Below are 288,358 nucleotides of genomic sequence, written 5' to 3' on the forward strand. Positions count from 1 at the left end.
CCCAGAATGTTCAGCCTGCCTGCAATGAATGTTACCTAATCATCACCTTTCAAGCTACTTTGGACAGCATTCCTTCTCTGTTTCCTGATGAAACTGTTACTTAAGTAGGGGCAATAAAAAAGAACCACAATGAGTTTTTTTATGTTCCAGTCCCAAAAAATTAAGCACTTTTATGTGTTCCAGGGACTGGGATCCCAGTATTCATGTGAAAGCTATGAGCACCAGACTTTCTAAAAATTTTCTGTTTTCTGAAAGAGTAGATCTCTGTTCTTTTTTCCTTCACAGGTTAGATTTTTCTTTAGAGTAGCATAGTAACTAAAGCTTTTACCACCACATTAACTTCCTCAGACTGAGGAGGAAAATCAAGTGCTTTCCATATCCTGCAAACATGATGTAAAAATAACACCAGTTTAACCATTTTCTCTTTGTCCAGTCACGTTCTAAAAAATGCAAGGAAAACCCCACCACTGCCTTTTGTACAGAACCTGAAATTACAGGCTTGTATGGAGCACTCTGTGAGAACATGTGGGTAATGAAGCTTCTTTTGCAGGTTAAGGACCAGAGGTATCTACTCACTTGGTCTCAGCTGGGGTAGGATTGTAGAGCAATATAAATTCAGGCTGAATGTGCTAGGCCATGAGTGAGGGCAGAACTTGGTGCTGTACCCTTTGGAGTACCATAAAGAAACAGGAAGTTTCCACCCAAGATGCTTTCAGAGTTCAAGTTGCTCCATAGCTGGGCAGCAGCTGAGCAGTAATGTTTTTGGATTGTGGATTTAAAGACAGGTACCTATATTGTGTTTCAGTTGCCTTGCAAGCTTCTGCTTTTCCCTCTGTTACCCATAATAATGATTTTCAGTTGTTATTATATAAAAGGCTTTTTTGTGAGCATTTCAGATGTCATGTAAATTTGTTTAGTACATTATTAAGGGGTGTTACTAACTGTTTTGCAGTGCTTTGACTTAGGAAGCTCTGGATGAAGTACTACATTTTTATCCAATGACATTGTATCTCCAGATGCTATTTATATATAACCTCAATTCACTAACAAAATTTGCACAACTGTTATTATAGCACATTTATCTACTGCATATGCTGTAGGAATACATGCCAGTGACATTAATTAGTGATTATCTTTGTAGACAAGAGGCTTTCTATTATCACTGATGAGTAGTCAAGGAGTTGAGCTACTGTTACAGACCCTGCCTGCTGCTGTCTCTCTATTTTTGAGCATTTCAGATGTCATCATGATTAATTCCCTCTCTCTTTCATTCCCATACATACTTTTGAAAATTACTTACTAGTGTTTATGTGAGTATTTTAAGCTTCTCCTTTTTGTCTGGAAGCTGCTGCTTCTATGCAATCATCTATATTACAGTTTATTTAGGTGGGTGTTAGGATATAATTGGAGAGTTTAATAGTCTCATCCCATAATTCACAATGTTCTGATAGTCCATGACCTCATTTCAGTTACCTGGCAATTGCTATAGAGCAGAGTGACGTTGGCTTCTACTTGGAAGTTGATCAGAAATACTAATACCATGATGAATGTATATCTTACATAGTGCAAAAATGTACAGGGGAGAGAAGCAATTCAGCTTAATTACTTTTGATTAGTTTTGTACTTAGAGACAGGAAACTGTTTTACTGGTGATTATTTTTATTTACAATTAATTAGATATACATATGGCATCCAGATGCCTTCAGCATCAGAATCCTAAAAATCCCCAAACTTGTTAATACTTATGCTGGCGGCTAACAACTGTTAATTTAATATCATTTTAATGTTGCAATTCACAGTGATTGTTAATCAAGGACATAAGATTTGCTTGTTGGTGGTGTGTGAAAATAAAACCCATGACCACTGGAATTTTTAAAAGGGTAAGCAAAGAGAAAAACTTTATTTACAGAAACTTTGTGGGTGAATCAGTTACATATTTAAGCACACATGTACAAAATGAAAATAAAGCTTCTTTTAGAATTAATTCCAGTTAACCTGTATGATTTGTTGTATATAGCAAAATTATTAAATAAATCCTTCTGCAACTCAATACTTGGCTATCATAACAATACTTTTACATAATATGCTGTGTCCTAAGTTCATAGTACTTAGATGAAATGTATTTACTTCCTTCCAGCCAAACTGTTCCAATGCATCCCTGAATTTTAATTTCTTCAGTAAATTTTATGATTCTGAGACTTGTAAAAAACTAATAACCTTCAAGTGAAGTCCATTGGTCTACTCTTAAAGCACTACTGTTTTAGGGTTTTCTTTTGGCAGAGTTTTGAGTACTGTGCTAATTCTTCTCAGTCTTTCCCTCTAGCCCCATAGGCCTGATCCCCTATAGGATCAATATTTGTAACTGTCACAGGAATTGTGTTTCCATCTGTTATAAAAAGCAGGCTAATTTTACATGTTTTTGGTAATGTAGGGATGTATCTTGCTCTAGAAACAGCCAAGAATTCCCTTACACCCAAGTTCAGTCTGGGCTGCAAGCACTTTTTATTCCAGTCATGGCAATTCCCATTTCTGGATAAAATACTAGCACACCTGCTTCCAGTTCAAGGCTGCTTTTTTACAAACTACATTTGTCTGTGTTTTATTATCTGTCTTGGGACTAATAATGTCTAAGTAGGCTTCATAATCTTACACAACACTTTAATGGAAGAATTAGACCAGCTCTGAAGAAACTGTAGCTTAACACCCATTCTGACTTGCAATACTAACTTCTCTCTTTGCCATACTCTTGCTGCCTTTGTTTTGATTCTTTATTTCAGTTCTAGATCCTCTTTCTCTAATGCAAGACAAGGTTAATAAAGACTTTAGCAATAACAAGTTTTCTCTTGTAATTTTGTAGTTTGTTGTAATTGCTCAAGCAGCTTGCGGAACCACTGTGGGTTTGGCTATTTTTTTTGTTGTGCCCCACACCCCAAAGTTGTGAACTTCTCTCTGGAATAGAGACAGGAATGGAGCAAGAAAATTCCCTGACCTTAGGAAGACAAAACGATAAAGATCAGGTCATCATCCTCTGTCTGTACTGTTTCTGAGGATGCTCTAAAGCCATCCTAAGGATGTTTCAGTATACATGAGCACATTTCAGGTCTCACTTCCAAACTTCTAACATTAGCTAAATCCAAATCCAGGATTGGCATATAAAGGCACATGGAAAATATGCCTCTCTAGCCTATGGAGATGTTAAGCTAAATACATTAAAAAATTCAGGACCTGTCATCCTCCATCTTCAGGGCTTCCCCATGAATTCAGTAAAGCATCCTTTATTATATTCTGCACTAAAAGAAATGTGAGCCCTCCAAATAAAAATGAAAATAAAAGGAATTATGAAATGGTTTTGGTGTAATGGTCCCCTTTAAAAATCACCTAGTTCAACTTCCCTACATGAAGCAGGGGCACCTTCAACTAGATCAGATTGCTCAAAGCTGCATCCAACCTGGCCTTGAACACTTTCAGGCATCCAACAGCTTTGCTGGGCAACTTGTTCCATGTCTCACCCCCCTCAGTATAAAAAAAATCTTTCCTTGTATCCAATTAAATCTATCCTCTTTCACTTTAAAACTGTTTCCCCATGTCCTGTCACTACAGTCCCTGGTAAAAAGTGTGTTTCATATAAGCCCCCTTTATATATTGAAAGATCTCACAGCCTCCTCTACAGGCTGAGCAACCCCAGCCCTGTCAGCCTTTTTTCCCAGCACAGGTATTCTAACCCTCTGACTGTTTTCATGACCTTCCTCTGGACCTGCTCTAACAGCTTCACATTGTTCCTGTGCTGGGATGCAGCACTCCAAGAGGGCTTTCACAAGAGCAGAGTGGAGGGAGAGAATCATCTCCCAAGGCTGCAGGCTTGTGCAGACCCACAAAGCTTCTCCAGCCCTGGGTGTAGCTCATCAAAGCCCAAATTGAAGGCACTGCCCCAGCCTGCCTCCTGAAGAACCATTCCTCTGTGCCTTCAAGCAAGGAGGAAGCCAGAAGCAGATCCTTCATGCTGGGATAGTGCTTTTTATTGTGCCAATGTCCCCCCTTACACAGCTGGCTCAGGCACAAAAACTCCCCTCCAGAAAAGTACTGGGACATGCACATGGAAGCTTGAAGGTATTATATTCTTCTGGGGCATATTTCACTTCTTCTATGGGGCATAATTCACTCAACTAGGCTGACTAGAGAGGCCACTCTCATGTCTTAGAAGGTGTCATAAAAGATCCAAAGATCCCTGAAGCACCTCCAGACTCATTTCTGAGGCCTCTCACCACAGAACTGCACATGATCTGCACTGGTACATCAGACTGTGTAAAAATTCCTCTCCTTCCACTTTCCCCAGGGCTGCCTCCCTGTATCCAGCTGCACAACTGCTGCAATCTTCAAGTTGCACTGAAAATAACAAGCACAGAGGACTTGAATTTTGGGAGGATAATCAAGCTTAGAAGTTTTGCATTTATAAGAAGTACATAGCTGTGGTTGTGACTATTACTGCTACACTGATATCCAAAGCAAATACTGAAAATGCAGAAAAGCCCCATATTAAAGTCAACTGGCAACCTCCAAAAAACCCCCTCAGGCTTTGCAACCACAGACAGGAGCATACAATGAAATTGAAACTTCTGCTCTAAATCAGACATGCACCAAGTCATGGCAGCAGTGTGAGAGGCTCCAAAACTAGGCTACTCATTCAACTAATTACGCTTAGTTCAGTGGCAAAAAGAAGTATGTCGATATACCAATCTTCATGGTGTTCAAAGACAGTTTAGTACACTTTGTATTCCTTGCCTGGAATAATATATATAGTCCCATAGCAAATAGATATTGAACAAATTTTCTGTGACTTTCTTTTTTCTTTGGGCCAAAATCCCTAGGAAAGATCACTACTTCTGAATCATCTGCCCCAGGTTTGTCAGTGTCTCACCACAGGATTTAAATACTTCCTGTTAACAAAAGAACTTCCTTTGCAAATCTAAACCTAGACAAAGTTGCATAGTGTTATCAGATTATATGCACACAAAACAAATAAGTCACCACAAAACAGGCTGTTTCAGATATCACAATATTACTTATATTTAATTAAAACACGTTTTGATTGAAATACATTTGCAATCAACTTTTAGTTCATAAAGCTTTTAGTTCTGACTGGGTTTTTTTGGTCCATTAAGAGTAAAGGTACTACTTTCCTTCCAAAATAAGATACTAGAACCAAGAGTACCCAAAATAACTCTTAAAAGCAGAAGTCTTTATAGTCAGAGTTCTCAGATGTTTGGTCCTAAAAAACCTTAACTTCTTAAATAATGCAACTTCTAATTCTGCAAAAGCCAATCAAGGTAGTAATTTTGCTATTTTACTCAGTCTTTCGTTGAAGTTTGTTTTTTTCTGGTTGAAAGAAGTGTTTTTCAAGAGCATTGACCAATTCATCTAGTTCTTTCTTCAGCTGTTCAACATCACTGGAAAACAAAAATCACACAAACACAGAAAACAGTGAAACAATGGAAAAGCTAAAATATATAGTTTTAGTGTGAAGAATTTTTATATGTGGCATTGCTTTAGACAAACATTTAATATTAATGCTAGAAGTCTATATATTTGAGTTCTTATGGCAATCCACTGATGTTCACTTCCAACTGATATGCATGAAGGCTATGAAGAAACAGAACTCCACAATATAATCTAAAGTAGTATGACAAATTTGAGTTCAGAAGACCATCCATTACTAAATCTAAGTGACTAGAAGTGTAATTTTTATACCTGTAGCAGTATTCTTAGATGACTTTTCATCTGTGAAAAAGTACTACTTTCATTATATAAGTTAATAATTATCTTTAAGATTGTATGATTTCCAAGGCTACTGGTTAAGGATATAATTGCTAAACATGAAAGGATCTGAAATATATTAGAACACTTTATATTTGATTAAATATTTTTAAAGCAACTACGTACGTAAAAAAGGGGTGAAAATATTTGCATTTATTTAAGGCAAAATGTTTTTCCTGATACTGTTTTCACTGAATGTAAAACCAAGTGCAAAGTAATTTCAGTGACAAGAATGTGTCAACAAATTTTGCAGAGCTGAAGCTTTATACATATACATTCACTAAAATGACTTCAGTAATATTATTTGACCATGGAGAGCTCTTATTTCTCTAAAACAGTTCCAAAAAGCCACACAGACTCTGTTACACCAAATGTACTGCTGTAAGTGACAATACCTGTTCCCAGGGGGTGCACAAAGTTCAGAATAGTATTTGATCTTGGGTTCCGTCCCACTGGTTCTCATTGTGGCCACTCCTCCATTAGCAAAAGTGAATGTTATCATTTGGCTGCTTTTACTAGTAGGAAGTATCTAGAAATATTAAGAATATTTTTTTAAAAAACTTGGGAAGAGACTATATATAAAACCATGACTTGATGTTAGGTAGTATGACAAAAATATCAGCTAAAATGATAGTTTAGATCTGTTTTCTTCAACCTTGTGGTCTTGAGATCACAAGGACAGCTTTGCCCTCAGCCTGGAATCTGGTAGAACTGCATCACTGCTAGGTAGCTTATTTCAAAGGTAGACAATTTTTTACTGCTGATAGAAGTTGAGCTGTCATGGCATTTCCCAGGAGGAAAGGAAATGGAGATTGTGGAGAAACAAAATCCAAAGCCACATCTTCATAGACAGTTTAACTTGCACTCACAAGAGAACAATGCAGATTGCTGTAGCAAGGCAGCAAGATCCTCCTACTGCCCTTCACAAAACTGCCATCTTGGAGAGAAAAACACACCACAAAACCTAACAAATAACCCAACACCCTCTTGGCTTCCCTTCCTCTCACCAAGGCATAACAATTGTCACCAATCTAAGTTGTTTTATGACTCAGTATGTAAGTATGTTTAGTGTTTCTCCACAGAATACTCTATTTATGTGTATATACATATGATTTACATGAATTTAGAAAGATACTTACAGCCTTTTGATCTGGCTGGCTGCTGTCATACCCAGTAGTCAGATCCCTTATTCCAGAAACTTTAAATCTACCACAAGATTTTGGATATGTATTTTTTCCATCAAAATTTCTGAGGTTGTCAAAAAGCTGTTGGATAACTTTAGGATCATGGCAGATGAAATACGAAGCTTTGGTAATATGGAAGCCGTATCTGTGAAGATGCAACATTAGTGAATCCAGGAAGCAATGTCCTAAGAGTTCAACATCAGACACATCATACAACCTTCCAAAAAGCAACACTATACTTATGCTCATCCAGCTGATGCATCAGTTCTTGCCCTTACAACTTTAAAAAGGTCAAAACAGCTTAATTATCCCATTTTACATACTTCAAATAAACTTCTCTGCAGATGTCTTTTATTTTTAATTATGAAAACTGAGAAAGTTTACAGCAACACCAGAAGAAAAAAGGATCCCATTACTGCCTTGAAGTGCTCTAACCACCATAGGAAAGGAAGAGATTACATGTAATAGCTTCTTTGAGTGGATTCCAGCTGACCTTTTCTAAGTAAAACAAATTCTAGACTGGCTTTTCCAATCACACTTCCTTGAAGTGTCTCTACTAAGCATTAAAGTAGAAGTGTTTTTACTAAACCAAACGGTTCTGAACATTGTCTCTCTACCTCACCTGTTTGCTGCCAGGTAATGTGATACAAAGACAAATGACCTGGTAACAATGACTTTTCAAAATATCATGTTGTTGAGAAACATACAAGCCTGGACTGGTTGCTCAAGTGAGCTCCTGCTACAGATCAAGACTTGATAAATATCCCTGATGGCAGTGAAAATCTGAGGTGCAGAATCTTCATTAGTACTAGGATGTTCACACTAGAAATCTGAATGCCTTCTTAAATAGGGTTATGTTTATACCTAAATAGACATCTTGAAGGTTAATAGTGGTTAAATTAGTCTTAAGAATTCAGTAAGGGAATTAACAAAACCTATCCTGTATCTGAAAGAAGTGATAAGCCTACTAGGACAACGCCCTTTTCTTATCTGCATTTACTTCGAGACAGATTCCCCTTGTACATTTCCAAAATAAAAAAGAGAGTTTCTTCTGATTCAACTCACAAGGCAAATCTGACAAAAAAGTAAAGTAGTAAGAAGTAGAAAACTGCAACCCTGTATTAGCCACAAAGAAAAAAAAAAAAATCAAACACATGCAAAACAACCCCCCAAAACAAAGCAAGAACCCTCCTTCCAGCTCATTATCAAACAACAGTTTAATAGGGCAGATTTGTATCCTTCCCTCTGTCTGTAGCTTTGTCACAAAGAGTGACCATGTGCAGTGCCATCTTCCAGACTGCTTCTATGCTGAAGCAGCTCTGAGTCCTTTTCAGTGGCCATGCACACAGCAGCACTGTGGCACAGCTCAATTCTACTCAGGCAAATACTCGGAGGTCAATCTGAAGCAGGTGTTTACTGTATTAGTATTTAAAAAAATATAAAAAAACCCCAAGCCAGAGGCTGAATATTCAATTCTTGAATATGTACTTCCAGCTAGTAGCATTTAAGGGAATTCTCACATCAGATGCTGTATCTGCTGCTCTAGGTATGAATTCCTACTTCATGCTTTTATATCACACCATTTATCTATGCAGTGTAAGCAAGTCTTTGCCACTTGATTCCTTCCTAAAGAGACAATGAAACAAGCATGGTACACAAATGAGAATTCAGGATTGGCAAAACAAGCAGCACAAAGGCTGGAGTTTTCCAGTCTCTTTGCAGATTCCACACTCCCTTGTTAGTGTGTACGAAGAGCTGGAGAGTATCAAACAGCCTGGCTGCTCCCTCCTTTAAAACAAACAACCCAAAACCTCCACAAAACCCACTCCCTGCCTCATGAAATCCAATATTCATCTTTGCCATTGATTTCTTTGAACCCATTAAAAAAGAACAAAAGAAAAGTAGTGCCTCATATGAAATGCTCTCAGAGGGGGACCCAGCTGTATATAGCCAAGAGCAATGGCCAGTCACAGCACTTCTGCATAATCAGCTCAAATCTCATTAATCAGGAGCAGAAAGAGAAAAGGAGAACCAAAACTCAACAACAATAATCTATCAAAAAGAAAAAAAGAATAATACAATAAAAAGCCTAACTTTAGAGCCAACTAGAATTAATTTAATCATAAGCAGCCCTGCAAGGACAGAAGCTGGCTTCTATGCATAGCTTAAATAAGCCAGAGCTACTTAGACCCATTCAGTCATCAACATTTTTGAGTGTCTGGCTCATTTAAGCAGGAAGAAGCACTATAATCTCTACAGCTCAGCAAAACAGCTACCCAATCTTCTGTAAAAGGACCCAAGTGCAGAACTTCCCAAAACAAAAAAACCTTTCAGGCAAGTGAAGAAAAACACCACCAAGATCTCATTACTAATAGAGAAGTAGTAAGGTAGTTATTATTATATTTAAAATACCTTAAAACAACAGAAGACAATGTCATAAATATATTCACATCCACAAGGCAGGAACACTTTCTGAAGAATACTATTACAGAATTAGAATTGTCTTAATAGTACAATAATTCACATTTTATTTCTTTATAAACTATAGGTTTCTATTGAGTTCCTATTAACCCCAGTATGTGAAATTGAGAAAATCTGAAAAATAAAAAAATTAGAATTGAACTCACTCATCATAGACAGCTTTGAGCTGCTGAGACAAAGACAAATTCCTGGTTGCCAAAAAGCTGGCCATCTCTGCAGTTATAACAGCAGCACTGACACCATCTTTATCCAGAACAGCAGGACAGCACATATACCCTAAACAAGGAACGTTAGATATAATTAGACACAATTTAAACAGGAAATAGGAAGAGGAGGGAAGGTTAGCCAAGCATCTTTGAAAGGAGAAATGCATATTACCATAGTACAGACATTTTAGAGTCAAACCAAAAGTAGAAAAAAAATGTATCTTCTAATCAGTGTTAATTTTAATAAGCAAGGTATTCAATGGAATTTCAAGACAGATTTGCATCATATCAGTGCCACATGCTCCCAGGTCTTTATGAAGCCTTCTAGAAAAAGAAATGCCAATGCCACACTGCAGGAACAATGCAAGTATAGCATTGTCTCAAATGTGATTAACTTACACAGTAGTGTAAGGTAACACTGATAATTATGTGTGAAATTAGCCACATTTTCTCTAGTTTTCAGGTATTAAGATAATTAAAGAGCATTAGAGCTTTACAATTTTCTCCTCATGAATTCATAATTTTCATTTGTGGCTTTCAACCATGGCTTTCCAGTTCACAAATGTAATTTGGGGTAGTTTTTATTTTATTCTCATTTACACTAAACTTAAATCTGTTAGGTAAAAAAGCTCAAGTTCATGTCTGAAAATGTGTTTTTTTCTTGTTTTTTTTAAAAGTTTATGCAGAACTTGCAGTCCCAATCTGCGCAGCCATGCTACTGTACATATATACTCCTTTGTGCTAAGCAGAGATACAAAGGTTTTTAAAACTAGTATAAATTAGCAAAATAGATAATTATCTGCTACTAACTGGAAATACATCCATTGTATTGAGGACACCCTTTTATTATAATTTTAACCTTTTTTTACATTTTACTTCATTACTGGGATGCTAACAGAGCACTGGCAAAGGCTGCCCAGAGAAATTGTAGGATATCCTTCCCTGGAGAGATTCAAGAACCATCTGGGTCCAATCCTGTGTAACATGCACTAGGACACCCTGCTTGGGCAGGAATGTTGGACCAAATGACCTCCAACATTCTGTGACTCTCTGCAATTCTGTCACATTTTGTAGTAGTTCAATTTTCACTATTTTGCAAGATATGAAAACAATTCTGTCTCCTACCTATAGCCTCCTCAAATGCAAAAAGAACAGCTTTCCCCTGGTCCATGAGCTGTTTGGCACGGTTGCCCATCCACTTGAAACCTGTCAGTGTTTCCTACAGCAGAGAGGAGAAATCAAAGGCATTAAAAAGAAAACCGATGTTTTACGAACATATGACACTTCATAGGAAAGATACTAAAAGAACATGGAATAATGTGCAACATGTTGCTTACCTCAAAGTGAAAACCTTCCTTTAGTGCAATTGCTCTCAGGATTTTGGAAGAAACAGTACTGGATAACATGTAGACATCTTTAATGGCACGAGCATCCCTACTGTTATTTTTCCAGCAAGTGAAGATCCACCAGCCTAAAAGAGCTCCTAGTTCATTTCCAGAAAACACCTTCCATTCACCACTACAGGCAAAGAAATATTAGAAAATACATGAAATCAAAGGATAATAGTGGGGGTTAAAAAAATAATCTACTGGTTCTTTTATGAATGAATATTAACAAATAAACCACTGCCTTGGAATTCCACATAATAGTAACAAGGTATCGTGCTCATAAGGAACAAACAAAAAAATTCCTTCCCCAAAGCATTCTGAAACTCTTACCTTTCTTCTCCATCATACACATAAGCTTTTGCAGTTATCCAAAGATGAAACAGTAGTATTTCCAACACATTTTAAGTAAAATAAAAATGTTCAGCGTACAAATTATAAACTCAGTGATTAAGACAAGCACAGAGACACAAAAATACAGTTCTCAAGTGATCAGTATTTTTAGTTGACCTAGTGACAAATACTTTTAATTTAATCACAAATACATCAATTAGTCATTGGGAAGACTGGAAAAAAATCTTAAATGGGTTTAAAAGATTAATATTGATGAATTGCTAGAACAGGAAAAAAAATGAAGAAAAAAAGAAAGACAAATGTCAAAATTGCCAAAAAAATTCCCAGTCACAAAAGGGGACAGAGACACTTCCAGACTGACAAAACTAAGACCTACAGAAACAGTACCTGTTGTGAAAGAGAAGCAGACTCAGTCTCCTGCATTTATTGATGCCAACAGGCACAAAGCAATGCACAGCTTAGTGTAAGAGTGCTGAGAGAGTGTGCTCTACAGGAGGTTCTGTCAAAGAAGAAGTACAGATACTGTAGAAGCCTATATTAATATTTGATTAGTGTATGAAAAGCTAGGGCAGAAGTCTGAGAAGACACAGGACTGGAAGTTAGGAGACAGCTGAGACTGGCTGAACAACGAGCGTAAAGGCAGCAGAATGAGAGATCACACTCTCACTGGTAGTGGATGCAATAAACTAACACCCCTCTTCAAGATTCTGGGAGCTCAGAGTTTTCACACAAAAAACAGGAGTGATTTTGCATTCTTGTTTTAACCCACCATAACTAGCATAATCTGAAACTTTTTATACCTTTTTCTCAATGCCGAATTGCCAACTGAGGCTGGCACAGACCAAAACCATTGAAATAAGAACCTTCCAACTAACACTGTCCAAGATACAACAGAGTGTCCACAAAAGACCACTCTTCTTCCAAAGGCAGAGAAATCTTCTGAGTTCATGCTGTGAGGCTAATGAATTTAAAAACATCCCAAAACCCCAAAGAAAATACTGCTACTTTTAAAGCTACTACTTCAGCTTTTTTGGTTATCTGTTGAGCAAAATGGATATTTGCACTATCTCCTTTAACTGGACTTTTGAAATTTTTGAAAATCTAACTGATGCAGATTCAACTATTTAATTCATCCACAACCACAGAGGACATCTAGCAGAAGCCCATATCAGGTCTTGGGTACCAAAGACTGTTGCCATAATTTTACATCCTTCTTCTGGCTCTAATGCTCAGGGAATTCATATATGCTAGCCCAGCAGCAGATTTTTTTTTCTGCTCCTCTCTAAGTTGAAAACCTTGAAGCTTATTTTCACTGAGGATTTACAGTTTATAACTGGTCAGATTAGTTTCTGCTTTATCAAGGAAGATAAAGGACAAACACCACTATTTGTAGATATTATACCAAGTGCTTGAACTTCAGCACTTGGTATCATATTTTCACTTTCTTTTATCAATCAGATAAAACCACAATACAGAAATGTAAACAATTGTAGAAGTGCAGGATATCAGAGGGCATGAAATAAGGAGACAGCCATATTGAGACAGAACTATAGGTTACATTGCACAAATATGAACAATTTATTTTCAGCCCCTGACTGAGCAAGTTTGCCTTTTGTGATCCCCTTCTTTGACTGGGTATGCAAAGATAAAAAATGCATATATAGGTGGTTCTTGAAGGGGAGAGTACAAATCACAACACTGAGAAGTACCAAACTGTGAAAAACTTTAAGGTGAAATGCAAATACATAACATTATGTAAAGAAGTGGGAAATTGAGCAAGAGAAGCCCAGATCATCTAATGTTTGGTTTAACAGGATTTCAGAAAGAAGATACTCTTATTAAAGAACAAGAGATTATCAGGGAACAATAGAGATTCTCCCAAATCCAAGTTATTGTTTAATAAACCTTGAATGAAAAAGTGTTTATCAGTCGTACGCGAAAAAAATTTAACTGAAAACCTACCTTTGAAAAAGTATAGCACAACAACAATTCACATGCTTCTATGCATGCCTAAACAACTACAAGTGTCAACTATTTATTCCAGCTTCTGTACACGGTCCAACATTGATCATTATTTCATATCCTGCCTTTACTGTGGTCTGCTTCATACAGTCTTCTCACATTTCCATGTGTTTTCAATCAAAAAAATTATTACTGTGACTATTCTTCCTCTGCAACACAAGTAGCAAGAATTCTCCAAATGAGCCTAACCTTGAGAGTAAAAAAGGTCAACGGTTTGCATTACTTAATTACCATACCTCTCTTGTTTCTCTGCCACTGCCAGTCGATCAGCATCAGGATCATTTGCTAAAATGATTCTTGCCCCATCTTTTTCAGCCAAAGCAAAAGACAATGTCTGGAAATTGGCAAGCAGGACCAGATGAGTATTAATATTCCCAAATAATATTTTCACTTTCTTTATAGGTTTTAATTCATTTTCCCAATTTATTGAATCTCAAACACCCAAAATCATTATGTGTCTCTCAAAAACCACAAAAACTTCTAGCCTGGCAGCAGAAAAACATAGGACATTTAACTTCACCTACATCATTCCACTACTGCAGCCCAACTTAAAAGCTACCTAGATTTAATGGGATCCTTCAATAATAAAGTGTAACAGAAATAGTAGCAGAAATTCTAACCACCTGTCATGACTTCTCCTGCCCTCTCCTGGTGTTGTGTCAGAACAAAAGAGTAGAAGCCTTCCAAAAAGACATAAGATTTTTATTATTATTTTATTTTTTTAAAGTAACTATCACTTTGTCCCATGTGCAGAACCTGCTCATTCCATTAGAGAACAAAGTAGTTCAAAGTTACAGCTGATTACTACCTGACTGGTTCAAAGAGGGTTATGTCAATGAAAGGATACCAGCTAACTCTTCACTAAATGTAAGGCTATGAAACAGATTAAAAATTGACCCTCCACCAGTATCTACAGCTGTGACTTCTGGCAAAAAGGAAACCACTGAAAGAAATCACAACTATTAAAAAAAAAAATCAAATCTATTTACCAGAACACCTTTGCCTTCCTCAGGATTTGGATACTTCACTGTGGGAAAGTCTGGATCAGGATCTTTCTGCTCCGGAACAGCAAAAGGAGGGCTAAGATCAAATGCCTTGAAAGCCAACTGCACAAATTTATGTCCTACGCCATGCACAGAAGTATGAACAAATTTCAGGTTTGTTTCCTTGTTGATGTTCCTGAAATAAAACAGGAAACAGTAAACTTGGACATGGGAGACTGTTCTGCACAAAACTGACTATGTTTGGAAATAGATACAACTCAGTATTCTATATCACTGTTAAAATTATGAATTAAAGGAGGTCAGATTTTAAAAGCAATGGCTTGAAAATTGGCTTAGCCTAATTTTTCAACAATATGAGTTACTCTTGGCATCCAATATCCTAGTATGTGCAAATCACTGGAGTAAGAAAGTATAGTCTACACATCCCAAAGAAGTTGAGTGAAAAACAAATACAACTGACTAAAGAGGCTCTTCATTCCCAACTCTGGCATTTAAACCTCCAAAGACTGTGAACACAGTGAGTCAACAGCAGCCTGCCCAATTTGAGCACACTCATTTTTAAGAAAAAAGTGATGGGCATACCTAAAATCATGCAAACTCCTAGGGAGACATTTAATTCCAATTCTAAAAAGCAGTGTAACAGCCCCAGCTTTCTAGTAACTCCTGACTGTTTTTAGCAACACTAAGAACATGGTTACTGGTGGTCAAAATTTCTACATAAAATAAGCAGATCTAAAAGGTTGATAACTCCTCTACTACATAAATCAACCCTAACCATTCACCAAAAGAAACATCCACTACATTTTGCTAAATAATGATTTTTACTGAGCAAGTGACAGGAGTAGGCTGTTGTAAGGCACCCACAGCTACCAGGAGCATAAGCAAGGCTGGAATGACAGAGCAAGACCTTCTTGTCCAGAAATGGCTTAAAAAACTGCCTCTCCGAGAATCTTGTTTTAAGGCTGGTGGGGCATCCATGCCATGTCCACTTCCAGCAGCCTCAGTCTTGCTTGGATTATGCATGGCCATGAAAATACTGGGAGCAGATATTTGGTCACTCTGCTGGGTTAGACTTCTCTCAGGACAGCTTTATGAACTGGCTTATGACACCACCACACAGCTGCCAGTGCAACCCCAAAAGATGACACAAAGGCACAGGCAGAAGTGGGTCATGGCAGGATTGTGGCCACCCTCACTTCCATCAATTTGAACTGCCCTGCTAACATACTAGATGAAATATCCTGTATTCTTTAAGGAAGTAACAGGAGTCACCTGTAAAAGCATTGTTTCTGTATGTCTTTGAAGTACTCCTTATTGACCATGGCATATGGATCATGAAGCAGTGGGCTGCTATCAATCAGTTTGTCATCCCAAGCCTGAGGCCACGGTTCTTGGTTCTCCTCAATAGCCTGAGAAATTCCTTTGTCATGAGGAGAAATTATCTGAGCACCGTTTTCCCAGTAAACCTAAATAAAAAATAGGTAAGTGAGTATTTGATCATAAATCTTGTAAGATAGTTTTGTTATGTTTTTTGTTGGTTAATGTACAGTACATCCACTAAAGTATTACAGTAAATTAGGCTTAGGTATACCCAAAGTATCCTGTTAATATTCTCAGCTTTTCTTCTCACATCCCATTTTTATTCTATTAAAAAAACAGCTTAATCTTATCAAAAGATATCAAGATCCATAATGAAACACAAAACAATGCCCAATCATTTACTGAGAAAACTTCCATTTTTGTATTTTGGAAACAGTCTGTATATGACTGCCCAGCTACTGTGACTGGTGCACAGGCAATTCAGCTGTGGTTTTTTTTCAGTGCATAGCAGATTACAATGGCATCCTGCCTTCTAGAGCAAAGATTTTAATTATCTTATTAGTTTAACATGACACTAGCTTTAAATACATAGAAGAGATGGAGAGACTAGTAATTAATTAAGTCTATACCATGATAGGAACTATATATAATTGCATTAGTTTCTCTACATGGAAAAAAAGAGCCAGAAAATAGTTCACATTAGAATACCTTGTAACCATTGTCTTGTTTTGGATTATGGGAAGCAGTAACCATAATTCCAGCACAAAGCTTCAGATGAGTTACTGTGTATGGCTGTAACAAGAGAAAGTTACTTGAAGTAGAATGTGCAACACATTATATTTCTTCTGGTGCATAGATAATACTTCATAGTATGAAAATTAAGATGTGATTCCTACACACTGACTCCCTAAAGCAGAAGCTAAATAGTACTTGTTCCACCAGACTCCATGTGGCACAACTTTACCCTTGTTTTTTCTTGTGCATTTTCCCATTTATATGTTATTAATGTTGTTCCAGATGCTTTGTGAATCTCTAGTGCCTTTCCAGAAGGAAGCCAGATGCATGTGTTCCCTACTGTGGAATGACTTGAGGTACCCAAGGCCTTAGAGGTGCCATGTCTGTTGGGGTAATGACACAAATCAGCATGGGGCAGAGAACTGCAGCTCAAGCAGTCTCATCCTGTCTTTTGGGAGCAGCCTGGGGAGCAGCTACTCCATCAGGGTTCAGAAGAGAATTGTTTTGGAGAGAGCTCTTATCAATTAGCTCAAAAGAGATGGAGTGAATTAAAAATCAAAGGTTATTCATGAACACAGGTCCAATTTGTGTTTACTCCTGGCTATTTAATACTGAAATGCAATCAACTGCAGTTCTTGCAACACCACTTTAAACTACACTATGAAGAATTTGACCCTAAATCTTCAAAAAATTGTATCAGTGTAAGAATGCTATGCAGAAAGTCTTTATACCACTGTGTTCTGTTTGCAATGCTCACTGGAGCAACTGGTATAGGGAGAAATTATTGCTTTTGGGACAGGGGCCAAGAACAGGACTTTTCTGTGCTGCTCTGGAGACACCTGGTGTTCTGATGGGGGCATCGTGGACACAATTCAACAACCCTTCTGACAAAACATCACTGCACTCCAACAACTTGCTATTTTTGATTCAATACCTGCCCTTGGCCCCTCTTGCCCTCAAAAAAAAAAAGTACAAATAGCCAAATGTGAGTGTATGTTTCAGACTTCAGACTCCACAGGAATCCACTCACACTCCACATCATCCCTCCTTTTCCTATGGATGTTGTAAACTATATACAGCTAAATAAGTACAAGACTCTCTGCAGGAAGAGCTTAAAAAGTAAGAACTGGTTTGTGTAGTTATCCTAATTTAAGTAATGCAAGGTATCTGACAGAATTTGTGTACATTTAAAGCAGATAATGTAATAAAAAGAGATAATAAAAAAAACTTACCACAAAGGGAGTTGGTATTATATCAGAGAATAGATAAACTGGAACTCCCTGACTGATGAAAGTATTGGCAGCAAGTCTTGCAAACCTAAACAGGAAGAAAAGATACCTAGGGAATATATTCATTTTCTTGCCTATTAGTTTCCTACAAGTCACAGCTTTCCCTCCCACCCTAATGCAATTACAAAATCCCAACAAAAACACCATCACTTATCAATATATCTCAATTATTGTACATACCCAATTTAGATGTGTTCCCTCACTATTCCCAAAAGACAAAGCACAACACTAAGAACTGCTTTGGCACTACAAGTATGTAAGAATACTGTAAATCCCACACATTAATTCACTTTATAGAAAGAAAATACAATTGAAGTAGATATAAATCCATCATGAATCACACAAGGTATCTACAAAACACAAAACCTAAGAAGTACCTTTTGCTACTACCTCCACTGGAAAGATGAGCACGAGCATCAAACCCAATCACAACTCCTCTCTTTTTCAGGTCACTGAAATTCTTCTCGAGGTATCTGCAAAATCCCTTAAGACAACAACAAATCCACCTCATTAACCCAATCTTGATGTTTAATTTATCATCACATTAAGATAATTGCTAAGATGCTGATGGTCTTAGGAAGCTGAGCACACATAGCATCTCACTGAACTGCTCTGGGATTCAGCTTGTCCAAGACCAATAAACACCAAGAAAACCTTCAAATCAATATTGAAAATCCGGACAGCATTTAAGTACTTTTTAAAATATCAGAATCAACTCCAAAAAGGAACAAGTAACACAATTAGTCTTAATTGCAGGTTTTGAGAAATGATTCAGCTGTCATAGGTCTCACATGAGGAAGAGAACAGCTGGCCAGCATTTCAGGTTTTTAACCAAATCTCACCCTTAATAATGGCATCTCTTTAGAACATGATACATCACCACTCCAGGCTGCAGTTATTCAAGGTTGTCGGTTTTTTCCCCAAGTAGATCTGCTTTAGGATCCATGTATGTATACATAGCCCCTATGTAAAACCATGTCTAGCACACACAAAGCTTAACCAAATGTTGGCTACCTTTGGGGTTTTTGTAGTTGTTACAGCAGCACTAACTGCTGCACTTGAGCTTAACTGCAGCTGTGTGTACATTAAATTGCAAAATCAAATATGGAAAGTAACTTCTTTTAATGGTTTAATAGCTTCTCTCTGCTTGTTTTCAGACAGCATTCAGCTAATAATTATAATTTAAATTACTTCTAAAAACTGGAAGAATAGGAGAGAACTTGTACTTCCATAGAATACTCATTTGCATGCCATAAATCAGGCTCTTCCATTCATATACACAACCAGTTAAGTGAGATAAAGTGCTGAACACAATACCTGGGTTGTCTGGATAATAGTCAAGTCATTCATGTGGGAAATCCCTGCTCCCATGGCAGCTCTGAGCCCTGCTGTGCCAAACTCCATCCGTGAGCCAAAGTATTTCTGCAGTTCTCCGGCATTTCCTTCCGCAAGCAATTGTTTCACGATTGCGTAAGTTTTTGGATTCTGTTGACACAAAATTCAGATATTCTAAATGAGGTTTTGTTCGTTTTAACAGAACTGACTTTCTGTCCCAATCTCTGGGTTTCAGTATCAAAACATGGCACACAACTTCAAGAACAGCATCAGTCTGTCTTCTTAATTTTAAATGCTGTCTTCTTAATTTTAAATCAGTACAACCTCAAGTATTACTTGCTTTACATTTATCTCCTTAAGTGAACGTGCTACCTGGACAGCGGTGTGTAGATATCTCCCACAATCTGGGATGTTAAAAGACTTCCAAAATGTCTATTTTAATGTTTTCTATTTTTAAAAACAAAACAAACAAAAGACAGCACTCCCACAGAGAATTGTTCCTCATCACAAGAACTACACTAAACATTTAAGAAAGTAAGGTTAATTATTAAGAAATATTTGTTATTTCTATAGCAGTACATGTAGAGTTTAAGACAAATTAAACCATAATGTTGTCCCAAGACTGGCTAGCACCAGAGGTAGCAGCAAAACTAAGCAGACTGGGCAGAAGATAATTTCCAACACATTTGCAGGTAATGCTTGTAAAAATAAACATAACCCCAGGATGAAAGCCTAGAAACTACAGACAAACTCCTAAATAAAATTACTCAAGAGTGGCAACAAAAAGGCCAAGTCAGACCACTTGAGAACAGTGAGGAGTTTCTAACTTTCACTGCTTTTCTTGATATATTGCTTCCACAGATTCTCTATTGTTAATTACTCTTTTTGCTTCCAGACTTAGGGAATTAGCAAAGTCCTGTATGCCTCAACTTTTCAATGTAATAACATGAGACTTGTGAACTTCAGTATTTGATTTCTGGAGAGCCTAGGAGCCAAGAGGAGAGATGGCAGGTAGCAGACTCCTGACAACATGATTACCTGAGAGGCAGCAGGTTACTCACTGCATGAGTGCACACTCATTACTCTGGAGTACAAAGATTTTCATTTCCAAAAGGACACATACTTTGATTTCTAGGCAATTAAATGAACTCATAAAAGTCATAGACTTTACTATTTCCTGGATGACCTAGGTATGCTTACAGCAAGGGAAAGCATATCATTCTAGGCAAAAAAGGGAAAAAAATTAAATATAAAACCATATATCTTCCATAGATTCAGAAAATGCTGCAAACACACAGAGCAGTAGGCATGTGATTAAGTTTGCATACAAAGGTATAAACATTCTGCACATCAAACGAAGGCCAGAGTCAGGATGTCCTAACCACTGACCTGTGCACCCACTGCCACAGGACAAACAACATAATTTAAATACATACTGGAAAAGCTAAAGAGCCTTTAGTGCTAATGAGCAGACTGCATAATGGAGAATAAACCACAGAATTAAAAAAAAAAAATCAGCTTCTTGAGTGCAATAAACAATTAGGTACCCCAGAATTACTGATCTCCAGTACAAACATTGCCAATTTACCAGTCCAAGAATGTTGTCACTGACACTTCCTTGCAGGCAGCTTGACACAATTACCTATTATCATTGAGTAATTATATTGTGTAAGAATAAATATAATTCTATGTTGTTATAGAATATATAGGGCAGCATAACTGAGTCCAGGCTGCTTACAAGTTGACGTCAAGTTTTTGCCTTAACATCAGGCCTATGTCTCAAAGGCAAAGCCTGGATGACACCATTTGCATCCAGTTTTGTACACTGCCTAAAAACCTTTTAATTCTCTGTGTGAGCTTTGTGCATGAGTCATCTCTTAATACTGAAAGGAGCATGCTTTTGGGTAGATATCACACACATTTCTACAGCTGTTTGACAGACTAGAAGCTGCAATGCCAATGCAGAAGGACACCAGGAGCATCCTGCAGTTCTCATAGCCAAGGAGTTTTTTGTTTGTTGTTGTTAGTGGAATTTCCCAGGATTGGCATCTACTGTGAAACTAGAGGGATTCTCCAGTTTTTAAAGCCTGGTTAAATGTCTATGTCCAAATGGCTGCTCAAGTCTTAAGAGTTTCAGTCCAGATAATTTTCTAAATTGAAAACTTGATTGCATTAATTTAACTGTTCCCCACTACCTGCCTCCACCCCACACCAAATAATGGTAACAGCCAGGCCAAGTGTGTTCAATATGGCAGAAGGATTTTTCCAGAACTACTGTTATCATTGTTAATGGCTATTTTCTCCCAAGAATTTGCCTATTTTTTTCTTTTGTGGAGACCATTATGATGACATTGTACACAGCTAAGTAAAAAGGTAATGTTTGTTTTGGCTTTTTCTTCTGCTTAAAAAAACTCTCCACAGCATCTCTACCAAAGAAGGACCAAATTGTATCAGAAGGATGAAGTGCTAGCTTTCCTCTCTGATTCTCTCAGCTTTTTCTGCTCTCAAATGAAACAGATATGAGTATGGGAGTACCATTTTCTGTGAATACAGTGGCAGATGATTTAATACCAAGATAATAACCACTAGTGCAATTAGTTTGAACATCACCTGGCAACACTTGAGTTATTTACTTTAATCTACACTACAGGAAGGCCCAAAGAGTTATCATCAGTAGAGGAGTCCCCACAAGGTTTAACAAGAGAGGAAAAACTTCTGACTAAACAGATTTTATTTTTACTAAAACCAGAAGCTACCTTCCATTCATAATTCTATGACTGATAATAGAAAGAATGAAAAATATGCTATTTCTGTAATGAACAAAATGATGAAAACAGCCTGGTAACAAGCACAGTGATTGCCATGTAGGTAGAAACTTCCAGTTAGGTCAGCAGGACTGCCATCAGCCATAAGGACCTGCTCTTGCAATTATTTTGTAAGAAACGCGGCGCTTATCATCATTAAATATTAACCCATCTCTGCAAGTCAAAAAGGAACTTTTTTTAATATCAGAGTAAATGGACAAGGGTTACATCTGATTTTTCTGTTGCTCAATAGAAACATGCAACAGCTCCCTGAGAAATTAAAATACTTCATGATTTTTGAGCAATCAGCAATGGGTATTGCACACTAGTCAATTATTACTTTGACAAAGACGCAAGCACTAACAGAGGGCTAAACTTGCAAAAGTAAAGATGCTATAAGGGATACTGCATTAGATTTCCAGAGGGTTTAGCAAAATAATCAGAATCAACAGTTGAAAAGCAAGTTATTACACAGGAGACAGGAATACAACTAATGCTGGTCAGGGAATCTATGTAAATAAGAGGTTCTAAAACCAAACTATTTTCTCAAATTTAATTAAACTGGGAAAAAAAGGCACAAAAGCTTATTGTCATTTGATGTGTTGCATTAGCATTTCTGAAAAGAGGATTGGTTTGGCACTGCTCTATCACTAATAAAACCAGAACTGAGTAACTGGTTGGTTAATCAGTTTACTGATTTTAATGAAGAATCACAACAAGCTCAAGGTACTTCTAATGACATCCTTTAGAACTTGGAAAAATACTAAAGAAGAGAATTAATGTATGTTTCCACTGATATTTTTGAAATAAGCAGAAGATGCCTTACCAAACAGGTATGTGTGCTGCACAAAACTCAGAGGGCATTGAGTGCTCAGCCTGGGGGAGTCAATTAGAGACTGAAGACGGGCAATGGCCAGTGAGTTCCATACAGCCAAATCAACAAATTATATGAAAAGGGACATGACATGAAAACTGCAAACCAAATGTGCCAATAGAGGCCTACATCTCAGCGAGACCAGCAGCAGCAAGCAACTCTATGACCATTTCCAGAACACCACTATGGCGAGATATTTCTTTAGGTATGTGGAAAACAGAAGCACACAGAAGATTTTACTTTTGCATATCGTGCTGTCAAAACCAAAGGTAAGTCTCAACAGGAAGGGAAATAACACCTGAAAAACACAGGACTGACAGCCTCTATATATCCAAGTGTTTTTGAAGTGAGCTCCCATGTCCTTTGGGATCGATATTTTAGGAATTTGAAGGTACCAAGAGGTTTTGAAGAGTGAGAGACAGGAACACTACAATGTACGCTGGTCTTTAATAATTTAAGTGTACCAGCAGCCCTGCGACTGAAGTGGTTCGGAACAATAGAGGCGCTTTTGAAAAAGGCGCTCAGCGCAGCTAAGAGCCAGACTGAGAGACGAGCCGGGGTGTTTCCAAACGAGAGCAGCGGCGGCCCGGCAGGTGACGGAGCCGCAGCACCGGACGGGGGCCCCGCAGCCCCAGCTGCGCCGGCCCCGCCGCGGGACGGGAGGGGATGCACGGAGGGGCGGAGGGAGAGCGCCCCTTTCTCAGAGAGCTCTGAAAGCAGAGCCAAAGGAGCAAACAGGCGCTTTCACCGCACCCCAATCCGGCACAGTGCAACAGCCGGGCGTCACGCCGCGCCGCCGACCCCTCTGCAGCCCGCAGCCCCATGGCCCCCGCCGTGCCTCACCTTGTCCCACAGCAGCCACTGCTCGGCCGCGCGGCGCAGCGCGTCATCCCCCGCCGAGCCCCGCGCTGCCATCCCGCTCCGACCGAGCCGCCGCCGCCGCTCCGCTCCTTCCTTCCCTCTTCCGGAGCGCGCCCGCCCCGCTCCGCCCGCCCCACCTCCGCCCCGCCCGCCTGCCCGGGCCGGGGTCAGGGCCGGGGCCGAGGCCACGGCCGGACAGAGCGGCCCCTCCTCCGTGCTGCTCCGCCAGGCCGGGTCGGGGCCCTCGCTTAGAGCGGGGCATTAATAATTCCTTTCCCCGGGGCGCTGAACGCTGTCAGGTGGGGCTGCGGCTGCCGGCCCGGCGGAGCCCCGAGGGGAGCCCCGGGCTGCGCCGAACGGAGGAGGAGCAGCGTCCCCAAATAACAGCGGGAAATCAGCGGGGACGCAGCCGCCTCCTCCGCAGCATGGCTGGCGGAAGAAAGTAGCGCTGTTGTTAGAAGCGTCACATTCCACGGGCATTGGACTAAGGCGACTGAGATTCCTTTTTATATAGTCAAGATAAATGAGGGATGAGCTCGGGACCACTCTAATTTAGGATAAAGATTGTAACTAGAAGATCTTTAAGGTCCTTTCTGGTCCAAAATGTGCTATGATTCTAAAATTTTCATCGAAATAATAACTTGTACTTTTCAATATTCTTGAAAACGTTTGAAGTTCATTAGTACATTACCAGAATGCATGCAAACAAGAGAAATTCTACACATCACTTGCAAAAATGTTAATGCACATCCTTCTGATATTCACTACCGATCAGTGAAATAATTCTTATGATGCCCTTACAGAAAAACTATTAAGATGAAACATCAGAGGAAGTGAAGAATAAGAAAATCAGAAAAAAAATATGCTGCTTGGCTGCTTTTCTGATCATCTGTTTTCTCTTTCGGTTTGATCCTTCTCATTTAACCCAGCTTCTCTGGCCTCTGCACCTCTCTGGCAGAACACAAATCTGACCTCAGCTGCAAAATTAAAAAAAAAAAAAGTAAAAGTAGCTGAATTTCACTCAGGAAAATGGATTGTGTTCCTTCTGCTGGAATTAAAGAACAGGTTAATATGGCTTTGATTGAATAATTATTATAGCATGGTAGCTTTGAGAGAAGCCTGAGCTGCCAAGCTGCTGCTCTCTCTAAACAGTTCCTAGAACTAAGCTTGTGTTTTGATTGGAATCTCCTGTAGATGCCATGATAAGCCCCTCCATCCTGGTTAATTTCTTACAATTTTTTGGGCAAACATACAGTGCAGAAAGCACTGAACCATCTTTCTTGCCTAACAAGATTTCTGTCATCAACTTCCCAAAGTACTGAGGGAAACAGCAGTCTGAGTGCTCTGGAGCTTCAGGACAAGGTGTTTTGGAGGTTTCCTCTATATTTTATCAGCATCTATCTGAAGCTGGGCTAGACCAGGGGATGCAAATCTGCAGGGAGAGCCATAAGTCCCTGTTTAACTCTGCAGCACAGGCCAAGGCACCCTGAGAGTGGTGCAGATGCAAAGCTGTGTTGCAGGAGTTGTGAGGCTGCTGAGAAATGTGAGGTCACTGTGAAGGTGCCATACAGGAGGAGCAGATTAATTTGCCAGGGGTGCCAACTCCTGAGTCTGAACTCTTGTAAGGGATATCCTATCCAGGTGCTTTCCAACAGTGCTTCAATGGGAGCAATTGGAGCATCCCTTTCCCCCAAGTTTAGAGGATGGGGCAAATGAGGAAAGGGCTGGCCTTGTGGAAATGTAACTGAACTTCTACATGCTGATCAAAGGCAGGAAAGAAGTAATCCCAGGAAAAAAAAGTAAGATTTGCTTATGTGAAGAATGATACAGCCACTACAACACTGCCTTTGTAAAGCACCATAACAAAGTACTGCCACTGACTCAACCAAAGGAGGTGACAGATTCATGGAACATGACCTCTTTCCCTTAAATGCCTGAGGGTGGCTAGAAATCAAGCAGGTTTTCTTTAGGATGGACCAAAATGGTTATCAAGATCCATTACAGTACAGGCCCAGCTGCATCACAGAAAAACTCTTTAAAAGTTTTTGTCTAATACCTTTTGGGACTGCTCTGAGCAGAGTGGTCAGAACCTTGCAACTTGCAAAGTGCCACTGCCCTGAAAACTTCATGATCTAATAACACCAGAAGAGGCTGAAAATGAAAGAATAGCCAACTTCTGCCTGAAGTTGCTGCTGTGATGAACAGTTTTTCATGGAAACTGTTGTCATCTTATTGCAAAAGTCTCATACCTTCTCATCAATTTTCTCACAACACTGACTCCTTCTTCACAGCACAGCCAACAAACTCCAACTCTTTTGTAGCACTTGTCTTACTGGACACAGCTGTGGCCTGTTAAGGGCAGGCCTGTTCCTAATCTTTGGTGATTGGTACAGCTGCAACTCCTCAGGTGTGAGACCGCCTTCTGCACGATCTTTATTTTCTTACATTCTATCCCTCCACAGAAAACAATACAGTGTAAATTATTACAAAATACTGCATAACTTAACAGTAAGATCCTTCCTAGTGATTCTTTCAAAAAGTGAATTTCCAATAAAGAATTCAGAACCCAACAGTATTTCATGAGAAGCCCTGGATACTGAGTTCGAGAAAAAATGGCTGACTGCATGTTAAAAATCAGATAAAATGGAGACATAAAGGATGAAGGGTTTTTCCTTTTTTTTTTCTCCAGCTGTTACCAAACCCAGATGAAATTGACAAAATAAAACTTAAAAAATCAATTCAATATACCAAGTAAGTTTGCTGACTTTGTACTCTTTTTTTGGAACTTAAAATACTGTGTCTAATTTTAATTGGATCTTCTTCAAAACAGGTGGAATCATTACTAAATTCACATTAATGCTAGAATTTCAGAGTGTGGGGTATTTAAAGCATCCCTCTTGACCTACACTTTCTGAAGTGAAATGTTTCAATGAACACTGAATGTTATGACTTGAGCTCAGTGTGGCTGCAGCTGCACAGGCTTTTCACACCAAGTATGAACTAAATGGCATTTGTCTGTTAGCTGTGTTAGGCTTTAGCCTTAACACCACAGCAGCAAATTGCTTTATTTAGCTTGCAGATAGGAAGAGCAATGAATGAGTTAACGGTGCTCATCAATGTCTTCAGTCAAGTTTTGAATTTTATGTTATCTGCAACTATATGTTGTCCAGTGGGATTTTCCCAACATATATAAATACCTGAAGGGAGGATGCAAAGGAGAAAAAGAGCCAGGCTTTTTTCAGTGGTGCTCACTGACAGGACAAGAGGCACAAATTGAAACAGAGGAGGTTCCAGGTGAACATTAGGAAATACTTTTTCACTGTGACAGTGACTGAGCACTGGCACAGTTTGCTTAAGGAGGTTTTGGAGTCTTCATCCTTGGAAATATGTAAAAGCCATCTGGACATGGTTTTGGGCAGGTGGGTTTTGAGCAGGGAAGTTTGACCAAATGACCTCCAGAGGTCTTCTCCAACCTCAACCATTCTGTGAATCTGAGAGGTTGACACATTTTGTAATTATGAGATGTATGTTCTGGCAAGGTACCTAAACTTTTCATTGCCGACTTCTGCAGTATTGTGATACAGATGTAGAGAAAATTTGTGAAATGCTAACAGAAAGTGAATGTCACAACCAGTGATATTTTCTTGTTGTATGTACAGATATTACATTTAAACTTTTCTACCCAGTTCCCCCATTTTCAGTATGCTTTTAGTGCATGATCATTCTCCATTTGCAGCCAGCTGGGAAATACCCATTTGTGTTACCTACAGAAATAAAAGGACTAAGGATTATAGAATATTACTGATGACAAAGTTAGCTTTAGGTTCTCAGAGCTTAGAGTACACACTTGTCTTATCTTCACTACTTTAAGCAGTCTGAAAATTTAAAGATATTTTATTAGTTTTCACTTTCATCACTAGCTTGAAATACTAGTAGGGGGCAGGAGAGAAAAAAGCTTTGATTCTACAGCACAGATTGACTGGGAAACTGTGGTGCACATTGAACGTTTCAAAAAGAACATATAGCCCTCAGAAGAGGATGTTGTCTTAAATAAAGCTCTGCTCTTGTAACCTGATGAAAGGGAAGGGGGAAGCAGGGGAAGAAAAGGAAGGATATGGTGGTTATTGTATTCATGGCTTGAATTTTAGTATTTGTTCTCCACTTCTGTTGTCTACCAGCTAACCCAAGGATGTGTCAGATTATTTTATGTTTCCTCTTTGAAATTTTTTGCTCCATTGTTTATTGTAAGCTACTTGTTCACAACTGAAAGTCTTTTATAATTTCCACTGTTTGGCACAGACTCCTGATCTCTGGTAGTCAGGCAGATCTTGGATCCTGTGGCAGCAGAACTATGAAAACATGCCTTTTCTGTCTTGTTCTAGACTGCATTCAGTTTCTAGGTTCAAGGATAAATTAACTTATCTTTGTTCAACATATAGGACAAAGTCAGAGCTAATGCCAGTTCTTTTCAAGTCTATTTTGGATTGCTGCCCTTCTCTTACATCTTCTCTTTTGGTAAAGACCAAAAATACAAGTGGAAGTGAAAAATAAAATTAGTCAGACTAATAAATGCATGATCTTGAACTCACCTCTTGTGCAAATGATTTAAATTATGCTGTGACAAAAAGAAACATTTGATCTTATGGTTTCATGGAATTCAAGAGTAATATGCACAGTTTATTTTGACCTAATTCCTTTATAAAAGAAGTGAGTAGGGTACATTATTTTTATATATGTCCTTTAGTTTGGTTGTGATTAAACTTTATTCCCTCCCTAGGTAATTTTCTGGATATCTAGCAGAACCAGGCCTACAACTTGAATAAAATTGTGCTGTCTGTTATAGAAATGGGATTGAGAGGGATTCTGATAGTTCTCTCACCTTAAGTAAAGGAAAGCTTTCCTTAACCAGGATTAGTTATTAGAGTAAAAGTAGAAAATTCGAAACTGGTGGCAGCATAAATATACTGGATAGATATTTGCCTTAACAACAATAAGTTATGAGGATTTTCATAACTTGTTATGAAAACGTAACAAGTTTCCCAAAATTGTTAAGCTGCTAAATCCAACTTTAGACTTTTAAGTAAGCTGTTTCTCAAAAGTGCTGAACCTGCAGCAGTTCCCACTGAATGCTCAGGCTTGTAAATGCATGGCTGAGAGGCACGATGGCAATATCAAAGGGGAAAGGCGATTGTTTTAAAAAAACTGGCACAGTATGCTTTTGTAATATATAACTACACTCCACAGTTTACACCAGTTTACACAGTTTACACTAAAGTTGAAATATTTACAAAACTGAGAGCACATGCAAAAGATTTATCTGATGTCCTATTGATGAAGGAGATACTAATTTGGAAAGTTAGTAGAGCTGCATTTCCATTAGAAAGCTGCTCTAAGAAGGCAGCACTAAATTCCCTACCTTGTTTTTCCTGAATAAATTAAAAAATCTGCAATTAAGGAACTGACTTTAAAGGTGTAGCATCTTATTAATGGAGATTATTTACTCTTGGCAGAGGAGATAAGCATGTCCTACTGAAACCATACAAGAACTAAATGAAAGGCTATACTGAGAAATTTGTACAATAGGTCTTAAAATGGCCTCAAACAATTTGGACATTGCACTACAGTACTCTTTTTACACAGCTTCATTTTTAGTCTGCACAAAGTTTTAATTGGAATGAAGCAGAATAATTAAAACCCCCCAAAGGCCGAGTTCTTCCAAAGGCGAGTTCAGGCATCAGGCAGTGCTTTGGTGGGCACAGGCTGCCCTCTGGCGGTCACGGCAGGAATAGCGACCGAGGCATCCGCCGCTCCAAGTGGAGCTGGAGCTGCGCCGCGGGTCCCCCTTACAAAAACATCCCCCCCGTTTCTGCCAGATAATAATTGTTTGATAATGTAGTGTTAGTATTCCTGTTATTTGGGGCACAACCTTCCTCTCCGTCTCTTTAGATTTAGACAATCGAAAACGAATGTCACTGAATAAAAAATATCTGCACTCTTTCTTATACTGCTTCAATATTCCTATTTCCAGAGTGTTCCAGTATCAAGAAATAAAAAGAAATACTGAGAACATAATAATATTCTATATTTGGAATATTTCCAGTTATAGACATTTGACCAGACAGACTGATATAAACCTACAAAAGTCAGAAAATGGAAAAAGAGGTTGGGAGAAAGTGAGGACTGAATGACACAAAATCCCAGATGTCAGTAGGGCAGTTCTCCACAGAATGATTTACTATACATGGGTTTCCTGTTAGGCATCCACTGGAAATATTACAGCCCTCAAAAGAAACAAACAACCAGCAATATACGCTTTACTTATCTGTAAAACAGGGGAGGGATAACTCAGCAACGCACAAAGGAGAAGAAGTAATCCACCATCCTAAATTAACCTGAAAATACTACTATCTCTTACTTGGAAAGACTTGTAAGCAGCATTCTGCGTGACAGGCAAGGATCACATGTCAATGTTTCCTCAGATGATTGAACCACAGTGACTATATTGGAGCTGGTAACCTTTGCAGCTGTTAAAACAGATCTGTGTTCCTATTTTCAGGCACAGAGCTCCTTGCCCTGCAATGCTCAGCTGAACTGATCTAGATACCCAGCCTTATTTATGTGCTACCAACTCCAGAAGCAGCTGTGGACTTTGTGACTAGGAAGTAGATCAGTTAGATGTCCTCTAAAAGGGTCAAAGCTTTGGCTGACCCTTTCAAACATCACAAAGCTAAACCAGTTAGGGATTTAATAAAGAGACAAGCATGCAATCAGCATGTCCCCACCTTTTCTGAAGCAGAATATGGTGCTTTGGAAACCCCCTGATTTCATGCAATCACTCCCAAGTTTTGTTCCCATCTGTTCTCATGGGTAAGTCAAACACACCATAATGTTGTTTCCACACCAGCTTTAGCAATGATGGCACTGACAGTGTGCCAGTTAACCAGCTCTTGCTCCCCTTCCTATTCTGTGTGTTCTCATCACATCTCTGTTTTTTTTTTTTTTTGTTTTTCCAGCCCTATCATGGGTCCCACATGATCAGTAAAATTTATTGGTATAATTTGTCACCTAAGAGCAAACTGTTATTCAGAGTACTGCTTTTTCTTCTGCTAGACTTCTGCTGCTTTTCAATTATAAATTGCATGAAAGGCAGAGTAAAAAGCTACACTGTGTTTAACCACAAATGTGAGTCTATGCCAAACCACTGACATCTCCTCATCTGATACAGCAGTTACTCTGAGCTGTCCAAGGGGCTGCTCCCCCTCCTGCATCCTTCTGACAACCATTCTGGCAGAAAGAACAGTTGGGAGGGGAGAAGCATGAAGTGCCTACACTAAAGTGTAGAGACTGTTAGTATGTGATGGTTTTTTTTCTCAGTGTAACTTTCAATAGTATTTGAGTTGGATTTGTGTTTTGAAAAAGGGTATTTTAAAGGGGAGGAAGATCCTCTTGTCAGAGTTCCTTGCAGTCGAGGATTAAATGAAGGATCTGACCTTATACAGCAGCACTGTTTTGATCTGGGTTGTACCCTGTTGTTAGAGTGATGTAGGAACAAACACCATTGGAAAAAAAACCTTTGCATTTTTTTCAGTCAAAATATTTTCAACTCATGGAATGTGAAAATATTCAGCAAGACCTTACCTTTATCAGAGGAGCTCAATAGCTGAGACAAGGTTACATTTTATAAACATCAGGTGGAACTCCTGATTATGGAATCCTATTTGTACTGTGCTATCATACGAGAAGCAAATATTTGGAGATACAAAGCCTTTTGTTGACTTAACTCTCTGGAGTGATGCTATGGAATAATTTAGGGTGTTCACTTTGGGAGGCTCAATAAAGGTCAAACAAATCCTTTGAAAAAAATCTCTTGTACAGTACACTGCATATATAGTCCTTGTGAGGAGATTGAATAATCTTTTTACCCAACATAATTCTAGTTGAAAATATCTCTACATTATACATTATCCATATGATAAAGATACATATCATACAGATAATACAGAGAGTGTATTATCTCAGTCTAGGTTCTAATATAAGTTTAGGCAGTGACTCTCTTGAGGAAGTCTGGGTTACACATTACTCCTGGAATACTGATTATTAAGGTCATGGTTATTGCAGGTAAGTGTTTGGTGTACATAGTGATTCATACAAAAAATACCCTTCATAATGCTGTCCTCATCTTAATCTATTAATATTATTTGCATTATTCTGAGATAATGTTTTGCAAACCTAGGCTGGTTATAATGCAATTCTGTTTGCACATTTTCATTCCTGCCCCCATTTCCATTAGAAAATACTCTGGCAGGAAGAAACTGATTTGTTTATATCCTCTATATATATATTGGGTTTTTTCCTGAAAATAGAAAGCAAAAAACACTTTCTAGGAGACATTTAACTTAGCTTAAATATATTTTTTGAAACTATTAGTAAGGAAGAATGAATGACAAACTATGAAGGAGTTTCTTACCTTCTTTTTCTGTTGTCCAGCATTTGCTATGTTCTCCCAGAATATTGAAATGATATATTCTGGCAATCTGTTAAATCATCAAGCTATGTAGTGTTTTGAGACTTAGACACTGTTTCAAGTACTAAAAAATGTCAAATAATCATTGTGGTAGCAGCAAAAAAAAGGTGAGTGCTGTATATCCTTGTGATTAGGACACAAGGTACTGCTGAATATAGTTTCTGCTGCTCCAAAGATTTGTCTGGTTGTACAGAGCGGGACAGAATCCACAGCTGAGAAACAGTAGAAATGCTCAGCTTTCACAACCCTTTGATTAAGACTCTGTTTAGTAAAGCAGGACGTATGGATTTAGATCCTTTTAGTTCCAAAAGGAAATCAACTTGTGAACATCTGAAAAGAAGGCTAACACTGAGTTTTTTGATTAGAACCTGTCTCCTCCCTCTGCAAACATGGGAGCCTGTTCCCACCTCCTGCAGAATGTTTATTCTGTTACTGTACCACAACAAGTTTGACTGCATTTAATATTCAGTTTGGGAATATCTGAAATAATATATTTTAATTAATTTACTATTTACTCTTGCCCTTCCCTCCCATCACCCTAGGCAAGAAAACCTAGCCTGCTAAGATTTGATATGTATGGGCACATCCTAACAAAAAAATTCTGTTAATCTACAAGATTACTTTGATATTAATTAAATTATCACACACACACCTATTAAAATCCCTTAAAAGATATTTGTCTCAAATTCTCCAGCAAGAGTAGGTGACACCGCTGGGTAACAAGGCACAGCAGAGTGACAAAAAAACAGAGTCCATTTTGCTTGTGGAGCCTTATCCTTCTCCCCAGGGTGACTCTCATCATTCCTGCTGGCCTTTGGCACTACTTGTTTCCTGATTATAGACTTTTTTATCCTCAGTGAAAACTCTAATCAATTTAAAGTAAACAAAATAGAAGATTAATCTATAGATACTACATTCCTTGGAAAACTGGAACTTCTCAGAATTATATATTTTACCTTTTTAAAGCTATCACAAACGCTGACTGTTAATGAACTGTTAAAGCAAAAATTACTGTGATTTCATCATACTTCAGATCTCAGCTTTGTCCTTAAATGAAAAAGAAAAATCTGTCCAAATCTTGTAAGTTCTCACCATCAGGGGATATTATTTCCTGACCAGATTTAAGAAGCTTCTCTTTCCATTGACTTTTCCCTAAACTCTCATCCACCTGCCTCTCCTGCTCCCCTCTATCCCCTTGATTCCCTCTCAGGCTTCAAAATGGAATCAACTGAATCAAATGTGCTTCAGGTCCACATTCTCAGGTAGTTTATCCAACGTGCATGAGAAATCAGCACAATTTCAGATAGTGAAATGATGATTTCAGTTCTTGTCAACAAACTATTTTCTTTCAGAGAAGAAGAGCTACTGCAAGGTGCTACCTTGGTATGAAGATTACTGAACCATTAGGCTCAGAGAAAGCAAGATAAGAAGCAGCAGAAATACCCAATACTCACATTATTTTAGGAAATCCCCAAATAGTACTTACCATGTTACATTTAATAAGCAACCATACAGCCATGTGCACTTTACATCTTACTGAATCCAAGCTTTTATATTTTTCTACATTTATTTGTGTACAACTGCTTTTAAGTATTCTCCGTCTCCAAACAATTGGTGAGCTGCCCTACCAGGGATTATACATATAAATAGAAACCCTGTTGTGAAAACAGTAAACTGGAATTCAAACTAAATCTTTTCCCTCTCCCTACAGCTTTTCAGTCAGTTTGTGGCTTCTTATCTACAGAGTTTCATATCAAAAGCAGTGGAAATAAACAGGTCCAACAAGATTTGAGGTTTATCTCGATAGATCTGTTCTTCACTGAGTTTTAAACCAAACTCCTTGCATGCAAACTTGGTGAGTCACATTTGCCTAAAGCAGTGTGTGCTTCTGAAATCTTGAAGGAAATAAAGGCTGTCCTTACTAAGACTTTAAATTGTAATTTAGTGATTATGTACTTGGCTCTGGGCTTTTACCCATATTATGTATTCTTCCTTAAGGAGCTTAAACCTTGTAGGTAAGGGTTCAGTCAACCAACATGAGAAGTTTAATCAGATCGGGCTAACAGGTCGCTTTCCTGACCTTCATTCTCTGCAAATGAATGAGGAACTGTTACTGCTGCAGTGTTTTATTCTACTGTGATAGTTTCAGCCTCAGTATTATTTTCAAGGAATGTGCTATTCCACCTGCACAGCCAGCATGCTCTAACTAAAGCAAGGCTTGTTATGAGTAAGTAAGCCTCCAGCCTAATAACTGAAGCACTTAAGTCCTCTGCTAGAGGTCTCTTGGAGGTCTGCATCCTTTTTTTTTTTTTTTCTTCCCAGTTCAGAAATTTCCTAGAAGTAGAATTCTAGGAAATTCTAGAATTTCTAGAAGTAGATTCTAAATTTTCTGGAGAATATTACATATGAGTGATGAAGAACTAGAAAGTAGCTTCTGAACTGAGGATTGAGAAAGTGGCTAGCCAGTGTAGACCTAAGTGTGAATGCTTCTGACAGACTAGGACCATAAATCTTGAGATGGGAAGGCCACACAGATGTATTTATGCCATATCTTCTCTCTAGTTTACTGTCATTGCATTCTCCTAGCTTGATCTTTGTAATGAATAGTCTTCAGCAGGTTATTTAATAAAGCTGGATGTGGCATAATCTGCACAAGTTACTGCTATTTGGCTACCTTTTTCACTTTTATGTCAGACCCAGTATGGAAAAATAATCAAAATGCAATTGATTTAACATTAGCATTTTATTCATTAAAAAACCACCTCCCAGACAAACAGTTCCATGAAATCATAAGAGAGCAAAAGCAGTACAAAGCTGATTTTTAAAGAGTCCACGGTAAGCATATTTGCCATGACTAATCACTTCTTGTAATGATTTAACTGCTATCTCTCATATGGTGCTAGAGACAGCTGGAGACAGGACTTCTTTATAAGGTTTGATCTATAAAAAAGCACAAAAAGGCTGCCAAACAGTCCATTTTTAGCAGAGATCAAATCCCTTTGTTGTATTTGGCTAGAGTCATTCCAGAATTAGTACATGGAAACTTAATTAATATTTATATTTTACAAAATACTTTGTTACTCTCCTTTTCAAATAAATTTACTATCTTCTTGCAGGATAGACAGTTTGTTATTGATGATCAAATTTCAGAAGCTAAGGAGATTTACTTCAAATTTCATCTGAAGTTTTGAGCATTAAAAATAATTTAACTTGAAATTCAACTTTAAATTGTTCTGTTCTCTTTACTAGGAGCCAGGATAGAGAAGAGGAGGAAAAGAAATATCTTCAAACTGGCTAGATAAAACAAATCAACAAGATTTGGTTAATTAGATTATCCAAGATTTTTAATTTGTATTGATCTTTTTACTAGCTCTGGGCAGTGGAAAACATCTCTAATGCAATGCCAGTCTGCCCTGGGCAGAAGATGGGGAGTGACTCCACTCAGAAATACTTTCTGCCCTGCTTTACACAGCCACAAGAGTCACTGAAGAACCAAGAAATGGTTCCAGGTTTCCACACATCTCCATGCATCCCTCCTGCTTCCCTCTTAGCTAAAATACAAAAGCAAACTTCCCCAGTTACTTTCTTACTTCCATTTATGAATGTAGCCAAAATTATTAGAGTTGAATCAAAATATTAATAGAATACTTCCAGATTTCCCTTTGCATGTACACTTAGTGCTTTAGGCATGCAGAGTTGAGACTACACTTTGTAATGAGGCCACCAATGAAGCCAATCCCTTCATGCTTTGTCACTGCACACAATACTACTGAGCTTCCTTCAGTTTTCCAACCCCACTTCTATTGTTGAATTCCTCAGTGAGTGCCCAGCTATGAAAAATTCAAAGTCCATCAGATTAATTCATAATAATGTATGAATGCAGGATAGGAACCAGTGGATTTTGGTTTTTTGGTTTCAGTATTGTAGAATTTTGCATCACTTAAAATGTACTTAGCATCACAATATAAAGTATTAATATAGTATTTACATGCTAAATTTTACTTGCTTACTGTTGTGTGATGAATTCCTTAACAAATGTGTCAGCATAAAACCCAGGAAAAAGCTGTCATCTGTAGGGACTCCATCTACTTTGTGCTACTTCAGTTTCTGCCTCTACCCCACCCCAAGCAAGCCACTGTGTACATTATTTATTCATAATAACTCCATAAAACCACTAATCTTCTTTTAATACTCCTTTCAGCCTAGGATGGAGTTGTTTTTTTGTGATCCCTTTGTCAAACTCAGAAGCCGTCAAGATCCTCTCTCTCCTCAGTGTTCCAAAGAACTGATCAATTAACATACAACTCCTCATGCTCCACTAAAGCCCAAAGCTGCTGATTAATTTAGGAAGCACCTGAGCCTCCTAAGAGCCATAGCATAATGCCCCCCAAGGCATTGAAGACATGTTTGGTTTGAAGCCTAGCACCAAGTTAATGGCATATCCTGCCTGAACCTGGTTAGCATCCAGAATATCAGCATTCTTCTTCAGTGCCCTGAGGAAAGCTCTGTCTACCAGGCGTTCCTGGGGAGAACCTATTGAGTACTGACAGGAACTGGCGTCTCAGGAGAGTAATGGCAACCACAACATGGTTTAAGCTAAGCACAGTTTAAGCTTTAAGAATTAAATCTAATGGCCCCACTCCCCTCTTTATACCCTACCACAACTGCTATAACGTTAAGGGGAGGGGTGTGCTAGGCTCCAATTCGCATTTCCAATAGTTTTTTTCAATCCACATGCAAATGATTGTAAAGTATTGGCTCTGTCCTTGGCACAGCATCAACAACCTTACTCTCTCCTTCTCTGGCAAGTAGAACCAAGACCATTTCTTTTTTTACCAGAGAAACAGATCTTATCCTCATCAGTGGAACTCATTACAAACAAAGGGAAGACAGTCCTTCCCAAACCAAAAATCTAGTGCGTAAACTGTTTCCCTGAAAGAGGTCAGCCACCTGACTCCTGACCTTACACATGTACAGCTAAAACTGAAACTGAATTCCTGCTTACAAAGTCCTGTAACAAAACTGATTACTGCATTAGAAGTGTCATGAAAAATGCAGGGAGGCAAAGAGAGTAAGCAGGAGAGAGAGATTTCTTCTAGAAATATACTACCTGTATATAACTTAGCTCCTCTACTGATATTTTCTCAACCTGATGACTGAAATATTGTAAAACTGGGCAATTTTTTGAGTGTAAATTTCAGAATCTTAATGAAGAACTGTATCTTCTGTACAGCTTTGTTAGGTTTAGGGATTCATTTTTCTGTGTAAGAATAATTGAATCACAGAATGCCTTGGGCTGGAAGGGACCTTAATAGTTCCACCCCTCCTGCCATGGGCAGGAAACACATCCTTCCACTAGACCAGGTTGCCCAGTAGCAATACCTTTCAGCAATGCTTTCACTTTCATCATCAGGAACAGCTGCTTGCTGGGAAAAGTGGAAAAAACTAATTAGGAATCTAGCTTTTATATAGTTTGCTGGGAGTGTTCCTCACCACTTTTCCATCACTAATGGCTTCATAATGTAGCTACTTTGAGTCAAAAACACCAAGTGTTTCCAAGTGCTGGGGTTTAATTCCACGAGGCAGCTAAGCACCATGCACTCAAATACGGAACACCAAGGTGGGTTATATTGTCTGGGTCCAGGAATTTTTACTTTTAATACATAATTTTCCATAAACAAATACACAAGGTATAAAGTAACCACTGTCAGGTAACTTACCACTCCAATGAGTGCTTCTTTGATGTATTTAAGTGTTTTAAATACTGTTGGCATTTGGATGCAGCTTTAAAACATTTTGGAAGTATTTTTGCCTTGAATATACAGATAATACATACAAAGAATGCTTGTAGAAAGGATGCTTAGAAAACAGAAAGTCTTTATTGTGATTCTAGTAATAAAACGGAGGAATTAAATTATGCAGGAATATATATAATTTAATTTTCAAAGGTGTCACGGTTTGGCTGTGGGTGAATGTCAGTGCCCACAACCCGTCTCATGCTCCCTGGTGGTCTAGTGGTTAGGATTCGGCGCTCTCACCGCCGCGGCCCGGGTTCGATTCCCGGTCAGGGAAACAAAAGTGTCATGGCTTCACATTGGTGCAGCAGAGCCAATCTTTTAACTTTTCATGTTTTTACTAGTAAGAGGGTTAATTAGTTTCACACTGAGGTATCGGTGCATACTGGAAATAGATCTATTTGAATATGTAATTACATATATATAGATAATTAATTGTGAAATTAGCATCCTGCTGGTTCAGTATAAAATATCTCATTAAGTCACATAAAAGGGCTTGGTGACATGAGATTCCCAGTTTCACTTTCTTTATTTTGATGTTTAAGACCACACTACTTAAGATGTGCAAACAATGGTTCCTGTCTTCTTTCTTCTGCCAATGCTTATTCCTTCTGTAACTTCTACAAATGAGGATTATTAGTTGTCTGATCTGTTCATGCATTATTACCAATAAAAATGAAATCCTGGAAAGATCTTCCAATAAAGAAAAACAACACTGGAATTTAGTTTGGACATTAAGTTTCCAGAATTAGTAGTGGGTAGAGCCAAATACTACTTGAACAAAATTTGACTACTTTGCAATAGAAAAACTGCTTGCATGTTTCCCAACTGATTGCATTTTCTAGTAATAGGAACAAACCTAAGATACATTCCAGAAATCCTGAAGAAATAACTGACATAGACTGGGGCTATTAAACCTCATTTAAAATTAGTTTTGAGACTGTTAAGGAAACTTAGTAATGTTTTGAGTGAGATTTATTATTTTTGATAAAAGCTGATGGGTGGTTTCACAGCTCATCTAGTGGCAAAGCCAATTTGATCCTTTCCCCCTGCCCAGGGGTGTTTGTTGCAGTGGACAAAGAAGGGCAGGAAGCTACTGCCTCAGAAATTGTGCCAATTCCCTTCCCTGCTTGTAAACCCAGATTAGTTCTCTAATCTTAAAAGGAAGAAAAATAAAAGAAAAAGCACAATCTTTATTTCTGAAGTCAGAGAGAGATTGAGTTAAAGCCTGCCTCTGGAGAGCTTGTTTCATGTAGGCAGACATTGTTCAGTAATCCTGCTGCATTTTGCCATTTCCTTCAAGTTGGGATCTGCAGTGCTGCACTTTACCCAAAAGAAAAGGAAGATTGCAATTCTCTAAGTCTGTCACTTTTACGACACTGAGAACAGCTGACAGAGAACCACACCCTCAAAAAAAGAGTAAATAAAAATGTAAGAGCAAAGCAGAAGCAACTGAGGTAAGCAGCAGTGCTTTGTGTAGAAAACCCAAGAGGAAGAAATTATTGTTTTTAAAAGTGCAAAGAACCCTGTGTCCTGCTGCTTGACTGCCTATTGTGCTGAAAAGGACAGCTCTGCAAGTTCCTTATTATTTGGTTAATAAACAGATGAGTCTCGCACTGAGAAGTAAGAAAACATCTGAGTTTTCATGTTCTTGGTCAGCTACTTGACTGAAAAGAGGTATTTCCAACTCTAAACATCTCAGATACTGAATCACCCTAATCTTTTAATACTTGTATTTCTGAAAAAAAAATTGCATAAAAATAGTGGCTACAGTTAGTACCATGAATAGAGCTGACAGTCAAGCACAGAAGAAAAGGGTTAAAACTTTTACTATTTCCAGAGCACTTCTTTTTCTATTGCAGAAATGGTACTGATGTACTATTTTTGAGAAAAAAATATTTCTGCATATTTTTTTCCTAGAAAAGGAGACTGGGAGGTAGTGAGGGGAGGAGATATCAATTGGGGTGCATGTCCCAAACAGGAAACTGGCAGTCTGGTATTCTGAGGTAGACACCTGTGGATGGGTCTAGTTAGGGGCTGAATGTTTTTGCATCAGGTACCAACACTGTATGCAGAAATAAGAGTATTTCTGCACACAATGTTGGTACTAGAAGAAAAAAAAATAAAATCTGTCCTTACAATTTTTGCAATATTGTATCTTAAATTAGTGCAGTTTACTTTAGGTATTCAAAATCAGTAATAGCAAGTAAATAAATTATTTAGGTAAGAATAATTTAGAGTATTCTATTTGGAAGTACTGGGAAGCTATAGCTGCCTCTGCCTTGTACAAGAATAAGTCTTTAGTTTTATGCCACGTCAGTAGGAAAGTCTAGCTGTGGATGCTGAAATACTAAGTGGGCCAAGCTCTAAGCAGGGGAGTTAGTTTACCAGAGTATAAAACTAAGCTCAAGTTTAGCAGTGAGGATGTAAGGAATAAAGCATGAATTTCAGGCCTGGTGCATGGGAAGAGGTAACAGAGTGAGTGGAAGCAATGCCCCACATTCTAAGGGTGAATCCAGGGTCACATTTAGTTTCTGAATTCTTGCAGGTCCTGGTGATAACGCTGCTGTGGTGGCTACAGCTTCCACACGGTCCTGTGGCTCCTCGGGGCAGGTGCGCTGCCCTGCCCTCACAGTGAGTACCCTCCATGCAGGTAACAGGCTCCACGCTGGTGCACATTGCTCCTGACACAGCCCCGGCACACAGGAGCTGCCAGCACAGCGAACACGGCCCTTGAGGCAGCGGCGGCAGAGAAGCCTTCCCTGGCCACAGCTGACACCCACAGGGAGACACACCCAAAGCTGCCCGGGTGAGAGGCTGCCCCGTGGGCAGTTCCGTGAGCGTGGCCCTGCACTGACCCCAGGCACTCGGGAGCCATTGTGGCACAAGACCAATGCCATACAAACGGGTCAAGGAGTCACCTCAGGCCTTCAGGACACGATGCCCCGCGCCCATCTTGCCCCCTCGCTACACCCCAGCATTGCGGTTGCCGGGCTCAGGAAACCACGTCTGGGAGCTGTAATAATAAACTTATGTCTGGGGCCCTCGGGGTAAGCCCCACAGGAGTGTACAACAAACGCCTTCGCCCACGCTAAGGCTGGCACGGCCACCCCGGCTCGGCGATTCCCACAGCAGCTGCGGCAGGGTGGGCGCTGCGGGGCAGCACCGCCCCGGGCCGGCGGCCCCGCGCAGGCGCCGTGCGGGCAGGGCGCGCCCCGCCGCCGCTGGGCCGGGCCGGGCAGGGCAGGGCGGCAGCGGCTCCGCTGCCAGCGCGCAGCAGCGCGGGCAAGGCGTCGGGAATGGCTCCGGCAGCGACCGGCGGGATCCCGCCGACTGCGCCATCGCTGGGCCTGATGGCTGACGGGCTGGGCAACAGCTCCGCTCTCGGTGGGTCGCTGCGGCCTCGGTCCTTCGCCGCGGTGGGACGCTTCAATCCGCGACCCGCTCGTTCCCAGGCGGCGGCCCTTGTACCGCTGCGCGGGCTGTGACCTCGGCGGGCAGTACGGCCTCAGTCGCCGCTGGGATGTCTAGGCTGACCCCGCTGCTTCTGCCGGGGCCCGACGCGGTTTCTTCGGGGTGCCCGGCGTTCGAGTGCCTCCCTGGGAGCGAGGGAGGAGAGCGGCAAGGCAGGGGCGCGTCCCCTCCGCCCTAGCCGCGGGCAGCCCGGGGCAGCGGGCTGCAGGAGGTCAGAGCTCCGCGGCTGAAGTTTCTCCCGCCTGTCAGCGCAGCGCGGCGGGGGCGCTCGGGGCGGGCGCCGCCGGGTCCCGCTCGGGCGGGCTGCGATGCCCTCAGCGATCGCACCGTGCTTATGTCGCGACAGCCCGGCCTGCTGATATAGGGGGGTTGTGGCCAGGAGGGGCGAAAGGAAAAAAAAAAACCCGGCCAAAAACTATAATGAACTGTGCGAGCTCGAGTCTGACAACTCCTCCGCAGTTGATTTACTTTAACTGGGATCGGATGGCTCTTAAGATAGAAGTGCATTAAGGAATTGTTTGTATTTATCATCTCTTGTGAGGTTAAGCTTGGCTTAGTGTTTAGATTTTGGGAATGAAAAGTTGACTGTAACCCTTGAGAACTCTGAAGAGCACTTGCACACATAAAATCACCAAGGAAGTTAGTTTAAAATGACATTTTCTTTGTTTATGTCTAACCACAACTGTTATGCTGCTAATAATCTAAAAATGAAACCGAATTTGTTGCTGGTGTAGTCTGAAGTGCTTCTTTTTTCTTTTATTTTTTTTTGGTGCATTGTCTGTGATGCTCAAACACTTGTATTAAAAATTGATGCTCATTTCCACTTTCAGCTTGATCAGCTGTATTACCTTCTGATGGTATGACATAAGTAAGAGTATACAAACTTGTTTGAGAGTAAACTTTCAACTTAGTGGAAACAGTTAAGATGACCATACTTACTAGCAAAGAATAAATCCAGAAGTGTTTCTTGTCTTTCTGGCATTCTTTTTGTAAATTTGTGTTTTACTTGGTTCAGGCAAGCTTGGTCAGGAGGGTTTGAGATATCTGCTACCCGCTGTTTATTTTCTGAAAGCAAGAGGAATGGAAGGCTTGTCGTCCAATGCTTCAGGAGAGTGGAAAGAAATAAGTACCACTGTGCACCTTGAATTTCAGATTTATGTTGCCTAGTAGCTGCTGTCTGAGGACCTGAGGTTTTCTATGTAACCTATGAGGAGAGAAATTGTGGATTTTTTTTCTCTTCTTGATCGTGACCATATATATATATATTTTTTTTTTTTTTTAACAGTTAAAAAAGTAGTTTGCTCTTTGGCTGTTACTTCAGGGAATTGCTGCATGTTGATACTTGCTGTAATTGCTATACAGTTTACCTGCTAGTGGTATCTTGAAGAGGCTGTAAACAGATGTTTTAGTAAATGAAAGGATGTGTGTATGTAGGTTTATACTGGCTTTTTACAAATGTTTGTACTCAGGATTGCTTTATTGAACTTGAAGGTGGGCGGACAACTCTTGGTATGTTGTGTGCATTTGTAGGATTTAATAACTACAGCAGCAATTTAGCTGTATATCTCGCTGAAGAGGATTGTTCTTATGCAGACTAAAAATTGGCAAGTGTAACAAGAGATGCAAAAAGCTGCGAAAGAATTTTCTTCTCAGAGTTTTACAAATGCTTTCTGCCAATGTATCTGCTGTATCTCAAGATCACAGCATACCTCTTCACATAGGAGATACTTTGGTTTGGGTTAAAATTGATTTTTGACTTCTGTAAACTAGTAAGGATTGTTGTTAGCATGCATAAATTCATTGATACAATGTGCTTGGTGGCACTGATTTAGTGCGGCTCGCTAGATGCTGATTGTGCTTGTAAATTTAACCAATGATATGCAATAGTACGAAATAGCTCATGTGTCCAGGAAGGATTTTATTTCATTGCTTTTAAACGGCCGTACTGGTGAAATGTGCTTTATTTAATGTACTGTAGCTGTTTGCACAGTGTGTTGTATTTGAAAACAAGTTTGAGGAACAATTTTCCAACAGAAATGCAAATGTAAAGCCCCAGTTCTGTGTATTTTTGCTGTAGGAGCTATATGTTGCTCAAGGAGCTATATGCTGCTCCAAAGCAATTACACCATAAGCACTGTAATTTAGTACTGGTGAACAGTGAACCATTAGCTTTTTGTCTCTGTATGTGTTAATGCAGCATTATCAATCACATACTGTGCAGCACAAAGAACAGGCTAAATCTTACTTCCCTTTAAATTTTCCTCTTTCTCAACAGGACAAAACTGCTTGATATACTGTTAATTTTTTTTTCTCATAGAATTCTAAATAATGTCAGATGCCTTCATGGTGTGGTGACTGATGATTGACTAGGTTTGGTCTTCCCTGTTGGTTCTTAAGCTCTCTCTGGCTGTGAGGGAATTGCAATGCTTATTGCAATTATTTCAGCACTCAAAATCATTGAGTCTTATATGCATTATACAGGAATACTTTTAGCTGTGTTTTTTTTGCTGTGAATAGGACCTACCGCACATAGCAGGTACCTCCTTTCTGAATCCCCACCCTACCCTGAGGCTTTCAGAGAAGCCAGTCTAAAACTTTCTGCAGAAATTTACTGAATGTGTTGATAGGGTGTATAATTCAGAAGAAATTTGCATTAGTAAAGAACTTGTCAGGGTGGAGACTTGCCTCAGTGTAGTAAGCTCTCTTCCCAGACCTCTGGCAAAATTTGCCTACAGTCAAAATGTTTGTAGTGACTTTGGTGAGCCAGAGATTTTTTTGTCTCTAATATAAGAACCCTTAGCAGGCTGTGGCCTGAGTCACTTTGAAAGGCTCAGTGTTTTATGGTTGTGAGCATGATGCTGGGCACCAGGGATGCTGTTTGGTGTCTCAGGTCGTGCCTGAGACTTGCTGCCTTACTGGGGCTTACTGTTGGTGTTCACTAAGTAGGTGCATTTAGAATGGGCTTTAAGGAAACTTGGCTGATCCTTCTTGAGATACTGCTTTTGACAAATCTGATGAAGGCTTTGAAGTTTGTTCTTAACAGAAATTCTTCATCAGCCCTGTAACCTCTAAGGCAGTTGGCAGTGTGTTATTAGTTGTCAGAATGTTCCTTCATCGTGTGGCTTCCTTTTTGTCATCTCACTTCCTGCTTATTTCACTTCTGGTTGTAGGTTCTGATTACTACAAGGAACCAGAAGTTAAGCGGAATTCACAAATGTGTTGAATGTTCTTCTTCGATGATAGGTGGCTTTCCTTTGTTATTCACTTTAAGCATATTCCCTGATGTACAATTTCCTTGAACAATAGACAAAGCGAGTGGTAGGGAATAGGTTTTCTTCACTTGAGGGTTGTTTTTCTCTAGAAAATAAACTTCTTTTAACCTCTTCTTTACTGACTTTTCTAGTTTGCTGTCTTCTGTAGCTACTACCTGATTAGGAAGGCAGAGAAGCCCTAATGTTTTCTCACTATTTTTTTGTGTGTGTGTTTTGGGCAGTGCTATATTTTGTCTTGTGATTGAAATTGCTAGTAATTTCATCTGCTTAGTTTTGCAAAAGCAATTTGACTCTGGTGTCCAGAATAGATAACTACTATTTGAATCAGATACTTGTAAAAAGTATATTTGTTTTGAAGTTGCATCAAACTCTTCTTGTTAAGTTTACTATCAGTAAAATAAAGACATGTATTAAATGAATACATGATTACCATCAGAGTAAATGATTTACCTAAATGATTTCCCTGGAAAGCACCTGAACTAAGAGTCTAAAAAAAATTAAATGTGACTTGATAATAGAAACCTCTACTGCAGCTCTAATAGAATGCTGTAGCTCTGAGTAAGTTGAAGGTACTGAATGAAAATATACAACTGATTACTTTTAAGGAAATATCCACCACTTCTGAAATGCCAGGAGATACAAGCTGGCATTGAATTAACTTCACTAAAACTCAAGTTTAAAAGTAAAGTTAATTTCTTAAATTCTTGAGATTGAGGTATTTAGGTATTTAGTTTTATTTAGTTTTATTAATTTATTTAGTTTAGGTATTGAGTTTTATTTATTGAGGTATTTAGTGTATTTAGGAAATTTAGCTAATGAACAAACAGTTTTTATTTTTATGCCTGAATTTAAAAGCATGTAATTTAACATGAAAGAAGTTTTATGCTAAATGATACTTAAAATGAATGCTGTAAATGAAAGAGCACATCCAGATGGAGCAGTCTGATCTAGTGAAGGTGTTGGGATTACATAGTCCTTAGAGTCCTTTCCAAATCATTCCATGAACCATCCACCTTTGATAGCTGGAGGTAGGAAGTGTTGTGAGTGTTGAATTTAGTTGAAAATACACTTTCTGTAGAGCCAGGAGAGGATGACTACGTATCATTATCAGGTGTCTTTTCCTTGCAGGGGGAGCTGGGTTCACAGGCTGCCTGACCATTTCTCCTTGTGCCATTGCCACAGAAAGCTTAAGCAGTGCTTTTAGCAGCAGTGTAGGTCTGTGGGGTGAATTGAGCCACAAGTGATCCAGGTACGAAAGAAAGGAGAAGACAAAGCACCAGAAAAGCCCCAAAAAAGAGCCAAACCCCCCCCCCCCCCAATGCAAATGATATTCTCTTTAATTATTTTGAACCCTAAGTGATGACCCTTTTTTCTACTGCTGGGTAGACTGGCCCATTAATGGTAAGGAGGGGGAGAAATGCCTAAGCTGATATTGCTACTGAGGCATGTTTTCCAGCTGTGCTTAGCTGAGATGTTTGAACAGATCATGTGCCATACCATAATATTTCATTTGTGTTGTACTTAAATAGGTTGTATGTTCTCACATTTAATTTGTTTAAATATTAATTAACATTAAGGCCAACAGTATTTTGTTTCTGTATACTGTCAGATTGATATCTATGTTTCATTTTCATTCCTAAAAGCAGGGAATATCATCCTGTAACTCCTTAAGATTCATGGACAAGAAGATAGTGAATATATATGTATCTATTTTTAGCAGGTAGATTGCTCAAATAACCAATTTCATAACATGTAAACAAACTTTTTTAAAAGGCATGCCATAAAAGGCAAATGGCATGAGGATAATGGGCAAAATCCAGAGTAACTAAAGAGGATTTTTTACCACTAGAGCAGAGAGAAGATTATGTTATTGTTTATGGGCCACTTTCTCTAAACAATACAAAAACAAGTGGAATGTGCTTGAAGTAATCAGATGGGTGTATATTCTACTTAGATTTAGTATAGGAGATTAGAAAAACAGTGCATTATTTTAATGCTGAGTTGTATACTGCTAACATAAGAACTAAACTGTTTTGATCTTGGTTATTAAAAGGATTTGTTTTTCAAGAATCTGAGTCATACTTTAGGCAAGATAGGATTAAGATTAAATGTTGCTAGAAATTTCTCATGTGCTTTATGAAAAAATTGTCTATGCCATGTAAAAATTGCAATTGAATGAAGCATGAAATATTTTTCCACTTATCTGTTAACTTTTTTCTTCTTATATTCTGTTTCCTGAAGGTCTTGAGCAATTGCTGAGGTGGAAGAACACTACCAATGTATCTGAGTAACAGTGATTAGAGCCAAAAGACTTGTCTGAGGTTGACTATCTTTATATTTTACTTCTTAGGTAAGGATGAAGTAAGGGCAGGCAACATTCAACTTCAGTACTTGGCATATATTATTTTTTAAGCAAATGAGTAAGTGGGATCTGAATTAGTAGCATGAGTACAATTTATTATTACAGCTTAAGCATCACTAAGTGTGCGGAATATCACTTCTAAATAATTTCATTTAGATCACATCCTCAAGTCAGTTTCATATGTAGACTGGTATACAATGACTGGTGTATAGGAATGCCAGGACAGCAAAGCACTGAAACAAATCAGTTCTTTATGAATTGACTCAAGTCAAGGAAGATTGCTATGGCCTGATGGAAACCTTTGAGAAGCAGCATCATGCATCACGAGACTGAGGTGAACTGTCAGCAGTCCGACAGAAGCGTAATGTGCCTCTGGGGAAAGGGAATGGGGAATGCACAATGAACGATGGAGCTGTGACTTGGCACATAAATTGTTCTGCCTGTTTAGGTCCTCAGGGCTTGGCTTTGCATTATGGCATAATTGCTGAGGGTTTTGAGGGCAGACTGTGTAGGGTGTTCGATAATGAAAGCTGAGTGCTTTGCTCTGCTTGTAAGGTTACACGGCACCAAGTACTCAATTCAGCTAAGTTAGTTTCTTCTTGGATAGTTTTGCTTTGCTTTTGGTGAATTTTTGTGTGTGAGCAAAAGATGAATGGCATCAAGCAGTTTCTGGACGTTGTATAAATAAAGTGTTTTTGTAGAAATGTTGTTGATACAATGTTTTACTAGTAATGTGTGTTTCTTGTTGAATTTTTAGGTATCTAATTACAACCAAAGAAAAGTCACATAGGCCTGTGTAAATAATCTGGTATGCTGAAGTATCCGTGTTAATTTAATGAATTTTTAAATGAAAAAAATATTTCTAAGTATGTTTTCCTTCATAGTTCAAAACCTGTGTAAACCTTAACCCTTTTAATAGACTAATCTGTGTTACTGAGCATTCAGTTGATAAATTATAATTTTGTCAACATTCTTCTGTCAGTAAAAAAAAGTGCCAGTATAGGCACAATTTTCCTTTTGGAGGAAGTATATGCAGAGTTTGCTCTTTTGGGGGGTGGTGATGGTGTTAAATTGTATCTGTGTTTTCAACGGCTGTGTTGATGATGGGGTTTCAGGTTGATGATTTAAAAATAATTATGTTGGAAATTATACTTTCTTTTAATAGAATCATAGAATGCTGAGGGTTGGAGGGGATCTTAAAAATTGTTCAGTCTCAACCCTCCTTGCACCACCTCCCTCTAGACCAGGTTGCTCAAAGCCTTATCCACTCTGGCCTTGAATACTGCCCTCACATTTAAAATTTTTCTGCACATAATTAATGCTACTGCCCTTTTTTTTGACCATAGTCTGAGACTGTGGCTCCATGTTACTACAGTTACTCTAGGATGTTTGTTCTAGATGTACTTGTCTATTCTTGCTCATTGTTTTTTCCCCACTTCAGCATACTCAGTCAGTGGATTGTCTTAACAGAGGAGTTTGCCAAACCTCAGGTTATGCTGATTCAGTAAAATGACTGCTTAAAAACGAAAGATTTTTTTTGTGGTCTTGTTTCTTAAAACCTGGTTGTCTCAGTAATCCAGTTAAAAACTCTTTTTAGGATAACAGTCTCTCAGGAGCACAGTGACTGGGGTAGCTGAGAACTGAATGGGAAGGGACCTCTGAAAACCACTTTGGATCTGGAGGAATTGCAGTGAGCCATGATGTGGAAAGCCAGAGGGTTGGACCTCTAGCCATGTTATAAGGCCCCCTTGCTTTCTGTGTTTGGTGGGAATTTCCTGCCATGGTTATGGAGAAAATAGGTACTTGTTTGGGCGATCCAAAGAGAGGCAGAAAACGCAAAGTTGAGTTGGATAAATTTTATGACCCTTCCACAAAATGGCTTGACTAGCAAGTGGATGATGATAGAAAGGAGGTGTTTCCCATTCATTCTTAAAATCAATACAGTGCAACAAAATCCAAAGTATCTGCCTGTTGTTGTCTTAGATTTGAACAGGAAAGGTGCTTATTTATTAATACCCTTTAGAGCTTGTGTTGTATACTGTTTCAGTTGTATTTCCTAGATTGTGAGATGTTGTAGTCATCCAAGTAATACTTCTCTGGTGTGATGGTTTCCTCCTGCCTCGAAAGTAAATGAAACTACTTTGTTGATTAACTGGGATACTTTGTGGCTGTTGCCACCTGATGAGTTAGAAAAAAAGTAATTATATTTTGGTATATTAAAGCATGAATTATAAATTCTTTGAATGCAAGTAAACTGCATGTAAGATCAGCCTTCTCAGTTACATGACTGTATCCCTTACCCTTTCCTGTCTTCTGTTTCCTTGCAGTATAAAACAACTGCAATCTTGAAGTGTTAAATTGTAGATATTTTTCAGTTGTCCTACTCAGGCATGCCGTAGAGCTTCAAAGGTTACATGTTGGTAAATTCTGCACACAGTCATCTGTAGGATTTTTGCCCTCTTAAAAGTGAATAGCTTTCTCATTTGATTTTGGGAACAAACTAGACCATCTGGTTTTGTCCAAAGCAAATATTCTGAGATTCTGCTTAACATTTAGTTTTGATATCTGTTCAGTAATTTGTTTGCACTTCTTTCAATTTGTCTGCATTTGTGCTATTTCCTAGGAAATTATTTTAGCAAAATGCTTAATACTTCTTTTTTTTTTTTCCTTGTTGCTAATTGGGGTTTATCAGTTGTTATTTCAAGTAATTTCCATTGTTTTCACTTTGAGCAAGTTTTGTGTATTGCATACTACCCAACTGACAATTTGAGACTGTTCTGAAAAATGCAGAAATGTTTTAAAATAAAAGGTTTACTGTTTCTAGAGGAATAAAAAAAACTAGGGTAAGTACCAAACTTCTCTTTGCTGTCTGTCACCTTACTGGTGTTTCTCAAATGCAACATAGTTATGCAGCCAGTGCAGTAGATGTTTGTGGAATAATGCTCTTTCTGCAAATTTTTGGAAGCTTCCTCTTTTTTTTTTTTTTTTTTTTTTTTTGTTTTGTTTTGGTTTGGTTTTTTTTGTTTGTTTGTTTTGTTTTTGAAAGGAAAGGATTATAATTCTAGACATTTTATAATTCTAGACATTTGTGTTGTGAAAGTGTCCCTGTCATGTAAATGGTTTTCTGCTGACTTCTATTCTTCAGCGAGTTTGATGAATGGAACAATTGTGAATTTCCTTGTCCATTTCAATAGAAGTAGATGGGAAATAGATGGATAAAAAAATGAACACTTTCTGGTTGTTATTATTTCTACTCAAAAAAAAATTGTTTTCTGCTGGAGTGGAGGAGAAGAATAGAAGGTAGAAATGCATGTTGGGGATAGCAATATGTAAGTCTTTATTATGTGGGGTGGGGAATGTGTATAAGCTCTAAGGGTTTGCAAAGGTTTTGAGTATGCAATGTGTAATTTTGGATTTATCTGAGCTGTTGACCTTTTTATACTTTGACATGGGAGAAGGTACTGTATTCTTAGTTTCTTTGTGTATATTGGACTTAAAAGTGTGTTAATATTGAAGAGATTGTTCAGAGATGTGGAATGTTCATTATCTGGATGGAGTTTATGTGCAAAACCTGATCTAATCAGTGCTGCTTTTAGCAGCACTTGGACTGATGAATTTCACGTTTCCCTTCTAGTGTAAATATTCTATACTTTTGATAGGTCAGAATCCCAGTTTATAACATGGAGTTTTTATCTGTGAAATTCAGAACTTAAATGAAACAAAAGTGCTTAAATGTGGATATAGTGTGTGACAATGCTTCAACTTAAATTCTTTGTAAGCAAAAAGAATTCTTTCATGTCAAGTTTAAATACAAAATGATTTCCAGATCTCAGACAAACAATGAGTCCACCTTATTCTGATGAATAGGGAGTGGGTGCTTTTTTGAGAATTTCCATTGTCAAAAGAAAAGTAAAAATCAAGGCTGTTTCTTTCACACCTGATAATTTTTCTATGCAAGGGTCAATATTAAATCCTGTATTTACTCTCATATTAGGGAAGAATCCACATTTTATTGATAATTTTGCATGAACTCCTGGACTGGAGGAATATTATAGCATTTTCCTCGCTGATGTGAACAAGGAGCAATGGTAGTGTTATTCTTTTGTGAAATGTGAGCCCTTTATTTGAGATTACAAGCCTGTCAGGCTGCAGTATGGTTGATTCTTCACTGTTTTATTGAAGAAATATCACACAGATTTTTTGGATGTTAGGTGTTTGTAATTGTTTGGTGAAGAGGGAATATTTGCTGTTTCTGGTGTAAGTTGTCAGCCAGTAGAGTATGTGCTTTCCTCTTCGCTGCAGAAGGTACTGTGGAGATTTGGTCATGCTTGTAATTTTCTGAATTTTTTCAAGTGATTTACAGTGTATAGTGATACATTTATTTATTGATTTACATAGATGGAGAGGTTCCATGGGTTTTGTCAAGCCATGGCTTACAGACAACTACTTTGACAACTAAAGTGGATGGCAATGATGGCAAGCCTGAACACCTAGAGTATATTGCCTTTGCTTTGGTTCCTGTTTTCTTCATCATGGGTCTCTTGGGGATCCTTATCTGCCATATCCTTAAGAAAAAAGGATACCGTTGTACAACAGAGGCTGAAGAACTAGAAGAAGAAAAAATTGATGAAAAAATAGGTAATCAAGTCTAATAAATTCTTATTTCTGTACATTGCAACTACTATGAAATAATTTATTGTGAGACTTCTGTCATTTCTGTGTCTTTATTTGACATCAAAGCAGTATTAAGAATAATATTTTTTGTTAGTACATGTCACTTGGGGTTTGATCTCTGCCAGTCAAATCCAGGCGTGTTCCGCTTTTCCCATGCGAGTCTGCTAACATTAAGTAAGATTACAGAGGGATCAAAGTATCCCTATATTTGTTTGCAACTCCACAGATGGAGTCACCAGATCATTTTCCTGCATTTTACATGCTGTTAACAACAAAGTATTGTTGTACATAGTGCTAGCTGAGAAGTGGCAAAAAGCTTCCATTTAAAGCCTAAAATCTTAGTTTTATGTTTTGCAGTCTTGATTTGTCCTGTTGTGCTGTCATTCACTTCTCCCCTCTCTTTTTTATAAAACCAAGCCTTTGGACTGAATATCTTTATTCTGTTTTATGTAACACTACTTATAATTTTTCCTTAAAGATGCCTTTTTTTAATCCTAACATTTGTTCATTTGTACCCTTGTTTTTATTGTTCCTTTTCCCCATTTATTCTTACTTGGGGAAAAAAGGGTGTTACCAGAAGGGCTATAGTAACATGGTATAACATTTGTAAAATGTAAGAACAAAAGTCACTTGTAAATACTCCTCTTCCTTTCTCCTGATTAATTTCTTTCAGTAGGTTCATGATGAGTGCAAATTACAGTGGCTCTGTGGTAGGGGTAGAGCCATGTGGTGCAGTAATGATGTGTCAGTGTGTTCTTAGGCAGTACCTGCCTGGGGCAGCTGTGCAGTGAGTGGAGCTGTCTGATCTGATTGTTCCCCTGGGTGGAACAGGGGAGTGGCAATGAAGTGGGGACACCCCCCATGTCTCAGTGGCAGGAAGGAGCTGCCTCTAAGTTACCTTGCAAAGTTGCAGGTATTAAGATGAAGCATGGGTACAGAGGTGGAGAAGCTCCTAATTTACTACATAAGAGAAGAATTTAGAGTGTAGCCTATCAAACTTGCCTCAATCCCATTTTTTTAAATAAAGCATTTTAACGATTATTAGGGAAGGGCACAGTTTTGCCTCTCCATTGTTTTAGTTCCCCAATTGATCTTCTTCACTCTTTGCTGATTATTCTAGGGGGATTTTAATATTGTTAATGGGTGCATTCTGTTACAAAAATTTTCAGGTTATTTTTTAGTTAATCAATTGTTACGTCCTTGAAGATGTGAAAATCTTAAATTGAATCCCCCTCATAATAAAAGTGAACTGCTTTCTAGTACCTGTTTTAGAATAGTAGTTTGAGACAGTTAAACGTTTTGTTTTGGTTTTTTTTCCCCTCCCTGTTGTTAGGATTAGAAATGCTGCTCTCTTATTTGTCTCCTCCTTACTAGCTAGAGAAGGAATTTTGAAGTATGTTTATGAAAATACTGAGCTTAATTAGTTTTCAGCTGAATTTGTTTGGGCTACTGTAGAGATGATAAACTTGTGTTCATAGTTTTTACTGTATAAGGATGATAAAGTCCTACCTAAGCTTTACTTCCAAGTGACAAAAAATCTTGCCTCTTTTTTGAAATGTAGTTCATTCTGGTTTGTGTTCAGTTTTGGTTGTGACTGTCTTACCATTATTTATTTTTAAAATGGTTCAGTTCTTGATTCATAAGGCCAAGATACTGACAACATATTTATTTCTTTGCACAGAAATGAATGAAACTATACATGAGAATAGTGACACTGTGGGACAAATTGTTAACTACATCATGAAAAATGAAGGTACAGTATTGAAGTTACTGCCATTGAAGTTAGCAGCCCTTGTGATGGTGTTCTATAACAAATAGGTTTTTTTGGATAATCTAACATATGGTATGTTCATGTGATTTCCTTTAATAACCAATTTGTTCATTCTTAGCTCTTTGAAATTGTCTTTACAAGGCAGTAACTTCAAGGACAATAGGAAAGTTTCTTGCTTACTTGAAAATTGTTTTGTATGGTAAATTCAGGCCATGCATTTCCATATATTTTAACTGTTTAGGTATTTGGGTCTTTTTGGTTCAGCCTTTTGCTTTGTGAAGTAAAAGCTCAATGTTGCTGTCTTAGTGGCAGTGTTTAAAGCCTGTGGAAACTTTCATGTTTTGACTAGATTTAACTTCTTGTCCTGAAGTGATTCTTGCAGCTCTTGTCTGATGAGAGGCTTGTGCATAACTGAGACAGTATATAGCACTAATGGATATTTATATAGCACCAATGTTGAATTCTGTCCATGTTATCTGCATGTGTCTGCAAAGTAAGATGTGACTGAGAAAACAAAATCATAGTTAAGAACCCCATGGTATGCTTGGTTAGTTCAGAATGTATTTGCTCAATAGAAGAAATATTTAGGAGACTGGATGTTTTTGTAGGACAAGAGCAGTCAGCCTTTTGATTTTACATTTGTTCAATGGTCAGAATCAGAGTTCTGACCACTGAACTTGCTTTGAGTTACCTCTGAATCAGTCCTCTGGAAAAGCAATGGTTTTGAGTTTGCATGTGGGGATTTTTGGATTTTGTTGTTTGGGGATTTTTTCTGTTGTTCAGGGTTTTTTTTTTAGACTACTAGTGCTTTGAGCTTGTGTATTTTTCCTTGAGATTGTGATTAGGTAATTCATGTGTTTTGATAGGAAATGAGCAATTAATAATTCTTGGCTGATAATGAATTTTCATTTTGTGGGGCTCACTTAAACTGCTGCTTTTAATCTGAAGTTGAGTTAAACATGTGAGGTGATTCAAAGATTTTGTTCAAGAGTTTTGTGTAGATGGCTGCGTTTCATGGCTTGCATTGGGTGGAGCTTTGAGTGCAATATGAACTGCAATTTTTGTAGTTCATGTTAAGGTTACCCATAGAATTATATTAACATTTTTTTTCTGCAGTTTTCTTTTGTGCTTTTTTGGAGATACATAATGCAGTCATCTTTCTTTTAAATGAAATATCTTCGAGGAACTTTAATTTTGGTTTTGGTTTTTTTTCTAAAGTTAGAACCGTTCACTTTTGAAGAGTTCTGTTTATTCTCATTGCAGCAAATGCTGATGTGTTAAAGGCCATGGTAGCAGATAGCAGTGTCTTTGAACCTGAAAGGTAATTACCCCTCATTTTAATGCATGTTTCCTGAGGCAACTAAAAGCACATGCTTTCAAAGGACTTTGTTTCCTGAACTCTTCTAAGACTACATCGCTTGCTTCAGTTACCAGCTAAGAGAATAATACTTTGATTTTTCCTTTGTGTTTGAGTCCTTAAATTGTAACATACACCCTGGGTTAGTGGCTGGCTCTTCTGGTTATGTGTTCTAGGTGCATGATACAGTTTTTCTGCATTTTGGTCTAAAAATTTGCAGATGCTGCAAATACTGGTTTACTTTGGGGTGGAGTTACATACAAGGTGGCTTAGTCCAAAGCTACTGTGTCTTCAAAGAACAGAACAGCACTCATTTAATTTGTATAGGTGCTAGCTTACAAGAGACATCTTCTTCTGTGTCTGCTTTTGGTTTACTTTTTTCTTTATAATTGTTGCAATAGACATTGGTTGACCTACCTGTTAGGATTTTTCACTGCACAGGTAATTATGTAGAGAAAGCATCTCTGCCTTAGATGCATTGTATGTGTAAATAAACTAGATGCATCATCTGTGTAAAAGTGCTTGTATTTGTACCTGAGTACTTTTACCTATATCTAGACTCTCAGTACTCTTTGTATATAACTTCATATTCAAGGCAGAGGAGATGGAAGTTCAAGTAGTATTGTGTCACCTATGTAAGAAGTAGGAGTATATCGTTTCAGCAAAACAAAGAGTTGAGTATAGAACCATTAAACACCTGTTCTCATGGTGAGAGGCTTGGTTATTGAAAAGACCCCTGAATTTCCAAAGGGATTTCTCCTCAAGTATAGATATTTTTAAATGTCTGTGGTTCTGTAGAGATATTTGACAGAATCTGACAGATACTCCTGAAGCTTTTGTAGTCAAGTAGGAATCCTCTGTATTTCTTTGCAAGTTCAGTGCAGTATGAAACTTCCTAATTATAGAAATAGTTATGGCTGGGTAAAATCTACCCTTCTCTCAGTTGAAGCCATTAGTTCTGTCTTTGCTTCAGGTACTGAACTGCTTTTATTTTCCTTAATAGCATTTTCTTATTTATTTGAAGACCATTAAATATTTCTTGCCAATATTTTTATTTTGAAAATGAGCATCCAAGTAACTCTCAGTCCTTTCTGGCATGTTTTACTTCTTTAATTTGTTCTTTCTGTTCTCCTTTGGAGTCTCTGCAGTTTGTTTGTATTTCTTGAAATAACATTTCTAAACCTACATGGTAGGATCAGATCTGGCGTGATTAATGCTGAGTATTGTAAATTTAGGTTCACAGGTTATACTTCTGTTATTTCCACTGTTTTGTCCTTTTAAAGCAAGAATGTTGTTAATGATTCATGTTCTGCTCATGATCCTCTTTTTCTGAAGAATGGTCATCTGTCTGATTGATTTTGGTCTAGGTTTGGTTAAAGGCTTTCTGCTAAAACACTGAGAATTTGTGTTGTCCTTACTGCAGTACATCCTGTATATTTAGTAAGGTTTGTGTATGTGTGAATGTCTTTCATATATGCATTCTCTTCTCATCATTCTAATTTCTTATCTTGACCTCTGCAGTTGCTATGGGTTACCCAAAGTTTATGGGTACTTTAGCTGTTCTTCTATTCTGTTACCCAGTGAACTATTTAAAGCACTGAATATAACCAGGATCAAAAAAAACTCACACTTAATATGACTTTGCAGTTTCACAGCAACTACAGATATATTACATTCTGTATGTGTTTTTAATATGTTTTTACTAGGTGCTACTGTACTCTACAGTTATTCCACCTTTCATAAGCTCTGGTCTGCTGTGTTACAAGACAGTGTTAAAATTGATGCTAAAGTCCAAAAAAAGTACAACTGGTTTCTGTCACTGCTATCTGTTTGTTTTTCTGCTTTCAAGGAAAATCAGATTGATTATATTAGTTAATCTCAAATGCCTTTTGGAAGTTGTACTGCTTTTTCTTTCTAGGTACTTAAAATTTTATTTTTCCCTTGAAACTGAATGATGTTGTTTCCTTTTGTCATTGTGGTACACATTTTAGTTTTGCCTCCTTTCAGTATTGTGGGACTGTGCTCTTCTCGGAGTTCCTTGAGATCCTGTAACAATTCTGAAATACTTTCTATAATTTTCCAAGGCAGTTTTTTTGTGAGTGTAATCAGCTTATTAAATGTCTTCTTCAATATAAGTTCATGTAACCTATTCTCTTCTATTTAGGCTGACTTTTTTCCCCTCTTTTTTTTCTTGTCTTTTGTGTTAGTTACCTTAACCACATGACTGCAGCTGAATTAATTTGTGAAAGTGATTCCAATTGCAAAAATATAATATTGGAGGGAACTGTAAGCTGGACATCCTCACAAATAAATGTTTCCTGTAAAAACTGGTTATTCACTAGACATAACTGAAGGTTGGATTTAATCCTTTTTCCTTTTTAAGAAATAGTATTTTATAGTAAACATTAAATTCTCCTTATTTCTTTGTTTCTACAGCCCATTATCTCCTACCTCTCCTGAGAGTCCAGTGAGTCCAGGGACTCCTTTGTCACCAGGTGTTGTTCCGTTCAGACACAACTGCAAAGCCCATCACTTCCATACTGTTGGAGGAGTGGTAGAAAAGGATGTTTGTACTCGCTGTAGTCACAAACGATGGCACCTTATAAAGCCAGCTCAAAAATCTAAAGAGAACAGAAGAAGTCGTATTGGAGAAGTTACAGTGCTTTCTGTGGGAAGGTAAGGCTGGACTCATTTTGTTGTATACTTCTCTTAGAAAGCTACAGTGGCCAGTGTTGGATCAGATATCCACTGATTCTGCTCTGTTTATAAGATTGGTGATTTTTTTTTAATAATCCTGTTACTATTAGACTGAAGTTATTTCTGGAAGAAGTAAATGTGATTTTCTTTTTTTTTTAAGAACTATGTAAAAAGATGGAGATTTACTGTGGGTGTAAGTTTAAGGCTCTTGCTCATTTGATACAAGCTAAAAAGAAACAAGAATTGCACACTTACAAATTTCTCTGAATTTAGTATTTCTCAAGTAAGTGTGAGACTATAGAAGCCACTTCATTCTATTTGTTATTTTTAATTCTTACCTTATATTGTAGTTGTCTTAGAAAATCACTATTCTAAAAAGTGGTATGCAATCTGTGGATTCTGCTTCAAAACACAATTCCCTGAGAAAGTGTGATTGAGCAGTAGTGAGAACTAGAAAGACCTCTAGGTGATAGGAAGGAAGATGCTCTGAAGTGAAGCAGTGTCCATGTAGGTGTCTGCTCTGACATCTCATTCTGGGGACCTGGAAATTTGTTTCTGCCTATGCTATTGCTCCTGAGAATGACCTAACTCATCTGTGGGGAAATACAAGCGCTCTTTGTTTTGCTCACCTCAGATTTCGAGTCACAAAAGTGGATCACAAATCCAACTCGAAGGAGCGGAAGAGCCTGATGTCCGTTACTGGCGTGGAGAGCGTCAATGGGGAGATGCCAGCGAAGCAGGACGTGAGCGAAGCGCCCGCCATGCCTGCCAAACAGGACATGCAAGAGAGGAGGAGCTCAGAGTGAAGGCAGGTATCAAACATCTGAGCATGAGGAACTCATGCTGGAGGTGTTACGTTGTGAAATATGTGAAGGTAATTAGTACAGTTGAAAATGCGTCAGTTCTGTGTGAAAACTCAACTTTTAATTTCAAAATTCTCTACACAAGTCTGCAAAAATTATATGTGGTCACTCAGTTAATAATAAGTTAAGCAAGGCTTTTTTATCCACCAAATTCTTATCTAATTGTTTATTCAGATTTTGTAATTAGAGTAGGTGTTGAAATAACTTTTGTGGGTGTGGCATCACTAGTCCAACAGATAAAATGTCTGCATATTAATTTCTTGGCAATAAACAAATTTTGGCAATGGCTCAGATTTAGTGGCAATGTACTTATTGTCCGAAACGAACAAGTGCTGCTGACAGTTGTGTCGCTGGAATAACTACAGTTATTCAATAACTGTAGTGGCTTCCTTATGCTTGCTGTTTTGTACTGCATGCTTGTATAAGATGATTGCTTACTAGATACTTCTCTGATAGATCTGTGCAGCTTTGACTAATAGCAGTGGAGTCACATGAAACTGATGATCTCACAGGGATCTAACTAAGCCTGGCAGTTGGGGTTTTCTTGTGAGTCATTAAACTTCAGTAAATTGCTTGAGTTACTCTATTGAGCATGTGAAAAACATGCCCAGCATGGTTTTGAAATGAAATCCTCACTGTGTTGTTTTTTTTCTCTTCACAGTTTAGAATGTTAGGGGAAAAAAAACCCTGGAAGTTAATATGGTTTGCCTCTATTTGATGATATGCTGATGGATAATATGAAGGGGAAAGGTGATTTTAAACATATGTGATTCAAAATTCAGACTTGACCTTTGAGTAAGAAAGGCTCTGGGGTGACATAGTAAAGGTGCTGGACTTGAGGAAAGTGAACAAAGTGCACAGTGCCAAACTCTCTGTATGCTGAGAGAGAGGAAAAAATGATGTTGTGTCACATTATTGGTTACCTCAAATGGAAGAGGGAAATGCACAAGAGAAAATTTGGTCTGTTTAGAAGAGCAACAAGGCTCAAATGCCCTTGAGTATCTTGAGGTTAAAGTAGAGAGCTGGTATGCAGTGAGGGATAGTTCCTCCCAACCCTTGGTGGCAGCACAGGTTTCACTGTTGAACTAAGCAGAATGTGTTTGTCTGGCCTCTGTGCCTCATCACTAAATTATACCCAGGTTTTTGGAAACGTTGCTGTAGAGGAAAAGAGACTTGGAGATGCGGTATGCTTCCAAGTAATAAAAAAGTTATGGAGGGTAATGAGGTTGGGTGGATTTTTTTTCCCCCAGTAAATAAGAAGACAGTGATAGACTACATTGCAAGAAGGGGAAGCTCAGGTTTCAAAAATTAGGAAATTGGAATAAGCATCTTTATTGCTGGACATTTATAAGACCAGACTTGTCTATGCCAGTGTTTTGCTTTTTGATCTGTAGCACATTTTGGCCAATCACAGGTGCCTAGTGCTGCTGTTTCACTGTTGCACTGAAATCTGTGAAGGGTCTACAGATGTCAGTGAAAGGGAAACAGTACTCCTATTTTCTGATTCAGAATGATGTCCTTGTGCTCAAGGTTTTTTTTAATGTTGATGTGCCTTCTATTTCTTCCCTTTTTAAAAATCAATATCAGCTAAATGCAATAGGAGATAGTGTCTTCCTTCACCAGACTGGCATTTCCATGCCCAGCTAATTCTTTTGTTTGTTCTGTGACTATTTTTATTTCTTTTCTGTATCTCTAGTGGGAGATACAGAAATCTCATCAGATTGTTCATAATATGATTTTTTTTTCTACTTAAAGACAAGCTAGTTATCTTCTCTTTAAGCACAAGAAGTAGAAAGAAGAGGGCATATATGAAAATAAATTCCAGTGCACCTTGATTAAAAAACCCCATCATTTTGAAATCACTGAAAATGTTTTGTAGTCCAGTTTTCTCTCTAATTTGTTCTTTCCTCTCCTAAATAGGAAAGCTGTTCCCTGTAATTACCTAAAAGTTCTATAAATTTAAACCATTGCTACTTTAATTTAAAAATAAGCTGTTCTCTAGAGAGATACGATAGTAAAGCTGTAAAAAAATTGTCCATCTATGGTAGCTTTTTATTGTAGAACCTCCCCTTAGGATTAAAGTTTTGCCCCTTCTGAAAACAAATGTTCTAATAGCAGAGAAATGGTTCAGCAGAATATTTTAATGGACTCTCTAGTCCAACAGAGCTATTTTGTAAATCATCTGGGAAACTAGCCAGGTCTGTTTGGTTTGCACTACAAAAAAGAAACAGATCTTGCTTGAAAAAGGGTATGATACTGTTCCCTAGCATGGTTCTAGATCAGTTTTTGTCTACTGTCATGAGAAGCTACATGTAAACAGGTAGTAGTTAGACCTTTACTTCAGCTACTTATTTCAGACTTCTAATAAATTATTGTAGCCCAATTTACTGAAGCTGAATAAACTGCATTTAAGACTTTTGTGCCTCTAGTCAGTATATTTCTGATGAAAGCTTGTACTTTGGGTGAATTTGACTCAGATCTTTAGATGCAGAGGAAGAAGGCATAAATGTGTGTTTAACTGCTTCCAGAAAATGTCTTTCTGACATTCAGAGGATTTGTGGCTGACTTTAACCACTGTTACTGAGTTCCTGTAGGAGGTGGAATTCCTGAGTGGGACAGTACCTGGATGAAATAGCATTGCTGACTGCCTGTATTCACTGCTGCTCTCAAGTCCAGGGTTTTTTTTCCCCTAAGTTGATGTGCTCTGAAGCGACCTCTACAGTGTTTCAGCTTATCTAGTGTCTTGCTGGCTGTATCATTGAAAGTTGTGCAATGTCTTCTCTATGTCTTCAAGGTCCATGTCCTCAGCAGACTCCATTTAATAAGTTAATTTTATTTCAAATATGCTTAATGGCACATAAAGAGTGGTAGATACACTGCTGATAATTAAAATTAAAATTTTGAGTTGAGCTCTTGGACATCCATTTTAAGCTACTGGCTATAAACAGAGACTGGTGCTGGTACACTGAAACTATGTAGCATTTTCCATTTGTAGTGCTTAACATTGTGGTGTGATTTGTCAGTTGGTCTATGTGTTTGTCCATGCATTTCAAGAGTACTAGCTCAATTTTTAGTTCCTCTTTATGATTTCACATGCTAAACTTGGAATGCACGGCAACTACTTCATGCAATTGTGGCTTTTTTTTTCCATTTCAGAGCACCTGCTAAGTTTTTAATTGGTGTGTCCATCCTAAAAGTAATTTTGCTATTTAGGTTTATTTTTAGAACTGTTTTCTTCTCTTACAGGTGGGACTTTTAGAAGAAGATTGTCTGCAAGCACTTTGGAGAAAACTGAAAACTCCCAAGCAATGCATACTGTTTTAAGAAATGTATTTATGGCAATGTAGCATTTTAAAAGTTCTGTGATGTCATTCCTGCAAGGTTAAGCACTTAATGGTTTTTGACCAGTAAAATAGTGAGATTTAGACACTTAAATACTGTTGAGCTGTGTGGACATCACAACGAATGGCTTCATCTTAGGAAGAAAACATATGTACAAGTTTTTGGACAGGAAAGGTAAAAGCTTTATCAAGTCTTAAACTTTTTTTAGATAAGCAATTATGAGCTCAATATAAAGAGTAATACAATTACCTCATGGATAAACTACATTCACCCCAGTGGTCCATCTGGATTTTTCTTCTGTTCTACCCACTCCAAAATTGACAAGTGTTTGTTGAAGATAAAAGCCAGCCTTTGAAAGATGAAAATATTCTTTTAATCTAACTGCTTGTAGCTGAGTAAAACATAAAAGGAAATAATTGTCAGTCAAATCTGCACGTGTGCCTTCAGTACATAAACCCAACTCTGTGCAGGGTACCTCACAGTAGAGACTGGTTCAGTTATATGCAGATGTTAAATTAAATTGTTGTTCCCCAGACCCATATCTCTCTCTTACTACTTGACATAGGCTGAAGAGCATCTTTTTGTATGCAGTTGGATGAGCTCTTGGTGAGGTTACTTTCCTCAAGGCCTTGTGTTCTCCTGTTTTCGTGTAACTGCTCACTCATATTTGAAGAGTGCCTAATAGTTTTGCTTTTCTTTTCTTGTTCTTACCCACAGGTTCCTTATTAAGTTAAGGCAACATATTTCAAGCCTTAGATAAGGATATGGAATATTGGGCATTAAAATTTTTATGGAATATTATACTGAAGTGCTTCAGAGTGGCTTTATTGGACTGAGGGTAGTTGTATACATTGGCAACAAAATCTTAAGCCAGTGTTACTCCTTTCATATTTTAAGTGTGACTTAATGCTAAGATTTCCATGGTATTCTCATATTAATTTTCTGTTTCTACTTATTATCTCAGCTTTGTCCTGTTACTTGTTCTGGGGAGAGAAATCTCTGTAATATTTCAGCAAGCTTTTCTGTGTAACAGAAAATCATATCATTTGTTCTGAGTGCCTAAGAATATAAGCTCTAATATAATGCTTTTTAGTAGAGATTGCACTATATTCTGAGAACTATAACTTAATCTGCTTTATGAACTCAAGGAAAATCAGTGTATGGTTTTGAAATGGATTTATTTTCAATTGATACCTTCAGTCTTTTTGAACAAGAGCTCTAAATTGTGTTTCTTCTTCATATCTGAGACTTGTATTTCTTCATTGATTTATGTATGCTGTGTTAACAATCAGTGTGTACAAAATTACTCTTCTTGCTTGTGTATTAGTTACTCTCATGTCTTGCCAGGAAACATCAAGTTTTTTCACTCTTGCTGCAAGTATGTGCTGCTGGTGGTCTTCCTTCTGTGTGTATCCACAAGATACTGACTGGTCCTATCAATGTACTTTTCAACGATGCTATATTTGCCAAAAACCCTACCACTACCCACCCAAACTTTGAAAATAATAAATGTTTTATTGTTCTTTTCAAAATGAATATTTTTAGAAATAATTGACTGTCATTGAGAACTCAAAATAACTGTTTGGCTGGGACTCTGACTTCAGTGTTTAGCACTGCTCCCTGCTCCCATAAATTTAAAATCAGCTAGAGAAACATCTTCAGTATTTAAGTACAACATAAACAGCAACCTCATCTTAAAGGCACACATTAAGCTTCAAATGATTATTTGTGTGAAGAATATTTCTAGAAGATTTAATTAGTATTGGTTGTAGTAATAAGCTTTCAGTTTCCAAGTGGTTGATAGCTATGAGTATAAAGTGTTGCTGGAAAAAGGGAGCATTGGAGAAAACAGCAGTCTTCAGTTAATTTTCAGAAAAGATACAAAGTTACAAATTATCCCCAAAACTTTTTCTAAAAAAAGGGCAGTTTGTCTTGATATAGTATTTTGATGCATGATGGGTTAGTATGGCAAATAAATGGCAAAAGGATGGAAGAAAGTTTAAATGGTAATATGTATTTTTTTTTACTTATTTTAAAAGTAGTTTCTGTTTTGATTCCATTTAAAATACATAGACTAAAAGGGATGAAAAGATGTTGGGTATGTAAAATATTGTTTACTTGTATAAAGTAATTATGTAAGGTATTATGAGACTTGATATGTGCAAGAATTGAATTTATGCATTGCTACCTAAGCAAAAGAGGATTTAGAAACTGCCTGTTTCATTGCCTTTAACACTACACTGCTGTTGTAGGGGTATGCATATTGCCATGTTAGTCTGCTTTTCTTAAATTTGCTTATCAAATGTATTTTTAACAAAATAGTTTATATACAACTTTTATACTACAAAGCAGTAAATAAAAAAATATTGATTCTTAAGCTTCCTTCTGACTTCCTTTAGCCTTCAGTGATTGAGTCAAATTCAATTTTTGCACCATCTAAATGTAAAATGCAATCTTTTTGCCTCCTAAGTTTTTGTTTATGGAGGTAGTGAGAATGTTGGTTTGTAGTGTAATGTACTTCAGAGCAGTAGTCTTTTCTTCAGAAAGAACAATTGCAAATACTACTTCAGTTTCATATTTAAATGAGAAAGACACAAGTCTGTGCTTTAACCCAAGCTGGTGTCTTAAATTTAAAATATCAAGATTTTAACTTTTTATTATATTTCATGCAGAGCTTTTAAAAATACTCAACATTATTCTTAATTTTTTCATAAGGTAGGGAATGAAAAATCCCAAGTGACAGGAAGCTCTTTGCAGTTGTTTCCTCTCAGCCTGTGTCCGTCTGTGATACTACAATGCTTAATTTGTTACATTATGTTCTCATAAATTACTGTGATCTGTAAAGGGCATTAAAAATGGGTTTTGCTATATGAATAGTTTGAAGGAGCCTTGAAGCAAGTTGTGGCTAGCTGACATGGGATTATCAGTGTACAATCCTGTTTACATGTTTGGGGTTTTTTATTATTTCAGTGCTCCTAGCAGTGTCACATGGAGTCTGTTTTGAGCTCTGTTTTTGAATTTCAGAGGTTGATATACAGCTGTGTTTTATATTGAGAATGTTAAAAAAAGAAAAAAAATTTAAAAGTCCTTCCAGGCCTTAATCTTCAGACAGAATTGAGACACTGCTGCTGCTGAAGCTTCTGGAAATTCAACACACTATATGGGTCTCATTTTCAGGAATTTTTGTTTTGTTCTTTTTTTCTTTTATGTACAAATTCTTTGTAGTATGTGGAGTACACAGTTTTTATTAGACAATATGTACATACATTGAAATACAAGAGGATTACTGTATTAAAGTTTGAAAAATCCTGTTATAACTGGACTGACATAGACAAGTCCTCAAAAGAAACACAAAGAATTTATTTCAAATGGATTTTGTTTTCTTCACATGGATTAATTCTTGTATTACTTTTCCCCACTGCAGGCACTTCATTTTTAGTAAAGAATTATTCCAAAATTCAGGATCTTACCTTATGCTGCTGTAGCAAAATAGTTCAGGGAGCTACTTCAATGTTTAATAAAATCTGATTTTACTAGTAAAGAACACAGAGCCCATGTGCAATGTATTTATGAAACATGGTAAGGATTAAAGCATTTCTTTTGCTTCTGAATCTCTGTATGAAAGTCTCAGTTGAAAGCATGCCACAGTGTACCTGGTTTGTCATTGCCATTTTCTTTCTGAGCTATATGCCCGTTTTTCACATACACAGAAACTTTGACAAAATTGGTACCTTATATGGTCCCTGTACTCCCAGGTGTGTTGTGTCACTTGGTGAGTGTCATTGCAGCCAGCTGCTCCCGTTCTGGGGGAATGCTGAAGCACAAGTGTTTTCCTGTGTGCTTTAGTCTGCAGATGTTGCAGCTATGCACTATCTGAAATGACCCAGCCTCCAGTATTCCTGCAGAGGGTGTGTGTACAGCTTCAAGTGGGGAGCTCTTATGAGGCTGCTGGAGTGATGGGGCTGCCACTTTCAGTGAGCAGAGCTGAACTGAAAGACACAGAAGAGGGAAATAGGCACTAAAAGCATGATAAGAAATTACAGAAGAAAAGGGTGCCAGATAGATTTGTTGTCTGGTTGTTTTCTTTTTGGTTATTTTTTCCCCTACAAATGAATTGAGCTTTTACTTAAGTGCATACTTATACAAAAATCATGTGGGTTAAAAAGATGCTTTTTAGATTAGCCTTGTCTGAAAGGGAGGAGGACATACGGTCTGTTCTGGCTTGGTAATGCTGAAGGTGCCTACTGGGTTGGAATGTGAAACTGCCTCCTAAGGAATTAAGTTTCCTGGTTGTTTAGTGATCATTGAGGACTTCCAACTGTGACCTGTAGTATGAAGTATGAATCAATTTGTATCTATTAATTTCGGGTTTCTAGGCACTTTCTTTTTTTTTCCCTGCTAAGTGACTAATGCTGCTGCTAATGGATAAACAAGGAAAGAGTGGTTAAGTCTTGGCTATCTAATATTAATGAACAGCATGTAAGACTTGGACAAATAAAAATGGATTGAGATTTAATTTTTTTCTCAGTGTTTAGTGAAATCCTGTATTTTTGGGATTTTGTTTGAGGGAGGCTAGGCTCAAAATACTGGCATCTGAAATTTCCACTTGTTGATTTCTTTTTTTAATTTTAAATACTTTTCTCCAGTGGTAGGGAGCCTGCACTAAGGTGCTGCTGGTTTTTTTTACTCCAGCCATGACTGGATGTTACCTCTTGTTCTGGATGCTCCCTTTTGCCTCCCTGAGGGGGCTGGCTGATTCTGGAGCTGCCATTGCACAGAGCTGGAAAACACCCTGTCAGCCTTGGAGCTTCCTTCCTGGCAGGTTGAGGTCATCTGCTGAGGCAGAACTAATAAAAAGATATGTAGGGCTGGGCCAGGATAAGGAAAAGGAAGCTGAACAGTTTGGGAAGGCAGAAATCTGTTGCTTTAACTTTCAAAGAAAAGGTAGGAGAGATGCCAGGCTTGTAGTGCTGGAAGCAAGAAGGCAGAAGCCTTCAAACAGACATCACTGTCAAGATCTGAAAGCTCTAATGCTGTTAGAGTAAGCAGCTTCCAAATTATCTGTGGCTCCCAAATTATCTGGAGGAAAGGAGTGGGTTGGTGGTGTATTTTGCCACAAAGTTTAGATAAGTGAAGCCAAGTCCCCTGTGGCATGGACTTAGTGCAGATCCAGTGACGTGGGTAGTGCTTGGCCATCTGTCTCTGTATGTCAGGCCTTGTGTGGGGTCTGTGTCAGTCTCTAGCACCTGTTGAAACTGAAACGCCTCTTAAATTACATCTAGGCAGCCTCTAGCACTGCAAAGGTGGAGTGTAGCTGCAGCTACAACACAAAGGAGGATGTATTAGCAAATGCATTTTTTTGTCAGTGTAACCCCTCAGTTTTAGATGTGTAAACCCTCTGATGCCCCCTTCCCTTGTCTGTTTTCAGTCACTCTTCCCAGCCCTGTCCCTTTTGGGCTGCAGAGTTGTTAGAAGTGCAGCAGAGGCAGATGGGAGGCACTTGTGCTGGTACTCCACCATTGTGGGGGTGGTTTTGAAATGGGCCTGGGGAATAGAGAGCATTGGATTCAGGACACTTTTCCTGGCTGTCAGCATGGAGCAGAACAGCGGCAGTAAGGCAGCTAACAAACCTAGCTGGTACCTAATGCAGAGGGACAGGTTTGGAGAGGCACTGCTCGGGAGGGCAGGTTCAGAGAAGAGGCAGCAATGGGAGTGTGAAACACTTGGGAAGATTGACTGAAAAATAGTAGTGATAGGGCAGAAGCAGTTGAGATGAGTCTCTGAACTGCTCTGAATAATTGATTTTTGTTTTGTGGGTGTCATTAGATACCCATCTAAATACTCAGATGATAATATGGTTTCATTTTCATATTGAATAAGGTATTTTGAAATTACCATATTAAAGTAGTATTTAACTATAGGTCTTCAATATTTATTTACAGTAAGAATAATTATCCAATCAAATCGGCAATCTTAGGAGAGCCCTAAAATAAAATACCCATAAAATTTCTCAAATCTTGTTTTCAAAGGACTCTACACATATATATGATTAGAGAAACAGGAGTGCAATTTTTCTGTCAGGTGCAAGCAGATTTTGTGTCGAGTAACAATTTCATACTTGCTGGCAGCAGAGGGAGCTATGAAGCTTTTATTGATAATTCAAAAAGGTCGGAGTGGGTCAGTGTAAAAAAAGAATGAAACAAAAAAATTTGAAAATGTCCCGATTTAATGGGAGGTCTGAGGGGCTTCATGGGGCTGGGGCAGACCTGTGGCTAGTCAGGACCCAGCAACTCAGCCCCTCTCCTGCCCTGCAGTGGTGTGGAAGTAGCTGCTGCAGTTATTAAAAGGAACAATGTAAACTTCTCTCTGAGCCAAATTTTTAATCAAAGCAATGAGGAAGAACAGGATCTGTGTGTCGTATGTCAAAACAATAGCAGCGTGCATCGCCTGGTAATTAACACTCGTGCATGAATCTGGAAAAGTCATTCCCCGTCAGGGTGGAGTATGCATATTCTTTTGTAAGGCTTTTGATAATTTGTCTTGCTTTTGATTAATGCTGGATCTCTAGTATGGTTGTTTTTTTGCAGATGCTAATTGGATGAGTTTTTTATGTAAGTCTACGTAAGCAGCAGATTAATGAGTAAAAGATAAACCATGTCACTTTTACCTACCAAACTGAAATGTGCCATTAAAAATCTGTAATATTTCATCTGTTCTGGAGACTTGTTCCAGAGAAACTTGTACTACTTCTTGCCACAGCAAAATCTCTGTAGTGCATCTTGTATTGGCATCATGGTTCAACGCCAGGCAGCAGCCAAGCCCCAGGCAGCCACTTGCTCACTCCTGTGCCAGTGGGACTGGGGAAAGAACTGCAAGGGTAAACACTGGAAAACTCGTGGGCTCTGATGAAGACAGATGAAGACAGTTTAGTAGGGAAAGCAGAAGCAAAGCAAAACAGGGAATTATTCACTGCTTCCCATGTGCAGGCAGGTGTTCAGCCCTCCCCAGGAGGGCAGGGCCCCATCATGTGTAACAGTGACCTGGGAAGGCAAACACCATCACCCAAACGTCTCCCCAGTGAGCATGATCTGTGGTGTGGAATCTCCCTTTGGTCAGTCCAGGCCCCCTGTCCCAGCTCTGCTCCCTCCCAGTTTCTGTGGCACCTCCTAACTGGCAGAGTGTGAGAAAAGAAAAAAAGTCCTTGACTTGGGATAAACATGACTTCCCAAAAAACCAAAACAACAATGTATTGTCAATGCTATTCTTATTCTGATTCCAAACCACTATATTCTGAATCCAAGCACTCTAACAGCTACTGAGAAGAAATTAACTCTACCCCAGCTGAAACCAGGACAATTGAAATTAAGGACATTTGCATGGATCTATTTTTTTTTTCCCTGAGGATTTTATGAAAAAGCTAATCTGAGGAATGCCCCTAAATTATTTAATGCATTATTTTTGGAGGAGGATCTCAAATAAGAACTAAAGAGATGTGAGATGGAAACAACCTAAGTTATTAATTCTTGGCCAGATCCCTATGGTTTGTCCTCAAATACCCAAAGAGAGTTTTAATCTCATTCATTTTGCTCTGTAGTTATCTTGCCTTTGTCACTTACTTTCCTTTCATTTTGCATAAGTCTAAGTAAATTACTTGGTACTGGCTCCAGGTATTAAGAGCAGGGAGGGGATAGGATATGTGATCACAGATTATTGAAAATCTGGCCATGCTTGAGGTTAAGGTGAATAGCTGAGGGTGTTGCCTTTCTCCTCTCTGCTTCTGCACCCTCATAATATTCAAGCTAATCTCTAGCTCAGAGTAAACAGAAGGGAGCTTAATGAGCAAATAAATGACTTAAACTGCTGTCTTCATGTGACATGGTTTTCTTGTGGCATTGGTTGAGTACTTAAGTTGCCTTCAACCTGACATAATGTTGGGATGCTGTATTTCCTGAAAGACTTCTGAGCTTTTTTGTTTTGTTAATGAATGAGAGGTTTCTCAGTTATTAGTGTGTAGTAATTGAGCCATGAATTAAAGCAAAAACCTGTTAAGTCCTGCTTATAATAATGTCAGTCAAGATTCAGAGCAGAGAATGATGTAACCTTGATAGCTTTGATCACAGTCATTGTGAGGTAACAGCTTAGGATGTGTACTTCAACAACAGAATTAGAAACAAAATCAAGAGAGGTGATGTTTTTCCTGCTTCTTTGAGAGAATCCTGTTTTCCAAACTAAGTTGTACAAGGGAGTATTTATTTTCTCTGACTAAAGGAGAAATAGGTAGGGAGTGGGGGAGTAGCTACATGTAATAAGTTCTGTTGTGAAATTGGACTAAGCATTTAACAAAAAACACTTAAAAAGTTATTGCTGCTTATGTTAAGACATTAATTTGCTATAATCTAATTCAATTTGTATTACAGAGTCCAAGATGCACATTTAGATTCTTCAAAACCTTCAACAGTTCATAGTTTGAAATGGAAAAAGTCCCAAAGGAGATGGGACAGAATTTGCAGAAGTGGTCAGCAGTCGTACTGTTTTAGGGGCAGGCAGAGTTTCCTGCTTTCTGTTTACTCAATGAGTTTGTTCAAGGATTGTCTGAGCTGAAGTTTAGAATTGTGAAGGTTCAAGATGAAGGAAAACTTAAAAACAAACCTCCTGGAGATGCCAAGTAAAATTGGTAATGGAGAAGAGAGTCCTAAGACTAATATCTTTAGCAGTGCATGTATGAAATTTGAAGAGCTTGGCCAAGGGAATAAGCTGGGGAGTTTCTGTTTTGATTTAATGATGGTAAGGAAAAAAGTCTCTGCCAAGTGCATTTCATGTTGAAAAGATCAATGAAAAAATTTTAATCTGCTTCTAACAATTACTGTTAAACATTTTGCCATATCTCTGTTCTAAACTGTGGGGCAAAATGTCTGGAAAGAAAGTCTTATTAACAGAATTGTTTAAAAATAGCTTTTAATGTAGAATTACTTTCATAATTTAACTTCTTTGTATATTCAGCGTGTTAAAGAAGTTTTAATACATTTGATTTTGAAGTGATGCTCTTGTGCAATTTAGTGGATTCCAATTTTCATCTACATGCAGGGAAAGATACCAAAATTCCAGAGAAATAATCTGTTAAGATCATTGTTTCAATGTAATTAAAATGTATAATATAGGCATTTGAATAAATAGGTGGAATACCATGTACAGAGACCTTAGTAAATGTTGAGATATTGTATTCTCATTTTGCAAAATGAGATACATTGGTAAGAATTAATCTTTTGGAAAACTAAATCACATTTAGGAAATTGAAACTACAAATACAACATAAGGTCAAGACTAAGTTTTAAAATTTTATTCCCAACTCAGGGTTTCTTGTTTCACCCTTCAAATGATGGTTAAAGTGATATTTTACAGAAACAATCAAATCTGAAATATCTTTTAGGAAAATAAGATTTTCTGTTTCCGAATTTTAATTTTTAATGGGAAATCTTCATAGCAACAGTTGCCCAAACAATTACCTTTGTTCTTTAAAAGGGGAGGAAACACCTCCATCTTTGGGAGGGGATAGAATGTAAGAAAATAAAGATCGTGCAGAAGGCGGTCTCACACCTGAGGAGCTGCAGCTGTACCAATCACCAAAGATTAGGAACAGGCCTGCCCTTAACAGGCCACAGCTGTGTCCAATAAGAAGACAAGTGGTTGGCTGGGTGAGGAGAGAATTGCAGTTTGTTGGCTGTGCTGGGAAGAAGAAGAAGGAGGAGGAGGAGGCGGCAGCAGCAGCAGCAGTAGTAGTAGTAGTAGTAGTGGTAGTAGTAGTAGTAGTAGTAGTAGTAGTAGTAGTAGTAGTAGTAGCGGCAGTGGCAGCAGCAGTGGCAGTAGCAGTGGCAGTGCTGCGGGGAGCTGCCCATGAGAAATCACCAAGAAGGTATGGAACTTTTGCAATAAGATGACAACACATCTTTGTGGAATTTATCTATTTCCAGGTTCCTGCTTAATTGTTAGAACTTTGTTTGCTGAGTTGAAGAATTCTGCAGTGTCAAGTTTGCTTGCAACAAGTTTACTCTTGCTGCATTTTCTCTAGGAAATAACTTCCTTGAGGGTGGACTGGGCTGTTTTCCACTCCTGTAGTTGTATGTGAAATCTCTGCAGTGATCTAAATTTTTTTAATAATCCAGTGAAATCTCTGCAGTGATCTAATTTTTTTAATAATCCTTTTTTTAAAATAATCCAATAACCTGATTTTTTTAATAATCCAAACCTACTGCCAAATGTGAAGGTGCTAAACTTAGTCTTCCTCAATGTCTCTTTGCTTTTGAAAGACTGCAAATTCCCTTTAAGTTGTTACTGACTTTGAAGAATAACAAATAAACCAGGAGCTTCCAAGATGCAAAAACTTTCATAGAAATACCAACTCTTATAATGGTTTCCCATCCTGTTACCTGTTTTTATTGCTACCTATGTCTTCACACTTACCTATAAAGGATTACATCGAGTGCAGAAACACTAATAATTATTAGATATTGGCCAACCATCATCCGTATTATTATTTTTTTAATCAAAGGAGAACTGAAAGACTTAAATGATACTTCATAACTGACCCCTCTGAATGTAGGAAACACAGTTGATTTGTAGCTGAAGTTACAGTGTCTGGGTGTCTTAAAAAAATATGTAATTTTTAACAGAAGTCTTAAAGTAGTTTACTCTTGCGTCCAGTAGCATTTTTTCTCTGTGATTTTCTGCTTTCTCAAGTTACTGATTTTTTTTCTCTCACAATTCCCTGAGCAAAATGGATTCTTCAAGCTGGCAGTGTTGTTTGTGTTTATTTGAATCAACATCTGATGGACTGAGTAATATCTGGTTCTCGCATAATTATTTAAAATCCAATTTTTGGGAGGAAATTGTGTGTGGCATTTAAAAGTTATTTCTTACATAAGTGATTCTTTCACATTTATTGTGAAAATTGTACTGTAATCTGAAAAATAAGAATTCCTAGCATTCAATGGTGTAATGGTAGGGTTGAAAGTCTATAAACACATGTATGAAAGTCTATATTTACACATGTAAACATATTTACATGTGTAAATATAAAATGCATATAAATGTTTTTTTTTTTTTTTTAAATTTAAAAACTGCACTGGGACTTTTAACTTAGCAGATAAAAGAAGTCTGAATATTGGTGCTACCTCACAGGTTTATTTTATGGAAGCTTTCCATATGATGTAAGTTTGATGCCTGACTTTTTTTTCTTTTTTTTTTATTCTGTGAGAGAGCCCTGACCAGTTATTTCCAATGCAGTGAATAGACTTGCTTTATGCTGGGTTTTGCCTCTTGTATTTGTGACAATGAGACCTTGGGCTGCAAGACGTGCACTGTCTGTGGCTCAGCTGCTCTCGTGCAGAGGGTGGCCCATGGCTGCAGGTGCCCATGGAAGAGTTGATTGGTTTGGGTTGTCTGGGCTGCATCTGGGCTCTCTAATTTGTTTTAATGCTTGGGGAGCAAGGTGAGAAACTTGCTGTGATTTCCACTTGAAGTTTGAGCTGGAGCTCAGAAAAATTGAAATGAGTGGATATTGAAAAAAATCAGGTAAGTTTTCTGGGGTGTTTGTGGCATTTCTTTCTTTAACATCCTTTTTGCTTGAATTGTTTTTCATGGTTTGTGTCATGGTGCAGCAAGGGGCTGCTGGCTCCCTGGGGCTGGGATGTGGGGAGCAGTAGGGGTTCCCTGGGGATAGCAGGCTGGATCCCACACCAGTCTGTCCTGCTGCCCCAGCCAGGGCGTGGGGCAGCCAACAGCACAGGGGGCAGGGCCCAGGGCTGGGCTGGCAGGTCTGACCCCGGGGGTGAATGGGCTCCTGGGCCCCAGGCAGGGCAGGGACAGCGGGACTGGTGACACCGAGCATAACTCAGTACTGGCAACGTGCCGGCACTTCCACCGACTCTCAGAATTGTCGTTGTCTTAGAAAGACAAATGGATCTGTAAAACTTTTATGCACTTAGGAGAAGGCTTAGAAGGGCCTATTAAAATAGGAAAGTGGTAGAGAAGTCAACAGTGCTACAATACTTTAAAACCATGTAAAGCTTTTTATTTTACAGATAAAATGTTGTGACACTTGCCTGTGGCTGGATATAGTTCTCTAGCAGCTGAGACTTTGGGTTGTTTTATTTGCTCCTAGGTACTCCTGGGTACCATAAGTGCTCCTAGGTACCCATCCTACTCATTAATGTTTTGATAAATCAAAATCAACGTATACTGTAGGCAAATACACTGTTGGTGCTTTTCGTGTATCTAATGAGGGCTATATCTTATTGAACTTCTTAAATGTAAGTTATATTCAGAAAATGCATAAAGTACAAAACCCACCAGATTATTTTTCATATGGTTAAAAAATTTATTAGGAGTTTATAACAAAAACTTTGAAACCACAAAATTTCAGTATAAAATGTTAAGCATGTTCTATTTCAACCATACTTTTGCTGAATTGGCAGCACCAAATTGGTCTCTATCTCCTTTTTTTCCCCTCACATTAGAAATGCAGCCATCCAAGAATGCAACTGTTTTCTGATTTTATGCTTAATCCAGCTTGGAAGCTTGGTCCCTTTCCTGATGTAAATTTAGGGACTTCAGCAGAGCTGAGGAGTCCACATTGGCTCCTGCTGTTTTCATATAAACAAAACACATCTTGCTGGGGATGTTTGAGACACAATCTGGTTGAAAATTGTATTGGCAAGACAGGTGACGTGCACCTGGAAAACTTAGTGGAGTTCAGAGGTTTCAGGCTGTCATTTTACAATAGTTTTAATCTGTCCAAACTGGTAGGGAATGAATTTTGATCTCTCTGGCCTCTCTGATAGTGTGTGTGAAGTTCTTACATGAGCTACTTTAGCACATTAAACCAACAGAAATTACCCACTCTCTTGGATTTGGCTGGGCTTCTGCTGTTTTAAGGAACTGAAGCAGCAACACTTGGGGTATCAAACACAGTCAAGGGAGAGGTGTGTGGGGAAAAATGATGTTATCATTCCAGTGCCAGGTGCTCGTGCACAGATTTAGGCTTAATCCATAATGGAACCATAGCCGCAGTAAAGTTTAGTCCAAGCTGCCTTCCCTGTTTCATGTTTCAGTAGATCATAGAACTTTGGCTCATTTATGTAGGTTTTTTTCTGCTAATTATGAAAATATGTGGTTTCTTACTCCATGGCTTCAATAATGCTATTTTAAATAATGGGAGTTTACCTGGAACAAGCATTGTGCACAGACCCTCATGAGGAAAGAAAGGAAACACTTGCATGAGTGCAGATGAGGTGGGTGTACAACTGAATATTCTGTGTGGAAGAAATGATGTTTGCCCTCCTCTTTTGGCCCATTGAGAAGAGTATTACCATTAGTCAAGGGAGCTCTTCTGTACCTCAGGCAGTAGAAATTAAAAGGCTGTATAAAGCAGCTGAAGGGACCCAGGTTTTAGTCCCACCTCCTTTTATATTAGCTGTTCATAACAGCTCTCCATGTGTGCTATATATCATATCTGTTCATATTGATCCAGAAATAACATCTGGATCTTACCCAGTGTATTAGAAAGAAACCATCTAGTACTCATCATCATCTTCCACATCTTCTCCTGCTGTTGCAGCTTCCAGAGCAGCCAGAGCTGCTGCAACTTCTGCATCTTCCTCCTCAATTCCTCCATTGGCCTCTCTATTGTTGGTGTGCGTGGGTGCCTGTGGGACTTTGGTAGCAGCCACTGCAATGATACCAGCAGCAAGGCTCTCACTCAAACTTGCAGAGTCTGTTCTAAAAGGTTCAATACTGCTCTCTTTCACAGGCCAGGGTGGGATTGCATGAAGGTCCTGGTCCTGTATTGCTGAAGTACCAGTGTTTTGGTCTGAATGTATGCAATTGACTGAAAAGCTGTCTTTTTCAACACAGTTTCCAGTTTGATTCCCATTTTGAGGATAATCAATATCTGGCAGTTTTATGGTATTGTTTACTGTTTCCAGTGTTGAGTTTCCTTCGCGAAAGATGCTGTCTCCTGCAGACTGGGACTCTGGAATACTGTTACTGGCTGCCTTACTCTGACTGCCTCTCTCTGGGTCAAGCTCTTGTCCAGACCTATTTGACTCGGTGTGAAAGTCTCTGTTGCTGGCTGGAGAAGCCTCTGACTGGCTGGAGGTTCCCTTTTCACTGGATTCTTTCACTGGGCTTGTGTTGGGGTTGAGCATGGAGTGCTGAGCACAGGAGTTGCCACCATTGACTGCAACATCAAGCTTTGCAGCACGCTTCACAAGGCCATCCTCCTGAGAATCATTGCCTCTGTGATTCCTGAGAGTTTCTGTTGTGCTGTTTACTGGATTTTTATTTTCTGTTTTGTTTATCTCATCCTGCTGGAGTTCATTTTTGGGTTCTTCATTTTCACTGTTTTCTTTGAATTTTGATTTATTGCTGCCTTGTTCATTGTGTTTATAGCTGTTTACTTCATGAATGCATCCAGATGATTGTACCTCTTCTGGATCAAAGATATAGCTGGAGTAAGAAAAATTTGTAAAGAAATTTGTAAGAAAAAATTTGTAAAGAAATATTACTTATGATGTTAATCAATATAATTAGTAAAAAAGATTAAACTTCCTTTTTGGGCTGAAAGTCCTGAGGAAGGAGTGTCACTGAACTTTACCTTGGGTCCTGAGAATGAGTTAAACCAAATGGAAATGCTGAATGTGCTGTTGGCTGCTCTCTCCTGGGACTGATCATAGCTAACCGCTGTACTGAGATTCACCAGGAGCATAAGGAGGATGTCGGAGAACTGTGTGCTACTCATTGCTTGTTTCCAGCCTTATTTTTTATTTTCTCTGGGGAGCTGATTAGCCAATGAGTAGTCATAACCTGGATTTTAAATGAATATGTCCTCATACAGTTGCTAAAATATCTTCAATTTTCTCCTGGTGTTCTTCTTTCAAGTCTTTTGTCCTTTTTTTCCCCACTCCTGATTAATTTTCATCCTCTTGCTCTATATTTTCCTTCACTAGCCTCTCCCAGGGCCTCTCTCTTTTCTTTATCTTTCTTTTTTCTCTCATAGTACTGTTTTCTCCCCATTCCTTACCTCTTCTACAGAAGTGGCCAAGGGGCAGCAGTGACCCTCCAGTGGGGCTGAAATGTGCTCTTTGTAAAACTAGCTAGTCCTTCTCTCTAGGGAGACTTTTAATATGGGAATTCTTCCCCAGCTAACAACATTTAACAGCTATGATGGAAGCAAGGAACTGCTGTTCATTTCCATTGCTTGGGAGAAGGGAGGATCTGATCTAATGTGTGCTCCTTGCTCCTCCTGAATTGGGGGAAGCCCATGCTACTTAAATTAGAAAAAACTTTACTAAATAAGAGTTTTCAATGCAACACAATTCCTTTTGTGGGATAGGAATTATAGAAGTGGACCTTAATTAAAGTAAATGAAAAGGACTTTCATAGGAAATCTGCATGCCTATACCTAAAGATGCTGTAAACTTTGAGAAAACTCTAACCTTTTACAGTGGTTAATTAAAGCAACAGGTGTGGGGGTTAAAGCACAGACACACGGTTTAATGCTTTTCTTTTATTCAGTCTAAGACACTCTTGTTCTATTGTACCTTTGTATCATTTTGCAGCACCTGCACCCCATCTGGATTTTCCTTAACCTGAAAAGAGAGAAAGGGAGGGCAAGGGAGAGACAGAGTGAGTGAAGCATTATGAAATTAAAATGTGAGCAACTGCTTTGAAAATGATGCTCGTGTTTAGAAGGGTTTATTAGCTAAAAAAAAAGATGTCTACACAATAAAGGATGGAGCACTGTTCAAGGTCTTCGTAGGTTGTTGTTGAGCATTGGCAATGGTCTTTAATTGGGGAAAAATCTGGGGAGGAATTTAACAATTCTTAGTGATGTACTCTCAGAGTAGTTTCCGAAGCAATTTTATGATTGGGAGAATTGCAAGTCAGTGTATGGGGTGTGAGTTGTTGGTTTGTTGTTTAATTGGGCTTTTTTTCCATTTTATTTCCACTTGACACCTGTTGGTCAAGTTCTCTGCCATGAAATTGCCCAGCTGTTTTTTGAAACAGTAAACTGGCTAGCATCTACCACATCCTTTACTCAGCAATTTCACAGACCAGCCTTGCCTGTGTGAGGAGTTGCCTGCCTTTTGTTTGATTTGAAACTGTTCTTTACTAGTAGTACTTGGAGCCTTGTAGTTCTTGTATTAGAAGAAGTAGTGACCATCGTGTCCTATTGTCACCATAGGAGAGGTCCTGTACTGTTCCTTCAGTGCTCATCTATTTAAATATTACTCATACTGACATTGTTTTGTGCCTATGAACTGTCCTTGTGGTGTTCTGAGTCTTTTTGCATTTTAACATCCTATTAAAATTAAGTGTGAGAGCTACAAATGCAGAGTTCTCAAGGTGTTTGAAACCTGAAAGAAGCAAATTTATTCTTTCCTAATATCTTCTTGTTTCCGTTCACTTGAGTCTGTGACATCCACTGAGCACTGAGGTGACGTTTTTGTGGAACTTTCCCTTAGTGAGGCACAGACAAATTCCTGGAATGGTCATTTTGTTATAAGCAGTAGGTTGCACCTCCATTTTACTACAGTAAAATTCCAGAATTTCTCTAGAACTAGCAGACTGTGTTTTGCTACACTATTGCTTGACCCAGTGAGATGCTAAGAACCATCTATTGTATGGTTCTTATGCCAAAGTCTTCTATTATGAGAAGAAATGGACCCTTGAGAACATTGCTGTTCTGAACCTAAACTGATGTCCCAGATCTGAACATCCAAAACCCCTAAAACACCCAATATTCTTTATGGGTGGTGGCTATCTTGTTTCAAGTTAATGTCAGGGCAGGTTGTTAATATGTTTTGTCCATTGTTATTCAGGCTCTTTCTTGTTCTCTTGAGATTCTCTACAGACTCACATACTTTTTTGCCAATGCCTAAGGACAGTGGCTCACTTCCCATAAAACAGAAATTGATGAAGCAAGGTCAGGGTATTTTCTGGAGTAATTTATTTACAAAACATCCAAGGAAAGTAGTATTGATTTATTCTTCTCAGGCATGGCTTGAATTGGCAATTATGCTAGCAGAAATGTAAATGCAAACAGTTCCCCTCTAAAATCTGAGTACTTCTGGTGTTAGCACTGAACTAAATACCTGATGTCAGATGTCTCATTCTTAGAGCCTCTGATGGCCTACAGTCATGCAGCAGCTGGGTTTGTCCTAGGGCATAGCTGCTCATACCTATGCTTTTTGCCTTTGTGTACACATGAACTGTTCTGAAGCAGAAATTTCTATCAGGAGTAGCCACTTGATGTAGCTGAGTGCTTGTTGGAATGGCTTTCAGGCCAGCTGCTTCTCTCCCCTGAATTGCAGACTCCCTTCCCCATCTCTGCAGACCATGTACTGTGCATTCTCACCCCACATACCTCAGCAGCATCACAGCAGGAATTCTGATACAGGGTCTTTTGTCTGAAGAGGATTGCCCTCTGAAATGCCCACACAGCCTTTGGCTTGGCTTTCAAGTTTATAGGTTTGGTGAGCCCAGTTCTGATTTGTACGTAGACCAGGTCCAACAACAGATATTGCTTCTAGCTGAGAGTGGGCATTTCAAGTCAGGGTGCTTCTGCTTAGAGTTTTATCAGACAGATTTCCTACTCAGGGATTTTATTCACAAATTTTTTTGTTTTTAAAGCAAAAAATGCTGCATATACGTTTTAAGCATTGGCAAGTCCTAATTACTGGCCTTTATTTTGTTGTAAAGATGTTTGTGATCATCATAGAAGGCAATTATAAATTGAAATTACTATTGAAGTTTTCACAGAAAGCACTTTCCTGTTTTTTGGTGTGTGTTTGTTTTGTTTGGTTTTTATTTCTTTAATTACAGCTGCTGTTGGAATTTTCTCTGCAGCTGCTGCATTATGCTTTTCCACTGATTACTTACAATGGGATCTGTCCTGTGGCATGAATAAACTATTACATATGGAAAGCAGTGTACATTGTATTATCTTACGAATTATTTCACATCCCTGAAATAGGAATATAATTTTACAATGTCACTGTCTGAACACTGGCTTTTTTTTTTTCCCTCGCCCTTTCCTTCCATTTATGATAATCTTTCAAGTCAAGCTGGAAAATAATTCTGGGGAGCAAATTGCTTTCATAGCATGAAAAATCATGCTTTAATCCTACTTATCTTGTTTTAGATACCGAGCTCTAAAGACTTGTGTGCTGTTCATAGTTGTGCTAATGGATAAATAATACTAATAAGCTGCTGTCTGGAGCAGTTTGAGTCAAGCAATTGCTACAGGCTTGAAACAAAAGAGCGTTTGCAACTTCTACAATGGATGATGTTAACTGATGGATGTTAACTGAATTTAGAAACATTGCATCCTTATCAAATGTTTGTTGTGTCAGATATGCTGTGCTGCTAAATTGGTGAGATAATTTCAGAAAAACATGACATGATGGGAGATGCTGTGTTGTAGAACACTTTGGGTGTTATTTTCCCTCTGGAAAAAGGCTGCCTGTCTAAAGTGGCAGTAAAATCCTTGGCTTTAACATTCAGATTCTCAGAATTGAGATCAAACTGCCATTAATCCTGGATATTATTCTGTCCTGACCATGAAATTTCTGAAGGCCTGTAAATGTCTGTCATTAGTTATTATGCAGTTACTTAATCCTGGACACTAATAGATCACCTGGCATTAAAGCTCTGCAAAAATATTAAGTAGAGATTTTTTAGAAGTTTTTTTAGGTGAAGACTGGACCACTTGGAGCATTTGCAGGAATAAGATGGAGCTGTTGAGGTAAAAGAAATGAAGGAGGCCTAGAATTAATTTTCTTACTCTCTCAAATTTTGAACTTGAATTTTTTCAGCTTTTAGTAGCTGCTGGATCTCCTGAAGTGTGTCACTCTGGATGAGCTTGTACCAGGTTCTACAAAATAATCAGATTCTTGCAGTGTGATAGTGTGGAATGGCCTTGTGGTTTGCATATTCAATTTCAATGCTTGTTTCATTTAAAGTTATTATTCTTTTCTTCAGTAAAAGAGATGGAAGAGGCCCAGTTTTGTGTGTATACCCCAGCCACCCCGGCAGACCTTTAGCTGACCATGTCAAAAGATAGTCTAGATATAATGTGCTTGCAGTGTATTAAAGAAGTGTTCACAGAGAGACAAGGAAGACCTGATGTTATGAATGACTGACTTTGATCCTTTAAAGCAATATGATATAGAAGAGCAACTTCTTAAAAAAAAAGTTGGAAAAAATTTGAACAATGGAAGGAGGAGTTTAGTTTGAGGAGAGCAGGACATAAATCCCATCAGTAAAACAATTGCTGAAAAAGGGAAGGTGGTTAAAAACACTTATGGTGGTGCCAGCGAAGAGAATGAGGTGGGAGCTCTCTTTCAAGTGTGAGACCTTGGTGAAGATAACAAGAATAATGTCTGACTCCAAACCCACAGCCTTGTGTTTCAAGCCACAGTGTGCTTTAAGAGAAGTCTGCTTTTCTTTATTAGATTTGAGAAACACAAGGTATCTGACTCTAAGTTATTACATAACTCATATTGTCTATTTAAACTGTGGCAGTGTTATGAGTAAATAAAAGGCAAACAAGAGATAATGTCATGAAAGGGGAAGAAGAAATATTTTTGAGTCATAAAGATGGTTTGGCACCTTTCTCAATATTTTTTGGAAGTTTACATGGAAACAGAAAAAGGTCAATCTTACTTTTATTCATGGCAAATTTTTTCTTTTGTCTTGATTTTTATTTTTAAATTCCTTTTAGACACCTCCAGGAGCAGAGGCTGAAAGCTGAGTGAGACAATATTAAAATAGCTTCTCTAGTAGATCTCAACAGATAAACTCTGATTTTGGATCATTATTTTTAATCCAGTTTGTTTGTTTTAGTTTGTTTGGAGTTTTCATCCCACAGCCCCTGATGCTTCTATTGCTTGCCTTTAACTCTCCTCCATCCTTTCCTACTCTAGATGACCTTAGCAAGTAAGGAGATTTTTCCTACATGGGGATTATCTGGGCTGAGCCTGAGTGATGCATCTCCCAGGGACCCAAGGCGCCTCCTTCTGATGACTTTTCTGGTAGAGGCATCTTTCAGACTTGAGCTTGCCAGTGTCTTCCCCATCAGTTTGTTGTGTTTTGCACTCCTCAGTAAAACCCATCCATTCTGAGGATACTGCCCTGAGGTTCCAGTCTCTTTACCACGGACAGAAATCCTCGTTCATCAAAATAAAGTCTGTCTGCCTCACTAGAGATGCAAACACAATTGTCTTTGTTGGTATTTCTTTGCTAACATAGATGCCAAATTCTAGGATTCATATGCACAGAAACAAGTGTGGCAAGAGAAAGTGTTTGCATAGAAATATATGCAGAGGAAATACAGAGAATGTGGGGTGGGAATAGCTTTAGAGAGCTCTAGCACTTGACAAGCTTCTCACAGTTTGCCTTCTGTGCTAAGCAGGCATTCACATCTCCCAGAAGATTTCAGAGACTGTTCTCAGCACGTGCTGGGTCTGACAGAGGCTCAGATGTGCCCAGGCAGGAGGAAGGAAGTGCAATGTCCATGCTCACTGCAGGGCAGGTGGATGAGATGACATTTAAACTCCCTTTGAACCCAATCCATTCTGTGAGCCTCTGTGTTACTGAGGTGTGGAGCCAGAGGAATAATTGATCTGGATGACAGGCAACATAAAAGAGGCACAGAAAAACTGTAGGAGGAGTGGTAGAGTTGAGAGGAACTATATTTAGAAATTTAGAAAACTAGTAAACATACAGTAGAAAAAATTACCAGCCTGTGCTAGAGGGGGAGAGAAAATAACAGGAAAAACCATGTAAAGGAAAAAATATGAGGCGCATAACTTAGCTACACACTGTGCAGGCTAATCACTACTGTTGGATGAATATAATGTGTAAGAACTGTCTTACATAAAATACAGAGACCCCTTCAGATCCTGGGGACTTTTTCCTGACCTGTTTTGAGACCAGAGGGGCTCAGAACAGGTGCAGGCTTGAGGAGTAGGAGAACCCAAACTATCCTGGGCCCAGAATGATCTGAACAACCTGATCTACTTGAAGATGTCCCTGCTCATTGCAGAGGTGATGAGCTAGGTTACCTCTTCCAACCCAAACTGTTCTATTATTATACCATGGTCTGTGGAGAGCACAGTCTGTGCTCAAATCTTCACTGAGACCAATACGTAGAGCTGGACCAAAATCTAATTTCATTTCTCTGGACTGAATCCTAATCTGGAAATTTATTTTAAAAGTACTTCAGGGAATAACTCAATTGACATATATAATTTAAAATAAATGAACTAAACTGAGGAACTGTAATATGGCCCCTTATAGGAAGTAGATCCCACCTCATTTTATTTTAAGGCTATTTTAGTCTGTTTTTTGCTAGCTGAATTGACTTTAGTCTTTTTGTTCACCCTTTCTCAAAATGCAGCACTGAGGTGTTGTTCCTGTGCTTCAGCCATCTTGCAGTCCAGCCCTAGAGAGACACCTGGCTGTGCCATCCTGCTGGCAGAGAATGGCCTGTGGACTGACTTTGAGTCACCCTGCAGTCCTTCCTATCTGTGCTGCTCTGCAAGGAAAGAAAACTGAGCAAGGGCTTTTTCTGGTGCAGCTTGCTCTCCTCTTTTGAGGGAGGCAGGCTCTATATTTGGGAATAAGGTGTGTCAGTGTGTGACAGAAAGAGCCTCATGCTATCCAGCCAGCACAAGGTTATTGCCAAGGTTACTGTTGATTGTCCTATTTTTCTTTATTTTACAGAGCTGAGGAGCTGCACAGGTCTGTCAGCCACTTTTACTCTCCACTGAGAATATTATTTGCCTACTGAACAGCTTGCATGTATTTCTAGTGCAGCTAACAGTGAGGACAGGAGAAGCTGGCACATGGAGACTCCTCAAAAACTTGTATAAAACTTCCTGACCCACAGCCTAACTTCAGTGGTGACTTATGGCTGTCAGTTTGGGATGTTTGGCTCCCATTGCCACCCTAGGCTTGTTCCTTTTCAAATTGAGTCCCCTGTTTTTTATAGATAAAAATAATAATTGTTTGAATGCAAATAATCCATATACTGTCATCAGTTGTTAAGAGTGATAATGTATTTTTAAAGTGATTTTTTCCCCCCTTTCTCCCTGACCAGGCTGAATTAAGCCTATGGACTGTTCATTGTACAAGGTGGCCTGATATTTTGCATTTCCATGACTAAAGTGTCAAACTTCTGGGTGATACTACCCACAGATGCTGTGTACAGACAATGGTTATTTATTTCAGTGAGGGAAGAATTTGATGTGTTCTGTGTGTGCTATGCATGACATGAAAGATGATGTTGGTTTTATGTGTGTTATTTAGTGGTATAATTCAGGCTTCTTCATAGTAAAGCCATGAAACGGATTTAGACTTGTAGTTTTTTCAAAGAAGAAAAGTGGTTTTAATCAGTCCAGTTATCACAATCTGGAGGGTCTCATTGATCAGAAGCACGTGTTGCTTGTTATCTGGAAAATTAAAGAAGTCTCACAGTTACAGCCTCATAAATTTGGATGCTTTGTATTCTGACATAGAGTAGTTTTTTCATTAGTGAGGAAGTAGGTCTGATGTCACAAAAGGGTTTTGTTTCATCAAGGTGATACATAGCAGAATAACTGAATCCTTAAATGACAAAGGTATGTGAGCAATCATAGCGAGGGGCAAAGCAAACTAAGTGACACTTAAGCAGAATTGTTTCTAACTAGCAGAATCACACACTTTTTGGGAGATTAAAAAGAAAGTGATTTAAAAGTCCAGAGGGTTGGAGGATCTCTCCTCTGAAGACACACTACAAAAGCTGGAGTTGTTCAGCCTGGAAAAGAAAAGGCTCTGGGGAGACCTTGTTGTGGCCTTCCAATACTCAAAGGGGGCTTATAAAAGTGAATGAGAACAACTTTAAATACGGGTAGATAGTAGTGAGACAAGGCAGAATGGCTTTACAGTGAAAAAGGAGAAATTTAGATGAGTTGTTGGGAAGAAATTCTTTCCCCAGAGGGTAGTGAGGCACTGGGACAGGTTGCCCAGAGAAGCTGTGGATGCCCCATTCCCCAAAGTGTTCAAGGCCAGGTTGGATGGAGTCCTGAGCAACCTGGTCTAGTGGGTGGCATCCCTGCCCATGGCAGGGGGATTGGTACTACATAGTCCTTAAAGTCGCTTTTAAACCAAGCCTTTCTGTGGTTCTATGAATATCAAATACTCAAATAACAAATTATATTTGCCAGATGAACCATCAATATGGCATAACTAATCACCAAAGTATGGCCTACTCACCAAATAATCATTATGCTCTCATGATTTTAACCTTTATTTGCGTTATGTCGTCTGAAAAGATATGCAAGCATTAAGTGTTTATCGAGGAAATTTGCAATAGTAGTAGCTGACAAAAATCTGCAGCTCCAGGAGCACAGTAGCAGTCGCCTCTAATTGTCATGTACACGAAATAGTACTCTAATAGAATAAACTCTGTATTATATCTTTGGATTGTTCATAACATTGTCCAAACTAGAGTACAGTCTCCTAGCTGAGAGGTGTGTGTGACTACTGTGCAGGGGTCAGTGATGCCCCCTGATTGTGGGTGCATGCTGTGACAAAGCTCAGCACAGGGAAGAGCATCCTGCCAGCTGATGGCTGGCTGTGATCTGATGAGAAGCTACTCTGGCAGTCAGGATGGTCAGAGCAGTGGAAGTGTCTGGCTACGTTTGTTTTCTCAAAATGCAGAGAAAAGGTCACATTTAGTCTGCTCTGCTTATAATAGAAAAATACATGCTAATTATCTTACATATGTGTAGTTGTACTGCCCCAAAGCCATACCAGTCCAGTTGTACAGTACAATGGCAGTACCTGCTAATTGTTCTGTGCCTGTGTGAATACTTCAGCTGCAATGGGGAGCACCTGCATTGATGCAAATGCAGCATTAGGAACTGCTCCATTTCTTTACGGCTGTTCTCTTCCCATACCTGCAGGCATCTAGCTGTGTTTATGTCAGATGCTGACAGGTTTTCTGCTCCCACATTGCCCCTTCACGTTCTTGCTTTTCCTTGCAGCTGTTTTGCACCAAGAGGCAGCAGTGGGCAGGTCTCAGGGCAGGGAAGTTGGGGTGTTACCAGTACTGCTCGAGCACACCTGCACTTGTTGTTTGTGAGTGTGTTTGCTGAAGGGGAAGGTAATGAAAAGTAGATGCTATCAGTTTTACAAAGGGTGTTCTATTTTGATTTGTAACTGTTGGTCATTGTGTAAGCTGATAATAATATACATAGCTATGTTAAATCCTGCTAGGCTCCTCCTCAAAATGTCCTTCTTTTCAAACCAGTAAGGTCAGCCAGATCTTCCACTTACTCTTGGTGGCTTCCTGACTGTGTTAGTCAGCACATGAAGTGCCATGTTTTATTCTCATACTAGATTCTTATTTCTACCTTGACAGTTTTGGGGTTTGTGCTATTTTTGTTGTTGGTTTTGTTCTGTTTTTAAAAAGACATTCTTGTATTATTTCATTCACTGACCTATCTTTGGTAGCTGTTGACTGTTTTATAAACAGTTGAGAGAGTAAGGCCAGCTGACATGGAAGGTGGACCTTTTTGTGGGGTGTTTTTGCTGTAGCAGAGTGTCCTAGAGGACACAAGGGCTACAACTTGGAGGTGATCTGAACATGTAATTTTTTTCCTGTTATGCTCTTTGCAATTGATTTACAATATTTATAAGATACTTAAAATGAAATACATTCTCTCGGACTAGTTCCTCATCATTCACAGCACTAGGTCACGGAACATTTCCCTACCCACGTTATTTACCATACAAAATGATTGTTTTATGTTTAAGGAGTAAAAGGAAAAGTGGGGAAAAGGATACAGCTCTCACAATCATTAGCCAGTTTACATAAAGGAAAACCAAATAGAGCTGGTAGCATAAACCCACTCATTTCCTCTTCAGCTAAGCTTGTTTTCTACGTTTGGTTTTTCCAAACTTACATAGTCTAGTGTTTAAATTAATGAAGTTTGTTTCCTGTCTTTTAAAATTATCAATCCCATAAAATATAATAGCTTGTTTAATAGTGGGGCCTAAAACCCTGAGTCCTGTTTAGTTCCATATTGCATAGAGGCAAACAAAGAAATGTGCTCCTTCCCAAGGCTTTCATGGTCTGAAAGTGTGACAAGGCAAAAATGGGAAGCAGGTGGTGATGTGCATGTGAGAGAAACAATCAGCAGAGGAGCTTTATTTGGGTCAGTAATTGTGTTAGGCTAGGCCTGAGTGGGGGGTCTGTGTTTGGCAACACAAGTGGAGCCTCAAATTAGTTGTAGCCAATTTTTATGGAACAGAGGGGCTGTGTCTGAAATGTCATTTCTCTTGAGAGGTTAAAGTGTCTCTATGTGATTCTGTACAACTGCTCACTTTGGAGGGAGATTCTTGGGTTCCAGCCTTTCACCTGGAAATCCTTGGTTGTATCCAACGTCTTTTAAAAATATATAATATAAAACCAGCTCTAGAATTGGGTCTGGAGATGGTGCTGTCATGGGTCTACAATTCACAAAGTTCCCTTGCTCATACTTTGCTCTCTTCCTGATGTCAGGCTTGAGCAGCCTGCTTGAGAGCCATCAAAGACATGATTCTGAAAGCTGTGAATGTGTCTTAGAGACTGAGGGTCAAACTGAGCTGGGGATCCTAATTTATGAGGGAATTCTCTAACTCTTTGAATACTGGGTAAAGCAATCACTGCCTCCTCTGTGGTTTTGACTGGGACTTGATGTGGGTGCTGTCTTCTGGCCCGGAAGTCACTTTCCATTTACAGAATCAGTTGATTTAAGCCTGCTTAAATATAGAAGTACTTTCTAGACGCAGATTGTTTCTCAACTGCACATATATGTATAAAGGCTTATTTTTTTAGCCTCCTGGAATACTTCCATGCAGTTTTATGGATGCTGTTATCAATGAGAAATCCTACTTGGGACATTAGAAAAACTGACAATGTCAGACAGTGAGCATGAAAGCTACAGCATTACTGCTGTAGGATTTAGTCTGTGAGAAAAAATTGACAAGTCAGAATGCTTCCTAAGTGTATTCTGAGGTCATTTGGTCTGTTCAGCCTGGAGGAGACTGAGGGGAGACCTTATTGCAGTCTACAGCTTCCTTGTGAGGGGAAGAGGAGGAGCAGGCACTGATCTTTCCTCTGTGGTGACCAGTGTCAGGACCAGAGGGAATGGTCTGAAGTTGTTTCAGGGGAGGTTTAGGTTGGATATTAGGGCGAGTTTCTTCACCCAGATGCAGTTTGGGCCCTGGAATGGGCTCCCCAGGGAAGAGGTCACAACAGCAAGTCTGAGTGTTCCAGAAGCATTTGGACAATGCTCTCAGGCACACGGTGTGACTCTTGGGGATGGTGCTGTGCAGGGCCAGGAGCTGGACTTGCTGATCCTTGTGGGGCCCTTCTTACTCAGCTTATTCTGTGATTGTGTGGTCGTGTCCTGTACATTGCCAGACAGTGCCACTCATTAGCAGCACGGCAGCACTCTGTACACTCTGAAATCAAGCTCTTTGTTGGCCCATCTGCTGGAAGCTGTTGCCTCTTGTACTTGCCTGTGAGTTCTGTGCAAAAATAATTTATTGACCTTCTTCCGAAATTTGGGGCCAAAGATAAAAGAACCTTTAAAATATGATGTTGGAAGACTTTGAATCTTTAGGTGACCTTGGTGAACAGAGTAAGATGGAAAAGGAGAGAAGAGATGGAGATCTCATATGTTTTAGACACTGTGAAATTATTTTAAGTTAAAATAAGACAATAAATCTTAGGAAATCAGCAATGAAGTCTAAGCAGGTTTACTCCTGTAATCCTGTCATTCTATCTTACTGAAAACTCTTGGTTGCACACCAGTTCGATGAAAAGGCTCAGTGCTTCTTTGTGTGATTGGTTTTTCCCCATTGATTCTTTGTAAGAGGGTATGAAGAGACACTGCTGGAGTTTAGCAGGCTTTTATACTTTAAGTATGCCATACATTTTTACTTCAGGGAGCAATATTCTGAAAATAGACTTGGATGTCCATGGAGATTGCTTCAAATACAGGATTGGAGTGGGCTGTGTATATGTGTTTGGGCAGGATTTAGGCCAGGCAGGATATGTGATCTCAGCACTGGTATTCAGCTGTAGCTTAGTGTGCCCAAAAATCATCTTGTCCTGAATATTTCAGATGCTTCTGATTTGTTTATATCATATGAAATATTGCTAGTGGCAAGTATTGTGGTGGTATTGTTGTGCTCAGAACATCAGCCTCTCTTAATACCAAGAAAATTGAATAAAGCCATAAGCAGTTAGAATAAGTCAATGATTCCCTTTATAAAAACAAAAGGAAAACAACCCAACCCAGCAAAAACTACACCCTTGCCCCCATAAAAAAGAAACCAGCACCAAAAAACCCCCAAACAAAACCCCCCCAAAATCCAACACATTGACCAAGTAGATTCCTTAACATTGTCAGGAAGTTGTGCTTTTGTGTTTGACCGTTTGATGGCATAACCTGCAACTTTTTATAGGGAATCTGTTAAAAGTCAGTGTGCTCTCCCTCTCAAATCAAATTAATCCTTATGTTCTCCAATTGGTTCTCTTTTCCCAAATCCCTCTCTTTCCTCTGTTTGCCTCCCATTCTTGTTATTTCCACACGATTTGCCTGCATTTTCGCATTTTTTTCTTGCCAGTTTTCACCTATGTTTACTGTCTTAGATTGATTCAATGTTTTATTCCTGTATTTCTTCTGTACAGTGTCTTTTTCTAGACTTCAGAGTGGAAATTGGCAAGCTTTTATTTGCTACATCAGGAAACTTACGGATTGGAAAGAAACAGTTCTGTCCTGTCACTAGTGCTTGTGGCAGCTGAGTGTTGTCATTAGAAAATACTGTGGAGTACTGTAGGGAGAGATGGTTTATGTTGTGGAATGCTGAAGTTACAATAGTGAATGGCCAGTAATTTTTAGACATACACAAGGAGAAAAAAATAATCCTACCTTTCCAATTGTACTCCATCGACTGCTTCATAGATTTGTTTTAAATATCTTGGTTCTGCAAGAGAAAAACACTTTGCAAGTGGTTTCATCACATGCACACATATGTAAGAAGGAACCTATGAGGCATTAACTGTCTAATGCAAACAATGTGGAAATAGAACAACCTCCTCTTGGTACCATTGTGAATTTTAAATTTAGACAGTGATCAAATAAATCACTTGAGTAGTATGCGCATCCCCTTGAGCTGAACTGGAATGCTAACCTGCTTAAAGTGAACATAACCTTTGCTACAGTGGATTAGGACTCATGTAAAATGTTTCAACAACAGCAGTAAAATTAGAAAACTTTCAAATATGTAGTATTATGGGACTTTCTTTCCTATGTGTTTTCTTTTTTTCTTTCTGGGTGCCAGGATCTTTGTAGTATCCATTAAAACTTCATGTGTGCTTGTCAGAATTTCACCCTTCAGATTTTCACAAACTTTGAAACTTAGATGTCTCTGGCATTGCAATAATATTCTAGATATTGGTAAAGCTGTTGTTCTTTCAGACATGCTCCAGCTAAATGGAAAGCGCAGCAAAGTGTTTGTATTAAGAATTTCTAAAAAGATAAATTAATGGGATAATTGCAGATTTAGAGTACAACAATACTGCAATGCAGATGCTTTTCCTCCTTTAAAAATACAAATATTTTCAGTATTTCTTGTAGTGAAAGAAATGTGAGCCCATGAGGACTTGTGCTTGCATGCAAGCCTATAATGACCATGAATCACCAAGTCAAGTTCATTTCTGTAGAATGGGCAATGTATTTTGCTGTGGGTTTTAGAAATAGGGCCATGTGCTTTCTTTCATTCTCAGCATCTCTCTGCATGAGTGATAACTTGAAAAATCTCAGTGTAGCTTACATTACAAACAACAAATCCACACAGAGTTATGCTTGCACCATTCTTGAAATGTGCAAGGTTTTTCTTGTAAGAGAGTGAAGTTTATGTTGTCCTTGAGATCCCTTTCAGCAGAGCACTCCTAGGATCTAAGCCAGGGTAGTTTGGTCCAGGATTCAGCACCCATAGGCAATGGGGCTGAGGAGGAAAGTACAAGGCAACAAGGACAGTACAATCAACAAGCTCATTGCTGCTGCTGCTCTCTTTGCTATACTCTCATTGCATACATATTCTTTGCAGTTATAGTTTTTGTAATTTATGGGTAAACTCTGACAACTTCTTATAAAATGTCACTATCTAGCTTCCAGGTTTGAAAGTACCCCTGGCTGTATATGTAGTTTCATGGCTGCTGTTTGCCTGCAAATACAGGAAGACAACATTGCATGGTGTCTGACCCATGGGTGACATTTAGAGGATTTTCTATTAAAAGCCTGAAATATGATTGAAACCTAAATGCAAATTTAAGTGGCCTGGGTATCTGATGTGGCTCGTTGCTAGGGAGAACCTGGGATTCATTCAGCCTCGGTTCACTGCGCTGCTCTGTTGCCCTTAGAGCAAGTCACTTAACCTGTCCTGTATGTCACCATTTCATATCCTTCTCAGAGCTTAATGTTTGTGCTGCACTTTGAAGATTTATAGCCCTGTTCAATCTTACTATACTCTTGCAAAGGGTTGAATGTTTTTGTGCATCTGTTAAAGGTGTGATCAGTACTTTATGTGAAGTGAATAATAAAGCTTATGAAGAATGAGTCATGGTGTGTTCCTGTTTTTATGCAACCTTTTACTGCGGTCATTTTATGTCCTTTTTGCATTCTATTTTATTTTTAAATATAGGTATCATTATTAGTTACAAGATTCCTCCTTTTAATCTTTGTTCAGATCTCTATCAATCTTGCAGTATAATTTGGTTCTGATGTCCTTATTTGTTTTGTGTAAGCCATGGCCTAAACATTTACACATACAGTGAAAGGAAATGAAAAATAAAATCCACCGTCTAGTTATGAAAGGATGCAGGTACCTTGTTTAACTAAACTTTCAAGTGCATTCTTAACTGCTGTATGTAAATTCCTTTTGTCTATTTAACAAATTCTGAAGGAGTAGGTCAGCTACAGGGTTTTCCTTTAATTTATTATTGGGTTTTGTTTATTTTGAGTCCTCTAGGAAATTCCTATAATTCAGTAGAAATGTAAAATGAAAATGCCAAAAAGGAGAGCTGCTGGGTGTCACAGCTGTTGGTTAGTTGTCAGCACACTCCTTATATCATGTCCAATGACAACTGGTTTGTCTGTCAACTTCTGTCTGATGCCTGTGTAATTGGCTTTTGATCCAAAAGTAGACAAAACATTCTATATTTGCTCTTAAACTTGAGTTTGAAGTAGCTTTTTTTTTCATTGTATTTGGACCTTTTTCCTTTTCTGCTTGCTGGTAATAGTTTGGAGCATGGCTGTTAGCCCTATAAATTGCATTCAGACATCTTAATTAAGTACTTTTTTTAGCATCATCTTTGCTTAGCAACATCCTTTCTGAGATATTCTGGGAAACTTAATACTTGTCTGGTGTGTAAAACAGTGGTCGTAAATCAAGGTATGCTGCCTTATCCTTCTTGCTTATGTTGTTTAATAGCTTTTGAATTACTCTCTTTGAGCCAGAAGCATGAAGCCCTATACACCTAGTCACTGCAGTTTATTGCATAACACAATCACCACTGAGACTCAGTCTTTGGAGTATGACTTACCATGCTGGTGAAGATTGTTAGAGTGAAGAGTGTCTACATGGTTGTCATGGTCCAAGCAGCAAGTAGCTTTCACATTCCAAAATAATCTGGAATTTAAACAAAATCTTTAGGCTCTCAGAAGCTCATATTGGTGTTTTCCATTTCATTTAGTTGCTGAAAACATGCTATCTCAAAGTCATAAGACCAAAATGAAAATAAAATTATCTAAACCTGCTTTGACATAGACCATAGATATGGTTCAGATCCTGTGTGTGTTTCATGCTGAACAAAATTAACCTTTTTGACACAGTTATTTGAGCACCTTCTTGTGCTGCACTAGAATCTCTTTCTAGGCTTTTGGTTTTAAAAGTTGTGTTTGTCCTCCACTGGGAAGGTGCATGGGGTGCTGCATTCTCTGAGCAGACATTTGTCACTCTGATCCACCTGTGGTCGTGCTCCATCAGGAGCTCCTGCCTCGAAGCTCTCAAGCACAACACAGAGCCTCTCTCTGTTCAGTGTGTGAAGTTGATCAGTGCTTTTGGTAAGAAAGGTCTCTCTCACCCTAAGGATCAAAGAGAACTTACATAGTTTACTCAAACAATACAAGGCTTAACTCTTTCTTTCTGGAAATCATAACTTGGTCTTCCAACCAAGATAACTTGGTTGTAGACACTAGGTGTTTTCCTTTGTCAATAAAAAGTGTTAGAATTCTATGCTGTCCTCTAGAGTTTCATCAAATGCTTAGCTATCAATAGTGGCTTTGATTTCCCATTTAATTCTAATGCCCTGAAGTTTGCATTTCCCTCATAGTTTCCTTCCCTTCTCTATCAACCTTGGCCCTTATGCTTTTCGTACCATTCAAATGTTTTCTCTGCTACAATGTCTGTTGTTCAATAACTTTTTTTGCGAGTTCTTTTTGATGAGTTCAATTCTTCATTGCAATTTAATTTTCAGTGTAACAAACCTGATTTCCATGCATTCTTTGTGATTGTGCCCATGTGTTTCACTAGGATTGTTTACATATGGTTTGTATTAATGTGCTTTCACTGCGTTTTGATGGTTAAACTGATTAACCTTGCTAGGAATGGATTCAAAGCCTTTAAGATTCTGTTCTAAGTTTAGGAAAAGGAGCAGTTTTGTGAAATCAAAGCAGAATTTGAAAATCCTGAATTGTTTCCATGAATTCTTGGAGTGAAAAAATAATCTTCCAACTATCAAACTGCACACTTCTCTCTTAGATTCTATGGGGATGAGAAGAAGGAAATGTAGGTAACTAGGATTGTCTTGGGTCTTGGTTTCCTGAAGGAATTGAGGAGGAAGAGACGTGAATACTCAATTTTCTTTACAAAAAGTACTTATGAATTATAATCATGTTGAGGTTATTTATTCTGTCAAGCTTTCTTGAATTTAATTTTTTAAAATATATCAGTATGTCAGCTCTTGAATTCTGTCATCACATTGCTCCTTGTAAATATCAAACTTGTCACCGACAACATGAAGAATGTAAGCAGGTAAGATGCCATGCACCAGCTAACATTTAATGAACACTGTTTAACAATTCTTTGAAATCTGACAGATCTCCTTGATTTGTGAAGCACCTCATCAGTAACTCAGAAGGCACAGGTTGTTTCCTGAGTGGTAAAAACCAGCTGACAAAAGGAGAGATCTTGATTCACAGCTGAAAATAGGCTATTTGAAAGAGCTCTGTGGTCTTGCCAGTTGTACAAGAGTTTTCTGGAGAATTACTATCTTTCTATTAGCTAAGGCACCTCGGGATGGTGCTGTCCATTGATTCTGTAACCCAGTACCATGTGCCCTTTCATGCCTAGATAGAGATTCTCAGTCACAGTCATCTGTTAGTGAGGCCCCTTTGGGTCACTGGCAGAGAGTTTTATGTTCTGTTTGCTCCACCACTTTTATAGACCATGCTGGAAACTTTTTATTTCTTCCTGGTGACTAGGGATCATGAGCTGCTTTAGATGGCAGCATCCTTGTTCCTGGCAGGCTTTCTGCTGTCTGGGCTATGAATCACAACAAGATAAATCTGCTTTATGCTTTACAAAGTGTTGTACAGAATCATAAAATAATTGATTGAAAGACAGATCCAGAGCTCTGCCCAGCCCTTCACTCTGTCAATATAGGTCAATATAGGTTTACAGCATGATATGAAACATGCAACACCCAGGTTTAGCTCATTAATGAATGGGAAGCTTTGATCTTTTTGGCCATGTCTGCAGAAGCAGCATATGGCTCTACTGGGCAGGTAATGCAATGTCAATATAATCTGTCTATGTTTGTATAGCTCTTTATTAGTAAAAATCTTGCAGGAGCTGAGGGTGAAAGTTCAGTACCCAAAATTTTCCACTTCTGTAACAATTTCCTGTTCCTAGCTTGTATGTTAAATGTCTTCTGATTGCTTACCTCCAGCTTTCAGCCCCAAATGCTAGCAATCTGCCTCCTGTTTAAAAAACCTAGAAAGAAGAAATAAACATGTTGGTGTATTGCTCTATTTTTATATTTGCATATATCATTATGTGCAATATACAGACATTGATATTCCCTCTAGAAGGGAGTGTTTGTGGCAATTTACCTGGGTCTCTTGTTAGAGAAAAATGTTTGTTACTGTAGATTACACTGTTCTACAGGTGCCACTTTCTCATTTTAGAGTTTTTGTTGTTAGGAGAAGTAAAATAATTACTGGATAAGAAATGTTTTTTGTGACTGGGACCTCTTACAGCTTTATCCTACAAGTTGCCTGGGCAGGCACAGGGATGTTGAGTTACACAATTTCAGTAGGCATTATTCAGCCAGCACTGAGAAACCATGACAGACAGCTCTCTGCATGGAACAGGTATTTTTCTTTCTTTGCAGAAACTGAGGATGTGCACAGCCTTTTGTATGTTTAGAATCTAAGAAATTGACCTATCCAGATGCTTCAAAATTAATTAATGAGAGGGAGTGAGCAAAACCGGTTCCTGCAGCTGTCAGTGCCCATAAATCATCTCTGTCTTTACTTTTGAAGCAGGACAAGAGCATGAATTTAATTAATGGGTTTGACTTGCTCTGGAAACACACAGCAGAGAATTCACCCTACCCACACCTTTCACAGATGCTGTAAACATACAAATGTTATTGTGTATTTACTCCTGAATGCTTTCCAGCATCTTTGTGCTAGATACAGTTGAATGCCTCAGGCAGGTGGCAAAGCAATGACTGCAACAAATCCTTGTTCTGTGACACCCAGATGAGAGAAGCAGCAGGTCAGCTCCTGTTTTCGTGGTTCCAGCCAACTTCTGCCTAACAAAGGCATTAGTAATGGCTGCTGCAGAAAACTCCAGGGGAAAACAGAAAGAGTGAGTTTGTCTGTTTTCCATGGTTGGCAATTCAATTATAGTATGAAAAAAGTACCAAGTAGATTTATTCTGCAACCCTGGTTAAAAAAAAGGGGATAATCTCTTTCTTTAAATAAACTGTCTCTACAATGGATCACCAGGAATGTCTCTGCATTATTTGACTTTTATTATATTTTTAGTTCTACCTTGTTAAGTGCAAAGAGACTCAGAAACTGTGACGCTGGATCAGACCCCAGTTCAGTGCTGTAGTCAGCACCAGGTACCTCAGAAGGGATTGTGCAAACACCCCTGGTATTATGGGGAACTGGGATTACATAACATTTACATCACATCAATCATGGCTTTAAGTCTCTTGTGTCTGAAGACTTGCATTCTCCTAGAACATTTAACTTGTTAAAAGTTAAATTTGATTTTGTCATGTTCACTGCTGTGATGCTGGACAGTGTTAAGGTTTTTTTCTATGGAAACTCATTGTACTCTTTCCTTTGGTAAGAAATTTATAGATGGCAATTTATGCTGGAGGAGGAATTTTCTTTGCTCCTGTGCTAGTGCCCTTTTTGACCTGGCTGAATGTTCCCCCTTATTTATGATGTTACGTAAGAAGATGGAAACATTTTCCTTTTAGTCTGCAACGTGTAGGATTTCATTGTCTAGATATCTAGAGGACCTGGAAAATGTGTACTAAGAAATGTGGCCTTTTTAAATAAGAGGGAGTAATATAGAACATTATTTGAGCTCCTCTATATGATTAGGACTTTTGGTTAGTGTGGATGTGTAGATGTGGTGATAATACCCAAGTAACTTAGAAAATAGTGGTTCTTTATTCAAATACTGGAAAATAAGCTTGAATATACTGAAAAAAAAAGGCTGAATGTTGCTTTGTATGCCCTGTGCCCTGTGTATATGTGCAGAATGGCATTCACCCTCCTATGATTGCTGGAACTATGTGAAGTTGTACTAAAAGTATCAGTTCTTGCTATTTTCTTGTTTTTGTTGCTGCTTAGAGAGTCTTCTAGGAAAGGATCTATCTGGGGCCTCTAAAATTCAAATCAACATTGCCAGACCTGTGGTGAATGCATTTATGAGTATTTACATGGAGGTTAAGATTTGGAGTAAGTGTTAGGAGTGCAAGACCCTGAACATTTCAATCTGGCAAAATCCTCAAATCTCTCTTCCTTTCCCCATGATGCTCATATCCTGGCAAGATCCACGATCCTTGTTTTTTAAAAATTTGTGCAAAAACTATCCAACAACAATTTAAATTAAAAAATGCTTTTTTCTACATTTAAATATTGAAACACACCTATAGCTGCACTGACCTGACACTGACACCAGAAATTCCAGGAAATATTCACAAAGAATGCCAGGCACTGAGCAACTACTCTTTGTGTTTGTTATAAGAGAACATTTTTTCATCTAATTTTTCATCAACTATTTTACCTTTCTCTTCTGTGTATAACATGGTCAATTGAAGACTTTGATATTTTTTGAAGTTATTACTACAGCTATATCTGACAGCATTTTATAGCATAAAAGAATTCACCATCCTGATTTCATCAAATACAACTTTGTGAAAAGGCCATTTTGCACACCCTGAGGTCTTATGTAGGGGTGATTGGAAAAGTAAATCATCATCCCACCTGCATTACTGGATAAGGCTCTTTTCAGTATAGGGAATGTAGAAGAGGCTGCATTTCTTCTACTCCTTTTTACCTAGATTTGCAGCATGTATTAATACAAACTGTAATTTACTGCTCTTTAGCTATCATTGCTGTGTGTTCTGCTGTGTCTTCTCTGTGGCAGTGGCCTTCTTTCAAGGGGAAGAAACTTCCTTGATCCTTAAACTTGGTGAAGCTGAACTGTGAATCACTTGTACCTGAGTGATCTGTGTTGTTGTATTACCTGATTGCTGAAGCCTCTGACAAATTAAAGGCAAGGCCTTATCCACAATCATATCCTGAGTTTAGCTGTTCACAGAATCAAGGAATATTCTGAGTTGAAAGGGGTCACAAGGTTCATTGAGTCCAGTTTTGAGGTGAATGGCCCATAGAGGGATTGAACCCAGAGGCCTGGCAGCATTAGCACCATGCTGTATCCAGCTGGGCCAATCTCACCTGTGTCTCCCCCTGCCAGGAGCTTCGTGGGGATGCCCTGGGGGAAAGGAAAGGATTGTTTCCAGCCTTTGTGCTGGAGGGGAAACCACTGAGGATCAGTGCCTGCCTGCAGTGCTGTGGTGTCACCAAGCAGTAAGGGGTGACCTAGAGCTAGGCACAGCCAAGGCTGTGTTGTAAGCCTGACCTCAAGTTTCCCTGATGCTCTGCTCCCTGCAGGCCCTCTCTGCAGACCTGCTGTGAATCTTCTCGGTGCTTGCCTTACTGAGGAGCTTGTGTTGTCTGTGTTCTTACAACAAATCAGGTATTTACTGGTGGAGGGGAAGGGGAGACGTGTGTGCTGTTTGCGCCTCTTTCCTCTGCCTTTTTCATTAAGACTGTCTGATGTGGCACATACTACCTGATGCAAATATATCCTTATGATTAGCTAGTCTTGCCAGCTTTTATGTGGGTTGAAGGTATCTTTCTTAGGGTTTGTTTCTGTAAACAGAAACACCCAGACATGTCCCCACCTCTCACTGTTTTCAGGCAGTGGTGACAAAGCAAGGTCTAATTTAGCTACAAAAATCAGTAAGGTTTCTGAAGAGTGTCATTCACTGTCAAAAGCACTTTTGTTGGCAAAGAGCCATGGGGAGCCACCTCTAGAAATAGGGTCTCCTTTGTTTTTGAGGATGTGGAAATGGTTGACATTAAATCATGGGCTATAATTCACACAGTGAGAAGTTTGCAGACTGATTCTGTAAGTAGAAAAATCCCTTGAGGAAACACATTATGTCTATAATTCTGTCAGTCAGAAGATTAGAGTCAGTCAAAAACTAACTTACACAAATTGCTTAATAGTAAAGATTGTGCTAACAGAGGTAAGAAATTTAGCTGAAGTCTTTTGCTTAAGGCTATGAAAATTGGGTGACATTGAAAAATGGTATTTCTTTTCCAGGAGATGTAGTAGAAATTGTTCTGAGTTATAATTAGTTGCACATGACACTTCTGTTGCAGCGTTAAGAATAATCATAATTACTTAAATTTGTTGTTCAAAGTATCCCAATGTGCTCAGCATTTGGTTATATATTTGGATAACACATGTAGCCTTTAGGGTTCAGATTTCAGAGTGGGACTTGTTCATTATAATTTGTAATTGTGTGAATATTATACTGACACATTTAAAGAATTGGCCGAGGTGAAACAGAGGTGCTTCAGATGACATTTTGAATCCTTAGGAATGCTAGGAAACACTGAGTTGGGAGCAGGTACTCCTCATCAGTTTGTTATATGCATATATATATATCTATATATATCTATCTATATATCTCTGTGTGTGTGTATAATCCTACTCCATGTAGTTAGAGTGTGGAAAGTCCTTCACTACCAAATTTAGCTTTTAATAATGTACATTCCTCTAGAAAGATTGCGTGGCTGCAGTGGCTTCTGCTTCTTCCTCCTGCTTTTGGTAGAGTGCATCCTCCTTTTGTGAATGAGTTGGCCTTGGGAGGGTGGAACCAGATTTTGTCTTGCTTCAGAATTATGATACTGATACTGTTCCACTGATGAAGAGTGGAACAAATGGATGGGCTCTTATTCTACAGCTGATGTACATTTAGGTAGCTCATCTTACATCAGTAATTTGTGTAATCAGCCCTTGTTAAATATGACGCATATATTTGGTTTATTTGTTATGAAATTCTTGCACCCAGAATGTGAACACTCCTGTCTATGGGGTGGGGTTTGCAGTACAGGAGAGTTTGGCTGACAACTTTCTGGTGTCCTCAGCAGAGCAGCAGGAGCACTTGGTCCTGGAGAGCCAGGAGTGGAGCAGGTGCCAGTGAGGTGAAGTGTTAACATGGTTAATATGAGGCTTACTCAGTGCTTACTGCCTTTCCTGAAGTTCCCCAACTCATTAGTGGGCAGTGTAAATCTGTACCCAAAGGCCAGAAAACCCCACTGCCAAAATAGGCAATAGCTTTACCCTTTTCTCCTGCTGCTGTCTGTGTGTGCAGAGACCAGACTGTGGTGGGGCACCCCCTCTGGGTGAGAAACATAGGAGTTTTTGGTTAAAATTCAGTGTTCACATTAGAGCCTAAAACGCACATAAAATCCTGCTGAAGCTAGATTCTCCTCAGCCATTTGAAAGTTCTAGCTTTAATGTTGGCATTATTTTCATCCTCCAGACAAATTAAAGCTCAGGGGGAGGCATCAGCAGTGAGTCCTCTAAGCAAAGCAGGAGTAGCAAAGATGATGATTTTGAAAGTCATTTCAGCAAAGCAGGCAGTAATGAAGAAGATTTTCAAAATGAAAACAGTTCCCTTATGTGGTTTCTAATGCCTTTTCAAACTGGGTAGCAAAGGTGTTTTTCAGACAAGCTACTGCAATTCAATTAGACTGACCTAATTTCTATTTCTTCTCTTTCTGCTACAGGTTTCCACACTGATACAATTTAGTTTTCTTCAAATCATGTTATGGCTTGGAAGAGATTTGGGCACAGCACTGTTAATTGACAGAGTTTAAACACAGAAAATGTTCCCTAAAGGTTGCCTAGTCTGTATGCTCATTTTAGCTAAAAAACTTAAAAAGGACTTTTTGGATTTGGGCAGATGAAAGTTTTTATAAGGAAAGTAAGCATTGTTGCTGTCCAGGGCAAATGTAGTTTTTAAATTAAAAGTAGAGATTATAGGCCCACTCTTCTATATTCATGTAATTCTCTTTGTGCTGGCTGCTCACAGGGATACACTGAGTGGCACAAACTCTCACTAAACACCTATGAACTCAGTCGTGTGCATCACATCCCACAGTTAGCAGAATTGGTTATGCATTTAAAGCAGCTTAATCTAGAAATAGAAATTCTTACTGGGCTTTCTTCAGCAGCTTCTGTTTTCTTTCTTTAACCTAATTAAATGCTGATTTAAAATGCATTGACGACATCAACATTTGAATAAGATTATGGCGTGATGGTTCTAGGTTCCAAGCCTTTGAAATAAATAAAAGTTCTTTTCAAAGCATGAAATTACTTTTTCTTGCAACCCATTCCCTAATCTAAAAATCACTAATCCTGTGAGACTGACAATCCAAGCAACTGTTTAAGCCTGAAGCCTAATTTGGCCACAGACACGGCGCTGCTGTGAAGCAAAATAAACTTATAAGTAATCCAGATTTAAATCAGCACATCATTCTTTTATACAGAATTGCTTCAGTTTAGCTATGCTAGTCCAACACCACCCTTTTTCTTAGAGCTGTGAGTAGTACTCATTGATATTTCCACAAGGTGCTTTGGCAATGGTTTTGCAGCTGAAGCAATGCTGCTGTGGCATTTAATGCAGGCTGGGTTGTCACATTTGCAGTGCCAGGAGACCCCTGCTCTGTGCTACTGTGAGACTGCCTTGCTTGGCAGGTGTTGGGATTTGCCTGCAATATGCATATGCAGGACTGAAACCAAAGGGATAGCTTTAAATTGTGAGAGACATCCTCCCTGCCTGCAGTCTTTGTTCACTTCATATGTAAAGAGGGTCTGGAATTCAGGTATTTATTTCTCTGTTGTAGTTTTAACTGACTAACTGGTGCGACTTGTATGTAGTCCAGGGATTTTAAGCAGACAGCGCAATGAAAAGTTTTTATTATTACCCAATATTTCTTTTGATTTTACATCCAAAACCGTAAAATTTTGAATTTTTTCAGGATGTATCACATCTTGAATGAGCTTTATCAAAATTTTGACGTTGCTGAGGATAGCTAAGTCTAGCAAAGACTTCCTTTTTCTGCAATGCAGTCACAGATGACTGATATCAGTCCTTCAGTCATGTGTTTTCATTCTGTCAATGGATGATCCCTCAGCTTTGACAAAACCTATTCTTTGATGTTAAAATCAGTTAAAATCCTGAAGTTCAAGTATACATCCAAAGGAAATACTGATAGAGTGCATTTCTTTTACAAATCACATTTAACTGAGGCCTAAGTGATTTATGGGAACTAAGAATAAATAATACCTCCAGTAAGAACTTTTTTTCCTCTCAGCTGTTTAAACTCTTTCTCAGGTTCTACTGACAGGGATGCTTGTGTGGACCAGGGACTGGAGCCTGTAGGGGTGTGTGCTGTCCCTTGCAGCATTCTAAGTCTTTTCTTGTGGTGATTCACTGTACTTTCCAGATTTTGACATCTAGAGGCATTCCTATTTATTACAGATTTTTTTCAAATGGCATGTATTAATAAGGATGAGTAGGGAAAGGTAAGTCTGATTTACAAAAGCCACAAAGATGTAGCTTTGTTCTGGTTGAGAAAATGTAATTTTCTTGTGGTTTCTTTTTAAAATTATTTGTGAAAAGACTATTTCCCCTTTATAGCATGATCCTTGTGATGGTCTTTACCTATTTGAGAGAGCCTTGAGGTTCTTGGGCCCCTGGAAAAAATACCAGAGCTTAGTTTTTGTGCTCCTTCCCAGTCTGATATCCAAAGAACTGGGCTGCTGTCCCAGTTTGGATCACAGTGCTGGAAAGATGAGATGATGAAGAGACAGGCAAGTGGGTGAGTTACTATTGGAGACCCAGATAGCTGCTAGATTCTATCAAATCCTGCCTTGTTCATGTCAAAAAGACATCAGAATTCATTTCAGCTAGGATGGACAGACAAACCTGCATAAAAATATAGTCAGTGCTCTCCTAACCCTTCTGCTATTGGATCAAGTTTCAGTCTACACATCTCACTGTGCTGAGGTGAGGAAGGGGTCTGAAGGAATAAGATATTTTTGTCCTTTACAGGAAAGAAGGCCTTTTCACACTGTTCTATCTGGCATATTACCTCCTGAAATCCTTTAATTGTATCAAGCTGTATGCTTTATTTTCTCTGTGGCAAAATGTTCTTGCAAAAGTGACTTATGAGTGACTTGCTGTGAAGTTTCCTGTCACAATTAAATTTCTGTGATGCTGAACTGCTGCCAAGAGTTGGCCCTCTTCTCACCTATCCCTTGTGCTGCATGTATTCAATAGGAAAAAGTGAATTTGAAGCTTCAGAATGAACAAAAGCGCTGAAAACAACAGCAGTCTGCTGTGGCTAGAGTTTAACCCGAGTTCATAGGGTGAGAGGCTGTGGTCAGAGGCCTTGGCACCTGCAGAAAGCATTGCATTGCCCTGACACAGCTGGAGTGAGGGTGACCCCTGGCCCTGGGTGCAGCACTGAAGTGGCCCCTGGCAACAGGGAGGAGAGGTTTTCCCCAGAGGTGAGACAGCTCTCTGCTGATTTCCTCCTTTCTTCCTGTAACGAAGGTTGTGTTTGTTAGTCAGCTCCTCATTCAGGTGGTGTTTGTTAGCCAAAAACCAACATGAGAGTTTGCAAAACAAGCCTGTGGTTTTATCTGCAATACCTGTACTTGTGACATGGTGTTAAAACACCAGCACTGCTAAAGCCTGAACTGGGAGAAGAGAGAGAAAACCCTTCAAAATTGCTACCTCTAGAAAGGAACACTCTGCATGTGATGCTGTGCCAAAGGAACAAAGATTGGCTAGTTCAAGCCATATTGAAAGATCTGTTGTTTGGGTTTTTGTTTTTCATTTATTACCTCTTAAGATAGTAGAAAATTTTTCAAATGTGAAAGAAGTGTGGAAAATTGAGAAATGATGATTCCTTAGACAAAGCCTAAGAAGAAGGAAACAAGTGGCAAACATTAATATGAGGACAATCAGCAGTGTGTTTTGGGTGGAGCAATGATTGGGGAGGACAGCTCTGTGATGAACAGGCCTGACTCCCAACAATCTGTGCTTCCTGCTGGCCCTGCCTCTGCTCTGTGCTGTTCTGGATGTGTGTGCACTGCAGGAGAGCTCTGGTCCAGCTCCAGCTGCAGTCCAGTGCCATTCCATGGCAGAACAATTCACAATTCCCTGCCTAGCTCTATGGGATATCTGTTTTTTTTTATGCATGAGACACTGTCTAGCAAAATCTGTTTAGTTGTCTTTAGTCCTGGTACTGGGCTTGACAGCAGCATGCCACTGGCAGATCCATTCCATCTGAGCAAGGCAGTTTGACAGCTACATTATTCAAAGCAACCTAAAGCTCACAAAGCTGGTGTTTCCTTGACTTTGGAGAGTCCCTGCTGCTCTGGGTGAGCTCTGAGCCACCTCATGCCCAGTGCAGACACTGGAACCCACTGCTGCCAAAGCCACGTGAGGCAGTGGTCACCACAGGCTGTGCAATAACCTCCTGATGACACCCATCATATGGGATTTCAGGTACCTGCAATTATGTGCCTCCCAAACCCAAAGGGATTAAAACCCAGAGCATTTATTTCTCAGGGATAATGTATTCTTTAACAATAAGCAAGATGGAATTGGGTTGTGCCTCCTTACTCTCCCTAAAGCAAGGATGTGCTGGAAGGCTGGATCCAATCTGGAACAGTCTGGTAATCTATAAATTAAAAATGGTTTAAATATGGTGGGTATCATGAGGTGTGTCTGGGACAGCCAGAGCAGTGAGGCCTTTATCCCCGGTGCTTGTAGATGCTGCTGTGGCACAAACAAGGAACTGCTGCAAAGCCCTGATGGCAGCTCAGAGCCAGGGCACCTGGAGCCTCCTTGCCAGGGGAAACCCTGCAGGAACGGAGGGGCAAAACCCCAAATCAGAGTGGGAGCTGGGCAATGGTACACTGGGACTAACAAACACCTCGGAGTCTTGCAGGTGTCTCACCCTGCTGCTTCAAAAGGCCATCCATGGAAAGCTTTGTGGTAATCAATTGCTGTCTTTCCTCCGTAAGGAGCCCTTCAGGCCTCCTGGAAAGCAAAGGAAGGGCCTGGAAAAAGTAGGGTAGAGCTCAGGCTTGCCTGAAGCAGAGCCTTTCTTACCAGGTCTTTCAAAAAGGTTTATTGGCATGAAGGCTAAATCATTTTTGTGTTGTGTTTTGCTGGACTAAAAATACGTTGTTTCTTAGTGGGAGAAAAGCTAATTGGTTCAGTAAGATTTTCTCAAATCAGGCATTTCTAGCCTTTGTTTTCCACATAGGTGTGTTATTTTTCCCTTGGGAGGAAAGTATCAAAGGTGTCTCTGTGTGGGAAGGTGGCATGGGAGGAGGGTGAAGCTAGTTCTGCAAACATGCTTATTTCAAATACCAGCCTAGAGAGAGGCTGCAGATTTTTGGAGACTGGGCTCCATGTGGTGGGTAGGAGGGGGTTTCTGTGCTATTGATTAATTTCAAATTGTGTGGGATTTTCCTGGCATAAATGCATAGGGTCTTTGCCAATTTAAACTTAATTTTCCTTCTGTCAAAGGAGCTGCAAAAGCTGTGTGAAGAGGATGTTTTGGGGATGAAGGACTCCAGAATCTGCAGGCCTTGATGGAATTAACCTTTCCATTTTGTTTGGGAGAAGGAGCATGACTTTTCCTGGGCATGTAGCTTCTTTTGCAAGAAACTTTCTTTTCCAGAGCCTTACTAGGAAACTCTGTATGGAGCACAAAATGCTTTTTAAAATCTATCTTTGAATATTATGCTCCTTACTGGGAATGACATGGAGATGAGGAAAACCAAACCAACCTGAATAAAGAACAAATCCTGCAGGGTGGCAGTACACTTGTACAGGGTTGGGAAACAGAAGATCAAATCTAGAAAACAGGAAGCTCTTAGTGGACTCAGTCCTTGGGTTAGAGAGTCTGTGCCAGTCTCTGGGTGAGCTGCTCACCCGAGTTAGCACTGCACAGTGAGTTCTGTGCTCAGAGCAATATTGCAGGCTGCAGGAATGTGAGATAAACTAGAATTGTACCGGCCAGAAAAAGGTCTGTTGTACTGAACAAAGAAATCTCAGTCTGTTATTAACTTTATTTCACGTCAAGAGCAGAACATACAAATCCAGGCTCTTTCATGGCGTGATACTGAATGATACAAGCCCTGCAGCACAGAGCATACCACTGCTGGATTTTTGGTCCTAAATGCACTTCAGAGAAATTCAATCAGGTTAAGTTTATGCTAACGAACACTCATTTAATGGAGCTGTTACAGCAGTGCAAAGCACAGGTTGGCAATAAGCCATGCTCCTGGGGTGCATCTCAAGTACTGGCCTTGTAAAGCATTTTTTTGCACATTTCTCTTTTTTACGTCAAGCTAGAATGATATAGAGAATAAAAAAGAATTTCAGAAAATAAGAAGAATCAGTGGTTTACAAACATCATAATTGCATGACAGAGGCAATTTTAACATATGTAGCAGCTTAACAGGGTGAAGAATCAGCAGATTTGGGGGGAAATATGAGCATTTAACTTCTTGGAGGGCAAATAGAACCCACAGGGAAAAGAGACAATGTTGCTTTCTCTATTTCAAAGAAAATTTATATTGGAATAGATGATAGATGGAAAAAATTGCATTTTCTGTGGCTGTAAGAGTTCAAGTTATAACTGGATTTTCAAATTGGAATGGAAACAGAAGGAAAAGGGACTGGAACCTGTCTATAGATAGCTTGAGTTTGCAGAGTTACACCCTTGGTTTGTCACTGCTAGCCCAAAGTGAGTCCTACACAAAGGAGTAGGTGTGACCCACAAAGCACATGCTATAAATTCATTGTTCAGACAAAACCTGTGTTTTCCTGGCAAAACTGAAACAGAAGATGATGAATTAACAGCTTGGCCACCTGCCCAAATTCATAGATCCTAGCAGGTCTGAGAATCAGACGGCTATGCACAGGCATGATGTGTGGGCTAAGGCATACACAGAATAATGGATTTTGAGAAATGAAAGTAAAACCTGGAGAACAATATACTTGGTGCAGAAGAGTCAGGTTTGAAAGAAAAAAATTATTTTGCTCATTTCAAAAAACAAACCTCACCGAGTGATAAAAATATTTTTGTAATTTTCTTAATTATTCCTTATTCTTGTTGCTTTTTAATTGGGTCATAACATGAAATCCAGATAAGTCATATGGCTTGCATTGTGACACCTGGAGAATATGCTTTCCTCATAAGAAGAATTTTACATGTTGTGGGAGCAAATTTAGTTTATTCTGTGAGCAAAATAATAATATTGTTGATTATGTCAGGTATTGGTGGTCCAGAGTTCACATAAATGCCTGGCATGTTAGGGGCAGCAATTGTTTGTGATCAGGTATTTCAGTGAGTGGTGAGGCTGAGGTGTGCCTGGCTTGCTATTTCTGAGACAATCTTGCAGCCTGTAATCTAGAACTGCTTCGACCTAGACACCTCTGGGGCTGCTTGTGAAGAATCAAGTATGTGCGCTAAAATTAGGAATCCTTCTAAAACAGTATAAGCTATGTAATTCAGCTTCCTTATCAGATTTTATCTGTGTCTTCTCTCAGATCAGACAGTCTGAAAGACATTAAAACACCTTATGCATTTATTTTTCTTTCAGCTTTTTTTTTGGGGGGGATGTGGTGATGGTGGAATAGGGTGTGTCTTTTCCCCCAGATTCACTGCTCAAGATGCTCTCCTACACAAGGCTGCTTTTACATAACAAGTGTGGGAAAAATACCAGGATGCTTTCTTTTAACCTCGTTGTTCCTGAACATTTGACATAAGGATTGGTCAGAGAGTAGAAAAGCATAGTTACAGAAGACTGTGACAATGGATAACAAACCTTTTAAAACAGAAAAATACTCAAAACAATTATAACTCATACTCAGAAACTTTCAAGCAATGACTCTGATACAATACTTTAATAAAGGCCTTTTGATTCAATGAACTTTTCTTTGCTTTTAAATACATCACTCAGATTAAAGTGTAAAGCATAGAAACAATTTAATCTAGAGCTCTTTAGAGTGCAGGTGAACTTTTCCATTTGGTTATTTTAAACCAATTTCCTTCACAGACATTGAGTGATGATGGGTGGCTAAGGGAATGATTACACGCAACAATTTCATAAACAAGAGCAAAGAGCTCTTACATTATAATTGCAATAACTATTTCTTAGAACAAGGCAGATCCAAAGTATTGACCACTGCATGAAAAAGGTCTGAATGTTGCTAAAATGTGATAATGGTGAGATAGCAGTGAAATACAGCTGCATTTCTGTAGTATTATTGAATTGCTGATCTTGATTGCATTTGCAACCTTTTTTAGTCTCTCAGTAAAACAATACTTGAAAACTATAGGAAAGGATTCATTGCCTTAAAAGACTTAGTTTGTCTGGCAACAAGACAGCTTAGTAATTTTTTCTTCCTTTAATCCTGTGGCAAAGAATGGGCTATATTCACCAAAATTGTCAATGAAGATTGCTCAATCAGGTCTAATTTGCTGGAGTATGTTTTGTCTGTGGAGTTGTTCATGATGCTGTACACCAGGCTGACATTTCCAGCAGAACTCCTTGCTCCAGGGACTGTAAATGGTGTGTCTCAGGTCACACTGTCATAAAGCAAATATCTGCTGCTTGTGTTGGAACTTTATTTATTGGTCAATCTGACGTATTGCCTTGTGACAAAAAAGTCACTGGGTTGGATTTTTAAAGAGTGTTAGTCTCTAGAGGCAGATTTGGCTGTCAGGGCATTTGGGAGACTGGGTTCAAATTCTGCCTCCTACCCGGAGGTGGGGGCTGATTTCCCTCCTTGCTTCTCCAACCTGGCTTTCCCCCACATGGAAAATCTGGGTAGCTATGTGCTCTGAGACAAATAGTTTCACTCTCCAGGGGGAAAGACCAGCCACACTGATTTCTGTGGTGCCCCTGTAAAGCTTTATTGTGGAAGGATTGCAGGGAAATGAAGGCAAGCTGAGGCTGGAGTTTGATGGATACCAGGTACTGGTAGTTGGCTGTGAAAACAGCAAGCTGACCTTTCCCTGCCATCTAGCTTTTTGCCCTTGGCTTTCCTCTGTTTTCTTAAACTGTCTTTGAGGCTTTTTTATCATCTGAACCCTAGCAAATCCCTATGTTTTTACTCTATATAAACAAAAAGTGAATGAAAGTGTTTTATAGAAGGTAATTATTGTGACAATTGCACTGAGCATTAGTTTTTAAAGTATATTGGTAAATACAAACTAGCCTTTTAGCAATCTGTGTTCAATTCATCCAACGCAATGGAAAACTCTCCTGAGTGGTTATAACTTAAAAAGAGATGTTAAAAAGACAAAAATTGCAAAAATTGGACATGGCATATGGTAGTAGCTCCTCAGGCCCCTGGTAGCCTTCCATTCAGGGCTGATGGCTGTAGTTTTTGATTCATTTACATTGAAAATGAAATCTTATGGTATTCTTGGTGTTTATCTCTTTATCTACATTTGCCCCTGAAATGGTGCCTGGCTGAATCTGCATCATCTTTTCTGTGCAGATTTTGCCTAGTCACTGCTAATGCTCAGTGGAGACATGCACGTACTCCGACAACAGAATTCAGGGCTGATCCCCAGCCATGCAACATCTGCTAAATTCACATGGGGAAAGGGAATATAAAAACAAATACAGAAAGGGCACAGCTACTGAGATGGTAAATATTGTTTTTTCCATGCCACACCCAAACCAGAAATAGAGACAGAGGAGGCCTTAACAAAGCTTGATTCAGGTTCCTGACAGCTGACAGCAGCTGCGTGTTTTCCACTGGGCTGTAGGTGAACGAGACTGCCAACTTCTAAAGCATGAATTAGCCTGAGACTTAGGCTTCTTTTACTACGAGTAGACCAGAAGTAGATGAGAAGAACAGCTCCAAGGAAATGTGCAGTGCTAAAGTCATGTTAGTGTGATTGTTATCAAGCTTACTTGCCATAAGAGAGGAAGAGTGGATAACCCTCTTTTTGGAGGTAATAAAAACTCCACTGTACTGCAATGGGACAGTGTCGAGTCACTGCCTGGGCAAGTGGAGCAGCTGCCAAGGGAGCCTGGACTGGCTGCAGTGCCAGGACTGGGAGCTGCCCCTGCACAGTGGGCCTGGGTCCTGGAGGGGGGATTCCTGCACCAGCTCGGCTGTGGGAAGGAGCACACAGCCAGAATGGAGAGGAGGAAATTGCTGGGTGGCTGTGCCAGGGCATAGGTGGTGTTCTGCATCCTGGGCTGTTGCACAAAGCTCAGGTGCTTAATAAGGTAGGTAAAGCTGGGCACTCCCAAATCTACTGCTGATAAAACAGGGTTTAAAAGTGGCTGTGGGTTGAAGGGGGAAGTGAGTGTAAGAAATATAGTCCAGTCTACACATACAGTCATTGCAATAAATTCAGTGGGGAGGGTAGGTAGTAGGGGAGGAACAGACCTGCAGCCTGGTGTGCCCTCAGGACTTGTGGCTCCACATGGCTCATCTGGGTCACTCCCTGCCTCTCCTGCCTGAAGGCTGCTGTCAGGTGCTCTGCATCAGAGTGTATCATAAGAGCACATCAATGCTAACCTGCCTGGAAAAGGGCCTTAACATCCAGATGCGCCTGCTCTGAGCATGGCAGATTGGACAGATGTGAAATAAAATGTTTTGTTATGGTCTGGAGAGTTTCTGTCCAGCACAGGCAAACCTGTGCTGATGCCATTCTGTTTCTGCTGGCAGCACTGTGCTGGGTAGCACTGGCCCCATTTGCATCACGTTATTTCTTTTCTCCCGTCCTCTGCTGGCAACATGAGGATTTGATACTGACCCTACTGGAACCACTGAGAAGAGTTCCCAGGGTGGACTTCATACTGAAAGGGTTTTTAGTCATTGGGTGTGTGTTATTCTTGACATGGGGTACACTTGTGCTTGTTATTAAGCTCCTTCAGAAAAGCAGATTGCCTGTAACAGCAAGGCATTGGACCTTGTTTACACAAATTCATACAAATAACTGCTCTTTAATAGAAAAACATAACTATATTAAAGAGCTGGAAGTGATGTAAAGTTGAGCAAAGTCAAGCTGGTAACATTAAAAAGAGTAAGCCCCAATGAGAAAGCTTACTCTTTCCTTGCTGTCCTAAATGGAAAAGTAACTTGTGTGAATTAATAATAGAATATTCAACCAGAAAAGTTTTTCTAACCAGAAAGCATCTGTGCCTTTGCAGCAAACATCTGTGACAGAAGTGAAAAAAAAAAGGGAGTTAAATAAACTTGTATGAAAATGGCAGACAGGAAAAAAGTCACACAGAAAAAAAACCAACTTTGGCCTTTTTTCCCCCTGCCTCCTGCTGTAAGTGATTAAAGGTTTGGTATCCACGCAATGTATTCAGTTCTTAATATAATTTTGAAGTCCCTCCATATGTCTAAGTGAAAGTGACCCAGAGGAGAACTTACAGGAAAATTGCTGCCCTTTTTCCCCCTTTTCCAGCAATCCTTTTTAACTTTTCTACAGTAACTCAATTATTTTGTCCATTTTGATATCAAACATTCAATAAGTAAAATTACATTGTGTTTTGTGCCTGTTCTCCTTAGCAATACATCCTGCTTGCCAGCCCTGTTCTGTAGGTCAGTAAAAATCAACAGTTTTCATGCATCATTGCTTGGACATGAAGTTTTGCCATCATGCTGGATTTGGACTGCAGCATGATCAGGTACTCAATGAGGTGCTCCTGGTTAAGGAGGGGTGGGATTTGGTCACCTGGTCTGGTTAGCTGTGCCCTCCCCATCATCACTGCTGTGTGCAAGGCATGGGCATACTCTGCTGACAGGTGATCATGTAAAATCCTCAGAAAGGCAGGGTCTGAAGGAGAAATTTTAAGTTCCAAACAAATACTTATTGCCTGACTACATTTCCTCATGTTTCAGTGGGTTGAGTGTTTCCCCTCCCCGTCCTTTGTGAAACACTATTGGTGAAAGATGTGGACAATGCTGAGGCTGTGTTGAACTGGATACAGTGCAAACACAGCAAAAGACCATCCCTTCCTGAAAGAGGTGAAGAAAGGCTTTCCTTAGCTTTCATTCAGTAAAGTCTGAGAGCAAATACTTCTAGCAGGCTTGTTTCCTTGAGGTCGGGTACAAACAACAGTGTAGTTAGAGAAGGGCCTCCACACTCACAAATGTTTGCCTTGCAAGGTGAACCACTTTTAACCAGGTTTTCCAAGGAAGGAAGTAACGATTCCCTTCACTTGAAGATTTGCCCTGTCTTCCCACCTACCCAGAGCTGTGCAAAAATCATTGGGTTGATTTTCAGTACTTGCCTTAAATGTGGTACAAGTCCCCTGAGATCTGCAAACCAGAAGATCTGGATGGTCTTTTGATCAATGTTTGTCTTAACTTTGGGGTAAAGAGAAAACTATTCTAAACTTCTGACAGTGTTTTGATTTTTATATTTACTTGGCTTTCCCCAAAATTCTAGAGAAAAATTCTCCCTTAGGTTTCTAATTATCTCATTTTCCATGAACGTCTCTCTTCTTTTGGTTATGAGCAGTAAGTATTTGTTTTGTGTCTTCCCTGTGAAACAACACTACATTTGGGTCTACATTGATGTGACAAAGCAAGAAAATAGGTTCCTTTGTTTCATCAGAAAAGAATGAAAGGTAATAATTAGAGCAGTACAAATTTCTGCGCTAAGAGTAAAATTGTGGGCATAAAAAAATATCAGAACTACTAGAATGCTTTGTATTCCTTTCTTTAGGAAAGGAATTAAGGAAAGCTCTCTCTCATTCAATGGCCACTCTCTTTTCGGTCACAGAGTAACTTCAGCGTGCATTGTACCTTCCACCCTATAAAGACACTTTGTGTAATTAATGTTCAACAAATTTAACTACTGAGCTACTAAGCTGGTTTACCATGACACATGCAGCTTGTACAAACATTTCTTAGAAAAAACTGGCCAGGGCAGGCTGCTTTTCATGCAGTGCTCTTCTCAGTGAAAGCCTGTGGCTGCCGGTTGATTTGGAGGCTGCGGTGCTCCTCTCCTGAGATATAAATGTAGCTTAGCAAATAAGCCCCTTATCTACAACAGTTTCTGAATAGATTTTTGTAAATAATATAGGCTCAGAAGTCAGTTACAGTAGACTCAGCAGTCCTTTGAAGTGCATTTGTTTATTGCTGCATTCCCATCGGCACAGTTGGGAGCTGCTCTGTCAGGACGTTGGTACAATGAGTTTGATGAAGAGATACTTCATGGCTCAGGCTGATCTAGGCTGTGTTCTCATCTTAGCCCTCCTCGACATGAGACCTACTATGTTTCAAGATAGGCACCCTGAAAGTGAATGACAATTTTTTAAGTGTCCAAACTTGTTTGGACTCAAATTTATTTTAAATACTGGTAAAGAAAGCTGAGTGTTTATCTGAAGCAAGTTGTTTTAGATAGTATTATTCTCCACTTCTTTTAGTACCTCCTAGAATTATGTAGAAACAAGAAAAAGAGAGGTGTTTTATAGAATGGACCGTGGAAAAATGACATTACCAGCAATCAAGACCCAACCATTGTAGGAAAACAATAAACAACACTTGCTGCTTCTGAGCAGTGGGAATCCTCAGGATGTGGCAATCCTGATGCACTAGAGATCTTTAGTAAATTTGGATTGTATAACCATCTAGAATGCAGTCTTTAAATCCTATAGAGGTATTAAAAAACTGAGTATTTACAACACTGTCTATAAACAATTACAGTTTAACAAAAATTGTGATGAGGAAAAGATTTTTGTGATAAAAATGCTAATGCTGTAGCCTGAAGAACTCAGTGCAAGTAAAAAAATTAACTCCTGAAATATTGACAGTAATTGTCAGTGAAACTTCATTGTGCCACTTGAAAGCTGATATGCTTTAATGCAATTTAACTTCTCAATTTAAAATAAACTGGTTTTCACTGACTTTCCTCTTACTCCGTATTTTGTTATTTTATTCTTCTTTTGTGGTACACTGTAGTACTCTGCATCTATCTTTCATTTGCTTTTGTAAGATTTTTTTTTTTAAATGTACCAAATTCTAGGAGGGGAATTTAGAAATCATGTAAGTTCATTGAGGAAGTAAAATCCATAAAAATACAGTAGGATTGGTGTGGGTGAAACAATGTGCAATTCACGATATAAGGAAGTTAAAAGAGTTCTAATTCCCTTCATTTCAGACATCAAAGACATATTAACTCCTCCTTTACCCCACATACTACAACTCAACCATTCCAACAACTAAGAGATCTCTAAAAACATTGCTTTTTAAGGTTTGGCTTAAAAACTGTTTTCTTTGGATTTTCACTGAGCCAAGTCTATTTCTTGAGTGTAAAAACAATCCTGACTCTACAACAGGTGGAACAAGTGAGATCAGATATTTTCAGTATAATGTTCTTAGACTGTTTTGAAAGGTAGAAAACAGAATACAAAATATGCCCTGTAAACAGTTTCTCTAGAAAGCACAATGATAAAAGTTTAAAAGAACTCTTCCTACCTGTAGCTTTTGTGTGGATCAGGAAGTGTAGCTTTTCCTGATTACAATCTTCCATGGCTTAGCTTGGCTTCTGCATTTGAATGTTAAATATGTAAGAATGCCTTGTTTAGCTTGGGAGTTTGCATGACCTCTTAATGAGACACTGTAGTTAGTGTCATTGGGTATTAAGGTGTCATGTGACTGTAGAGGAAAATAAAATCCTTTAAAGTTTGCATTTAATACTTCCTAGAATCTGTAACCCTTTACCTGCAAGCTGGATAAAAACTTGATAGAACTCACCGTTTTCTGGCCAGGGATAAAAGAAGGAGAAGCGGAAGAACACGTGCCACGGAATTCCTTTCCTCCGGGACAGTCACAACAACCACAACAAAGCCCAAGCCTGACAGCGTGTTCACGCTGCCATTTGCGTATTCTTTAAAATAAATCTCCCTATATCACAAACAGTGCTGGAGGGATTTGGCAGAAAGTTCCTCTGTTGCATGTTGCCTGGCAATGACATTTATTCCCCACTGTTTTGTGTGATTCTCTAAAGAGAAATTCAGCTCTGAGATTTATTTGCAGGCATCGTGTCACATTTACCTTTGAAAGGTACTGACTTTTCCTGGAATCATTTTGATTTGAGTGTGGTGTTTCCTGAAGTGATAGAAAAGATGTTCTGTTGCCACAAGCAGTTGAGAGAGTTTTCCCTGTACAGGAGGAGAGGTGTAAGTTAGGCAAGCACCTGGGTCGTGTGTGATCTTTAACATATGTTGGTGTACCTGGAAACTGTAAAACAACCTTCTGGAAAGAACTGGCACTAAGATTGCCTGTGTGGCAGCTGGGGGGTGCAAAGCAGGGCTAACAAAGCCTTTTCCATAACTGAATGCCTTAGGGTGTGGTTGTTGGTGTGGTGGGGGCTGGTGTTGTTGTTTTTTTTTTTTTTTTTTTTTTTTTTTTTTTTTTTTTTTTTTGTGGTGTTAAGCCTCATGGAATCACTGAAATGAAGTTTGGCTGCTGGCTGCTGTACCGAGTAGGCGTGCTGTAGTCACTCTAAATAATGCCCGATTCGCAGTTGCCTCCCTGCCTTGCAGGGATTGCATCCTCGCCTTCCCTGAGGAAGGAGGGTGCTGGATGAAGGTCACCAAGGGCTTGGTTTGCCCTGCCGTGCCTCCTTCCCCCCGTATCCTGGCAGGGAGCTGGAGCCGAGGCTGTCAGTCTGCTGTCAGCAGCGGGCTGGGGCAGGCAGGTGCCTGCCCGGAGCAGGGACTTGGATGCACCACCTGGCACCTGCAGGAGCCAGCACACATTGATTTCATCTGCCAGCAAAGAAATCAATAAAAGCTGCTTTGGATAGTCTTATTTTAAGCAGACAAATAAGTCATAACGTGAAGACCAAGCACCATTTGCAGGCTATGAGCTAGTGTGCTGCAAAGCTCTGCAGCAGGTCTTTGGCACATTTTAAATATTTTTTTTCCTGCAAACAATTAGTTTTAGCTGAAAATGGACTTGAAGCAGGAAGTTTCTTTGTACAAAACGTTCACTAAACCCTCCAAAGGCTTTCTGGTCAGTAAATAAAGAATTGGCAGGCTAACATATCCCCAGGTTGTGAGGAAGGGTGATGGAGGTGGGAGATGCACAGAGGTGAGGGCTGTGGATCTGCAGCTGTGGGCAGCCCTGTGCATGGCGTGTGCTTGGACTGGCCTCATAGTCCTGCCCAGCTGGAGTAACCCCATGGCCAGCTCTGTGGTATTTTGCCTTCAGTGGTATTTTACATTGTTCTTGTGGCTGCTGGTTAATGAGGTGGGCTGCAGGCCGAGATATGTCCAGTCAAAAAGCTGCATTTTAAGCCAGGAGGCCTCTCAAAGCAAACACAGTGAAGCTGCCTTCCCCCCTCTCCTGCTTGGCATCCTTTTCAGACACCTTCCATGGCTACTCTATTTTTTGTTCCACAGACTTTTCATTTCTGAGATTTCTCGAACCAGCACCCAGTATTCCTGTCTCGTAGAGCAGCCCCTCTTGCAGTCCCAACCTTGCTGTGCTGCTGAAACCTATCGTTTTCTGTGAGTATGTGCAAGCTGCTGGGATCCTTTTGGGTTGATTGCCTGACAGGTTTTCACAGATGTGTCCTGCAGGAAACGATCACTTGTCTCACCAATCCATAGTGCTTGTTCAATAACACGGGTGTGACACTTTTTCAAAGGAAAAGTAGTTGAGACATTCAGCCTCCAGAAATCCTCTTTTCCCTCTAATCTCATTCTTGTACCTTAGTCCACTGTTTTGGCTGTGGTTTTCTGGAGAATGCTCCTGCTGAGATAGAAGGCTGCCTCGAAAAAGTGCAGCCTAAAAGGGTAACTTTGTGACTTCATGTGCTATTGTCAATGTGATATTACAGTGGGAAGTGCTGGGCAATTTACTAGCAAGCAATGGGATAATGCAGACAAATGGCAGTAAACTATCCAGTTGCTTTGGGGATGTTCTGTTCTCATCTGTGCTACAGCATATCTGGATTTTTGCTGCATCTCTCACCTTGCAATTCTGTGTATTTCACTTTGAATATGCTAACTAGATCTATTTTAGTCTAGAAGCTTTCTCACATGCACTGAAATGCATGTGTAATCAGAGATGTAGTAGGAGAGCAGGCAGATGATTTTATTTATCAGTACTATGTGGTGAAAGCTCTGACAGTGGGAACATGTGAACATGCCTTAAATCCATTTTTGTACATTCCCTGCTGAGGCTGGAGAGGAGACCAGTGAGCTGCCACCAAAAGAGCAGGTGCTGCAAATGGAGAGTGTACTGTGGCTGGGATCACATCAGGGGCTTTGCGGAGTTGCGACAGAGCCTCACCCACCCTGGCAAGCAGGGCAGCACAGGTCTGGGGCGACAGGACAGCAGAGGCAGGGAGAAGACCCCGGTAGGGGCAGATTTCAACAGTCACTTGGGGAAAGGTGTGATTTTAAGAAGGGCATGTTATACTGGACAGGAAACATTCCCTCACACTCTTCTGCTTACTGGCCTCTGTTTTCAGGTGCATTGAGCACTGAATAGCTTGTCCTTGATTGTGAAAGACCCCTTTTCACAGAAGGGTCATGGTTCAAACTGCTCCTTCTGGAGAAATAATATGGTAAAAGGCTTAATCCTGCCTTGGGAAGGATCATGATGACTATTCTTGCAGCCTTTGACCTTCCTGTTGAAACTGAGAATTGAGATTATGAATTGGACCCACACTGAGAGCATCAGTTCATGTCATAAAAGTCAGGAGATTACCTCCAAAATGCAAGGAATGATGTTCTGTAACCAGGCTGGAAAGGTAAACCACAGGAAAAAATGTAGCTCACTGGTCTCCCTGCAGCCATGTGGTGATCTAGGAAGAGTAATGTCCATAACAGGTTACAAGAACCTGAAGTAGGTTATATTTGTAGCATAAATACTTTATAACGATTCTTAGTAACAAACCCTTGTTAATGAAACCTATCCAGAGGCCCTAGTCCACACTTGGATGACTACATGATCAATTTGATGATTATATTAAAAATGCAATGATTATAATAAAAATATTATATTAAAAAATAGAAGAAATAAAAATAGATTTCAGAAGTCTGTCCTTGTGCAGTCTTAATATTTATACTAAAAGAGGTATTTTTAAATCTTTAATCAACAAAATGAAATGATGCAGATTGTTGTTAATGGAAGCTTTATGGAAGTGCCCCAGAGGACCCATTTTATGAAGAATTATGCAGACACATTAATAGTTTTTGACAAAGAGTAAACTCTCAGGTTTTTAAGCTGGAACAGCCCCCTCTGCATACAAATCCCATTTCAGCAATCAATGTTTGCTTTAAATTCTTATTGCGAAATGGACAATACTTTTTTTTCTGCAGGTAAAGGGCTTGAGTGTTCCTCATGGAAAAATCAGAGCTGGGGAAACCTGAATGCAAATTTTTCCAGGCTACATGTTAACCCACATTCTGATGTTATCTGATAATAATGTGAAAAAAAGTCGAATGGCCACAGGCTGTTTGAAATGAAGTCACGGGCCATGCATTCCCCAGCTGTGGTGCAAAGGAAATGACTGATAAAAATATTTTTTCTAGCTGACCTCTGGCTTACCTTTGTCTGCCTAAGAATTTCCGGCTAATTCCCTGTTAAAGTTTTCTTGCAGCTACAGCCTCCTATTCCTAGAATCTTCTGTGTCAGAAAATACAGACTCCAACTGAGCTTGTTTATAGATGCACTTTGTCTAAATGATAAATGAAAGCTTTGTTCTAGAGATGCCAACAATACTTCTTACCAAAAAGTAAATTGCACTATTCCTATGTAGGGGTAGAACAGCACTTGGTATTTGGATGGCTCATTATTGGAGAAAGTACTCTGTCTCAGTACCACTGGATACACATACTTGGGGACAGATTTGTGAAGGGCTGTGGAGCAGTCACTCCTGCAGTAGCAAGTATCAGCAGCCTGAAGCCACTCAGAACCCTGTGTCTGCTGCATAGGCTCAATGTGAGGAGTCTGACCCCTGAGAAATTGATACAGCAAGCTGAATGAGATAGGTTAGGCACAAGGTGTGATTCTTGGGGGTGTCCTGTGCAAGGCTAAGAGCTGGACTTGATGATCCCTGGGGGTCCCTTCCAACTCAGAATATTCTGTGATTCTGTGATTACATTATACTCCATTATTAACCCCAAATCAGCCACTCTCCTGGCAGACAGAGGATGTATTTTACCCTTGCAAGATAATGAAAGAACTTACTTCCCAATATTACACAGTTTATGAACAGGGAGTTCATGGCCAAAATGCCTAAGTCATGCACTGTGTTTGAAAGAAGGTGGAAGCTGCCTCTTTTGGGACAGGATCCTGGGAACTGTGGTGCCTCTTCCCATAGCTTCATGGGTCTGAACTGGAGTGGGGTTTCAGCACCTTTTTTGTGCTTTTTATTGGCTTGGTCACAAAAGCCTTTATGTCTGTTGATTTGCACACTGTCAGGATGGAATCCAGTCATAAACATCATCTAAAAAGGGTGTTTTTTTTTTTTTTTTGGCAAATCTCATTGTTTTTTGAATGCTTGATTTAGTTACCTGCAATGGGAGAAACACTGGAATTTTTCCTTATCAATACTGTCCTTAAAATTATTTATGTGCAGGCCAAAGGAGGCTGCAAAGGCCACATGTCCCTCTGTCAGAGTGGAATTTCCACAAAATTAAGGGACACACACAAGTCTGCTTCCACAGTTTATTAGTACAAACAATGCATACACAAGACTGTATATTTGTTTGAAGACTGCAATAGATTTCTAATTTAACAACTCTGTAACAAAATTTAACTAAATTTGACATTTATGAAAATATAAATCTCTGATTGGGTAGGTTCTCCCAACAATACAAAGTTTACATAAAAACATTCAATATGATCTATTAGTTGCAAACCAGTTAGGAAAAATCATTCAAGTCACTTAATATACTATATTGGCTTGTACATTGAACATTCACACACTACATTAAGTTCTAGTTTAGCATTCATTTCTTGGAAATTTGTGGTATGGAATTCTGATTTTAAAAATAAGATTATTCTGTTTAAATAATTTGAAAATATTTCCATGGGTATGCCATCTTTAAGATATGTAAGTAAGGGAAAATTTTCTTATGCTTTCAGATCTTGTCCAGTATATTTACTTAGGAAAATGTAAATTTTTTTACAGCATTTTTCATTATTTCACAATTTCTGCCTTGAAACTGGTAAAACTGTACAAAAGGCTCAGAGCAGTTTCTAAAGCAGAAAGTGAAGGTTGTATGCATGTGAGAGTAAGAAAAACCCATTACAAACTGGACTAAGAAGGGACCTGTTGACAGCCTTTACATTTAGTGGTATATTTCAGCAGGTACACAAACAGTCTCAGAGTGTTTGGTCATTTGATTGGTATTTATCATGGGAAAGAAGAGAAACAATACTAAGGCAAATGTTATAAGGACTAATACATGGCATGTTTGAAAACTACGAGGATTACTTTGGAGACAGAGGAGATACTTTAGACTTTCTTACAATAAAATGGACAGCAATATTTTAATATAAAGAAATTAATGTCTTTAAGTGTTCATCAGTAATGCTCCTTCTCTTTGAAAAGTTTTCATTACGACCTGTACTAATACACACTATGAAGACAAAACATTTCCCCAAACCAAAAATAAAACCCCAATCCCTATACTTCCTTTAGAACTCAGACTTTTATAATTTTTATCACAATACAGAAACCTGAAATCCCTGCATGCAATTTAAAAAAAAAAAGCTCTCATTGTGTTCATTGAGGTGAACAAATACTTGTTGCCTCACGTGCTGACATGTTAACAGCTGACTGGCACTTATTCCTTTCAGCCCAAAGATTAAACCCAATTAAAAAGAAAAATAAAAGTAGATATTTTTAAAATGATGATGGAATGTATCAAGTGTTCCAGGTTGGCAGGTGACATCTTGTCATTGCACCATCAAGCAGAAAAACACATTTTTGCAAGTGGGTATAAAATTGACTGTTAGCTATAGACCCATCTAGGTGACTTGGAATATAAAATAGTGGTCTAACTTCTCACCAATCACTTAGAGCTTTGGCTCTAGTTAAAACAGTCTGTCAACCACAGATAGAATCACCTAACTTCTGTAATAGCATAACAATTTTGATAGTATTGCTAGAAATTTTTAATCAAGGCCCTGGTGAAATTCTGGACTAAACCTTGTATTCCGAAATTAAAAAAAACCCTGCAGCCCATTTGCTTTACGTTTGCTTTTATGTTTACAGAAATGTAAGACAGGAAAAAACAGCTGGTCTGCCCTCTGCTGTTTTTATCTGTCTTCCAAGAAACGCACTGATTTTTACATGAATTCAGAAGACATATCTAAGCACTTGTACTACTCAGATAAGCTCGCCCAGATGGTTGCTCAGTTGTCAGATGCAAAACTGTGTCTGCAATCTATGGCTGAGCACACTTTCTCATAGCAGTAGCTGTGCCTTTTGGTTGGTGTTGCTTCACTCACCTCAGCCTCTGTAACTGTAATGGGGCTATCCCTTGCAAACACTTCTGTTGATTCCCTCCAAATGCAGTCTGCAGTCACTTTGAAACTATAATTGTGACACTTTGGCCTAATCACTTGTGTTGCGTTGTTGAAAATCTGACGGCTGTTTGAAGTAGCAATTTTGATTTTCAGTGCAGCATCAACTCGATCCACTACAGTGTAAGTACCTATACTTCCATCATCAAATCCAATAATAATGTTTAAATGTCTCTGTGAGAGTGCAAGAAAAGTGGGAGTTTTATAAAGAGAGCAGGCACCGATGTTTTTGCCATCTGCTAGCCTCATTACAATTAAACTAGAGACTGCACCATTGTCATCATCTTCCTCCCCACGACAACAAATGTACACCAGGTAGCGGCCGTCACGAGACAGCCTCTGCCGCCAGATGACACCTGGAGCGTGAACCACACGGAGTTTTCCACTGTGTAGATCAAGCACATTGATGTTCTCATCACCACGGGTTATAATTCCTAGCTTCCCGTTTGGAGATATTTCAAAGTCTTCCAATTTTTTTAAGAAATTGGTAGGCAATTGTACACGTCTGCAGATGACTTCCTCTGTTAGGCTCCAGATGTTCACACTTTCAGTAGATGTTATAAATACTATAATATCTGGGCAGTCTGGTATCAACTTAATATCCACAATGCTTGCACCATCATCACAGCAAAACTTCTTCGTTATACTGCCTGTCCAGAGACTCACTGCCAAAACTTTGTTCTTTGCCATTCCAACCACAAATGTATTTGCAGTTGTTATAAATGCATTCTGTAAGGCAACTAAAATATTGCAAACCCTATGTCCTGTAGCCAGTCGCCAAACTCTGGATGCATTTTGCTCACAGAGAGAGACTACAAACTGATCATTGTGAGTAATCATTAGCTCTGAGATTTTTTGTCCATTAATGCGAAAGATATTTTCACCGCTCACCGTGTGCCATACGTACTGGCTGCATTTGTCATCTGATGTAACCATTATCTCTCCAGATGAGGTCAGCACACAGTTTTCAACAATACCTTCATGCTTGAACACAGCTTCAATAAATCCAGTGCTGAAGTTCCACTTATGGACAGAATCTGATCCATCCAATGTGTATATTAATTCACCTCTGGCTGGTAACACCAGTCTTTGGATGGGTTTGCCAGATTTGTCAATATTGGACATAGCAGTTATGATGTCTATATCCCAGATAGAAAGGACACCACTGGTGGATAAGGATAGCAGCATGTTATGATGATTTGATTTAATTAGCCTGACTATAGTTCCTGAGATTTCCTGTAAGCTTGCCATACACTGTCCAGTATCTCTTCTCCAAACAAAAATGGCTGAGGTATTTTCCATTGAAGCAATTATACAGTTGCCATTTTTGGACAACACGGCAGATATAAAGCGCTCATTGTGTTTAGCTCTAAACTTTTCAGCCACCTTCCACACACGAGTGTCAAGAAGTTCAATGCTGAGAGCCTTACAAATTAAAATTGCACTTTGGTCTTCAGAAAGCTCTATGCTGACAACTTCACTGTCTTCTCTTCTGCAGTCAAAGTCATCTGTAAGCTGAGGCTTTGCAATTTCCTCTGTATTCCAAACAGAGAGGCTACCCTCACTGTCCACCATCACCATTTCTTGGGCTGTGTCTAAAATGAGAAGGAATTTCACAAATCCAGTTGAAAATTCAGAGGTCACAGTGGTCAGCTTCTCTCCACTGCCCAAGTGGAAAATGGTTGCGGTGTTCAAATACTGCCCACAGAATGCATAAACTCCATCTGGAGAGCACTGCACACAGGTCACTTCGTACCAGCAGTGGAACTGATAGAGAGGCCAACCGTAAAGCAGATCTATTACAGTAACATCTTTACTGGCCTCCAGCCAAGCAAGAGCATGGTTGACCGATAATGTAAATCCATTTATAAAACTGGAGTCCCCTGCAATTCCACAGTGTTTTGACCCCTTAATTTCCACCTCAGAAAGAAGACAGGAATTTATGTTATCATATACCAAAAGAGTGTTGTTTGTTGTAGCTACTACAAGATACTTTTCATCACTAGAAAGCTTCATCCCTAAGATAACAGATGGAGATGTTGTAATTTGCCTTAGTAGCTGGCGGGTTTCTACATCCCAAGTGCTAATGGAGCCATTTTCTAAAGCAGCAATAATTGTGCTGGGATTAAATGTAGGCAAAATCTCAGTGACATGCATGCAGCTGGATGACAGTGGCAGGCGCTCGGGGCTGTAAGTCACATCCATGGAGGAGTGCAAAGGGACGATAGAGCAGTACTTGGGTCCATCCTTGTCACATTCTAGGAGGAGATGTCTGAGTTTGGGCAATGAGCTTACTACTGGGAGAAGTCTCTGCTGCAATTCAGCTGAGAGTGAACCTGGGTATTTTACTACTTTGAACTTTATACTGCGGAGGGTACTGGCCAGAAATTTCAGCTCCTTTTCTTGAGAGTAAGTGTAAGCTAGTTCTATATCAGAAAGTGCTTTATCAAACTGCCCTATTCTAATCATGGTGTACAGCCAGCTGAAGTTCATGATCACTCCGTACAGAAGGTCATCAGTTCTTCCACATCTTGTTAAGTGATGAATAAGCTCTGTCATTTTTCTGTGATTAATAAAAAAGATATCAGGTTCCAATGGGTTACACTGAAAGACCCAAGGCTGATCTGGAGCCTGCCTGTCAAAAGCTGCCTGATCCATAGAGTGCTTTTCATCCTCGTTCAGGCCTCTACTGGAATGGTCAGGACAACCACTCAGATATTGATCATTGCTGTAAAAAGGTTTTCTTCGTCCACCTGACCAAACACCAAGGAAATACTCTGCCATGACTGTGTGCATTTCACGCAAGTCTTCTTCATTGTGCAGGTACAGTTTCTGGGCAATCAGTTGCAAGTGCCTATTTGCCCAAAGAAGCAGCGTTACATTTTTCACCTGTCGCTCTATTAAATATCCCTGTAAGCCCTCCTTAAGTCTTGCAATGTATATATATGGAATTCTCAATGGGTTACTTTCTCTGACTCTCTCATTCAGTTCATACATAACACTGTTGTCAAGGGCTAAAATATCCTCCAGTTCCATTTCACTCAGGCCAGATTTGGACATGGTGATGTAGCCAAGTGCTCTTGACAATAGTCTTGACCCACACTTGTTTTCCAGTGACCAAAACAACTGCTCTATGCTTTCATGGACAGTAACACAGAGGGAGGACTCATCCACATCCTTGTGAGATCTCCAGTGCCTGACCTCTCTGAAGGTTAAGTTCACAAACATAGGCAGTGTGCACTTGGAGAATGCCTCATTGACATAGATTTGTTGCCCTGATGTTACTTTTCTTTTAACTCGCAGCAGCTGATGTTTCAGTACTTGACTGCACATCTTTCTGTCCCTTGCAGTCAACTCAATGTAGTTGCTTTCTTCATGAATAAGGCACCTCAGTTTTTGCAGGATCCCATGCTTGTTTGGCAGTGTTGACAAAATTATCCGTACTGAACGTGGAAGGTGAATGGGAAGCCACCAGAGCTTTCTACCATCATCACTATCTGTTAGCTGTTCTAAAGCATCAAATATAATCACCAGTGGCCTGTGAAATGAAGACTCATTCAAGAGATTTATGAACAAGTCCCGAAGGTCATGAATCTTTTTTGGGTAACTTTGTACGAGGCAGCGATAGTTGACTGCTAGTTGTTCACAAATGCTTTGAAGTATATTCTTCAGATCTGTACTTGTTTCAGTAGATCCCAAAAATCTTATAACTACCACAGGGTCAGAATCTGGTCCCATCTCTTCTTGCAACCAGGAATAGGCCTAGAATACAGAGCTTAATTTAGTTTATATCTCAATGAAGCACAGTAACAGAGTTTATTAATAGTGATAGTCTACATATGAATAAACATTTAAAAATATTACTGGTTGAATAGAAATGCTCTCACTGGCAGAGTTCAAGGCGGGTGCACTGAATGAAATTCAAATCATGTATCATCTGTGTTTAGCACAAAAAGGCTTACATCAAAGGGGACATGACTAGAATGTATTCCATAAATCCCAGGGTACTCTTCACAAAATCTGAGTGTCACCTCTGAAAGTGTGTAGATAGAATCTCTTATAAATAGACTTCCTTAGACACTACACAATGTCATCCTTGGTCAGCCACACCAGCCTATTACCTAATCCTGTTTAGCATTGATTCTGACTGAGTAAAAAGACATGTCTCTAGAGGACACGGATCAGAGTACAGATCCCTGGCCCATGCAACTACACTTTGCCCTGGTGTACCTGTGACTTTTACTCTAAAACACTGCCACAAAAAAGGAAAGGTGTCTGTCTCCTGAAGTTTTCTTGGTTAGAGCACTCCAAGCTAGTGAGGAATGTTAACTTCTTTAAATCTTCCCAGTCTGTGCAGGCTAACACACTCAGTTCTACATCTCTTCACCTCACTTTATGTATTTTACACTATTTTAAAAGAAAAGCAGCACCAGAGTCTCTAGGCTGACTTATGTACTCAGATATGAAATGAGATCTTGAGTTGCAACTCCCAATTTCATATATGCAGCTAATGTGACTCCACAGGAAGTAGAGACAGGGATTTTAAACAGTATTGTTCATTTCTTCATTTCCTTCTGGCTGATATGGCTTTTTCCCAGCTCACTATGCTAAATTCTCTGACCACCCTGCCAGGATCTCAAAGTTGTGACTGTCATCTGCAGAATTAGGTCTGGTGATGCCAGCTTAGGCTTGTTCTGCATCTTGTCCTGCCTTGCACAAAGTGTTTCATTCATTTCCCTGTAGTACTCAGCTCAATGACTTAAACAGCATATTCGAGATAAGTAAGTATGGGTATTTTTGCAGCTTATTCCATATAGATTTGTAGCCAGTGTATTAGAATAATTCTGGAATAGTTTCTTATGAGAACATGAGATGGTATGACTTGGAAAGACGTACTGCAATTTGTGTTTAAGACTGAAATCAGAATAAGAAGTTTAGATGGTTGTGGATTCATAGGGCCTCAGAGGAACAAGAAGGAAAGAGATCATTCTAAATTATGTTATTCAGAATATATTGTTTCCTATTAGATTTCTGAGAGCTTTAATAAACTATATTTGTTTTGGCTAAGCACATGATACAGATACATTATAATTGAAAGGTAATATTTTTCTGTACATGTGTACAATAATATGCTGAATATACATGTTATTATTTTTATTTTCTGTATTGAGGGCTGATAGATCTGTTGAGAAAAGAAAGAATTAAGTTGGCCTTTACACACAGTAATGCTCTCAACATGACCTCAGGATGTAAGATACTTATTTACCTTCTTCGCTGCTTCAGCTAACAGAAGAGTCTTCCCTGTGCATGGTCCTCCATATATGATAAGAGGGTTAATGTGTCCTATTTTTCTAGGTAAAACATATTTGTGAACGATGTTTAATGCCTCACATCTATATTCATAAAAAGTGGAGTACGTTTTACATAGCGATGAGTGTTGAAGGACTTCATCATACAGCACGTCTGTCTCCGTGTCAAAATTCTGCTGCACTGTAGCTTGGATTATGTCAATCATGTCTTCATAGAACTGTTTGCCAAGTCCTTCAATGTAATGGCTCTCCACTTCTTGGGAGTAGCCCAGTTTCATGTCACAGTGGGTGACGGAGGTGTACACTCTCAGATTGGATGATGCGACAATGGTAGGAATGAATTCATCCCTGAGCTTGATCAGTTTCTCATGGGCTTCAGGATCTCGTAGGAACTTCCCAGCTTTATGGACCACGTCCATGTATTTTCCCATCTCTGGAATTTTAACGAAACGCTCAATGTTGGCAATTTTCCGGATGTAGCAAACACACTTCTTTAGGAAAGCTGGTGTTTGTTTACCCAAGGCAAAATCAAGTTCATCTTCAATAGCTGGGGATGAAAAGAGAACACAGAGTCTCTGTCAACTTTTCTTTATAAACAGTTCAAGAACATGCCCTACCCCCAACAGGCAGACTCGATTGCATTTGTTCTCTGTAAAAACAGAAAAAAACAAACACAGAGAATTTGCTGAGTGCTTTTGTATGGGTTTTAGTCTCAAGCAAGCACAACAAACCTTTTTTCCCCCCTTTAATTATATGAGAAATGCCAACAGAAATATATTTTCACGTTTGTGAAAAGGTTGACAGGACAGACAATAAATGAAAACATAGAAATTGTTAGTGTGAACCTTACCAGAGGAAAGATATCTCTTTGCCTGGCTGTGTTTCATTTTTCCTTTCTCATACAGCAATTTCACAGCAGTCTTAAAAATCTTCTTAATCTCTTCTGATATATCTTGCCATTTGTTCTCATTCATTGAATTTGAAGAAGATTCCATCTTTTAAAAATATCCATTGTTAAAAAGTAGGTGTAATACATACATATACAACTTCAGAAAGTAGAAGTCTAATATTCAAAGCCAAAAATAACATGGTAACAGAGAAACACATACACTAACAAAAATCAATAAAAGATAAATATTTCATACTGCAGATGATCATACTGTATTCCATTATAGAATTTTAAGAGTTAGCTCCTTGGAGTATTTTCTAAATCCCTAGTGTAGGCAGCTAATGCAATATTTTTCAAGAATAAGGCCAATAACACCTTTATAGAAAGAGAATTTTGAGAACCAAGCCTGAAATATTAATAAAGTAGCAGCAATACTGCTAAAATTATTGCTCCTTTAATGAGATGTAATAATGATAAAAATTTAAACTTGGATCTCAAAACTGAAAATGGGGTTCCTGGTACCTACAATTAAGTGCCTTCTATTAGCTACCATATTTTAAAAATACAGGATTACATGTGACATTATGATCACTCATTCATTGCTATAGTAACACTAATCTTAACTGTCATCAGAGAGGAACTCTAATATAAATTCACTAATCCTTTCAGATGGTATCTTGAAAATGCCATGCTGGTGCTTTCTCTAAAGCAGCTATGTTTCATTTACTGCTGGTGAAATATTTCAGGGGTCTCCAGTTTTCTTGGAGTGTGGAATCTCCAGAATAAATTCCCTAGCAACTCTTTCTTGACAGAGCTGAGTATTTTTTAATACTTTCTATAAGTTTATGAGATGTAACTCTGTGTTACATCTTTAAGTTATGTTACATCTATGTTACAGCTTTAAGTTATGAACATCTTTTTTTAAATTAAGTTATGAATATTAAGTAATTTAAGTTATGGACATATTTTCATTTAGTCCCATGTTAGTCAGTAGCTTCAGGAAAAGTACAAAGATTTAAGAACAAAAACCCCTAATAATATAATATGGCACTCAAATTGAAGTGAAAACTCTTTTAAGGATTTAATTTTTTATACAATAAAATATGTCCTTAGGTATATACTGGATGTGTAGGAGGGTAGAACTGAGCCCTGAGAAATAGAAATAGATAATTTTTATAATCAGCAATTAAAAACAAATGCCTGCTTTAAAAATTATAATTAACAGTGTTGAAAAAAATCTTATAATGCAGTTGATAAGTTAAAAGTATGACACCTGACTGAGGACAGTGCTAAGTAATTGTTTGACAGGTTTTCTTCTATGGGGATAGAAGGGAAAATGTGTATTTCCTCTGCAAGTCCTGTTCATCGAAATCTAGAATATGCACAGTAAAAAGCAGAAGAGCCTGAGTTCTCCATGTTACAACATCAGGGAAGAGACATCTGTCCCACCAGCCCTAACAGGGCACAGATGACCCAAGCTGGCTTGCTCTAGCCATCAGAGAGCACATCCATGCAGGAGTTGTGCTCCTTGGTGTTTTGCAGTTTCCCCGTGTACAGGAAAGGAGCACCACAGCAGCAGTTGTAGCAGTTGTTCAGGCGTGGACGGGGCTGTAGAACCTAATTCAAAGACAACAGCAAGTGCCTGGCCTTGGGGACTGCCTGCCACTGTAAAGGATTGAGAAAAATTTCATGAGCAGGAGACTGTGACTTACTGTATTCTGGTAGTTCTTCAGCATTTCTGATTTTGGTCTGAGGTAATATGTTGGTGGCACTGCGTTCTCATCCCTGCAGTACCACTCTTCTAAAATCCTTGTCTCTAGCTTGGCCTCTACAGCAGCATCCAGGATCATTTCAAATTCTGCTGACTCAACTTCCCCTGGTATTCGGATGTTCCCATACTTCTCTCCCAATAGGCCCTATGTAGTTACAGAAAAGCAGGGATTAAATTTTTCTTTTTTATTATGCAAAAAGCATCCTTGGGATCTGAATTTCCTAAAAGTAAGTCTGGTAATGACTTTGAAATGACTAGGAAGGGAAACAGATACTGTGTGACAGGAATTCCTGTTAAGGGTACTGTACTGAGCTATATTTTACTATGATGACTTTGAAAATTTCAAGTTGATGCATTGTCTCTCATGGTACTCACTAGTAGTAAAAATACTACTAGTATTTTTAGTACTACAAAGAAGGCATTCAACAGAAATAATTAAAAAATACCCAATATACTTAGCACAGAATTGACTCATGTATTATTGAGTTTCATCAGTCACAGGTTGAGATTATCCTCACATGCAAAAGCAAATTGACATTGTGGCTTATACCAGCAAGGATCAGTGTTGCAGAACCCCGAGCTGCATTTCTGTTTTCTATTCTGGTTGTCTTTGCCCCAGTAGCTGTCCACTGAATGATCAGTGGGGCAAGGAAGAAGCAACTACTGAGTAGAAATTGATCAAACCCAATTTTAGTACTGCTGCATAAAGGTAAAGGTTTGTGGAAGTCAGTTCTTAAACTGGTGCACAGGAGACATTTTCCTTAAAAAATGAGGATTATAATACTGGTTGTCATGCTCTAAATATACTCTTTTAAAATAAATTTATTTCTGTATTTTACTGTTTGCAAATATTTTGTAAAAATATGATTGTAATGTCCTACAACTTCATAGACAATAGTATTATAAGAAATTAATGCAATCTTTTGACATTTTTTTCAAATTTGTGACCATCAGATCAATTCTGCATTAAAGACTTGGCCCACAGAAATCAGTGAGAATTCTTACTTAATTTAAAATATGATTTTAAAAAATTCTTTCCTCATTTTAAATGTATTCAGCAAAAATCTCGTGTTAAGGAGAAGGAGTACTTAATGTGGAGAGGAACCAACAGTATCATAATCCTGATTTGAATCAGAAAGATGTCTTGAAAAAGTAATGCTAATGCAAATATAGTAGTGCCCTAAAAATGTAAGTGAGCATGTTTGTAAATAATATCTAAATATTCATTATTTTTAAACCACTTGTCATAATGAGAAGCTGTTTTAAACTCTTCCAGCAGAAGAACACCCTGAAAATCAATAACTGATGAGGATAAGTCTGCTTCACTGATTATAAAAGCAGGAAGCAGCAGGACACTTTGCTGAAGCCAGTTATGCTGGCACACAGCACTCCAGTGGCTCACCATGGCAGATGCTGCAGCCCCAGAGCAGGCATCAGAGCAGTGCACCAACACCTCCTAATCCTTCCAGGGAAAACCAGTCAGCTCAGACCACACCTGGCATTGTGCAAACTGACCTGGCGGATTTCTGCCTGGAGCAGACCAGGGGGAAGTCACGAACCACCTTGCTGGCTCTGATGGCAATCACTTGGCACCCTCCAAAAAGGAGCACTGCCAAAGAGCTGGCGGACAGGAACAAGTCAGTGTCTGCCACTGCTCAGGAGGAGCAAAGGAATGTAGGAATTGTGACAGTTCATACAGCCCAGGATCCAGTTTCTGACAAGTCACAGCAACCAAATCCTTCAAGAAGCTTCTCCAGTAGAGAGGCTTTGGGGGAAAGTTGAGTTTGCCTGGCTGCCATTCAGATCCCACTGTGGCTCCATTCAGGGCACACATCAAGGAGTCACGAGAACAGAATGAATGTGTTCAGCAACTAGAATTATATAATAATTAATTTAATGAAATAGAATGATCCAGTATTTCTATAATCTAAATTTATTTTTGAGTTGTGATCATTCCAGCTAGTAGCTCCCTTCAGAGAGAGCTATGTTGCTTCAAATAATGAGATGGATGGGGAAAATTTCAAAGCTTTTACTGTTCAGATCTATTCATAGAGCCCTGTAATTTTGGAACTCTGAAGCTGCAGAGGTTAAACAAAATATAGTATTATTTTCCTTCTTCATTCAAGTGAGGTTAATAACTTATATCATGGTGAATTGGAAAGCCTCTTCACATTCAGGTTGACATAGAAATCTCATAAATTTCTCTCAGAGGAGCTTTTACCTTGTTTAGAAATTATTACTTAGAATTCATTAGGCTCCACTTTTTCTAAATGTAAGTCCAGTGGATTCAATAGACAGTTCCCTCAGCAAAGATCAATAACTGGGCCCTTCATTAACAATACTAAAATGTCAACATTATTATGTCTGATTTTAATGCACTGCATTTAAACAACTAAATTTGTTTTGGAATTATTCTGTGTACTTTTCTGCTTCTCTGGTACAGGTTATGCTGTTCTCTCTTCACTGTACTATAGTTAAATAATGACTGGTTTTACTTTAAAATGAAAAGACAAGACTTTTTTTATACCTCTCATCTGTCATTTCAAAAGACATTATGTAAATAATCTTGTATTAGGGATTATCCTCATGACTACTTGAGCAAAACACAATAAAAAAGAACTTTGACATGATCCAGCAAACCCAGCAAACTAAATACAGTGCTGAGCAGGTGTATCATTTAGAGCAGGGTCATCCCAGGCACTGCACTGCAGCTGTGCTCCACAGAAGTTACCTGAGGTTCTGGTATTAATACCTGACTCAGTGTGATCATTTGAAGAATATTCTGGTAGAAAATTTTATGAGGTAGAAAACTCTTAATGGAGTCACTCCTGTGTTTTCTGGTAACTTCAGACCAGCCTCAACCAGCCTCAGCCCAGTTTTACTGGCCCTTTAATGGAGGCATTGAAACAAAACCCTGTTTTACTGGAGAGTACAGAAGTGACTAGCACTGGTTTTCTGAAGGTCTGTGGTATCACAGCCCAGCCTGGGAGCAGGAGGCATGCTGAGTAAGTGCAGCTGTTTTCTACTGAGAAACTAATGCTCAAATGCTGGGTTACACTACATAAACACACCAGGCTCCTGGGGAACAGCTCTTCACCCAAATGCACCTTCTCTAGATGCACTGCATGGTTTCCATTAGCAGTGGCACTAGTAAATAATAAAAAAAAAGACTAAGGGCTACAAACAAATTATATGTATTTATTGTAATTTTAATCCACTATTTGTTTCTAAGGCTGCATGACAGCCTTAGGATGGGTGCATTTGCAGGCACAGGCTGGGAACACTGCACCTTTCCATGTTAGAGGCAAGGCTTGGAAGGACCTCCTTCCCTTCACTCTTTTGGTGTCATTCTGGTTAAATTCCTATATATCTGTATAAATGTAATATATCAGGGTACCACAAAGCCACCCCAACCTTAGAGGCCTCAATGAGAAGCTCTGAACCGCAATTTTCCTTCAGGAGCTTCAGTGTCTGAACTGCATCTGTGCCAGAGGCTTGCAGCAGCCTCTGGAAATATCTGCCCCATCTCCATTTCCCTATACATTCAAGTAAATATAGATTTCTTCTTAGAAAAATGAAGAAAAATTAAGCAACAGGATTGAAAGTAAACAGAATTTCTCACAATCTTCAAGTTGTTTCATACTTAGTGTATAAACAAGAATTACCACTATTTCAGATCCTTTTGAGATATATTATAGTACTCAACAGTAAGAACCCAAAACTTCAATTTGTGATAACAACATTGCAGCATTTTGATGATTATTATAGGGAATTATTTTTAAAGGGAACAGTAATGTTTATGCTGTGTTCACTATCAATAGACAGTTTTATATGCAGGCTCGTGAACCAAAATCTCCCACCTGATGAGTCATTTTCCTCTAATAGTAAAACAACAAATTAAAACTCATGTGATTGAAGGTGGTTGAACTGCATAAAACGACCAGGCTGACAAATGTATAAAACCCTCAGCAACCATTTGTGTCTAACAAAACTTTACAGAATTAGCACAGAGCAGCCTCAGCAACAGCCTTGTTAGATGTCACAGGATCACAGAATGGGTTTGGTTGGGAGGGACCTCAAAGATGATCTACTGCCACGTCTCCAGCCTTGGGCAGGGACACCTTCCAACAGACAAGGCTGCTCAGAGCAGCATCCACTGTTGTTCCCATCAGGAGTGCTTTGTTGAGGCTGAAATCACAATTAAATGAAGGTTAAAAAACTACTGTCTGTACAATGGGAAGTATTTTTCATTCTAATATTCTTGGTGTAGAAGGAGATTGAAATTATAGGTGCAGTCATAATAATGACCAAAAGGAGGACACAAAGAAGATTTAGATTTGATTTTGAGGTATGAGGGATTCACATGGCATGTCGTATGATTAGTTCAGACATCATCACTAAAATATTAATGAATTCTGATGCCATACGTTATCTTAAAGCAGAACAAGCTGAAATTTTAGATATATTTAATTCCAGCTAAGACATTTGGTGGTAATTTTAATAAAAAAAACAACTGTCAAATAACAGCAAATTGTATTAATAACTGATTGGTTTAATTAATCTTTTTTTACAAAATTATATATTGACATCTGCAAATGAAGCCATTTGAGAAGTCAGATTAGTAATGTTTTATGGACTGGTTTCAGGTACTTGACAGCTTAAGAGCAACACTTTTTTTTTGCCATTTTGCCAACAGAGATCTGATCCAATGACCTTTTGCTGAGTTACTTGGAACCAGTCCTTTGTCTTGGTCTTTGTGAAGATGTGACACTGAAGTGCATACCTATGGCCTCTCTGTCTGTTCTCAGAGCAGTCCTGGATTGCCAGCTTTTTGAAGCAAAGGCATTCAAGAAATTATCTTTGAAGGAATCAAATCAAATCTAACCACAGCTAATTTTTAAACTTAATATATTTCCTTGTGTACAGGACTAAGCACTCCTTAAACAATCTGGTTTTGCAAGATCCACGAGAAATTACAAGTACCACTGTCCCCATGCAACACAGGAATTAAGTGGAGGAAATTACGGCTAGGCTGGGACCCAGAGCTGGGACAGGTATGCAATGGTCAGTCATAACCACAATAGTGGCAGCTACGTTTTCCTAATTCTCAGCTCGGTCCTTCTTACAGAAACTGCTCACTAATGAAGGAGGAAAGCCCTGACCCCTTGTGATGACATCCTGACTGACTCACATTTCAGCCTGCTCAATTAATACAAGCTTAGACTAAGATATATTATTCAAAGAGGAACAGCTCTACTAGGAGAATGAGTATCTCACATTATTGAAGAGGCACTCAATGCTTCACGCTGTGGGCTGAGATTTGGAGGGATTTAAGAGATTTAAAACACCATGGTGGGTATTAAATTCATCTGTTGTCAGGGGTTGGGAAAGGCTGGTTTTACTGATGTCCCAGAGGTGTCCTTCTACCATTCCCAGGAGAGCTGTGGATTGCAGTCCACAGCTATGCCTTCCATGCTATGCCTCAGCAGGAAGCCTCACACAGAAATTTGGTGTAGCTTGTGGGCAACCACCTGGAGCAAGGCATGAAATAAGAAAGCACATCCATGGTGAAAAAGCCTAGTTTCAAAATGTCCCCTGAAGTGGAAGAAGGACAGGTCTGTGGTCACCAGGTATAAACCCCATTCAGGCCTCAGAGCGTGAATGATGGGGTCACAGTCACACATCAAAACCCTGCTACTGCAGCTCCTTTCTGTGCAAGCAATCTCATAGCACTGAACATTAGCAACTGAATATTAATTGCAACAGAAATGTGAATGTTATCTTTCCACAGTTTACATGACTAACAAGGGCTACAAAGTCCTCTGGATCCCTCTCTCCCCTAGGTCACTTACTATTCATTGCCTTCTGTTTATCCTGTGGTTAGAGACCTAACTCCCTCAGCCTTTGCTTCTGGGCTTCCTCCCTTTTGTAGCAAAACTTCTTTTATGAAATAAAACCTTTCTTTCCTCTTTAAAGCCATACATTTCAGTCAAATAGCCATTTTTTCTCAAACAAATATGTTTTTTTCTCTACTGCTTACTGGGATGTTCACACACACGTTAGCTGGTAAAATGTATGTTACTATGCAGTGGATCAGGCTTCTTTAGACAAAAGAGACACATAAAGAAAAAAAGTAAGTGAAATATTGACATTTATATTCGGCATCAGGCTTAAAAGACCTCAGATTTAATCAAAATATTTTTTCTAAAAAGCATACTCACTGTAATCAGATTACAGTACCCCTCAATTTCTTTCAGTTGCTATATTTGTATGTATGGAGACAGAATCACTTCAGCATCACTACAAGAGATGCTCCATTGTTTTAAAATCTTACTTTTTACATGCATGCTGGCTACATTCCATGTCTTGTCCTTCATATTGAATTTGGAGGTGGTCAGACAGCACGTTTGCACCGGCAAACCTGCCCAGGAAGCCATTCAAGTTAAGGAAGGCACACAGAACTGTAACATGTCAGCATGTTTACCCTCCTTGTCTGCAAAAATGTGGGATTAGCCAATATAACCAAATATACAGTAAACCACATCTAGAAAATCTGAAACAAATGGTCAGCATACCAGTTTTTAAGGGCCTTTTATTTAACATCCCATCCTCGGAAATTTAGTACAACTATAGCGCTTTCTGGTTTCTTGCAGGTTTATGATAACTATGTTATAACAGTATCCTGTAGAAATCACTTATGTGATATAAAATGTGCAGGTCCAGCCAGACATATTTTTGGGGAAAAAAAAAGAAAAAATAAAAGGATTAGCTGGGTCTTTGCCTGCCAGGCCTTGAAACCAAGAATTTACTACCAAAATACAAAAAAGAATGTCCTATTTTATTATTTTTTTATAACTTAAGGGAACAATAGCCAACTTATTTAAAATTCAAAGCAGAAATGCTAATGGCTAAACAATAGTGAATCATCAGATCTAAAGCCAGAAAAGTATGTTTACTTCAATTTATCTCAATGGAATGTACATGTTAATTGCTTGTTAGGGCAAACTCCAAGCTGTTGTACCAGAAACTGAAACCAAGGTGAAGAAAGCTGTAATATTATGCTTAAACAAAGCCAATTTTTAGGAAGCTGGAGTTCCAGAGTAGCTGGTGCCCAGGAGATGTCCTGAAAATAACTGCCTCTACTCCTTTTTATTGTACTTCTAGCTGCAATGAGGTACAGTGTAAAGACCTCATGACAGAAACATAGGGAAAACGTCCTCCAAATAAATAAATACATTTGATGGCTCTTCTTGCCTATCAAAGGTAGAAAGTTATGTTGCACTGGTATTAAGTCTCCCAAAAATACTACCACTAGAAATTAAAAATATGAAAAAACCACAAAAATGTCATAGTCTGATTTCTGGGATGTACAGGTCAAAGTGTCTTTCAGAGCAGCATTTTTCTTCTCTGCCAAGAGCTGTAAGGCAGTGCAGCTAATCAGACAGAATATTAGAGCTGCTGCAGATCTCTTAAATCCTCTTTCCTTCTTTTACTACATCTCAGTATGGAAACTTTTAAGTTCCTGATACTTTTGCCACTGACTCAGACTGTTTATCCATAAAATGAGGCTAGTGATAGCTTGCAAAATAAGCCTTTTATTTTGAGTATTTCTATTTTGATATGCAAAGGATGTGTATTTATGTATCAGCAGTGATGGAACTGTTATTTTACACTGTTTGTCCTTTTTAGTTTTTAAGGGAAAAATGATACCATAGGCAGTATCAAACATTTTCATTTGCTTTTTCATTTCATTTGCTTCAACCTATGGAGATAGGTTGAAGCTGTGAATAAATAAAATTAATTTTAGAACTTCAGCTGACTGGAGAAAACACAAGAAATACAATTTTTAATTGAAGTTGCTGAAGTGAATAGGAAACTGAAGGCATAATAAAGACGTTTCTGTACTGAGAATTGTTTTTCCACCTGCCCGGATATATATTTATGTTCCCTGGCTTGAGAAATATTGCAGTGTGTTATTTCACAGAACCTTGCCCTAATTTCTGTTTTCCCTTTTTCCCTGGAGGCACTGCAGGAGCACCCTGGGGGGGGACTATATGAGTATCAGAAATTCAAGACAGGTCTTGGTTTCAGTTTCATGAGAAACAAAAAGGATTGTTGAACTACCTTGTAAGAAAACTGACTGCAATTGCGACTGGAAGGATGAGGTGCAAGTGCTGAAGCGTTTTGCTGTGAGTACAGTTCCTGACATAAAAGGTGTAGAAAAGAAGAAAATGATGGTGAAGTTTCTTGATGCTTGACCTGTCTTTCAGAAAACTAGAGTGGCAAAACTTGGCTGTAAATGAGCCAATTCCCTCAACTCTGAACTTCACCCACAGTGCCGTATTTTTAAATCTCAAAGCTTTCCCTAGTGGTGGGGATGAAATAAGGATGAGTAATTTCTAGGACATAGTGTGTAGGAGCTACCAGTCTATCATACAGAGTGAACGTGCTTCCTCAGAAGAAATTCATGACCTACTTCCTTGATACAGTCTGCTTCATCAGAACTCTCTCCTGGCTGAGAAAGTATCTATGGTCTTTCTCCACAATCTCCCTGTCTTCTACAGGATCATGCAGCACCAAATTCATTTTGCTGCCTTTTCCTTCTCTACTTATTATTGCTGGGTCTTTGATCAGCCTGAGCATAGATGCAGGTGAGAAAATCAGTCAAAAAAATTATAATTAGGGAAGAGGTCAGTGACTAAAGATAGCATAGAGGAAGAACTGGAGATTTTGCCTACCTCTGCCTTAAGATCTGAGGTGCTCACTCACTCTGATTCTCCTCCAAACAAATGTGTTATTCTCACTTTGCTATATTTTTGAAATTGCATGGGACATTTCTTGACAGGCATGTACATTTTCCTTTCAAATAAAGCTCAGGACTTTGCAGGTAATTCCTACCACAGTCCAGATTTCTGTCAACTCTCTGACAGGTCCTGTAACACTTGACAAGAGTGGAACTGGGTAGAAAAACAAATCAAAAGGGTTAGGTTTACTAAAAGACTGGTGCACATAGCCCAGACTGAAGTCAATAACCTTGTCTGTGGAAATCACAGAGAATGGGGAATGCACCTTTGTTGGAAACAGTAAGGAGATCAATATTGTCTTTTTGAGGAAGGCACAGTGATGTAACCTTCCTTGCTTTGTAAAATAATCACAAACTCATCTAAGCCAGAAAGAATTGTGATTTGAAACCCTGTCTTGCATCTCACAGGCAAAGAGTGGCTAACAGGGAAATGGAAAAGCTTCTCCTCCTACTGCTGTTTAATGTGCCCTCCTGAGTACCCAGGGACACAGATATCATGGAGTCAGAAAGGGGGAAGATGCTCTGAGCCCATCAGTGTAGTCCTTGGGAGGGCAGGGCACTGGCTTCTGGGCCCCAAACCCTGGAGTCAAAAGCTGGCACTCTTCCACATTCTCACTGCCCTCTTTGGAATACTTTGTATGCAAGAAGGGGTTGTATCTTTTATTCTCTATGAAATATGCTCTTTCTTTGATTTATCAAAAAGGTGGTTTAGTTTCTGCATTCCCATTTTGGAATGGTATTTATTATTAAACAGTGAGGCAAAGAGCTTACATCGAGCTAAAAATGAAATAGTGCCTTTCTATTGGGATACCTTAATGACTTTTCTAACACTAATTTTTACATAGTAGCTTATTTGACTTACAATTAATGGTAAGCATACAAACACTGAATGTTAAGTACTGCTCTGCAGGTAATGGGTCAGATCGTTAGCCAAAAGTTTAAAAATTCTGCAGCAGATGTCCATGGAAATGAAAAAAACCAGCAAAAGTACATAAATGCCACTCACCTGAATGAAACCACTGTCTTGCCTGTGCCATGCACTTGTGTGACTGAGAGGCAGAGGATACAGACAGCCAAAGCACGTGGCCAGATGGTGAACTGTGTTTCCAGCCATGAGCAGCACTGGTGTACTAAAGCATTTTAAAACTGTTTCAAGCATTAAAGTAATTTCTGCACTATGCAAAAGAGCTAACAAGAAAAGAACATGTAATTAACTCACAATAATTGCAGTCTCCCTGGTTTTCTAAGCAAATACTCTGTGCTTCATTTTTTCAAGGTGGAATGATATAAAAAGTTACTCTGTGAGTAACATGTGTTAGCTGATAAAATGTATGTTACTATGCAGTGGATCAGACTTCTTTAGACAAAAGAGACCCATAAAGAAAAAAAGTGAAATATTGACATTTATATTTAGCACCAGGCTTAAAAGACCTCAGATTTAATTTAATATATGCTAGGTACTAGCAGCACTATTAATATCTCTCTTTGAACTTACCAGCTGCCTGCTAAATATTGTAAAGTATGCTGTTTCCTTACACAGAAATAGCATTACAAGGTTTAGAATCCCCTCCATCTCTCTCATTTCTGCAGAATATCTGATGCTGGATTTTTGACCTACAGATTCATTTGCAGGGCAGATCATTACATTTAACTGATTACAGTACTACCTCAGAAGATGGTTTGTCAAAGTTCTTGAGGGTCATGAGAAAATAAATTGCATAAATCTCACGCAGCCTATTTCTCCCTCTACACATTACATAGAATGATGGAAATATGACTTCATGTTAATTGTATTCTGCCTAATGTGGTCATTCATATTAAATATAATACTTAACCTTTCTGGAACGCAGCACCAGAAATTGTATTTATATCAAGAAAAGGAAGTACAGTGGCTTAGTAGAAAATATGTGCAGTCTTCTGACTGAAAATGCAAGTTATTTTTAGACTACATAAAAACCCATGCAGTTTCTGTGTTACATGGAAAAGCTGTCTGATCAATCTTGTACCTGTTTCCAATGGGCCAAGTATAAAAAATGGTAAAGTATTTAAGATTTAGAGAATCAGAGATGATTCACGGGAAAATACATTCCCATCCCTAAAGCAGATGAAGGAATTCACTTAAAATAGCTTAATCATGTAATACCACCTCAGGCTTGATTTTACTTTCTGTGTGTATGTGTTGTTCAGAGCCAAACTATGGGGAAAGGGGTAGATATGCTTTGCCTTTTAGTCTGGAGGCTGTGAAAGAACAGCAAAGTTTGCTGGGGCGAAAGTTGCATATTTTGTCTTTAAAACTGATCACTTTGTTTTGAAGGGTTTCAAAATACACAAAGCTCTACTTGGATTATTTACAGAAGAACCTCTCCTGTTGGCCAAGTCCATCTAAAGCAGGATTAATACTGCAGACATGTACTTTACTCCAGATCAATGCCAAGAAGTCCTATGGAGCCATTCCTGATATGACCCCAAATCCACTTATATTAGAAGGAGTTCTTGCTTGGATGGTTTTAAAATCAGATACAGAGTGAGAAGAAAAGTAATAATTTGGTATTTCTTTCTTGGAATTTACTTTACTGGAAGAAGTGGACTGTTCTGCCATGTCTGGCTCCACGTATTTATCCTCGTTCACTTAAAAACAAACACATAAAAATAAATAGAGCTGTGTCCTGGGGGAAAATTAAATACTGAAATGCCCAAGCACAGAAAACTTGTGCTGAATTCCCCAAAAGCACTGGGTCCTTAGCAAACCCCCTGAACTGGATGTTTTACTATAGATACATTTGACTGACTTTTGCCTCCCTAACTTGAAGTGTGTGGAGAATTTCCCAGGAAAGCAAAAGCAAAATAAAACTTAGGCATTCCAGACCTTGTGTATACTTAGTTTTTACAGTAGGAATAAACCTTAAAGTAACAACAGAACGGAAACTGGAGTTGATGAGATCCACCAGAGCAGTAATAATATAATTTGGAATTTTCTCTGATCTGGAATGCACTCAAAATTAATTATCAACCATTTGTACTAAGAAGAGAGACAGCAGCAATGTATTTAATGGAACAATTAAAGAATGCATTATACTGAAGAACACAAAGACACAAACACTTGAAACATGCCACTCCATAATTTACCATACTTCCTCTTCAATTTCAGTGTGATTTAAGGACATGCCAAATATTTTAAATTGCTAATATTCTTTTAAAATCCTACTGAAATTCCAAATTTATAATGCTAGATTCTTTAGGTCTGTGGAAGTTGAAAGAGTGTTATGCTTCCCTAGGAGCTGTTCAGGAAGGGATTCCTGTGTTGCTCCTGAATTCAGGCCTGTCAGTCGCTTCCTCCTGCCCTTGCCCTGGACTGAAAGTGCAGAAAAGAGCTTTTACACATCCCCAATAGGTCTGTGGAAAGAGGAGCTGCAGAAATTCTCTGTGGGTACCTCAGCAGACCAGTGAAATCACAAAGCTCGATGCAAGAGCTCAGGTTACATTTGTTTAGATGTGGCAACTCTTGAGGACGTGGTGAGACCCAATTCAAAATATTTGGTGATTCTTTATCTCGGAGTGGTCACCTGTTCTCTATCAGCAAACAAGGAAGAGAACTGGTTACAGATGCCATGAACAGATTCAGATTAAGAGCAAGCTGCTGGCAATTTGAGAGGGCTAATGTAAATTTCAGTTGCTGTTCAGAGTACATTGAGAATGTTTTTAATATTCTTTGGCCCAGATGTTTTAAATGATAGGTGGAGATAACCTTTAAAGTTTGCACAATCCCAAGCATTAATTGAGCAAACCTTTACAGGTAACAGACTGACCTTTAATTTCCATTTATCTTTTTCATTTTACAGTCTTTCAGGACATAGTCATGCAAGGACAGCAGTTCAGGCAGATGGAAAAGCACCTATGTTTATAATTTTCAGGATGTATGTAAATGTAAAGGTTCCACTGATGTGCTAAATCAGTTTTTTCTTTGGTATTGTTGTGCAATATAGAGTTTAAGCAGTTCACAATTTAATAAATATACTGCATTTCAGTCTTCCCAAGTAGATTCCAAAGACAAGAAATCTGCATAAAATTTGTACGAAAAGTATTTTCCACTCATAAATGAGTCTTCATAAATTATTCTGTAGATCAAAATAGCACAATATGTATTTACCTACAGTAAAAGCTATGAGTATTTAAATAATTTAAATGATAATGTAATAGGCACTGATTTTATACGCAGAAAAAACCCTACACAAAAACCACAACCTAACAAATAACCCCAGCTTAACCAAAATCCAAACAACTTCCCTCTCCCTTAACTGAATCAAGTATTAGTAGAGGTTAGGCAGCAGTTAAGGGAAGAACTGTACATTCCCAAAATCAGTGTTCACAGGAAATTGGTTTTGTATTTTTATCAGAACAGTCTCCTCCTTGTGCTTATGTGTTAATTTTGATTGTATTGTTTCATATTTGGAGAAAAGCTTGGGACTTCCAACTCATTCACTGCACTAATTTAAGGACTGAATTTCATTTTCTCTCCATTCGATATTACAATGCAGGCAAAAATTGCCATAAAAAAAACACTTTCTAAAATCAGTATATATCAAGTAGCTAATTCTGAATAGTTCCATTTAATCCCAGATCTGTGTCTCAATTCAAAAAGTGGTAATTGATAACTAAAAAAACCAAAACCAAAAAAAAACAACCAAAAAACCCCAAAAATCCCCACCAGCTGAGAAGTGGCACATTTTATAGAACTTTCTCAAGAAATGGCAGGTTGCCCAAAGCCTGCAGTGCCAAAGTCAACTTTTCATTATGTTACTATAAATTAAAAATAATTATGCCTGCTGCAATAGAATCATCTCCAATTTTTGTTGTAAATGAAATAAGCCTCATCTCACTATGGTACAACAGAGAGAAAAAGAAATGTGCATAAACAGATTTCTGTGGTTTTGCCAGTCTAGTCACTGGGAGTGCTACTACTTTGGCCCATACTTGGAAAACCTGAAATAAACATTGAAGTCATTGGCTTACTGCAACCTCTTTGCTAACTGTTTCATTCTGTTTAAAAATTCTGATTCAGCTTGATTTCTTTAGCAACAATATCAGGCAGGCAGTTTTTAAGAGCTTCAAGACTCTGAGCTGCTAAAATATGCAGCAATAGTATGTGACAAGGTTTTCTTCACTATCAGAGATTTTACAAATCATGTCTAAGGACACTGGGTGTTGCTACATGAAAACCTCCATGCCCTTCTATTCCAACTCTAGTTTTTTCATCAAAGGGAAGATAGAAAGTGGAAAAATAAACCCAGAAAACTAAATATAGTCACACAAGATGAAAGCTACCCAAACTCTCTAGAGATCTGGGCCAGCGTGTGCTTGTGAAAAATAGTGTCATGACAGCATCAAACCCAGCCCAGACTCTGTACTCCAGATGCTGGGTTCTTATGGTGAAGCCTTTGTTCTCTGGGGCTATAAAGCTAAACAAGAAAGTGAGGCAATCAGGTGAATGAATAAGAGCCAGAGAGATGGTTGTTAGGGTGTGATAGAGGTACAGAATGACACGTGCTACAGATTTTTCCTTGTCTGATCTTTGGCATGGAGAGAAGTGATCTCCAGCCTTCACAGCAGGCATGTGTCCTGCTGTGACACAATTTGTATCCTTTCCATCCCACTGGATACAGTTCACAAAATCTTTAACATTCTTCACTTAAAAAAATAATCAGGGACTTGCAGTTTTTTCTCTGCCTTACTATTACAAGACTAAGATTTAGAGCTGACTTATCTATGTTTAGACACAAATGAGAAAAACTTTGTACTTTTTGTAAAGCATTTTCTTGGCAAATATAGTATAGAAAGTAAAATTTGGGATAGTGAAAGCATGGTGTTAAGACTGTTTTGCGTTGAAGTCTAGCAAGTGACCATGGAGAGAATAATCAGTTGCACATCAGTATATCAGAGGGGACCTTATCACTCTCTACAACTCCCTGAAAGGTGGTTGTAGTCAGGTGGGGATTGGTCTCTTTCTCCAGGCAACAACTGACAGAACCAGAGGACACAGTCATGTTCTGTGTCCTTGGCTGCACCAAGGGAAATATAGGTTGGATATTAGGAAAATTATTTTTACAGAAAGAGTGATCAAGTACAGGAATGGTCTGCCCGGGGAGGTGGTGGAGTCACCATCCCTGGATGTGTTTGAACAGAGACTGGATGTGGCACTCAGTACCATGGTTTAGTTGAGGTGTTCGGGCATGGATTGGATTCAATGACCTTGAATGTCCCTTCCAGCCTAGTGATTCTGTGATATCACACACTCAGAGCCTCCTCAGGTTGTCACTGACCTCCAGTCTTTTCAGTCTCTAATACCTGCCATACTAAATTGTCCTGGGTTTGTGACATGAAACAGCAAATGCTGATCAGAGCAGCTAGTTCTTTGCTGCTGCTGGTTTTTTGTAAGTCTTTCTAGGCCAGCTGATAATGCATGTGTGAGAAGTACCAAGAATTAATTAACTGTGAACTCCTTAAAAAAGTTGTCAATAATTCTGTTGTGATAGAAGTACAGTCATACCCATCTTGCCATGAGGACTGATCATTAAAGATCCTTCTTTCCTCTCCACTAATACTGAGTAATCACTGTTAATCTACAGAGCTGCATAGGGAAATATTTGCACAGCAAATGCACAGCAACGAGCATAAAGTATTTTAGAAAGAAGAAAATCACGCATTTGTTACTGAATCATGCATGTTAGGACAGATAACATTATATTTTTCTTGTAAGGTAAAACATTATTTTTATACCCACAACAAAACATGGACCTGCAGAACTTTTCAAGCAATCTTCAAGCAGCTTCATGCGAGTCTTCTGCAGCTCAGGACTGTCCCATTCATCTGCGTCAACTCCCCAGTATAAGTCTATGACCTGGAAAACAGAATGCAACAGAGTTACTTATCATATGCTCTTTCTACCAATCAAATTGAAAATGAGCTTTGCCAACATCCTGTGAACTAAGCTTTGCTCTTCAGTGTGGTAAAATGCAATGAGTTCTACATCCAGTCCTTACACAGACTGGCAAGGTTTCCTCATACAAATGAGAGTTCCAGCCTCTTACTTTCCCTCCCAGATAGTCCCTCCTGGGACAGTCTCTCATTTCACAGTCATGTGGAGATTAGCATGACAAGATCTTGATTTGATGCAGCCTTTTATTTGGTACTAGATTGCATATAATGGGTAGATAAGAATAATGAGAAAGAATTGAAAAAAAAATCCTGGCTCCATGAAAATTAATGGGAATCTCACTGTGAATCACAGTCAAGATCATGGATTGACACACAGTGCCATTTGTATCCACAGGATGCAAACTCATCCTGTGCACATGGCTCAAAAGAAAGAATAACAATGGTTTCACATTATCATACTTCCTTAGTTAGCTGATCCTCGCACTTTGGAAGCAGAGATTGTAGAGATATGCAGTGGCAGAGAGCTTGCTGTCCAGCCTTTCATATTTAGCTACAGACTCAGATTTATGACCCTAATTAGTTACAAACAGGCTCCTGGAAGAAACGATTCATATTATACTTATTTGAACAAATTAAGTGATGACCTGTGATTTCATTTTAACTAAAAGGCTAAATTCTTACATTGGGAAATCAAATTTAAAAAGATAGTGATCAAATATATGAATTCCTTTTGGAACAAAACTCATGGTACAGGCCACTAATCTCTCATTTACTACTGGTTCTTAACATCTTGTATGCAATTTTAACAAAAAAAGTCTAAATAGATAATTAAAAAAAAACAATCAAAATTGTGTTAATACATGGTTAGCTGTTGTCCAAACAGATTATAAAATTAGTCTGAAGATTTAATATGAGAACTAATAATGAGTTGATGTAAAACTAAATTTCAGCAGTTTTTCAGCTGGTTAATCTTGGGAATTTTCTCCTACCAATACCAAAGTGTAAGACCAAATCCTAGAGCTATTTATGCTGATGTGTAATTGCAGTATCAATAGTTTGATTGATTATTTCTGCCTTAAAAGTTTGTGACTCATATCGGTGTTGGCTGCAGCAGGCACATGGTTACCAAACATGACAGGTGGTGTCCTGTGTGACTCATGAGGAGTGAAAAAACCCAGGTATGGAATGCATTGACTGTAAATTAAGGTATTGAGTGCATTTTCTTGACAGTCTAAGTGTAGCTTACACTGCCAAGAAAATACACTCAATATCTTTACTTTTTACAGAAACACTGTTGAAAAATTTTGCAGGAACATGCATTTTCTGCTCTACAAAACTGCATTTCAAATAACCTTCCTATTTCCCTCACTTGCACAGATTTCTTTTCTGTCCTTTCTTTTTAGTCTCATTAGGAAAAAGAAGTGTTCCCTTCTTCCTCTCTACTTTCTGTTATTTATTAATGCAACTTTATTATTGAACTTCACATTGTATTAATCTGTGATTACTTGTGTGATGTATGATAAAACTTAAATATTCTCATTATAAAATCCTTCAGATACCAATCTTAGCATACAGTAAAAAATGTTTTAATTACTTGTTGAATGAATTTATTGTGCTGCTGTAGTTCTTCTGAAATGTGAAAGCAATTTTTATTTTAATTAACTGTTCAGAAATCACATTAATTCTGAAAATGTGAAGAAGAAGCTCCCTGGAGTACCAGACAATTGCAGGGGCTCAGCGGCTGTTTGCTATTTTATGGGGTATCAGTTTTGGTGCATAGTATCTTAACATGATACAATTTGATCCTGCAAGAGTAAATATTTTACCAAACAAACCCCTGAAGACACCAAAAATTTCTAAGTAAGGTCTCATCAGTTGATCATTATGCTAACTAAAATAAATAGGATTTACAAAATTAAAGAAATGGAACAAGGAGACAATTATATCTGATTCTGAAGCATGCTTTTACTTTTATTTGGAAAACTGTGTGCCAAACACTCAATCAAACTCTCAGCAAGGCTGCCAAGGTCATATGACAACTAGAGCCCTCTGCAAGAGTTCCTTACCCACCGTGGACTGACACTGCTCTGGTTCAGTCCCACACGAGTCACCTAACAAGAGACTCTTCATTCATAATTCAGTGTTTCCTTTTGCTTACTTTAGCTTTTGTCCTACCAATCCTACAGTTTCACAGATTTTGCTTAGGAGATAAAATTATTTCATTTTTATCACTTCCAAGAGCTTAAAAAAGAACTACAATTTCCATTCATGCAGAGTTCTACTTTCCTTCTACCATATATATGCTGTTGCAAATTATTCGAAACAGTTCATTGTTTTGAAGAAGAAAAGAGTATGTTGCTAATTAACTATGTTTGGTTAGCCTCCCAGAATTTTCAATTACAACTGCTTTCTTTAACCTCTCCATCCTCTCCTGTAAAAGTACTGTATTTCAGGTCAAAACTACCACGAGCTCTGGAAGGATTTTTCTCAGCTTATTTGCTTTCTTAGCCAATAAGTACGTATTTTTCTGAAATATTTTCTGTTACAATGAAAAAAAAAGGCCATCAAGCTAACAAATTCATAGTGTGATTGAAGATAGCCAGTTCTGCTTCCACTCATAGGGTGATTATGTCCAGTAAGAGCTCCCACCAGATTGATGGCACCTCACAGATCTCAAGCTTTGCAACAACTGAAACAGTTTGGAGTGCAGCCAGGTGACTCAGTGAAACTTGCAGTAATGCATGTACTCAAATGCTTTTCATTTGGGTCATGATTTATTAGGTAGAGAGTGTCCTGAATAGTGTATTTGTGGTAGTCACACGTGAGGTAGTTCTTGCTTGGTCTGTAGAAGATTACATACCAGGATGAAAAGTTATGTGCTCTGCTCTGTACAGAGAAATATAAATTTACCCCTGTATCTGAAAATTACCTAATATTTTAACACTGCATGTAAAACTGTAGTCTTGACTTTGCATGCTAAGCTAAGAAATTTAGTGTATCGGAATAAGAAAAAATAAAGGTCTTACTAAAGTCTACCTCAGAGGCTCTTTCAAAAGGCTTTGCTACTTTTCCTTGGTTATTTTTGTACATCTTCCTACTTTGCTTCCCCAGAAATGTGATAGCTTTCTAGCAGTTTTCCAAACTGTGTCAGTAGAGCTGTCATTCAGACCTCATATCACATAAAGATGATGGTGTTGAAACTATATAATAAAATAATTTGCTTCCATGAATATCAAATAGAGTATGAATATCAACTAGAGTAAAGTTAATTGTTTGTCCCCTAGAGACTACATTACAATCTGTTTGAAGAAAGACATGCGTCCCCTCACAAAGAATTCAGTAGATTATGATCTACTTGGAAGAGACATTTGCTTCACCAAGAAGTCTCCTCAAAGATAACAGAAATAAGGGGTTGATATTTTTGATGAATGCCACATGGTAGTAATATAAGAAAAATATTATTTAAATATCTTTTGCTATTCTTTTCATGTACCACTGCAGCTGGGACTTCCCAATCAGCTGATGAGCTAGGACCTTCAGATGAAATTCTTTTATAGCCATAATCAAAAATCACTGGAATTTACCATCATGCAGATTCAGCAACTCCACTGTGACTCAGGGAATTAAAACCAAATATACTAATTTAAGAACTTGTTATTTTGATTAAAAACCAGCTGCATGTGCATCAAGAATAATACACTGGGAGGAACAGGATGTTGCATAAAAGGCATTAGCTGTTCCCAAGCTACACTCTGGAGAGATGAATTTTTGGGGTCACTAAGTATGCAAGGAAAATTTGTGGATGCAGAGCCAGAATTTTTGGAAGACTGAACAACATTTTTGCAACATCACAAGCTGTATTTGTTTATACTAGCAGAGAAATAGTCCCAGGCCTGCAGACATATGAAGGACTGTGAATTAGGACATACCAGATTTAAAGTACCAGTGACTTTAACAGTGATGCCAAACACACCTGTTTTAAATCAAATACAACTCTTTTTATTACCAACTGGCTCCTGCCAAAGATGTGTATGAGTCTATGTCTCTCATAGAAAGAGAGGAAAACATAAACCTATTGAAGCAATGGGAATGCTACAGTTGACATTAAAGAAAGCAAGTTCCATAGTATATAATCACAATAAAAAGACACCCTGTTAAATTCATTTTGGTAATCAGTTTTGGCATTCACCTGGTTAAATTATTTTCCACATTACAGTGGAACTTAAATATGGTTTCTAGAAACACAACACAGTAATTCAGATGTAATATTATTTCTTCTTATGTACTCTGAATACCTAAAAGAGAGGTGATGCTTTTTCATCTGTTCAGAATTTACTTCAAATCTGCTGTAAAATAAGTACATCAAAGTTCTGAGAGAGCTAGGCCTGTTTAGCCTGGAGAAGATACAAATGAGAGGGGATTTTATCCAAGCACACAAATAACCTGAAGGTGGGTGTCAAGAGGAAGTAGCCAGGCTCCTCTTGATAGAGCCAAGCAACAGGACAAGAGGCAATGGGCAGAAACTGGTGACAGCAAGTTCCACCTAAACATGAGGAAGAACTTCTTCACTGTGAGGGTGACAGTGCCCTGCAGCACACTGGCCAGAGAGGGTGTGGAGTCCTCTTCTCCGGGGGTACTCAAAACCTATTTGGATGGAATCTGATGCAACTTGCTCCAGGTAAACCTGTTTTAGCAGGGGGAATGGACTACATGTGGTCCCTTCCAACCCCAACAATTTTGCATGTGATTATGTGAACTAAAGTTTTTGTAATTTTCTATTTTACCAATTATATTTAAAAATGTTATCTGTTCTAAATAGAGTTAATTTCAAGACAAATTAATAGAAGATTCAACACAACAAAACCTACCTGAAATTCCAGGCCATAGTTTTCTCTGCAGAATTCTCTCAGCTTAGGATACACATGCTCTCTTAAGGCTCTCCTTTCTGCTATTGTATCTGTGTTGTGGAAAAACATGCTATTAACAATATTTATACAAACTCTTCTTTTAGTCAGAGATACAGATTTTTCACTTAAAAATGAATCCTTGACACACACAGAGCGCTAATGAAAATCAAGTTCTGGGATCTAATCCCCAAACTGTACGTTGTACAACACAGGGAAGTATTAGCATGTGTAAATATGTGTAAAATCACATAAGTGTGTTTGTATGTGTCAAAATTATGCTTCATACACATTCTAATGTGGCAGCATATTATAATTCAGTGGAGCTGAATTCATTTTGTAATTCAGCAGTCAGAATTTCTTTATTGTTTTGACTTCCATTTAGTTTCCAGAAAGCTGAATTTTACAAATAAGAAACACCATGGAAAAAAGAGATATAGCAAAGATGAAAGAGATCACAAGACTTAGAAACAAATCAATAACATGAACTAACAACATTGTCACAAATGTATCACTTTCTTCATCATCCTTAATCTAATAGTATCCTGAAAGCATAATTCATCATTATTAGCATTATTTTTCTTTTGCCCAGGTAATTCCTCTTATAATACCAAATACCCAGTTCCGATATAATGTAAGTCTTACCATGCAAAATGACATGTTTTGATAATTAAGTACCATATGGCAATGACACCAAAATTATTAAGTTCAGTATGTCCAAGTAAATCTCAACACATTTATATAAATATACCACTTGCACATACAGTCAAATGTGAAGTAAATTCAGTTAGTAGTGAAATTTTGTACAGATAATAAATTTAATTTTCCTTCACAAGACTATGATATGTGATGGATTTTGCTACATTGTAACTGAGTTGAGAACACACAGAGATAGCACTGTTGCTAAGCTATTTCCAAAAATAGAACAAAACTGTTGTAAACCCCTAACTCTGAGTGCCATGTGATGAAAAATGAAGTGTTAACTTATAAATGATGGGGAACATCTACTGCAGGTAAGGCATTATTTGTGTAACTGCCCTGAAACAAAACAATGGATTACAACTGATTTGATGCTTCCCATATTGTTGCAAAGAAGAGACATATATGCAAATTTAACAATGCTTTACAGCCACAATCAGAGCCACAGTTGACATACCTGAGTCAGATGTGTGTTCATAGAATCATGGTCACAGACTTATACTGTTTTCATCTAAAAAATCTAGGAAAGTGTGAAATCTGTAATTTAATTTATTATACCAAATGAATATCCTTCTCGTTGTTTAAGTGTATCTCAGAAATATTACACAAATGTGTGGTATAATTACCACTTATTTTCATGAAAGAAAGCAATCCAGAAACATCCAGAGAATTATTTCTCCTGAAATCTTCACCAAGGCAAAAAAGTCTGTAACAAAAGGTTCAAAAGTACAGTCAGGTTTAATTCAATTTTTCTGAATTACCACAGTTCTTCCTTCACAAACTTTTGGTGTGGAAAAAAGTCAGAGACGCTTTCAGAAGACATCCCCTCTAAGTGGAATAATGTAATACAATGCATTTATGCTTTAATGTTTTAAAATATACTATGCTTATGTGTTCTAACAGTGGTCCAAGAAGCATTGAAGTCCTTGCTACATCACAAGCTTTCCATTTGACTGTCCACATGCCATGCAAAGTGAGATTCTAAATCTAAAGTGTAGATCTCTTTTATATCCAATCTGAACACTGTTAATGAGAGACCCTGCTCTGGGCTACATTTGGATGAGTGCAGCCTCAGTTTCTCTGGGGCAGTCATTCCTCTCCCTGACACCCCCTGGCTTCACCAGCAGCGCTGTGCCCAGCCCTGGGCACCCCAAATCAGGAAGATGGGGAGGAAACTGGAGAGGCTTCTGAGACAGAGGCCAGAAGCACACGGCCTACACAGAGAGACAGAGGGATCCGGGCATGATTAGTCCAGCAGAGAGGGTAAGAGGGAGCCGGTGCAGCCTACTATTACATCCAAGGCATTTACAAAGATGATGGAGCCAAGGTGCTCATGCCAGAGAGTACAACAAAGACAAGGATAACATATTACGTCTTGGAAGTTCAGGCTGGGCACCAGGAGAAGCTCCTCTGTCCTTGGAGCTCGTCAAGACTGAACTAGGCAAGTTCATGGCTGACCAAGTTTCTGCTGACAGCACTCAGGAGGGAGGTTAGCCCATGACCTGACCTGAGTTCCCCTGCAGTAACCTGCAGCAATCCTCAGGAGAACATGCAGGTTTGGCTTGGTTATCCAGGCTGCTTGGACACTGCCTGGAAAGACTTTGGCTCCTGTCTGGGCTGGTGGGAGCAAAGCTGTAGAGGAACGCAGCTGGTCCCAAGGACCCAGTGTTGATGCCATATATTTTTCAGGGCATTTTACTTTACATTGAGCTCAACCCTCACAAACATTTGGATTGCATTTGGTAAGAACCTAGAGTTATCTTCCTGTTTTTTATCAAAAAAGAATCCATGCACACCAAGACACCCCTGTGATGTGAGTCAAAGCGTATTACATAGTGATGATCAAGAGATTCACTTCACTTGCAGATCTGGCTGAAAACAGACAAATATTTAGGAATAGAGTGAAAAAAAACAGCACTCTCAGCTTAGAGCTGCCTGTGTCAGTACATAAAGGGGATGGATGAGTTGCTCCCTCCTTAGGATCCACAGTCATTAATTTTCTCTCATACTTTAGTGTCTAAGTCATCCTTTCCTTGCAGAATGTAGTACACAGCTAACAAGGCTAATTAGTCAGAGGGTCACACAATGCCAATACAGCAATATTATTTTGGCTCCAAAGCAATGGTGTTGCTGTACCTTGTGATAAAAGCTAAATGTGTAGTTTGCCTTATTTGAAATACTTCATTTTTTTTAACTGAGGCCTTTAAATCAGTCAGTGATAGAATTTGTATTCTATTTTTTTTTTGCCTTAACACATGTTAATTTTGGCATGCAAGTTTATGAAAACACAGAGCATCATATCTTCATGATCAAGTAGAATAAACTGTTGAAAACGGAGTTATTACTCAATTACTGAGATAAACCAAAATGATTCTTGCATTTGTAAATGGAAATCAATCATGACTACAGCTTGGTTATTAAGGAAGCAACAATCCACTGCTATTGTTTGCAGTTACTTAAATGTGACAGCAGACAGAATGGTCTTAGGGATATAAAATAGGTGAAGTTGCAGAAACAACAACAAAAAGGAAGTTTTTCTGGAAAAAAGCAGAATTGTAAATGATAAATAGAAATATTTTGCCTGAAGTTTACAACAGGTAAAACCATGTTCTCCTACTTTTTGTTTATGCCCATAGGATTTATACTGCAGAACCCTGCTGGCTCTAATTTTAGAACGTGGTGCTGCTCCCTGCAGCTTAATGTGCAGAGTCTCATTCAGAAAATGAAACAACACACTGCAGGAGTAGTGCTACTTGTAATATCTTAGAAATGAAATAGATAAAACATTACTTCAACTAGAACTGTGGTCTGGATAAGACACTTGGCATATCCATTCTGTATTTTTATTGCTACTTTCATATCTAATGGAGTGTGCTTATCTAATTGGAATTTGAGTCTGGTGCTTATATTAATGAATTTTAAGAATTCCTGCATTTGAAATCAGCTTTGAAACTTTAAGGAAACAGAAGTGTATATAGTTAAGATGAACTCTGGTAATTAGTATGGATGGCAGATAAGCTGGTTTAATTAAATATAATCTAAACTTGATTTAAAGTGATGGCAAATCTGTGAAGCTGGCAGCTCCTAACAACGTCACACAGGCAAATTCCACCTTCCAGGCTGCTGCCGCAGATGAACAGATTAACTAAATTACATTCTTCTAGCAGTGAAAATGAGACAGTAGTTCTGAGATGAGCTTACTACACCTCTTAATGTTAATTCTGATACTCAGAAATACAAATAATAGTTCACAAACTCTGGGAATGAAACTACATCTGAAAAAACATAAGAGAAAACTTTAAAATCCCCCCAACCCTAAACTTGTTTCCAGTATTTAAACAAACCCAAACCCACAAGCCAGGGACTCGCTGAGTGCACATCTTCCATACAAGAGCCATCTCTTGCAGATGGCTCCCTCCTAAGCCATTCCATACCCACACTGTCCTGCACACCCCTACACTTGGAACTGACAGAGAATGTCAGCCCACCATCCTGCTCCCAGGGGTAATCCTGAGAACTGAACTGAATTAGTCACATCTCCATCTACATCCATCCTGTCCAATAAACAGAACTGTTTGTGTGCAGTGTGATTTCTGAAGGCTTGTGGCTCAGTCAAATCACTGCCAGTTTCCATTAGAGTGCGCCAAGGTGCTGCTTCTCAGCGTGAACTATTCCCATGCCAAAGTCTGACCTTCAAACACAAGCTGTTCTGCTATTAAAGTCACTTATTTCAATAGAGCAAATATATTTTTCATTTTTGTATTAGTAAACAGATGATGCGTATTTACAAACAGTTGCCAAACATTCATCTCTGGTATAAGATAAGCCCTGTTGAAGAAATTTCAAAATGTATATACGAGTGAAGAGAAAGGGTTAACATGGGCCTGATGGAAATTGCCTATTTTCAAACACCAGCTATTCTGTCCTAAAACCAAATAGTTTATCTTCTTGCTGGTGCTGTACTGGTCTGAGTTCAGCCACAGTGATGTGGATGGCTGTTTTCATGTATGTGGGTTGCAGTCACACATGGACTCTACCCAGTCAAGGCTTGATGCAGCAGAACAAGGAGATTGCTCAGCCCCATTCTCCTATCGTGTGTTGCAAAGGAGGTGCCAATGTGGGTTCTGCTCACCATGCTCAAAGGAGCAGCACATTCAAGTTGAACATTCAATCTGCTCCTGGAAAAGTAACCTGTGAGTACTCATGCATGGTGCAAGCTAAGGCCCTCAAGCAGAGGAAAATCCTAAGCAGGGAGGGTGTTTGCCCTGCCACTCTGACTGACAGAGGAACATTGCAACACCCAGCTTGAGAGAGCCAGCAGGAAAACTGCTGACTGACATAACAAGTTGAGGCAGGCAGCTGAACCTGGAAGAACCCAGGCAGAAAAAAAAGCAAAAAAGAAAAAAAGAAAAAAAAGAAAAAAAGAAAAAAAGAAAAAAGCTGCTCTTGCAGCTGTTCAAGGCACCACAGAAACGAATGTCATATGGGGTCACAGAGCTGTCTACAGGTGCCATCTCCAGGCAGTCACCCAAGAAAGAGCAGCTCCTCCCAGCACAGGCAGAAGAAACAATTTCTGTATCACCTCCTCCATTCTTGGTGATCTCGTGCTTTGCCGTGGGTCAGGACACGGCATGAGGTGAAAACTTGGAGGTTTTCACCTCATGCCTTTCAGCCCACTGCTCTGCTACCAAAGTCTCCTGCCCAATTCACATCATTACATTTATTAGCACATAATGTTGGAGTCTCTTGTGCAACTGTGGAAGCCCTGGATGAGCAGTGAACTTCTGATCTAGTCCTGAATGCGTGTCCACTAAGATACTCAGCTATTTGCTTTCTCTAAGTTTTCTAAATACTTAGATTAGATAGAAGAGTAGAACAGAATCCTACCGTAGGATTTTTTTTAATGCATTGCAATATTTAAAAATGTGGGTATTTTATAACCATTGTCTGTTAACTGCAGTGAGAATTTCTGTACTTTAATTATCTAAGGTTAAAAATTACTTAGCAGCAGTGCCAAGTAAGAAGTGGCTGCCAAGCCTCTTAATGCTAGTATGTTCTTGACTCATATGAATGTTCAACTGAATTATTCCTCTTAAACTGCCCTTTTCACTGATAATGCACAACAGCACTGTGCTGCTAAAACTTCAAATACTAGCAGCTAACATGTCTCTAAATATTATGGAAAACTTGTCTCTGAAAATAATACCATAATAAGAAGTAATTTTCATTTCTATAGTGCCTTTCATCTCAGAGCATTTTGCAAGCAGTGAGTTAGAATCATGTAGCAGGTAAGAGAGGGGGAAAAAAGACTTGGACTCCCTACTACCCTTGCCTTCCTAGAAAATGAGCTCCATAGATAGTGATGTCTTGGAGTTTCTTTCCCTTGGAGTTTCTGTTAGGAGAGAGCATTAGAATAGTCATCCAAAGCCTCCCAAGATTAGGTAGACCAGGAATGGGAACAGGTTGGTCAGAGTCAATTCTCCCAGTGTCCCTCACCCAAACAACAATGCCAACCTTGAGGTCTCTACTGGCTCTCTGGAAGGCAAATAAGAAAATGGACAGTCTGAAGACATTCATTAATTCAACTAAACCCTCAAAAAAACTAACCATCCAAATAAATCCTGATTAGCAAACCACTGCTACTGTCATGTAACAGAGCTGCGTGTCCTTACTCCACCTGATGGTCAGAGCTCTCTCAGGAGATGGGCACAAAGTCTGTGTGACTCAACCTTCTCAGTTCTTAAAAAACATAAATACAAGACTGGACTAAGCATTTCAGCCCAAAGGAATGTCTGCTTGTCATGAAAGTCAGAAGAAATAATGAAAAATAACATTAAGATGGTAAGTAATTCTGAAATGTGTCTCTCAAGCGGGAAGAAATGACAGGATGTGATTACAAATTTGTGATCTACACCAGAACACTCAAACTCACTTTCAAAACAAAAGACCTAACTAGGCCGAATTCAAAATGTAGGGTGTAATTATAAGCCTAAAACTTCTAGTTGCAGCAATTACCTCTTCTTTTTTAGCCCCAAATACCTGATTTAAAATGAGGCATAGATTTCTCTGAAATGTTCCATGTTGTCAGTTCAGTAAAATGACAAATATGAAAAACACATATACATTAAGTGATCATATCCAACATGTATTTTTAAAATTATGTTTCTAAAGTTATAATGGCCAGGTTTCACAGTGTCATTTTATAAAATACTCTGCATCTTGACTGCTAATATGCTTAACCAGTGCCACCTATTGGTTTAACAATAACACCCAAACAATTAAAAAAAAAATGGTTGGATAGTAAAATCAGAGAGATACAGACCCATGTTAAAATACAGAATTTAGGGGAAATATCAGTATTATACTGATAGAAGGGGCAAAGTGGTTCCTATATCCAAATATCAAGATTCAAATTTTCATTATTCTCATGACTGTCTTCCCAATTTGAAACAAATGTTGGTTTTTACAGTTCTGTTTTATGTGCAGCATGCTTACATGAAACAAATTTGGATTTGGATGCAAAAGTTGGTGAAGTTAGTGGAAAGATCTGCTAATCTCAGCAGATTTTAAATGAAGTTCTACATTTGGCATGTATTGAAAGCCTAAATCTTTTGATACCTTACTGACTTCCACAGTCTGCATGAAATCTCTCAATCCATAAATAAATCAATCAACCATTAAATAAACAGTACACACTCCTGTGTCACTCTAGTGGTGATGACATGGATGAAAACTCTGAAGCAGAATTTTATCTCACAAGACGTGTCCTAATTAACTAACCTCACATTAGCCCTTGGGAACACAGCACCCCTATAGATAGATGTTCCTAAATAAAACAAGAGGAGTTAGGTTGACCTGGAATCTTGCCCCAAGCCTGCATAGGTGCAGATTTGCAAACCTGCACATTGCCCCTAGAGTGCTGCTGGGTGCAGAGGTGTCCTGGTGTCCCCTGACTGCGATTTGAGGCACACACGGGAATGGCACAAACCTCAGGAGCTGCAGCGACACCCAGGCTGCACCTCTGCAGGGCAAGAGCTGTGTGCACTCTGCAAACTGCACAGGTGGAAGGACTCAAAAAAGTCTAATTCTTTCATGTAATAAAGCCAGTCAGGAAAAGCTCCTGAAAAAACATGACAGTTTGCAAACCATTATTGTGGTACAATTAAATGATGTGACGGGAGAAACTGAAGACACAGCACATTTAGAAACATCAAGATTAAGTCTGAAAATTATCTCTGCAGAACACCAAAGATTATGAAAAATAAACACTGGAAAACAACAAGGCCTGTTAGGACAAGAATTTGCTACTATGATCAAAATTAATGTGAAAGAAAAAACTCTTGTAAAATCTAACAGAGGAGTTCTGAATGTGTTGTGGAAAAATGAGTAACAGATGACACAAATAAAGACCAGTGCAGTACAAAAGTTATGAGCAAAAATCCCACTGATTCATTGAAAGGTGTCAACTCACACTTCAAAAAATTATGGGATTTCCCAGAAAGCAGAAAAATGGCTTACAACATTGGAAAATGTTTTTAACAATTAAGTTATGTGCACTGCAATAGCTTAGCTACTATTTTTCTCACCTCACAGACCAAAGAGAAAACCGTCAGGGTGTGTTATGGCATTTAAGGTAATGAGGCTGTGGCAGTCAATAAAGCAAAAGGATGTCACAGACATTCTTCATCCTAATTGCAGGTTCAAGTGCTGGAAGAGAATGAAGTAGTATGTTGCAGGCTTTGAGAAAGCCTAAAGCACAGCAGAGCCCTAAAAAACCACAAGAAAGCCAGTCTCATAAAAGCACACATTTATTTCACAGTACAGCCTGGTACAGGACCATCACATACACCTCATTCTGAAGAAATTCAAAACTCCTATTTGACTTTTCATCTGGCAGTACTGCAAAACAATGGAAGAGCTCTGCAAGCACTGTTGTCTCCTGGGTAAAGTTGCCCTTCCTTGATCTAGATTTTCTGCTTTAAGTGCACTAGTCATGGAGTTCCAATCCAGCTTGCATTCTTCCTTAAATTTGGTGCAATACAGCCACAATTTGAGTGACACTACAAAACTGGTGAGGTCTGTTGGGCCAACTGGAAAAGCACGACTGAGAAATGTGTGGGCTTCAAGTGAATGATGTGAAGGCTTTTATGCCAGAAGATGAAAAAGCCTCAAACCTGACACTTCTGGGTGTGCAGAAGCACCCACATAAGAATAAGAGCAGCTGCTTGCTATCAGTGCAGTAAGTTTGCATCAATACAGTAGGAGTTTTCTTTGCAACAGATTTTTTTCTTGATGCTAAATGGAGAGGATTAAATAACATCATCGAACAGTCAGAACAGCTCATGGCTGTTGTAGAAACTGCCATCAAAGATGAATAAATGAAATGACAACCCCAGCAAAGGAGAGCAGCTGCAAGAGGGCATTAAGCCCAGGACAGTGGAACTACATGAGGGAGAGATGCCAGATACTCTACTAGGCCTTGCCTGAAGAAGAGGATCTCAACTGATTTTTAAGGACCACTTCACTTAGTGGCAGGCAATTTCAACCTAGGTATTAACACCCACTTACAGGCCCTGTGGTACAACAGTTCTTAAACTGAGAATTCCAAGTAGGGCCTGCACTGAAACTCATTGAGCATGGACAAATAATTTACAAAGCTGGCTCCTTTTGATGGATTATGTAATGTCTGAGAGGCAAACAGTGACTGACATGTAAAGGAAGAGTGATTTATCAGACCTTGTTCTCCTTACCCTTCCAATTCTAATGATTCATCTAAGCATTATTTTTAGTGAAGATTATATAATCCAGTCGAAAAGGCTATTTTTAAGATATTCTAAAATATACCTGTTTTTATCAATTATTTTTCTCATGTCTTGATTTTCCTAACTATTGCTTTCTTGCTCTAGGTTTGATTACTTTATTCTGCTTGCTAACCACATTTTGATGATTACATGTAAACATGTAACATTACATGTAACAGTAAATTTGCAGTTTAACAATCTTGAGGAGTTAGTAATTGAAAAAGGACAACACACGTTCTAGTCACTTTGACAAGCAGATGTAGTTGAAACAAGTAAGTCTAATTTCTCACAAATACCTGATCCAAGTATGATACAGAAAATAATATTTAAAGAAAACTTTCAAATGGCATATCAATTTCATTAATTAGAGACTGAACTACAGAATGTTTCCCAGATTAGCACTTTCAAATTACTTTAACCAACCTCCCCAACTCTTTACTCTTCCTGATTATAATACCCAATGAATTATAATTACCTTTAAAGGAGGATAAAGATCTTCTGTGCTGCTAAGGTCTCAGTGGCAGTGTAGAACCTGGCTGAAAGGGTGGACTTGACTTTATTTCTATTTCTTGTACTGCCAGACAGTATCAGTCTTTCTCAGTGCCTGCAAGGGTATTTGTCCCTTGGCCACAGAATAGAGAAAAATATCAATCTTTTAATTGCCACACACAGTTAAAGGCAACTGAATTTATAACTGGAGATTTTGTTTGAAACTATTTTGAATTTACATAATGACTGTGAGGAGCTGACTGTGGCATTAACATTGGAACAATATACCAGCAGTGGAATTGCTTAATAGAATTATATAATATTATACATGGCTGATTATAGAAAGTGTAAAATAGAACAGTTTTAATTAAAACAGGTAGAGTGTAAAGAGATTATTTGCATTTTAATCTCCGTTTTCTAAAAAAAAAAGGAGGAATAAATGATGAACTGTATTTTCTACGTGTCTTCTGTTCTGTTTTTGAAAAGTATTCCTAACACATTAACTGACATTAAACAAATCAGACCTACAAATCACCATGTAAATAAGAGAAATCCTATAAATGAGTCTCCCATTCATAAACAAACCACCAAAGCAAAAGCTGTAACACGAGCCCTAAATTACAGACACTTCATGAATGCTTCATTTCCAGAAAAGCTTTACCTGAAACAAGCAGACCACTGCAGGACATACATCCCTGATAAAGTTATCCTTACAGGAGTTTATTGATTGTTATTATCTATCTTTTGTACAGATGCTCAGATTGAGTTCCTGACACGGTAAAAGGATGAGGAGGGAGAAACTGGATCTGAGAAATTTGTGAATAATTACATACCAGTTACTGAAAGTTATTGAAACTCATTCTAAACAAGGAAGTTTTCAATAATTTTTTTTTTACTTTTGGTAATTGTACTGACTAATGAGCTTATTTTGTGTCTGTATGTTGCTTGTAAGCAGGACCACAGTGCCACTGAAGACACTCCACTGCTACTGTAAAGTCTGCTTTCGTGTGGATTTTCTTAACTGGAGGCAGTTTGGAGGCAGCTCGTGAAGAGTGAGATAATCTGCCAGGAATGGCACAGGTAAGTTTGCTCCTGCCTCAGACAGGAGCACTCTGATCTGAAAGCTTCAAGAGGTCCCTTGCACCCCCTGTAGTCTGTGATTTACACAACAAAAAATGACTAATGAAATATCTGTCTAATGTGCCTTGGACTCTGTGCCAGCCACACACACCTGCTCTAGGTGCCATGTCACGGAACTCAATGGCACTAACTCTGCCCACCACAGATGGCTCTGTTCTTTATAACCCCATGTCAGAGATGACCTGCATTTCAAAGTAAATCATGATCCAAATTTTGCTTTGTGTTTTGCTTTGCTTTGCATTTTGATGTACCAAATCAGGGATCACGCAAACAGAAATGCTTCAATAACTTGTTTCAAGAGCACTGCATAATTCTTCATCACTTTTAAATGCAATGCAATACATATATAGATAAAACAAGACCATTATCAAATAATAATACGATCCTATAATTTTCTTAGTGTTTTCTAGCAACCACTCCTAAAAAGATCAACACTTACTGCTCACTGATATCTGAGCTATCAGAAATATTATAGAGTGAAAAATAGAAATTTTCTTCAGAACTTATTGTTTTGTCTTGCCAGAACAGTACAGGCTATGAATCTAGCCACCACAACTATTATCAAGGAAGAAAATATTTTTCTTTTGATCTCCTTTTCTAGAATTTGTGGGGCCTTTATTACACAGCAGTAGGTATGGAAAAATAAAAATATTAAGTCCTGAATTTCAAAAAATCACTTATAAAGTGGTCATACAAGATTTATGTTTAATTATGACAGTAAAGCAAGATCCTCTAGATGTGTCATGTTGGCCTAATTAGGTGTGGAAAATTCTCAATAATTAGGTAACCCTCAGATTAGAGTCCTGCATAACACTCCTTTGGATCAGACTTCATACCTTATTCTCCTTAGCTTGTTGAATGCTGTCATTTCCTTATTTCTTATTATGGCTCCATTGTAATAACTCTGTAGGAATAAGGACATTTGGGTACCCAGGCCTTCACAGCTAACCTCTCTTTCTACATACACATACAAAAAAATGGATCACTACAATGATGGTTTTGGATAAAGTTACTCTTTTAGGGAGACCTGCTTCTAGGTACCCTTTCTCCACAGATACTCCCATGTTTGTTTTTTGAGCTCTCCTCTTTGGTGAATGTGCACAGTCTTGTTCATAAAAAATTTCCCAATAAACTCAGCAGGACTAGGCATTTTACTGGGCAATAATCCATCTCAAGATTTGGAAAGGTTGTCACAACTACCAAGACTATTGACTAATTATTAAAGGAACTAGATAAATTCATGGAAGCAAAAGCCCTCACAGGTTATTAAGCAGAAAGACATCACCTTCATCATTTTGTCCCTCTCATGATTTATTATTCTTTCATCATACAGCTGAAATTGCCAGTGTCAGAGAGGAGTATTGGGTTCCTCTGGTCCAACTCACTAAGTCTGATTTTACTGCATTTGCTTCTCCTTTATCTTGTGTGTAACAGCTGATTTGCATAACTCTTCAAGTATGGATAACTCCTCTCATCTAAAAACGTTTAACCCACATGGTTACTCATTGGTTCTCAATCATTTAAAAGTCATCTTAATCTAGTATTTTAAACTTTAGTTAAGCTCTGAAACTAAAGCTTTCCAGATAAGGATCTTAGTCATTAATTCTCCTTTCATCTTAATGTTTTGTAAAACATTACTAGTTAGAGACTAAGTAAAAATCTCACAAATAACATTGCTAGGTATTATACATGTACTATAATAACTATCTATCCCAACACCTGTTTCAGTTTGGAGATTCATAAAGCCTAGATGAGACTGTGAAGGTACTCAATGGCTAGGAGGGTGAAATGGGCTCTATTAATAAATGTTTTCAAGGGTTTAATCATTCCACAGAGGACTGTTACTGTACTGAAGAATGCAGTTCTGTCACCCCAGGAAATGCTAGGAGCAGGCTGAACAAGAGTATTTGACCAGCTCTGACAGTTTGAAATCTGACCTCTTCAGCTATTTGATCGGTCCCAATTATTGATACACACAACAGCATGACTCTGGATTAAGTTCAGTGTGGAAGTCCTGCCATTTTCTAGTCTTTCCAGTTTCTGGCAGGAAGTATATTTTGAACACTCGGATAAATCTAGTCTCTAAAGGTGACTTTTTTTCTCTATTCTGCACAAGAATGACTGTAGCTGCTCAGGCTTAAGGTCTGTGCAGCCCAGCGTCCTATCCCTTCCAGGGGGCAGTAACAGGTGGTGACAGAGGGAGCTGAAGACCAGGTCAAAGACAGATGGAGCCATTTAATTATGGTGGTGGTGAGGCGGCTTACAAAAGTTGCATTTGGCACATGGCCTCCTTACCCAGCACAGCACCATGCACATGGCAGGCTGCTCTGATTTGGGCCTCCTTACTATTTACTCTGCTTGTTTTACTCTTCTTACCATTTACTCTGCTACACTGCTTGTTTTCAGCTACCTGCGATTTATCCCTACTCCCCTTCTGACTACAGATTTTCTAAGTAAAAACTTCTCTCTGATGCAAACCTCATATTAATAAGAATAGTGTAAGGCCTTATTTTAGAGGAGCACTGACACAACCATTATTAAACTGTGTTCTCTAATTCTATCTATTATTATCCTTCTTTAATTAAAATTCCAGCAAGGGGCTAAAGGAGTTTTCTTGAACAGTGCTGCCTATATTAAAATCTGCCAGATTTCTTTGTAATCCATGCACATGACTATTTATGATATTCTATTTATATCTACCACCTTCAATATATTAAAACCTTAAATTACTGTAGGTAGATACTACTAATGTATTATTACTGCAGCCTGAAAGCACGCACACAAAATACTTTTTCAGCTGCTAAATTAAAAGAAATTTCATTTGTTTTAGATGACAAAATTACCACTTGGGCACTGAACTCGTATCTTGAATTAGAAGTTTAGTAACTCCTTGAAGTTTTCTTATGTGACATATATTTTAAAATTGTCCAAACAAATCTTAAAGTCTAAGGTAGGATTTTCTCTTGCATGTTCATAAATCTGTGGACACATGCCCACACAGTCATTGTATGCAAGTTTCTTAAGAGGAATTATTTTGCTGCATGAGCTTAGAGATAGGATGCCAAGTTATGCAGTCAAGTACCTTTTGTACTCTACTGCTCTTATGTGATTACACAAATCCCACCACAGAATACACGTGGCCTCCTTGAAGCACAGCCTTGGAAATCCTCTTCAGCTTGCTGCTCAGCAGACTGCTGCTCAGCTGAGAGGCCACCCCACTGCCCTTGAGCAGGCAGAAAAGAAGCTCCCCTCTCTTGATTGGAGAAGGCTCTGGGACACTGCCTGCTTGGTGCTGTCTCTCATTTAAGGGTCTCATACCTTGCTGAGGGAGCAATTCCCAACAAAGACCTGATTGAACACCACAGCTGTTCATCATCTAATACATTATTTGAGAAATTAATATCACATGAAATTCGCACACTTGTTTCATTGTCCCTCACTGTACTTAGAAACTGTCAAGGGTCCAGAAGCTCCCCGTCATCACTGAAGGACAGCCACTGCTCCTAAGAATGAAGCACGGTCCAGCATGCAAATACATCCAAAGAAATAAAGCAATATTCGCCAAGCTAGAAAGAAAAAAAAGAAATTGTAGGCAGGTTCTGCTTTGTTTAATATTATTTTTTCAATGCTATGTAAAGCTTTCATCCTCCTCTGCAAAGCCTTTACTTTTACAACAGCAGTCAACAGGATCTAGGCAGCTCTTCAGTACTGCTAGAAATACAACCTTGAGTGATACCCCTTGAAAATACTCAGTTCTCACAAGAGAACTGAGCTCTACCAGCAAGTTTGAATACACTCTATGACAGTGTGACTAGAGTGTCACACATCCATTTATACCATGCTGTACAGTTTAGAGTATTTTACATAATTTATGTATGTGTGCATATGTGGGTACAGACAACTGTAGATACATAAAGTTACAATATTTTTAGTATTAAAAATAATGGACATGTGGTCAAAAATTTTAAGTAGATAACGTAAATACCTAATTCATTTGAAGCTGATAACTCCAGGTGTTGATACCGGGAAGATGATTGATGACCAGGCGTTTCAGGTAACTTTGCTTATTTCTAAATAGCAAGAAGTAGTCACAAACCCAACAAATTACATAACTTGCTTTTTTACTAAAATACCCCCATCCAACACCTCTTGATTATAGTACTGTTGCCAAATGCACATCCTACCTTTTGAGTACATGAATGAAAATTTTGTGGAAAATGAAACAAAAGTTCTCAGTGTTTCCATTTGCATATTTGGTACATTTAGAGGAAATCCTTAGCCCAGTCCACAGGCCACATAAGCAAACAACTCACATGAAGAACAGGAGGACACGAAGAGCAGATCTTTTCATACAGATTGTCAGATTATTACATTTTTTCAAGTTCATCTGTGTGACAGAATAACAGCAACAAAGGCTTGAGGATCTACTTAGCAAAAAACCATCTTGTACTGGCTGGCTCTGCCTTGCAAAAAAAGTTTAAGCCTACATAGAACTTGGTCATACAGTCTCAAGGAAAGTCAGATCTTGCTTTGTTCTCAATTACCCCAACAATGGAATTGTTTCATAGCACAAGAGGAAAGAGAAAATTATACATAGGAACAGAAGTACTGGAAATGGCAGGTTGCTTTCCAACTTAATAAACTGTTGGTATCTCTAACCTCTGGACCTTCTGAAATAAGACATATTTCAAGTCAAGGTTTACACCAAACCTGGGTACTTTAATTGTTTTTCTCCCCCAGACTCTGAGATACTGAACTCCTTCCCCCCTCCCCAAGTGGTAGCTTGGTTTTTGACTCTTAAACACTACAGTGATGTGCGTCACACAAACCCATAAATAGGTACAAAATTAGGTAACCAGAACTAACACTTAGCACAAAAAAAGTCCTGGAGTTATTTGTCTCCACATCTCCGCAACACCTCCTTTGCAATTTCATACACTTGAACATCTGTGGTTTTCTTTAGCTAGGGAATAAATTCCACCCAGATTATATAAAATTGTCTTTATAAAAAGATCTTCATGTAACGTATCCAAGTAGGGACACCATATGGTATTTTGGGACTGGTCACAATGGACCATCCTTAACTAAGCATTATTCTGGCTTTTGAATATCTTTCAACTTTAACATTTCCTCAATTATATTTTCTTTAAGGAAAACAATATTTCAGGTAAAAATAATATAACAGACCTTGAACATGCTAAGAATGCCAGATTATGCCTATCACATATGGCAATAACTTTGTAAATAAAGCAACCATAATTCTTCGTCTGTTTTATCTACCATCACGTTCTAAACTACAAATTCACATGAATTTCTTTTCTTTCACATGTACATAACATAGATAAAAACACATGTAATTCCTGCAAAGCAGCCTACAACAACAGGTCCAAATGAAAACACTGGTAAGACCTGTTTTTGCAGTCATTATTTAATTCTTCTCTAGTAAACAGAACTAACTGCTGGTGGCAATTTTGCTTTACAAGTTTCATGAGAACATAAGAAAAGCTGGCATTGAACACTTACACTTCACAACAACAGAGTGTTTTTCAAATTAATACAATGTTCTGGATGATGCATGTCAATGGAAATGAACTAAGGTGAAGAACTGAAGAGTAAATCAAGAAAACTCAAAGTCATTCCACAGCATAAGACAAGGAAACCTCACTCTGGCAATTCATGGGGAAGTTGGTGAAGTTCCAGCTGTACCGGTTGGTTTTATACTGTGCTTGTACAATGGAATTATTAAAGTGCTGGTAACATCAGTAGTATCTTCTAATACAATCAGATCTTAATTTTATATTTCTGCATGTATACATAGGACTTCATACATAAGACTGTAAATGATGTCAAAACTAGTAGCTGGTTTAATGGTTTTAAAAAATGGGTACTGAAGATACAGAAACCATGAGGAATTAAACAGGGCTGTTAAAACAAAGCTTGTTCATGATCTCATCAAAGCTGTTTGTTTGTATAATAGAGAGTATTAATAGGCTAAAATTGGCTGAAAACTATTAACCAGCAAAATCCAGTAACAACAATCCAGTGCTGGAACTCAGGAAGTATGCAAGGGTGCTGCTCAAAGGAGAGTGCACTGTGTAGCTGAAAGAGTGGCAGGGAAGGGGATCATCCTTGTCGTGTGAAGTGCCAGGTGCAACCCTGTTTACACTTTGAGATCAGGCTGACTAACACCACCTATGTCAGGACACACTCAGGTTCTATATAAAGGTATTATCATCCTGTCTGCAATGGAACCACCTGTGTGCAGGACTTGGCTTTATACACATCCCTTGTCAGTGCATTCATTTGTTTCTACTGATTACTAAGGCATCTTCACAACTAAAACTCCAAGAGATCAGAGTAAAAAAAATTATCCACGTCTTAACTAATTGAAACAATAACAAGACTTTGAGTCAAACTAGCAAAGGGCTGATTTTCCCACTTTTAGAAGAACCAATAGGATTTAAAGTGTTCAGAGTTTTGACTGCTTGTTTCAATTCACTGGATTTCATTTTCAAGACAAATTCCTAACTCCATTTTAGGCACCAGTTTCCATGAGAGCTCAAAATATTTCCTTACACCACCAAGCTCAAAACAGCTAACTTTGCAGCACAAATGATTTCATGTCTGAAGCAGTGACAAGAATCATTGGACTGTTTTGAACCTATATAGGGCTAACACCACAGTTCCATGTAAAGGAGCCATATGGGAGTTTATACCTGTTGTTTTTCACATGAACTGTATGTTCATGGCAGGCATCTACACAAGCACTACTGAGCAGCAGAGAAACTGTCATTAACTGACTTGCTGTTAACAGTGCACAGATTGCTACATGGAACAGCAAAGCACTCATTATAACCAGGCAAAAATGGCTTACTTTTCTTGTCACTCTGAAATACTGAAAATATCTTGAGAAAACAAAAATCAATAAAAATCTTCAACTTCTCTTAGCCAAAATGCCTATTTAAATGCATATTCAAAATATTGCTTATTGCTTATATCTACTGAAATGTGAAAACAGATTTATTTGTATTCAAATAATTGAACAACTTCCATGTTTCTAAAGATCTGGTCATTTTAAGTGATGTGAAGATGGATTAATTGATAACAACAACTTGAGCAAGACAATGCTGCTAACTAGTAGAGGGAAACACAGTTTCATTTATCTACAATATTTCCTCTAGAAAACAAAACTGCAAAATTAAGCAATCTTGCTCCTACTACCCACGCTCACTGTCTCCAGTTTTTCTTTTCAGGGACTTCTAGTTAAGAAAATTTTCAAATAATCACTTTCTTAGTTGCATAATAAAAACATAATGTATTTCAGTCATACTAAAGTATGTTTACAAAGAACAGACCAAACACTGATTACCAGAGTTCTCCCCTACACACTTACTAAATATAATTCAAGAAAACTTATTTTAGGCTTGTACACTTTCAGTGGTAGATAAATTACTCTTGTGACTGCTAGCAGGATTAATCCACATGCTTCTGTGACACCACAGCTCAAGTCTACCTCTGAGTCTGGGGGCTCACTGCCCTTTTCAGGAATGCTCTGCATCAAGACGAATGGGTATAAACTGTAGATACGCTGAAAATTAACGAGAGAGGTCCTAGTCATGCAAATATAAATTGTAGCTGAATGTGTTAAAAGGTTTACTGAGTAGGAATACTTCAACCTTTTCATCCAGAATATTTGCACAGTGAACTTTTTCAAATGTTTTACCAACAACAGTTCTATTTCAAAGTACTTTACTAGATGATGTCTAAATCCCATTATAGGCTAATTTCTTGTTGACCCATGTTTCCTTTTTCAAAAGTCACATTTAGTCAGTGATACTTCAACAACAGTGCAATCACCAATAACTAGTAATGGTGTTTCTTGTCATTGAGAGTCCTTAAATGTTCATAAACAAAACCTTTAGCCACGCTGAAATTTTTAAATTTTAAATTAATTTTAAAAGCAGGAACAATGTCACAGATAAAACACTTGGCATGAGGAGTGTTATTCATTGTGACCATGTGAGACTACAAGAAAGATAATGTAAACAATCCTAAAACGTTTGAATTGTTTTCTTTCAGTGTTGGGATTTTTTTAAAGCTGATATTTTCAAATTACAATTCCAGGGAAAAATCCTGGAAATGGGTATATATATGGCTTTAAATCTTAACTTTCAGAATGAGTTTAGTGGGTTTTCTATTTTAGCAAATCACTAGCTAACATACCAAGCTACCCTAAATGCCATTCACATCAAATGCAGAGGCATCAGCAGCTTCCCAGTTAAGGCAACGCTGGCAGAAATCCATTTCTAATGATCCACAGTAATTTTCTTCCAGAGTTTCAGTTTTTCTAAAAATCCCCAGTAATTTTCTTTCAGAGCCAAATAGATTTTTTTTCAATTATCACTATTTTTATATCTCTTTGGTTGGATTGCAGCAATAAACTGCAAACATTTTCATGCCCTCCTTAAAGAAGGTCATCTTTTTAAACTAACAGGGATGTTGAATATGAGACCAGAGAGTTTCCTTGTGTTGAAAGAAACTAAGAAGTGCTGGAGGGGTGGGAGTTCTTCAAAGCAGCACTATGCCAAGTTTTTTTGCTTGTGAGCACTATTTCTCATACTCCTGTAAGTATTTGTGCCAAGACAATTTTCACTTCAAAGTTCAAACTATTTTGTCATTTCAGGCATGATTTTCAGATCTCTGATGTTTGCATAAAAAGCGACAGTATTGTTGAATTAGAAGTGTTGGGGGGAAGGTGGTGGGTGGTGGTGTGAAAGATAATTGTGAATACAGTGGGCTCATTTTTTTACAGACAAGTAACGTCACAAGTGTGAACGCTTAATTTATTATTTCCGTGCTTCAAGTGGGAATATGCTTCAGCAACTCCTATCTTACAAGTGGGAATGACACCTCCTGAATGTATGCAAATTCCTCGAATCAAAGGGTAATTTTAAAAATAGGCTTTAAACAGCAGGATGCCTAATTAATTCAGATACTGGGTATGCGACCCCGACTTTATTAAGCTAAAACTGCAGGTTTCAAGGCTTGCTTCCTTGGAAGCAGAGTATAGCCGCGATCAAAGGATCACCTTAGCCGTAGCCTCAGCCGCCTAAGACCTGCTTTCATGGTGCTGTGAAATATACCGGAAACTCTTATTAACCAGACCCCCCAGGAGAGCTCTTCAACACATCCCCCCTGAAAGCTCCCCTTCGTTAGAAGGCAGCCCGTTTCCGTGTCTCCAGATCCCCGTGTGCCCTGCAGCTCCGACAGCGCAAAAATGAGAGGATGCCCCGCGCCCCGGTGCCTTTCAGGCGTGTCATTTACACACATAAAACTTAAGGAGCGACCTACACCGGTGCCTCCGAACCCCGCTCCGAGCTCGTACACCCACACCCGGCAAAGCCCGTCCCACAACCCCGCTGCCGCCTCGCACCGCTCCCCGCACCGCCCGCCCCCGGCGCGGCCCGCCGCCCTTACGGAGAGGGGCAGGAGCGGGTCCGGGCCCCGCCGCGGCGGCCCCTCGGAGCGGGGCTGCCCGGGCGCTGCGGGCGGCAGGGGGAGCTGCGGTGCGGGCGCGGCAGCCGCGGTTACCTTCGGGGTTGGCGCTGATGAAGACGCGGACGCTCCTGCCGCTCGGCACCAGGTGGGACGGCAGCGCGGAGAGGTTGCCGGAGAACGCCGCCCGCCGCAGCGCCGCGTCCCGCGGGCAGGGCAGCCTGCCGCCCGCCCCGGCCGGCCACATCCCGCAGGGCGAGCCGCCGGCTCAGAGCAGCCCCCGGAGCGCCGCGGCGGCGCCAGCAGCTCTCGCCGCCGGCTGAAGGGCAGCGGCCATGCGGACCCTCGGGCTGCCCGGAGCTGCCGCCTGCCTCCGCGGCAGCGGTGCGGCGGGGGCTGGGGCTGCGGCCGCCGCCCGGCGCCGGAGCGCGGCGGGAGCGAGGAGACGAAGCGCCGGCCGCCCCCGCGCCGCTCCCTTGCGGCGGGCGGCGGCGAGGAGGGCGCGGGCAGAAAAGTTTGCGGCGGAGCGGTGCCGGGCGCGGCGGCGGCAGCCGGACCCTCAGCGCCGCCCGGCCGGGCGCGGCCAGAGAGCGGCGGAGGCTGCGCGCCCGGAGCGCGGTCTGGCCGGCGAGTCGCTCTGGTTCCCCCTCCGCCAGCGAGGGTTTGCGGTGTCCAAAGCGGGGACGCCTCCGGTGAGGCTGACGGCGCCTTCGCTCCTCCGAGTGTGTCACAGCCCCGGGATCGGATTTTTATAGGAAAACTGCTGCCGGCTCATCCTTTGGACTCGGAAGAGTTCAGAGCCCTTCTTGCGTTGTGTTCCGTAATCTCCTGCACAGGAGTCCCACCTGCTCAGATACAAAGGAGAGATGCTCTCGCTGCTTTTTTCTTTCCTTTGTTTTTAATCAGTTATTTATTTATCAGAATAAATGAAAAGCTGCGGTTTGAAGAATGAAAGAGACAGGAAGCAGCGAGACGCGCCGCCGGCGGGATGCGGTCCCTTTGCAGCAGTCAGTGGCGGGGCATCCCGTTGGGCAGCGCCGATGAAATATTCAGGAGGGCGGCGGGGTCGGGCCCGGCTCCGCCGAGCGCGGGGGCGGGCGGGGGCGGCGGGCCGGTCCCCGCCGGAGGGCGGCGCGGAGCGAGCGGCGGCCCCAGCCCCAGCGGGCCCCGGGCGAGCCGCGGAGTTTAGAAACCTCCCCGGGAGGGGCGGGCAGGCAGGGACATGGCAGCACGGCGGAGAGGAGGGGCTGGGGGCCGGGGAGGGGTGGGCGCGGGGCTGCCGACAGCCTGGTGGGTCTGCTGGCCGTGGGAATCCCTTCTAGGGGGGAAGATGGAGACTTCGACGGAGGGATTTGTCAAACACTCTGCAGGTGTTTGTCCGTGTTTGAAAGGCTGGCGACAAAAGTCTTTAACGCGGGTGGTATTTATACCATGCGCTGTTTCATGCGCTGTAACTGATACAAAGCTGATTTGTCTATTTCCAGATATACAATACAAAATGTACAATGTACACGAAACAGTCTTACTGTGTTTTTAAACGCCGCGTTTAAGACCCGTACTCGCCTGCGTTCCCCTCTGCGCTGCCGTGGTCCCCGGCGGACGAGTCGCCCGCTGTGGCAGCAGCAGGGGAGCCTGAGCTGGCTTTCGCGGAGGCACTGCTGCTAAAGTAGGCGAAAGCAAACTGCTCATCTCTGCTTCAGAAACGAAGGTGACAGCCAGATGGGCTCCTTAAGTACTGATGAGCAGATTTGTTTTAAAAAAATCCTGATTTCTTAAAGAAATATGGCTTATGCAGAATTGCATCCCGTATGTATTTGCATGTGAGTGTAAGGGAGTAAATTTGGTGCTGTTTGCTTGCTGTTGCTTTGTTAGTTCTGCACCCCATAAATTTTGGCTGATTGCAAACAAATGAAGCAGAAGGGTATATTTTGAAATATTAGTTCTCAAAGACAGAACATTCCTCTAAATTCTGTGAATATAGCTGGGCAGGGGAGAATGTGCTTATGTGCAAAAAGGAAAAAATATGCAGGATATATTTCAACCATTAATGTTGAAATGTCAGCATTGGGCGGAAGGGTCGTGGGACTGTTGGGAACTGAATGTCCAGGAACTGTAAAAATCCCACTTTTAATCCAAATGTATTCCTGTAGGATTCAGCAGTGTCCAATAAGGAGCTAATCTCACTTGAAGCCTGTCATGGTAGACATGCATATTTATCTTCTCTCTGGATTCTCTGATGCTCTGTTTAAGACAAGCCTGAAGCTTTGCTATAATTCGGTTTAAAAATCTGACAGTCATGAGATGCAATTCCCTAGGAAATGAGGCTTCATATGTGTCACTGCCTACAAGACTGTTGGTCTTATCTGCACTTCCCTTAGCCTTTGTGTAGCCAATATGCTTAGGCGTGCCTTTTTCTGGCTGGTGTCATGAACAGGTAATTTCTGTAATACAGAGATGAAAAGCAGTTCCTTGAGGCTGCAGACAGTTAATGAGTGCACAAAGGAAATGATTTATGGTGTGGGCTGAGTTACATCTTATGTACTTTGCTGAGACTGACTCTCAGCTGGGCCATCTCCTTTGCTTCTCCTGCATAAACTACTAGGCAGTTCTTAGGTAGGAATTTGCTTGTGGAAGCAGCTCCTGATAAGGATGCAGAGACTATCACTTCATATTGCTGCTGCCTTAGTGTTATCATCATTTTCTCAGACAGCTTCTTTGGAAGATGAGGCTCATTGATCTACCCCTTTACCATGCCAGCCATAATGCGGTCATTTTTCTAAGACTTTTTGGCAGTCATCTTTACTAAGTTGAAAACTTGAGTTTGCATAATTTGAATTCTTTTGAAATTTCGTCTTTGACAGCATTGACAACAACATCAGCTTTAACTGAATATGTTGTTCCACGAACGCAGGCTGAATGCAATGGGACCAGGCGTATCAGTTCCAGCTGTTCACCCTGTCTGTTTGCTGCCTGGCTGGTGCTGGGCTGGTGGCAGCAGGCAGAGCTGTGTTGCATATGAAGCAGGTAGTCCGTGCAGCTTGCAGGCTGCCACGGCGCAGCTCAGAACCTGTGCTGATCTATATTACTGTTTTGATCCGTACACTGGATTGCCTTATGCATGACTCAGCTTCCTGTCACGGTAGCTGCCACCTCTGTGAAAGCTGAAATGGACAGATGCCTCAGAGTGGTAATCTCTTCTGCTGCCCAGCTTCAATCTGTTTGTGTTTGGGGCTCAATGTCCTAAGCTTTAGCACCTGTGAATATAAAATGCTGGGAATGAAGTACAGTGAGGCTGAAATGGAGACGATAAAGAAATGGCTACAGAGAAACTAATTTATTGCTTTACCTGAGACTTTATCAGTATGAAAGCACTCTTGGTGAACTCAGTTGGGAGATTAGTTAGTAGCTTTTCTCAAATTAGGAATACGTACTTTGTTAATTCAGAAAATAAAAACAGTATCAAAAAAACATTATGTAAAACAAAATAAAAATTGTGTCTAGGGTTCTTCTCTGTTATAAGCATACACCAAAATGACCGTGTTTCATATTGAATAACAAGTTTTTTAAATTGTTCATTTAGAAGTGACATGCTAAACTTGGTATTTGAGTCCCCACATTAGTTATGTGGAAGCTGCCTGGGCAGAGGTTCTTGTCCTGTGGAAGATGGTAGAGCATTGCCTCTTGGCATGATCCCCAAACTTTCACCCTGACTTTATTGTACTTGCAGCAGATCTAGAGCATCTGTCATTAAAGTTAGCGCAGGAAATCTCCATGTGTAAAATAGGAGTAAAACCAGGTCTATAATTCTGCAATCACTTCATTGAAACATGGCTTGATCCTGAAATAGAATAAATCTGCATAGTATCAAGGAATCTTTGCCCATATGCACTTGGTGTATGTTTTTTCCCTTTCAACATAACGTTTCTAGGTTATCCTTCTGTGCTTAATTGCTCCAAGTTGAGTTACATTTAAGTGGAGCTACAGAATTAATTCCTTGGTAAAACACATGAGTGAAGTCTAGTTATTCCTGATGGTCTGATCCTGCTGTAACTCAGAGTGGTGCTTTATTTCTTGAGTAGTGCCACAGGAAATGGTAAGATACTGAAGGTAGGAAGAACAGTTCTGTAGTCCTGATTCACATCCATTGTGGTCAGTAAGAAATGCACCAAGTTGTTTGGCTTAAACCCAGCATGATAAGGGTCTGCAAATTAAAATCAGCTTTCTGAGTCAAGTTGTCTGAAAATGAGCATTACAGATCAGTTCTACTATGTTGAAGAGCTTGGGAAGTAACCTGAATGATATGCTACAGGTAGTGTTGTGATGGAAACTTAACTGTGAGCAACATTTATTCTGTCTGCAAGCTAAACTTAAGTTCTTGTTCATATGTGTTCTAATACTTTAATATATATTGTGGAGTGTGCAAAAGCACTTGGTAGTAGTTCAATTTCAGTCTTGCTGCTGTCAGTGGAGACAGGCTCTGTTTGAAGCCATACCTGTAGCTGGCACTTTTGGAAAAACCTATACCAAGTATGTGACAAGGCCTAAATAATTGAGGAGTTTTATTTTTATCTTTCAAGTAAAGTGTTTTGCCTTGCACTGAAATACAGGCACTGTGATATATACCTAAAATACCCATCAGTTCTTCTCAGATATTTAGAGCCTGGTTCTGCTAGGGGCTGCATGTGCAACCTTGCTATTGTCTTCATTCCAAACCAGTAACTATTTGCAGGAGTCGGGAAGGCAAATTTTTAAGATCAGGTCAAAAATCAAGGTTTAAGGGCCTGCAAATTGACCAGCATCTCATCTTTTGTGTGGAAATTAGAAGATTCCTGTGTAGAGTTACATCATCTGGTGAGATAGTAACTCGGAGCTGAGTGTTACTTTGCTGCTCCCCAGCAAGCTGGCCCAGTTTTACGAGCAGGCGATGAAGGCAGTTGCCTAGAGCGACAGACAGAAGGAGGCAATAAAATCACATTCTAAGCAAGAACGAGACCCTGTGACTCTGTGCCTGTTTTTGGCAGCTTAATGAGGACTCAGTGCATTCCCCAGGCACCATTCCCCTCAAGGTGCTGATATGCTGAGACTGAGCAAACTCCTTACTACAGGAGCCATGGCCATGGCTGTCTGAACATCCCATCTATTTGTGCTTGTCTCTGCTTCAACTTGCTGCTGCTGAAACGAAGTGCAGAAACTTTACATGCTCCTCCTCTGTTGCTTTTTCTTGACAGTGCTGTATTACTTTTGCCAAAATGGTTAGATTGGCAGGAGAGCTGGGACAGATGTGCTGAGACTAGAGAGCTCACAAAATTCATGCTTCACTAAATATCCCCTTGTTATTATTAGCCTTGCAAATTAGGAATGACAAGCTGCTGAGAGATTTACTGAGTTTATATTTATGTCAAGAAACTGATTGCAAGAAATAAGACATGTCTTAGTAAATCTTACATGGGTACTGGATTGCTATATGGACCTTTTAGTGCCATCTCAGGGTTCAGTTAACACTACTTGATGTAGTCTTCCATTTTCCATCCAGTTTTGGGTGCTAAAAATGTTTCCATCCTTTTCTCCACTGATTGTGCTCTGACGCCTCTAGACGTTTGGGATGGATCTCTTCCATGCTGCGAATAGGTTGCTGTATCAGGCTTTGCTGATAGACTCGGTGGAGACTTCAGTATCACTGACCACGTGGTTAACAAGCTGTAACAGGGACCCTGTCAGGAATGACAGTCATTTTGCCCTACTGCTTTTTACAGGAGCTGCTTGGAGCAGCAGAGATTCGTGAGCTGACTGCAGGGGCTGAGGTGACACTGTATCGGTTTGCTTTAGGTTCACATTTGGTTTGTTGTGCCATCCAAAGGCATGCACTGAAAGCATTGCTAGGTCAGCCTTCACCACACATCGAGGTCTGTCATAGATAGAGAGGAAATGTGTATGGATTACAAAAAAAGAGACAATCTAGTCTCATCAGAAATAATAAGAATTTGGAAAACATACCACATTTCATTAGACTTTGCAACTTTAGTCAGTCACTGTGTCATCAAAAGGAGATTTATGGGCAGCAGATTATCCCATGCTGGCCCATTGGAATGTTCTTATGCTGTGTAACATCTACATTACTTCATCCAAAAGAGGATGCTAAACTTGGGTTTCATAAAACAGGGATAAGTTTGAATTTCCGTATTTTTAATCCAGGAATACATTTTTCTTGTGGGTGAGCCCGTAATAAAATTCTGCTAACTTCTCTGTGTTCTTTGTACAATTTCATAAAGATTTTTTTTAATTTTCACTTTTGTTATTTTGCTTTTGAATATGCAGTAATGGATATGTGTTAGGTTGTCAAATCACTTTCACAAATGCTAAGGAGAGGACTCCAGCCTAGAATATGATTTACAATGTGGAGGGATAAGAGCAATCCTGGCTTTCAGGAGCAGTCAAGCAATGTGATTATGCACCTCTACAGTACATAGATTATTCTGTAATTCAAGGAGAAGAGAGAGGTTTATACCTGATTGGGTTTGTACCTTTGTAAGCACAGCTGTACTTCATTCCCACCTTCAAATTTCAGTTATTTTATTCTAAATCCTGGCATCTGGGAATCTGCCTTGACCCCTGGCTTGACAACAGACTGGAAATTGAAGAGGTCTGCACCCTGAGGTTTTTTGTTTTTTTCTTTAGGTTTTTTTGGTGTGGATTTTTTTTTAAAATCTCCTTTAGAAATGTTCTGTTTTCTTTGAAACTGGGCAAGGCAAACATAGCCTTTTCTCTAATGTTGTAAGTGGCTACAGCACATCTATGCTTTTATCTCATCTCAAGCTTGATTAAAAGGTTCTTCAGACCTAAAATAACATGATTAATTTTTTTGGGTGTGTGTTAGTTTCCACTGGAAGATTAAAAGAAGCCCTTTTAATTTATGCAGAGTTAGAGTTCTCTTGCACACGTATGTAGATGTACACTCCCCAAGCATAGGTGCATACACACATGTACACACTCAAAAGGCACACAAGAATGTATGCATAACTAAATTCACATGGAGTATGCAGTAATAAATTCAAATTTGCCTGCATGCCTTTAAATTTTACCCTGTTGTACATAAGTGTTATAGCAACCTATAATGAACTGACCCAGCACTCTTTTACAATCTCTTTTCATATCTCAGTGCAGAAAAGAGGGGTGTTCATTTAATGAACAGTTTTCAGTTCTTTGTCAGGGTGTGTTTGGAGGCAAGCTTGCAGGTCACTGTGAAGATCCTGTTAGAAGCAGGATTTTAACTTGAGAAGTGTCCCATATAATTTCCTAAGTTAGTGAGTATATAAGCATTTCCAAAAGCTGAGTAACACCCAAGCCAGAGGAAGTTTTGTGTTTCATTATTGAAGCAAACTTGTTCCACTGAAGCACAGGAAAATTAACACCTAAAGTATCAATTAATTTTGGATGCCCTCTCTGAGACAGCAAGGACTGCATTTTTTTCAGAGTAACTTGTATTAGATACTGAGTAAAAGGCATGATTTTTTATTAGCTTTGGTTGTAGCTGAGAGTGTTCAGTGTTTTTGTGTATCAGCATTAGGACTTCCAAGTCAGGTCCCCAGAAAATGAAGAACCTAGAATTAATGACCACCCCTTAAAATTTAAATTACTTAATTCGCATCATAGGAAGTCTGGGGTAGAAGCCAGGACAAAATGTCAATCCCTCCCCCTCTGCAATGTTCACTTTCTTAGCTGTGAAAGTGGTTCTTTCCTTTAATTCCTTGCCCTATTCCTAACCTCAGCTAAAAATAAATTTGCAATGTGCTTTATTTTATGGTCCTGCATCATTCTTAAAGGTAGTTACAATAAAATAGGCAAAATATGCTCCCAAGTGTCGCAGACATTTTTCCACAGAAATCCTTTCTTTCAGATTTGTTCATCTTCTGGGAAGCAAAGGCCTCAGAAGAAGAATGTAAATAATGATTATCAGCTGTGGTGGAATGCAGTAGGATGCACCTGTGATTGGTTCATGTTCCATGTGTTTGTAATTAAGGGCCAATCACAGGAGCAAGCTGGGGACAGAGACCCTGGATACAGAACTTTGTTATAGATTCTTTTCTATTCTTAGCTTAGCTTAGCAAGCCTCTGCAACTTCTGTCTTTATTCTTTTTAGTATAGTTATAATGTATTATATATCATATGTCAATAAATCCAGCCTTCTGATCAAGAAACAAGATTCTCATCCTTCTCTCTCACCATGGAGAACCTAACCAGGTCTCTGTAATACCCAAGTGCTTTTAACTTACTCGTTAAGCCCTGCTTTCCCTCCTTAGCCCACCCTCTGAGTGTCTGCTTCCCCAGGGACTTTACCCTACTCTCCATTCTGCTTGTCTTAACCAGCTCTTTCATACATCTCCCAGATTCCTGTCCAATGTGTTTGTCTCTTTCCATTGCCCAACACCTGATTTTCCCTTTTTCTAGCTACAAGTCTGCTTTTTGTGCCATGTGAGTGTCTGTCTGTTGTTCCTCCCCCTCCCTCCCTGCCTTGTCTTCATGTTTTTGGCCAAGCCAACCATTCACTTTTAGTTCATCTCTCCCTGTGCTTTCTGGAGTTCCTGATTCCCTTAGCTGTTTTGAGCTTCTCTTCTCCCCAGTTCCCTATTTTACATCATTCTTCCTTTTCACCAAGGGCAGTGGGGTGGCCCCTGCTCCTCCCTGACTTCTCCTAGGACAGTGAAAATGAGCTTTAGCCCTCTGGAATGTGTACTGGTAGTGGTGACAAGCATGGTAAAGTCCCATATGATGACGACATTTGAGATGGACCTAAAGGCACCTGGATCTAGAAGTTGCTTGTGGCAACAAGGAAGATACACATTGCATTCTCTCTGAGGAAATGTAATCCAAATACAAACCAGAAAGTAAAGGAAGAGGAGGGACAGAAGGCTGAGATGTTTCTCTGAGAGCCTGTCCAAGTTTCTGTGTCACTGCTTTTGCATAGATTGGTTGTGGCAAGGAATCTTGGAATCATATCCGAAACAGAAATTAGGGAGAGCTGAGCCTGGGAGAATGTGCCTGTCTGCAGCTGAGTTAAGAGAAGCCCATCTGCTGTGCAGGTTTCATGAGTGTTTTCTGCTTCTAAGTGAACTTCACCTACTGCACAAGTGGCAAGTCAATTTTAGATGCATAAGTCAAAATATTCATGTTGCAAGGTTGCTGGTGAATAAAATTTAACAATCTGATTTTGCATTTGTGTCTCTGTGTATGTATTTATTTATTTGTGCACATTACATGCAGAATAAAGTTATTGCTCTCTGATGTGTTTGCACTAATAGAAAATGATACCATTTACACTCCATTGTTAATGTGATTTTATGGGATTTATTGACATTGCAAGTTTATTTTAGACATATGAAGGCCTGGGGGAGTAGGATTATAATAACAACATTAATTTGTCTTCTTAATGCTGAGAACAAAATAAAGAAAAAAAGAAAAAAAAACTTGCTAAGCTTTGTTTAACCTGCAGGGGTTCTGGAAAAGCATCTGTCACTTTTTAAAGTCTTATTTAGTATATGCCATCATTTTTCATCTGGATCCTGAACTGATACTGCAGCTGTGCTGGAGGAAAAGGAAACCTCCTCCGCCTTTCCAAGTCCAGAACAATGAACCTAATCTTGGAGGCAAGCAGTGAGAACTAAAGGGAGTGTCTTTGCATGAATCTGATTATTCTGGCACAGAAGTGGTGACAGTGGATTTCTGTGTCTAGTCTGCTGTTGCTAATAGTGATTTCTGTAAGTTGATGGAGCACAGAGTACCTTATTACCAAATGTCTTCACAGACATGTTTTGCAGTCACTGCCATGTCACAGTTGTACAGTGCTGTGCTCTGAAGTGTTGTGAAGGCCCTTAGGCAGCTTCAATGTAAAAACATTTGCTGAAGAATCATGAAGACAGCTATCATCATCCAAGGGTGAATTTTAATTCAAAATAATCTTTATCCACAAAAAGAATTGGTCATTTGGTTCATTGCTTTAGTAAAATGATTTAATTTTTATTTTTAATGGAAGCAAGAATAGTTTAGTCTATTCTTGGCAGTTAATCATATTTTCTGAGCTATTTAAATAATTCAGTAACTCTCTTCCATGAGCTATGTCTTGCTTATTGTAGGGAATTACATCAGTCTGTTCTTTCATCAATGTAGGTGTGTATAAACCAGCAGATGCAAAAATAGAATTACAGAATCGTCAGGGTTGGAAGAGACCTTTAAGGTCATCAAGTCCAACCATCCACCCAGCACTGCCCCTGTAACCCCTAAACCACAGCGCTCAGTGCCAGATCCAGATGTGTCTTGAACCCCTCCAGGGATGTGACTCCACCACATCCATGGGCAGCCTATTTTAATGCCTGACTACCCAAACAATGAAACCTTTGTTTTAATGTCTAATCTGAATTTCCCCTGTCTCAGCTTAAGGTCATTTCCTCCACTCCTCTCACTGTAGGTATGTTGGAAGAGACCAGCCTCCCCCTCCCTACACCCTCCTCTCAGGTGCTTGTAGAAAGCAAAGAGGTTCACCCTGAGCCTCCTCCAGGCTAAGCAAAACCAGCTCCCTCAGCTGCTCCTCACAGGACAGGTTTTGTCCTTTGAGGAACAACAAAAATATATCAGGGCTCCTAGCTCTAAAGTCCTCGAGGTTGCTGCTAGGGTGAGATGATGTACCAGCCCCTTTTCTGCATTCCTTTTTTTTGGAAGAAAATGTGCCTGCTAGCCTTGGGCTCGATGGGAGCAGCAGCAGGCACCAGGCAGAGACAAGTGCCTGGACACTCCATGGCACCAACCTCTGACTCAATCTTTGCCAAGTTCTCTGTGAGCAGGTAAGTGTGCTTTACATGCCATTTGATATTTCCTATCAGTTGAGCTGCCTGAAGGGTGCAATCTCTCCTTTTTTAGTTTTCCTGTGTAAGAGAGTTGGCAGATGCTCTTCCAAGAGGCACAGTTTTCTCTTGTTTGTCTGGATGCCAACTGAAACCAGTTGGATGGCTTTAAATCTTTTATAAAAACAAGTATGTAAAAGCTTTGCTTTAAGGTGTCCAACTACCCACAAAAAATCTAAAAATAATAAATTCCCCCTTCTTCAGAATTAGAGCTTGTTCTCCCGGTAGGAGTGTGTGAAATTGCTTTATTGGCTTTTTTGTAGCTGCCTTCTATTGACAGAAGTGAGGCCTGAAGATGGAAATGGACAGTTCAGGCATGCTTGGGGAACCCAACCCCAAATTCTCCTTGAGTATCAGTTGAGGTGGCTGTTTTTACTATTTTTCTGTTTTTTTTTAAAAAAAAAGGAATCTGAAAGTATTTTATCACCCCCCCCAGTTAATTTGTTCATGAAAGCATAAAAAAAATATGAAAGATGAGAAGTGCCTTCCTTTGAGGATGTGAATGCTCACACCTGGTGATTTCAGTAGGAGACAGAGCAGAGCTAGAACTGAGATGAAGCACATACAGTTAAACAAATTATTAAATCTGAGTCAGGAAGATGATTCCCTCTAGGCCAGGCAGGGCATTGAATGTATTTACCCCACAAATTCTCATGCCTGCAGTAATTTTGTGTCTTTGTAGTGCTGTATGCATGACAAAGTATGCAGGCTTCAGTTTGTTACTGGGTGTTGAAACGTGTTATGGTGTATTATAATATGCTGCTAAGTAAAATGGTTGTAGGGGGATAGAATATAAGAAAATAAAGATAGTGTAGAAAGTAATCTTGTCTCTAAGGAGTTGCAGCTGGGCCAATTATCAAAGACTAGGAACAGGCCTGACCTTAACAGGCCACAGCTGTGACCAATGAGAAGAAAATGCTATAAAAGAGAGGGGTGGCTAGTTGGGAAGGGAATTGGAGTCAGTTGGTCACTTTGTGAAGAACAAAGAGTTAGTGCTCTGAGAACCTGCCCAGGAGAAACACCAAGAAGGTCTGAAACTTTTGCCGTAAGGAGATAGCACAATGGAACCCCTGCAATAAGATGGCAACAATAGTTTTCCTTTAGGGTGGGTGTTTTTTTACCTCAAATATGTGTTATGTATTCTCTTCAACTTGCTGATGGAGTTTTCTACTGAATGAGGTATGGTCAAGGTATCAGGATTCAACTCCAAGGCCTGTCAACATTTGAAATGACTAAACAAGTTAATTAACTCATCTGAGAACTTTAAGGATATAATTCCAGGTGATCATGATGTATCTTTGGCTGCTGCTGAATCCCTAGTTCCATAATTGCTAATTTAGGTCATTCAGCCTTATGGTTTCTGAGAGCCTCCTTCCTTAGAAAATAATTATTTCCAGGGATATGCAGAAGCTAGGGAGTCAAAGCTGCAGCTGATGACTGACTAGGTTTAACAGTAAGTTTATATGCATCATTTCCTCATTAGTAAGCTGTGAGAGAGCTAAGATACAGGCTGCAGTATCTCCTTGCCTCACAGGAATGATGGAAGCATTAGAAATCATGAAAAAAACATAAGCATAAGACCCTCCAGGTTGCACTGGATGTCCATTGCAAATTTCACTAGTTGTGATACATAAAATGCAAGAATTTTATTTAAAACAAAATGAAATAACCTAATTTACCAAGTCAGCATTTGGCCAGGACAATGGACTTGAGTCTACTAGTCTTGAGAGGACTACTTTTGGTATTGTCATAACATAACTGCATGAGATGTCATTTAACACTTTGCCTGGAAAATGGCATTTTGATCCACATTCTCTGGTAAATTCAACCTGTGGCATTGAATCACTGAGAGCAGGTAGGTGTTACAAGTTACCATGGCACCTCCTTGGTGATTTCCACTTCATGGTTCCCTTGAGCAGCAGTACCTTTTGAATTTTTCACAAACACTGCATCCTGGAATGGTGTGTTTGTATTGTGTCCCTTTTTCAATTTTTCTTTTAAGGTACAACACCAAAACTGAGTTTTTAAGACTGAATGTTTCTCTTTGAAGACACAGCCTTGAGGTGTGAAACATTAGCAGCTCAGACAGGTGCTGGGGCTATTTGCATTGCTCGTTCTGTCCACCTCTGCAGCACTGCTTGGACACTAATGTGGGAGTAAGTAATACTGCTTGGCAGTATTTTGGGACATCAGCAGCACAGAGGTTTCTTGACTTGTATTTAGGATTGAATTAAAGTTTCATTCTTCATAGAGAAGGTGTCATAGAGGTTGCTTGCTGCTTTCCAAAAGAGATGGGCAGCTGAGCTGTTCAGAAGATAAAAGCACAGTTCTGAAAGATTTGTTGAGCAAATGACTGTCTGTGCCTTCAGAGTGCAGCAATATCATGATTGTTCAGAGAAAACAGCACTGAAAATGTCTGACAATAGTAAAGTCTCACAAACTTAATTATGTATCACAGTGAAATGTATAAAGCTGTTTACATTTGTACTCTCAAGGGCTTTTGGGACATTTTGAAATAGTATAGAAACAGATGGCACCTTATAGCTGTTACATTTCAGAGTCTTGCTGTGTTTTCAGGACACACTAAGGTGATCAATGACTTTTTTTTTTTTTGCCATATAGATTCAGCTCTCTGCAGTCCTCACTTCTCTCTCTTCAGCTGGGGCTGACTTCTATCTCTGTCAGGATGTGCTACAACTCAAGGGGGATTTTCATTATGTACACTCAAATGGCCATTTTTTCAATGGACATGCTATTTTCTCTGAAATCCTCTTTTCTTGGACCCTGTAGGAAAGCACTGGAGTGAGAGATACAATGAATTATTTATTGGAGTGACTGGGTCAGGTATGTGGCAGTAGTGTATTTCAAAACAGTGAAAAACAGTGTGCAGTGAATAGCATCATTTTGATGTGATTTTCTGCTTGTAGTGGCTTTTCAGTCTCTGAGAAGCAAAATTGAGAGTATGTATTGAAGGGGATGTTGGGCTGTTTTCCTGTTTGCAAACATGGCTTGAGTTTTATGTGCTCTTAAAGCTCAAGGCTTGGGGAATGCTCTTGTTGTGTCTGGCCTGGTACAGGCCAGCATTCAGCTCTGCTTGTGGCTTCCAGAGTAGCACACAGCTGAGGAAGAGGAAGAACAGCTAGGAAAACAAGCTGTGGGGAATCCAAGCTCAGAGAAACATCATCTGGACCTGGAATGCTCTTGTGGACTCCTCAGTGAGAAGGCCACTTGGGAGGACATGCAGGGGAGGATCCTGTCTATCAGGGACAGGGAATATGCTGCAGGTGTTCTGATCTAATTATTGCAAGTATTGGAGATGCCTCTACGCAAATTAAGGTGCAAACAAGACCATATGCCAATAGTAAGGATGTTATTTAACAGTAAATATGAGGTAGAGAGAGAGAAAGAGAGTGACAGAAAGCAAAATTAGGTTGAGAGATAGTCCCCGCTTCTGTGGTTTCAGTAGTGTTCCACTGGTCCTCTTCTTGTCCTCTCAGTGGTGAGAGTCTCACAAAACTCAGAGCTCATTGAGTTAGGATATGTTCAGGTGCAGGTGGGAATGCCCAAGCACCTTTCCTGGGGGTAGTTTGACATTGTTTTACCACATTGGATCTGTTGTAACATTTGTGGGTTGTGTGCAGTCCTCTGGAGGAAGGCCTCAGAAATGTGTATGAGGAGCCCTTCAGGGGTCTTTGATGGTTTGTGCACCCTTCTGAGACATGAGAGATGCCTCTCATGTGAATGTCATCTTCCCTTTGGATGATGAGTTATACAACAAACCTAGTTGGTATAAGAGAAGACAATTGGCACATAAAAAGCACCATCAGCGGGGTCTGCTTCTTATCTGGCCCAAAACTCAGTTTGTAATCTCTGGTGGTGGATGTTCACTTCCTCTGTTTTATGCAGACTAAAGGTTTTGCCATCACCCTGAAAACTCTCCTGCTCCCTCTCGGTTTGTGGGGAAGAGTGTGGAAACCCAGACTCAGCAAATGAATCTATGGGCTGTAGCTTCCCCAAGCCTTGTTTGTCTTCTTAGACCTGAGATAATTGGACTACAGAACCATCTTTGTTTTATCTCAAGTTCCTGTCAGGTGGCTTAGCTCACAGTCCAATTTCCCAAAATCCAGGGGGCATACTGGATCCATACACCCCAGGGAGGGGAGGCTTTTGTGGTGCAAGTGAGCTGTTCCTTCTTAGCACACTTTGCTGCAGCGGGCAAAGTCCTCTGGTGATCTTAACAGTGTTTAAGAATTATGATTTTTTTAAAGTCTGATACAGGAGGACAAAGAGCACACGCTGTTGGGAGGGTTCCTGGGAAGCAGGGAAGGGAGTCCTTGGGAAGAGACAGCTTTCCATTGATTTAATGGTCTAAGTCTTCAGTGCTGCATAGAGAAATAGTCCTGTTCTCCTGATGTTTGTCTGGAGCTGGTGGCAGAGGATGACTTTTTAGCTTTATCAGAGGCTACTGGAGCTTGATATGACAGGAAAAAGGAAACCCTGGAATATGTATTTCCTTGCATCAGCCAATCTGCTCATTTGTCCAGGGTGTTAATTATTCCTTAAGGGAAAAAAAAAAAAAAGAAAATGTATTTGAAGACATTGTAAATCCAGGTAGCACACAGCTGACATTTATTTTTCATGAGAAAAAAGGTCTATTTTTGTTCTTAAAAACCTTTTCACTTTCCTTCTTTTAAAACACAATGACAGTTAATGATTAATAGACACAGTCCACACTGCTGCCAGCAGGAAGCCAGCATAAGTGTGGAGGAAGTCTAAATAATTGAAGGGAAAAGGTGACAGAGGCAGCCATTAGTTCTTCTGGATAAGAAATTCTTCATTGCCTGGCCATTTGCCCAAAGGAAAGGAAAAACCTAGTGCTTGAGCAGCGCAATCTGTAGACTTCATGATGCACTTCTCTTGGGGACAAAAACAGCAACTTGGATCAGTCTTTTTAAATTAATAGAAATTGGTACAAAATCCCCTCATTTTTAATTGTGCCACTACACATTATTGGGCTTGCAACATAACCAGTTTGTCAGAAGTAACTGGGCAGCATTCCAGAAACAAACATCCTACAGCAGAATGAGTGATATCACACTGGACACTTGCCTTCACAGAGTGACTGCCCTCCTGGATGTCCTGGTGGTCACAAAGGACCCTGTGTACTTGCAAAGAAGGCTGGTAATTTTTAGGTCTGACCAAAAAAAAGTGGCAAATATTGAACAGAACATGAGCTTCAGTAGTTCCACCAAACTGGGTGACAAAACTCAAAATTGTCCAAAATAAACAAAAAAGAAAACAAATAAAAATAATAATTAAAGAAATTAAAAGAACAAGCTTTTTTGTTTTCTGAATTGTGCATTCTGGAACTCTGTGTCATGGGCTTAAGTAGATAATATTATTTCATATTCTGACTGGGAGAATGAGGATCCTTTCCAGCATTTTTTGATCAAACTGTGGATTACTGTCTCATCTGACACTTTGCTTAATTTAGTTTCCTTTAATTTCTAGTCATAATTTAACAAGTGTCATATCACAGGCTGTCCTATCTTCTATAGAAAAAGTTTTCTAGAGGAACAGTTAAATGTGCTCGTTTGAGAGGGTGGAAGCAGCAGTTACATCCAGCTCTAGATAGCATCACGTCTTGGACAAAGCTCTCCAGGCTCATGGGGTGATTGCAGCAGTAGCAATGGCACAGTGTGCCATGTGCTGGGGTGTGTTGCTGCCTTTCCCTTTGGTGTGATAGCTGAGCTTTCTGTCAGCTGTGGAGTTCTGGGATAAAGCTGTGGTAGCAGGTATAAAGAGAACCATTCAGCAAAGTGAATTTGATGTCCTTGACTGTGGCAGGTTTTCTTAAAGCATTTGTGTCTGCTACTAGCCTCTCTTGGTGAGGGCTTGATGCCTCTGCTTAGCCCTGGTGAGGCCTCATGTGGTGTGCTGTATCCAGCTCTGGTCTCAGCACAAGAGGGACATGGATCTCCTAGAGTGAGTCTAAGAGGCAGTGAAGGGCTGTGAAGGTGATTAAGGAACAGGAGCATCTCTGCTGTGAGGAAAGGCTGAGGCAGCTGGCTGTGTTTAGCACTGAGAACTGATGACTGAGAGGGGACCTCATCAATGTGTATAAGTGTCTGAAGACAGGGTGTCAAGAGGATGGAGCCAGGCTCAGAGATGCCAGGCAATGGGACAGGAGACAGTGGGCACAAACCAATGAACAAAAGTTCCACCTGAATATAGGGAAGAGCTTCTTTAAAGTCACCTTTAAAGGTGATTGAGCACTAGCACATGTTGCCCAGATAGGTTTTGCCCACAGTCCTGACTAACGTAATCTAGAATGACCCTGGTTGAGCAGGGAGGTTGCACTGGATGACGTCCAGTGTCCCCTTCCAACCTTTCCTGTTCTGTGATTATGTGATTCCATGAACTGGAATTTTTAATGCTTTTTCATCCAGGATCTCCGGAAAGTTCTTTAAAAATATCTATAAAATTATAAGGAGATCTACCAAGCATAAGCTTGCACTTAATATTTTGGTGAGGAGGATATTTTCATTGCACAACTTTTTTCTGTACAGGCATTTAGGTATTTACACATGTTCACTGAGTGCTCATCAAATGGAGGTCTGTGATTTTGTATAACAGTAATGGCTCTTCACAACCAAACTTGAATGTCTGCTTGATGTATTCCAGAAAAGTTCCAAAACAACATAAAGGAGAGTAGTAGAGGTTACCTTTTTGAAGGAGTTTTAAATGAAGGGGAATTATAAAGGTATGGTTGATTCTTTTTGCAGAGGAGTCACACTCATTGATAGTAGTAGGTACAAAGGCTGAAGAGAGAATCCAGAGTTAAAGGATTTTATTTGAGCACATAAGATCGTACCAATTCCTTGGATATCAATGAGAAGGCAAGACACAAAAAGAGAGAAAAAGTAGCAAGCAAAGTCAAGCTAGAGAAGGTTATGGAGGAGGAAGGAGGCCGTGGCAGGAGAAAGATGGTTGAATGCACAGGAGTAGGAAGAGCTGCACAGTCCAGACTCAGAAACATTTAACTTATTTACAGACAGCCCTTATGTTGTGAATGAAAGTCAATGATATATTCTGTTGCTTGTTTAAATCTGACAGATCTATAATAGTATTTCCTGGAGGTATTTTGCCTTCAGAAACTCAGGATGTAGCAGCTGCCTTCCCACAGTGACAGGCAGTGTAGGAAACTGCAGAGAGGCCGTGTCCTGATCCCACCACTATTTCCCATCTGGTGAGACAATTTTCCTTTCCCTGCTGAAAAATGTCGCAGCAAAAGGCAGTTTCAGGAAGGTACCAGAGCAGTTCCCAAGGGAAGGGTCTCAGAGAGGGGTTACAGAGGGATGTGAGGCAAAGAAAGCACTTTGAAGGATGAAAGGTGGAGGGGAGCCTGAGGACCTAACCTGGGAACATCCAGATGTTACAGAGAGGGCACATCTGGTCTTGATGGAGAGTGAATTGAAGACTTTTGTTGGATTGAGTTTGCTGAAGCAAACCTCAAGTGATTACTGTGATCTTCTAGAGGAGGTGGAATATAACTATTTCTTTTGAGAAATATTTTTTATGTACATAGTTTGTGTATTTAAACTATTACAGCAGTTGTAATGCTATTCCTAACAGAACTTAATTACAGAAGAAAGGCTTCATTTTTATTCCTCAAATAAGACCTAGTAAGTCTTCAGAGCTTCTCAGTGAGACTGGGGAAAAAGTAAAAATCATAAGTGATCTGTTTTGATTGCTACTTCCATTATGTTTCTTTTCTAATGCTGAGGTTTTTTCCTAAAATTTTAATATCTTTGAATTTGATACATTATTTCTAAATATAGAAAACATGAAAACTGCAAGAACTATTGGTAAGACTGCTTGCATATTATACTTGGTGAGGATAGTTTTCATTAAAACCCCACCATATTTACTAAAAACTCAGAAGCTGATTTATTAAGTTTCCTGGGCACTCTGCAGTTCTCAATGAATATTTTCCTGAGCTCCCGTGACTTCTGTAAGTCTCCTCATTTTGCACAGGAGATATTGATGTATCAACTAGTTTGCTCAAGCTGATGAGAAAGTCTGTGTTAGAGGCAGGTACTACCAGATTTCAAATCCAAAACTAGTATTTTAAATGCACATTTTAAACAGGTCATTGCTCAGATGGATCACCATAGTAATTGCAATTTGACTTCCTTACATGAATCAGATTAAAGTAATATTTTCAGTGCATCAATATGCTTAACTTATTCTATTATCTTGTGCTTGTTTGAGGTAGAAAAGGTGCTGCAGGTGCCTTCTACTTTCGTTTTTTTCAGTTGGGTTGAAAAGAGTTTAATCAAGTTTTACTCACTAAAGTGTATCTCCATCTTAAGAGCTCTCTTACTGACAGGTCAATGAAATCATAAGGGAATGATCAATGTTTCCATTCCACATCCATGCTGTAAAGTTTTAAAGAATCTTCTCTTCTGTCTGCTAGCAAGAACTTCCTTGACATTTCTCTGAAGAAAGGGAGAGTCTCTCTCTCTGTTTAGTGGGAAACATCTGTGTCTAAGCTCTCAGCTCTAGCATCAGATAAGTAGGCATAAATGTAGGCTTTTCAAGATGTGCTGCTCGTGCACAGATGTGCAGGCATTAATATGGTGTTAGTGAGCAAGGTCACTGATCAAGGCTGGGTCCTTACCCTCTGCAAGCATATGATGATGGTTTTTTTCCGATAAGAACTGGACTGGAACAGTCTTGTTTTCAAAAGTTACAAAGTAAATAGTTTTAAAATATCTGTGCTTTTTTCAATATTAAAATTGCTTGCTACACTTTGGAGATATTCTGTGAACCTCTAACCCTTGTCTAGTTCATATTGGCCAGGTGCTGAATTCACTGAGGAATGGTCTAAAATGGCAGGGCTTGTGTTGGATAGAGGTAGGGGTTTGAATTCCCAGCTCCACTGCAGAGCCAGTCTTGGGTTATTTACTGAAAGATCCACTCTGAAAATGTGGACCTTGAAAGAGCTGCGCTCCTGTCTTTGGGAAGGTCCTGGGGATAGGCACAGCATGGAGGGGTTTTGATTCTGCTGTAGTCTCTACGACCTAGAACACTCAAGCATTTGGCAAAAGGTTGTCAAGTCCAAGATATTTTTAATAAAAGTCTGTGTTCCACACATTGACATTTTCTGCCAAATATTCATCCGAACATTTCCACTGAATTTAATTCCTAAGTAACAGAAGCCATAAAATTTCACCAAGCAGTCCTCAACAATAGAATGTATTTAGGTCAAACTACAGCATGCATCTCCAGTGCTAAATTAATATCCTCTCTACTATTGTTAGTCCAGGCACCTCATAGCTAGTCAAAGCACGAGATAAGCTGATATTAAAAATTACTGAGCAGTGGCTAAGACAACCAGAGAAGTGTTGGTATATCATGTAATTATCTTGATACATGAGGTGACTCTGTTATTACTTAATCAACTTACATATTTTATATAGGGAAAGCCACTGTACTATGACTATTATTTACATGCCTTTGTCTAGTCAGAATCAAATGCAAATTTTATGAGAAAAGTAACCTTGAAATGTCCAACAAAAAGTATTCAGATTACTCAGATATTCAGAATATCTGAATGTTATGAACAAGGATGATTCTCTATTGATTTAATTATAAATGGTGGGGGCCATAATTTAAACATGTTTCCTTGAAGAACCTAAAATCAGATTTTAAAAATATTCTTATAGTAGATAACTGTAGGTTTTGTTAGGATTTAAGCTTAAGTTCCATATTGTATTATCAGCACCATATGGATTATCTTTGACTCACCCACCTAGACACCACAAACTGTTGGTGACAACGTCTGGAGCTCCTGCTCTGATTCCATGCTAGATTATTTTAAAATAGAGATAGCAACATTTCAGACGTACCATCCATGGATGTGATTCTGCTGTGGGAGCACAGTGACATAACAGTACAGCTACTTTACTGCATTGCTGGAGGGATAAGATTTTTAACACCTGTTCAGATATGAATGATACATTTACTCCTCATATCTCTACACTGAAAACTCATTTTGTTCTGAAGATAAAAGTAGTTCCTTCTGTCAAATCACCAAATGCCCCCATTTCCACCCAGGAACCTGCTGACCCCTCAGAAGCAACCCATTCCTCCCAAACTCAAATCATCTGTTTCCAGATGGAACAGGTCCATGCACTGGAGCAAAATTTTGATGAAAGTGATTAGACCAAAACTACACGCATGCCCTGGCTGCCACATTTTCAGATTGCCCCTAATATGTCAATCTGTTTAGAACAGATACTTACAGGGTAGTTGTAGCTCTCCTGTGGGAGGAAAAAGTGTTTGGGCTTTTTATGAGAAGAATGTCAGCCTTATTAAGAGGTAGCAGAACAGGATGGAAAAGGTTTATTTAGTGTCCAGAGAGCAAGTGACAAATATGAAGGAGGCCAAAGGCCAGGTGAAAACCTGGCTTGATCCCAACTTGGTTTTTTTACTGTGTCATATTTTTCATTATGTACTTGGATGACTCCAAATCTAGTATGTGGTAACACTGCGTGCTCTGGTAGGTACATATGAACGTGGAGTTGGGGTACAGACAATGCTCAGAGACCAGCCATGAGGAAGGACGAATAATCCCTACACTAAGGAAAATTTGTTTCTTCAATATATTCTGGAGTATGTTCTGTTTGTAGCAGGACAGCCCAAGCCATCCATATATAATATGAAAATGCCTGCTAGGGAGATATTCAGTCTTTAGAAGTAATTAATACATAGAAGTCCCAAAAGCAGAGTTTAAGAGGCTACAATGTCGCAGACAACATTTGTGAAAAATTCTTTCCTTAGGATTTTTCCTCCTGAGAAGCTGAGGGGCCTCAGGAACAAAATGTAAACATTGATTATCTGCTGCTGTGGAATGCAACAGGTGCATCTGTGATTGGTCTCATGGAGTTGTTTGTAATTAATGGCCAATCACAGTCAGCTGGCTTGGACTCTCTGTCCAAGACACAAGCTTTTGTTATCATTCTTTTCTATTCTTAGCTAGCCTTCTGATGAAACCTTTTCATCTATTCTTTTAGTAGTTTTAATATAATACATATCATAAAATAATAAATCAAGCCTTCTGAACATGGAGTCAACATTCTCGTCTCTTCCCTCATCCAGGAACCCCTGTGAACACCGTCACACCACAAGAATGTTTCATTCTCCTAGGAATGCATTTGCTATTATAAAATCAAATTCTTCATGTGGACACTCAAGTTTCTTTCATGATTTTTCTACTCTAAAGAAAATTTTTGATTTGAGAATTTTGTTTAGAAGTCAGAATGCTCTGCAGAAGATAGGAGAAAAAAAAAAAGCATTGGCAAACTTGATGCTATTAAGCTAAAGCATACTGTGCAGATCATCTGTAAAAAATTGGCTCCAGAACTTGCTGTGCTCCTTAAATTAGGTCTGTAGTAGAAAGAAAAATTATTTGCACTGTGAGTAAATTAATTAATTTTTTGTTCTCTGAGATATGCTTATTGTGGGAGTAATTCTTCAGTGTCAATTTAGCCACAATATTTATATGTGTCTGTACACTCCTTCAGAGACAGAGTTGGTAATCCATCCTGTTAAAGGCTTAAATACTTCTTTGATACTAAAATATTTTTCTTTAGTCCATAAATATCTGGTACCACTGAAGTGGATATATTGCCTAAGGTGACAGTGAGCTACAAACTTGGAGCCAATGGGCAATGTCAAAGTGAGCCTTTTGCAAAGCAATTAATGTGATAAAACTTTTAGAAACACATTCTATAGGCTTATAAAAAGATCTGTTGGCATTGCAGATACCTGGCAAAAGTTTTTGATTCCTGTAGTTGGCTTTAACGCCTATAATGGGGTATTTTAAAAAAGTTTCAGGAACTTTCAGCAGTGCTGATCCCAGCAGAACAGCGAATATGGTACTGTACAGAACAAGCACTTTTCTGAGCATTCATCCACCCACTATTTGTGCCTTGACCCCAAACCCCAGCTGTACAGGCCTCTGCAGGGACTGTGCCCTTTAGATTTACCTGAAACAGAATTACAGACTAACTAGGTGTGTACTGTCCACTTAACCATGGCTCCTCTGTAGGGGAAGAAGGGGACTTTCTTTTGAGAAGATCTCATTAAGTGCAGTGGATGTTGGTTCAAAGTCTGAAAGTACCTCATCTCTTCCCTTTGTGCCTAACACCTGAAACCCAGGCTAAATACTGCACATGGAGAAAATGGCCTCTCCTGATTTTTCTTGCAATGGTAGAAATGCAAGGGGTATACAAATGCATTACTTTGTATGGTCAGGAGAAGGTTACTTATATCTGATTTTAAAAAATAAAATACAGAGTGTCAGAAAAAGTAGCATCATCCTGGTAATTGTATTCACATACTAATAAATGCACTGTGTGCTTGCTTCATACTAAAATACAAGCATCATTTTAAATCTGTCTCCTCATTTAATTTTTCTCTTTGTAGTATTGGCCAGAGGAGCCAATATATTCGTTCTTCATCAAACAGAAATTCAACAGAAGTGAACAAATGGCATTTCAAAATGCTATATTTACCTTGTAGGATTTTACATGAAGAAAAATATGTGGATGATGTCACTGTCAGATGATGTCACTGTCAGATTGCTGTCCCATGTAAGACATGAGGACAAGTTGGACAAGATAATATTTGTAAAATACAAGACAAATGTTATTTCAAATGGATGCTGATATTTATTGAGGTCTTGCAGAGTCATCATTTGATTTAATTCAATATAAAGGTCTGTGATAAAAACAACAGCAACAGCAGCAACTCTTGCACTGATGCTCTTGTTGCTTTGGGGATTTTAGCAATATTACAGAACAATTGCCAAGGAAGAGAAAAAGCCTGGAGTACTTAAATTGTGATATTGCACCAGAAGAAAATAAAAAGAAAATGGCAACTTTTTACAAATCAATATTACATTTCAGTAGGAGGGGGGGAAAAGGGTGTTAACATGTCTCAGTATTTATTTGACACGTTACGTATTTAAGGGGACATTTTAATTCTCTTCATGATATATCATCTGTTTAGAATATATGACACCACCCAAACTGGTGTTACTCTTTGATAGTCTAAGTGTATTTCTGAATTGAAACTCATTAAACCTTTTTTATTTTTATTGTTTAAATTTTGTGACCTTGGCCTCTGTAGAAGACTGCATAATTTAGTTTTTTCTTTAGTGTCATACAAGCATACATTAAAACATACACTGGTATGACATAAAGGATCTATTGCTGACTTTTGAATGAATGAATTTTAACTCAATACCTATGGTGTGTCATTTACCAGCAGATAAGCCAAAATTTGTGCTGTTTAGTTCACCAAGAGGTGGCAGCCTTCACTCAAGTCCCTCCAGACTTGTTCCCTGATAGAGGTTGACCAGATGTGTGTCTGGCATTGACAAGGGTGTACAGTGGTTGGTGAATATCTGAGACAGGTCCTCAGACTCTCTGCTATTGCTAGTCTGTAATATTGACTGATAATAACTGGGAAAGGACATAACGTGTGTCAGCTCTTGTTTCTTATAATGTTTTCTGTGCAGCTTGTATGGACAATCTAACTGGAAGAGTTTTAGGCAGGACTCTTGTGGGGTAGTTTTCTAAAAAAGTCAGATATTCAGTTTAAACAATCTTTTGGGCTGTCATAATTCACAATGAGAGAAAATCTCCTCTACCTTGCATCCTGGGAGTCTTTAGGATGCATGAATTGAATAGCTGGTTAAACATGCCCATCTCTCCCTGCAGGCCATGGAGGAGGAAACTGAGGTAAACAGTTAAGAGTAGGTCTGAAATTGAAGACTGAAAGTGAGATGTCCTGAATATTTGTGTCTTTAAATTCTATCTGAAGGCAAGCATAAATTTTCATTTTTCTTCCAAAGTCTTGTGGACATGTGTATGAATGAAAGAAACCTAAACAACATAATCCTGCTGATCTTCATTGCCTCCTATTTACATTAGGAAAAGATGGTGAGAGAAAGCACATCCCATTTTTTATGGACATTTTGTACCTTTGAGAAGACAATTTTTTATTATTTTGTGAAGATTCCATAGAAATTATAGCTAAATAAAGTTTATCAAATGTTGTTAAGGCCAAAGAGTATCTGAGATATGACTACATATTGTGAGATCTTGATTTCTTATACTTTGCTTTGTGAAACATGCAACAGCTTTGATTTTAGATGTTCTGACCTATGAGGATGAATACTGATGCAAACCAGATTGAGATATGATGCTCTGTTTGTGATTTAATCTCCCATATGCCTTTTGGAAGCAGATAAGTAATTTCCATCATCATTTGCATTAATAAAATTCTGGAAAAACATGCTGGAGAATGATTTCTCTCTTGGTCATAACAGTTCTTGACATTTGCAGAATTCCTTTGGTAGCTGAAACAGAAACATCACAGATGAAGCCATGGAGGAGCAGAAGAGTTGGCACAGATAATCCAGAGGCAGTGACTGTAAGAATAACACAGCCATGTGGGTATGCTGCCAGCGTCTCATTAGATCCCAACACTCTTCCCCTGTTTCTGTGACCCCCCTGATGCTCTGTTATCACACATTACTGGTTTTCATGTCATTCTGGAGGTCCTTGTAAAGGTGATTTAAAACACAGGGGGCAGTTGCCAGTTTTTCAACTGCTTGCCCATTCCCCAGTTTTAACACAAGCAGTTTTGAGGAAAGTAGATGTATTTTATCTGTGATGGTGATGCTCCTTGTAGTTTTCTTATTTCTAAGAATAAGATCTGAACTGTGCATTTGTACTAAGAAAGATGTTTATAATGGTTTTAGTATTATTTGTGCACTTCAGAGGCTTCCTATTCTGACTGGAGACAACATATGCATGTCTTAGGCTATTCAAATAAATGAATGTCTGGGCTGGAATAGTCTGTGTAGGGATGAAAAGGAGAGGAAGGTTAAAAGCTAAATGAGATCATTCAGAAGATTTACAATCAGCTGTGAAAGCTGTTTCCCTGCACTAAAGCTAATCAAGACAATTAATTTTCATGTTTGTCTTGTACTGCAGAGGAAATTGAATCAGATGTCTCCTGGGGATTCTGTTATTATTTGGCATTCACACACTGGCACCCACATTTCTTCAGCTGCTGGCAGTGAGAGAACTTTGATGCACACACAGTAACTAGGCTTCTTACAAGAAAGTGAAGAAACAACATTTCCCAGCAACCCCTGATATATGTTACCTAATGCAGAGAGATCCAGCACTTAGATAATGAATGGGTTCATTCCCACCTGTTGGGTGGTCCCATTTTGTCAGCTATGGGACAGATTTGGCGTTTCAGATCCCCTGTGGGCTGTGTTTTGTTCTCGCTGCTCAGAGTAGGGGATATGGTTTGTACTGCAGGGCTGGGGATGGGCTGATGCTTGGGACTGGTGGAAAGAGGTGAAGGATTTGTACCTGCAGCAGCAGCCAGAGTGGTCCCTGTGGCAAAGCACAACTCGGGCAGAGACAGGAACACACACTGTTCAAGCATCATGCTTTTAATTTTTTTTAGCATGAGCCTGCTATTCTATTGCTGTTTCAGCTGTTCAGCTTTTTTTTTTTTTTTTTTTCTTTTTGAGAAGGCCACAAAATAAAATGTGACCCTTTTAGTGCCTTGGGTAAAGAGAGAAACTACAAAGTCATAATTCAGCTGAGACTATAATATACATGCCCAGCTAAAGTTAAAGCTGGCTCAGGTCATCTGTTTTAGAAGATTAGTCTTGGTTGGGATTAACTCTCCCTGGTGCTAGCACATCATGTTTTGGTAGTTGAGACTTATTCAGTCAATTTCTTTCTGGTATCTCAAGATTCATAAACCATAAGCCAGTCTGGCTTTTCAGAATCTGCAAAAGGCTTAAATCAGTAAAAGAAGAGTATTCAGCAATTCCTGGAACATAAAAATGTCACAGAATAACTGTCCTGTTTTTATTTGGTCCAGAAGATACAATGAAGACTTTTTTTTTAACAAAATAAATGTGAGTTAGTATTTGATTTAAAAAAATATTTTCCAGATTGCAAAAAACAACAATTTTCATAGATCATTTGAGGAAAGCTAAAAAGCCCCTCTGAGCTGCTACTTCATGAAAAGTAGTTCCTCAATACAAGGATTTTATTTAAAAAAACAATGCCATTATCTTGCTTTAAGTAAAAATGGAAATTGGGCAGGGTTTCATTAGAAAGAACTAAGCCATTGACATTCCAGCTCTTTCTAAGCTATAAAAGCTGCCGCAGACTCATGGCATGTGATGGCAGAGTCAGCCCTCCCTGCTGCCCCATGGAGCAGGTGTTCCCCATCCAGCTCCAGTGGGGAAGTGGGCAGGCCAAGGGACACCTGTGCCTTGAAATAAGGAGAGGAAAGCTTGGCTGCTCTTCATGTGTTTTTCTCTGGTTTACTTTGTGCTCTTTGCCTCTCTTGCAGCAGGAAAGGTAATGGGAGGATTGTTTAGCTGATACTGATGTTTTTGTTTTTCTTTTTAATGGGAAGTGTTTTAAGTGGGCTATAAGTTTCTGTCTGCTTGTTCCCTGGACATTGATGGATAAAAGGGTAAGTAGTGATTTGCTTTTCCAAGAACTAAGGAAGAAAGAGAGGCAAACAAATGTTCCTAGGAAAGGGCTCTGGATTTCTTTTTGAGAAAAGCTCTAGGAAGTAGGGTTAGAAAAAAAAGAGTAGAGGAACCTTGTAGGTGTGATTGTGTTTGTGGTGTTATACAGTGCTTCAGCATATTTGGATTTTTAATTCTGAACATAGGAGAGATATTCTGTGACTGTTCCTGGCTGTTTATGTAAATTGAGAGGGATTTCATGACTCCACTAGGAGAAGTTGGAGAGAAATATAATTAAGTATATAGCTATGTGAGAAAATAAGTTGTAGTTTATTGGTGATAAAGGAGGTGTGATCTACTGTCTTGTGATGAGGAGTTTTCCATGGAAATAAAAGAGGAAGGAGGAGAAAGGGAGCTTAATAAAAAGCTTTCTGGGTAAAGTTTTTATGATTTTCCACTTGGGATGATCTCACTCCATAATGTCCTGCTTTTACAGGTGTACACAGGTGTCAAATGGGAATATGCAAAGGCTGAGGAAGTGCTTTCATGTGTTGTAAGGTTTGTAAAGTGGCTACTGAGGAGGAGTCATTCAACTGGATGTCTGATACCTTTGTCAGGTGATTGTGCTTAGAGGTTATTGCTCTACTTCAGAAAAAAAGAGTCTATACAGGTGTGTGCAATACAGTCTGAGTAATATTTCTGTTTTGTGTGGGTAGTTATTTTTTTACTTACAGCAGCTAGAGCACTAATAGTGTAGTCAAATTTGAAAAGGCTTTCCTGTGGATGTGCTTTTTGCTAATGTGCAAAATACTTTAATGATTGAAAATATCTTTAAATTGTGAGGTGTTGAACCATCTCCTCCTCCTCTGTATGCACACCTCATGCATCCTGGTTTGCTGCTAGTATGGTAAGGTGAACTTGGATGTCTCTATCCTTTTACCAGAGAGGTTTGTGAAGTGAATTTGGCTCTCCAGGATGGTTGCACTGCCTTTGCATGTGGCAGGAGAGAAAGCAGATCCTTTGTCAGGAGAAGGTGAGGGGAAATGGGGGCTTGCTTGGTTTTTAAGTTAGTTAGTAACCACTGAGTTGTGTTGATGGGCTAATTATGTCTACCTGGTTGTGGAAATAAAAATTCTATGTCCTTCTTTCTCACTGTTCTCTCAATTCAGCACATTTTGCTTTGTGTTGAAGTCTAACATCCCCCTGAGATAGACTGGAAGGGGAATATCCTGGCTAAGTGCTGTTCTTGTCCTGCTTGCTCAGCCATACAGCAAATGAAGCTTATGTCTGGGGGAGTGAGCAGAGATAGTGGTTTACCTTTTGCAGCAGCTCCTTGAAGACTGACCTCTGCTTTTGTGCAAGGTACACCCCCATAGAGTAACAGTGTGCTTGGATGAAAGAGTTGCTCAACATCTGTGCAGTGAAAACTCTTTAAACCATCCCTTGATGGAAGGAGAATTGGTGACTTAACAACACCTGAAAGTTGTTTATGTGAGTATAATGGAAACCCTAAGGTACATAGTAGCACTTAGGAATTTTGGGAGTTGCAAGCAGAACTTCCAGCTCCAGTAAACTGACTCGTAGTTGCTTTTGTCTGTGAATGCCCAGCCCTCTCCCACACCTCTTCTATAGCTGCAAAATAGCTCTGTGTGCCCCACAGGTGTTGGAGCAGAGCAAAACTGGGCTCTCTTTCAGGTGTCAGACAAATGCTCTTGCTGTGAAGATGTGTTTAATGCTGTGATTTGCACTGAAATTAGCTAGGTGCTGATGCAAAGAGGTTCTCTCTCCAAATGTTCTGGATGTACTTAGCTGAAAGAACCAATTTCTCACTGAGAGGGGAAGCGATGCCATTGCTCAGATATCACCCTGTCTATAAGGGTCAGATTATGCTAAAGCTGCCTTGCATTAAGTTGTATTTGGCTAAATTACCCATAAAACTAATATTTGTTTCACCCTTTGTTCATCTCTTGCCCTGAAGATGCAAAGCATTGAAGTACTTTGGTATAAGCAGTGCTAACATTTTTTAAAGAGTCAGGGGTGAGCCACAGTCAGTGCATCTGGAAAGATGCTTATTTCTACATTTATCTTCTTATATTAAGGTATCTAATTGTGATGTGTAGTGATATTGATAATACAAAACTTTGCTTTTCCCCTGAAAATCCACATGTATGGTTTTGGGAGGTAATTAATGCAAAAAGTAGGTCTTCTAATATGAAGATTATTTTCCCATTAAACTCTTGCTTGTATGATTTTTAAACTTCAGAACAAAGTAGAAAATGTTAGGTCTATCAGGGGATACCTGCCATAGAAGTGTGTGGTGGTGGTTTTTTTTTTGGCTTTTTTTGTGTACTGGGAAGGGAGTGTAGGAAAATATATGTTGCTATCTTATTAAGATTTGTTTATTTTTGCAACAAGTGAAGTGAGAACCCTTTAACTTGTATCTTGCTTCTTGCCATAGCCTCTCCTATGACTTTGTGTGCTTCCAAGATGTGAAACTAGTTGGAAACACTGCCTGGTCTAGATGCCTTCTCAAACAGGGTCCATGAAAGGGGAAAATGCTAGACCAAACTTTTGTTTGGGAAAGCTGGACATTTAATGCATGCTTACCTTTAAACCTTTTCTGGTCTTTTATGCAAAGTATTTAAAGGAAAGCAATGGCTCTAGCATACTTTCAATGCAGTTAGTAACTCCAATAAAAAGAGTTAGAGGATTCATCTATAATCAGATAGGACCCCAAGATCTAAATTGAAAGCTGCAATAACCTGAAATATGAAATAGGAATGAGCTTCATATAGTCATTTGTGTAGGTCTTACACAATGTACATGTCTATACATTCACGTCTCATTTTTAAGAAATGTCTTGTTTAGTACCTTTAGATGGTAGTTATGGATCTTATCTGCAGTGCTGGTTGATGCAGTAGTCACATCAGCCTTGAACAAACAGGATATGTCATCTTTAGAGGATACTGGAGGAAGTCTCCTGAGAGAAAAAAATCACAAGTAGGTATAATTTTGATCACTCTCATGGGAGAGCTCTAATTACCATTGACAGGTATTCACCAGGAGTACAAAAATCACTGACTTTTCTGAAACAAAAGAAATCAAGTTACTTGTAGTAATATTATATGAGATGCATATTGTAATTGAGGAAGTACTCACTAGACTGACCACTTTGATAGAGTGATTTTTGCAACATTCTAAAACTGAAAGTGCTTCTAAATTTTGATGCAAAAATGTATGATATAGAGAAGCCCCTTAAATCACAAGAACTGACGTGCTGAGCAGGCATTGTGCTGGTCATGCAGTGATAAATCTTTAATAACTTTTAAGTTTTCTCCAAATGAATAGACCAATTGTATTTCAAAGCATTCTTTAATCCTTCTAGTGAAGAAAACTGAAATAGGTCACAGTGACATTGACCTTTGAATAAAACTTAAACTTGATTTGAAGAGGAGCCTTAAGGCTCCTTTCCAGCTGTCAAATTTGACCTTTCATCATAGTATGTTTTGTTTTGAGCACAGATTTTCACATATCTACGTATTCATGTCAAACTGATGCTCCTGATGTCAGTTACTGAGTCAAGCATTCAAAGCAGAATAGCAAACAATTGTTGGTAGCCAGCAAGCATTCTGCATAAGATGAAATCAACTAATACAGAGTAAAATCTCATTTCAGCATAAAGCCTGTTGGGTATCATGCAAATGACAAGTAACGTGCAAGTTGGGATAAGTAGTCTTAAAAATAGCTTCAGGAGTAGAATAAGCAGTTTTTTACTTTTATTCTTGCTATGTGGATGAACTATGAAAGTTTGTGTTATTTCTGTCTCTGTAAGTCTGCTTTAACAGGACCAGATGGCAGCCCATGGATTGTGGTGTAGCTAGAGAGAAAATAGGCCCTCATCACAAGCAGCTAGTCATGAAAATTTAAGGGCTGTATTAGTCTTGATATAAATGGGCATATAAATCTTGAGTAAGTGTTGAAGGGTATAATTGTGCTGGCTCCAATATACACTACCTTGTTTGCTAAACAGTGAATTAACTGAGGGTAAAGCTGCTCCTTCAAAAAGAAATGATTTTGTGTGAGCTGGAATACAGTAGGTGTGCTCACACTTCTAGCAATTGAAATTTTGACTTTGTGTGTTTCATGTTGTGCCAAGTTCACTGGTGGAAATTTTCTGATTTTTCAAGTTTGGCATGTGTTCTTAGAATTCTAGCTGGTAAAACAGAGTTTCTGTTTGCCTAAGTGGGTTTTTATTGCAAATGTGAGCACTGAGATTCAACTTAAGAGTGAAATGAATATGCTATATACAGTGGACTACAACAGTAATAATCTGTAGTTACTGTTTGATTTTTATTTAAATATTTTTATGGTAAGCAATTGAAAGAAATTTGCAAGGATGTAATGTGGATTTCAGGTGGTTCTCAACCTTGAGTGTTCTTTTGTTCTTCTGTGTGAAGTCTGGATTTTATTTCTTCAGATTTCATGAATGTAGACACTTTTGCCCTTGCTGTGGCTCAGTATGCCATGTCCTGTGCAGCAAATCCAGAGTTTGTAATGAAAAGGTTTGTTTTTCTGTCACTGGTAAGAGAAAATGCAATTGTGAGTTCTTTATGCAGGTCTGTTGGTGAATGCTCATTCCTGATGGCTCTAACTGGTTTGCCTTCCAAAGTGTTCTTTCTATGTTCCAAAGGGGTAGTGCATGAAAATCCTATAAGAATTGGAACTACCAGAGTTTAAGCCTCAATTTGTCAGCCTAGTGTCTGAGGAAGGAGGGTGAGCACAGAATTGGATTTTTACCTTTCTGCTGACTTCCCTGAGCCTGAAGAGACCTGAAATTTTTGAGACAGGTGGTCTTTGTCAAACTGAAATTGGCTTGGGATCTAAAACTTACCTCTTCTATCTTCTAAGGCCTTGTAATGCATGTTGGGAGTAAAATTTTAAGTATATTGGCTTAGTTTTATTCCCTCTTGGGAGATGTGCTGATTTTAGTCAAGGATGCATTAAGGAGGAAATAACCAGCTTCATGCTGCACATGATAGTTCACTAACTCTCCCTATAGGGAGGGTGAAATCTTAATCTTAAAGCCATATTAATTTCATATTCAGTATGAAATGCTGCCTTAGTGACACTGCTACCTGAAAGCTGTGTAGGTGGGTTATTTTCTTTAATGTTCTGAAGCCACTAGAAAATTAAAAAGAGTATTCCTGTCTGTAGGGAAACCTATGAGATCAAATGAGTGTGCTTTTGAGCTGAAGGGTTACTTTATTTGATTTGCTTTTAAGATTAAGAGCAAAGACTGATTACCAAAGCATGTATGGTTTGTCAGCTGTGAACTGGAATCTCTGTGGAAGTGAGTTGGAAAGAACAACAGACTTGACAGAACAGCTCTCATATGCACAGTCCTGCCAGGGCCTCCAAATAAATGTGAGATCTCTGTAGGTAGGATTTGAGAGGGTTTAGAGCCTTATAACTTTATTTTGTTGTTTCAAATTGGAGCTGAAGCAGTAGTCCTCCCTGACCTTGCATGGATTACGTTGTAAGTAGCTGAATTTGGGGTGCTGGCTGGCACTGCAATGGGGTTCACTTTTCAGCTGCTTGGTGGTGGTAGACCAGTGACACCCCAGTTTTGTCACAAGCCAAACCAACTGGGTTTGGAAGCCATGCTGAGCTCTGTTTCTGATAGCTGGTCCAAAGCCACCTGCCATACTGACTGCAGATTGTTGATTTGGGGTATGCCTGTATTGTTTTGTCTGCATCTGTCTGGAAAATGGTGTGTGCCTTGCACATGGCTTGCGTGCAAATCAAACGTGAGCTTAATACAGTGACCTACTGAGCTGAAGAGGAAGAAGGAAATAAAAAGAAATGAGAAGCTAGTGCTCTACATACTTTGGAAAGTAGCACATTTAGACAGGGACACTCTATATTTAACAGGATATCAATCAAGAGGTCACTTAGGTGGAATTATTTGTGGATAAAACTGTCCATGAACAGGGAGGAGAGCTATAGATGTAGTAGCATGAAAAATGTCATAGCTGTGGAAATAAATGCAGTTTCTGTGAAAAAAAAATGCTTGAGATCAAAATGGTCATGTGCTTATTTAACTGATGATATGAAAATCAATCCAATTTATTGGATAAGGAAGCAAAAAAATTGGGAATTTTAACTCTGAAGATCAGTAGGAATGAATGGTTTTAAGCTCTATTGCATAATTCATGATTTCACTGACTCATTTTGTTCAGGAGTTAGGAATCTAGAAGGATTATTGCATACACCACTACTTGGCTTTCCAAGAAGAAAGTAGTTCTGTATAAAGACAATATAGTGGAAAATTTAAATGCAGCTGTAGTAAAGGAGAGTTATATTAATCCTTTTTTGTTGCAAGTAAACACTTGTATAAACTGAAACACTTATTAAAAAAGTGCTAATTAGCGTTTCGGTTCCTCTTCAGGAAAAGCAATCACTTATCACTTCTAGTACATTATAAGTAAACTGGTGAGAAGTACTTATACTCTTATTTACAGTGAAATGCATATTTTTGACTTGTATTTTTTCAACTGGGAGCTGCTGCATCACTATAGTCCAGCATAGTCAGGACTCTATGTTTTAAAAATCAGCAAAACACACTGTCTGGGTGAAAAGATAGGTGTCTTAAGAACAAATCATTATGAAATAAAGTAATCTGAGAACTAATTAATATTTTAACTAAGTTTTTGTTATGCCTATAATCATGAGAAGTATCAGTTGTCAGGCTAGTTCTTGTCCCTATCAATGTAGAACTAAAGTTAAACTTCCATGTTGGTTGTTTTTTGTCATAAAACCTCCAATTTTTTAGGCACCAAAAAAGAGGTGTGAGGAAAAAAAATGAAGTGTCCCTTCTCTTTTCATTTTTTTGTTACAGTTATATATAGCATTTGAATATCATGCAAGTTTAATCTTTAGGTTGTATGAAGCAGTGCTTGCATTCTACATTTGAAATGGCTTCCCAGTGACTAAACTCTTCCTGATATTTTCTGCTGTTTTTGAAAGGATAGATGAATTCACATTTTAAAATAGGGAATGAAGCAATTTCTGGACTAACTACTAGGTTTGAATCAAACCCCAGGAAATGCATTTAAAGAGATTTTGGATTGCTGTATCTAATTTTTTTTTTGTTGGAACATAAATTCTTCTCCTTATAGACCTGTGAAGAGCTATATTTATGCTATACATATTCATGCTCATTTTCTCTTAAGCTATAAAAAAGAATTATTTTCTTACCGGACTTGTTAACTTTAACCTAGAAGCTATTCTTCACAGATGATATCCATGGACTTGAGTGTTTTGAAAATGGAATTGGAAGGAGAGCTCACTGAAGGTTTATGATGACAAAGGGAGAACTGTAGTATTGCAGAATTCCTAGAATGTATTACTAGAGATCATGAGCCTGGTCCTTCATTTATTTGCACCTGGTAGTCTTTAGTGGGTATTTGCCACAGTTGCCTTCAGTAAGTTCTTGCTTTGAGTAAGTTTGCATTCTGTCTTTACAGGTAGTAGTGTTTACATGTGTTCATGTGAAGTGATTTGTGCAGCATGTAAGTAAATCTAAACAAAGTATTATGACAATTTTGGCATTTTTCTAGTCAAAACTGAATGACATCTTCCCCATAACTACTGCCAAGTCCCTCTTAGCAACTAGCAACTCCCTTTGCTGTGGATTGCCTGCTCTGGTGAGTTTATTTAGTTGTGTCTGGGATTCCTAACATGGCTGTGTCCTGAATCATGTTGAAGACTAATAAAATTAAGTAGCAACGCCTAGCTGCTTTTGAATGAGCAATTAATTCTCCTTGCCTCTGCTGTACCCATGACTGTGTGCAATATTTTCCCAAGAACTTATTTATGACTTGGTTGCGATGAGCTCATGACCTAATTTTAGATATGATCAGCTCTTGTAACATTATATCCTTAGTACAACTGCAGCTGCTATTATTTCTTTAAATGACAGTTTTTGAAGAAGCTTCCTTCTTGCTGGATATCCTATGTATACACCATATTCTTAGGAGGTTGTGCTCTTTTTGAGAGCTCATAGACCATACCAAGTGTGGGGCTCGGTTGTCAGCTGGGGTTAAACCATGACACCTAGTCAGGGAAAGGATCAAATATTGGTCATTTTATATTCTATTTGTGATCTCAAAAAGTGTTTTTATTTTATTTACGTGTAATGTGTTTCTGCAAGCAAACTGAATTTGCAGAAAATGTAAATGGCCAAGTTCCCATTTGAATGCAGGTTTCATGCCTTCTTGTGATTAATTACAAGTTGTGATGTGATAGAAATTTCCCATTAGAATTGGGTAACAAGAACAGCACTCTGCTTTTCAGAAATGTATGAGCAACTGTTAAATGTTTATAGCCTAATGGCATTGTGGCTGGGATGTCTCCAAAAGTACTTACAAATACTACTTGACATGGAGGCAGAAGAAAGGAGAAACCTTAGCTGTGTGGAAGTCAAGTAAGGGTCAAATGGATGAAAGGACTTTTAGAAGAAATAAAAATAGAATTATCTAAAAGCAGCACGCTTGCCTCTTTCCATTAGCTTTTTTTTTTTTTTAATGTAGAAAATGCATCACTACTCTGCTTGAGTCAGAGTGTGAAATGCTTTTAGATTCATCTTTTAGTATAGTGAAGGAGTGTTACTGTAAGACATAATTTAGAGAGGAGGAAACTTGCTTGGTGCAGTTTTTTTCAGATGTACATGTTAAAACCATTATAAATGTATGAATAAGGAAGGATGGTGAGGATGTGATGTAGGCTGCCCTTTCTCCTGACTTGCTTTCTTGTATCTGTGCTTTCACTTTTCTAGTTTTTGTTTAGGAAAAAACCCAAAAAACCCAAGAACAACAGAAAATAAAAATCCACAAAAAATTTTTCCCCCAAAATACTTTTTATCTTCTGTGAGTAGTTTTCTCCCTGGAATGTCTGGAACTGGAGATTGAGGTGGAAAGCATGTGCTATAGCAGAGAAGTCTTAGAGGATATCCTTAATATTTTTGGTCTTGAATGCTGTCCTTTTCTAAAGGTGTAAGAATCCCTGGAGGTTATTTCACCATGTGTTGCAGTAAAAAAGTGAAATAGGTGAGAGGCCACCTGTGAAACAGCAGCTGCTGCCTCTCCTGCTTGGTGTGCAGGTGCTCAGGTGAGTTGTGCACAGGGAATGGGAACTGCAGCTCCTGCTGTCTTCCTTCCACTGTCTCCCTTTGCTGTGGTATCAGCAAATTAGAGCTCCTCCAGAGGGGTTGGGATTGTTGCTATAAGATGGAGAGCAAAGGCAGGAAATCCTTTTGAACATGCTGAACTGGGGGAGGGCAGTCCCAAGATTTATTCTTTGGATCTGCAGATCTCCTGTATTGCTCCCGAACTAATTTTTTGTTTTGTATGTTCATAAGCTTTTTCATCTGTACTGAATGAATTTTGAAGGGATCTTTATGCTTTGATAGTGTCGTTTCTTGACTGGCTATGTTTAAATAGGAAAACAATGTTAAAAACAAGTGGAAAAAATTCCAAGTGCATAGGAGTTCCAGAATAAAATCATAAAAGTGGTTTAAAGCCCTTACAACTGTCCTATCCAGAAGGTAAAAGCATTATATGGAAATGCTAAAGATGTGCTATCAGTCCAATAGAAATGTGAATGAAGGCATCAATGGAGTGTTTTAAAGTATTTGTAGCCTCTCATTGTGATAGACTTGCTGTCAGGTGACAGAGATAGGTGTTGTGATGCTGATATCAGAAGACCTATAGCAGACTTCTGAGACATATGTGAAGGACCAGTTTTCACTAATCAAAGGCACCTTTATCTGAAAATCTAGTTGGTATCTGAGCCTTGAAAGTGTGACAGGATTAAAAATTGGACTAGATGTTGAATCTCAAATAAAACCCTGCCAAAAACCTTTTGTTGCTCTTTCAGTTGGTTTTGTCTGGTTACATATCACACAGGATCACATTGTAACACAGTTTAATTGTGTATTGTAACTATAATATACTATTTATTGAGATCTGGCATTTTTATATCACAGGCTTTCTATTTGTCTAATATACATTTTACATCAGTATACCATATATACAGGTAATGTATATATGTGTGTATTAGCATTTTTACACTCTAAAACCTCTATTTCTATGCTTATTGCTGATCTTTCCTCGGGCCTTTTTCTAATAGTGCAATTATTGCTTTTAAAGATTAGTATCCCTTCTCAATACTATTTTTCAAGGAAGTCCGGGTCAGGCTTTGAGGACTTTTTTCTGCACAGGTAAGTATTTCAAAGGGTTAATGCAAATACACAAACTTAATAAAATCTGTTAATTTAGAAACTTGACTGACAATTTATTACTGTCTTCATAATGAGAAAGTGAAGTGCATGTCCTCTCACAAGTCCTTTCCTAGCCAGGGAAGGAACTAGGTCACAAAGTTTTATCAGAGAAGATGCTTTATTTATGTTTCTGGAATGAAGTTTAGTGTTTCCCCTTTGTGAGATACAGTTCTGAAACACCTGCTATGGATGCCCTAGTTCTGATTAATTTTGAATTGGAAAGTTGTCTTAGAAGAAATAGGGAGCAGTTTATATTAAAAAACTGAGATTTAGCTGAGAAATAACTTAATCCACAATTTCAAGTCCAGTTAAACCAGAAGCCTGTTTGATTCATAGAGAGAGAAGACATCTTTTTTGAAGACACCATATTCCTTGCTCTCTTTAGAGTTTTATTCTTAATGTCCACTGGGGAAAAAGACCCTAATAAATATAGGTTGGATGAGTGACACTTTTCCTATTTTTAATGCCTTTCTTAATTTGTGACTGCCATCAAAGAGTGGGCTTAGTGAAAGCAATTTTTTGAAAGCAACTACAGCATGAGGTGCTAGCAGTGATGGTATTACAAAGCAAGGAAACATTTCTGAAAAGCAGATTGTCTAATGAGGGAGATAGAGTGTGAACTGCATGGGAAGAGGTGACATTTGGTTGCATGAAAGCACTCTGGGGTTCCTGATGACATTTGTTACTTCTTCAATAATTTAAAATCAGGCAGTGAGTAATGGTGCTGAGTTTATCTACCCTATTTAGATTGCTGAACAACAAATTGCCTGAAGTTGAGGGAAATCCTTCATGTTCACCAAAAGCCATGCAAGGCCAGTTCAAATGTAAGCATAAATAGGTCTTCTGTGTGAGTATCTGGACTGCTAGGCTGCAAAATCCTTTCCATGTGCAATGATGAAAAGAGCTTATATATACTGCTAAGCAGCTATTTCCTTAAGTCCTAGTCTGTAGCTATTGCCTTTCACAATGTTAGTGGATTTTTATTTGGAGACAGTGGATTTTTATTTGGAGACAAATAAATAAATATTTATTTATTTGAATCTATCAAGTTCTAAATGCTCCAGAGCGGTTTTCTTTCATAGTCTTGTAATTCTTAGCAAAAAGGAGAAAGAAAAAGAGAGAAAGTGTAATAGTTGAGATGTAATTAATTTTGAATGCTGGAACTCATTCCAGCCTTGTGCAAATCTGCATTATTTGAATGCTGTCATGCTAATTCATCTTTCTAGGATTGCAGGTTGCAACTGGAAGATTCTAGATTTATCTAGTTTTGAGACACTTAGCTATCTTAAACTGATGAAAGCTAGAAGGCCTAAAGGAAAAAGTTAGCTAAGAGTGTCCCTCTGGTCTCTCTGAGCTTGTTACAGACCTGTGCAGTTTTGGCTTCACATCAGCAGGCTCACTTATAAGAGGAAGCAGGTACACAAGTGATACTCATTCCCCAGGTCTTTTTCATTCATGTAATTCTTCACACTATTAGCAAGAGATTACTGAAAATTTTCTTTGTCACTGGCAGCAAGGGTAATACAGCCTTAAGAACACTTGTAGAACAGCTGTATTGTTGCCTATTTCTTCTAGAGCACTGATTGACATTCTCCATGTTCCTCTTGGCATGTAAGGTTTTTCTCTGTGTTGTAGATACTCTGTAAAAGTAAAAGCTGACTTCTGAAAGAAAGGGATGAGTGGATTTCCTTTATGTAATTAACACAGAATTTTTTGACCTCTGTTTTATTTATGACTGCTTTTATGATTGATGGTAACAACAAAGAGATTGAAGGAATCCTGTTTATAGTAGAAGCAAGTCTTTAATGTAGGCCAAGTAAAGGTTAACTTAGCGATTAAAAACATTGCATTATTTGAGATGTGCTGGTATTTTTTTGCAATTATTGAAATTCAGTATTTCTTCACATGGAGGAGCTTGAGTGCATGTACATTTAGTTATCAGTTTCTGAGTTTAAAATAGGACGTGCTGATTGTGATGACTAGGGTCATCAAAGCTGAGGTTTGAAAGGGATTCATGACCTTTGTTTCAAAGAGGATAAAGAATTTTTGAAGGTGGCTTGTTGGAAAGCCTCTTTCAAGTATTTTGCCCGTCAAAGTGGAATTTGAAGGTTAGCTGCCCATGCAAAAGTGCCAGACAGGCTTTTCCAGGCAACATTGCACACTTGACTAATTTTCCCTCAAGAGATCTATGTGCTTTCCCTTCGGAGTCCCGTGCCCTTGAGGCTACTGAGACTCACACTATGAGCAATGTAGTGAACAGTCTCTTGGAGCTTGATGATTATTACTAGGAGAAAGAGTTGGCTGGAATAGTAAGAGATAATGGCTTGTGTGCCCTTGAGAGGCCTGGAAGCTAATGTGGGGGAGCAGAATCTTGTGCTGAAAATATGTACCCGGTCAGAAATTAAAGACAAGAGTAGATTTTAACATGGATGAGGTCCGTCATAAATTGACCTTTCTGCATCAAATTATTTTTTTTGTGGGATTGTGGAAGACTTGTTAAAAGGGACCTGGTCATCTGGTCCGAGCTCATGGTCAGGGTAGGACTGTGCTGTGTTAGGTCAGCTCAGTTGTTGCGTGGTGAAGCCAAATCTTGGTAGGATTCAGGACAATTTGAGGACTGGAAATTCCATGGCCACCTTAATGAATCTGTTCCAGTGCTACATTAATGTCCAGAGACTGTGTCTAAGGTTCAGACTGAACCTTCAGAAACTGATGACTGATCCTAGTGGTTTACGGGAATGGCATCCAGTGAACTGTTTGCTCCTAAAGTACATCAACAGAATCATAGAATGATTTGGGTTGGAAGAGATGAAAGATTCTAATTCTAACACCCTTGCCATGGGCAAGAACACCTTCCACTAGTCAGGGTTGCCCAGGGCCTCATCCAGCTTGGCTTTGAATGCTTCTAAGGATGAGAAATCCTCAACTTCTCTGCCCAATAAAAAAAGTTTTTGTTTTGTTTTTCTTAGTTTTTTATTTTGTAGAGTTACAAAATAGCTTCTTGTCCCAGGTAGAAAATATTTTCTATTTAGGAAATACTATGATTTTTAGAAAGTGTACATTAAATTTGCTATTCTTTGAAGGTAGAGTAGGAAAATGGTGAGCTTTTCCTGTCACATGAAGCTAATATCATGCAAACATTGCTAAATATCTTCATTTTTGGGTCTTGTATTATTGATCTCAATTTAATGGCTTTGAGTCAATTTGCAGGCTGTTAGAGAAGATGTCACAGAAATAAGCTTGATCAAAGGAGCTTGTAAAGAAGTGTAATATAGAATGACTTTCAGTCATGGTGATAAATTTGCTGTTTGTGGACAGTATCATAATTATTGTAGATTTGTTTATACTTTAGAATACCAAATGTGTTTTAATGTTTTCCTTGCTCTCTTACCACAAATGGAATGCTGTGTATGGTGTCTTAAAGCTCCTGGAGTATAGCCACTGTTCTGCTTCTGAATGGTTCATCTCCAAAGGCCTTACAGTCTTTCTACTATTTTATGATTTGGAAAAATTATTGATTTTTAACCTACAACTTCATGTTTGCTACATCATGCATAATTACAGAAAAAACTATGATAAATACTGGGAGTTTTAGTGAGAACAGAGACTATAGCTATGCTTAGTCCTTGCAGCTTTCTTAAAAAGAAGTATTTTCCAGTCTAAACCTTGTGTTGGTTTATCAGAAAAACACAATGGATGAAGCTGCTGTTCTTTCTACAAACACCTGTATTGTGTTATCTCTTTTCCAGATGCTGACATTTAGGCTGCATCTACATAACATGAGGCACTGTCCCTGTAGAGCTTTGAATGAGGGTGCTTAGATGATCAAACTGTTAGAGATGCATCACAGCACATAATCTTTGGGATAAATAGTCCTGTTGAGAAGCAGAAGGTATTATTCAGGGGAGTGCTGTGCTAATTTTGGTTTCTTGTTCTGCAGATATGCCCTAAACTCTTCTTTCATCTATATTACATTTAAAATATTTTTTTCTTATCAACTATGCAGCCACATATTTTTCTAAAAAAATTCCCAGGTTCTTTCAATGAGAATCTGATCCAACAAAAGAATATTTAAGTAGAAGTGCAGCTCAGGAGATCACCAACTTTAAAAGCTGCTTTGCTATTACTTTTAAGTAAGAGAAAAGTTTGTAATTTTTTTTCCTGCTGTGAATAAGGCTTGTTTGTTTTATTGATGAGTAAAACTTTACTGGTTTTATTTTACATAAGTGATAAATTGTTTGATATTATGAGATGCAATAGTAAATGAGTAAATCTTTACTTGTACTAACTATAGTAAATGGATCGGTTTTACGTGTAAATCAACCTGCTAAAGGTAATTTCTGTCTACCATCTCCAGATATATCCATTTAAAATACTTAAACTTATTTTTTATTTAAAAAAATCATGGTAAAATTACAAAAAGAATATTATTACTTTCAAGGTGATATGTTATTGTTAGCAGTGTTCTGGAAATGGTGTTGGTAGCAATATGAGAATTAAAATAAACTGTTCTGATTGCTACAAAGAAAATTTTTAGTAAGATTTAATTTTTAAAAGCAAATGCATTTCTATAACCAAAGCTCTGGTGGCTTTACTTGAGCTGGATCATATTAACATAGGTGTCCTACATTTGTGTAACTTCTTATTGTAATTTAAGGCTGAAAATGAACTTTGAATAATCTAGTGTTAGGATGGAAGAGACATCTACTCCTTGAATTATGCTTCTTCATAACTATAAATTCACAAGCAATGACAAGGTCTTACAATTATAAACAATTCAATGTTATTTTCAAACTTAATTTGACTTTTATTTAATGGCAGTTACAAAATAAATATCAGGTTCAAGGAAAAGAGCTTTCAACTGGAGTGTTGTGTAGGAAAATGCGGTCTCGGAAAGAATTTCTGTTATTAGTAAGGAAGTAGACTCCACTGTAAAGTCATTCATACATCATGCGAGCACAGATACTTTAATTTATTTGATATCAGTTATCAAAAAGCCAAGTTAAGCTTTGTTTAGCTAGTAAAACCTTTTGAGTGTGTTCATTCAAGGTTTGATGTTGTTCTGAGAGTCTTGGACTCAAACACACTTTTGTGTTTGAGTCTTTGGCACTCAAACACACTTTTAGCATCCTGAATGCTCCTGTCTGAAGCCTGGCAGCTGTGCTTGAACCCACGTCAGCCTGTGGCTACTGCACGGGTCTGGTCCAGCAGGAAGCTGGAGGAATGCAGCACACTGTGCATAGCTGTAAAGATTTCTCTTGTCTTGTTTTGACGGCTTAATATTTGTTAGCCAGCAAACTACTGCTCCTCAAAAAGCAAACATACACTTTGGGTGGGTACACATTAATGTGCTTAGTGTAAGGCCACTGTACCCTGAGCCCTTCACTCCACAGCTCTACACAGATAGCTGCATCCAAACCGTTTTCATTTAGCTTTAAGTTGGAAGTTTACAGATCTCTAATTTATTAGGTAGGTATTGGAGCACCATCTCCAGCAATGGGGGTAGAATTAATTCATTGCTTCATGTGCTTGCTTGATAGAAAATTGTGACCTAATGAAGCTGGTACATTGATTTAGAGTCTTTGATTCTTGCCACAGTCTTTCACTTAAATATCTGTAAAAAAGAGATTTGTGTGTGTGCGCAACATTTTCCTCAGCAAAGAGATATGCTTTTTCTTCCCTTTAGGATGTGTTGTAGGCTTGCTTGCATGGATGATACTTAAAAAAAAAATTGTAAAGAAGTGTGGTCTGTTGATGGGGTGTGTCTCCTCTCATCCAGCTCTGGAGGAGAGCAGGAACATCATGCTCAGAAAAAGAATCTGAAAGCAGAGATGTGAGCGGATTAAAATGTTGCATTTGCCTTGCACTCTTAGCTTGAGGTCACTGTTGTTGCCTCGTGCTTATATTGGTATCTGCACACTGACCTTCAATCTGGCTTTATCTTGGGGCCAACTGGCTGCCTTAGCAATATTGCACAGCAAAAGAAAATGGGGAGACTGGCTTCTCTCACGCTCCATTCCTATGGCAATTTGAAAAACTGGCACTTGCAGTTCAAAGAAAAAGATTAGAAGATACTTGGGAAGTAAAACTATGTGGAGAAATTCAATAATAGCATTTGTTTTACTTCTACTCTCCTGAATTCATTTGGCTTCCAAAATATTCCTCACAGAATGTTGAAAAAATGTTAACCTTTTGTAAATGTGTTAGCTTTTAGGATTCATCATCCAACAAAGGGAAATGCTGAAATATTTTGTTGAAAAGAAAAAAAAACCCCAGACAGTTACAAAACCTGTTAGGTATTCTGAGTATTAGATTAACTGGAAGAAATTCAGGTGACTTCTTGAAGTTACCTGTTGCTAACAGCAATCATAACTTTGTGTTTTGCTGTGCCAATTGAGTTTTTTTTCTCAGCATAGGTGGAGTTGATAAAATGTTCTCTTCTTTTTGTTTTCAGGGATTAGAAAATACCGATTAAACTGCTTTATGCTGTGCAAACCCTGATGAACCCATAATTGTGTCCCTGTTCTAGCAATATATACAAACACAGTCTTGTGGAAAAAGAAATACATTTGTTGCTGAGAAAGACACAGAAAAACCCCAGGGTGCCAAGTTTGAATGCTCCAGTGCTAATTGAGACAGTCATGCAGATCTGGAAACACTTAGAGATAAGATTGTGCCTTTCCATCACTGCCATTAAACAGAGGCTATTTTTGGGCTTTGTAATCAAGTCATCAAACCTGTGTATCTAGAGGAGGACTGAAATTTGTCCTCTGAAATTAGAAATTCTTAAGAATTGTGATTCTTTTGAACATGCAATTCTCTACTTAATGCTAGGAGGATATTTCTGGTCTTTAGGGAACATTGTGATTCCAAATATTCACATAATTCTTCTAGTTTAAATTTTGTATCATTGAAGAGGGGGTGACAAAGATGATCAAGGAACTGAAGCATCTCTTTTATGAGGAAAGGCTGAGAGGGTTGGGCTTGTTCAGCCTCAAGAAAAAACAACTGAGGAGGGACCCCATCAATGTCTGTCAGTCTCTGAAGGGAGGGTGGCAGGAGGATGGAGCCAGGCTGTAGGAGAAGAGGCAAAGGGCAGAAACTGATGCACAGGAAGTTCTGCCTGAATATGAGGAAAAACTTCTTTGCTGTGGGGGTGACCAAGCACTGGAGCAGATTGGCCAGAGAGGCTGTGGAGTCTCAATCACTGGAGATATTCAAGAACCATCTGGACACAATCCTGTGCCTTGTGCTGTGGGATGACCCCGTCTGAGCAGGGAGGTTGGAGCAGATGACCCCTGTGATCCCTTCCAGCCTGAGCCATTCTGTGAACAGGAAAAGGAAAACAAAACAAGAATCAGAACTCCTATCTTAAACAAGTGTGGGGGTTTTTGGTGCTTTTTCCACTTTTTTCTAACTCACTGGAGAATACCCTAGAGGTATATCTTATAGAGGGATCTGCTCAGAGAACTAAACAGGGATGATTTTTAGTACCTTCTAAGTAGATAGAGTATTTGTTAAGGACCACTATAGCACAGATGGCTTGAATCAATTGTATAAGGGAGCAAAGTGAGCATTCTTAAAATATTTGCTTCTTTTAACATGACTTAGCAGTGACATCTGTTCAAAGGCTCTTTTGAAAAAGGCAGGTCAATGAATCACTGTGAAATTCCAAATTTAACTTTGCTATTTTGGTTTGTTATGATTGGCTCATGCTGCTTTTCTGGGCATACATGGGCTATTCTCTTCAGTGTGAGAAGTGATTAGTATTCTGAACTACAACAACAGCATCTCATTAAAATCATTAGATATCTTTGAACCTACTGGCAATGCCTTAACTTCTGTCTTGCCAGTTGTGACTCAATTTTTGTTATAGTGTAGAAAGTTTTGTGCTGGGAAGTTTTTGTTCCATGTTCAACTCCAGAGAACTGAAGTATTATATGATTGTAGGAAAAGTGCCATATGGAGACTGAGCCAATGACACTTTCAGCATCTGTATTTCCCTCAGCTGCTATCTGATGTGCAGTGGCTGGTTGGGATGCATGGAATACCAGCTGTTGAATTGCTGCAGCAAAGGTGCTTACCCACTGCTCCCAGCTGTGTGCTTGAGGACCTGTTTCTAATACCACTTCTTCTGGGGATCACACTTAGGCAGCCTTGCCCAACTACTGAGAAAACTTTAATGTAACTTATTTTTTTGCAGCCAAAATTATTTGTTGTATAAACCTTCTCACCATTTGCATAACAGCTTCACCATTAGGTATCAGGAAATGACTGTGTAGGTGTTGTGTAGTTTGGATCTTATATTTATAGAGGGAATCATTGATGCAAAGTACTGAGGAATTGTCAGTATCTATCTTGTGGAAAGCGAGCATGAGTAAAAATAATCACCACCTGCAAGGCCTTTTAAACTTGCTATTTCAAAGCCATAGGTTGCTTATTTCAACATCAACAAGAATATAATGAAAGACTAAATGAAATCTAACTTGTAAAGAAAGCAAGCCCTATGGTCTGATTTCAGAGTGTGAGACAACCACATGTGATTGTCTCACATGTGCTGTTCTTTGAAGGATTATGAAAAAGGTGTTGTATGTTTTCAGGAAAGTCTAACTTTGAGACCCTGTGGCCTGTTCTTTGCTTAGATTGCAGCTGCTTGATTTCTTTATGGACCAAAATGGTCTTTCAACTTACCTGTCAGCTGCAGAATCATAGAATGATTTAGTTTGAAGAGGAGCTGTGGAAGTTGCTTTGAACCCTGTTTAAACAACAGGAGATTGGACATGCTCCAAATTTAGCTGGACAATCCAGGGTTTGTCTAATGCGGGGTTCGTCTAAAATGAATTTTGATTGCTTCCAGGAGTGGAGTTCCCACAATCTCTCTGGTCAACCTATCCCAATACTTGACCACTGCCATGGTGAAATTTCTGTACCTAAACAGAATAACCCTTTTTGTAACTTTCATGCTTCTGTGCACTTTGCAGTGGAGCCTGGTTCCATCTCCTCTGTATGTTCCCATTAGGCGACTGCTATCTAATCTCATTTCAAAAATGAATAAATAAACCTACATAAGACAGCTCACCAAAAAAACCCTGAAAATCCACATAGCACAAGATGGACCTAAGATAGGCAGCATCTTAACTTTTGGAACGGCCCTACTTGTGCATGAGCAAACTCATTTGCACCTAAAGGCATGTGTTGGTTCTACTGCTGCATTTTCTCATGGGTAGGGGAAAAAAATCTAAAATGTCTGGTAACCACTAACTTAACCTGGATATAAATTAATAAATAAATTTTAATGCTTGCAGAAGACTGAATAATCTATAAGTCTCATTGTGTAGAAGGATGTCCAAGTATTTTTTTCTTTCTGGTAAAAACCCCACCATACTTAATTTTAAAATGCACTTAAACCTCACTTCTGGTGAAAACTGTAGAACTGAGATGTTGTATTGGAAGTGGAGCTCAAAATAGGGATTTTACCACCTCTGAACTTTTTAGAAATTGACTGTAATGTTCAAAACAGGAAGCTATATCCTTTTAGTTTTCCTTGACAGTACAAGGTTCTGTTGCTTCTCAGACTCTTTAAGAGATGTAAAGAAGGAAATCTAGGCTGTTTGAGCTATTATGAAGCCATAAGTGTAATGAACATGTACTGTGTTTCACTCTTTCAGTTTGCCCTTTGAATAATCTTATTTCACAGAACAGATACTGCATGTCAAGCCAAATTTTATCAAATCTTAGAGCCCTCAGGACTTCAATGACTTCAGCTACTGTAATTTTATTTCTGTTCCTTATTTTTTACTTGAGTTCTTGATTCATGTTATGAATCAATCATGTTGCTCCTATATTTATTATATTGAATAGTCTGAGGGAGTCATCTTCAGCAATGTACACTATCCCTCTTAATTTTCTTAAACTTGCTTTGAGAATTATTTTGCTTACAAGTAAATGCTTTTTCTTTCATATTTGTTTGATTTAGTAACTTACTAATATGTAGTCATTGTTTCATAATCAATATAAAGAACATTACGTCTTGTTTTATAATGGATTTTTACTTTACTTTTATGGCAGGTTCCTCTGGCTGTTCTTCTAGTTGAAACTTTTTTCCCAGTTGCTCTGTAAACTGTAAGCAAAATATTGCTGAGAGCTGAGACAGTTTCTGCTGCAAAAACCTACATCTTTACGGTATATAATGTTTAAAATACAAATAAATGCCTGAACCTGTTCTAGGTAGAACCTTTTGAACATGTCTGCTGCTCGTATCAGCACTGGAAGTTGTAACAGTAAAATATGAACCTCTTGGATTAGTGGTACTTGGACCTTGCTGTGTGTTAGCACATGCCTGGATTCTCTTTCCCGTGTGCTTGAGACCTTGTAATGACATTGGCAAGAAACTAAAAATAAGATCTACTATAAGGTTTCTATAAAAGTTCTTTTGTGTTCCTAAAAAAGTGCCTTTTGTGTCTGAAAACCTACCAAATATGCACATTTTAGGTAGAGCATAAAGATAAAGTGAGGGATGGAGAGGGATTACTGCAGAGGAAAGAAAGAAGAATAGTTTCTTCTGAACTTGAAATTTTCCAGTAGAGATGCCACAGATTTGAAAAGCAAAAAGGAAGACTGACTTTCAGGAGTGGAACAGCAAAACATAAAATATTAATTACTTGAAGCTTCATAGCTATGACCATGAATAAATGGTAGTTAATAAGGATACTGGGAAGTATCTGATGTGAAGGTCAGGCTGACTTATGCTATAATCAATGTATAAGTAATTATATTGCTCTAATTTCTGTAGAAAGGACAGAGCTGTGAAAATCAAGGATTTTAAAAATTTGTTGGAATATGCAATGTTGTTGAAAGTAAAACGTGCCATGAAAAAGAGTAAGAGACCAGATACAGGATACAGAACAGGAACAGGAGATGGACAAAGACATAGATGCATTCCTCAGTGTTGAAAACCTAATAAAAAACCAGGTGTAGAAACCATTATTTGAGGAAATCAGTGCTGTCTTGCTGCCACCTTATGCTATCATGCTAGCGACACACCTTGAAGTCAGGATATGTTCTGCCAAGTCTCTGCTTCTGAAGTTCATAATTTTTCCCCTGCAAAAGATGTGAACCTCCCGTGGCTTTAAAACAGCTAGGAAGCAAGACTTGCACACACTCTATGAAACTCCTGCCACATGAAGTGCTAGCAGGGGGATAGCTGTGAAATTGCAGCTGACAACAGAAGCTCTGTGGTAGGAAAAGCTCTATCATTAGCGCTCTGCAAACCTTTTCAAAGGGAGGCACAAAGAGGAAAGCTGAATTGGTAATGCTGAGGCTGGGCGCTCTTACTGAAATGGTAAAAGGCCAATGCAAAGTTTTATGAAGTCCTGGTTATAACTCTACATGTAGCAAAGTTAAAGAGAAGATGCTTTTTCCTTTTGAATTTCAGCCCAATACATTGCTCTAACAGATCAAAGCTGTTTGAGTTTACACTGTAGGGATAATCCTTTTACAAGAGATCTGCTGTGACATCAGGCAGCATTTGTTTGTGTGATGTGAGCTGTGGCAGTCGTTGTCTGACAACTTCTTCAGTTTTTTGTGTTTTCTCATGTTCCAATGGTTACAGGATGTGACTGTAGGCATGTGATGTAGATTTTGCTGTCTCTGTAGCCAGGAGCCATGTTATACAATGCCTTTGCACAAACATGTAATCTGTAACATCAGCAAGGCTGCCATGGCAAGTCAGTGCTCTCCTCCTGTGTCCATTCTCTATAATGCTAATGGCCTGAAGCATTGTAGAGAAAACCCAAAATATGATTGCTGTTATTAATAAATAGGAATATTTCAAGTGTCGGCTTCTTCTGAAGGCTGATCCATCTCTATTAATGAACTTGTCTCAGGATCAGATTTCCTTTGCTGGGGAGTTGTTCCTTCCCAGTTCATGGATATGCTCTTGGCTGCTCCAGCAGAGCCAGCAGCACTCAGCCCCTCTCCTGTGTGTGCCTCGGGCACCATGCCGTAGTCTCTTAGCCCATGTGAAAGATCACAAAACCTAGCCCTGCCCTAAAAGACACTGATGGTCCATGTTCTACCAATTTTTCCTTCTTTCTCTGTCCGAACCTGCCATGCTGCATAAAGCCATAAGCTCCAAGGAATAACAATGAAAAGAGGGTTATAGCTCTGCCTTTCTTGGTCTCTTCTCAAAAGGTACTGAAGTGAAAGTACCTGAAGAGCTTTAAAGGCTCTCTTGTTTAAGTTGTCTGGCTTTCAGCGCAGTAACAGATTTGTTGTTCTAATGTTGTAAGCTCAAAATTACAATGTTTTTTCATTTAACATTGCTGCATGCTGGGAGGAGAAAGAAGATCAGGTCTCGACACCTGCTGCTTTCATGTCTTGTTAGGAGACAGTCACTTCATGGAAAACTTCATGCTGGGTACTTAAAATAAATAGCAACCAGCTGCTTGCAGTTCCTTTTTAAAAAAGCCAAGCATTATAAATGCCTGTTCACTGTAAATTAATGGGAGAAGGAATGTCCATTTCTTTAGGTGAATTTTGCTTTCTTATTTATTTAGCTGTGGGGTAGTACTGTCTCCCTCTGCAGATAATTTATCTACTTGGAAATCTCATTAGGGTTATGGTCATTTCCCATGATTTTCAGAGGTGTCTCAGACCTTATCAGGAAGAGGGTCAACAGGTAAATGAATCATTCTAATGTTTTTACTGGCTTTTCTTTCTTGTGAACATCTGGTAGCCTCACAACACTACTGAGGGATTATGTGCTGGTATACTGGTTTCAGCTGGGGTAGAGTTAATTTTTTTCACAGTAGCTAGTACATAGGTATGTGCTGAATGTAGGCTTGATTATATAGAGATTTTTGTTATTGCTCAGCAGGATTTACACAGAGCCAAGATATTTTCTGCTTTTCATAAGGATGTGCTACAAGCTGGGGATGTATGGGAGACTGGGGGCAGACACAGCCAGGACAGGTGACGTGAATTGACCAAAGGGATACTCCAGACCATAGGGGATCATGTTCAGTGTATAAAGTGGGGAGAAGAAGGAGAGATGGGGGGGATGTTTGGAGCGATGGTGTTCGTCTTCCCACGTCACAGCTACCTGTGATGGGGCCCTACTCTCTTGGGGATGTCTGAACTTCTGCCTGCCCATGGGAAGCAGTGAATTAATTCCTTGTTTTGCTTTGTTTGTGTGCGGGTTTTCCGCTCCCTATCAAACTTTCTTTATCTCAACCTATGAATATTTTACCTTTTACCCTTTGGATATTCACTCTGATCCTGCAGGTGGGGGAGTGAGTGAGCAGCTCTGTGGGACTTGGTGTTCAGTGGGGTATGCATGGCAAACACTCATTTTGATGATGAAAGATCAACCAGGAAAATATGCTTTGCATATCTCCATACGAAATAGTAGGTCTTACTCAAGTGTTTGGATGTGTCCAAGTTGCAGAGTAAGCTGTGTTGGATGCACAAGGATCATTGAGTCCAGCTCCTGGTCCTGCAGAGAACCATCTGCAAGGGTCACACCGTGTGCCTGAGAGCATTGTCCAAATGCTTCTGGAACTCTGTCAGGCTTGTGCTGTGACTGCTGCCCTGGGGAGCCCATTCCAGTGCTCAGACACCCTCTAAGCGAAGAACTTTCTTCTAATATCCATCTTAAACCTCCCCTGACACAGCTTCACTCAGGTACTGGTCCAGAGAGAAATTGAATATATAGCTATAAATTAAGACAAATTGCATCTCTTACAAGTTTAAATTTAGAGTCGCTCTGTTACTTGTTTTTCTGTGAAAATAAGGTTAGATGGCTGTATTGAATCTATGTGCTCTTGATGAAGACATCTTTTAAAGTGGTCTAATGGCTGCAGAAAACTTATGCAGAAAAGCAATGCTTTATTTTGTATTGACTCTGCTCACAGCATCAACTTAGCTGCTGATTTGAGATTCCAATGATTTCTGAATATAAACAATTTTTAGATGCATTGTGAGACTGTTCAAATTAGTCTTACAAGGGAAGGAAAACATTCAGAAACTATTTCTGTAAGGAAATGTGATGTGCAATGCTGTTGAAGTGCAGTCATGTCATTACAGTTGGTTTCATAGCAAAATCTTTATGATACATGAGAATAAGGTCTCAGCAGCTTTTCTGAGCCAACAGCCAGAAGTAATAAAGCAATAGCATTTATTTTTAATCAGGAAGAGAAACAGAATCAAGAAGCAGAACACTTTTCTGAATCAGAATGTGATGAAAGAGATAATGAAATCCTCTTTTTGGAACATACTCTTTGGTTTGTATTACATTTCAATGGGCTGTCCTTCCAGGAAGGAGAAGGAGCCTACTCTCATGGGGCCCTCTGTACCTCTCTGGGGAACTTGTGGGAGGACTGGGGTAATTCACACTACTTATTCCTCCTGAGATTAAATAAGAAAGTGGCTTCCAACTATTAATTAGGAAATTCATAGAGAATTCATAGATTTGCAGAAACAATGGACTTAATTACAGGATTTAAATTGTAATATATAATGGAATTATTTCAAAATTGGTTCTAAGTTGTCAGTTGAGTAACACTTCAGAAAAGTCTGCTGCAGTGACAGTGAATTTTCTGCAGCAAGGAAATCTATTCTGATTTGTTCTACAGGTTTGCTCTTGGTGTTGCCTGTGGGAGTAGCTGAGGGCATTTACAATGCAAATGAGGAAGGACATTTTTCACTTTAGTCTTAGTACACATAAGCAGCTTTCATATTGGAAGACTGAAAAAAACCATAATAGTCTATACATTGTAGTCCAAGACTGCACCTTCTCACTGATCACCTGATTGTTTACTGATGTATTTTTCTTCAGTAGAATAAAAGATACAGTTACTTAATCTAATGGCACTGTCCGGCCTTTCTTGAAGGAACACTTGCTTTTTTCTCTTAATCTTTCTGGAACATTAACTGATCTGAGTTTTAAAAAGAATCTACCTCTGCAGTTGGGAATGTAATTTGATTTATCTCTTGTTTTATTGACTATGTAATAGCTGTTTGCCTCTTAAAAAGAGGTTAATCACTATATAATGCAAAAAAAAAAAAAAAGAGGGAAGAATTTAGATGTGATGGGCTTGAAACACATGTTGTATCTCTGTAATCTCAACAGAAAAGCAAATCATATCCAGTTTTTGAGAACTTCAGTACCAGTTATGGAAGTGAGCTTTAAAACAATTTAGCTAAATCACAAATCAGTTTTGAGACAGGATAAGCAGCATTTCAGAAGTATGTCCTCTAAAGTGACTTATATATTGGCAAAGTAGTGACTGCACAGAAAAGGTGAGAACTGCATCATTTGCAGAGGACATGAGGAAGGAGCAGAGATTTTCTGAGAAGCTAGCTACAAGGAGAAGCTCTGGCAGAATGGAGAGATCTAAATTTTCCCTTTAGATCTTCAGGATCCTGTCAGGTCAGCACAGGGGTTGAAGAACTGTGACTTTTATTAAGAATCCCCAGAAATGGATCTCAGGAGGATTTTGAATGAGAGTGCGTGTGTGGGGGAGGGGGATGGCATATTGGAGTGTGAAGGTTTTTCTCTTTTTTTTAAGCAGAGTGGGCAGCATGGAGGGAGTGTGAAAAAGCTGCAGGAGGAGGAGACAAATAGGCGTTTGTGACTAAGTTGTTGTGACAGGAGGCAAGGTCCAAGGGCTAATTTAGGATGGTAAACCTTTAAGACCAGACCTGATCTAATATGGAAGCGTGGAGGAAAGTACTGCAGAGGTTTGAAGGAAGGATGTGGATTCAATAAAGAGAAGGATTGAACAGATGTTTATTAGAGTTTCCAGAAAACAGTTTTAACGTCTTGAGTGTGAGTGAGTGCTAAAAGCCATTGGACAAAGAGAACTTAGCTATCCTTTATGCTGATAAAAGTTTAGTGCATGAGATGTGAATGAAAGAGTGAGGTTTTGTAGTGCTGCAAAAGAAATAATGGTGACAATAGAGGGTTTGTAAAAAATACTGGAAAAATGTTGATGTGAGAGGGGGAAAAAAATATATTTTGTCCATGATAGATTTTGTCTTGCCTCCACTCATTCAGGACATGTGCTAGCTGACAAAGGAGAGACCAGATAAACTAATAGGTGCAAAGGCATGAAAAATCTAAGGAGTAAAGGAGATGGGAAACTGTCAAATAAGAACTCAGTAGGTGAGAAGCAGCAGACTTGTAAGTTGTTAGGACAAGGCAGAGCAAAAACTGAATTTCAAATATTTTGCTGCCCAGCAGCCATTGTCACCTACGTATTTTCACATCACAGTCCAGGCTGGTTTTTCCTTGCTTTGTGTTATATGCGGTATTATAAATCCTGAACTCTCATGCACAGGAGAAATGAATATGTCTTGTGTTGTATTAAGATAAATACTTTGCTTGAAGTGCAATTAGATTAAACTAATTAAAACAAAGCTGTTAAAACACTGAAGACCTGAAAAAAAGTATTTTGAGTAATAAAAACTTGTAGTTAAATTCAGGCCTCGTGGGCTCATATTTCTCTATGGCAATGGAAAATTGTCCTCCAACTTAGTTTTTGCTAGGTCAGTATTTTCTTTCCATGGAGCAATATCCAGGCAATTGAGACCTTTAAAGCCACTGGAGTTGCACAGATGTTCTATTTAGAGGTCTTGTTCTTCCCCTGGCATCTGCACCAGAACTGTGTTGTCTTGGCTTCTTGTGGTACTTGTGACCAGGCACACGCTGTCACTGGCCCTGCTTCAGACCTGCAGGTTTTTGACTGGGTTCTTTCTAAGGGGATCAGCTCAAGCTGGGGGGAACAAGATGAGCAATGTTGATATCTGGACCTTTTCTTTCTGCACTTGAAGGATCCTCTCTATCAAGACAGGGATTTGTGTCAGAATTTGTACCATGGATGTCAGCCAAGTGATTTGTTTCAGTCTCAAACTTTCAAGCTTCTCAGAAGCACATCTAATGCCCTGAAGGACCATATAACACTGGTATTTCACACAGCCCTGTAGCAATTATTACATAACGTTTCTTGAAGCAGACCTGACTCTCCCTTGCACAGATTTGGCTTCAATATAAATAAACACTGAAGATTTCCTGGAAGAAAAATCATATATGAAGATGGAAGAACATGAGCACACTCCAACTAAGTCAATTATGAATTTAGATAATATAGTTTCTTTTTTCCCCCTTATTCTTAATTATGTCTATTTCACAATTCATGTTTTACATACTCTTTTCCCATTCAGTTTTGTTGTTAAAGACCTATGAAGTTAAAAACAGGCTACCTTATAAACTGCTTTCTTCAGCGAGGTATTTCTGCCATTTAATTTAAATAAAAAAAGCTGTATGTTTATGTAATTTCATTTCTTGACATAAAGCTGATGCAATTTAAGGTATGGTTTAAATGGGAAGGGACTGAAGGCAGTCAATGATATCTGTCTCCATTTTCTGCAGAAACAACAAGCCTACCACAGGCTTTTAGCAAGCCTCAAGCGATGCCTATTATAAGATTATGTACCATAATACTTTATTAAAAAACATTTTAAAATAGTGTTAGTAAACCATTAAATCTTCTTAGACAGTTTTATTCTGACTTTTGCATATATGGGCTTTTCAAGTGGACTTAGAGGCTGACAAAAAGTTTGCAAGGCAGTGTGACAATTTGGTGCTGCCTTGATAATCCTGAGCCATGGTGACACTCACAGCTGGATAAGGACCAGGAAGGGCCTGCAGCTGTGTCCTGTGCAAGTGATGGCTGTAACAATTCCCAGGGCATTGTTCATTGTTGGACCCTGTGGAGAGCAGTGAGGAGTCTGTGCCTTCTGCTTTGTACTCCTGGGAAATCAATGGAAGTTTGACATCCTTGATAACAGCTCTGTACATGTAATTCACTCATAAATACCTTGTCTTATTTGGGAGAATTACTGGTGGAAAAGAGACATCTAAAACATCTGTTCTGTCTGAGTAGGATTAAAAGATGCTTTGTCAAATGGCATCTGAGAGAGTGCTGTGGTACAGACACATCAGCTTTTGAATTTGGTAGGGATCACTGGCACGCTGCAGAAAAGCCACTCAGCAGATGGCAAGTGAAAACAGCTTCTGTCCCTAACAAGGTGGGATGACTTTAATTCAGTGAACTGAATGTAGCAAAAAATATTTGTCAGTTTTCCAGTCTGACTTAATTCTCCACAATAGCACAGTTTGAATTTTTGGGCAGAATTTGTACATCTTAATTTTTTTGTACTTTTTTTTTGGTGCTTTTTCCCATGGTTTGGTTAGTTGCATAGAAGACTTACAACAGGTTTGTTTTTATTTTATTTTTTATTTTAGTTTGTTTGCTTGTTTATTTTGCAGACAATGGAAATGAATAGGTTTTCATGGAGATTTGAATTACCCGTGTAAATGTCTGACAACAGACAGGAGGGAGACTGTTCTTCCACTTGCTTGATGGAAATCTTATGCTTGATTTTAATTTGACATTTTCTTTTTTGTTTGTATGATTACTGTTTACCACAGTCAACAGTTCACTTATATAACCACTGCTGTCAATTTTAGAGGGCTGGTGTTTTTAATTTGTGTATAAGAGCTTGAATGAAATGTAAAGGTTTGAAAACTTAGATGTAGGTCTTCTACTCTTCTGGAGCTACTCTATCATTTTGCTATGAAAAGCTAATGAGAAATCTTGGAAGAATATTAATCAAGTGGTGGGGGACCACATCTGCATGCTTTGGGACAGCTGGGAACAGGAGATGTGAAGTTTTGTTAGGGATTCCGTTCTTCTCTTTGAAACTTGACCCTTGTACAAAAATATGTGTTAAAAGCCAGAAGTAGTCAGTCAATTCTACTTAAAGTCCCTTGAAAAATTGGAACCTGTATTTTTAGAATAATGGGTCCCCAACTTTTTCCTTGTGTGAAGAATACTTCCAAATAGCACTTGAATTTCCCTACAGCTACATAGGTTTTTTTAAAATTAATTTTTTAAATATTGAATAATGAATATCTGGGATGGAAATCAAGCACCTGTCAGTGGTAGGTGCTTAATTTATATGCATTTCTTAAAAATCACATTCTGGTATGAAGAAAAAACTTGGAAAGGGAGAAATTTTTCCTGTCTAGAACACCAGCTCTCTCAGGCACAGCAGAACAGCTGTTGTGAGACTCTGCTGGAGGTGCTGAGTGGGCTGTGGTGCCATGCAGTAACCTATAAGGAGGCAAATATGTTATGACTAAAAATAAATATAAATGTCAATGATGATGAATTAAGGTTTGTTTGCAGACCACATGGGAATGTTTATTTATATATATTTTAATACATATATATATAAACACTTGCATATGGAGAGGCAAGTTCAATGCAAAAGGAACTATGAAGAACAATCAAGAATTGTACAAAGGCCTTTAAGTTATTAATAAGGAAATATGATTGAGAACTATAAAGAGTTTAGATTATTCAGTTAAAGGAAGAAGTCATAAAATCATAAGATGGTTTGATTGGGAGGGACCTTTAAAGATCCTCTGGTTCAACACCTTTGCAATAAGCAAGGAAACTTTCCACTTTGGTGGGATTGCTCTAAGCCACATCTAACTTGACCTTGACAACTTCCAAGAATGGGACATGCACAGTTTCACTGGGCAACCACCATCTTCATAAAGAATTTCTTCCTTACATCTCTCCTCTTTTAGATTAAAATTGGCACCCTAGTTCTGTCACTACAGACCCTTGTAAGGATTCTTGTTTCATCTTTCTTACACACCCTGTTACAGGGCTTGTAAGGGTCTTCAGGGGTGAAGAGAGAGACGAGAATGTTGACCTCATGTTCAGAAGGCTTGATTTATTATTTTATGATATATATTTCATTATTACTATGCTAATAGGAATAGAAGGAAAGTTTTCAGAAGCTAGCTAAGCTAAGAATAGAAAAGGAATGAATAACAAAGGAGCTCGCTCTGATTCTGTCCCAGAGAGAGCTCGGTCTTTGATTGGCCCTTAATTGTACACATCCAACATGGGCCAATCACAGGTGCACCTGTTGCATTCCACAGCAGCAGATAACCATTGTTTACATTCTTTTTCTGGGGCCTCAGCTTCCCAGAAGGAAAAATCCTAAAGAAGGGATTTTTATGAAAAGATGTTGGTGACAACACCCTCTACTTATCCAAGTTCTGTAATAACATCTCCCTGATGTTTCTTCTCCAGGCTGAGCAGTCCCACTCTGAATCTGCTCTCACAGGAGAGGCACTCCAGCCCTCTGACCATTTCTAGGACCCTTCTCTGGACGCGCTCTACCAGCTCCACATCTTTCTAGTGGGTCTCAAAGCTGCAAGCAGTATTCCATGTGGACTCACATCAGAGCAGAGAGGAGGGGAAGAGTCACCTCCCTCAAACTTTGGCCATGGTTTTTTTATGCAGCTCAGGACACACTTGATTTTTCGGGCTATGAATGCACATTGCTGGTTTGTGTCCCATTTCTTATATAAGTCAGGGTAGGTGACATGGTATCAGTTGCTCTTCCCTTTCCCAGAAATGCAGTCACTCCAGTAGCTGGACTGAATTTCTTTGTTACTAACCAGAAATTCATTACTTGGAAATAATAATAATATAGTAGTGAGGACTGCAGGTATTAATATACTATGGGCAAGACCAAAAGTCAGTCTAAATTTTAGCAGGCCATCTTTGACACAAATTAGCATTAAGAGTATGAGGTTTGTAAATTGATATTTCACTGAGAAATTATGCTCTGTGAAGTTTTATGGTGACTTCCATTTGTTATTCAAGAACAAGAAAAAGTGACCTGCCTTGCAGGTTGTCTATCTTACAAGCACAGACCTTAAGAGTAATTTCAAATCCCAAATATATTGATCATATTTTCAACTGCAGGAAACTGACATGGCTCTGCCTTCAGTGAAATGATGTTCAACTAGAAGAACGAAAAATCTTACCCTTTAGTCTGAAGTAACCTTTAGTACATATGCTTCATTGCACTTTTGGGGCAAAAGCTTTCATTTACAGTTACAGTTTGTAACCAAGAAAATGAATGGAATAATCATGCTAAGTATAAATATCCTTAGTTACTTATCCTGGCAATTTTCCATGAGCTAAGTCATCTATGGAGACAGAGAAAGTAGTGCAAAGTAGTGTTGAATGAAATAAATGAAACTTGAGATGTTTTGGCAGCAGATCAAATCAGTTTTCAGATGTGGTGAGAAAAGATTTAGTATGTTTTTCCGTGTACTACAACTTTAAATTTTAGTGAATAATAATTACAAATATTGCACTTGATGAATTTTTTTTAATTCATGATTTGGTTTATTTTTTGTTACAACTTTTTTTGAAATAGAGAGGAAAGAATGGTTGTGCAAATTAGTTAAAGTGACTTATAGATAAGTTTGCCTGCAATTATGTCTTAGAGTCTTAACAGTTTCCAAGCTCTCATCTTGTCACACATATTAGTTTCAGTTTTTGAAAAAGGGACGGTTTTCATAAGATGAACCTTTTTCTCTGAAAACATAATTTTTATAATTTTTTTTCTTGTTGAAATGGTAGCCTATTGCATCTCTTTGAATTGTGTTTTGAAAACGTATTTTATTTAGAAGCAATAACAGGTGTTCTTGTAGTGTGATTCTATGTCTTCCAGGCTCCCCAATGATGTTTGCTTTGTCTACAATTGCAATGAAAAATTACTGAAAATAAAATGGAAAATAACTTTAGGTGATAAATATATACTGGTAATTCTGGCTACATGTAAATTGTTCTCTGTTGCATGGTGTAAATCTTGATCTCTGCTGTAGAGGCTTTACTTATGGGGGAAAGATAGGTGTGGAAAAAAAGAGGTTACATGAAAATGGAAGAGTCTGTTATGAAAGTAAACAGAGGTCTGGATCTTTTTGTCCAGGTTTCTAGATTATATGAATTTGAATATTGGATTTCTGAATTAAAACCAGCCATTCTGTAACCTGATGTGTAGACGTCACTATTCTAGCAAGGCAGATATATTAGTCATTCACTGCATACCCTTGATCGGGACAAACCCAAGGTTTTAAAGGATGGAAAAAAGTGAAAATGTATCAGATATCCTGAGAGTTTCAGTAAAAGAACTTTTAACTCCAAAAAAAAAAAAAAGGCAAAAATGAGTAGGGTTTAGAGCTGGGCTGGAAAATATCTTGTCATGGGTTAGGCAAAGTAAATTTAGTGCAGATCTAGATGCTGGGGTGGGTTAATCTAAGAGCAGATACAGATGAGCTGAGAGCTTTTGCCCTGCTTGACTCTAGCTCATGTGAGCTTCCTCACTCTTACACAGCGCTGCATTCTCTAGGTCTTGCCTTCCATTCCTGGCAAAGAGATTGCTGTGGGTCCAGGGAGGTTGGGCAGGAGATTGTGGATGCTGCTGTGGGGATGTTCATTGTTACACAGTTTCAGTCCCTGGTATTAAAGACCGTGGTTCCTCTGCACCACTGGCATTTGTCTCCATGCATCCTTCATCTCCAGGTTTTTCCCCAGCACTGATCAGTTTCTTTGTGTCTCCTAGCTCTCCTCTTGTTTTCTAGACAATCTGTTTTTGGGAACGCTTTGGGAACTTTTGGGAACTGCTTTTGGGAACATTTTGCCTCTTTAGGGAACCTCAGGTCCCTGTTTATTTTTGACAGTCTATGTGCAGAAGCACACTCTGTGATGAGCTTTCTAATCTGTGGTTGTGTCTCATCTCTTTTTCTGTGAGTTGGTGAATTTCAGGATGTGCTGCTTTTGTGTACATGTTATCAAAATATGCAATCAGCCCATAATGGTTGCAAGTAGCAGAGAGGCTTTGGCTTGAGAGTTTAGAAATTGTGCTTTGGATATTCACTCGCTCCTTACACACCCCCATCCCCTCTCCTCAGTTATGTGCTCTTGTGTTTGCATTCACAGCTCAAGTTATGTATTATATTTTCCTATAATTGTGGAAAATCGAGTGTTGTGATGGACTGTGAGTTCAAAACTGCCTTCTTTTTGGTTTTGTCTTGAGACCAGGGCTGAAAGGGAGATAATGTGCAATTACATTATTTTGAGTATGCAAATATCCGCTGCTCTTTAGTCAAGTGAGCAAGACTTGTGACAGGCCATTACTCATTCCTGTAATTACCTTTTTGAACTATAGGTACTTGTTTTAGAGCTGGTTTCAGCAGCATTAAGTTTACTGTGGTTTCTCAAGTGCACAAAATTGATTCCTAAATGCTATTTTTGCATTTTCTTGAAAGTAAAACTTAGCTTTCAAATAAATATGCAATAAATTGCAAGTGAGGTGAGATTGTTAATTTTTAGCAGAATGGTTTTTCTTGTTAGGCATCAGCTATACTGCAGGTCAATGTAAAAGTCTGGCTGAAGTTTAAAGGACTTCAAGCAGAGCTGGTTACATTTTTGCTTTGAAACCAGATTTACTTGTACAAAGTATTATATTTTTTTTTCTTAATATATCTGTTTTTGCTTTCAAACATCTTGAGGTTGGTATTGAACAGCTGTGAATTTCCAGGTAATTAGCATAACTCTCTCAGCAGGAAAGTTGTCCTTCCTGACAAAGGTGTCACTGTCAGTGATATTTTCTCTTTGACTCACATCTGCTACAACTGCTGTGTTTCTATTCTGACAGGTCAAACAGGTGGATCTCAAACAAAAGCTCTGTCTCCCAAGGTGGTATCAGATGTGATTCTATGAGCAAGTAAAATTGCTAGCATTTTCTTGCTTGTTTAATTTCTTTTTCTGGGTATTGTGTGAAGAACCCAGAGAGCCTCATTGTCCAGACATAACATCTTTATGAAAAATATGGTTTCAGAAGTAATTTTTTATAACGCATATAGTATATTCAAGGTCCATGAAAGAGTTAGGAAAATGCATGCTCTTTTCCTTTGTGAATTAACTGAGTAAAATCTGGAATGTTGACCTCTTGTACAGAAAACACAGAACTTCCTGCTATCCTATTACAGATTTGGAGTTGACAGTTTCTGGATTCTGATAGACATTTTCCATGTGAATTGGTCTGGGAAGATGGTGATCAAATTTCTATTTTTTTCTTGCAGAGATCTCCCATTAGAATCCTAATGAGGGTAGGTTTGGTGATGAGAACCTAAGGAAAAGCACTTGGTCTGTCAGACAGACTGTTAGGATATGATAATTTTAATTAAAGACTTTGAAGAAGGGATCTAAATGTCAAAGGTCCTACGTCCTCCAGAAGCTATTTCTTCTTTGTGGTGTTTGAGAAATGGGACACTTATAAATGCTGTGAAGTTGTTAGTACTCTAGCTGCAGGTAGAAGAGAACAACAGGAGTTTATAGGAACCTCAAAATCTCAGGAGGCAAAATTAGGATGCTAAATTGGTAGCAGGTAGCAATAGACTACATTAGAGAAGTTTAAAAATTCCACATTACAGAAATAATTTCCATTTAACTTTCATTCCATTTGGCCAAGTCTATTTCAATAATGGATTTTATAAAAATTTCATTTTAAAATGAACCTAAATCTCAGTGTAAGGCTTTCAATTGCAATTGTGACCACTTGAGTAATTAAAGAGTTAGAAATAGAAGGAAAGCTTTGTGAGCAAACTTAGACATCCTAAGTGCTTCTTGAAGATGGAACAGCTTCTTAGGTACATATATAATTAGGAAGGTTTTTCAATGCTTAAGGAAAAGTAGTATTTTATTAAGAATATTCTAGTCAGTTCTGCAGTTCTGCCAAAAAAAAAAAATGACCAAAACCTAAGCCTCATAGTGAAAATGTACTGTATATACTCTGAAGGCAAGATTGAAACCAAATAATTTTGGATATTTTTTCTCCTAAAAATAAGACTGCTCTTTCCTAGAATATATAGTAGTTAAAAGTGTAGCTATTGATCATGCTCCATTCTTTTTAATGCCAGTATTTGGTTACCTGACTCAGTATCTGAATGAGAAGTAAGCCTTGAATTTAACCTTCTAATCCTAATACATTGGGTAATTAGTCTCTGGGGATTGTCCAGTGCTCCTTCTCAATCACAGTCATCCAGAGCCTGGTGCCCAGGATGGTATCCAGACAGTTTTGAATATCTCCAGGGATGGAGAGTCCACAACTTCCCTGGGCAACCTGTGCCAGTGCTCATTCCTCCTCACAATGAGAGAGTTGTTCTTGATGTTCAATTTGTGTTTCAGTTTGTGCCTTTTGCCTCTGGTCCTTCCACAGGGCTCCAGTGAAACTCTGGCTCTGTTCTCTGCACATTCTCCCTCCAGGCACATCTATACATCAATAAGAGGATGGCTCAGCCTTTTCTCATGTGAAAGACGCTCCAGTTGCTTCATCATTTCCATGGTCTTTCACAAGAGTCTCTCCAGTATGCCCCTATCTCCTCTGTAGTGGGGAACACGAAACTGGGCGCAGCACTCCAGGAGTGGTCACTGCTGAGCAGAGGGACAGGGTCACGTCCCTTGACCTGCTGGCAGCCATCCTGCTAATGCAGCCCAGGACAATGTTAGCCTTGGCTGCCACAGGGACACATGGTTGCCTTGTTTTCCACTGGGTTAGTCTGCCTTTCTTGAGTGCTGTGTTTTTTGTCACTATTTTCCGTGTCTTGGTTGATGAAATAGGTTGTTGTCAGCAATTGTTTCAGCCTTACTGGCATGATAGTTCTCACTGTCAGCTCCTGGACAGCTCTTGTTTTCCTTCAGGAGGCTACTAAGCTGCAAAATCCTTCTTAATCCATTTCTTCTGGGCTTGAGAGGACCAACATATTGCTGTGGTTCAAAAAAAGAATTTTCCCTTGTAAATAAGACTTGTGTAAGGCAAATTAGTATATTTATTTGTCTTGGTTGGTTGCTCTTGTGGGTTTTTTGGTTTGTTGTTATGTTTTTTTTATTTTTTCCTTCTGAAAGTTTCAGATCCTTCTGGTTCTGTTTCTTGATTTTGTGTATGATTTTATCAATCAACTCAGATTACTGAAAAAGCACTATTTAAATATGCATTTATTTTTCTCCAAGGAGAACTGTTATGGAGCCTATTGCTATTTCCAGGATGTCATTAATAGGAGTAGAGGTTATTTATTACCATTAACCCTAACTGTAGGTAGGGGAACTGCATGAAATCTGCCAATTTGCAAATCTTCCCTTGGGAGGTTTGCAGAAATATTAAAAATCAATTGTTTTTACTGTGTTTTTAAAAATCACTATTTCAATTCATCCTTGTTTTCCAGTTCAGAGAAAACCTTTTTTTTGTGGAGATGTCTTGTACAAGTAGGCACTGTATCTACCCCAACCACTATATCTTTATTGGGTGCTTATAATGAACTCTGTGCTTCAAAATTGCTGTGGGTTTAAGTTTTAGTGTAAAAATGCTCTTAAACAGTTACAGATTCACAGTTTAAGTTTTACTTGTATGTCTAACTCAGGGAGAATGGGTGAAACATGCCAGACAAAGGAACTCGTGCAGCTATGGGCAAAATATCTGGGTGCCCACGAATGGGAGCATCTGACATCTCTCACTCTCTTCCTGACATCTCTCACTCATCACAACGGATGGTAAAATAAGCCAATTCTACATTTAAGTATTAGATATTTTGCTTATTCCTTTCACTTTTTGTGCATTGTGCTGAAGATGTTTGAATTTGTTCAGTTCACTGTTTTGTCCAAGTCTGGATTTTCAGATGATTGATCACATAATTACTTGTTTTTGACCTTAGGGAAAAGCTGAATGGAAAGGACTGAGAATTCCATGCTTCTGAGTTTTTAAGGGTGGTTCTGATTTACATTTAATTAAACTTTCCAGATACTTGCAGGTACAAATGTGATCTTCCTATCAACATAACCAAAAGCAACACTGCTGCATTTTCAAAGTTATTGTTCCATGACTTAACTGAAGAGAAGAAATTTTGAATCATATTTCAGTATTACAGGATTTTGCTAGTGCATCTTGAGTCTACTTCTAATTGCAGAATGCTTTGAGGTTGGAAGGAGCTTCTGGAGGTTTTCTGATCCAGCTGCCTGCTCAAGCATGGCTACATAGATCCAGGCCCCACAGACTGTGTTCAGACGGCTTTTGAACGGCTTTTGAATTCTCCCTCTTTGGAGATATTCCAAACATCCTTGGGCAACCTGTGCCAGTGCTCAGTCACTCTTACATTGAAAAAGGACTTCCTGATGTTCATTTGGAGCCTTCTCTGTTTCAATTGCTGTCCTTTTCCTCTTGTTTTGTTACTTGAGCACTACTGAGAAGAGCCTCACTTGTTCCCCTTTTCACCCTCTTTCTGTAGGTCTATACATAAACAAAATAAACCGTGAACCTTCTCTGGGCTATATTGTGCAGGTATCTCAGACTTTCCTCATAATCCCATCCCTTCACAATTTTCTTGGCTCCTTACAGGAATTGATTCAGTATGACTATGTGTCTTGCGCTGAGGAGCTCAAAACTGGGCTCAGCCCAGGTTGGAGCTTATTAGCAGTGGCAACACTCTTTGACACAACCCAGAATGATTTGTAGGACAAACAGAATCTTAATAGACACAGACAAGATATGCATTGCTAAGCAACTGTTGGGTTTAAAGCTCCCAATACTTCAAAAATGAGTAATAGGATTAGTATTCCTGATCCAAAAAAGTAGCTAATAAAGGTTCCCTGGGGTCCAATACTCTTCTCCCCCATCATTGTGTATTGAAGATTTTAGCTACTGCAAGAACTAGCTTTGGGGCATCTTTATTTTTAACTGATTTTTGTTGTTCTGATCCTTGAAATAGCCCTCTTGCACACCTAGATCAGGATGCTTAACCTGTGTGGAAAGCAAAGCTGAATTTTTTTTTTTTCAAGATCAAGGCAAAACACCCTAAATACATGAAAGTTGCTTTGAGTATGAGGAATCTCTTGTGATATTGTCAGGCAGCCTAGCACAGGAGCATGCCGAAGATGTAATGCCTATATTAAGAATCTGGATTCCTATCTAACATAAATGTGGGCTCTGCAGCCCTCCCCACTGCTTTGTGACCCGATTTCTACAAGGAGGGGTCACAGTTCACTGGAATGTGTCCCACTTTACGCAAAACACTCCTTGGAATGACTGCCCTGTGCACAGACCTTGAGCCCAAGTGACATTCAGATGCCATTGAACCCTAATGCAGTACCCTTGAACAGGTGCAGTTTTCTGACAACTTGCATGGAGCCTCTAGTGTTTGTGCACCAGAAAGGTGCCTCAAAGGAAAATTTTTGTTTTGGATGCTTGCTCTGCTTCTGTGCAAGCAGAGTGTGTGTGAGTGGGTATATTTGTGTGCCTATATATACTCCCAAGAGCCAGCATTTCACACATTTGTCTGAATTTCAAGCATTTAAGAAAACAGTGTAGATAAGAAACATGAAAAGACATTCTCCTGAGTAGCCTTATTAGAGCAATGCAAAAGCAGTAGCTTCTAATTCTTTAATAACAGGACTGTCTGTAGTCAAAGGAAAACAAATAATAGCAGCTTTGCTGAAGTCAGGCAATGTCAGATTATGGTGATGTGACATCAGCAGGCACCAGGATTCTGCTATTAATCATAAGTGGAACTTCTGTTTCCAATAGAATATAAAATATTACAAATACAGACTTTCTTAAATATTACTTCTTACTGCTGTGGCATGACTAAGTGCTTTCATGGTGGAATAAGGTGATGTGTCCTGGTTCTATTTTGAGACATTCTCACAGTAAGGTGGTTTACTTGGTTCACAGCTCTCTGACTTGGTCTGCCATCTATAATCCTCCATCTTTTGCTTTTTGGGGATTCAGTTTTGGCAGTATTTTTTTCTAATGTAAGTTCCAAACTCTATGTTTAGTGGAGATCACTGCTGGCAGCATGGAGTGATGTTACTTTTAGGCTATGAAAGTTTCAGCAGAAGTACTTAACTGTTTTGCTTAGCAGAAATCTAATGGATATCTGTGGATTCAAAATCACAGAATCACAGAATCACAGAATTTTCAAGACTGGAAGAGACCTATAAGATCATCTAGTCCAGCCGATGTTCTAACTGTTCAGCTAGATCATGGCAGCAAGTGCCACATCCAGTCTTTTTTTAAATTCTTCAAGGGATGATGCCTCTACCACCTCACTGGGTAAATGATTCCAGTTTCTGACCACTCTTTCTGTGAAGTATTTCCTTCTTACTTCTAACTTACATCTAGCTTGACGCAACTTGAGACTGTGTCCTCTTGTTCTATCCGTTGTCGCCCGGAGAAAGAGGCCGACCCCCAGCTCACTACAGCCACCCTTCAGGAAGTTGTAGAGAGTGATGAGGTCACCCCTTAGTCTCCTTTTCTCCAGGCTGAACAACCCCAGCTCCCTCAGTCGCTCTTCATATGGCTTGTGTTCCAAGCCCCTTATTAGTTTCGTTGCTCTCCTCTGGACACGCTCAAGTAACTCAACGTCCCTCTTAAAGTGAGGGGCCCAGAACTGGATACAGTACTCCAAGTGAGGCCTCACCAGTGCCGAGTACAGGGGAAGAATGACCTCTCTGTTCCTGCTGGCCATACCATTTCTGATACTGGCCAGGATGTTAGTGTTCTTGAAAAAAATACATCACGCATTTCACTATGAATTGTCTTCTGGAGATAAGATAGAAGCAAAGGTTTTTTTTTGTTTAATCAGCTTAAGTAAATGTGGTGCAATTGCTCACTTAGGTCCATGGACCCATCAAAATATAGTGAAGGAATAAATTCTTCCTTGATGAGGTATTTTTTCTAAGAGTTGAGACATTTCAGGGAACTCGATTGCTGGCATACAGAGATCTGCATTTCTTTTTTTGCCCTAGGGTTGTTTACCCTATCACAATATCCTGGTTATGATTTGGATTGATACCAAGAATGTTCTGCCATTGAATATTAGAAATTTTGCATTTTAACTGGGCCACATGGATGGTTTTCAATATTTTTGGGTAACCACTCTTGCAGAATCATCACTTAGACTTCTAGAAGCTCTAATCTGTCCATGGCCTGAACTGTTTAGAAACAATTCTGGGAGCCAAAGGAAAGTCTGCTATAACAGTGATCCCTCAGTTTAAAAGCGCTCCTTTTCATGGTCAGCATGCTGGTGATGAGGACACAGCTTCCAGTATGGAAACTGCACCCAGTCAATTGAAAGTGGGGGAAGCATGGGCATGAGAGCCCACACAGGTACACACCTTTCTGTTCTGTTCTGTTCTGTTCTATTCTGTTCTGTTCTGTAGTACCAGGATTGCCCTCCTGTGGTAAGTGTTCAAATGCTTCCAGTGAATTATAACTGTATTGTGGCCACAGCCTATATTTTTCAGGTTGAAAATTATCTTGCAAATGATGCTTGTTGGGTCATTGTGCAAGTCAGATGTTATAATGTACATGAACATTTTCCAGCCATGAGTAGCTGCAATGAGCTAGAGAAATAGAGGTTCTCTCAGGACCAGAGTGTTTTGGTGGCTTTTCTGTAGTGCACAATTGCAATGCCTTACATCCATGGGCAGATTTGTGCAACCCGGATTGCAATGCCTTACAGCCATGTGAAGATTTGTGCAACCCAGATTTCTGCATTTTTTTATAAAATAAAAAATGCAAGCCCTCAAGTTTGGAGTTCTCAGTTCCTGGAAAAAAAGTTTACTTTATGGAAGAAAGGTGATTTAGAACAGTCTTATAAGACAACCGATTCTACATGAAATATACTTTGAATTGCAAAAGTGAACAGGTTATAGATATTTTTATCATTGGTTCTGGTTTTGGCTGGAGTAGAGTTAATTTTTCTCAAAGTGGCTGGTGTAGGGTTAAGTTTTGGATTTGTGCTGATCACTGGGTAGATAACATAAAGGTGTTTTTGCTATTGCTGAGCAAGCCTTACATGGAGCCAAGGCCTTTTCTGCTATTTATACCAGCACACTGACAAGGATTTTGAGGGAGACTGGGAGGAGACAAAGCCAGGGCATGTGTTACAAGTTGACCAAAGGGATACTCCAGACCATAAGGGATCATGTTCAGTGTATGAAGTGGGAGAAGAAGGAGCATTGGGAGGGGATGTTTGGAGTGTTGGTGTTGGTCTTCCCACGTCACAGCTACCTGTGATGGGGCCCTACTGTCTTGGGGATGTCTGAACTCCTGCCTGCCCATGGGAAACAGTGAGCTAATTCCTTGTTTTGCTTTGTTTTTTTGTGAGGCTTTTGCTTTCTGTGTTGAACTTTCCTTATCTCGACCCATGAATTTTCCTGCTTTTATCTTTGGATTCTTTCCATGCTCCTAATGGTAGGGGACTGAGTGAGTGGCTTTGTGGGGCTTGGTGGCTGGCTGGGGTTAAACCATGACATACTGTTTCTAAATTTTTTTGCTTAAGTGTTGTAGCTTATGACAGAGAACTTTCAAGGATGTTTATTTCACAGTTGTGTAGAATCTGCATCCTGGGGGCATGTGGATGGAAAATGAATGAGTTCTGTATCTCCAGCATGGAATAAAAGGTTTAGAATATTAAATTTTAGTTTTTGTCCCCAGGGTTTCATGAGATGTAAGCAGATGGGACTTTGATTTCAAGTGTAAGCCCAATGATAAAAAAATTGGAAATCACACCATTAAAAAATAATGAGCAGTAGGTTATACATTTTTATCACTTCCTATTGTTAATTAACCTTTAAAAGCTGATCATGTAGAGAAAGCCTGGGGTTTGGTTTCTGTGGGAACACTTTTTAGTGGTAATGAGCACCTGAGGATTCTTTTCTCTCCCAGAGTGAACATGACATTTCAGTTCTTGCAGATTTGTGCGTGATGCCAGCACCTTTCAGTCTTTTAAGCATAGCTAGAAAGTTTTGTATTTTCTGTATAGATGCAGAAAGGGCAGCGATTTTCTTCTGCTTAGGCTGGATGTGATTCCACTCTCACATTCAAGAATTAGTCTCCTGAATAGCACTTATTTCAGAAGTGTTGCTGGGAACCTTTTGCTGACATTTTGCCATCAGCAGGAGTAAAAATGAAAGCCTGCAATGATGACTTCACCTTCACTTATATTTATCCAACTGGATATGGCTGAATTTTTGTAGCCATTTAAAATTACTCTCTTCTTTCAAACAACTTGAATTGCACCAAAATAGACATTAAAAATAATGGCAAAATAACACTATTTTAGGATCTTGAACGAAGTTGCTTGAGATGGTGCAGAAAGGTTGTTGGACTGGTTCAGTTGTATATCTAGCATGAGCTAGATCCTGCAAGTGTTTTGCATGAACTTGGATTTTCTTAAAAACTGTCTTCAGATGGTGGAAAACACAGTGAATAAAATGCATGGAAATAGTTTTGAATATCATTTCAGTGTAAAGTGTATGCAGTTTAAGAAAGATGTATGTGTTTTTCATGTGTTTCTGAGCATAGTATTTAACAAAAAAGTGTAAGGAAAAGATTGCAAATACTTTCACAAGTGAGAGATACAAAATTCTGTATTGTGAAGTTATTGATGTTTGACATTTCTTCATTGTGATTAAACCAGACATTTTATTTTCCATGGAAAGCCACAGTCTAGTATAGCTACTGTGCTAAGAATTAGAAATGGAGGGTAGATAAGTTGAGTATCTTCTGAATCTATATGGTTACTTTGTCATCTTTCCTTCTCTTTACTTTAGACTGGGAGAGTTTTTCTATAAGTAAGAACTAGAACAATTTTTTGGCTTCTTATTCGCTCTAACCAATACTGCACTGTCGCTATTTGGTATTAAAAATTTATTAGATCCACTTATCTCAGCATGGACAGAAAAAATGGCCTGTCCACTTGTTTTTCACTTCCAAAATACGTTGTTGGCTTTGATTTGCTGTATTTGTATTGTCAGATACAGAAGGCCAAATAAGTCATGGTACTGAGAAGGGTCTAAGTCTACCTGTCTGGGACACCTGACCTTTTCACAGATATATGAGCAACATGAGGAAAAGGTCTCCCTCAGGCAAAGAATAATCTGCCAGTATAAGGCCAGCAACATATATCCCATGCAGGAGAAATGAATAAAACTCATATTGTTTGACTGGTGGGAAATTCTCATCTTCCATTGCTTGGTTTTCATACCAACACACCAAGAGGTTGAAACTTCAGATTTTTACAGGATGGAACTTCTGGCAGTTTGCTTAGAAAAAATAAAAGTGTTTTGACTTACCACTTGGAAGGTAAGGAAGCAGGAACTGAGGTGACCCCCTCACAGGGGGGATCTCAAGAGATGCGAGGCCACTAGAAATGTAGGATAGAAAAAACAGACTGAATAGAGAGAATACATTTCTTTGGGAAAAATGAAAGGCTCTGCTAGTCCAGCTGACCAAAGGTTGTCTCAGCCTCAATGAGGTGCTTCAGAGAAAGAACAAGAAAAAAAACCTGTAGAAGAGGATTGCATGAGTGTGGAAGGGAATAGTGTCTTTACATGCCATTAATAAAGATTGACTAAAAGCTTTACCCTCTAAATACAATCTTAATTAGTTATATGTGGTTTTTTATTAGAGGAGGAGGAAGACATTAAAAGGAAAAGAGTTTTTCTTTTTTTCTTCTGCCTATGCAATTTCCTGTCAAATTTTGCTTAGCAAATCAAAGTCCCCATTAACTGATATTTGTATCAAGTAGCTCACAAGATAAAACCTCTGGTTTCCTTAACAAACAATCACTGTTCATAGGCTTCATAACAGAAAAAAACCAGACATCTTTAGTTTCTGACTTTGAAAGAATAAAAATTGTACCTGAAATAATGAAGAAAAAAAAAACAAATATTTTCTAATTTTATTATTAATTTTTCAGAAAAATACTGTAAAATGCTAAATACTCAATTTCATTTTTTATAGGTTCTTGCAAGGGTGTGTTTCAAAATAAGACCGTCAAGGGCTTAGGTTTTATTTAGTATATATAAATACTGTATCAAACCTCTATGTAACTCACAAACATAATACTGTGGTTTATATTTGGATAAATCATAAAAAATGAGATTCATAAAATATCAGAATATGAAACTGAAAGTATAATTTCGAACTTCACGAATTTATATCCAGAATTTACATCTGTTCTGTGGTCTGTTGGATCCTAATGGTTAAGGTACTGGAAAACTTTTCAAGTAGGGTGGGAACTTTAGAGAAGAAAAAGCCCTGCGTTGTTGTCATTAGCTATGAAACATATTTTCATTTTATTGAAAGCACATTCTCCTTCTGCTGCTTGGATCTGAGTTTTGCTGTTCTAGTGCTTTATATTTCTCCTCCCTGTGCCAGTCTTTCTTTCAAAATGCTAAAGCCTAGCTGGAGCTAAAATAATTGAATCATGGTAGTAGCTTCTGAGTAGCAGCCAAAATATTCTCTGCAGTCAGAGGAGGCTTTTGATGCACTTGGCTTCTTCACTGTTTCAAAACACCTACTCTTTCTCAGCTTTTAAATTAACAGTAACGAAATATGAATATGAAGGAGACTCAGAGTTTGGAGAGGCTTCTTCTGGAGTTTAAATAAGCATCTCTAATCTTGGCAACTACTTCTTGTTTCTGATAACTTTTTGTAAGAAAGACTTGAAAAGAGGGAAACCTGGTGGTAAATCACCGAGGAATATCCCTCAAACAGTTTTAGTTTGACGTAAAACACACACCAAAAAAAAAAAAAAAAGGCAATGATGCTGGAGGGTGTAAAGCTCTCTTCTCACTTGACTCTTGTAAATACTACCCAATGAAAGAATAGGAGAATGTGACTACTGTATGTGCCTTAGGTAGCTGCAATAGGCACAAACAACTGGCAGGGCATTGCTACAGCCCAGCCATGCTCTGCAAATGTCATTACTCGTGCCACCAGACCTGAGCTAATGGCAGGGCTAACAATATTGGCAGCAGCCCAGACAAAATTAGTATCTGAAGAATTGCTGCCTTCTGCTCTAATGATCCTGTAATAGTACTCACTTATTTTTAGATTGGTCATCGTATGGCTTTTTCACAAAACATTTTATCAGGCAAGTAAAAAGAAAGAGGAAGTATGAACAGTTAAATCCTCTGGCTCTTGCTTACTTTTCTCAGCTTTCCTTTGTATGTAGATACTGTACTTTGAAAGCTTTACTTTTCACTGGATATATACAATGGCTTTGGTCTGAAGATACCTGCTGAAGGCCCTTTTGGTTACAAAGGCAGCTTTTTGTGCACATCTCCTTCAGTGATGTATGTGTCTGTGCAGCAGCTTATTTAGGATGCTGGCAGGAATGACTCTTTGCATTTGGGAAATTAGATCACAGGATATAGAAGAATTTTTGGTGGACTTTTTGTAAAATGAAGTATGTGTCTTGCCTCTGTTCTTGTGCTGTTTGCATACTGAATCACTTCCTTCAGATTTCCAAGGAAATTTCTACCTCTAAGTACAAGGCTATTTTCTCAGGTTAAAAAATGTAGAAGATTATAAACTTTATCTGGCAAACTTTTTAGACATCTCTTAAGTGAAAGATGCCAGAAAACAAACACACCAGATGAGGAGCAAAGACCTTTCTTCAGAAGCCTTTGAAGACGAGTACAGCTATGAGGAACATCATAATATGTTGATTTTCTGATGTTGGTTTTGTGAGGTACTGGTTGATAAATGGCAGAGTGCCAATAAAGACACTCATCAGTTTCCCATCTGTATGTCTGTGCATCCATCCATGGCTTGCAGAGTATGCACTTTCTCTGCTTAATGTGTTTCTGTGTCAGAATCTTTTTTACACTGTATTTCAGATCCTGCTTAAGAAAGAAGCTGTTGACTGAAGTTGCCTTGTATATGTTACAGGAAAACATAATGGTGATGAAGTGATTGGTTTTTTTCCCCTCATGGTCTAATATATTAATATATTGTCTCTAATCATAAGGCTATTCATAGTAGCAGAACATGCTTGCAAAACTGCTGCAGTAGGGAGAATTTTTTGGTCCCTTCAGGATACCTACCTGTCCCTTCAGGGCTATACCTAACAAATGTTGGAAATGGTACCTTGCTGGCTCACTATTGTGGGCGATACTCTTTCCTCGTGTCTAATTTAGTACAACTTTGGGTTATATATTTCCTATTACTTGAACCATATCTTTAAGTTGAGGGTGGGAAATAGGTAAAAAATCAGAAATTCTGCAAGTCTGTTATTGCTTCAAGATTGTCTCAGGGTGAGTTTTCTGTATTATGCCTCAGAAGTGATTAGCTAGCTGAGATTTTTTTAAACCTTTGCCTGTTCTACACTTTGGTGCTTCAATTTTTCCTGGCAGGATTCCCAGGGTATCTTCCTGTCTATAGAACAAGATGAAAACACTGACCTCTGAAGCTGAGCAGGATAGTTGTATTTGATCCAGTTTGGTGCATTTTCCCACTCACATAATCTGTAATACTATTTGTCTCTTCTTTTTTGCCTGAGTTGGCATATAATTCTGGAAACAGCAGAGGTGAATGACCCAAAGTTCAGCTCCAGGATATCTAGTGCCTGTTTTGGTGTGTTTATAAAGCTGTTTTAGTTATGATGGAAGAAGACAATTTCCTGTCACCACCTCCTTTTCTCTTCTGCTTCATGCAGAAAGTAAAATACAGGGGTAGGGATTCTTTCTAGAAACAAAAAGGAAAAGGGGGAGTTAATTCTCTCATGAATGATAGAAGGCAAAAATCCCACATTACTTCTCACCTCATGGTGAGAAAGAGGCCTCATGTCTGTCAACTAGTATTTGTCCTGATGGTACAAGGTTTTCTGGTTTTGAGCTTCCTCTCAGTGGTCTTGCTTGATTTTAACTATGAGGTTTTCATTATTTTTAGGTTTAGCTCTTTACATATAGCATGGTGTCTATTAAAAAATAGTCGTGTGAAAAACAGACTTTGCTTTCCAAAAATCTTCTTTGTCTATAGCTCAATGATACTTTTATTGGTGTAGGAAGAATTTTAAAATAGTTGGATGATACTATTTGTTTCTTAAACCTTCATCCTGGATGTGCATTTGCTTCATGCTAACCTTTGTTTTCATTTAACTGGCAAACAGAACTGTGTCTAAAACAGTTTTAGTTAAATACCATTTTCCTTCTTGTAAACACCATTTTCTTTCTTTTAATTAGAGGCTGCAGACATCTGAATTTGACTTTTATTTTACTGCCAGCTCTAAGAACATAAATAGTCTTGCTCCATCATGAATGTGTTCCTATAAATCTACAGGGGAGCTCAGGGGAAAAACCCCAAACCAAGACAGTTCCTCACAAGCTGTGCACTCTTGACCTGGGTGGGTGTAGCATGTCAAATATCAACACGGCTATCTAAAGTTCAGTAAAATTAGGCTGATTATTTCTGGTTTCATGAATAATTTCACTGTGAACAGGCACTGTTTGTATTTTAGTCCAGAACAGATGATGTGTACATGCAAAAAGCCCAAGTGTAAATGAGCTACAGGTACATAACCTCCTCTGGATTTTGGCATTATTTAACAAATTAATAGGAAGCAGTTGTAGTGAAATTTACTTTTTCATCCTATAGTTACACCTAACACTGCTTGTGTTCTGTCTTAGGAATACAGAAATGTCTTCCAACAAAACGTTCAGGTAAATTATCTGTACTATAATACTCAGCTAGAACTTCTTGAAATTACATATTCCATTTGTAACTTTCCTTCCAGTACTGCAGATTTGAGGTTTCAGTGGCAGGACCTCTTCCCTCTCACACAGAAGCTCTGGGGCATCAGCACAGATTGCAGCCCTGCTTGGGCAGTGATGGGGGCTGCTCTTAGGCAGCCCTATGGGAATTCAGCAAGTACTAAGTTCCTCATTCTAGGCAAAGAAGCCTTACAGATTCCTGAAGAGATCTGACAGCCCTTGAAAGAATTGAATATTAATTGGTCTGTAATATTTCAAGCCAAATTTTTAGAATAAATTTCTGTAGAGCTTGGGATTCCTTTCTGTTACACCAAAGAGGTTCAGCTCAAGCGGACAGAATTGCAGCAGTGCTGCAAAAGGAACCAGAAGGAACTGAGCTTTGTGCTCATGAATCCATGTTTTGGATTTTAAAGGCAATGTCTGAGTTGTGTAGATCAAGGCAGTTCTACTGTAAACACAGTGCCTTTGGAAGACGATGGTACTGTTTTAATCGAATTAATAGGAGAAATATTCTGACATTCAGTTTGAAAGTAATTGAAGATGATCAACCTCTTATTAGGCTGATTATCCTAAAAGCTATAAAATGGGTTTGGATATTGAATAGTTTTGATTGGATTGCAATAGTTTCAGTGACATTAATTTGATGTAACTACCAGTTTTCATTCTTTACAATTTATTAGTCTAATCAGATTAGTGTAGCTAGGAGAAGCTAATAAAAAGAAAAGTTTTGCTTCCTGAATATTTGTATGATTTTAAATACTTGTGTCAGGGAATCTACTGTGGCTACAAATATGGTGGAAGTTTCCCCTGAACTTATCCTAGGATATACAAACTCCAGATAAATTTTGTTCTTTAACTTTTAATAAAATAATTTATAAGAAAGATTGCAAAAAGGTAGAACACAAAAATAATAGGAGTCAAATGATCTCAAAATCAAGATGACTCAGAGTTTTCACTCCTCTTTTAAAGAAAAAGGCAAGGTAAATGTGCTCAGATTTTTCTTAGAATATTCACCTTATATTTCTGTCTGTTTTATGTGAATGACTAATAAGACTTTTCAATAATGACATCTTTCATCCGCATTTCAATGGAAATGGACAAGATGTGTTCTGTGTTACATTAGGAAAGGAAGAGAATAATTACAGCTGATTAGAGTGAGGCCTAAGGGGTTCTGGAGATTCAATTAGCCAATGATCCTGTGGTCATCTGGCTTTAGGAGCAGCCCCCTTTGTCAAGGAGAGTATCAGCGCACCCCTTCGCAGTAAAGAAATGTGAAGCAAGTGCCAAGAGAGTCATCTGTACTGTATTTTATTCAAGATGCATAAAACTGAGGGTGGTGAAACTGTAGCCATATAGCCAAATACATAAATATGGTGATTGGTTCTCCCCAGAACATCCAAACAATTGATGTTCATTAAATGAGCCCTCAATAAAAGGGCTGGCTTCAGTTGTTCCATTCTTAACCACTTGGTTTTTACAGTGGCTATTCAACACTCATAATAAAGATGTACTCAACTGTTTTACAACACTGAAAGTTCAAAATGTCTCTCCCTAAGTGATACGGTAGCATGCAATAGCTTAAGTTGCCTGGTGGAATTCTTGAACAGTTAACATGAATCTCTGAAAGACTTCTGCTTTGAAGTTTCATTGTTTCTAATTGTTGTTCAAGTATCCGTGGTAGTGTTATGGGGGAAGCTCTGAGAATTTTTCCCTTTTAGTCATGGTGAAAGTAAAAGTACAATGAGAGGTATATTTTATTTGTATCCATATGACCTGTTTCAGTATTACAGCCTCTTTATTAGCCAGGTCCATTAAATGTTCTTTTCCCAATGGCAATAAGCAGACTTTCCAATAAACCTGTGTAACCTAGTTTACTTCATAGCTCAGAGTGTGATGCTGAGATCTCATGAGGAGAGATGTGCCACTTCCTTGCTATTTTGGGAAGCAGTAACTGGAGCATTTACCAGTTTGCAATACAAGCATGCTAACATTTATGCTCTTTAAAATGTTCACTTATCCATATTAACAGTGTGGGTAGCCTACTTAGATGGGGGTTTGCCTTTGGTTCTCTGGTCTTAATTCATCTTCTTCCATTCTAATGCTTTGCTCTTTTTATCTGTTACACTTGCTTTGAATTTTCTCTCTTAGGAAATGCACTTAAATTGCATAGTCTTTTGTATGTCTGATTGTGTGGGGAGTCAAATGAAGAACAGAGAAAGACTGTGTCAGTGAAAAGCCAGCATTAATAGGCCCCAAAGGATTACTAGGATTTATGACTACTTCCATTAGCACCAGAGTAAGTACTAAATATTGAGCAGTCAAGTAAATGAGAATACTGTGACTTAGCTCGGATGATTCATTGTTTGACTATAGTCTGAACTATTTTTTCTGAAGATAAAATTTTCTCAACCTTCACAGTAGCTTTGCACATATGTAAACAGAGGGTAATCAGATGAATGGCACTGAGTATGGGACAAAAGCATGGACAGTTTTGAGTGCTAGTCACAAAATGTTTTGGTGTGTTGTACTTCATGGTATAGGTCATTATATATAGGAATGCGGAAGAGGCTTGCTGTCCAACTTTCTGGAGCTGCAAAATTATTTCAATTCATGGATAGATCATTCACAGAGAGGTATTATAAGTCTACCAAATGAACTGGTAAGACTGTGAAACTGAGTACAAAAGGGAGAATTGATAAATTATACAAGGATATTAGTCCTTTAGTTACTTTCCCTTGAGGGTTTTCTGTATGTTCAGATTTGGGCACATCATGTGTTGATCCAGAATACTGCATAGTCTGGCTAATAGCAACTGTTTGCCATTTGAACATAATGTATGGGTCAGAGCCAAGAACACAGAACCAGAATGTAACTAATGATCAGTCATTCCCACTACTGAAATATACTTCTCTTGCTTAATCTTGCTGAGTTATTTTACTAAGTATTCTGAATATGGGTTTTTTTAGCCCCACAACATTGATGCAAATCAACACAGGCAGGAGAACCGGATTCCAGATATGGGAACAGTTTTTCTGTCCCCAGTTTTGAAAACTTTGTAAAGCTTTGTTTGGAATTTATCCAAGCAAATTTAAGCTGCCTAGAAGCTGGGTGTCCTGTGTAGCTTACTGAGTGACAAATAGCTCCCCAGGAGCCAAGGGGATGAATCAATGGGGATGGATCTATACTTTTCTATTGATTGCTCAGGCTAGATGCTAGATTCCAGGCACCTAACTGTTAGGTGATTTGACTTGGGTAAGGCAGGTGGCGCCATAATTAATTGTTTTCATTTGTTTTTAAAGAAAATTACTTACGTTGCTCTGGAGAAATAATTTTCAGAAACTGAGTAGCTGGTGACAATTTTTTGCTGCTAGTTAAGAGTATATTGCTAATGTACTCTGTCCTGTTAGTTTCTATAGCTGTAAGACTGAGCTTGCCTATTATCTTTCTGGAGATGCTGAAAGGGAGGACAGAAAAATTACTAGAGGTAAAATACAATGGAATTTTCAAACACATTTTGCAGTCTAAAGCCTGTGTGCATCTTGGACAATCACATCAGCTGAAGGTATTGGTCTGCTGTTTTTCTCTGACCTCACACTTTGACTGTCTCTATCTTGCCCTTCATGTGGGAGCAGAGTATGGTTCTTTTCTTCAGTCTGTGCATCAGCTCTTTTCCTCAGGGAACAAAAAATAATTGATGGGCTGAAATTTTTAAGGCATGGGAAAAAAATTATGTTAAAATATGGCTATTGAATAGGAAACTTTGAGATAAGCTTGTTAATTTCAACTTGAAATCTCCATCCTTTTTTTTTTCCAGCTCTGAGAAAATGTTGGCAGGTAAACAAGGCTTTGCTCCTTTTAGCACTGAGATACATCCAAGAGTTACACGCTAATATTCAGCCAAACCAGATACACATCTATTCAAAGATATGGCATAAAGATAATGAGCGGCAGTGGTCTTGTAATTGTAGTTGATAACACGGTTTCTGTTTTCCTCCAGAGCAATCACTTTTGCATCACACAGCAGTCAGCAGATAATCTCTTCACTGACACTCATATCCAAGATATTCTTATTGTGCTGCTGACTTGTGATAACAGCCTCCTTGGGAATATTGTCTGGGTTATTTTTGTTCTTGTTTTTTTCTTTTCAACACATGGCCAGAAAATACTGAATGTTCCCAAAACAAACTGGTGTCTTCATAGATGTGAGGTCACTTCAAAAAACTGATAAAAAGTTTTAGGGTTCTTAGACTTCCAAGCAGAAGCATCTTCAGGGGGGTACAAATTAAATGGATATGAGAGGCAAAACAATAAGTCAAGGAGAGGAATTGGTAGGTAAGTGGAATACCATTTGAGTATACTTTGGCAACGATGGGGGAAGATAAGAAGTTAAGAGATGATCTAGTTATGCTCAAATGCATCAGAACTAAGGCAAAAATGCAACATGTTATACCCTGTAGCCAGACTTTTAAATAGGTTGGATGCCCTCCAGTAATTTAAATGAATCTTTAGCATGACTCATGACCAGGCTGAGCTTTGCCAGTTTCACTGCAGGGAATTCCTTCCATGTGAAGGTGACACTTTGTGGCCTGTATATTTTTGATGTTGTGCATCTCTGTGCCAAGTAATCATTTAATTAGACAGACCATTAGTATTTAATATTAATTATGTTTTATGTAAGACTATAGCAATAAGAAAAATTATTATGGGATGAATGAAAAAAGTAAAGATTTTTAAAGTTTTTCTTTTGTTACAACTTAGTTTGTACATCCTAGTTCAGTATTCAGGGGAAAGAGTGAAATGTGAGCTTCTACTGTTCAGAATAAAATTTCCCAATTACAATTATTCCAGTTATTGCTACTATTTGTTCTTTTTGTGTGCTTTTTTTTGGTCCTGAATTAACTTATGAGAATTTTGAAAAAGGAATTATAACTCTGTTTTTTTCCACTGTGTATTATATATCAATCTAAAATCTCATGTCTTGTAATGTTGTAAAAACAAATAGATGGTTGGTTTTGGACCAACTCTGAGAAAAACTTTGAATCACTCTGTTCAGCATGAAGGAATTTATCTTTCAAAAAAAAACCTAGCGAAAAATAAGATCATCTAAATTAAAAAACCCCATGCAAACACACCCCCCAATCCAAAACAAAACCTGTATCATTCCCTGAATGTGCTTTCTTTTTTCCTTTTTGATATTCTTAATATATTCTGCTTATCAGGCTGAATTATGTTTTGTCTGGTTATACAATGCAAAGCCAGAAACAAACTCCTCAATCTCAGATATCACTTGGCTTGCAGAGTGAGGGCACAGTTACAATGGCCTCATCTTCTGGTCAAGAAGAGTGGAGGTCTATCTTAAACAGGCATCAAACCTTGAAGCAGGCTTAACTTCAAAAATTTAAGCACTGTAGTTTTAATTTATTTATACATATTGTTTGAGACTTGTGGAGTTCCTTTACTCTTGGGTATTGCTGAAACAGAAACAATCCTGGTTGATACGCATGCCAGGTCAGAAGTCCTGTCCCCTAAGCCAATGGGAAAGACTGGCTAAAACCCCATATATACCACATAACATGTCCTTTTCCTTACTTAATAAGTTTTTCAAAGAGCAACATCAACACTTTGTTAGTGGGGATTACAATACTTTCATTTAGTTTGGACAATGGTAAATTTCCCAAACAGCACAGAAATATATCCAGAGTGAGTTAACCTGTTTCAGAAACCACACCCTTTGTGGACAGACTTAAGTTTGCAGCTGGCCAGATTTGGGCAGGTCATCTCAAGTCACCCCTTATTTTGATAAGGAATATTGTTACTCTATTACCACAATATTTTGATTGAGCCAAACAACACTCTTGAGAAGGAGTTTATTCAGTCAAACAAAATATCACTGACGTGTGGTTACACAATTTCTGTCCTGGAAGTGGTTGCCAATGACAACAGGGTTTGCAGCCAGGATGTGTGCCATGTCTGCAAAATACTTCATAGTCAATAAAATATTTAGAAATTAGGCCCTTTTTGGTCTGTGGTTGCCCCAGTTGATTAATTTTTATAGGTCAGTGTGCTTGGCTGTCAGGTTTTCTTTCTGTTCATTCAGATAGCTTGACCTGTTTGATGTTACATCTCAGTATGTTTTCTGTAGATTTATGCTTTGTCATCATTCAGAAATTGATGTTACTACTGACTTTTGTGACCATCCTAACCTTAATTAATTTAAAAAAAATCTGTTTTAAAGTTTTGCCATTTTTCTATAGCTGTATGTTAATTTCTACTTGCTGTTTAGAGCTTCTAGAAATAAGTAGAGTCCTTTATATGTAAGTTTGTATCTGCTGTTGTGGTTACCTGAAATGGTTTTTTGTTACAATGGGATCTAAAGAAAGAATTGCTTGACATACATACAATGAAGTAATAAGGTATAGTCATAAGTCACAGTAGTAGCCAACAGGTGGAAAGGACAAGGTATAGAAAAATAAAATACTGAGACTAAATTCCTGGTTAATAAGTCCGTTATTAAAGTCCCACTGTCTTTCTTTGGAGTAATAATTTTTAATGTACTTTTAAAAATATATTCTAGTTACTCATAAAAATATTTATGGTATATTCATCTATATTTTCAGTCAGGCTTTACAGTAAGCATCTGTTTCTGAGACAAGCTGCTCAGAAGTTGTTTAATATTGCTAAAGAAGGAAAGAAAAAAATCCTTTTTAGTTGTAAAGTTATATGGAAAAGAACTTACACCCCTCTTTTCTCAGGCTCTTTTCCTCTCAGTTTTTTTTCTCTCTTCTTTTTCTCTCAGCTCTCTTTTGTAATATAAAAAGCAGTTTTTCTAGGTACTTTAGTTTTCACACAACAATGTGCCTGTTCATTTCTGCTGTGATGACTGACACAGTTAGATGGCACAGAGAGGATCCATGGCAGACCACCTGCCTGTGTCCTTCACTATAAACAACAAAACTGTGTGGGCCCCTGAGTGGTAGGACAGGAAAAATCATACCACAGACATTTCCATACCCCAATGGAGTCCAGGTTTGCAGCCTTAGAAAGTGGGGGAAACAAAGTTAGCTCATTTACCTCCATATTTAGGAAGTGCCATATACAATATCCCCTTAAAAAAGATGGTGTTCAACTGCTTTGGAATACAGTAATGTATTTAGTTGTCTCAATATAGATTTGAGTACCCAGTTTTTGGGGTCCAAGTTTGTAATTATTGGCCTTTGGACTGTGGGAATCACAGTTCTTGACTGCTTGGAGGAAGCTGTTCTCAACATTCCGTTCAAGTTGTCTCTATCTTTCTTCTCAGTTTTCTATAATATTTTTCCTAATTTTTGAGCTGTTCTGTACAAATGCCTTCAATGTAACAGATGGCTGCACTTCAGTGGTAGATGAAGTGCTGCCTTATATATCTAATTTGTAACCTTAAATGAACAGAAGCTATATTTTAAATTGCTGATTTTCATGAAAGCAGTCCAAATCAGTTCACTGAAAAACTTTACATAATGGTGTCATGGCTTGAACTAAAATGGAAAGTCCTTAGTTTTGGGAAAAAACATCTAAGTAGTTTACCATTTATATAGCCATCTGTTGTATCAAAGATTAGATCTCTTTGTAGGCTCTCTCTTCTAAACTTTTAGTCTGATGTTGAGTGGCTATTTTTCCACCTTCTTCAGAAAAAAATTGAACAGCTTTTCCCATTGTTGTGTGAAAAATCACATTATTACACAAATTGTTTAACAGCATAATGCCTGCATAGAAGTTACCTAAGTATTTCCTACTCTCTGAGAGTTGCTGTTCAAAGTAGTTGTGGCTCATATAATGATGAAAAATCACAGGAGAGAAAATAGCTCATTTTCTTTCACCTAGGTCTCTATTTTTGGTATCTCAAGTAAGTTTAGTTTAGCACAGCTTCTGGGTAGGGTGGAATAAGTTGCAACAGTGTGAGACTGCAGGTTGATTATAGAGCACCTGCAGCTTTAGGAGTCTACTCATGAAATTATATAAAACTCTGGTCTAGTATAATCATATGCTATATGCTGCTGTTTCAAACACCTCCAAAAATACCAACAAAATTCACTTTATACTGGTGGTGTTTTGCTGGATGGGGATTTGCTGAGTGCACTGCTCTGAGCACAGATGTAAAGAAAGTTGAGATAGTTGTAGGAGGGTTCTACACTCTTGATGGTCAGAAATGCAATGTATTTTTGTCTGATGTGGTTCAAATTTATGCCAAAACAGTGCTCAAATCTCGTGTTTAAGACTGCAGAATTACTACTTGAAAACTTAGTTGACAACTTTTTCTATTTAAAATTTTAGTTGTTTTCTGAAACTGTTACTGCAGATCAGATTACAAATGAAAAAAAAACCATGGTAAATTATTATTAATTTGTTCTGACAGAAAAATACTGACTGCTGGGATTGACAGAAGTGTTATGCATGTTCATAATCAAGCATCTCATAGTTTGCAGTTTATATGTGTATGTGCACACATGCAGGGCTGTATTTGTGTAAATACACACAGATATGTATATATGTACATTGCTCCATCGTTCTTTTCTCCCTCTCAGAAGAAAAGTATTTTTAAATATACTGATTACTGGTTAAAAATATTAATTAAGGAGAGACAGAATTATTAAAGATAATTTTGAAAAGCAAGGAAAAATGAATATGCCTTCAAAATGGCAGCTCCTGAGTCATGTGAATAAGTCAACAAGGAATTGAATTCAAGGTATGGGATTATAGAAGTTGATGGCCAAAGATGGATCATAAGAACTCCTCAGATGTCCTCCTGGTGAATTCAAACTTAGATATACACAGCTGGAGCTAGGTGGAATTTGTTTTAAAGGCTCATTCAGTTACCTCTTGACTAGCTTGCTTTCTTATCCCAGCTTTAAACTTAAGGGATAATGCATTTATCTTGGTTTGAGAAAGAGAAAAGGTTTTGTCTATTTGACATAAAAGTCACTAGAATTTTGAATAAGGGTTTAGTCATGGTGGACAGTAATTAAAGATTTTGGAGATCTGTAACTTCTGTAGATCTTAAGATTCTGCAGACTACTGCTTTCTCACTGTAAAGCCTTAAGAACAGTGTCAGAAAGTCCATTTGGGTGCAAAATAGATAAGGATAAAAATTTTCATTATCCTATTAAAGCTCCCCCACCCTAAATATAAACCAAAATCCAGAAAACCAAACACCCCCTCAACACACAGGGACAAAATCTGGACATACTTACAGTCTTTCCTATCATTTCTTCTGTTGGATATGTGCTTAATATGACAGAGTAATGAAATTTTCAAGTGCTCCAGGGAAAAATTATATCTAGGTAACAGCTGTATGTGGAAAACAGAAAAGCAGATGCCTGTGGTAGCCTGATAAGTCACTGGATATATGTGGTTAAACAAAAAAAGTTATATTCCTTCATTAATCCTTGATGAAAGGGTATTACTATTATTGCAGTTGCAGACAAAGGTTCTGAAAATACAACTACCACATAACACTTTAATGGTTTCCTAAGTCTTTGAATAAAACAGTGATGCTTTATAAATAGTAACGTGGAATAGGTTTAGCATGGCTTCCAAAAGTTCCAAATGCTTAAAATTCCCTCAGATTTCTCAAGTTTCTGCACAGTAGAGTCATCAGACAGGTTTTCAGGTTAAGCTGAAATTTTGGGAAGTGAAGGTCTGTCTTAAATGTTTCGTATATTTTCATAATAGAGCAGAGGGTAAAGAAGAAAGGATTATCTTGTTTTGACATGGTTTATTGGATGTGTTCCTTATGTTCTCATCTGTGTTTCCTATGTATTATCACCTCCCTGTTAAGGATTTCAAAGGCTGATTTACCAACATTTAAATGAAATTCCTTTTCCGTTACAACATTTAGTGTTCATAAGGCATTTCTAAATGGTACAGTTTGGTGTGTCACACAATTAACTTCTTGAAGACTTTTTTCAGGAAATATCTAAGATGGTCTTCTGAATTGCCATCATGCCTTGCATGTGAGACTATTCCAATTTTCTTCTTATCTAATTTCTTATCTGTTAGAACATTCTTTTTTGGTGGAGGATGGAATATATTCACTATTAATTGCTTATGCTAATGTAATTAAAAGCAGATACAGCTGATAGGCAGGCTTTCTAAAAGTCAAGGACTAATAAAAATTAAGGATAAAAAATCATTCTACTTGGACAAATACTAGCTCTTTTACTATTGTGTAAGCTCATTAGAAAGATGGAAAATACTCTTTATATAGGGATAATTCTTTTGCCAAAATGAAAACTGACTTCTTGAACTGCTCTAATATTCTATAAACAGCTATTTTAGTGGGGTTCTAGGAAAGTATGTTTGTATAGGAAAACTTTTTGTAGCCTCATATGGTCCTTAAGTAGATGAAAGATTGAGTGAAGTATGAGAGCAAAAGTGAACTGTTTTCAAATCATATGGGAAACAGAAAGGACTTTTTCAGAAAGTTGAGGATCTGATGGTTGCACAATGAATGAAGCAAGGAATATAGATACAGTGGGGATGTGTAGTCCTTGAAATCATAACAGGACATGATATTAGATCTTAGGCTTTGAGAGATATAAAGAATAATTAGATCAGACTTGTAGTGTATTTGGGTTATTCTAGGAGGTACAAAATATATGCAGTGAAGTCTTCCTATGGAAGTCCCATCAATGCAGATGCATCACAGAAGGAATAATTCTCTTGGAAGTCTGGTTTTTCTGCCTGTCATATCGTAGGTCTGTCACAATGCAGAACCTTAGGCTGGTAGTTTGCATTAGGGAATATTGAAGTTTCACAGAAATCAAAGGATTTTCTGGGTTTTTTTGTTCACAACAAGAATGACGGTTACATCCATCTGGAGGAAAGAGTAAAGGAAGGAGGGATCCCAGTGTCTTTTGAGGCTGAGGAGATGAAAGAGATGGAACAAGGTGTATATAGTAGGTCAAGGCTGTGCAGGCAAAATGTTTTATTTCTGGTTGGTCAGTGTTTTCTTTTCTTTTTTTTTTTTTTTTTTTCCAATAGATCATCTATTGTTCCAGCTTTGCAAACATGAATGTTTTCTCCCAAAGGTGGTTGAGCCATTTGGCCTATAGGGAGGCAGAGATATTTTGTAATAAAAATATAATGCATTATTTATATAAATAATTAATGACTAAGTGACATATTTCAGAATTGTATCAAAATGTTTCAGCTTGTTTTTGAAATACAAGACCTGCAAACTTGTGCTCATCTCAACCTGAACATTTTCAGAAACCATTCTGGTAATCAAGTCATCTTTAATCTTTAGTGTTCAGCCAGCAAAATAGAATGATAGTGATAAAATACAAGTTTTAGATTTTTGAGAATGTGTCCTATATTTTTAAGAAGTAAACAATATTTAACCTAGTGACTTTTATAGGCACTGTGGGAAATATATACACCACAGGAAATATTTGAAGCTTCTGTTGTTACTAACTTAAAACTAATTTTTCTAGTGGTATTTTCTTTGGATTGTCTCTCTTTTTAAAATGTGTGACTAAAGTTTTCCTTTTATGTGTGATTATTATTCCACAATATCTGAAAAAAGAAAGGCGCCATTTATTCCTACATATAGACTGAAAGTCTTGTTGAAATAATTGAAATTATCTCTGCAGGTATTTTTTTCCCCCTCAAATGCCTTATGGTAAATTTGCCAATTTACTGAATTATCAACATATACCATGCTACCTTATGAAGACCTTGACTTCCTGAGAGTTTTTTAAAATATCATTAATGGTGCCTTTCTTTCCTTTTTCTTGTAGAAACAGTAAAATAGGTGCTCTTTCTGAGCATCTGATGCTCTTTTCTGAGTTCAGAAACAAACAAGAAGAAAGGAGAAAATTTCTCTTGCTCTGATTGTTTTGTAATGTTAATATAGCAGAGATGGAACTTAAACTTTAAAACTTTTTTCCCCCCCTACTAGATATGATTGCTTTAGTATTTAATTTTTTAAGTATTGGAAAATATGTGAATCACTCTGTGAAGAGGATTGCACTGAATTTTTCTTTTGGATATCACGCATTTATCGTTACTTCTGAAAAATCACTCTTTTCAAATGAGTTTTGCTTATTGCATAGCAGAGCCAAAGCAAGCAGCAGCTGGCTAAGTCTCAAAAAAATCTATTTCATCTTTATAGCTCTCATCTTCTCATGCATCAGTAGAAAAGTCTGAAAGGATATAAAACTGCACCAGGCAAAATAATGGGCCTTGCACTGATTATCATGATTTGATAATCAAGGAACTGGTTGTCTGAAGTCAAGTGGCACATGATCTGTGATAGGGCAATTTCAATTATTCATGCTATTGTAGGAGGCATGCCTGCTGCTGCTGCTGCTTGTACAGTGTAAATTCTCTGCTTCTTTGTTTCTTAGAAGTAACTTTGAAGATGAAAGCCAATCTGTTGCATACAAAATTGAAATAATGTGTAACCAGGGGTTTAAACTCATGCAAAAACCCCACAAAAATCTTTGAGATATCTTTGAGGACTTTTAAATGGCATCTCATCGTACCAGGGTGTCTCAGAAACCCATGCACAGTAAGCCAGTGGACTGGATAATTTACTCAGAGTGTGCTGTAGCCCTGTGCTTGAAGCAGAGCACGGTGGTGCCTGGGTGGGTGTCCCCAGGACCACAATCTCCACAAGCTGGGCAGACCATCCGAGCAGCAACTCCACGCTCCATCCCCAACAGCCAAGCTGCTGATCCTGAAAGAACTCAGAGGCAGATGTAAACTGAAAGGTACAAATTAGGTGAGACCTTTTGAATCTGTAAGAGCAAAGACCTCTTTGGACTTGGCAGTGTATTAGGAGAACCTAGCAGAATGATCAGCTCAGGACAAGGTGCAGCTGCCCACCTCTCAGCAGCCTTATCCTCTTCTCCTCTTCACTCTGTTAAAACACTGTATGAGAAGAAGGAAGCCAAACATATTTTGAGAGGTGTCTGAGTCTAGGTAAGCAAGGGACTTGATTGAAAATCATGCTATGGAGAAAAAAAATCTATTCTATCAAGTTTTTCCTATCCATCTGTTCTCATAAAATCTGTTCTCATATTATAATGCCACAGCTGATGTATTGCATTTGAATGATTCTCAAAATTGAAGCAGTTGTCACTTTGTATGGTTTTCCTTCTCTGTTTCATTAAATCTAATTTCTTGCTCTTACCCTGTCTTTAACAGCCCAACCTCTTAACTTTCTAGTGAATACTCCTTCAGGCATCCTTGCTTCTTCCCTTTGCTTTTCTTCTCCTGCTGGGATGTGTTTCATTTCTGGCCTTTGTGAGAGTCTCAGTGGCCTGTGCCAAGAGTTTAAAATAACAAATTTGATTAAATTAAAAATACGTGTTTTCAGCTCTTTGGAAAACAGATTGTCTTTTATGCGCAGCTGTTATCCCTGTTTGGATCTTCTAACAGCTACAGACTAACAAATATTAATAGTAAATATTGCACAATAATGAGACATAGGATTTTATGACAGGTTATCTTGGGTTAGATTTAAAGGCAAGAATTTTAGTTGTCTGGAAAATCTAGAGAAAACCGTGGTGTATTAAGGCATCTCATTTTAGTAAAAATTGAATGTGTCTTAATTTTTTAGGTAAATCAATATACCAGATAGTAACCCAGCCTTTCCTTAAAGATCTAAACAAAAAAATATCTCAGTTTCATACAATGACAAGGATGGAGAAAAAGAGAAACATTGTGTATTACTACCTTAAACTAAAGGACCACTAAAAATGCTAAGCTACTAGAAGTTCCTTTGGAAGAATGGAAATATTTTAAATCACTAGGAAAATAGTATTTTACAATCAAAAATTTCATATAAGTTTAGATGCCTGTAAGCCTGATTAAATTATAACCTTGCAGCCAGATCTTGGTGTTTTTTGAAATTTGAAGGAAATTATTAAGGAAATTTATGAAGAGGTCCATCTCAACAAATACCTTTTCTATTACACGTTTACTATTTATTTTTTTAAATTTTGTGAAGATCATCAGTAAGAGAGGGATTTCAGGAAGTAAACGCCTAGAGAGAAAATATCAGATGTTCCAGAAATCTTCTAGTTGGAATGGAAAACATTTATTAAACAAAAAGGGGAAGAAACAGAAAAAGAGACGGGTGATTTGCACATGAGATTAGGAATAGCTACAATGTATCAGGAATATAATTTCCCCTTTGTTTTACAAAGTGCAAAATACAAACTTATTTTTAAAAATAATGTAAGGCAGTGGTAAAAATAAATAAATCGCAGATGATTCAAATTATGCAAATCCCATAAACAATAATCACTAAAAACTACATTTTATGTACATGTTCCAATTTGTTTGAAGCAACTCTGCTCAGTTTATGAAGGGGGTTTATTAGTTTAGGACTTTTTAAGGGCTGATCTTTCAGAGAATGTTATGGGAAAAAAGGTATTCATGCACTCATGTATTTTTCTCATTTTTATTAGTATGATCATGTCCTTCTGTTTTGATCTGTTTCATCCTTATGATGAGCTGTAAGTATTGTTAGAAATGTTTGGTTTCAGAGCAGCTGAAATAAATAATGAGCATATAGAAGCTGCAATTTTGTGGAGATTTCTGGGAAAATGAAGCTTTTCTGGATATTAATAGAAGTGAAGTGTTTTAGCGCTTCTCAGTAGCTGGTAATTACCTTTTCAAGAGCTGTGATTTTCTCTGTTTGAATCCTAGCTTTTCTTTGGCATAAGGCCTCTTGGCCATCACAGTAGTTCCTATTCTCATACAGAAATGTTTAATTGACTTAAATTTGGAAAAGCATTTGGAATAATTTTCTACAAATTGCACAAACATCCAGAACGGTTTTAATAGGTGGAGCTGGCTCATGAACTTGGTTATCTTTCTACCCTTACATGTTGTGGACTTCTAGCCAATATAGGCTCTTGGAAATGGCAGTTTTTGGCACATTGATGTCCATTGAAGGAAGGTTTTAAATCAGTGGAAGAAGGGAGGGAAGAGTGTGCTCTTCATTTAATCTGATTTCTTGCTCTTACCCTCTCTTTAACAGTGAAGTGAAATTTATTCATATGTAAATTAAGTTTCAAAATTGTTCAGCTAGGGGAGAGTAACAGTAGACTGGAACTGAATGACCTCCAGATCCTTTTAAGCTTTTAGTTTTCTTCCACTTGATGATATTACAAATAAGTAAAAGAAGTGTCATAGTCTTTAAAAGTGATTGGGTAGCCAGTGAGAAGAAGAAACTTTTACCTAATTTAAGATTCAAGTAGCTTCAGAAGTCCACATACCTGGAACTTCACTTTTAAACTACTTTTAAGATTGTTTAGGATCAGTGTTTAATAATTAATTCTTTCAAGCTGACCAGTAAATCCTTTTGTCTTAACCTTTGGAAAGAACTTAAATCATCAATCCTATCTATTGTAGAGCAGCAAAAAAGGCAAAAATAATGTAAAAATATTGTCAAAAAGAAGAACTAGAAATTGGCAGTTTATCAGTTCAGACAAATACGAAATGATACGTTAACAATGAGCTGGTACATTAACATGGTGACTATAAATCTACTCCTCCCAGACTATTAATTCCTGTATTAACATATTATTCACATAAAAGCAGTACTTTTTTCCTCTAGAAAGAGAAAAAGGTTTTCTTTTTGCCAGACAGTGTTTTTTGATTGTATAAAAAAAGATGGCAGAAAATTTTTATTCCTTTTATAATTTGATAACAAAAGTTTTTCCCTGTCAGGTGCTAATGAGAGCAACAATTTACTGGAAATTGGTATATTTTATGGAAACAGTAGTGTAATTTTTATCATTAATGGGTAATGGATAAAATGCTTTTGACATCTCATCTAAAACAGCCATGCATATAATTTAGACAAATTTAATATCTCTGTTTTGGGAAAATGAGAGGTTGATTTGCATTTTTTAGCAACTGCAGTCTCTAGTAGCCCAAATTTCTTTCTAGCTTTTGCACGGTAAATGCTGAACTGCTACCTATTTCTTACTTCTACAAAAATAAGTGTGTTTTCATTGCTTATCACATTATCCTAGTGCTGAATAGAATTCATGCTGACAAATCTGTTTCCTAGTTTTCAAATTGTCTGACACTTTTCACCTTGCTTCATCAAAATAAACATAGTTCAGCTTCAATTTATCAACAAAACTATTATTAAGAGCATTCTAACCCAAATAGCATTGTAAGTTTTCTCAGGTTTCAGGTACCTCATCCTTTTCAATTCTGTTTGCTAGTTTAGAAATGTATTCCTCTCTGAGGCTGGTTAATTTGGGATTGCTTTGAGGGGTGTTTTGGCTACAGTTCCCATGTCTCTTGGATCACTACAGAAGGAAAGTTAGGGAAATTGTTCTTAAGCAAGGTGTGTTTCTGATGAAATCTGTAATGATATTTGAAACATGTGAATATCTTCTTTATTAAGTTAACTGGTCAAGGACAATGGAGTATAAAGGGAATAACCAGGAAGTGATAAATATACAGACACAATTGTCCAACACACAGATGATAAAAGAGAAAACAAGCAGTAATGTTTTCAGCTACTAACTGATAAGCCATTAGATAAACTATTCAGGTACTGAATTTGGCAAGATGAATCTTAGATTCATGTCAAAGATCAGTAGTGAAAACAGTCAATTTATCCGAGCAACTTACCAGGAAAAGTCTGGAGAGTATAGATGTGTAAATGATGGGACTTGAAATTGCTGTTTGTGTTGGTGGGCAAGGAAGTTCTGTTTGTCTCTTGTGGGTGCAGGTTCATCATTTACTGTGAGGTTGAATGACCACTGGCTCAGGCTGCCCAGGGACTTTGCAGAGCTTTCCTCCTTGCAGATATTCTGGATATATCTGGATATGGCCCTGGTGGCCCTGCTAGAGCAGGAAATTTGGACTCAATGACCTTCAATAGTCTCTTCCAAACTCAGCCATTCACTGATAATTCCCTGTGTTGAAGCTGGAATTGCCAATAACTGGTAAACAGCATTCTCTCTTGAGAACACAAAGAGTCTGTAGCATGGATGTGTGAATGGTGACAAGCAGATGCCATGTTTGATCTTAACCAAACTCTGTACTATCTTCAACTTCAGTTATCCAGGCTCATTTCAAGTGTCTTGATTATTTGTCATTCTTAGGAGAAGATTTTTACTTAAGTGTATGTTATGTTATGGTAAGGGTATAAAGGTAAGCCAAAAGGAATATGCCTTTTCTTTTGCAGTGGAAAATAGTGATATTGTGAGCTGAACAGCTTTGCTCTAAAGAAAGTGGCTGTGGTTTCCTATTCTTGTTTTCATTCTCTTGAAGATCTTTTTTCCTTCTTTTCACTTGTGGGGACAATTTGATTCCTTCAGAAATGATGTTCATGCTGACAATTACTAGAGAGGTTACTTTTGACCACTAAGGTGTTGCTTTCATTTTAGTTTACATGCTTTCTTGTATTTAGTCTAATTAAAAGGAGAAATTAATTTGCATGAGAAAGAAGTAGTCAAATTTCAATATCAATACAAAAAATATTTTCTTTCTAGTTTCAGTTGGTTTTCTAAAAAGAAACTAATGATTTTGGTGTCTTTTTAGTTTATAATGTGTTATACAATATTTTTAGATGCTTTAAGGAGCAATATTTTATATCAGTATTAAAAATGTACAGGAAATAAAAATTTTTTTACAAATTTTTCATTTTTTTTCCCCATGTCAAATGAAACTCCACTGTTTTCAAAAGACCTCTTCTTAGAGCTGTAATGTTCAAGTAGATAATGAACAAAAATTGCTCTTTAATAATTCATGTATTAAAAAGCCATTTGTATGTGATTTTCTTCACCTTTGAAGATCAATATATGAAAATTAAATATAAAAGCTCTTCTGAAGCTTTTAAAAATCAGATAGCTCATATCCATATACGACCCCACCTATACTTTGACAATATTCAATTTAAGAAATTTTTAAAAAGTGAAATTCCACGTGTTTGGCTGTATTAATATACTGCTTATGCGAATTTTCTAATGAATATTACCACTGTGAGATTATAAGCATATATGTTTTTATTCTCTCTTTAAATATGTAACTGATAGTCTTACCAAGAAAACTCATACAAAGTTAGTTCTTCACACCAGGTGAATGTTCAAAGCACTGTTAAGGCTTGTTCCTAGAGCTGCCGACAATGAAATAATAAAGACCCTAACAGCAACTGTTTTTTGCAGTCTGCAGATGTAGGCTGGTTACAGACTGGAATAAACTCCTCAGGAACAAGGAATATCTCCTTGTCTGCCCATCTGAGAGCAACCATCAGGATGAAAACAAGGCAGGCAACGGCTCTGGTAAGATGAGGGAAAGGCAGGGGCAAAATAATGCATCTTGTTACAAGCTAGGACGTTATCTTCACCTGAGTGCTGTGTTGGCATGGTTACCCAGCTCCCAGGCTAGAGCTGAGCCTTCTTGGAGGGCTCAGGGAATAGACAGGAGGGCTCTCTACCAATCTCTCTATGGGATGTGTGCTGTACCCTCAACAGCCACTGAGGCGTAAGGGCTGGAGATACTGACAGTATTCAACAGAGAGCTGCTGGAGATATAGTTTGTTGTGCTTAATCTCATTCCTAAACAATCACAGTTGTATATTTTATTGAAATAGTTAATCTGTGGCTTGCTGGGACTTGTGCTATATCTCCTGGTTTATTGTAAATGAAAAAAGGAAAAGAAAATTTAAAAAGTAAACGAAAAAAGGGGAATGCTATAGAAAGAGATTTGGGAAGAAAAATTGACAATCATTGGAATTTCAGCATTTTCTGAAATTCTAAATTATGTTTTAGGCAAGTGTTTAAAAACCAAAACCTACTCTTTTCACTGTTGTTCATCTGTATCAATCAGTTCTCCTGGCTCCTACTGTTGCCAGTTGTCAGTAGTATGTATTATTTTCTATTTGGATGGCAGTGGTCTCCTAACTTGCTTGATTTTTCTAAACAGTGTGATTTAAGAGAGTGTATCCTATTTTAACCTAGTAACCTGAAAACATATAGGGGCAGATCAATTCAGAAATTGTGTACAAGTTCTCAGGGACTCATGCACAAGCTCTGAGTTTATGGCTTGAAAGTTAAAGCTTTCACAGAACCTTTAACTTTCATGGAATATTCTGAGTTGGAAGAGACCCAGAAGGATCATAGTAGAAGACAATTCAGAAAGAGGTTTTTCTATTTTTCAGGGAGATTTTGCTTTTTATCTGTGCCTTTTAATGCGACTTAGCAGGGTACATTTGTCTGTTTATCTGTTTACGCCTGCAAAAGAGCATTAGACATGTGTAGCATGACTGGACAACGAATTCAGCTGATCTGGAATGGTGTTGGATCCATTGTGACTGAACAGGGCACATAGACACTCAGTCAGCAAGATCCATGGAGGCATTGGGATTATACCATGTGAGTAACAGATTTTGCTCAGTAATTCAGGGCATCTTGATTGTGTGATTTCCAGAGGTGAGTATGGAAAATTAAACCTGTATTCAGGATGGGGTTAGTTCTGCTCCAAGATTTTGTTGGAGAATTTGAGGGTTGATAAAGCTGCTAAACAAAATTTTGCAGCCTTATTGAAAGGAGAGATGAAAAGTATTTTTTTTATTTTTCTACAATACTGCAAAGTTTCTGGTCAGAAGTCCTGAATTATCTTTAACTCAAATTAAAATGTCAGTGTCTTTACTGAGCTCATTCTAGAAAGCATCTCTGTCAAACCACCTGCAATGTTCTGTGAGGGCAGACAGACACCAATTTGCATGTGGAGTAATTCCTCTGAGATGCATGGTAGCTATGGAGTGCTGTATATTGCTATGGTCTCTCTTATTTTCTTTAATTAAAATGTGGCTCTGGCTGAGCAAATCTTTTAAAGTATGTTCTGTTCTCATGCACTCCTTCCTTGTGATGGATTAGCTATGGGATTCTTTTTCTTTCAGCCGATAGTTTCTGAGAAATCATTGACATGTATGGCAGTAAGCCTGGCTGCCAGGCTGTGGTTTCTCTCTTGTTTCTTTTCTGTCTCCTTTTTCAAAAGGTCCCAAATCAAATGCTGTCTTTAAGGTAGGCTAAGACATGCCTGTTTTCACTGGCTGTATTTGCAGCTATTGTAAGGAAAGCATGTGACACTGACCTTCCACCTTCCTTTGTATGTAGTTTTCAGAAATTTGCAATTGCTTCTTGCTAAGATTCCGCATATAGGAACTTATATGTAATCTTCCTGACATTTAAGGACTTGCTCAACCATTAATTTCTTTAAACATTTCTTTAACTCTTTTTTTTCAGTGAAATTCGTGGGAAAATCAGTAATCAATACGCTCATTTTATTTAAACCTTTTAAAAATTCTTATTCTAACTAATGCAGTTGGCAAGTTTCACTTAGGGCTAACACAGGTAGCTGTACAGGAAATACTGAACAAGTTATCACTGTTCATGTTAAACAATTCTAGAATCATAGAATGGTTTGGGTTGAAAGATCACCTAGTTTCAACAAAAAGATATAAACTAAAATCCAGTAATTGATCACATAATGGAGATGACTTTCTTGATATGATAGATTTTTTTGGTGTAAATGCTGGTGAAATGCAAATTAAATTCTTACCTTAATTTCCTTGTAGTATATACTTTTAATATAGTCTTATTGTAACTTAAATTATATAAATGTAATGCAAACATGCTCAGATCAGAACCCATAGAAGCAAAATGAAGTATCCTTTGCTAAAGCATATTTAGAAGTCCACTTTCCTTCTTGTTTTCTCTTTCAGTTTAATTGTTTTATTCACAGTTTTTAAAAGGACAGACTGTACATAACTGCAACATATTGCTCCCCAAGCTCCAGATAAAAATTGTTTTCCGAGTTCATTTTAAGTGTAGAATGAGGATGTTGAATCTCAGTTCTGCAAAACCTTACATGTACTTAAGTTCTTGAACTGATCACATTAAAATGCTTGAATGAGTAAAGTTACTTCTGTAGGCATTCCTAAAGAGGTGATACTGTAATCTGCAATCTCATTAGGCTATGTGGAAAATTATATAATGGTGGAACAACAGCCTTGTAATTATGATCTATAATTATTATGAAATTACATGAAGCTGTACCATTCTACCTCAGCTGCTACCCTATAACCTGAGATTTTTATAGGAGAGCAGAAGACTTCTCCCACTGGCAGTCACTAATATTCCTACAAAAGCAGTTCATAGGGCAAAAGAGAAATTATTCCTACTTATTACCAAATAGATTAGAAGGTCTAATTATCTTCCAAGTGTATCAGTGAACAATAAAATGAAATAATTAGGGTCAAAGGATGGCCTGCTTCCGAGCAGCCATAATTTACAATATGTTGGCGTTCAGAGTTCTGAGGATTAATTATTATGTTAATTTTGTCACTGCACAGAGTACTTGCTTTTTTCCATTTATTCTGGATGTTAAAACAAGAAACAGATAATTTATAGCTGAATTTGGCGTACGTAAAATTCTTTTGTCTTAGCACATTATCATTGGGTCTTCATGGTATAGAATGACAGTCATGTCTAGTCACAGCATTATGCATCACGGCTCTTCACAGAGCACAAAGTTTTTCATTCAGTGAATTAACTTTTTTTTTCCTAAATTCCAGCTTTTGATGAGCAACCCAGGTTGGCAATTGCTATCTGTTCAAACTCTCACATCAGTCAAGTCCCAAGCAGTCATTTTAATCAGAAGTAGAATATATTGCCCAAATGAGCCAAAGCTATTTCTAGAAGCAAAAGTAGCAACACTAAGCACTTAGTGTACAATAAATTATCTTATATTACTTGATGGATAATGATTATAGACTTGGAGCAGTATGTTAACAGCAGCTTCTAGCACTGTGGATATTTCCTACAGTTCCTCTATAATAAATACAGCAGTGTGAGAAACATAAAAATTAAGATTCATGAAATATCCATTCAGTTTCTTTCACACTTTTACATTTGGTTTTATGTTTTAATATTAATTCTTTTACCATTAGTTTTCCAATTTCTCTTTTATTTTCCTGTCAGAATCAGCGGTATTTTGCAGCATCAGAAAGATTTTGATGCACTTGACTGCCCACCAGGCTGAGATACGTGCCAACTTACCGTCCTTTGTGAGCTCTGATAGCTGATAGTGATGGGATGCCGACCTGCACAAGTCACAGTAATGGGTTTTGACAGGTCCTGTGAATTGTTAGTTTTTCTTAAGTTTCATTCTTGTCACTATTGCCTGTGGCACTGTGAGCAGAATGACAAAACAGGCACTGCAGCTCCATTAATGAGCTACCTGTGCTGTTCATACAGGAGAGCAATCAGCCTTCTCTTATTCCCCCAGGACATTAAATTAAGGTTGGCAATGCATGCATAACTGCTGCTGAGGCCTGGTGCATAGGCTTAGTCTGCAGTATTCTTAATTGCATCTATACCTGCAAGCTTATGAAATAACCTGCTTGCATCTGCTGAAGGCAGAGCCAGATCAATTTGGAGGCATGCAGGTACAAAAACAATGTTTAGTGTACCTAAATGCATTTTGTAGAACACAAATACACAACCCAGCACTGAACTAAGCAGTTGATATGCTGCAGGGGAGGGATGACATCTGCAGGGAATGTTATGGGCTGGAGAAGTGGGCTCGTGAAAAACTCAGAGTTCAACAAGGCTGAGCACAAGGTCCTGCACCTGGGTTGATGCAGTCTCCGATATAAGTGCAGACTGAGTGATGAATGGATTGACAGCAGCCCTGTGGAGAAGAGCTTGGGGAACACCAGTGGTTGAAAAGCTGGCAATGTGTGCCAACAAACCAGAGAGCCAACTACACCCTGGCTGCATCAAGATAAGTGTGACCAGCAGGTTGAGGGAGATGATTTTGGCCCTCTACTTTTGTGAGACCCCAGCTGAAGAGCTGTGTCCAGCTTTTGGCCCACAAGTACAAGAAAGAATGGATTTGTTTGAGTGGGTCCAGAGAAAGACCAAAAAATTGACCAAAGTGCTGCAACTCCTCTCCTGTGGACAAAGGCAGAGAGAGCTGAAGTTTGTTTAACTTGAGGAAGAGATCTTATTGCATCCTGTCATTAAAGTGAGTTTACTAGAGAGATGGGGCAAGAATCTACCAGGTCCTGTAATGACAGGATAAGGGAACCAGTTGTATACTAAATAATAACCTCAGTGCATCAGGCCCTCATCTTTCACGTAACAAGAAATAATTTTTTCTAGTGAGCACATGCAGGTAATACACCCCAGGAAGAGTAGTGGCATCTGTGGTTTTTCTGCCAGGCCTCCACAGAGGAGGTTGCAGAGCTGCTAGAGGTAACTGCATAGAAGTCAGTGTAGGTCCACATGCAGTCCCCCCAAATTCCCTGATCTGACACCTGGTTTAACAAGCCATGACCAGCTATAACTCATTAGCTCTGAGTTACAAAGCTTAGTTAACATAATTAGACTGCATTCAGAAATGAGCTTTGACTCTTATGCTGTGGTGCATTATGCGAACTCTTTTTTCGTTTGTTTATGCTGTGTTGATCTCAGTTTCTATTTGGGCTTTTTGGTGTTTGTTTGTTTGTTTGTTTTCCCCTTATGTTTCATGAGAAACTAAATTCCCTAGTGGACAAATCTAGACAAGGAAATTGTGAACTTTGTCACCCCTACTGTATTTTGTAAAGAAACACATAAAGAAATTAAGTCAATCTCTGGTTGTATGAGTCAAACTAGATAATTCCCCCATAACTATTTGCTCATTGTAGTGCACCAGGTAGCAGCACCACCAGCAATGTGTTGCATTCTGAGATATTCAACTTTATCTTGAATCAGCGCTGTGTGTGTGTACACCGTAAATCCGGTTTCTTCTGTTCTGCTCTTGATGGTTGTCAGCCATGATGGCTTCTCTGGCCTGTAGTGAGGGAAGGTACCAGGGTGACTCAGACAAACAGCACAAGTAGTCATCCTCTCAGACCTGGTGGAAATGCATTGCTTCTTGTTGTCAGTGGCATCTGTGTAGCTTTCTGGTAGACCAAAAGGCGAAGAGAGTACTCACCATGCTGTTTTGTGAAGGAGTAGTCTCACCTGATCAGTTTAGGTGTTGGCTCCTAGACACATTCTGTTATCTTTTAATATAGATGGAAACAAATTTATATGAAATGGTTTTCATTGTTTAAATGTGATAGAAAGAAAAACAAAAATATATTTATGAAAATTATACAAAAAGGATTTTCTCTTAAGAGACTTATGGGAAGCTATAGGGCCTGTGATGGTGGGGAAAGAATACAGTTACAGTCAGTTTTGGTTTGGTGTTTTTTGCATGTTTTCCCTGCCTCTGGCAAGAGGCAGGTAGAACCTGTGTCTGAGAAATTGGTTTAGAGTAAATGTGATAGTAAAGTTCTGTAAATTTTACAGAAATGGGAATGCAAGGGATATCAAGCGATGTTATGGTCACTTATTCCACATTTAAATAAGACTTCTGAACATAATACACCTTAACCTGTAGAAGGTACTTTTTTTTTTTGGTGGGACTAAGCTGTTGAGCAGGGCAGTCTTAGAGTTGTCTTGCATACTGCCCAATAAATGTTATAGATAGTAGCTCAGTAGGCAGGTTGTCATAGTGACTATGTGGGATGGGCATTGTCACAGCTGCCATGGGTGACTTGCTGAATCATAGACTTCATAGAATCATTAAGGTTGGAAAAGACCTCCAAGATCATTGTGTTCAACCTTGTAAAGTGATAATGCACAAAGAGCTCACTTAGCTTTGTAAATGGGCCAATGTAACAGTTGCAAATGTGATTGGTCATCTAAGATTGGTGTTTTCTGTTTATTTAATTTAAAATTATGTACCAAGGAACCTCAAGGACTTAAATAACAGTCCTGCCACAATCACAGTTGTAGTGCCTGTTTTAACAGGCAAGCCAGAAGAGATTAATAGTTATTTTTGCCAAATTCATTATTCTTTGATCTCCTTCAGCATGTAGCATTGCACATGTGCATGCCATTGAAATTGACAACGATGCTCTGTGTAGTGGACAATCTGCTTACTTCCCTCCTTGTAAGGTTTTCTGTGTTGCTGTTCTGGTGGCCTGGAAAGGCTCAGGGATGGCTTTGGAGAGCTGACGCTTCAAAGGACGAGGAGAGACTTTTGATCTTGTCTCGGTCTTGGTGTTTATTAATTGTTTATCTAAAAGATTTTCTTTCAGCTCGACAGAGGTCTGCACAGCAAGTCAGCTATGGGCACATTCTTTAAGCTTTCGGGCGGTTACTTATTTTTATACTTTAAGTTACGTGTACAATATTTATAATTTTTCTCTAATACTTTTTACTCTTATTAACTGGTGCACTTTTAGTAATGACTAATCTCAAAGTGCTACTACTACTACAGAAGATGGAGGCTAAGAAGAAGAAGAAGGACAGGACACGCTCTAATTCTTCTATCTTACTTCTTTAGACTTTCCTGTACTAAAATCTTAAATCTTGTGTTTTACACTCTAATTAACTTATCTCTTCACTATACACTCAGTGAATTCTTCTTATCTTCATACAGGTCTCATCTCTTGTGTAGGATCAAAATCTTGCTACTAGACACTTCTGGCAACATTCTAGGATTCTCGAGCCCCCCAAGGGCTTTTTACTAAAATCTCACACCTCCTGTCCCTGTAAAAAGCTTTTTCTTTGCTTTGTTTACATTGGTACTCTATCACCAGGCAGTGGTGAATTAAAAATAAAATCAATGAAATAAGCAGTGTGTATAAACAAAAGCTAGTAAACTCACTTGATTGACATTTGAATCACAGGAGTGAAATCTCATAGACTTTGTTGCCTGAATTTAACCTTATTCTGTTATTATGTTTGCTTATTTTTAGCCCAACTACGCTGATTATATATTGGCAGAAGCATTCACTACCTCTTGTGAGGAGCGTAAAACCATCTTGTACCTAGGAATTACAATCTGACTTGGTATTCAGATAGGTAGAGAGGAAATAGTAATGTCTTGCGTAACTTGCATGCTGAAGAGTTCTGGGAGCTTGTGTTATTAATCATCCTTGTCTTAGTCCTGGCTTTCAATGAAGGATATTTTTAGCTGCACACACAGAGAATGACTCCTTGAAGCCGCAGTTCTAGAAAGTACTATTTGTAGTTTAAAGAACTCGTCTTGCTCACAGAATTGTAGAGTGCTTTAGTTTTATTTTGCACTTATATTTGCACACTAGTGGAATATCTGCAAGTACTGTTAGAGAATCAAGCATATAGATCCATCTTTGCTGATTGTGATGAAACCCTGGGCTTGCCTAGTATGGGAATATTTACTGAGTAATTGTCATCCTCTCCTTTTATTTTTCTATATATTGAAAAGTCACTGTATCTCATTTTTTTTTCCTGTGGAAATTAGTACAAGAGCAATATTGATTTATTTTACATGGCATTTAGAACTTTTAGATCATGCTTCCTTAAAAATATTCTAGCTTCATAAAAAACCCAAACAAAACCCCCAACAACTTAAGTTACTTCTGTATATTTTATTTTCCTAAAATATCTTTGAATAATTACTTAATAGCATTTCCTCAAAAATTACTGCTCAGGAGAAAATTGCTTCTGTAAATCAGAGTGAACTTTAACATTTAGGAATAATGTGAGAATCTGTTTCCCTTCTGTTCTCACAACTTAATTGAGAAATTAGATATACCTGTAGCCTCCCAGTTTGATGTGATTGTTAGAGTTTAAGTGCCTTACATCTGATTACTAATTTTTATTTTCATGATTTCACTCATTGGAAAACAGCTTAATTTCCTTTGGCACTTAGGATCATAGATTCTAAATTGTGTATACTAACTTGTATGCTTTCATTAAAGAAATGTAGGAAAAAATTATAGTCAGACAGAACCCATTCACTTAAAAAATACATTTAGAGACTCTGCAGTCCTGTGTGGAAGATCCCCTTTCAGCTTTCCAATTTCCTAATTTTAAAGGTGACCTTCACAGAGGTTTAACCAGGGATTTAGTGAAAGAAAAACATGTACTTGCAGGGAAGCCAGAAAACTGACTGAAAAGTGCAGCCTGGCCCATCATCTGTAAGAAATATCCTGCTCTGCTTGTTGGAATTGTGCTCTGAGCATTTCTGCTGGAGTCTGATGAGACTTGACACATCTAATTCTGTTAGGAGCCTGGCATTTTAGCCTTTATTTTTGGGCTGTAAAATATTTTTGGTGTTCAAGGAAATATTTATGAAATCTGGCAAATAATTTGAAAAATTATGCTTATATGAACTGCTACACAAATCTATTAATTTAAACCAGCTAAAAGTCAGGACCTTAAAAAGATCCAACATATTTATTGTATGCTTGATTATTTTCCTGAATTTCATATCAAGTCATAGTCAAGTGAAACATAAGTACTGCACCAGAAAAAATAAACTGATAAAAATATATCACAACAATTTTAATACAGCAGAAAAAAACCAAAAAAAAAATAATGATGTTACCCGTAGGATTAGTCTGTAGAAAGGTAGCAACCAATAAATGCAGAGGTAATAAGGGCAGCAATTTAATTATGCATTTTACAGAAAAGGAGTTTTAGTTCTAAATATGAGCTGCAAGCATTTAATTGTTTCAACTTCTAAATGACAACTTCCAAATTTGATTTGAAAAATCAAATTTGAGGCACATTTTGTGGACTGCCTTTCATCTCATGTCACATAATAAACTTTAAATGGACTAAAAGCATCAAAGGCATAAAATGTCAGTTGAAGCTAGGACTCAGAAGTTTAACTCCTTTTCAATATTACCAGTGGAAGACGTGTCAATAAACTTTATACAGCTAAAGCTTCAGTGCAATTTCCAATATAAAGATTATAAGAGGCAGAGATCTTTCAGGTCATGGACTTTTTTTTTAGGTAGCTCTCTCTTTTTAGGTAGAGGTATTTCTCCCTCTTGATGTGAAATTTTCTGTGTGCAATTTCTTATGTGGGTACTCAGGATTGCCAGATACTTTACAGCTGAGCCCTAATTTTAAAATATATTTTATTATCTGAAAAGGTTTTTAAAACATTGCTCACTCTTTCCCAGATCCTTCATGATTTCTAAAGATCAGACCCTGCAGGTACTTTGCTTAATAAAACAACCATGAGACATTCAAAAGGCTGTAAGATGTTAAAGAATAATTGGAAGAAAACAGAATACAAAGGGGAATGTAGCACAAGATGCTGGACCTATCTGTCTTTCTCATGTCTGAAGTGGAACAAAGACACTGAATAGAGAAAGCAGGTTTCCTTTCACTGCTCTTTATTGAATCTTCTCTCGGTAAGATGAAAGAATGTGAATAAGAAAGACTTTCCTCTGCACCCCCAAAAAGCTGAGAAAAAGCTGATCATTCATACTGAAGGTTCCTGCTGATAATATCTCTAAATTTCTTAGTATTTTTTTTCCCTAGGCGATTTCAAGTTACGCCTCTGGTGATTTCTCACTAAGAAGTGGCTGACACCCAGTTCTACTGGCATTTGCATGGTGTAGATGCTCTAGTACCAGGCAAACATGAGAATGTGTTGTGCAACAGCTTTGTCCTTGCACGCTGTCCCAAGGTATGTAGTACTCTGATCATTAGCAGTATTAGCTTGCGCCTCTCGTTACAGGAAAGACATTGAGGGGCTGGAGCGTGTCCAGAGAAGAGCTGGTGAAGGATCTGGAGCACAAATCCTATGAGGGGGAACTGGGGGAGCTGGGGGTGTTTAGCCTGGGGAAAATAAGGCTCAGGAGAGATATTGGTCTCTACAACTGCCTGAAAGGAGATTGCAGCAGTGTGGGAGTTGGTCTCTTCTCCCAGGTAATTAGCAGTAGGAATAAGCTTCAAGTTGCTCCTGGAGGGGGTTTAAATTGGGCATTATGAAAATTTCTCCACTGCTTGGCAAGCACTGGAACAAAGTGCCCAGGGAAGGGATTGAGTCACCAAACTTGAAAGTATTTAAAAAATGTGTAGATGTGGTGCTTAGAGCTGTGGTGCTTAGGAACTTAAATGTAGTACTTAGTGGCAGACTTGGCAGCTTTAGGCTTATGGTTGGACCTGGTGATCTTAAAGATTTTTTCCAACCTAAATAATTCTAAAATTCTGTCTGTCAATTTATTTTTTCTCACTTTCATTTGCTCTGTTATCTTTCATCTTCCTCAGCCTTTTTAAAAATAGAAGTAATGTGCAGAGAAAACACTGCTGTCATTTAATAAGACTAAATTTTGAAATGAAAATAATTTAAGCAGTGAAATAAGTTTCTTAGACAGAAGAGTTTCAGGACTGAATGAGAAAGTATCTACCAACTGTGTGTAGGTACAAAGGATGTGTAGACAAGGCCTGATTTTGCCTTGAAGTTAACCCTTCTTTGAGTAGGAAGTTGAACTGCTTGACTCTCTTGAGCTGTCCGCCAACATAAACTTTTTCTATGGGGATATAATGTGCAACAATGTTCTGCTCCTGCTTTATACATGTAAGTCACCCTGCTGCAGGTGTCGGTTTTGTTGCTGTCAGAAAAGTAAAACATATTAAATATTCTGACTTATAAACTGAAGATAACACTGTGATTTTCACAATTAATGCAATGAAAATAATTTTGGGCCACAGCTTCCAGTTTCTTCACGTCAGTTCTCTATTCTGTTTCAAAATGAACATTTTTCCTGTCATAGGCTATGTGTGGATATTCATTAAAAAACTAGATAGAACATTACAGAAGGTGAAAGATTCTAAAGACATGCTGTATACCAGCATCCCCTTTATCCCATATCTCCTTCCATGTGCTGCACTAAAGCAACAAAAGGCGAGACAGCCTGTATGGAAATCTCAGTGTTTTCTCCTATGTCCCTGATGATTTTGCAGTCCACTGCTTCTCAACCACTTTAATAGTCTTTAGGGGCTTTCATCAATGAATGATGATTCAGGACAGTTCTTGTTTATCCAAGTTTTAGTAAAGAATCAAACTGATTCCCAGAAGCCCATGGAGGAGTAACAGGAGCACTGTCTCTGTTTCAGTATTTAGCTGGTGCACAGGCCACAGGATGATGTTTCTGCAAATGGAGCATCCTTGATGAACTGCAAGACACATTATGTGAGAAGGCTGCCTGTAAATGAAAAATCTGAAAAGTCATTCTCTCCTCAACTAATTTAAAGGAACAGATATGGATTGAAGAGGAAAAAAACCTAATATTTTGGCCAATATTATGATTTCCTTTGAGATACAAAAATAAGGACAGTAAAGTCAGTCTTCCTATCTTCTGTCTTTTTGTATTGCCTTGAGTCTGTTGCTTCTTTGAATAAAAAAGTGCAAAGTCCAGCCCACAAGAAGTCCTGACTGTATTCCAAGAAGCCCAAGGGTTTTGACTATGACCCTACAGAAAATGCCACAGAAGAAGCATTGCAGCAGCTTTGCTACCTTCTCAAGAAGCTGCTATCTGAACTAAATAAAACCTAAATGAGCCTACAAATTTGTAAAATAGACTCAGTTTAGCTTGAGTTTTAGGTCTGAGGTACTCATATATGCTCATCTTCCAGCATCATATAATATGGTAGTTCTGCCTGTGGTGTAAAGCAGAGCAGGATCAGCTTCCTAGGGTTCTATTTTTTTTTCATACTCCTTTTAGTAAAAATTTTTAGAAACTTTTTGTCAGAAACAGCTAGAGCTTTTGTACAGGTCTACTGTGGATAGGTAGTTACTGGCAACTGGGTCACAGAAGATCTTTTCTTTTTTCCCCTATAAAGAATTGTGTAGTGAAGTTGAAACAGCAATAAATAGGAAGAAATGATTTATTTTCATTGTAGATAAAACTCTCAGCATCAAATAGGAACTTTGATGTATTTGTGTAAGAAAAGTTAGAAAAGAATGTTTGAATCATTCATCGCAAAGCATTCCAAAGCTGAAAGGTCAAAAGTTTCTCCCATCTGTCAGAAAACAGTCTCCAAAGCCAGAAGACTGCCAGAAATGTGCTCAGTCCAACTTGATTTTGACCATTGGGAGTGCTGAAAATGAGGAAAATAAAAGAAAATAACTTCAAAATTAAAGGGGAATAGGTATTTTCAGTTGGACATTTCTTTAGAAAGAGTTGTTAAATTGTGACTCCCCCAAAATGTATATACAGCTCTGCAAAAATATGAATCCTAGTAAGTCTTAAAAGCAGATAGAAGTCAAATATTTCTGCAGCCTGCATGTTGCATTTTCTGTGTGCTTCATGAGATGAAAAAATGATTTTAATAAACAAAGAAGTCAAAGGGCTCTTGGGTGACTCATAGAGACAATTCAATATGTCCTTTTGCATTACAACTTGAAATATGAGAGAAAGTGAAGGAAAGTTTTACATAATAAGAAAGATAATCTAAGCTTGCTACAGTATCTGGGAAAATGATAGCATCTGGAAACAGAAGGTCTTTAAGTGATACTGCTGAATCCAGGACCATTCTTGTGAATGATTACAACTTTGTTAAATTCTTATCTTTCTGTATGTTGCAGAAAGCACTAGCACTCTCAAATCAAACTTTATTTTCTGGTAAGAAAATGAGTTTTGATCAGACTACTTGGAATTCTATGGTTTCTCTGCTGTGCAGTAAATGTAAGTCTTTCTGAAGTCTTGCTGAAGTAATACCTACATATGTAATACCTAATAAGTAATACCTAAATATGACCTATACTTACAAGTATTTTTACTTTTATGATTTTATTTTTAAAATATACCAAATAAGCAATGTTTCTTTTTTGAAGTGGTTGTATAAATATCATTAAATATATATAGGTATATGCATACACTCCATTTACTTCAGAATTTTTCCTCTTCTTTTTCCTCATTATCACTAATGTATTAGGTTAACTCATTACTGTATTTGGGCTTATGTTTCTTGGAATTCTAGTCTATTTCTATGTTTGAAATCTATTTCCCATTTTATTTGGATTCCTTCTCATTTGTTCATATTTTTCTTATTTCACTCTCAACTTCTGCATTTCTTTTTAATTTTTCCTACAATGATAAATACTAATATGGGGAAGAGATTTAGCTCTGCCCTCTTAGGTCACCTTAAAAACCCTCCAAGGATTTGTCATACTGTCTCCATCTTTGAAATTCATTTGAAAATCTTTCATGACTGATCTTGAGTTATGTGCAAACTTTCATTTCCAGTAGGATTTTTGCTTATTGCTTTATGAATACACTCTATGTGTGTAAATATTTAGCTATGTATTATTTCAGTCTGCTTCTCCATTTCCTTAGGCTTTCTATTTTTGTGCTTATTTTTTTTTCTCCATCACTCTTCTCTCCTCACCCCCACACCCTGTTTGCTAATATCCATCCTTTCTCTCTTTCAGTTTCTTCCTCACACAGGATAACTTGTGTTCCTGGAATATACCTCTGTTGCAAATTCTCTTGCTGATTTTTCTGTTTTTACTACTTGTTCTGTTAATGACAAACCATGACATTGCCTACATCAGCCCCTGCCTTCTCTGTGCTAAGCTTTAAGATTTCTAATTATGTAGTACAGAGTGATCACCTTTACTTGGTGATAGAAATAAGCAGCCTTTCACCCCACCTGCAAACTGCAGGGTTATACCCAAATCCCGTGTGATCCTGCGCTTGCATGTTTGGGGGTCCCCTACTTGCTCCTATGCTGCGCCCTGGAAAGTGCATGAGATATAAGGCAGGATATTTCCTCTAGGATTCTGGGACAAGTGGATAATTCAAAAGAGCATACTAAAAATCCCTAACAGAAACGCAGTATTTATTCACTCAGAGGTGTTACATACCACAGAAAAAATGCCTTGTCTATTCACCTGAGTCCCTCTGTTTCTCTCAAGTGTAGGGTGTGTCCTGATCTGCCAAAGGAATCATCCCTCTGTGCCTTAGACTGTCTTTGTAGGAGGTACTTTTAAGACTGAATTATCATCTTCTCAGAAAATGTTTAGCTGTCTAAATTTGTTTTTCAGTCTAAAGCTGTAAGATTTATAATATCATCCATAGATTTTTTGAGCAGCAATCACTCTTTCAGACATCATCACCTTTACTCAATTTCTTATCTTTGGCTTCTGTTGTATATATCCTTTTTTGATAGCCTCAGGCAGGGTAAAATATAAGTCCTAAAAATGTTCTTGAGTGTATAGGGAAGAACTTTACATGCCTGGATCTTGGCAGCAGTGCCCCTCAGTAAATGTGATGATATGGCTTGAATATGTTTCTCATGGAAAGAGCAGAGCCTCTCAGAGTGCTCTAAAGAGAAACAGAGTTACAGAATAATTAGGAAATGGCTATTATGCCTCAAGTTGTGTGTGTATCTGGTGAGGAAGGATTACAGAGAGCAGGGAGTGCTGTAGTTTATTTGGCATACATATTCTTGCAAATCCAAGGTACTTTCAGACATTCCAGGTGATGCTGAATTCTGGCTAGCCAGAGATAACTGCTCAGGCTACTTTTCCTACTGCTAAAGCTATTTTTTTCTACCATCTGGAACTTAACCTTATGAAACAAATAAAACTTAGTATGTTTTTGAGGGTTTTTTATTTCCTTAGGCTTAACCCAATAATGTGTTCTTCCTTGAAGGGGATAATTATTTAATGTCATGTTTTTGTGATGGTGTAGAAATTGTGGAGCAAAACATAAATACTTTTACATTGATTTTTATTTATTATTTAAAATGCTGGAGAATTTTCAAGGTAAGTGTTTCTGAGATAAACCAAGAAACAACATCTGTCAGTGGGAGGAATTCGGAGGAATTCTGTCCTTAAAACTTCAAAAGTTCTCAAGATTGGAGAAAAAGCAACATTTATACGGTGTCTAAATTAATTTGTAGGAATAGGATCACTGCAAATGGGTCCTTATACCTAAATCCATTTCTCCATTTTTGAAAACTGGGCCTCATTTGGTATTCTGTGCATCGTTATAATTTTTTGTTTTGTTTTCTTCTATGAGTTTTTCTAAAAACATATCCCAGTCAGATGCATTTAGTCAGGTTGCCATACCTGTAGCATATTTCTCTCTTCATTTTGAAGCCTGAAAGCAAATATTTGCTCTTTGGATCCTTAGCAGATACTGTTACTGTTTTGAATCGCACAGCCAGGACAGATATACTGGGTTAAATACAGGAGGTACAGAAAGGTCACACCTGATAGCTGACGTACCTGCTGATTATTGTGTAGCAAAATATTTCTCTTGGAAGCATTTTTTAATAAATGCAAGTGAACACTTCAATAATTTGAGTAAGATGTACAAAATATTTAGAATTTTTCAGAGCTAGAACACTATGATTGTGCTATCTGTAAGTGTAATGATTCATAAGAACTTCAGAGAAAATAGTAACAAAATTTTTGACAATAATAGCAAACAAAAATAGCAATCTCTAGTAACAAGATTTAATAAAAGTAAAGAGATTGCCAAAATAGACACACTTGCTACAGTAACCCATGGGTTTTGCAGAAAGATATAGACAAAAATTACACATAATAAAAACATTTATTCTATTGACAGCACAAAAATTGCCCATCACCTGATTTATAGAGTGTAGAGATTCCCCAATTTAGTTCATGATTTGTCTGAAACCATTGCATACTAACTAGCAGATATTGCTAGCTTCTAATTTATTATTCTTCCTGCATAGTTTCTCTCCAAACAAAATAATGAAAAGAACAAATATTTTGCCTTGGAGATAGGTCAAAATAGCAAGAAAATAATTATATTCTTATACTAATTTTTCTGAATAGCTGAAGCAACCTTGCAGTCATTTGTCCTATAGCAAAAGCTTCTGATTCTGTGCTGCTTAATTCTTAAGATTCTGTTAAATATTCCAGGGGTCTTTGTCATACACCAGAAATGAAACCAATGTCATATGGCAATGCTGGAAAAGATAAAGCCATTTCTATTAGTGTTTTTATCTTAAGACCTTATCTGAAAATTTTGATAGCATGATATAGTTGCTGAGATTTCTAAATAGCTATTGATACGTTGATTGACAATATAGAAGAATCAGTCAGGAATCTAAAATAAACCCAAACACAAACAAAAAGGTAGAAAAGGAAAAGCTGAGGACTTTGCTGAAACATTAATGACTACTGTCCCTAGGTAACCAAACATTTATCCCAGTGTAGAAGGTTTATATTAAACATATAGAATAGAGAGACAGGTTGGTCCTTGCAAATTTTGTGTAGAATCTCCGATCCTCTGGGATGCAAAGCAGAAGTGTGCAGCAACTAGTCTGATAAAATTTCAGTAAGAGGTGATACAACAAAGGCAAAGGAGTCCAAAATTTGGAGTACTAAATCTTGGTGCCAAGGGAGTGCCACCAGGCTGAGACAGATGTGTGCAGTCAGCACCCAGTCAACCTCTACACAGTCACTGGGCTGGTGTCACCAGGGCTCTACCAAGACTAAAAAGTGGAGTCAGAAACTCTTGTAAAGGCAGAAACACCCTCTCTCCATGTCACGTTTTCTTCTGAAACAGAGTGGATATCTTTACTGAGTGAGCAAAGTGCCTTTTTACACGCAATACAGTAGTGGCTGTAGCAGTTCCTTGGCCAGAAGGGATTTCTACTCCTTCATTCCCGGCCATCCTTCTAAAGGCCAGAGCTGTATTTTACACTGGGCAGCACGGAGCACATGTTATGGAGACAGACCTGGAGCCAGTGAGAGGAGGCCGGGTTCCCTATCTTTCCTCCTCCCTGCAGCTGATCTCCATTTAAAGTTACATGAGATGCAAGGACAGAGTGCCTGCCCTGGCTGGAGAAAAGCATCAACCTCCCACGAACAGTCCTGCAGATGGTCACTGGAGCACTGGGCAGTGCAGAGGTGGGACTGAACCCTCTCATCCGGAGGGCAGGGAAGGCCCCAGTCCAAAAGCAGTAAATTTTGGACAGAATGAAGGGGATTTCCATTGTCATCCATCTTTTACAAGAAAGTGGTCCCCAGCACATCAGTTACATGGTGCAGAGATTTTCAGGAGCCATAGGTGGTGGAAGGCCCAGCTGTGCAGGAGCGAGGTGCTGGTGTGCAGTGCAGTGATGAACCTGTGGTCACGCAAACTGCAGGATGCTGGGGCTGGTCCATACCAGCAGCTCTCTGTGCCTGCTGCATGTGAGAGCAGTTCAGGAATTACATTTCAGGAACTGATTGAGGGGGAGGAGCAGGGATAAAGCTCAGGATCATGCTTCTGGCCTCCAGCACTTTTTCCTGCCCCTCACAGGTGCAGTGCTGTGATTTTATCTGGTACTTCACCATGGGCTGTGTTGGACATGGGACAAAATGGCTCTTCGCTCAGTAGCTTTTATTTCTGTAGGGTAAGAGCTACCTGAAGGCCTAGTTTGTTTCTAATTTAAAATAATGTAAGTGGCTACTATGTGAGAGTTATTTATATATTCCAGTGTATCCTATTTTACTTACTGACCCATCATACTGCTGCTTTCTTTTATGAATATGTTTATTGAAGCAGGGTACTCCAGAAGCATGGAACAGTGCTTGAGATCTTTTGAGTTCAACCTCTACTATCCAATCTGTATTTCAGGAATGACATTTTTCTATTTCTGGCGATAAAGGTTTTTCTGATTTAGTCGTATGGTATTTTACTGAGAGTTGAAAAAATAAGTTTAGTGGGGTGGATGCATTGAGGCAAGAGGCAAAGAATTTATAATCCACCCGGAGGTGGTTTTCCAGGAGGTCTGTATTGAACCTCTTGCACATGATTCTCCTCTCTGGAGTCGAAGAGATTTCAGAAGAGTCTGTGAAAGAAAGACTGTGATTAACCAATCAAAATTTTAACATTAAACCACCAATCCATTCAAAGAATCCTTCAACTTTAATTTAAACAAAGGTTGGGTTATTTGTATGACACTTACTTTATATTTGTGTCTCAGTTTGCTCTGTTTCATACTGGACTATATATGGAATTGAACGTGCCCATTCTCATCCATGTCTTCTACTGTGTGGATTTTCCACAAAATCAAGTCTTCTGACTCCAACTTCTATACAATGTCTTTTATGATAAATTCTTATTCTTCCACCATTCTTCCACTATAAAAACTTCCAGTTTTTATTATCAAAACAGTGACATTAGTTTTTCTTCATCTAGATTTTGGCCAAGAAAAGCAAACTCACTTGCAATTTCATCTGTGTGACTTATGATTTACAGGTTTGCTGTGGTGGCTATTCTGCATATTCTGCAGCTCTTTGCCAAAAGTAGAAAATATTATGTAATAAAACAAATTAAGAAAAATAGAGTTGGTAGTTTAGATATTTAGAACTGGAAAGTAGTCCAGATTGTGGCATGAGTCTAAACAGCCTCATTGCTCTGGAGCAATTACAGAATTAAAAGACACAAAACATATACTCCACCAACAATAAACAAAGCAAATCAAATAGTTCTTCCATCCCCAGACAATGGTATTTAAGGTTACAGCTCTAACTTTACATCCTGCTGGGTTTCCTGCTTAACTGCAGAGAGGGGAGTGTGTTTAAGAATATGTGAAGCAGGTGGACCCAGTCAGTGCCACTTAGGCAAATGTGCCTAGCTGGAGTGTCACATGGGTGTAGGGTAACTAGCAGTGTAAAAAGTGCTTCAGCCTCCTGACTCATCAGTTGTGAATCTCCATCTAAACTGCAGTTTTGGATTCCCAGTGTGAGGAAGACGCTAATGTAGTGGAGCAAATCTAACAGATGGCACTAAAATGAATGGAGTGTATAATGTGCAGGAGAGATGGGTTTGTTCAGTCATAAGAAAGCTAAAGAGGGACCTTACTGCTGTCATCACCTGCCTGATGGAAAGAGAAGGTGAAGCTGGAACCTTCTTGTGCACTTTAAATAGGAATGAGGACACAAGGTACAACCACAGAAAATTCAAATAAATATCAAATATGTGCTTTACGATTATAATGATCAAATGTAGGAATATGTTTTCCAGAGAGGCACCACATATCACTTTCTTCCTTGGGGATATCCAAATCTTAAATAGGTAAACATCTGAAGAAACTGATCAAACCAGAACTGATATAAATCAAAGGCTGGAGTAAATGCTCCTCAGAGATCCCTCTGGGAACTCTCAGTGGAAATATAAACAGACTTATTACAGCTGTTGTTTAAGAAGATGCAATAGCTGCTTTGACAAGATAACATTTGTGAATGTTTCTGAATAGTGCTAAGCAAATGTTGCCTAAAATGAGTAGGGAAAAATTATCACAAATGCAGAACCCATCTCTGAAAACCCCTGGATTTGCACCTTTTAGATGTTGTAGCGGTTATTTTTCTGTACATATTCACACAATCTTAGAATATCCAGGGTTGGGAAGAACCAGGAAGAATCATCAAGTCCAACTCCTGGCCCTGCACAGGATAGCCTTAAGAATCAGATCATGTTCTTGGGAGCTTTGTCCAAACCCTTCTTGCACTTTGGCAGGTTTAATGCTGTGGCTGCTTCCCTGGGGAGCCTGTTACAGTGTCCAACTAAACTTTGTGTGAGAAACCTTTTCCTCATATCCAGCCTAAAGGTTCCCTGATGGAGATTCATGCTGCTCCTTTGGGTGCTGTCACTAGTCACCAGGGAGAAGAGATCAGTGCCTGCCCCTCGGCTTTCCCTTGAGAGAAAGTTGTAGACTGCAAGGAGGTATCCCCTTCCCCTTCTCCACGTTGAACAAATCAAGCAACCTTTGTGTGCTCCGATACCCAAAATTGCACACAATATTCAAGGTGAGGCTGCTCCAGTGCCGAGCAGAGCAGGGCAATCCCCTCTTTTGCCTGGCTGGTGATGCTGTGCCTGATGCCCACGTGGGTGACCCTCCTGGCTGACTTTTGTTCAGCTTGTCAAGGACCAGGATCTCTAGTTCTCTTGCTGCAGGACTGTTCTCCAGCCTCCCACTCACTTGTCAGTACGTACAATGTTGTTGCCTTATTCCAAGTGCAAAATCCAGGATAAGTCCTCGTTAAACTTCATATGGTTGGTGATTGCCCAACCCTATGATTTGGCAGGATCTTTCTGCAGGACCCTCTGCTTTTAAGGGAGTCAACAGCTCCTCCAGAATATCTGTCATAGGCAAACTTATTTAGTATACTTTTTGAAAATTTTGAAGTTTATGAAGGCATAGAAGAATATCGGCGATTATGCTGGACTTTGGTCTTGTGAAATTGTGCTGGCTGTGAACAATGACTGCATTGCCCTTCAGGTGTTTTCCAGTAACTCCTAGAATAATCTTCTCTGTAACTTTACCAGGCCCTGAAGTTAGACTGCCAAGCCAGTAGTTTCCAGGAACATTCTTCTTGACCTTCTTGCAAATTATAACATGCAGCTCCCAGTTGATGGGCATCTTTTTGGATTCCCAAGACCATTCAAAAATCAGAGGTCTCATGATAATGAGCTACTCAAACATCTATGTAGTCATATAATTTCAGCGAGACAACCAGCAATTCTGAGGATGCAAGTGATTGCCCTGGCATATGAGTCATGCTAGTTTTAGGAGTGCAGAATTTTTTCTAGCGAAATCAGGATTACCTCAGAAGTTAGGTTTGTAAATGATTGCACTGATTATTGATTACATGGGGAACTGCATAATTGCTTCACCTCAGAACATGATTAATTTGTTGTTAGTGGTTGAATCCTGCTACAGGAGCATTAAAAGGATGCATTTAATACATGCTTTATCTCTTGTGGGTTGATTAATGCTGGGAATATTTTTGTGGCACTGAAACCACACACACACATAATTGTAAATAAAGTAATTTTTTTTAATCCATCACATATATACACATATAAGGAGGCCTTCAAAATGAAGGAAGCATACAAGGGGTGGAAGCAGAGATGTATGGCCTGAGAGAAACATGAAGGCCTGGCCCAAACATGCTTGGGGACAGGGTTAGGAAAGCTAAAGCCATGTGAAGTTGAATGTGGCAAGGGACAGGAAGAGCAACAATAATGGCTTCTGCCAGTTTACCAGCAGCAGAATGAACGTGAGGGAACGTGTGGGCTTGCTGCTGAATGTATCTGAGGGCATGGTGATGAAGGGTATGGACAGAGCTGGGGTACTCAACATCTTCCTTGCCTTTGGGAATCCCACATCCCTGAGATGGGTGGGGAAGTCTGGAGCACTGGGATTTACCCTCAGTGGAAGGGGATCAGTTTAGAGAATATCTAAACACATGGACTGTACTTAAGCCTGAGGGACTCACTAGTGCAAAGAGAGTTGGCCAACATCACTGAGAGGCTGAGCACCTTGATTAGGTGTGAGAGGCTGCAGTAACTTGGAGAGACTTTTGACTGTGGGTAGATAGCAAATGTCATCCTTCCATGAGGAGATGACTGGATTGGTGGATGGAGTGTAGTACTGCTTTTTGAACTTAGCAAGGCTTTCTAATATAGTACATCCTCACAGAGAAGCTGAAGAACTATGAACTAGATATACTGACATTCAAGGAGATTGAAAAGTGGTTAAACTTCAGGGTTTAGGGGGTTGTGACTAGCGGTAACGAAACCCAGTTGAAGACTATTCACATGTAGTACCCAAGGATGATACTGGTTCCTATACAGTTTAATATCTTTGTTAATTTTTTGAATGGTGGGTCAGAGTGCACCCTCAACATGTTTGGAAGTGATTCAAAACTGGGAGGGGTGGTCAATAGACCAGTCATTCAGCTAGATCGTAATAGGTTGGAAAAATGGACTTACAGGAGTGTCCTGATGTTTCACAAAAGGAGATACCAAGTCCTGCACCAGGGAAGGGATAATCCAGGCTGCAATACATGTTGGGGACCAGTTGGATGGAAAGCATTTTTGCAGAAAAGGGCCTGGGAATCCTGGTCAATAAACAACCTGAATTAGCAATGTCTTTCAGTGATAAAAGCAGTCAACAGCCTCCTGGACTGTGTTAGGAAGATCATTGCCAGCAGGTTGAGGGAGATTATCCTTCCTTTCTGTAGTAATGACCAAAGAGATGACAAGAATGCCATGGAAAAAGAATATTGCCTGGAGGCCTTGTTGCATGCTTAAGAGGCAACTTCTACAGCGCAGACTTGCATAAATTTTATATGAAATGGTAATAGTAGATCTTGTTCTGTTTCTGGAGGGTCTAGGTTTAGGTAATTTAGAGATTTTAGGCCTCTGGCTATTAATGCTCAGACCCTGGAGTGAAGGTGCTGTGCTCAGACTGCTAAGATAATGCTTTAGGCTGTACAGTAAAGTGATCCTAAAAGTCAGCAATCTGAGTGAGAGAACCACTAGATTTGGATAAAGGGGAAATTTGGATAAAGGGAAGAACAGGATGTCAGTGACATTTCATTACTTTACCTAAGGTCTGTGCTTTCAGCCCTGAATCAAGCCCATGGAAAAACTACACTATGGCACTCATCCAGCTCAGCTTTCAGGAGTTGATTAGAAGCTACTGCTCTCCAGAAATGGTCTCTGTACTTGCTTTTTATACAATAGCCCTAAGGCTAGAGCACTTTCATCAGATTTGAGAAATTTTGTTTTAGCTACCTCAGTTTATCTTCTGTCATAAAAATATTGGATAAATTGATTTACAAATATGAACAAATTTTAAAGGCAAATTAAAATATAAGCAGATTCTGTAAATTTTTGTCTTTGTTTTTATCACCCTTGAAGTGATTTTAAGGACTTCTCTGGAATGAACAGTAATTTAAGTCATGCATTGCTCCTTATTCTTGTCATAATTTTAAATGTGCATCATCTTTCAAAAAAGGTCTCATTTTATGATGGACTGGCAACTTTTGTCTCTAATTATTATATCTGTTAATATAGGAAAATTCAGTTGAATTCATGTATCTTTAGAGGCCTTAGAAATCTGGTTACACAGAACAAATATATTATTGAACTCTGCTCCTTTAGTTATAAATTAGGAATTACATAATTCTGTTTAATAATAATAATAATGCTGCCCCCATCAAATAAAGGGATTATACTGTCATGGGTAAAACACATGGACTAATAGTGTTTTTCTGCATTTACTTTGATTATAATAATTCTCTTGACAGTCAAAAAGTCTGAATTGATGGTTGCCATTTTTTTCTGGTGATATAAAGGATTTGGATAATTATGAATATTTCTCTCAGGTCTTAACTGTAACAGAATTAAATAAATGTCTGATAACTTAGCTGGAAGGAACATGATTGTATTTATTCTTGATTATTATTTGTTCTGTGCTTACTGTAATATTTGATGTAAATATTTAGAAAACGGCTCTCCTGATTTATACCTGGTTCTTAAGAATGGCAGAAATAACTTTTTGTTAACTCTTTGTTGTGCTTTGTTTTCCATGGGACTTTGTTGATTCTTATCTACTTCTTGTTGCCTATCAGCATCAGGAATGCTGTAATCATCCTCACTGTATTTCAGTCTTCAAGGGAATAACTAAAATGTATCACAAATCACATATATTTGGCCTGATTTTTCTAGAAATGTGTTCAGAATGTTGTATTTATGCCGAGTATTTATAAGCTTCAGCAGCAGTTACAGCAGATAACTCAGAACTTTGGGAATTAGGCAAGTTCGGGTGTTTCTTTAGCTGAAGACCACACGATTCATAATAATGATTTGTTATACAAACTTCTGAAAAATTCTCTTTTGATTCTTCTTTTATCTATGGGTACTGATACTTGGAATCACCAGGTGACTTTGCTAGCCTAGCAGAATAGGCTACAAAAAGCTCATGCAGTAACACCT

General features: G+C 38.7%; 5 protein-coding genes, 1 long non-coding RNA gene and 1 other non-coding gene across 10 annotated transcripts; 3 read left to right on the forward strand and 4 right to left on the reverse strand.

Annotated features, from left to right (window-relative positions):
• Positions 1 to 2,734: 2,734 nt before the first annotated feature.
• Positions 2,735 to 23,764, reverse strand: PGM2 (phosphoglucomutase 2). Its single transcript, XM_058803171.1, has 14 exons — positions 23,648 to 23,764; positions 19,109 to 19,276; positions 18,169 to 18,275; positions 17,735 to 17,819; positions 16,476 to 16,559; positions 15,720 to 15,913; positions 14,433 to 14,622; positions 13,680 to 13,777; positions 11,020 to 11,200; positions 10,808 to 10,901; positions 9,623 to 9,752; positions 6,951 to 7,140; positions 6,207 to 6,340; positions 2,735 to 5,444 (listed from the first exon to the last, which is right to left on the reverse strand). Exons 1-14 carry the CDS (start codon positions 23,717 to 23,719, stop codon positions 5,342 to 5,344), a joined length of 1,830 nt encoding a protein of 609 aa, XP_058659154.1. The 5' UTR covers positions 23,720 to 23,764; the 3' UTR covers positions 2,735 to 5,341.
• A 14,425-nt stretch (positions 23,765 to 38,189) lies between these two features.
• On the forward strand, positions 38,190 to 38,261 carry TRNAE-CUC (transfer RNA glutamic acid (anticodon CUC)). Its single transcript has one exon. It is a non-coding gene; the product is annotated as a tRNA-Glu (tRNA).
• A 2,957-nt stretch (positions 38,262 to 41,218) lies between these two features.
• RELL1 (RELT like 1) lies at positions 41,219 to 64,178 on the forward strand. Its single transcript, XM_058803149.1, has 7 exons — positions 41,219 to 41,371; positions 51,491 to 51,730; positions 53,448 to 53,519; positions 54,801 to 54,858; positions 57,331 to 57,570; positions 58,226 to 58,399; positions 61,701 to 64,178. The coding sequence occupies exons 1-6, from the start codon at positions 41,284 to 41,286 to the stop codon at positions 58,395 to 58,397; spliced, it is 870 nt and encodes a 289-aa protein (XP_058659132.1). The 5' UTR covers positions 41,219 to 41,283; the 3' UTR covers positions 58,398 to 58,399; positions 61,701 to 64,178.
• A 9,756-nt stretch (positions 64,179 to 73,934) lies between these two features.
• Positions 73,935 to 114,192, reverse strand: C4H4orf19 (chromosome 4 C4orf19 homolog). Of its 4 annotated transcripts, none has more exons than XM_058804098.1 (6): positions 114,124 to 114,192; positions 94,897 to 94,946; positions 92,497 to 92,582; positions 89,822 to 89,876; positions 77,393 to 77,440; positions 73,935 to 76,298 (listed from the first exon to the last, which is right to left on the reverse strand). In XM_058804098.1, the coding sequence occupies exons 5-6, from the start codon at positions 77,422 to 77,424 to the stop codon at positions 75,365 to 75,367; spliced, it is 966 nt and encodes a 321-aa protein (XP_058660081.1). In that variant the 5' UTR covers positions 77,425 to 77,440; positions 89,822 to 89,876; positions 92,497 to 92,582; positions 94,897 to 94,946; positions 114,124 to 114,192; the 3' UTR covers positions 73,935 to 75,364. The 4 variants fall into 4 exon arrangements, with proteins under 4 accessions (XP_058660081.1, XP_058660082.1, XP_058660083.1 ...); XM_058804099.1 differs by lacking the exon at positions 114,124 to 114,192 and adding an exon at positions 103,479 to 103,519; XM_058804100.1 differs by lacking the exon at positions 94,897 to 94,946 and having other exon boundaries at positions 114,124 to 114,156.
• A 5,128-nt stretch (positions 114,193 to 119,320) lies between these two features.
• On the reverse strand, positions 119,321 to 149,829 carry NWD2 (NACHT and WD repeat domain containing 2). The gene is made up of 6 exons (XM_058803611.1): positions 149,774 to 149,829; positions 144,751 to 144,867; positions 129,111 to 129,314; positions 127,360 to 127,504; positions 126,467 to 127,056; positions 119,321 to 124,962 (listed from the first exon to the last, which is right to left on the reverse strand). The coding sequence occupies exons 2-6, from the start codon at positions 144,799 to 144,801 to the stop codon at positions 121,030 to 121,032; spliced, it is 4,923 nt and encodes a 1,640-aa protein (XP_058659594.1). The 5' UTR covers positions 144,802 to 144,867; positions 149,774 to 149,829; the 3' UTR covers positions 119,321 to 121,029.
• An 87,392-nt stretch (positions 149,830 to 237,221) lies between these two features.
• On the reverse strand, positions 237,222 to 243,100 carry LOC131557262 (uncharacterized). The gene is given in 4 exon segments (XM_058804332.1): positions 237,222 to 237,624; positions 237,626 to 237,716; positions 237,719 to 237,746; positions 242,966 to 243,100. Coding segments are annotated over 4 exon segments (657 nt in total).
• A 21,906-nt stretch (positions 243,101 to 265,006) lies between these two features.
• LOC131557190 (uncharacterized) lies at positions 265,007 to 276,271 on the forward strand. Its single transcript, XR_009274703.1, has 3 exons — positions 265,007 to 265,142; positions 274,134 to 274,281; positions 275,715 to 276,271. It is a non-coding gene; the product is annotated as an uncharacterized LOC131557190 (long non-coding RNA).
• The last annotated feature ends 12,087 nt before the right edge of the window (positions 276,272 to 288,358 follow it).

This window comes from Ammospiza caudacuta, chromosome 4, assembly GCF_027887145.1.
Source record: "Ammospiza caudacuta isolate bAmmCau1 chromosome 4, bAmmCau1.pri, whole genome shotgun sequence".
Classification (NCBI taxonomy): domain Eukaryota; kingdom Metazoa; phylum Chordata; class Aves; order Passeriformes; family Passerellidae; genus Ammospiza; species Ammospiza caudacuta.

What these genes read in the sequence shown, in the direction of transcription:
- PGM2 (XM_058803171.1), bottom strand. Translation starts at nt 23,719, where the DNA reads ATGGCAGCGCGGGGCTCGGCGGGGGATGACGCGCTGCGCCGCGCGGCC. An exon ending in AGTGGCTGCTGTGGGACAAG is followed by an intron (nt 19,277 to 23,647) that starts GTGAGGCACGGC and finishes TTGTGTCAACAG; the next exon opens with AATCCAAAAACTTACGCAAT. An exon ending in TGTGCACCCCCTGGGAACAG is followed by an intron (nt 5,445 to 6,206) that starts GTATTGTCACTT and finishes TTTGTTTTCCAG; the next exon opens with TGATGTTGAACAGCTGAAGA.
- RELL1 (XM_058803149.1), top strand. Translation starts at nt 41,284, where the DNA reads ATGGCTCCGGCAGCGACCGGCGGGATCCCGCCGACTGCGCCATCGCTG. An exon ending in CTACATCATGAAAAATGAAG is followed by an intron (nt 53,520 to 54,800) that starts GTACAGTATTGA and finishes TTCTCATTGCAG; the next exon opens with CAAATGCTGATGTGTTAAAG. An exon ending in AGTGTCTTTGAACCTGAAAG is followed by an intron (nt 54,859 to 57,330) that starts GTAATTACCCCT and finishes TTGTTTCTACAG; the next exon opens with CCCATTATCTCCTACCTCTC.
- C4H4orf19 (XM_058804097.1), bottom strand. Translation starts at nt 77,490, where the DNA reads ATGCTTCACTCACTCTGTCTCTCCCTTGCCCTCCCTTTCTCTCTTTTC. An exon ending in TGCTGCAAAATGATACAAAG is followed by an intron (nt 76,299 to 77,392) that starts GTACAATAGAAC and finishes TTCTTACTCCAG; the next exon opens with CTATATCTTTGATCCAGAAG.
- NWD2 (XM_058803611.1), bottom strand. Translation starts at nt 144,801, where the DNA reads ATGAAGCTGCTTGAAGATTGCTTGAAAAGTTCTGCAGGTCCATGTTTT. An exon ending in CTGCAGGTCCATGTTTTGTT is followed by an intron (nt 129,315 to 144,750) that starts GTGGGTATAAAA and finishes GTAACTACATAG; the next exon opens with GGCCTATTGGGAGAGAAGTA. An exon ending in AAAGAGATATCTTTCCTCTG is followed by an intron (nt 127,057 to 127,359) that starts GTAAGGTTCACA and finishes TTTCATCCCCAG; the next exon opens with CTATTGAAGATGAACTTGAT.